The sequence below is a fragment of the Ciconia boyciana genome, chromosome 2 (assembly GCF_034638445.1).
Source record: "Ciconia boyciana chromosome 2, ASM3463844v1, whole genome shotgun sequence".
NCBI classification, from domain to species: domain Eukaryota; kingdom Metazoa; phylum Chordata; class Aves; order Ciconiiformes; family Ciconiidae; genus Ciconia; species Ciconia boyciana.
In genome coordinates, this window is record NC_132935.1 from 44,678,249 (window position 1) to 44,955,387 (window position 277,139).

General features: G+C 37.6%; 1 protein-coding gene across 5 annotated transcripts; it reads left to right on the forward strand.

The window, feature by feature from the left end:
• Positions 1-45,044: 45,044 nt before the first annotated feature.
• On the forward strand, positions 45,045-213,453 carry ST18 (ST18 C2H2C-type zinc finger transcription factor). 5 transcript variants are annotated; one of them, XM_072851273.1, is made up of 23 exons: positions 45,045-45,083; positions 45,391-45,526; positions 138,901-139,007; positions 145,680-145,734; positions 147,598-147,628; positions 163,524-163,714; positions 167,980-168,777; positions 171,547-171,681; positions 173,215-173,305; positions 174,836-174,940; positions 176,346-176,551; positions 179,687-179,898; positions 188,907-189,152; positions 195,250-195,365; positions 198,804-198,866; positions 199,656-199,724; positions 204,783-204,845; positions 204,940-205,020; positions 206,063-206,284; positions 208,353-208,441; positions 209,936-210,039; positions 212,360-212,503; positions 213,313-213,453. In XM_072851273.1, exons 1-23 carry the CDS (start codon positions 45,045-45,047, stop codon positions 213,451-213,453), a joined length of 3,444 nt encoding a protein of 1,147 aa, XP_072707374.1. The 5 variants fall into 5 exon arrangements, with proteins under 5 accessions (XP_072707374.1, XP_072707375.1, XP_072707377.1 ...); XM_072851274.1 differs by lacking the exon at positions 45,045-45,083 and adding an exon at positions 45,192-45,233; XM_072851276.1 differs by lacking the exons at positions 45,045-45,083; positions 45,391-45,526; positions 138,901-139,007; positions 145,680-145,734; positions 147,598-147,628 and having other exon boundaries at positions 163,531-163,689; positions 167,940-168,342; positions 168,433-168,777.
• The last annotated feature ends 63,686 nt before the right edge of the window (positions 213,454-277,139 follow it).

A 277,139-nucleotide genomic window follows, 5' to 3' on the forward strand; every position in this document is an offset into this window, starting at 1 on the left:
TTCGAATCACAATGGGATGAAATGGTATAAACATCAACACACATTACTTTCCCTGGGAGGGACCTCTTTTAACAAGCGTAGCTATCACCCACTCACTTGCATTTTGGGTACCTGCATGAAACTTTCATCTCTGGTGTGCTCACTGGCATGAAGCTCTGCTGTAACGAATGACTGAAAACTTTTTGCTGGAATATGAGTGGGTCAGAAAAGTCTGTGCAGATGTTGCTTTTGGCAGTAACTCTTGCCAGGCATGCATCAGCTTTTCCTCTAATGCAATAACTCTTACATTGCATGTACCAGGTAATGTTAACCACCTGCTGAACAATTTCAAAGAGCCAGTTAGTTCCCTTTCCATATCTTTCCCCCACCCTCCAATACTACTCTGTAGATCCTTTGACTTTTGTAATAATCTTCTAAACTGTCTAAAATGTTCTGCTGCTGTTTAGTCCATCTGTTCCTTGCTGACAGTTGTATGACCCCCTCCGTTCACCATATTGACAATGGTTAAACTAATGCCAAAAATGGCAAAACGTGTTACCTTGTTCTCCTGCATAGCTGTTTATCTTCCCCTTGCTTATCATTCTTTAAATTAGAAAGGAAAATCCTTGCTCCAGATGCAGCCAAATCCATCACTGATCCTACTAATAATGGAAAAAAAAGTAATAAGGGTGATATTTCAGTAAACATGGATTGTAGTAGTGCTTTCCAAACCTATTTTGGAATCTGTTCAGCAAAAGGGTTTAATTTTCCCAGGGGCTGATATCACAGTAGCCCAGAAGTATAATACACAAATAACATAAATAAAACATGAAATTTCAAAGGCATATAAATACTATCAACTCTTGCTTTTGTGGAATAAGATTATGGAAAGCACCATCTAAATCCCCTGAAACAATAGCAACATGAATAGAGAATTGTTCTGACTAGTCTTAGGTTCTAATAGGAAGGAGATACAAATACAGCATTTTGTTTTGGATCAGCTTTAGGTTAACATTTCTGTCAGTTTAAGGCTAAATCAGACAAGATTCTGGTTTGGCTTTGGCCAAGCCAAAAATCTCCTGAGCTCTTTTCAGGAGATTTTGGCCAACTTAAGTAACCAAAATGAAAAAGAGATTATTATTTACCTTCCAAAATTCTTAAATGTCATCATTCTTGGGGAATCAGATTTAAAAGAAAAAGCATTTTTATGATTTTACAATGGATTTCAACCTATATAAAGAGAAGAATTCCATAGCAATGATTTTTGTAAATGTAAAAATCAAAGAAAGAAAAAATGGTTAAATAATAAATCATTCTTCTGCCAGGAAAGCTTTTCAGAACATTATACTAAAATATAATGCTTGATATTAAAAGTGGCTTACAAAGAATGAATGATGAGCTGACATACTCTGTTATTCTTAATGTAGTTTTTAAAAAGAGCAAACTTAAAAGCATGGAAAATGTGCAAATGAGAAAGACAGTTTATGGTTTTTTCCTCAGAAGACATTCTAGACAGCTCACAGGTTTCTGCCATTCAGAACGGCAGAAATAAATGTTGGCTTTTTGGGCTTGTCCTGGTTTTGGCTGGGATAGAGTTAATTTTCTTCCTAGTAGCTGGTATAGTTCTGTGTTTTGGGTTTAGTATGAGAATAATGTTGATAACACACTGATGTTTTAGTTGTTGCTAAGTAATATTTACACCAGTCAAGGACTTTTCAGCTTCCCATGCTCTGCCAGGCACACAAGAAGCTGGGAGGGGGCACAGCCAGGATAGTTGATCCAAACTGGCCCAAGGGCTATTCCATACCATATGCCATCATGCTCAGTATATAAACCTGGGGGGGGAGTTGGCTGGGGAGCAGCGATCACTACTCAGGGACGGGCTGGGCATGGACCAGCAGGTAGTGAGCAACTGCATTGTGCATCGCTTGTTTTGTACATTATTTTATCATTATTATTATTATTATTATTATTATTTTATCTTCCTCTGCTGTCCTATTAAACTGTCTTTATCTCAACACATGGGCTTGACTTTTTTTTTTTTTAATTCTCTCCTGCATCCCACTGGGGGTGGAGAGGGTGAGTGAGTGGCTGTGTGGTACTTAGTTGCTGGCTGGGGTTAAACCACGACAGGGTTTCAGCAGGACTTTGGCATTGGCACAGCTTTTTTGTTTGGTTTGTTTTGGTTTGGGTTTTTTGTATGTGTCTTTTACCCATAATGACTGAATACAGTTTCAAGTGTGCAGGGTGGGATTGCTAGTTAAGACGTATGATTTTAATTCTAAATATTAAAGAATCCACAACTTCTCATCACTGTTTCCTGGTTTGTTGGACAGCTTCCTGGAAATCTTGGTGCCGTTAACTTCTCAGTGACCTTAAGGAGAGTGAGTGGCTGTTTAATCATTCTTTCTTCATTAGGAATTGTAATTTTTTTTTCCCCTCTCCTGGTGAATTTTCACCAGTATCATTAAGAGTTTTTCCTTCACTCAGTTGTTCCAATCCCAAATTCCTGGTTCCCAGGACACTCAAGTTTCAACTGTTCCCTAAGATCAACAATCAGATGCTGATTGCTACAGTTTTCACTGTCAGGGAGAGACTACTCTCCTTTTACCAAACCTACAAAATAGTAGCAAGAGGTATTTCTCAGGCATATACCAGAAGGAAAGGGAAGAGAGATTTGCCTGCCAAGGGTCTTTTCCTCTAATCAGGAAGCCAACACATTGTCAGAAGCAGAGGTAAAAACACCAGTGGGTATAGGAAAATAATAAATTAGAGAATAATTACTTGATCTAATAATCACTTGACCTGATGAGATTCATTGCGGTTTCAAAAAGCAATGCTGGAAATATGAAGAATGCTCAACTTAATTCCTGGAAAAAACATGTTGGATAAAATCATTGTCAGGCACCTAGGAAATAGAACTATGGACTTGTCAGGAGCTAGCTAGGTTAAACTAATCTAGCTTTCCTCCAGAACAAACTAATAGGCCTTTTGCATAGAGCAGAAGCAATTAATACAGTACTTTGTGAGAAGTATTTTGACACAGTTGCTGAATACACAGTCATAAGCAATGGATACCTGATAAAAACAAAATCTGACATCTCTTATACAAGTGTATAAATTGAGGGAGGGGCACATACTTTTAAAATTACCCATTCAATTTGACTCTGAAAAGGTCTCTTCTGTTTCTAGTATTGGTCAATACTTTCCACTTTTGACTTGGAGTTGGAATTGGAAGTAATTACCAAATATGCAGTTATCATTGCATTAGGAATTCAAACTCTCTTTAAGAGTAAATTAACATTTGGATGACCTTTCCTCTAGTGAACAGTGTTGTTGTTTTTGTTTTTTTTCCCAGCTACAAGTCTAATTAGTCAAATATACAGAATCACACCCGGGTAGCAATAATCAGTGCTATGTATAAGGGTTGCTGGCTGCATTCGGAGGCATGCAGTTTAAGAAAGGTGTTGATCACCGAGAGAGTGTTGAGTTGCGGAGCAATGAGAACAATCAGGGGTCTGGAAATGGCCATATGTGAGCACCAGTTGCAGGAATTAGGATGGTTTACACTGGAGAAGACTGAGGGGAGATCTGATGACACCCTTAAAAACTTTAAAAGTTGCTAACAAAGACAGAGAGAGAAATATCTGATCTTCTCCACAGACAGTGTGGAAAGGATGAAGAGGGGTCTTGAGCTTAAATGACTCCGAGGAATGTTTAGGTTAGCAGGAAGAAAACACCTTTCCAGCATAGAGGAATATTAAACAGCGAAATAGGCTCCAAGTGATCTCCAAAACGATGATGTTCTATCCAGAAACTCCAGTCATTGTTGCTGGGCTTCTTAGGAACAGCTTAACAGATACTTGCCAGGAGTATAATAAAAAATAAATAAATAAAAAAATAAATAAATTTATTCCAATAAATATTTCAATGTATTTATTTATAGTATTTATTCCAATAAATATTCCAATCTATTTATAATATTTATTCCAATAAATATTCCATTTATATTCCAATAAATGAATCTGGTCTTGATAGCAGTGGGTGGAAAAGCTCTCTAAAGTCCCTCCACTTTTATCTCTATCATTCTTCCAAATGTATGACATCATCTAGCCTACACATATGTTTGCAGCATTTTTATTTTTAATTGGGGTCGTCTTTGTCTGGAGTCGAAGGGATTTGCTGTTTTGCCCCCACCTCCCTCATCCAGCCAGTGGTTCCACTGAGCAGCATGTAGCTTGATAGTGTTAATAAATATGGTTGGCTCTCCCTCTAGTGGCATCACTCGGCTGGGATTTATTTAGTGGCAAAAGGTTTTCTCCCGTGGCCAGCGAAGGCTGATACCCACAGGCATGGGGAATCCGGGTACAGATGTGCTGTAACCTCATATGAGGTTTAGCATTTCCCATCAAAATTCTCGTTGTCCCTTATACTGCTGCTGTGATCACACTTAGAGCCTCATCTGCGACTCCTGGTTGAAGCAGGCCATGTAAAGGGGGCTGCTTTATGGTGAAGGTTTCCTAAGTTCAAGTTCACGTTAGCCCTGATAGCAACAGATAGTATCTCAGATTTTCTGCTCCAGTCTTTTTAATTTTAAATAAGCAATGTATCTAAATCTTCAATAGATTTCTAAGGAGTAGGCACAGTTTTTCAAGGGGAGGAAGATTTTTTTTAAAAGTCAAGCCACAAAAAAGGCAATGTTGGTCAGAGACAGGGGAAATTGCAGATGGTGTCCAGACCGTGAAAATTAGTATGAAAGCTGATAATATGGATTAAAATTGTTTGATAAGCTACTCAACTTAGCTTTCCAGCCACACTTGCAGGGGCAACCCCAGGTGCTTTGCCAGCTGCTTGTTCCTCCTGGCACCCAACCTTGGAGACAGGCAGTGGACCTTGGTAGTCAGGGCAAGGGGACTCTGATTCCACATGTACTGGCAGAGTTAGGCTCACCATACACACATACACACCTTTCTACTTCTCAGTTTGTTCTTGTTGGGAGAGAGGAGATGTCTAGTTATCTCTTGGGGGGCTTCTATATCCTGCTTTTCATCTTTCTCACTACTCTGTTCCCTGGGTTGTAAGAGCAGGAAGTTTCATAGTCTGTCTCTTTATTTTCTCAGCAAAAGTGTGGCATTGTACTTTTAAACTTGTACAGTATTGTACACTAAAGGAACTGTACCCAGTACAGGGGCTTTGATCTGGAGTAATATGTTAGACAAGGCACTTGTCTATGTTTGACTGGTGGTACTGATTCAGCATTTGTCTTGCTGTGGTTTACTTTGTACTTTTATTCAGACAATTTCATATAGATTTGGAGAGGGGGAAAAAACAACCAACCAACCAACCAAAAAAGGTCCAGGAACCTAATCATGTTTATGCATTGGTTTTTTGTAACAAGTTGTAGTGAAATTTATCTGTGGAAACATTGTACCCTCATGGAGAAATGCAGTTTAGAAACTGTTCTGCTACCAAGTTAATTTTTTATGTGGAAAGGTAGATTGTTCCTGAAAATGTATTTTTTGTATTGCTCCACAATTATCTTTTCTCTCTGAACAGCAAAATTTCTCTATTTTCAAATAAATTTTTGGTTTTTTTCTTTCTCTGTTTGGCAACAGCAAGTAAACTTTTATAGATGGAACCACAATAAAACTTAATGTAAACGTTTGAAGTATTTTGTATTCTATTACTGGAGTTCAGCCTTTTGATTGAATTATTTTCTTCGGTTTCACCCTAAGGATTTATTAATATGAGTCATTCTAGGAGTTAAATTGACCATCCCTACACCATAAGCCAGAGTTCTCAGGACAGCTACTGGCTCCTAAACCCTTATAAACTTAGAAATTTAACTCTGTTAAGGTCATGACAGCAACAGAAGTAGTGTTTTCTGGCTGCTGAACCCAGTAGTATTTGTTTTGAATTTCTTCAAGTACAAATTTTCCTTTCGGAGTTCAGCTCCTGGGCTGGGCTTCAACAGAGTTGGAGTAATATTATGTATTAAAATTTGTTTACATTGTATTTCCAAAGTGACGTGAAATGAAACTGTTACAGCCCACATGTTGTTTGATAGCCCATTTATATCATAAATAATGGTTAAAAATCCTCACTTAGTAAAAAATGCTCAGAAGATGATACAAAAAGATCTGTTTTGTAGACTCAGAGATTTTCTTTTCTATAGGAAGGTTATTTCTAATTGAAGTAAATGATAATTATAAATAATATTGCAAATGAATGCTGAATGAGAGAAGATATGAAATGTTACTTTCTTGTGACTGATTGTATTAGTCATGCAGACTATAAATTACCGATGATTAATGTGCGCCTGTTCTGAATAAAATAGAACAGCATTTTATCAACACTTGCTATAATCTTCTATTAGAAATGTGGAAACATCCTTCTTAATTCTCCAAATGTACTTTTAGCACACTTTAAATATTTCAATGTTAAAGCATTCCTAACTGCTCCATGATGATACAGTATCTTTCAGTAATTACAGTGAAATATGCTTAATAAATGAGGACAAAATAACATGTCTGTATTGTGTCAACACAGTAAATCTGTATCTCAGCAAGTGGTGTTTTGATATGTGTCCCTTTGTATTTTGTTTGCTTTATAGATTGATCAGGGCATTGCACATGCAAGGCAAACTTCAGACCTATTGCAAAAGGGCAAAATGTCAGGACTGTATGTAGGCTTTCACCTAGTGAATTTAGCAATGGAAAATGCCTTAATTCATAAGTGGCGGAAAAAGATGTGGTGGAGTGGTATGTTCTGTCTATGTTTTGTTATGTTTATTATCTATGATTTAACAACGCCTTTCAATTTTGCATCTCTTGTTTAAAAATGCATTTTCAGCAATAGCAGGAAAGTCTCAAATATCAGTTTCTAGACTTCATGATTGCAGGATTAAGCTTTAAAACATGACCTAAAGATTCAAAAGATGAACAATAGAAGTACTGAAACTCTTTTTTTTCTTCGTTCCTTAAGTATGGCTTTTAGAAGATGGGAATTCTGCAAACCTCAGTTCTCTAAAAGTTGTGTGTCTAGGCTATATACCATGTACTTATGGTCTGCAGTAGTAGAGAAATTGTTTATCTCCAGATAATTAAAAGGTATATTATGATGGAATAAATCAAACATAAATCTAATTCAAATTTATATTGCTAGCAAATTCTAGTAACTGAATTTAGATACACTAGGACACAGCTTGGAGTCCCTGCGACACCCTCCTTGCGACCCTGAGGTCATTCTGATGAATCTAAGGGAGGTTTCAGTGCCACTAAGAGCCGCTGGAAGACACTTTTGCCTGCCTTGAACCTTGTGGTGCCTACCCATCTCCTGGCCTTTGCCTGGCTCGCACAGGGAGTGCTGTTAGATGCAGTGGAGAGCACACTGGGTCGAGCACTTGTGCCACAGGCCTGCTTGAAAGATTTACCACAGCCTTGGACGAAGGACACACTTTGTTTTCTAACTTGGAAAATGGTACTTTGTCCAAGTCAGGTTAAAGTCAAAATACATATACAAGCACTTATTTGCAACAGCAAAAAGAGGCAACACAGTTACAAATGTCTGTAACTTTGCAAGGTGATGCAGGTGGATAAATAGAAGAAAATCTGTGTTTAATTTGCTTGTACCAAGTAAAGTCTCTTTTTTTCACCCCTCATGCATCTCTTTCTCTCTTGGTCCAGTAATGCTCAGGGTGTCAGTCTCTGCACTCCTCCTTCCTCTTGGAGGATATCTTAGCTTTTATACCCAGTTCCCCTTCTAGGCCTTCTAGGCAGTGTTGCTGCTGCTTCCTGCAGCTTATGTAGGAGGTATATGTTTTCTGCTATAGTAAGAACCATCTTATGACTTTCCTGGTTAGTAACCATGCTTTTGCTTCTCTTTTTTATTAGGAGACTATTTGGATTCCTCACTGAAGAAAGCATCTTTCACTGGACCTTATATAATATATCAGTGTGTACATTAAAAATATACATGACAAAACCAGCCAGCTTATAGTTCAAAGTTCCCTGCCCTTTTCTGGTTAGGTATACTGTAACATAAAGTTAGGAAGAAGTTGTTATTTTCAGTTTGATCAAACCATATGCTTTATCAGTGTGTTCTATGGTGTTTTACAACCTTGCTTTTCTCTATTTTTAGCATGCAAAATAGTAATAGCTAACAAAAGAGCTTTCACTAAAGACTTTCCATGTCTTTTTGATGTACGCTTTGTCATGTATAAACATATAAGGAAGTTGTAGAAAAATATAGTATCTGCCTATTCCATCCACCAAGGGAATGACTCTCAAGAAAAATGGACTGACATCACTATAAAATAAAAAGAAAGTTTTCCATTAATAAGAATAGAGATCTCATGTTTAATATTAGAACTTCATCCTCACTGAGTTTACGGATACTATGAAAAAAGTCCGTGGTAGACAGTTGGAAGATGTTTGATGACTACTGTTTGTGGCTCTTAAATGGCAGCCGGATATGCAAAACCAGTGAAACGGTGAGCTCTCAGGTTTTGCATATAGGCAAAAGACAAAACATTTTCTTGAAAAGGAACCCTGTGTACTCAGAGTGAAATGACCTGTGGAAGGAAGAAAAAGTGGCTTGTAAACTAGACATTAGATCTTCCTATTATACTTTCTACAAGGTATTAATTCAACTGTAAAATATCGCTAATCCTTGATTTTACCACTTTTAGGGCTAAGAGTGTAACTGTAAAGAGTGCACCTGAGACAGCTTTCAGATGAACTGAATTTAGAAGAAAATTATAACTATGTCCTATTGCAAGGCAAACCAACAAATTGGACAAGTGCAAAAGGAGTTTCCTGAAAAAAAAGAAAAATCTTGAGCTAATGTGAAAATTATGGTATGTGTCCTGCCTGTGTGTCTCCTCATGAGAATCCTGATGGGGAACTTTGTTGGTGAGGTGTATTTTGAGTGACACTAAGAAGCAAATCATCTCGATAATGGAAAGACTGTTTTCTTTTATACATTCACAGCAGAAGAAAACCTGAAGATGAATTTTTACCATCGGCTCAAGTATTACACTAAACTCTAATACTTCCTTCATAGTATAACTTACTGGTCCACACCAGGTATAATGCTGAAAATCAAAGATAAGAACACTAGCGAAGGAACATTTTACAATTCTTGTTATGGTTTTGTTTCATTTTAATTTAAAAAATAAGGAAGTGAAATGTTGCTTTCTCAAACATCCCATTGCTTTAATATTAGTTATAAATAGTGCTTAAGTACAAAAAAATTCCAAAAAACTCATGACAAAAAATTACTGTAATCCAATTAAAAAAACTTAATCTATGTGTTTGCAACTACAAATGAATATTGGAATTTCTCCTTAGAAATAATTAAAACTGAATTCAGTTCTTGTGACGTCCTTCCACCCAAACTGTTTGTGACATCAATAGAAATACTTCTGCATTGATTTGAAAGGGATGAGCCCAAAAAGCAGTCTGCTTAGAACAGTTTTGATCTAACAAGGTTATATGTACTCTCCTCACTTAGATACTTTGTGTGAAGATACTTCATGTGTTGCGATGCACAGTCTCCAACAATAGTACCTTGCACTAATTTCCTAGCCAGGGACATATGAATTAGCAGAGTCTGTTGAAGGCCTGCTAGCAGTTCATGGAAATGTTGATGACTGTTCTATTCAGACAAGGCTGCTTATTTTTAATGTCTTAGTTTCTCCTTTCTTATTATTACTAATAGTCTCCATATGAAGAATGTGTTCATTGTGCTTTCTGTGGTGCTTGTATTCCCTGCAATATTTTGATTCATTACCATGAAAGTAGTTATGTCACACACATACAATTCTGATTTCAAAAAGGAATAATTGACCTCACTAAGAAAATTAAAATCCAACCAACCAACCAACAAACAACAAAAAACCTTTCCAGCTGGAATGTCTAAAACTTTGGTTAAATGAAAACACCCAAATGAATTAAATCACTTCAGGCTACAGTGGCTAATATTTTGGTATATCTCAAAAGTAAGTAATTATCAAAGTAAACCAGGTTGCAAAACATACCTTTTTTAATTGTTATTTTAAATCCTATGCTGACAGATTTAACTTTTGACCCAGAGTTATTTCTCACTGCGTTCAAGTTCATGCACTTGTTCTCCAGTTCCAGGGCTTTGACTGGTAAGTGCTGTGGAAGCATACTGATGCTTAAAGCAGGTGCCAAGACAGCCAAGACAGAATTAATGGACTGTTTATAAATGATTCAATATTTAGCAGCTTTTGGGGTTTGAGTTTATTACCTTTACTGTTTAAAGAGATTGGACCAAAGTCAGGAGATTAAAAAGCAGTATATTTTGTTCTGTCTTCTGTATGTCCCTTGCTTACTGTAAATAAATGCATACGTGCAATTGGAAGAGCTTCCAACACCTGCAGATCTTTCTGAACTGAAATTTTGTCTTACTGTGGTGTGCTCTCCTTAGATAACCCATTGTACAAAGCCATAAGGAGAGAGTACCTACCTTGAAAGGTGCACAGAAGTGACAAACATGGTGACAGGTCTGTATTGTGGCTGCTGGAAATGAGAGGGACAGTAATCTTACAGAAGGCCCAGCAGATATCCATAAAATGGACTGCTTGGAAGAGATTTTATCACCAACTGAAACACTTGAAAACTTTATACTCTTTAATACTGTCCTAAAACTCAGGTCGTTCATCCTTCTTCCTCCCATGTATGCTGACATGACAGCTTTGAGAATGAAAGAGAGGTTTATTAAATCAAAGTCAAAATTTTATGGAACTCTTGTGCTTGGGTTGAAATGAAGAGTGAATCTGTATATTTTTATGATATTCTTACAGGGACAATGCATGCTAATGATGTATATACAGCAAAAAGGCAATAGCTGGATGAAAGCAGATCTGTATTTACTTTTAAATATCATATTTTGCAAAATAAATCTAGCTATAATGCACATACAAGATTTTTTCATCCTGACATTTTGTTACAGTATTGGTACCAGAGCCTTCGGATACTGCAGATAGCTTCTTTCTTCTCTGGTGTATAAGGAAATGCTGGGACAAAGCAGGCAGTTATTCTCTGAATGAGCTAGCCCATTAAAGGGTACGATGTAGGCATTATCTGGCAGTTATAGAGTACTGGAACAGACATGAAACACTGGGAGTGAAAAACCTCTGGAACTGTTACGTTTAGTTATAACGCACTCCTATTTTTGATCATCTGAAAGGATAGATACTTTTCCATAGACATCTATTTTGTGACCAGGAGAATTCTTGTGCTACGAAATATTCTAGGATGGGGTACTGTCAATTCGTGTGCTGAGGCTATTCATTTTAAGATGTTTTGACAAGATTAATGTCACTTACTCTGAGAAGTATTTGATTGTTAAGAATGAGCATGATTCTTAAGTTTCATGGCTAGGATGTTCCCATGGAGGAGACACGTAGGGTTCAGACCTTTTGCATATGTGATACTATCTTGTCATTGAAACAGAGTCCAGTCATAAATGTATCAAATATCCACTTGGAAGATGCTGTTGAAAATCTTCTCAGCCTGAACAGGCAATTGAACCCTGGTCTTACCAAGAGCTAAATGTTCTGTTAAGCAATTTTTAACTGGTTCAGGATAAAAGCAGAGTAGGAAAGTACTACTGCTGTATGTAGTTGTTTTACAGAGCAGGATTACATTTTGACATTCCATGATCCTTCCACTGCTGCAAGAGACACCATCACCTTCCCACCTGTATGCTTACATCAAGTACTTACTTCAAGTACTTCACCTTTTCATGAGGCCCAGGAAAATGAATGATAGCATTTTAGGAGATGTTAGAGTAAAAAAACCCCTCAACTCAGAAGCTATTACTTTAATTCTCTTCTACTTTCCATCTGAGATGTTTCCTATAGTTGTACCAGTTTTTCCTTTGCATGGTAATGTTTATACTGCCTGTGAGTTCTGGTCTGTTCATAGGGTCAATCATAAATAACTTCCTTATATTTAAACTGTGGATTTTATTTCTTTTACTGTGGAAGGCCTTAAGGAGTATCTTGCCTTCAGTGAGCCTGTCTAAGTAAATAATAATAATGTTTTACAGAGGTTAACTTGTCTAAAAGAACTGTGAGTAACCTTCTCTTTTGTGTAACTCCAAAGTGATTTTCATTCCAATAAAAATAGCTTTAATTTCCTTTCAAAAAACCTCTCTGTTTTGTCCAGAATGTAAATATCTAAAGCAAATTTGGGCAGGGGAAGTTCCCTCTTTAAAAGAGGTCCTTTTTTTTAATTTGAGAATTTGTCTCTAAGAGGATCCTATCCACAATGCAGAACGTTGTTCAGTCTCTTCTTTCTATACCACCACCTTGGAAACTTAGTAACATCTGTGTATGGAAGAGGTTGTAGGAGCTACTAATGGTAGTTCTGCAATTAACTTTCAATTGCAAACAATTTCCAGGCATCTGCAGAATGCAAATATCTAACAAATAACCTGATATGCTGAAGTAACTCATATCCTGTGTATTACAGATAGTAGCACAAGAATGCAGTTAGGTGAAAAGAATCATATTTTTAACGAAGCTTGCTTCTTCAAGCTGTATTGAATATTGTATTGTTCAACCAGTTTCTGAACACATGTGATCCAAAAAGTTATTCCAGACCACAGTTCCCTTTGCAACCTCAACCTCCATGCCAATGCTACCAGTGTTTGACTCTAACTAGGAAGGCTGATGCTGGGAGCGAGCTGCCTTGCTGTTTCTCATAGCTGCCCCCAAGGAGCTCACGCTGGCCCACTAGCACTGCAGAATTTTGTCAGAGGCCCTTTAGCAATAACATTCTGAGAAAATGAACTTACAACACCCTATATAATGGCACTCTCTGGTGACTATCTAGTGAATCCAGTGTCTAAATATACTAAATATACTAAATGTAACTAAATATACTCTGAACATTCAAAAAGGAATGACCAAACATAAGTGAAAGTATTCTCCTTTGCTAGAGCAGTAAAGACTTTGACTCTTAATTTCAGAAGTGCCAAACTCAGTAGGTACAGGTTATAAATATTCATTCACGTAATTAATTTATCAATCTTGTTGCATATTTTCTCACTAGGCATTGGTCCTCATTAAAAATAAAGGTTGAATTTCCTCAATATGACTTAGTTCCATTACGTTTCAGTCTTAAACATTCTACAGTTTAAATATATGCACCCTGCATCGTTGTGGTAACACCTGCGTAACCTAATGTCACTCTTTATTGTGTGTATCTGAGTACTAGAGTGGCAGAAACAAATAGGAAGAAACATTACTGTGCTGGTTTTGGCTGGGATAGAGTTAATTTTCTTAGCTGGTATGAGGCTATGTTTTGGATTTGTGCTGGAAACAGTATTGATAACACAGGCATGTTTTCGTTATTGCTGAGCAGGGCTTACAGAGTCAGGGCCTTTTCTGCTTCTCACACCACCCCACCAGCGAGAAGCTGGGAGGGGACACAGCCGGGACAGCTGACCCCAACTGACCAAAGGGCTATTCTGTACCATATGATGTCATGTTCAGCATCTAAAGCTGGGGGAAGAAGAAGGAAAGGGGGCAACATTCAGAGTGATGGCGTTGGTCTTCCCAAGTAACCGTTAAGCGTGATGGAGCCCTGCTTCCCTGGAGATGGCTGAACACCTGCCTGCCCATGGGAAGGAGTGAATGAACTCCTTGTTTTACTTTGCTTGTGCGTGCGGCTTTTGCTTAACCTATTAAACTGTCTTTATCTCAACTCACAAGTTTTCTCACTTTTACCCTTCCGATTCTCTCCCCCATCCCAGCAGGGGGAGTGAGCCAGCGGCTGTGTGGGGCTTAGTTGCTGATGGGGGTACGACAATTACAGAAAATGAGTTTCCGATGGAGGAAGAAATGAGCTGGAATTGTGCCAGGCACACTTTGTCAGCAATAACAGTCATCTTGAAAAATTTAGAAACCCCAAATCCTACCCTACAAAGTAGAAAATGAGTGAAATGGAATTAGTACTATTTAAAATGTAAAGAGTTCAGGGAACAAAAGATCTTCAGTAACGCTGTATTGAGGAAAGCAAATAGATGCTCAATGAGTAGTCCATTTGAGAACTAGAAAAAGCTTAAGTATACAACAGAAATGTTGCCAAATGACATTATTAGTCTCATATAAACTGTTTGCTATAAAGAGAGGCTTGTGGTGTCCTTAAGAGGGATATAAAAAGTCAGTATTCAATATTTAAAGGTTTATGATCCTGATTTCTTTACTGACAGCAGGAAAAGCATAATTCTTTAATTCTAAAAGTAAACATGTATTAGAGTAGTACAAGTTATTATGTGTATCTGTCAAGGAGCCCTTAGCTTCATTCTGCTTTAAAATCAAGAAAATACAAGACCATTTATTTTCTTTTTAGTATTATCTAATGTTTCCAATGTTTCCAAATTATGTTTTTTCCTGAATAATTTTATAACTAACGATTTTATATTTTCTGTGTTTATTTTGGATTAGTGGTGAATATATAGTATTTAGTTTCTATCTGACTTTAGTAAAGAAAGGAACTTTATTCACTTGGAGTCTATTCTCTTTTACAAATCAGTTTTTTTCTCATTTTCTAACCATGCTATACATTAAGGATCTTAAGAAATCTTTCAGGAAAACTTTTGAGCTTGTTACAATATACAAAGGCACAGAAGGTTAACCTTAAGCTGTATGCAATCTTGATATATATATGTGTAATAATTTTAAGAGCAGGTAGACTTCATGCTAGCTCTGTATTTGACTCTTCTGTTTTACTCCAAGCTTCTTTCAATCACAGTGATCCTTCAACTAAAATCAATAATTTGTCTATAAGTGTAGAAGAAATTCAAATTTGATTCTCTAAACCACAGTATGAGAAACTCGTCCAAATTTGTCTGTATCTCAACCCCAAATCAGGAACCTCGGAGCACTTGGTTATCAAACTAAACTAAAAAATTCTATGTGATATTTCACTAAGGGAAACAATTCAGAACTATAGGCCAGAGAATAATTTATGTCTTAGAGAAAAAAATCTGCATCTCTACAGTTCCTTCCATAAGCAACTCAGATAAACGTGCCATAAATTAGCAAAAGAACAGCCCAGAAGGGCTAAGAGTTCCACTGACTCACCAGGCAAGCAAAAAATTTTTCAGCACAGAAGTGGCATAAAAGTGTGCTTTCTTTACTGTGTTAAATCTGTTTTGTATTGGGAAAGTTGCCTTCTTTTACAGTGCAATGGGGCAAAGTAGTAGGAAGGGCAGCTGTTCTTTTGTTGTTTGATAATATAGTTTGAAACTATAGCTCTAACTGAAGTAAGATTATGTAGCTGTGAGGGGGAAGGGCTGGCCAACCATATATTTAATGTCACTCAGGGGCACAGTCAGAGGCGTTGGTGTTTTGTACCCCTCTTTGGCTGCAGAGGTGAGATAATAGCCTCTCTACTTTAAGCTAGCAATGGAACCACCAGCCTTTGAGGAGGGAGAGTGGAGGTCATATTTGAGAAGATTAACTCAAAGTGCATACTTAGAAAAGAAGGACATGTACAGATACTTCTCCCATCTACATGTTTGTGTAAGTCTGGCAACAGAGCAGGTCTACTGCAGTGCTGTTGCCAGATAGGTAAGCAAAAGGATGAATACCTCCTTCCTCCTTGTAAAGCATGAATAATTAGAGATTGTGAAGAGGGTTGTGTGTTAATTTTAGCCAGATGAAATAGAATATTTTATCTCCTCTAGTAATTTTTATTTTTAATTTAAGAGTTTTTAATGGACTAAATTGAATTTTTATTGTCTAATTAATTTGTCTAATTAATATTTTGGAGGGCTAGGTAAATGAAATTGAAGATTCAGAAAATCTTGTCATTTATTTGACCTTTCCATTAGTCCATTTCCATGGAGTATTGCCAGCTCCCCAAAAAAGGAAATAATCTTCCTGTAAGAAAGGGAAGAACTTGTATATGGTTAATGATACCAAGATGTTCTGTGGTGCTTCAGTTAGAAAATATAATAATGCGTATTTTATTCCAAATATGATTCTGGCTGTGTAATTCTGGGCTGCCATTTTGAAATCGGTGAAGATAAAACCAGGACTCTATGTCCAAGTCCATTCAATTATCAGTGGTTCTATTTTCTGAGCTGTATGGGATAATTACCCATCAGCAAGAAAGGAGATTTATATTTCTGCTACTGTATTTCTGCTACTTTCTTCTCTGTCCAGGGTAATGACTTGACAGTTCCTGGTTCTGATCTCTGACATGTTGATTCCTGGGCAAGATCTGAACGACTTTTAGTAACTGTGGAGGATATTGTAGTTCTTGTCCTATCATCCTAGGGTGCCTTTTGTAAGTTGATGTAGCTTGCTAAAACTTTTTTTTAAAGTGATTGGGAAGAATAATCATGTTTCATTCCTCACTTATGAAAAATTACTTCTTTGGGGATTTTTGAGAAGCAGTTCTGTAGTAGCTGTAACAGGCTGGAGAATCTGATCCACAATTTTGAGGTTTTGTTTTGCACGGCTTAGCACAGGTAGTGAGGGTAAGAATCCAATCTGCCGCTGACAAAGAGCCACTTCCTCCCAGAACAGCATTTCACTTCCTTCTCTCTCTAACTCCCACAAAAGCTTAGACATTTCAGAAGCTGTCAGTTGCTTTCACAGAAATGCTCTAGTTCACCGCAACAAAAATTCTATGGGAACATTGGAGGAGAACAGAAATAATAAAGCAGGCAGGCCTGTTTGTTTATCTCACAGTTTTAAAATATAGGCTTTTCCTAAACAAATTTAGGAGTAATTTCAATGAAATTTGTATATGTGTGTTTTATGTTGATCAATTAATCCACTTTTGAATTCAAAGCTTAATCTTTGCAGCTTCTATTCATCTTCACATGAACACGCACCTGAGTTGCGCAGTATTATTGTAATCATTTACTGTGCCTTACCTTAAAAAAATCAGTATGAGTACAGGCTGCCTACTTTACAAAAAAAGTTCTGTTTAATTCCATTTCAAGAGATGTGTACCGTTTATAAACAAACACTTGAGGTTTAAATGTTAATCTCCGATATACTGGTAGTTCTTGCTTTCTCTCGTGTCCTTTCTAAAAGCAAAATCCAGAACTGATTTACATTTATTCTTGTTTCCTCATTTTTATCTTTCACTACTGCGTGAGTGTGTTTTTACTTCACTACAATACTTGCTCCTCTTCTTGTTTCTCACTCTTCCATTTTACTCACTTAGGATTGCTTGGTGTTTTCTGTTCATCTACTTCTGCAGCTGCTATCACTGTTACTTTTAAGTTTCCCTTAAGGAACTTATATTTAATACAGATTTCCATTTAAAGTTCCATCCTCTCTTTTTCAGTGACTTCTAACACCCTAATTATGTGGTTATTACTATATTGTGCTCATTATGCAGTGAGGGCTGTTACTCTTGTTCCTATTTATGACTTCTGGACAGTCACTATTGCGTGTGACATAGGGTAATCACAGTGATATATGCCAACACTAATAGCCACAGCATAAATCTGCAGAGAGCTGGGAATTTTGGTTGGTGAAGGTTAGAAGAGATATTATCAGATTAGTTCCCTTCTTCCAATAATGTGCATATGTCTTATTCTGTCAGTCATTCCCAGTAGCATTACTCAGAAGGTTGAGTTTTTCCCCCCACAATTATTTCCGCTGAGTGTTATGTCAGTGATCATCTGGTCATAACCAGCACTACACCAGGACTTTAATCATGCTACACAACATGATTTTTGAACAAGCTTTGTGGAAGCAAACACTGAGCACATAATCACCATCAATGCAAAACTTTTCATGCAAATGTTCTAGAAAGCAGATGGATGCTTTGGCTGTTATATGAAGGAGGATTTCCTAATTCCTCATTGTCATTCATTTTAGTGTATTTAAGCCTGTTTTCCAAACTTCCCAAGTGCATGGCTCTCAGTAAATTCATTATACACTGTCCCACTCCGGTCCTGGTGTCCAGACTTCCAAAATGTTCCTCTCATTATCTTATAGATTCATCTTCCATTTAAAAAGCCTCAGCACTGAAGACTGGGAAGTTTGTTTGACCAGTTTTCTCTTCCCAGTTGCCTTCGAGAGCATGCATTTGACAGAACAGAACTGTGAGGCATAACTGTTCCTCGGAGTAGTTTGGCCCCCATATTTTTAACTAGCCCCCCATTACTGTAGGCATTAAATCCCTTTTAATACTTTACTGCTTGGGAGGAAATTAGAAAACTATAGACTAAAAGCCTTTTTTAGCCTTCAATATTTCTCAGTAGCTGAAACATTTGTTACATTTTTCTGTTAATAGAGTGATTGTGGTACGATGGTGCATATTTCTGCTAAATTGTGCTTGTGGAATAGTCTGGTTTTGTCGAGAACGCTGCAAAAAGCCTCTAACCTGACCCTTAATTTGTGACATCTTCTATTTGTGTATGAGGTAAGCAAACACATTGATGTTTGCCTGAGAAAAGCACAAAACTCCAAGTTGCTGGCAGCCTAGAGCTTTTACCAAAACAGGGAGCTACAAGATTATTTTTTTTCATGTGTATTGTTTACTTCACATTTCATTAAAAAATATCCTCAGAAGACCTGATGTGGGGTATGTTTGGTCCCACAGGTTCACCTAAATGTTTGTTTTTGGAGATTAAAGATTACTTCCCATATCTTATCTGTAAGGAAACACTGTAAATGAAAGCCTTTCAGGGTGGGGGACAAGGAAGGGTGCAAAACTTTTTAAACTTACTATCTTTGTTTGAGATGTGTTTCAACATTCCTCTCATTAAAAAACTGGAAACTTTATTAGTTAGTGTTACTTTCTTTATGTGTAAAAAATATGCAGGGTCTGTATCCAATATGACTAATAAAACGTTAAATATAATCAAAGCGCTGGAGCAAGGAGGAATTAATACAGGATTTCAGACGTTACTCTTCAAATTCTGGTTCTTCATATAGGTCACTTTCAGGAAAGCAAATGTTATCATTTTAATTTTTCTATGACAATTTGCATTATTTGTATAAGCAGGGTGCCTAAGATACAGGAAGTCAAAGTGCTGAAACTTGTTCCTGTGCACTTTTCAACACAGAAGTGAAATTTCTGGAAAGGGAAACTCTTCACATGGAGCCTATTCCAGCATTATCAATGGAGAAACTCCTATTTATGTAGATTTTATATCAAACTATAACAGATAAGTCCCTTCTAAATAATTCTGAGCATTTATAGATATTGTAGACATTTTTTTTGGACATATTGTTAAATGTAATGCTGTGTTAGACTATGACTAGTTTTAGCCATGACTTAATAAGAAAATCTGATGGAGGCAATTCTAGTTAGTGATATATGAATAAGGATGTATGAATGTATATATTTTTTCCCCTTTAGTTATGTTAATGTATACTCATACGATGTGCTGTGCTGATGTTTAAATTCTGGTGTAGACCAGTTTGGACATAAGAAGAGTTCCCCAAAACAGAATATGTCGTTACAGTGTATGTGTGAGACAGGAATTTTGTGCTAATTGCTATAGAAAGACATGGACACTGAAACCAGCAAGGTGAAGTCAAACCACAGTTCTACGATCTAAAAAAAATGCACTCCGCATATACATAATGACATTTGAAATTCATAGTTCTTTAACCTTTTTCAGCCCCATATTTGTCTGAAGAGTATAAAATAATCAAGATGGGCTTGACAAGAAAAAGGTAGTGGGAGGAAGTTCTGAAGAACATAAAAACAAGAGGATTTTCTGAGTGAAGATTTATCTCTTGCATAAACCAGCTATAAAATCAAGCATTAACTGAACTATTAAAATGATAATTTCTAAAACATATTCAATATTGAATCTAAGATAATATCAAGGAGACATTTGCATTTGACTTTCAGATTTCAAAGTCCACTTTTAAGGCAGTTTACAAGGATATTATCTCAAAAAGATGTCATGGATTTTATCTTCTATTTTGCCTGGAATATTTTAATAAAATCATAGAATCATAGAATCATTTAGATTGGAAAAGACCTTTAAGATCATCAAGTCCAATGGAAAATCAATTTTTAATTAAGTAATGAAAGTTTAGTGGTGTTGCTTTGACTTTCCTAAGTTGTCATCCCCAAAAGACTACAGTTATTTGGGAGAAAATTCTTAAGTAAGTAGTGTACTCTTCACATATATAAGTATTTGCAGGGCTGGAGGACTAGAAGTAAATAATAAAGATTACAAGGAGGAAGTAAATGCAAAGCAACCTGCATGCAGTAAGTAAATCTGTATTGGAGTGGAAGTTTTGAATATGAGTACATGAGAAAAGGAGAAGCTGCCACTGAGGATAAAGTTGGTCACATGAGTTCAAAATTTGTGGAAACTTTTGTGTGTGTGTCTGTGTCTGTGTAAGGGTCAGGTTTTAAGATCAGAGTTCTTCAAAAGTTTCTCACTACAAACTTCCCTGCTGCATAATATCACCGTGCTCTTGGAGCTGTTTTTCTAACTTCTAACAAGTAAGACTTTTTTTCTTTTTAAAGGAAAAGAAATTTAGTGTGAAATGGAGTTATTACAGGTGTTTAAAAGAAGACAATGGGAGCCAGGGGAAAATGCTAAAGAAAGAAGGGGGAAAGTTAATGTGAAACATAGCAACCTGGTGATTTTATAATTACATGACAGAAACTTTAACACTGTCTTTGGTATTTGTAGGCAATTGTAACTAAAAGGTGTTACGTAGATCCAGATAGGAAATTTTATGTATTCAGAATGAATGGGATCTGTTTTTTCTTAGGTAATAATACATGAACATATGACCTATGGTGCTGGAGTGTTAACTTCCCCCTTGGATATCAGTGCAGGAAAGCTGCACTTATTTTAGTTTTTAAGTTTGATGGGTGACAGCAGAAACCTTTCTCTTTGAATTAAGGCAGTGATTCAGATGGTGTGTGCAGCCTGTTGTTACAGAATTGAAATACAAAAGTAGGATTTTCAAAAGTGAAATGAATGGCCCTCCTTTTGTGAAGTTGCTTTTGTCACTATGCTGCAGTCCCACATAAAAAACTGTCAGTATGTGAGGAGGGTGAGTTGTCCTCCAGTTTCCATTTCTTGCTATTAGTTTGAGAAATTAGAAAGACTTTTTCTCACTCAAGGTGCAAGTTTTATTTGTGGATAACTTCAGAAAAATGTCCAGAATGTCTCAGAGAAAACTATCCCATTGTCAAATCCTTTGTGATAAAAAGTATTTGCAGATTACACTCCCTTAGAATTTTAATCAGCTTTCAGTGGAATTATCAACAATATTTTTTTTTAAATATATGATAACAGATGAATGATTGGAGCTATTGAGGAGGTTAATTTGTATTATCACATATACACACCATGAAGATGGTGAATTTTCTTAGGAATTACTAGATGGTTGTCTTAAAAATATTTTTAAAAAAATTTTTCTACAAGAATGTGTCCAAAACATTTGTAATTTCATGACTGGTTGGAGATGCCACTCCTGGCAATTCTTGGATCATGAGCATGATAAAGAATCAGGCATGGTTTATATTTAGTTTTCTCCAATTTTGTGCAGAGGACAGTTTAGTTGCACAGGAGACTCCAAAACTTCAAGTCCAAATAAAATGAGATCAGAGATATCTGGTCTGGGTTTTGCATGACAGCAATATTTTGCAAAACAAAATAGCCCTCTTTTTTTTTTTTTTTAATCATTTCTGAGTTATTGACTCTCCTATCTGCATTATAACTGGAAATGAAATTATGTTCACTACTCTGGCAAGGGCAGCTTTACGGATTTTACATCATTATAAAAAATCCTAGCTGCAGCACTGTTAAGTATGTGTTCAGTATGTTTCCTTCTCTGTTGCTCAACCTGCTTTTACAGAAATAGAATAAGTGTAAGTCTTTCAATCTATGTTAGCAGTGCCCAGAGAGGTAGTACTGGGGCTGAATAAACTAAGGGGCTAAGGAGAAACTACCAATCCTATGAAGATGGAGACATTACCATGCTCTGTCACTGGAATCTATTAACTTTTTTTGCCTTGGAAAATCTTCCTCATCATACTGTGCAGAATCTCAAAAATGTTAATTCTACTTGCAGATTAATAATTCTTTAGGACCCTTGAAGTGGATACTGCTTTATGATTTGTAAAATAATGATAATAATGATTCTAATAGGAAGCATGTGTTTCTCTCCCCTCCAGCTAGATCCATGACATACTCTTTTTATCACTTTACCTTTGGTAGAGAATAAAATGGGAAAGTGTCTGAAATAAAAGCACATTTCCTATCATCTGATCTGATTGTGTTTGAGAAATGGGGAATTACCATCTTTGTAATTATACCCTTAGACAAAATTTTCAACTCTGTTATGATCTCTCTCATGACATGACCCCACTCACAACCAATAATTTATGTACAGTCTTCTCTCTGCTTCACATTTTGCTGTTTGTGCTCTCTTAATGACCATGCCAACAAAATGTTAATGGGCAGAATTTATGCTAAATGCTAGCTGACTTACTAATATCAGAGTTCAAAATCAACACCCTTAGAAAGTTTTGCTAAATACTAGCAGACTTACTAATATTAGAGTTCAAAATCAACACCCTTAGAAAGTTTAGCTTTTCTAAATAATCACATAAAACACCAAAATTAGCAGAAATAGTACATGTACAATTTCATCCTATTTGCAGAGCTATTAATAAGGACTTTCTTCTAGATGTTTTCTTTCTGAACTCCTGCTCTACTGAGAGTAGTGTCCTCTCCCGTCTATTAAGGTGGAGATGAGTCATCTGGAATCAGTGCCTTCCTACAAGATTTCACCACCATGTTCTGGGATATAGGGTTTTGAGATAGTAGTCTGCCATGTTATGAGGGGATCCACCTCTTCCATCTAAGGCTAATTCCCAAAACAGCTTCATTAAACTCACTCATCTTTTGTCAGGGAGCAATCAGTATCTGTCCTGCCTCTATGTGAAATTGTAGGTTTCAACAACTTCCATCTGTTGGTGTGGGCAGCTAAGTGGTGATGTTAAGTGCCATTTTTCTTAGTAGGTGTTTGAAGGGAGCAGTCAGGAAATTCCATTTCCTGTGACATCAGACAGCAGCAGGATGAAGTATTACAATTTACCAGCAAGTTCAGAAATGTGAATGATTCAAATTTGTATTCCAGGAAAGTTGCAGCTGCCTCAGCTCAAGGTCACCACAGTTAATAATACTTCAGCACCACCTGCCTTCTAAGCCTGGCCTTTGATTTTCTACTCACACGTGTATTTGTATCCATAATGTCCACTGCTCCAGTATTTAATTACTGAGATTGTCTCTTTCCTTTCTGATTCCACCTGTCTTCACTGTAAGAACAAGCATTTCAAATATCTCCCAGTCCTAACATCAGCTTTTCTTAACTAAATTCTCCTGCCAGAGTTTAGTTCCTCTAAACTACCCTATTCCTGTAAAATTCAAATTTTTTTTAGATATCTCACTGTGACTTTTGCAACTCTTTTGGCTTCTGCATGTTTTTTTATATTACCTGACTTTCACCTTGTGCTACTGTCTTTTAGGTCTGGATGCTAAGCGTTCAAAAGGAAACACGTAACTGCTTTTTAACCTTGCTTCACAGGGTTTGTGATACGGTAATTGATCTCTTTATGCATTGGCAGTTGTTCTTGTAGGCCTTGGTCCTGCTTAAAAAACAAAACAAAAAAACTCTCTGCCTTTGGTGACTTTCCGTCCTGAGAACCTAAATGAAGTTGATTGAGATACCAGGTAGAAGCAAGCTCCTTGAGTGCATCATTGTGCCTGTTATGTCAAAACTCCTGTTGGTCTCAGAAACACCCTTTCAGAGGTAATCCTGATTGTGTTGAGTAGTTCCTTTGGAAAAGGACTCAAATGCTGAGATGGGAAAATAAATGTCAAGACATGGTTGTTTATACTTTGCACAGACTTAAATGCACACTGCAGTATCAAATGTGTATTTATTTATTTCTAAATGTGTTCAACTGCATTCAAAATAACTCATTGCTACTACCTCTACCAGTTTATTAGGCCAGTAAATCCTGACAGAGCAGAGAATTGCTGTTTTACTTCTGTATTTGTATAGTAAATGTCCTTCGGTACCTTTGTCAGGTCCTAACTATTGGCACACCTTTTGCAATGCCTACACATATGCATGGCTTTGGTGGCATGAACTGCACCACTGTGTGGGTTTCCGTTCTTATCTTCTGGGTGCTATGTAGGAGAAAAGGCAATGAACTCGAATGATATAAACTTCTGCAGAGGTCAGAGGACATAAAAGTTGAGTTTTGCCTCGGTGTTCAGTATTTTATTGTTCTTTATCCCTCAAAGATAACAAGATAACAAGATTAATGACAGGATAGGTAATGGACTGATTTTGTTTTGACAAATGATTCATGTTCTTCCTGTAAAGCAACTTTCATGGTTAATTTTCCATCTTGCCATTGCTTATAGCTCTGCAACTTCCTCTTTACAGACAGACAATAGTCAGTGCTTTATTTGGAATCACTATATTGCAAATAATTACTTTTACCTAATTCCTGGGAGAAACATTCACCTTTATAAGGCATCTAAATAAAGCTGAGGAACTGTTCAGCTATTTAACTGCTGAGATAATAAAGGTGGTATAACTGACAAGGCAAAGACAACAGATTATTTTTCATGGTGTGTAGAGGAATTCTGAATAGGTCTTGTCATCTGACAAAGAGACCCTGAAGCCATGAGAAAGTGAGACAATCACAGCTTACTGTTATAGAGAAAAGCAGGAACAGTGTTGGGCCACCTCTGTCGCTGTTTTTTCTCTGTGCCTTAGGCATGCATGATGACTGCATAGAAGGCAGAGGTAAGGAAGGCCCATCCTTGCTGTCTTATTGAGCCAAGGGACCCCATGCATTGCTCTAGAGAGTGGTCATGAATATATTGGTTCACCTTCTCTAGGGATAAAAGCTTCAGTAGCTTCTGTTGGTGATGAATGATGTTATATTTTATTATTTTTATTTCACTGTTTCTTACTCTTAGGTATCCTGTTTAATCTAAGTTTTGATCTGTGTGCATTTAGAGAGCTGGATAGATTTTTGGTATAAACTCATTAGGGAACTAGCAGAGTCCATTTGTAAACACTTCTGCCCCAAAAGCACACTGCTCCGAAGTGTGATGGCTGTATATCCTGATTGTGGCAGGTATCTAACATGGTTTGATGAGGTGGGAGAGACACTGTGAAGCCACTAGCTGCTTCAGTGGCTTCTCCCTAGACTGTTGGATGCCAAAGTTGGAGACATGGCATTATGTGTTTGCCTGCTGCAAGTAGAGACATCCCTCCCTGGTTACAGCGAGGTTCTGTTGCATTTGGAAAATGTAGTGAATACAGGATTGCCTATATTCTCTGTCCAGGGCAGATTTTGGAGGTGCCATCTTGCTAAGTGATTGCTCGATCTTCTGAGCCATCTTTCTGGTCAATGCAGTAGGCACTCCTTGCTGTCTGGTCCTGTGGGAAGGGGATACCTTATCTGTTCCCTCTTGCAGTATCACAGCTGAAGAGAGAAAACAGACATTTGTAATCTGTGCCTTTGCTGAATCTCTTAATGACCTGTTTGAGTGACTGCAATGTTTGTACCAGAGTGTGTTTCAGTTGCTCTAGCAGATGCTTGGAAGGGGAAGGGACCATTTCTTTCTGAGAGGCAAACAGATGGGAGATGCAGACTCCACTTAGTTACAGCTGTGGTGATGGAGGTAAGCATGGCGGACACTCCACATCTCTCAGCACTGAGAGGACCTGGTTATAAATATATTAGAGCTGTCTGTCTGAGCCAGGTTTTTCTCTATTCCAATGTACCTTTCTGTAAGCAGATTGGGCCACTCTTATACTCTCATCTTAAAAGACATTTTATTTATTGTCTCAGTTAAGATAGGCTGGAACAAAAAACTTTTGGTTAACATCTTGTAGTGAAAATCACTTTCTCACAAATACTTTCTTCTGTAAAAAAATAAAAAATTAAAAAATTGTCCTCTATAGCTAAATTTTTCTGGAGCCTCCCAGTGTGAAAGAAGTTACATGGATCATTTGTTTTGGAGAAGTGCTTTTAAGGTTTCTTCTTTTTGCAAGATGGCACAATAGCGCAGATTTTAGTTTTCATATCAGACAGACATGTACTTTGCTATTCACAGGCATCGATGTCACCCCCACCCCTTGATTTGGAGCCATGCTTCCAGTTATTGCTTTCACTGTTTAGTTTCTTGGGGGTGACCTCTGAAATTCATGTCTTTAATTCGGGCTTTGCAAATTATTTTAAAAGTACTGGTCTTAGAGAAATTACGGCAAACATAACTTTCAAGACCAAATTTTTCTTGCTTAATGGATACCTTTTGTTCACAGCCTAACTTTAATTAAAACTTAACTTTATATCATATAATGAATTCCGATATGTGTAGTGCTCCATAAATCTTCAGTGGTACAAAATGACTACTACTGATGTTGTAGTGTAGTAAGGTACAAATCTGATACGTAAACCTTTAAACAACAGAAGTGTCATAAACCAGAGGTATTCCTGCCCCCTTGTATTTTGAGTTAGTTTTCTTTCCTTGAAATACACTTCATACAGTGTGGGGAAAAAACCCATGCACCAATATATATTTGTTGATAGGAATTATTCTGTGCAAACTCATATTATTACAATATACATCAAACCATTAGATTACTCGGATATAATTTAGGTAAATGCTCTATCATATTTGTTAAAGCAGTACTTGATCTTGTACAGAAAGAACACATTTATTCTAATTGCTGCTGTGAATTGTGGTTGTGAACTATAATTAATAAAATTTATATTCTTCAGGGATTATCTCTTTTAATAATGTTTAGTATCAGTATTTTTTTTAATGGTGGAAAATAGTTGAGTGCCACAAAACTTTTTTGAAAAAAATCTTGTGATTTTTTAAAGTTAATGGTGGTGTATTTGCATTTTATAGCGTGGTGGTATTTCTGGTTTTCTCAGTACTGGATCTTACAGCATTAAAATGACAAAAGCCAAGGTAGCCTTTTCATGAAGACAGCTGAATTTTATGTTGCATCCATAAACAACTGAGGACAAAAAGCACACTGAATGTCTGATTTTTATTCTTTCTCTTCTTCTGGGATGAGATACTGCTAAACAGAGTCTGGAAATTTCTTATTTTATACTGGAAACTTTCATTTTCACAAACAACCCTCCAAACTTAGCAATAAATATTTTATATGAGTGTTGTTTTTAAAAGCAGATGAAGTTTTGTACAAATAGGGAGACTATATTGAAAAATGTTTTGCAGTGAATTTTCTTCCAGATTTCTTAGGAATCTTACAGGGAGCAGGGGTATGAAAACCAGTACTATGAAGAAATCCTTTTCATTCATTAGAAACAAATGGCATAAGGTGATCACCTCAGCTGTTACTATTGTAACATCAAGGAAGAGATGAAAACACTTCTCAAATTATAATGCATTACAAAGTGCCAGATGTGACATTCCAAGGGAATATAATATTGATAGATGCTGGAAAGCAAATGTAGTGAGGTATTTGTAACCTCCTATCTGTTAAGATACAATCCCAAATAAATGTCCTTGCCAAACTCAGGAATGTCTAAAATGTGAACAAGTAAACTAGGGTGTCTGGGTTAAAATGGTTGTTCAGCATTAACTAGGTTGGGTGCTCTCTGCAACCTCTAGAAGTGAGCATTTGACTGTGCCCTTAAAAAAGAATAGTTTGCCACTTTCCTTGCTGCTCGCTTCCTGATCCTTCCAATGCTCCATTTTCCTCTGCCAGTTCTCTGAGTAGAGTTAGCAGAGGTAAAGAAACTGTACAGGGGTTTCTGGGAAAAAAAACAAAAAAAACAAAAAAAACCCCAACAACAAAAAAGACTTTTGTACTTCCATTCCAAGACTTCTGTGCTTGTTGTTCTTCCTTCATGACAACTAAGAGAGATGATCATAAGGACAGGAAGGAGTAAAGCAGAATCACATGAAATGTAAATATCTGTAGCTTATCTTGGCACAGCATAAATATCTATACAGTCTTCTGAATATAACCAAGTTTTCTGTATTCTGTATGCCATCAACTGAAATTTGGCAAAAAAAGTTCCTTTTTTCTGGGCCCTTTCAGGATCTGCATTTTGTTCTCTAGAGACATTTCTTGTTCACTTAGTTGTAAATGCTGTCTGAGAACATGCAAGGTGTTGGTTTGAGTGTTTTACTGTAAGCAGCAGTAATTACAGTCTTAATGCATTTTCCAGATAATATCATGCAATTAGCCTTACCATTACTTCTTGCTCAGTACATTTAGTGAGATTTTAACAAAAACATTTTTAAAATATTTTCTTAATATTTGGTTTTAATATATACCATGTATGCTAATATACATATACATCATCCTAACATGAACCATCTATAATAATTTTGAGATAGCTAGCTAAAGAACATTAAATTTCTGAAAGCTTGTGTATGTGAAGGGAGATACATATACATATTTGTAAGTGCTTTTGGTACTAGACTGAACCAAAGCCTCTCATCATGAGAGTCAGTTTTTCAAGGTGATTGTGACACAAACTGTAAACTATGGCATAAAGGCAACGCTCTTTGGGGACTGAGCATTACTTTTAAAGGAAATCTGCTACCTCATGCACTGATCATCCATAGTTTTGGATTATGTAGCTGTGTGCTTTCAAAAATCATTTGCGCACACACAGAAGGTCTAGCACATGACACAATGAACTCAATACTGACAGGTCTAATGTACCTGCTGCTTTCAACAAGCCTACTTAGGTGTATAACAGAGTATAAGATTTGCTATCTCAGCTTACAGAAAAAAAGTTCACTGGTATTTTGCTTTAAGCAATAGAACTTGACCTGAAAAATAGTGACTAAAGTGTTGTCATGTAGAACTGCATATGAGGTTTCTGTCGAAGGCCCAGTCTCTTTACTCTTTAAGTAAGTGACAGGAGTAATTCTGTTCGTGTGAGCAATCTGTAATTTTCACATAAAAATTAAAGTTCACAAACGCAGGAAAAAATAAGAAAACTATCCACTAATACCTCAGGACTTAGTGTTGTGTGATCACTTGTGTATGTACATGTCTCTGTGTATAAATATGCCAAATAAAAAATCCTACACATTTATGAAAGCACTGAACATGGTTGTGTATTAAACCAACACACTCCAGTGTGTTTTCTATATTTCTTAATGTATTCTCACTGGCAGAAGTGCCTTTATTACCTGCCCATATTAATGTAAAAGGTCTTTGTAGTGTCTCAACTTCAGAGAAGTCCATCATAAGAAGAGAAATTAATAACTATAGTCATGAAGCCCAGAAATCATTGCCAGCTCCTTTGTGTGGTTTAACCCCAGCCGGCAACTAAGCCCCACACAGCTGCTTGCTCACTCCCCCCTGGTGGGATGGGCGAGAGAATCAGAAGGGTAAAAGTGAGAAAACTCGTGGACTGAGATAAAGACAGTTTAATAGGGAAAGCAAAAGCCACGCACACAAGCAAAGCAAAGCAAGGAATTCCTTCACCGCTTCCCATGGGCAGGCAGGTGTTCAGCCATCTCCAGGAAAGCAGGGCTCCTAACCAAGCTCCATTTTGGGGGCTATGAGTGCAAAGGGTTGAGAGTTTTGCTGGGTGTCCTGAAGGTGGCAAACTTCTGCTGAGTGAGTGTTCAGAACTCACAGTCTTCCTGTAAGAAGTTAAAACAAAGAGAGATCTGCAGTCAAGGTCAGGGTTTGTGTCTGATCTTTGCAAAGAATGCAACTCCTGCTATCTTCAGGTCACAAGACAAGACTGTGCCACAGAGAACCAAGACAGAGGGAGCCTGAAATTTCATGCAAGGCTTCTCAAGTTCTAACATTTTGCCTTGACCACAGAAATAGAGAAAAATGCTGCAGCATTTCCTTTTCTAGTCTTTTGACTCAGCCTGGTATCATCCATCCCAGAGTGCCAAGTCCTTTAACATTGTTATCTTTTAACGAAATCAGTTTAGATATGCTCATGGAGCAGTTGAATCACATGTGAATCATTTAATATATGGAGCTTGTCCAGCAATTCTGCTCAGGTTCTTCTCTTCATATGGGAAGTTATCATAGGAAAATTATCAATTCATGTGGTTTAAACCAGTTCAGGAATTAAACATTTTCTGACTAATTAATGACTAGTTAAATGGAAATCAATGAAGTGATTCAGGATCAATGCCAGAAGTACAGCAGATATGCTTCACTCGATACTTACAAAATGTTAATGAATGCCTACAAGGTTCTAAATACCCTTTTTAAAAGTAATGCCAAAATTTTGTAATCTTACACACGTGTTTCTTCCCTTCCTATATACACGCCTTATATGAATGGTTACTTGCATGTCCATTCTCACTGGAAGAGTGGGTTTCCCTGTTTGCTTCCCCTGCTGGAGATGGGTTTGCTCCTGCTTTGTGCACATCCCTACAATCTGCTAATCTGTGTGCTGGAGAGATGACACTCCATGAGTTCTCGCATGCACCCTGAGCTGTGGGTCCTTCTGCCACTGCACCCCATACTGTCAGCCCACCAGCTGGAGTGTAGCCTGCTCTCTGCATGGGACAGGGAGGATGCTGTGTCAAGCCTAGACAGGGTCGTGATGGTAGCCAGGTGACTTCTGCCAGTGTCAGACACAGTTTGACTTCTTGACAGAGTGCTTTTCCACTGCCGGGTCTCTCCCCACAATCACTAATTTTCATGCCTCTTAGACATCTTGTCAAGCTGACTACTTTTCTTAAAAGCCCAGATGACCTCCTGGTTACTATTTCATCCATCTGATAGTTGTCTTATGAAGCTTGATCATTGTTCTTTTCCTCTTTAAAGTTACCAGGGTTTGGGCAAACACCCTGTCAGGCAGCTCTGTTTGGGTATTCCCTTTTGAGTATTCTATTTGCATATGCCTCTCACACTCACATCCCTACATATTGTCTGGTGTTATACAAGTAATGTTACCAAGGAATAGCTGTGTGAATTCCCCCTAAAGAAAGAAATAATATTTCAGTGTAATGCTAATTAATGTAATTAATCCTGGTTTTTTACTTTTTGTTATAAATATGATGGCTATGCTACAATGTATGGGTAGGTAAGAGTGCCTGTATGGGCAGGCACCCATACCCAATGTATGGGTAGGTAAGAGTGCCTGTATGGGTAGGTAAGAGTGTATGGGGTTTTGACATGTCAGTGACGATATGCATTCCTCCAGTTATTAGATTTATCAAACTTTTGAGCAAAGTTTTACTCAGACAATTTGTTATCTTTAGGTAGTTACACACTTAATACTATCTTTCAAAATAACATTTCAGGAACTCTTTCTAAATAGATTGGTCAAAAAGCTGTAAGGTTTGTCCTGCACAAAATTCATTGTGGATGCCAGCACAGCCTGGGAATCTACTATTAGCTGCCATATTGTATTTTCTGGGGTACCACTGCATTGCTATGCATTTATATATTGAGAGAAAAGAAGGTATATTCATGGACACATGGAATCTTACTGCAGATGTGCTATGATTTTGACTGCTGCATTTTCCTTAAGTGAGAGAGTGATTGTGGTGGGTTGACCTTGGCTGGCTGGGGACAGGGGGAAATAAGGACTGGGGACAGGGGGAAATAAGGACTGGGGACAGGCGGAAATAAGAAGAAAAAGCTTTTGGGTTGAGCTAAAGACAGGGAGATCCCTTACCAATTACTGTTATGGGCAAAACAGACACAAGTTGGAAAAAAATAATTTATTTAATTCATCAGTCTGGATGAAAACTGGTGTTATAAATGTTTTGTTCTGCTTTGTGTTTTCTCAGACCCAGATTCTGAAGAGACACTTTTTGAAGAGGCCCTTGGAAACTTTCTTCAAGCTCAATGGAAGAGGAAGGAAACAAATGGCAGCTACAGCAGAATCCTGGAATCCTGGGTCTAAAATACAGGTGGAGTTGGGCACCAACTGGCTTTATAAAAGCTGTGATAAACCTGCTAGCACAGCATTCAAACCTGAAGTAGTTAAAAGCAAATATTTTCAGCATTCAATATGTTTCTACTTTTCTAATCCATTTCTTGTGTTCAGCTGAGCACATACTGGGTAGCTTCTTGACAATTACTTGATACTCAGTTCAACTTATGCTGATGATGCGGTAAGGAAACTTTATGGGTCATCAGCTCCTAATTGTAGCTTGAAGGGTGCGTACCTTTGTGCCTCTTCAGATGGTGGGGAAAGGCTCAGAGATCTTGCTAGATGAGAAGCAAACCTGACACAGGTTGGAAGGAAGGTGGAAAGGAATATGAAGTGGCTCTTTCTGGTGAAATGGTCCACTAATCTATTTAAGGGTGATCCATGAGTCTGGAAAAACATTACAGAAACCAAGATAATCCCACTGTGGAAAGCACAGTCAAAGGAAAGAAATTTGAGTTCTTCATAAGCAAATAAAGGGGATTTCTAGAGTCAATAGGGGATTGATGTTATACATAGGGGATGTTGTCTCTCCTTTATGAGACTTCTTTTTCCAGAAAAATGCTGCCGTTTTATCTATTCACAGTTCCTCACTGCTTTCTGTCACATCTTGGGGAGGCTGTGTTTAAGATTTGCAGTAAGTGTGAATGCTCCTTGGTGGTAAACAGAAAAAAATAAAATGAAGGGAGCAGTCATTAGGGATTACAGATGTAATCCCTAATTTGTCTGTAATATCTAGTTATAGGTCTCAAAACCACATCTAAATTCATGGCTTTTCTCAGATTATAATGTTCTAAAACTAAAAAATTGAGGTTTTTTTGCTTTTTAAAGGCAGAGTACATTTATGAAACTCACATTCAAGTTTGGGTTGTGAAGACCTGGGGCTTTTGGTCTTAATCCATCTATCTTCTCTCTCTTTTTTAGTCTAATATTCATTTTGGATTCTTTATAATTGCCATTGAATTATATATCTTTGTAGTGTTTCTACTGTAGTGTTTACACTAGACTAAACACTATTAGTAGTCTTTAGTGTAGAGTTTAGAAAATGAAACTTTCAGAATATCATTTGATTGTTTGCATCGCAGGGCACTACTTATTTGTCAGGTTCTCTGAACATAGCAACATAATAAGGGTATGCTTGCAAAAGCAGTGTAGAGCTTGTCTGAAATAATTTTTCTCATCACATCAGTATTTCAAGTTTGTAAAGAAAAAAATTTCATTACAAATGGAGATCTTGAAAACTTAAATTAACTGAAGCAGTTTTCTCTGCACTTTCAAGTGGATTCAAAACCAACTATTCCCACGAAAAAAAAAGTTGGTCCTGATGGAAATGCATTGCTTGTCTTCTTTCTCCCTTTCTCCTTAACGTATTTCTGTCAAGACAAAACATATGTTTTCATTCAGCTCTCTGAGCAACTTAGTTTCAGCTTTCAATAGTTATTGGCCTCTTTGAAATGCATTGCAATAATACAACAAATCCTGATGTGGAAATATCTCAAAAATCTGCAAGGATTTCTTTCAAGAGGCTAATTTATTTCACTGTTAACAAATGCTTTTGCAAGGCAGAGCAACTTATTATGTTAAGGACCCTTGAGAACAAGTTGATTACACCAGAGTTTATGTCCCTTTTAAAAGAAACACAGGTGTATTGCATTCGACCTATAAAATGAAGGGGGGGGGGGGGTCTCTATTGAAATAATATACAAGACAAACTGCTTTTGTTATGTGTTCAAACACAAAATTGTTGAGCATTGTCCAGTGTTAGCTCTGTACTGATTTTTATAGAGAGCATCATTCTCTTGAAGAACAGGGGAGTATAAAATAATTTTAAGATTATTAAGCTCAACGTGGTGACTGCAGGGAAGGGGCTGCCTTAGTTTCTGAATAACTCACATTAGCAGTGCTTGTTTTGCTTTCTACCTTTTCTGCTTTCTGTCTTGCATTCTTCTTTCTTTCCTGTCTTGTTCTTTAATCCGTTTAGATTGTTAGAAATTACACAGATATGAGCTTCAACAGCTGCCAGAACAAGTACATTCTCTAGTTCACCCTTGTCAAGTACCAGTCCTGAATTGTTTGAATTCATGTGTTGCTGTCAACACAGCTGTCTAATACCCCAGTGTTTTCTTACCCCAGTGTTTATATCACTATTGGTACTAGTTTTCAAATGCTTCAAGATAGGTAGTGCATCTTTTAATCTGTTTTGTGAAGTATTTAACAAAACGGAGATATAATGCAGCGCTGGAGAACAAATAACTCTAAAATTCATTTGACTGGCAGCTCAGAGCAGCCCAGCTACAAAAGTCATGGAGAAATGAATTTCAAGGCATTGCCTTGAGGCAAACCAGCTTTAGCAATATCCACATGCTGAGTGGTTCTGTATTCTTGAAGATTGTGAGTTTTTCCATTAACAGAAGTTTATGTACAAATGACTATGAAATTTGATACTTTTATTACAGCATCACACATCTAGCTGAACTTTTTTCTCTTACAGTTATAGAAGCATTCTTTCTTATCATGGCAGTTTTAAATACTTTCCCTTATTGCTAAAATAAAATACCGGTCCCATAACTATTCTAGTTTATAAAATAGCAAGATCAGTTTAATGGGAACTAACTAGTCTTTTCCACATCTAAATTCCTAGGACAAACTCCTCTTCTCAGAGAAAAGCTAAGAAGTTCAGCTTTTGTATTATTTACTTGGAATATTGCTTAGAATTTTTTTGCATATTTCCTTCCTTGTACCTCAGTGAAAGTCTAATGTCCCTGAATTTTAATTCTGTTTGCTATAATTTGCTAGTGTGGAGTAGAAACTCCTCTATGACAGCCTCTTCAGTTCCAGAGCTGGTACTGTGTTCATGAGAGAGCAAATGGGCTAGACAACTTTCCTGATAAATGTCACTTACAGGATGTTAAGGCTTTTGCTTCATTTTTAATGAAGAAATTATGTGCCTGTGTCTCCCTCTTGTGGCATGAAAATATTTTGACCAGAAATTGTTCATCATAACAGAACCATTGGAAAAGAGCACAGCCTTTCCTGGTTTCAGATTTGCCCATTGCTATTCATTTTTTAATACTCAGTTTGTGTAATGTTTTAATTGAACTATTAAGGATTGTCCTAGAGGTGCAGTGAAAGCTTCAAGTTAAAATTTTGGCCAGAATTAAACTCCCTGAGTTTGTACTGTACTGTTCCTCCAAAAACAAATTTAGTGTTAACATGGGTAACTTTGAACTTTTTGTTTTCTTGTAATGTACTCAGTCCCAGCTTTTAAGGTCCAGTTAATACTAAGATCTCCACTTTCTCACAGAAAAAAGATTTTATGTGCTCTGTGTCATACTTGACAAACCCTGCTGTCCTGTTTCTGGACCAAGGTGGTTTGTATACAGCTTACTCAAATGTCCCTGCAACATCCCTCCCAGGACTTCTCTTTCCAAGATTGCTGTAACAAATACCCAGTCAGGTGTCTCTGTTCTGCACCTGCAGCAGAGAGGTGTTTAAGCTTCAAAAAACCAAGCCATCTCAGAAATCTAAGAAAAAAACCTTCAAAATCTGGTTTTGTTTTGTTCTTAAACATTTTGGTTTGTTTTCTTTTGTTTTAATTTTAGCTTCTGGTTTTGAAATCCTGGGGACTCAATGGTCTATTGACTGATCAAGACCCATCAGTTTTGCCTTGATTCTCTAACAGTTTTTACACACTGAGTAGTCCAAAGTCTTGCCTATGTAAGTGGAGGAGTATAATTTTTCTCAGGAATGGCAGGCATCATCTCAGAGCTTAAGGAGCCTTCAGGAAAACTGAGGACCTTACCTCAGGGTATAGTGGTATATAGTGGCAACTTTTAGTGGAGATCCAGGAGTGTAAAAAGCTAGATATGGAAGTAATGTGTAGCTGTTCCTGTTATTAAAGTTCATGTTATACAGGATGTTGAATGTCTTCAATCCTGTACACATTCTTTGTCCTGCAAAAGTGACTGATAAGGGATACATCCTAGCAGTAGTTTGGTAGACCACATTCTTGAACATGGTTACCTAAATGGACTCGTTCCCCAGGCGAACAGGACTGAGAGTTACCAGGTATGTATCACATCTCCTGAGAGGCTGGAGATGAACACAAAGCACAGCAAAGACAAAAAGCAATATAGATGTCTCTGTTCAAAGTGGGCTTCTTTAAGCAAAACCTGCCTTTGGAAAAACAAACCAGGTCTTAAGAAATCACTGCTATGTAGCTGAATATAAAGAGTGCCCAAAGGTAATAAAACGCTTGCAAGTGCCAAGTCTATTGAAGTGGTTGTGCAACCAGGAAGTATAGTTCAGAAGGAAGTGAAGGCACAGACCGGTCCTTCAAACATGAGGCTGACCAGCATGCAGAATTCAGCAGCAGCAAACTCTTAGCAACCCCTAAATAACACCTGTCCTTGTAGGTCAGTGATTAGGGCAGAATAACCACACATCCAGAGTGGCCAGTGCAGTCACAGAGTTTCAAAATAGCAAACAATGTCTTTGAGGTACTGTTTTGTTCCAGACTTTAGAAACAACACAGCAAACAAGGGAAAATGTCCTTTGACTTTGGACCAAAGAGTTTTCTATCTCTGTTTCTCTAGCTGCAGTCCTAAAGACTCACCTGTTCTCTTATAGCCTGAGGAAAGTTCTGTCCTCATATTCTGTAACCTGACTCAGAAGTGATGCTCCTGGGAACCTTTTCTGGCTTTGTGGTGGTGTGTTTTTTGGGTTTTTTTTACTACATCAGATAAGAGGCATCCCCTTGAAGAATGAGAGATGGGCTTTGAAACACTTATTACGACAGAAACAAGAGTCTGAAGTTTCTGTGTCCCAGGTGAATGCCTTAATGATAAAGCTATAAAGTAGACAAATGTCATCTTGTCTGGTGAATAATTATCATAAGTAGAACAGCTTTTAACAGAAGAGGCTGCTAATGAGTAAGTACAGGATTCCTGGTCTGGTAGTTAAGGGCATTTCAGAAATCTAAGCATCACTTGCTCAAAGTCAGATAAAGTGCAGATTTGAAAACAAGAGTAATGCCTACAAGGAAAATTATCTTATTTGCAGTCAGACATAAAGGATTTGCACACCTTTCAGACAAAGAGGGGGAAAATCCCAAGTTACCAGAAGCATTCTGTAAAATCTGACATACCTGGTCTGGGAGTTGGGATTTCCAGGATTGGGCACCGCAGATGAGAGAGACAGGATGATACCTAAAGTAGCATGAGACCATGGACTAGGTGTGAGTTATGCTGTGAGCAGTTTAGGTGTTTTAGGATCACAACTCTCCTTTTTTGAGGGTATTATAGTTATCTCAGTGCTTTTGTAAGCCTGAATACTCAGCAGCTGTTATAAGCATTCTTATGATAACTTATTTCTCTTTTTTTCCATCTATATAATATGTGAGAAAAAACATTTTGATTATGAGAAGACAAAATCTAAATTGAAGTAAGCAGTTTTAATATGTTTTGTGTGAAAAACTTTTCAATATTATCAGTTTGTCCCCATTAACAGCTTGGTAAGAGAAGAATTCCTTTTATTTTGTCCCTGGTAAGTTCCACTTTCTGATTCTTGTACAGAAGAAGGATGTTTGAAATACTATTTAAAATGCAGTAAAAAGTGCCTAAAAAAGAAAACCAGTCAGGAAGTGGCATTATACTAGTTCTTGGAGCAGGGCAGTATGCCAGGTGGGTGTTACTAGAGACAAAAATGATGTGGCACCTATATAAGTCAGTCTAGATGTTGAACTGTGCCTAATTGTCAATACATGGGGGTTAACATTTCTTTCTCATCTGTCCTGGCAGTACTTCAACTCTGATATAGATGTATATCTATATGTTCTTGCTGTATATGTACATCTATCTTGCTGATGTTCTTGCTGTATATTTCCATAAGGCAGTGCATTTTTTGCTAGCAAAATTACATTGCAAGTGATCCCATCTGTGTAAAAGCCATATATTTGGTCATAAATAGCAATAAGCTGCTAAAGAAAATGTAGAAGAAGAGTTATGTTATGGCTGAAACCATAATATAACAGGTATACTGACATTATTTGTTTAGGAAGTTTATTCAACGAGTCTAATTTTGTCCTACATAAACTATTACTGCAGATATGCAAGGCAAAATTTCAGTCTGACTCTAAGATCCTAGGTTAGCATTTAGAAAAGCCATGTTTGAACTTCTAGATGGAATATGTTGATCCAGAATAACTGGTGTGCAAGACGCAATAGCACCATTAAGGTGGTCCTTTTTCTGCTATTGCTTGGAGAGCTAGAGAACTGGCTCTCCTACTGTGACTGTGAAGCTAAATCAGTACAAAATTGGTACCTACCTCCACTGGGTGGCAGCCCAAGCTCTTCTCAAACGCGAAAGCAATGGCTTTCTCTTCAGCTGAGAAAAAACAGCATCACCCTCACATCTCAGCACTTTGTAAAACTCATGAGACTTTTCTGTACATCTAGTGAGTCAGGTGTTGGCCCCTTCATCCTCAGGGACTCTCTGATTACCCAAAGCAAGATGGTCTCTCTTCTGCTAATGGCACTTCAAAATGCAGTTCCCATATTGTGTTTTAATTAGATTATGATTAGTTCAAGCAAACTGTGTTTTAAAATGAGGATTTCTGAAATGAACGCCTTTACCGTGGACACTTACTACCCACAGAATTCATTGAAAACATCTAATGGGTTTAAGTAGCCTATCTGGAAATTAAGAGGAAAATAATGTACTGTGTGTCACACATAGCTTTATATTTTAAAGCATGTTGAAGCACCACTGAAGAAAGTGGATCTTTACAGTGGTGAGAGATAGCACTTTTGATCTTCTCTTCTAGGAGGCTTATGCCTGTGGCTGTGGTCATTACTGTTATTTGTCCAGCTGTAGTCTTTCTAAGTCTCGTAAGCAGGGTCAGTACTTAGTTGGGGAGTACGTGCCATCCAAGCAGGAGAGGGACCGGTGTGCCTCTCCTGCTCTGCTTCGTGTGACACTGGTGAGGGATGCACTGCTAGGATTCCTTCCTTCCAGCCAGTGAGAAACAAAGGTCACAACTGCTTCAGGTGTTAAGGCTCCCATGGCCTTTTCAGGATGGTAAAGAGAAATTGCAGTGTCCTGGCCATGCTGCATAAAGAGTAGATTTCCTTTAGGTACCTGAAGTTTTTTTGTACTTTCTGCTGGACACAATTTCTCGTTCTTCTCTGTCTGGTAAGTATAATAGGTTTTTCAAAGAGTTGCTTGGTCTCGCTGCATATATCACATTTTAGTCACTGTTTCACTGCAAATTAATGGCATAATACAGGACAGAAAATTTTATGGGACTGCTGTACAAGCAATATTCCTTTCAATAGAAGTCTGTTAGTTTAATCTAAGATATGTAACCTTGGGTTATTTCAGGGCTTTTCATAGATTCCTTTAGGAAAGATTACACTGTTTGGCTCCAGAGGATAAATAAGGTAACAGATCCTTCTTTCTATGGACAGGCCCAGTAAACTGTGTATCACCAAAATAAGATGCTAGCTTTGGAGTTTGCCCTGGTTTGATCTCAGAACTGTGAGTCACTGTGCTAGCAGCTTCAGAGCTGTGTCATGCAGAAAGAGGCATTGTACACCACTTTTCAAAGTATTTTCCGCCTTGTATACTCAAACTCGGCACCTGAGAGATTTACAAAATCAAACCCAGGCAACAATAACCTGGTAGGGAAAAGGATAATCTCCGAAGAACCTATCTGCACCTTAATCTAGACCATTTATACTAAGGTTAGTGACTCAGTTTGTGCACCTAAGAGTCCTTGAAATGTTTTCAGTAGAGTTTATTTGGAGATTTCCACTGAAACAGGTGTTTCATATCAAAAACATATAAATGAAATGAAAGTTACCTTTAGTTTCACAGGATGACATTTCAGTTCTGAAATAGAGGTGTTTGTTATACAGCTGTCCTCAGGAGGTTTTTGTTGTCGTTGTTGCAGCCAAGCTACCATGAAAACATCCTCTTGCACTAGTTTATTTCTTACTCTTAATAGATGGGAAGTATCAAAGGCTTCTGCATCACTTTAGTGATGTAGGCTGTCTCAGAGCCCAATGGCTGTTAGTGCAAGCTGATGTAGCTGACTGCAGCCCACCAAGAAAGGTAGAGCTCTTCACACTTCCTCCTTAACTGCACAGGAGACTTCTCGTACCCAAAAGAGGCATACGTCATTCCTAATTTCTAGGAGTAGTGCCATGAGCTGTGAAAAACTCCAGCCGGAGCAAACTACAGACCATCTCTCTAGCGACAGAGGTCACCATGGACATACCACCAGTAGTGACTGCACTGACTCCCTACTGTAAATGCAGAACCTCACTTGGTGGCTTTTACTCAGCTTTGGACAAGTTATCTGAAGATTAGTGATCATATCTGTGATGATGATTGCTGAAAGCATTTTGAGGGAACAGGATCTCAAACAATAGGAGGATTGTGGAGGAGTTTTCCTAAGAGTGAGATCTAGACTGTAATATTTGCTTCTAAGAGAAAGGAGTGAACATGGACTTATCTCCAGATATTTCAGCTGCACATGGTATGTCTTCCACCCAGACAAGCCACTTCATATCTGCAATGAAATAACACAGCACACCAAGGGGAAGAATAACTGTTCTGTGCCTTTTGCTTTGTAACATGGTGTGCTGTGAAAGAGTTTTCTGGTCTTCCGTGGAAACCAGCTGTACAACCTGGTCTCTGCCTGCATGCGAGTGGGTCTCTGTCCCTCAACTAATTCATGAGAGAGCTGTCAGAGTTAATTTTTGTGAAGTGCTTCACAATTACTACCTGACAGATGCCTAAATATGGAGCATGGTTAGTATAAAAAAGTAACTAAAAGGACCTTAACAGAACTGGTTTTGCTTTAAAAATCTCTTCTCTCTCTCAGCACTCTCTGTTTTAATGTTCCCATCTTCTTTCCATTTAATCCTCATCTCATACCTTTTGTTTCTTTTCATTGGCCCTTCTGGACAACTGTTTTTGGGAAAGCCTTTTTATGTACCTCTCTTTCCCTCGCTCTCTAATAGATACCATCATCTTTTAAAGAGCAGCCACTCCCTCCCTCGGCTAAGTACTATCTTGGCAGGCAACCGGGGAGGAGGAGTCTTCTTTAAAAGGCTTTGAAATTGTGTTGTTAAAAAATATATAAATAAAGCAACAAACCTTTTAATAGGGCTTTGAACAATCATCCTTTTCATTCCCTTATGGACTATTGTGCTTCTGGCTTTTTTATTATTTAGTGTGCATCAAAAAAAAAAATTCCAAATGTTTTATGTTAAGCCATTAAGAGTTTATTTGGGTTGAAAATAAATAAATAAATGTGGTGCTAGCAGTTGGGACTGTGAGCACATGCACAGTTGGCTGGCAGAGGCAACCTATAGGAGGCACATCAGAAGGCCAGAATAAGCTTTCGGTGAAAGAACAGAACAAAAGCATCAGCAACATTTGTTTCTGGTTAAGTACTTTTGCATGAGCCTGACTACTGGAGTGGTTTACCCAGCTTTTATCTGTTTCAAATTCACCTCACTCTCCCCACTTCTCTCTGCGGCATCACCCCCAGCTGTAACCAGCGGTAATTACATGGAAAAGGAGGAAGCATGGGATTTTAAAAATCTTATTTTGTTTTATTTTTTTAAACCACCTGATGGGAACATGTGATGGGTTGGTATCCAACATTGCTCCTGGAGTTATTAGACACCTAACTAAATGTTTTTTTGCATGTCCTGCCTTGGGTTTTTTTGTGCATTTAGATTCGTTTTTTTAAGTGCTGGGTATATTTTGTGAATATCCAGAAAAAGCATTTTGTTTCTTTCTTTATTTCTTTCTACCTCCTTCCACTTTTGTTTGTGAACTCTGCCTGTCATCCACAGAGAATTCTGCAGCAGGCTGGTGATTGCAGCTATGGCTCCTCTGTGTGCACAATTAGTATCAATCTTGCTTTGTCTCATTCCCCTGGTGGGGCTGTTGGGGAGAGAGAGAAGAGTCTTTGCCGTTAAATGCATGATTAAGTTCACATCTTAGCTCCCATGTGACCTACATTTGGCGAATCAAGATCAAAACTTAAACTTTCTAACCCTTTTTCTCCATGAGACTGAAGTATATTGTAATTTTTGAAAAGCACACATATAGACTGCTGTTGGTACTGTTAAAGAATTAATAGATTGCAAGAGGTAGATAGGAGGAACTTCTGAGAATCTGAGCTTGACTTTGCTGTCTCAGTTTTGAGACTCATAGATAAAACAGCCTGATACTCCTCGTTAAGTTGAATGGAACCACTGACAGTCCAGATGTCAGAAAATCAAGGGAGAGGTATCCATCTTCAATCAGGCTCCAAAGGAAGGACAGTGCCTAATGGATGCCCTTCAATGAGTGTCATTTTATGTGTGGGACATGGAATGTCAGATTGCAAATGACAAAAAGAGCTTCTAGCACACATAATCTCAGGTGCTTCAAAGCCACCGGAGCAGAAATGTACCCACAGCACAAAAAAAGAGAACATGAAACTCTCTCCATAAAACAGTTGCATTTTCACTTTTTGCTCTTTTTGCAATGGTATTGCTGATTTTCACCAAAAAAATAGGCTTGTCTCTTTCTCTTATAATAATATGGAAAAGGAATATGATCTGAACACAATTCTAAAATGCCAGACTCCTTTAACTCATGTAGTTTGGTAGATTTCGCTATAAAAGCAAGGTGTACCTTTCAAAATGAAGTTACAGAATCAGTAACACAGAAGAGAAAATCAGTCAGATATTTGGACTTAGGAGGCTTAATGTTCTGTGGACCTTGCTCTTGCGTACAGCCTTCTGCATGCTGGTTCTGACCTATTCAAAAATAGGTACTAGAACTCACAAAAGGCTGAAGAAGACTGAACTGAGATCTTCCCAGTCCATAAAACAGGGATTATAAACTTTCTGATCTCATGGTGATACTGTGAAAATAACTAACCTACTGTATACTGCAGTATTTTAGAAGGCAGGGTATGTGTTCCTGATATAAAGATAATTAAGTAGAACAGTGAGGTTATTGGGAAAGAGGAAGAATATATGTATACTGTTCCATAATATACTACTAATTTTAATGAGATGAGAAGAGCTTATAATGTAAATTTTGAATAAAAATAAAGCAAATATACAAAGATCAGTGGACAACTTCCTGTTGGCTCCAGTGCTTTTTTTAAAGTCTACATTAAAAAGCAAGAGCAACTGTTGTAGTATCTTCAGCTATTATGGAGAAGTGAAGGTTCACTTGATCTCTGTAAGTGATTACTTTTGGAGAATGGTACTGTTTGACAAGGCACAACTGTAGACTCTGACCAAAGACTGGATGTTCATTGGGTACTGAGAAACAATCAATCACATTTGTTTTAAAAATCTTGAGTGATATTTAGACAATTCTACTTGCAAGATAATTTACCATTCATATTTTAAAGGCATTATTTTCAAGTATTGATAAAAGAAATATAGCTAGGTAGTTTAAGTTTTTGTGTATTTCTAGAAAACTTTTACATTTTTAAAAGCTATACTTTTGTCATCCAATTATTGCTCATGAATCATGCAATTATTAAAGTATATCAGCAGATGAATGTCCTTTATGTCATACCTGGACTGGCCCTTATTCCTGGAATAAAGATTTGGAAGAACCTATGTCACAAACTTGTAAAAGCTTATAAAGGTATTTTGCTTGGGATGAGATCAGAATATACATTTACGCTGCAGAACCAGACCCCACAAAAGGAAAAGCAGACTAGTGTTTATTTTACAACGTAATGTCACTGTGTCTTATGTTGTCCTCTAACAAATGTACATGACAGGTGTTTTATAGCACCTGTCTTTTAGACCTTTGAAAGCATAAGAAAAAATATTTACTAGGAAGTTGTAAAAAAAATGTGAGCATGGCAAGGGCTGCCATGTAGATAAGAAAGAAGGATGGTTTGGATTGGGTGGCAGAAAGAGGATTCCAATGCTGGTCTGACAGTTAAAGAATGAAATTACAAAGAGATGAATGAGAACAATTTTTCATCTTTCCACATCTGGAAATAGTTGTTGTCTGTGATTTATTGTAAGTATCAAGAAAAGCACTAGATTGGCTTGGTGTGAGCAGAGACCAGTGGCCAGTACTGGAAGCTCTGGGTCTATATGGTACTTCTCTTCCTATAGAGAGCTGAAGAAATTTCTGTTTCTCTGCCAAAGTGTGGCTTTGTGACTAGTGTGGTAAGAGTTTTCAAAGAATAGATTGGTTTAAAATAATTAAAGTGGATGGAGAGGGATTATGATTTTAGGAATACTTGAAATTACCAAACTGAAATTCAAGATCTAAAGTTCCTCTGATTTTTAGAGCAATCCCAAATTACTTTAAGAATTCAGTTGTATAATGAGGCAAAGTCATAAAGTTGGGTCAGAATCCCCGCTTTGAGTTTTGGGAATACTGAACACTTGAAACTTAGGTATGCCTTTCATAACTGAGGCTATTTCTTTAATGAACCAAAGCAAAAGACTTGCCACAGGTGTTTTGAATTTTGCTGGGTGTGAAGCAGGGTAAGCCACTGAGTTTCTTGGTCTGTTTCTGTGATAGGTCTGGAAGAGATAGGTCTGAATTAGCTTCTGCTGCTTAACCTGGCTCCAGGGTTCCAAATCTAGATCCTGCACTAATTCCACATGTTCCTTTCAGATCCCTTTGGAAGAAGACAAAGGTCATAGAGAGGAAAATATCATGCAAGTACTAGAGCAAACGCACCCAGTAGACTAAGCAAGACCGAAGTTCTGAGATGATAAAGCAAATATAGCTTAATGTTAAGACAGAGAAAAAGTAACATCCGCCTCCTCCTCCTCCTCTGCACACACACACAACTTGTTTACAAAAGTGCCTTGTAGTGACTGCTGGTGGTGTCACTCCGTCCCATGCCCCAGAGCTATCACCGGGCCTCATGGGAGATGTGACTGCAGCATCGGACATGGGACTGTTTGTTCACTCACTTTCTGTGAAGAGAGTTTTGAACTGTGTTTTGAATAGACAGCATTTTCTTTGTGTGGTTGGTAAATAACACAGAGCAAAGTTAGTCAGCAAGTTGCATAGCTTCTGCATTCTGATTCTTTGGAGCCCTTTTGTACCAAGCTTGACAGGATGTTTTTAACAGAATGTGACCTCACTGGGATACCAGAGGTAAGGAAAAAAGTTATTGGGGCTGTTGTGGAATATTTTGCACAGAACTGACCAAAAGTACTGCTTTAAAATGCCTCTTGGAAAGAAGATTGTTTCACAGTGATCCAGTCAACACCTTGTTCAGTGAAAATCAATGCCTTTCACTCCTTCGTAAGTTATAGGAAGTCTTAATAAGATTTTCTATTTCCCACTTACGGAAAAAGACGCTGATTTGCAAATCTCAGAACGATTATGTACTTGCTCTAATGTGTTGAGCAAAGGCCCAGTTCTAGTGACAGAACATCAAAATGTTTTCTTTCTAACACAGAACAGAATAAGCAGATCAGATCCAGTTGTTCATCCAAGTCCTAGAAGCAGCAGTGTGAGAATCGGAGCGGTGGCAAACCCAGCAAGACCAGGCGACAGCGACCTTCTGGACACCCGTACTCAATCGCTAGGTAAAGGTAAGAAGGAAAAAAACCCCAAACCAGTATCAGTGCATTTTCTGGGTAAGATCACGTGTGGGTTTTCATCGCAGGCACTAAAACTGGGGCCGCCGCTTACAGTTTTGCTCGGGCGCAGAGCAAAGGGGGCTGTGGTACCCTGGGGGATGCGGGGCTGTGCGGGCACCCCCTCTCCTCCCTCTGCTCCTCCTCCTCCTTCCCCGGTCAGTGCCGGGGAAACGCGGCCGCTGGTGGCGGGGAGACCCGGCACCTCTGCCGCGGTGGGGGAAAGCCCTGCTTGCTAGCGGCTCTTCAGGGTTCCTTTAGCGTGTTGCTCATGGTTCTAAGCACTGACAGCATTAGGATGTAGTGATGCAAGGTTCAGCAGCAGTAAAGGAAGACAGAGGAATCTGAGTGTTCAGAAAGTCAGGGGGAGATGATTTAAAAAAAAACACAACAAAACCCACAGATGTCGTTCAGATATTTATTTATACAGTATAAAAATATCATAGATTCATGCTGAATGATCTGATTTGTTTATGTTCACGATCTACCGAGGTTGATATGAAAAATGAAAGAAAAATGCATTATTGCACAAAATAGCTTCATGCATAATAGACATCTTGCTGTTCTGAAAGTGAATTAACAGTATGTGATCTGCTTTACTATGTATACCAACAGAACAACAAAGCTTCATTGTTTCTGTGGTCAACAATTGTTGTTATTTTCCAGCCAGTACAGGTGACTTACCCAAAACAAAAAAAAATTGTTTGGAGTCACTGATAGAGCAGTGAGAGGAAATGAAGTTCTCACGATATGTAAAACTGTTATTCATACTTAAAGACTTGCATAACAAAGAATTCTAAAAATAGGCCTTTAAAATTGGAAAGTTTTGAGTGCTGCTGACAATAAAAGAGTTCTTTGGTAAATGAAGATGGAAAGTTTGCTCATTTACTTATGACTAACTGGAGTTGCTTTTTACTTTAGGGCAGATAAAGAACCAGAGATTTGTTTTTTCTTGTGATCAGTTAGAAAGTGGATGGGTTGAACTTCATTTAGTAGTATAAAAGATGCAATGAGCGCTCCCAGTAAGACAGGGTAATGACTTTAGTTTGGCAAAGCATTTACAGTGATACTTTTATAATGTCAAACTTGCTACTGTACTTTGATCCACTAGCATGTGGTAGATAAGCTGCCAGCTCTGTCCTAATTAGAGCAAACATTTCTTCTGAAGAAGCTTCTAGAGACAAGCATGTTCTCTGAAGCAGAGGTCTGTCAAATGGGGATGATTGAAGATGATGAATTGATATTCACATCTTTGGTATTTGTGTTGCAGTAATATTTCTGGTCCTCATCATGGGTCAGATGCTGGGTATTGTACAATACCAAACCAGATTTTATATACCAAACAGCTAATGATGCAGACATGAAACAGCAGTTGAATAAATCAAATGTGATAAATTATTCAGTCATCAAAAATACACTCAAAGTGTTAAGATGGAGTTTTCTGATTTCGAGATCTTTCTACAGCTGTGTATGTACTGTTAGGGTTTTTTTAAGTGATGATTTTTCATAGTCTCTCACCCACTACAGGTAAACTGCCACCAATAGTTGGAAGCTTGATTGCTTTTTGACCTTCAGTCAGGGAGAAGTTGACAGGGTGGGATACAGTTTACTTTATCCCTGAATTTGAACAAGAGAGGGCAAAAGTTCAATAAAAGTAAACTGTTTAATATTTATGAAAGCTATGACGGATAAACCAGCAGAGGTCAGTACAGAGTGCTGAAATGGAGTGCCAAAGCTTTGTGTATTTATGCTCTGCTTTCGATCTTTAACTTTTACTATAAAATGTGGTAAAGGCTTACAGTGGCTTACAGTCAATATTCCTGTCCACTTTGAAAGATAGATTAAAAATACTTGGGATAATATGGTAATGAAAGACTGCTTAAACAGAGTAATTTAAGCAACAACAAGTATTTTGTAGCATGTTATAGCTTGCAGAGAGATGCTGGAGACCTTATTTTGTGGAATCATTACTGAAACCAGTGTGTAATGCTTATTACATATATTGCAGTGACAAATGCATCTAGTCGATGGTAATGTTGCAAAAAATTAGGAGAAAAAGGATAACTTTTAGGAACCAAGTTTTCACATATTTTAAGGTAAAGTAACAGAAGAATTTTTCTCATTTTAGGTAACAAGTTTGGATAATTATCATTAAGCGTTGTTTTAAAGGTCTTTTCTTTGTGTATATACACATATATACAGAGAGAGAGAGAGGGAGAGGCAGACAGACTCTGTATTTAAAGTTGAATTATCTTTTGTTTCACTTTTTAAAGCCATTGTTTGCTCGTGGTTTCCTTTTGTGATTTAAAGCAAGGAGAAGAATCACCGTGTATAGTCTGTGTATGAAAAGATCCTTCAACATATATTAGCTGCAAAAGCTCATCTCTGAAAAGCTTCTGTTCAAGCTGCTTTCTGTGGATCTAGAAAGAGCAACCTGCTCATCCCCATTCTGTTTCCTTGCACTTTAACTAAGTACTTTGAAAACTACCTTGCTATTAAATGGTAATTGTTGAATATTAAAGAATTACCAAAAAAATTTATCACCAGATAAAGATGGTATGTTCTATTTTGATTTCAGTACTGGCTTACATCTGCTGCCTATGAGCTTAGGGAGAGATTTCCCAATACATTCAGAGAGAATAGAACTATACAATGGGGAAAATTTTTGAAAATAGTCTTCACTTGTTCTGCTTACCTTTCATGCTCTTCTTTAAATTGATTATGAAGGCATTGGAAACCATACTTTTAAAAATATGTTTTATCGTGCACTTAAAAGTGACAAGTACTAGACAGAGACTCCGCAACTCTTTAACACAGGCACTTGTTTTGTGTGCCATTACAGTCAGATGGCATAAGTGTGAACGCAGTTCAAAGGGCTGCAGGAGAAGATTAGTGCAGGGGAGGGATTCCCTGATAACCGTAACAGCTATCAACAGTATAAACTAAGGTAGGAAGGACACAGAGATGTCATGAACTGCTGTTGCATATCTGACCCATGATATGTTTTTTCCACACTTTTGTCATTGTAACATCACATCACAGATCTTAAAATGTAAAATCCTGGTTTTGGCGAAGTCAATGGAAGTCTTGATGTTTGAATCAGTGATGAGACCAGGAGCTCTACAGGCTTGTTTCAACATATTTTTTTTTTCCCTGAGGCAAAGGAAACTTAGAAATAATCTCATTTCTTTCATAACAACTTCCATTTTGAGTCCAAATTTCTTACCAAAGGCTTGGATTCAATCATATCAGTTCAGTTCTTCAGTTCATCAGTTCAGTTCTTCTTCATTTAAAGGGAAGTGGAAAAACAACTTCTAGTACCGATTTCACTCTTGGCTTTGACTGTGTTTTGAGAAAATAGGTTTGAATCTGAAAGTCAAATCCACCTTCTTTCCCCAGGCAAACTTCTGATGTCCACACCATTTTGGCACACAACATTTCGCTATTACCTTTTTCACATCTCTCTCATTTTTTGTTGGGGAAAAATGGTGTGAGAAGTTGTATTTTGCTGAGCCACAGCAGAACTGCTTATTTACAGTAACTGGTGGGTAAAAACGGTGTGAGAAGTTGTATTTTGCTGAGCCACAGCAGGACTGCTCATTTACAGTAGCTGATTTTCTTCATTAGTTGTTGTTGGGAGGGAGCCCTCCTCCTCAAATGCTTTTCCTGAAAAGTAGTGCAAAGTTTGAAGTTAAGGTGGTTCTTATAATACTAAATATTCTGGTTTTAGCCAGTCACTGTTGAAGTCCAAAAGTCCAAGTATTTCTATTGCTTCAATTAAGTTTGTTTACATGTTAAATTTCATGAACATCTGGTCTGCTTTTTTTCTGTAACATATGGGATATAAACCCCCAAAATACAGGGACCAAAATAATGTTGCTGGAAATGTGTAGTTCAATCAAGTATGATATTATGCTAGAAGTTCGCTATTCTTATCTGTATCCAGACCAAAGATAGAAGATTACAGCAGAGCTGTTCGTGATTAAGGAACAGAAGGTCTATCTTATCACTGAAGTTCTCAGTTTCTTAGTATATTAATGTTTGATATTTTCTTGATTGTGGTATTGCATTCATACATTCATACATTCTTACAGGTATAGAACATTATATTCTCATTTTGTCCCTCTTTTCTGATGTCTTTGATTTATTTGTTTGCTGGTTTTTAAAAATTCTTCCCTGCAAAGTAGCTATGCATAGTTAAATTATCCTACCACTGTATAGCTAGGTTTTATGTTTGTTTAAGTCAGGGATAAATTTCTCCATTCTTAGTGTATGTGTGTACAGGGGTGACTTCCAAAATTTTTGCATTACCTGATATGGAGGTATCTGTCATTTAACTATAAAGCTGTGTGTTCTGTTTAATCATGTGTCAAAAAATTGTGGGCTTCTGTCCAGATGGGAATAGTACTAAGTCAGTCAGTGGTGATCAGTAATTGAGATAGCGGCACTAGTGAAAATCTCTTCATATAAACAAGGAAACTGTGGCATTTGCACCAGCAATTGAATAAATTAAGGTTCCTTAACTGTAATTATGTTATCAATCTGCAGGTTGCAAAATAACCTAAAATAAATTAGAGGAAATAAATTACAGTGATAAATGTAGGCAAATAAATTGTAATTTCAAACATTCCACAGGGAGAAAAAAGATAGATTTTTCACCCATTTCAGGAATAAAAGGACAGCCTAAGGAATTAGTATGATTCTGGGAAATGTACTTTATATCACAAGAAAATGTCAATATAACAGTTTCATTTTTGGTGGTTCTACCATTTTAGTGAAGCATATCTATGGAAGCAACTTTGCTTCTAAGGTGCTTAAGGGATTATAAATGGTGCTTTCCCTGACTATATTAGATTGGATGGTATAGCTGGGGTTTTGGGTTTTTTTAACTTTATCCTGGAGTTCTATTGGGAATGTTACCTGTCTGTTTCACTGTGTAGCTCAAGTCAATACTAGGGTTTTCTTTTTAATTTCCTCACTTTCTCATATGTCAGGAATAGACTTTAAACTCCAGTCTCTCTTTGATATTCTTTACCTCCTACTGAAATCAAAGGATGCTGAACCCAAGTCTTGAGTGTCTTACATATCCCAGTAACAGAAAAAAACCAGTTGTATGGGGTGGCCTGAGGCTGAGGACCTGTAGCCTTTATAATGTCAACATTAAACCTGAAGTATAGGTGGAGTTAAGGCTTTCTAGAAACTCTGAAAATCACTTCTTTTTCATAGAAAATGTCTCTGATTATTTCTCTTATACCTATGTATTTCTAAGAGGTCAATATCCACACTATCACTTTAACTGTAAACCAAATAAATGTGAATTACATTTTTGTGGTACATATTCATGATTATGTTTACAAGCAAAGTAATTTCGGAAGACCTTTATGTTTTTAATAAGTCTCTTCTAAAAGCGAGTCTTATGTTTGGCTCTACTCTACAGAATAACTCTTATGAACAAATTGTAATACATCAAAAAGATCTTCTGTAGTGTATGTTTGTGATTACTCAATATACTGCAAGAGGATATTAAGAATAGGCTTCACAGAATAGAAAATATTTAACAAGTACATAGTCTTATTTTTTCCTTTTGTACCTTAAGGGCAAATCTCAATTTCAATTGTATGCATTAGGTTTTCCCAACAATGTAAAAATACAATGAATAGCAATGTTAATTGACTACATTATTTGACTATTCTTTGGGGTTTTTTTGTTGGACCAGAAAAAGAAATGTGCCTTTCCGAAAACTTTTTATCTATGTTTATATATACTGTATTTTTATCAATACACTCATATTTTATGTATATATATGTATATGAATATATACAGAACATTATGAAATTTATGCAGGAAAATACTACTTGGGACCTTATTAATATTTTTATGATCTCAACAAGTTCATATTGACATTAATTTTGTTCCAGGAATTAAGATGTTAAACTTAAGAAAATGTTTAATTAAAATTACATGGAATATGGATAAAAATCTTAAAAAATACTAACTGTGGCTTTAAACGGCATGAAGCAGAAACACATGTCATTTCCCATGAACCTGACTCACAGAAATATTTTATCTATTTTTCTCTGTAATAATTTTATTAGTAGTGCTCCTATAGAAGTGTTAATCATGTGATTGCATGTGTCAAAAATATTCCATTTTGCTAGCAGATTTATACTACTTCAGAGAAAATATATGAGTAAAGATATTCTGGTAGCTTAATGTTGGTGGCAAAGATGACCACAGAGAATGTGAATGCTTATACCTGGTATGCTTATACCTGGTATGCTTATACCAAGTTCTCTTGCAAAAAACTGATTTGGAGTAGCATGGATTTTAACTCTTGACCAACTGGATTGCATTCTATGACGAGATGACTGGATTGACTGGTTTCATGGTTAAGAGGAGCAGGGGATGTCATCTGCTTTGACTTTAGCAAGGCTTTCAGCACAGTCTCCCACAACATCCTCATATTCAAGCAGGGTTGTTATGGAATAGATGGATGGACTACTAGATGAGTAGAAAACTGGATGGATCATCAGACTCAAAGGGTAGTGGCTAATGGTTCATACTCTGTCTTGATGCCTGAGTTCCTCAGGGGACTGTCCAGAAACCCATCCTGTTTAACAACTTCCTAAGTGTCTTGGTGGACAGTGGGTTAAATGTTGTATGCTGATAGTGATGAAGGCTAACAAAGCACTGGACTGTATCAACATCAGAATAGCTAGTAGATCAAAGGAAGTTGTTATTTCCCTTTACTTGGTACTAATTAGGCCACATCTAGAACATTGCATCCAGTTTTGGGTACCCCCATACAAGACAGATGTTGATCAAGTGCAGCAAGTTCAGTGGAGAGCTACCAAAGTGGCTGGAGGCAGGAGCATATGCCCTGTGAAGAGACTCCAAGAAAGCAGGGCTAGTTTAATCTGCAGAAGAGATGCCTACAGGAAAAAAAAATCATGTTTAGGCAGAGCAATCCTGAGAAAATAATAGTGTTGCACCTTTGAAACAACATTTTCCTTGTAAGTGAATAGTGCCTCCTGTCTCCTAAGGAAGCTCACCCATTCCCATGCATCAGGTGAGCTTGGGTTGTTAAGGAGCTCTAATGAATGTCTAAATGTTGCAAGAGATTCCCTTTCAGTTAGGCAGTAGATGTAGTGCTGCACTACTTTGTAAGGGTAAAGTATTGTTTTCACATGGGTAATAATGGAAAATATAAAAGATTTGCATTCCAGATGTAACCTGATGGTTTATCTAGGTCTCAACCTGCTGGGATGATTCTTCCTGCAGAGCAGTCCTTGACATTGCTCCTGGGATGTCAGAAATTTACTGAGTACAGGTGTTTGTCCAGGATGGAGAATGCTGTTGGTAGGGAACCGATGGCCTATGGATTCTGAACTGTGCCTTGGTTTGATTTGATGGTGCTTATGCCCTGTTTTTATTCTTTGACCCTGAAATTTGATGTGGATATATTTGCTTAAGAAGAAAGAATTGTGTCAAGGAAGTAATTAGAAATCTGATGCATTTTTGTTTGGAAGTGGAAATAGTAGAACAAAGGGAGTGATTAGCAGATATTTGTAAGCCTATCTTTTCCTTATGACAAATCAACATGACTAACAGTGAGGACAGGGGGCTAAAAGGAAAAGGAAAGGGTTCGTGAGCTGTCTTGGGGCATTGGTAGAAAATACTCTACTTGGGAATGTGGAATACATTGTAATCAATCTTGTACTGTATGGATTTATACTCCGGACGATATTAGGAAGGGGCTGGGAAGATACCAATGTGAGCAGCCCTGGAATGGACACCAACAGAGTGGTACCAGAATGTTCAATCTGTCCCATCCAGATGTTCTTCTGTTAGGCCAGGGAAAGCACCTCTCCCCCACTCGCTTCCTCCTGATTGCAGAAGCAAGTTTGATATATGAATTGTATGTTTACAAGTTTGGTTTGTTGTCCTGACTCAGGCTGTGCTGATCAAATGCAGGACTACCCAGCAGTCAGCACTGCTCACAGGACTTGCGTATCTTTTAATCACTTTTTCTATTTCTTAGCTTTTTCCTTTTCTACCTTTTGATGTTCCTTTTCATCTCTCTGGTTAACTCTTTCTTGTTCAGTCTCCTCCCAAAAAAAAGCCTGCCCCAATTTCTTTCTCCCCACTGGTCCCAGCTTTGCTATATCTCTTTGCCAGTTCAGTATTTCTGATACCATTGCTGACGTACTCGTGGCCTTGCATGGAATTTCTGCTACAGTTGCCTGGGCACTGTTGGCCTTGCATGACTGTACTTACCAGAAGGTCCCCAGTGCTCCCCTTCAACTATCTGTGAAGTCTGGCCATTGATCACATAATTCTCTCTCAACTGCCTGTGAAATCCAGCCATTCTTCACTGCACTATCTATAAAGTTTATTAGCTTCTCACTTTGTTAACTCTCAATAGTTTCTCATTTTCTGTTCAAGTTTGCATGGGTAGTGTTAGCATGTCCTGTTCAGCTAGCTTTAACTCCAGACAGGGCCCAGGCAGCAGCCTCGTTACTCTCCTGAGCCCTAGCACCAATAGCATCATCCTTAGTTGTTGCTATTGGTGTACAGTAACAGAAAAGGTAGGTAGTAAACCAATGAATTTAATAGTAATTGGTGTAACTATGTAGCATCTTCACTTTCAGAAAAATAGTAACACATTTATATGACTTTTCTGTTTTAAACATTGAATTTAAAAACTAACAGGGTAGTGGGACAGCCATACTTCAGGACTCTACATATGTGATTTCCATGACTATGTGATCACCAGTCAGCATCGCATCTAAGACAGGATGCAGCCTGGAAATGAATAGAAGTGAGTGCACATTCTCTCTGATGTGTTCAGTCATTCCTAATCCTCCCTGCTTCAGATCACAAGGCAGTGGTGATACCATGATGCAGATCTGCAGAGGGAATGAGGACACAATATAACAGCTTTGGAGGAGCTCAGAGCAGTTAGGACCACATGTGTTGCCACTATTGTGGTGAAGGGAATAGGAGGTAAGAGCATGGGTGATGACGGCTAGTGGTGGATGGTTGAAACCTCTTTAAGTTCCTTCCATACATCCTAGCACAGGAACCTGTCTGTCAGGGCTACTTGGGAGTTACAGTGCATGAATGGAAATGGGAGCAAACTCTGCCTAAGTTCCAAGCTAATAAAAAAGGAGTAATCTAACATTGTGTGAGCAGGTGTCACCAAAGTGACCATGTGATAAGTAAGCTTTGCTGCAAGGACGGGTATAGTGTCACATTTATTTATTCCTGTGGTGGTTGTATGAAAGTTGGCTGGCTTGATATATGGCAGAGCAAAGCCTCATCTGCTCACAGCTGCACAAGCAGACCTGGTCAACGAGAGTAAGCTTTCTTCTCATTGTTGCTGGTCACTGAGGACAGTGGGAAGCAAAGCAAGTAGGAGCAGCTGCAGTCACAGCTATCGATGCAGCATCAGGGTGGGAATAAACACTTGGAAACTGGATGCTGGAAAGGTCCCTAGTTCTAGTCCATAGCTAAACCAGATGCCTTCAGGTAGTCAACTGTTAATCAAATAGGAATGTGCTCTGTTTAAGAGACAGGACCCCACCACAGCTGGAAGGCAAAAATCACAACTGGAATACTATAATCCTCTGGTATTAGCTAAAGAAACAGGTCTTCAAAATCACTGTTTACACTTTTTGATCTTTTAAAAAAAAACACAAACCACTTTCTTAAATGGTTTTAATTTGAGACTTTAGGAAAATGAGATTGATGCTGCCCATTTTTATCTCTTGTAGAGGTCATACTCAAACCCTTGTTTAGTGGGTATGTACCTCTTAAAAACTGTAGAACTTGGGGTTTTTGAATGATTCTTTAGTATTTTGGAAATAACATTCAGTTGACTCATTTGTGTATTATTAAATCTTTGCAGTACTTGGCTGCAAGTACAATGAAGAAATAGTGTGCGTAATTATTTCTGTGATTATAGCATCTGCTGCCCAGTTACAAAAAATCTGTCCAGAAGAAAGAGAAAATGCAGCACATCCTATTCACCTGTTTATATAATCTTATGGCTAGTGCTGTCACAAAGGCATGAGGTTTATTCAGTGATTTCTGGAGCTCAGATTTCATGAGCAAAGTGAATGAGGCACAATGGACAATGCTGACTAAAGATGAAAAGATAATGCTTGTTCTTGTAGTGAAAAAAAGTTCTAGAGATTTTTGTATGAATAAAACTACTTCTGTTTCTGAAACAACAGTAGGGTTGCCAAGAATTTCAATGGAATTCTACAGTTGGAATATGATGATATTCTTGGATGGCTTTTGTTTCTTTGTTAAACCGGGGATCTGACACTATCCAACACTCTGTCAAAGATGTATTGCATTTGGTTATAGTTTCAAAACTCTCTTGTAAGTGTTGCTAAAGAATTGGCATCCTTCATTTAATCAGCTGACAACCTGAGAAGTGTTTGTACAAGTTCTACTAGTGCATCAAAGAATGGCTGAAAAAGGGCAAACTTAAAATTTTTATTTCCACAGGTTTGAGATACAGTTGATTTGGTAACTAAAGATAAAATCTTGGAGTGCCAGTGTTTTATCTGGGGACTCATTTCACTTGGATGGACTGTTATTAGAGGCTTTTTTGGTGGTCTGCTCCCACTTAGCCCTGGATATTTGGTTACTAGCTTGTGGTGACTGAGAAAGAAGAAAACTGGCAGATTAAACCCTTCTACAAGCTGTTTTCTGTGGTGTGTAGCCATCATTATGTACATAATCTACAGAGATATAGTGAACATATTAAAGATATTTCAGTATGAGAAATCAGTGTCATGTACAAGCGTTATGTAAAATGACTAAAGAGCACAAATTCTTTGCTTCTTTTTGGAACTTAACAGGATGCAACTTTCCTTTCTGTTTACCTGGACTACGAGAGAGAGAAGCACATTCTCCTCATTAAGCTTTTTAGTATGGGAACATTCCTTAAACAAGGCATACCTGGAGCCTGACAGATTCCATCTCCAAAGGGAAAACACATCCTATTCTCAACACGCTAGAATGAGGGACTGAATCTTACTTTAATTTATTTGCCTTTTTGCCCAAATATCAAGTAGATTTATTTAACTGAATAAAAAATGGTCCTGAATGCTCAAAGTGCTTTTGTGAAATAAAATGTATGTTACGCATGTACAATGACAGAGGGAAAGGAAGAAGCAGAGATTGCCAAGGACATTCTGAGAACATTTATTGATTGGAAACAAATCACTGGATTTTGTTTTGTTTTGTTTTGTTTTGCTGGGTTTTTTTCTTCTCCATATTACATGAAGTGGTCTCTGTCTGGGTGTAATTTTTACTTTTTAGTGCCATCTGCACCTGTGGCCTTTGGACTTAATGTTTATGACAGATGGACTGGACTGTGTTTGCACCATTTAGTGTATAATCCTTCTGTATGTATCTATGCCATGCTAGGCAGTGGCACTGGCCCAATGGGCATATTTATTAGTGCAGACTTCCTGTCTGCTTCCATTGTTCTGTTGCAGTATCCTTTGAGCCTAATGGACCTTGCTTTGTGCTGGGCCCACCTACAAAATATTGTTCTTGATTCATGCCAGATTATCTGTTGCAGACGCTAATCTTTTTTTTTTTTTTCTTTTTTCTCTAACACATTTGCCAACTAGAACGCTTAAAATGGATCAATTCCATATTGTAAATGCTCTTCCTCTCCTCTCAGCCTGCGAGCTTCATTTTGGAACAAGCTTCCTAGCTTTGTTTGCTAGTATCAAGATGCTTGATAAAAAGGAGGACTGTTTCCTCTGAAAAATGTCGCATCTCAAGCTACCTGAGCTCCCGCTCTACTGGAAGCGGAAGTTGTTCCCAGCAAAGCGATGCCTCCTGTAAAATAGGGTGTAATAAATGGAGCCCCGGCTGTAGGAGCCTTCTGGTCCATGGCTGGCAGCCTGGAGCTGTGCGGCACATCCCATTCCTGCTGACTTCATCAGCGTTGTGCGGCGGGTGTGGGAAAAAGGACAGGCTACTATTGCACAAGAAATGTTGCCTTCTATGTCAGTACAACAGTGAAACAAATGTTAAGCAAATAGAAAAGTATGCAACACTTAGGCACTGGCAATTTTTAAGTTTTTTGAAGACTTGTGAACCTAAGAATCGACAGACATGATATGATAACAAAGAAAAATTTAGTATTGTTCATTTATCTCATGAAATCATGAGGTTGCCTCTCTTAAATTTTTGTGCCTATTACAGAAATGCATGAAACAAACCTCGCAGTTTAGCTGTAGTCACATCAAATTAGTGGCAAATTTCAAACAGACATTTGAGAATCTAAAGCGCCCTTTCCTCACCGTCAACATATATAATCCTAACAGTTAAAAAGGATTTTAAAATATTTCTATAGAAAGTAATCATGCCCTTGTAAACCCTCTATGGAAAGACAGATCACCTATATAACTTCTCACACTACATAGCAAGACTATGCATTCTTTGCTCATATTAACATGATCATGATGAAAGGAAGCATATTTTGTATCATACAGCTGGATTCTAACAGGGATAGTTTCTGGGGTGGGTATAGCTGCCAATCAGATTTCTGCAGGATGAGAATGAAGACCTGGGAGGGAGAATTTATCATTTCATAAATGAAAAAAGCAATTATCAACAATGTTTTCATATCTAGAAAAGACTTCTTTATAATATTTAAATGAAGCTGTATAGTAAAAAGAAAAGATATTATGATGGCATATTCATGACTGAGAAGTAAAAAAGGCAAAAATTCTTTTTTTCCTTTCAGCCATTTTAAATTTGGCAATTCTGGTTTGCGGTAAAAACTTCAACTATAAAATATCCATCCAGAATGTGTAAATGAGTGAGCTTGGGGTTGAGAAGAAAGTATGTTGAAGTCCATATACAAATACTCATGTATGGTTTGAATATCTTCCTTTTTCATTCACCTTTAATACTGTTGAATACTTCGCACTTTTGAAGATCAGGTACCCAAATTGCAATGGTGAAACACCAGACAGGCATTTTTGTGAAGGAATGTGTATATTTTCAACCCTGAATTTAATATTAAAACATATGATTGAAATTTGAAAATCTCATGGCAGTATGTTTGGCAATCATCTTTCAAACCCCATGCAATTTTTTTTTCCTTTCCTTTTGTGATATCTGGAAGAGTTTCATCAATTTAGCCTCATAGTTGCACATCTTGAAGGAATATTTTTAAGAATGCAGTGTAGAAAATGTGCAAGCTAGTTGTGGGCAAATCCTGTTTAATACCCTTCGATTTGAATTAGCTGTATGATGGCTTTGAATTTTTTTTTTCTGCATTTGCTGTGGCAGTATCACAATTTGTTCCTGATAGATTATTGCTCACCTACTCCATGAAAAAGCAGTTTTCTAAGTTGCTTTTCCCTGCTGCCAGTCAGTGTGATGATGAACTATCTTCTCCAAACTACCATAAAAGCTTTGGTATCTCTTTTTTGTAAAAGATATTTTATAAATTTTAAGGTGAGAGCAGAGGGTGGTACAAAGATATATCACAGAGGAGACAGGATATTATTGCGTGCTTGCTTTTTCTTTTCTTTTCTTTTCTTTCTTTTGCTTTATAGAGTTCATAGCCACAGTTCAGTACAACAATAAAGATATTATCCAAGTTTGCCAGGACAGAGAAGTAATCTTCTGCCAAAAAAGTCTGTTTGTGACATGATAAGATTAGCTTTAAGGTTATTGTAATGTTTGAGTTTCTGATTGGAGCCCTCTGCAAATAATGACCTGAGGGGTTGTGTCATCACGTAGACAAGCTACTTGACCATTCAGCTGTGATTATCGTAACTTCAGTGCCAGTAATGTACAGTGCCCCAGAACTGCGGAGCTAGGTATCATGTCCTGAAAATGGAATTATTCAGTTAATCACAGAAGAGCCCGGGGACTGAGCTGATGGAAGCACATAATGGCAAGGTTATGCCTATCAAGGATATGCAGCCTAAATCTCCCAACTGTGAGGCAGAGCAGAGACAAGTGTTATGTGACGGCCCTCCCTTGTGGATCATTATCATATCCCTTCCCTAGATGTTACCTGATTACTAGCCAAGCCAATATACCATACTACCATCATCTACCCTTGCATCTGCAGGATTGCATCTGAAATGCAGACAACCAAGGGGATTTTTCATTACCCTGAATTGCACGTATCTGTGAACACTGGAGAGTTACCCTTATCTGGTCTTGACTGAATTCACACTTCCGTTAAAGAAACTGTAAGTCTAAAGAGCTTCACAGAACATCCAAACTGACCAGTAAGTAACTACATGTCCTTGGGAACATGAGACAGGAGACTGTGGTCATCTGCAAACACTAGCTCAGGAATAGTTGCTTTCTGTACATAAGCCTCCTGTCTCTGCATGTGCTTACTGAAGATTCAGGACCCCTCTACTCAAATATTATTATGTGTAGATGCATAGCCTAGCTAGAATCCTCAATCATTTTCTGTCACTGAAGCCATTCTCGCCTGTTAGGCCTCTGGTATGGTGGAACTCCTTTAGCCAGGCCTTCCACCTACTACTTTTTCCTATTACCATAATTTCTTCATAGCTGCAGCCTTTTCCTGATTTGTCTGATCTACAGGAACGATCCATCAGTTTTCTGGTGGAAGAGAAATCCACATTTGTGGTCCCACAGAAGGCTCTTCAAAAGACACGTTCAATGCCAGTGTCCACAGAGGTCTGGATCAGTTTTCTGTCTAGCTTTATGATCATCTGCATTTGCAAAGAAATAGGACAGTGCCGTTGGGATTTTCATCAGTTCTCTTCTAGAGAGGATTTCCATACTGGAAGCTGATAAACTGGCTTCCCCTATCCATGACTTTCCAGGGTCCACCCAATGGATTTAGCCACTAACTTTCTAATGTCTCTAGGCACGTTTGATCTTTGGAAAGATGCAATCACACCACCCCTAACCTGATGGGGGATTCCACTGATGTCATTCATTGTAAGATCCACTAGGCAAACCAGCTGCTCCTTTTGTCTGCTGAAACACCATTTGTTGCTGCTAGATCACCTGTGGCTTCTGAAGGCCCCACAGGCAAAAGACGCTGCAGGTTGCTGTGAACCACACCTGGCACCTCCTGGAGTGGGTCTGAGCAGTGACTGATGGAAGATCTGCAACTGTCTGCTTCTCCACCAATTTTCTGTCCTAATATGTCTGCACATATTATTTAAAGCCATTGCCTTGTTCTGTCTTTGCAAGTTATTTTTGTTATTAATGCATTTCTGATGCTTTATACCTAGATGTTAGGAGCAACTTGGTCTCATTTGTGTTGCAATTGAATCAGACTTCATATCTACTCCTTACAAAACCAAAGAATATCTTCAATGTTGAACACTAAATAAAAAGATGCAGTGATAAATTCATCAAATGTAGTAGGCAGAATAGAGCTTGAAGGGTCACATCTAGTTGCTTATATGAGTTTTTTTACAAATATAAAATAGTACTGCTGCTGCTTTCCTCTAAAAGTTAATCTCAGTTTGTGCACTCAGGAAGCATACTTAAATTCTGAATAATTGCTCCTAGTTGAAACTGAAAGAAAAAAAATTGCATTTCATTTATGAATAAACAGTGTAAGACAATGTCATTTGTGACAATTTTTTTATATTTTAGAAATAAATTATTTTCTCTCCTGTAATTTTTTTCTTTTTCTTGCTGACTAACATATCCAAATGACAATATATAAAAACCTGTTCATTTTATAGTAAAATTATTTGAAAAATAAGAAAAACAAATGCCAGAAAACTGCAAATACTGGAGTAATGAGTGTTAAGAGAGTAAAATGAGTGTATCTGTAGAAAGCTTTCTGCAGAATTTCCTGCAATACCCATTAATTTTGATTAACGGTCTTTTTGCTTAAAGACCTCCAGTTTTCATTGGTTCTGTTTCTTATTTTGTTAGATATCCTTGGGTCCTGCCTACAACCAAACTGTACATATATAACCCTCCTATGTTCACTTTACTCCTTCACTAATGGGGGGAGTTCAAGCTGCTCCCTAGGTAAAATGGTAAAAGCATCATTGAATTTACAGGAAAAAGAGAATTAGACATTATTAACTTAATTTTGACTTCTTTTAATGGGGATGAAGTCCTAAATTAAAATACAGCATGTGTTACTTGATTTTACTGACAACATAGGATATTGCATATGAAGAGAGTCCTGTGCTATTGAGGTGTTCTCTGGGTACTGAGCAATAAAAGCACTTTGAGGAAATTTGTGGTTACAGTATTGAATAATGTGGAAGGGGAGACTGAACTAGTTGGAATCAGTTGTTCTTCTGTATAAGAACTAGTATAGACAGAGCTTGATTAGTCTTTTTAGCCAAACCTAGTAAGCAGTTCAATAACTGATTTTAAAGTCTGTTCTTGTGGTAGTCTTCAGTGGTAGGAAAAACAGTTTTTCACATGGTTGACAGCCTCACATGTGAACCTCACAGCACATGTGAGGTTCCTTTTCCTGAATCCTTTTCTTCTGTCCATTAGTTGTATTTCCATTCCACCAATTAATACTACGATCAGTGAGGATGAGAGTAATCCATTCTTTGTACAGGTCTTACGTCTTTCTTCCATCTACCTACATGTTTTCCCTAAATCCTGTGATTGCTTGGTTACTGGCAACAGAGACAGATGGAGGATGTCACACCTACATACAAATGATGAAGAAATGATGGTTGTTGGCCATTGACTTGCAGTGACAGAGGCATCTTTAACTTGTACATCAAAGGAGCCCTTTTTAAGGATAGTGTCACTATCACTGGTTGCTGAAAATGGAAAAACAGATCCTCAGCTGTCATGTACTCTATCATTGATTCACTGTGCTACAACAGCAAGCCAGTTACACAGCAAAACTATCACGTAAAACAAGATAAGTCAAAAAAATGTGAGAGACTAGGGAAGTGTAGAGTACATATTGAAAGTGTCTTGCAAAAAGTAAAATTAATATAGAAATCTGAAATGAAATATATCTTTCAGATGAGGTAAATTTTAAGGCAGTCATTGCTGTAGATATATATTACCAGAAATGTGACTTTGAGAATAAGTGACTACTTAATGTTTCCTTAACTGAAGCTGATATCAAAGTTAAATTCTTTGTAATATTACTGACAGATTTTATGAGGATCTAGATAATTCAGTGAAGGTGTCTCCACAAAATCATAGGCTAAACTTGTAGATAAAGACTTAGCCATGTTTGTGTAACATAGGAAAAGATAGCTGATCAGGTTGCTGTGGGAAAGAACAGCCCGAAGCATGACTATAAAAGCTGCAGCGTTCACTGCTGGTAGATATGTTAAGTAGTATCTTCCCAGATTAACAGTTTCTTCCATTTAAAATAGTAGCTGCACTATGATTTCCCATTCATTAGTGGAAAAAAAGAGGTGTATTTGGGGGGAACAGGAAGGAAGGGAAGGTCTAAGACTTAGAATTTCCTTTAATTAATCAACTTCATTATAGAAAAATAATGGGTGAAAAAGCGTGAAAAATAAGATGTGTGTGAGTGTGTGTGTGAAATAAATGCAAATGTATTAAAAGACTGATTAATGCTAGGTTCCCAGTGGTTAAAACAACTCCCTTTTTTCGGTCCTCTGGTATTTTTTATAGAATGTATATTCTCTTCCTTCTGACTACTCTGTAGTCATTTCTGTTAGTTATCATCTGAAATACTATATAGTCCACTTCTTACTGACACAGAAATGCAGTAACTCTCAGAAATTGTCCCACTGATGCCTATGAAGCTATTTGCAAGAGAAACTGCTGGCCAGAGTAAGTCAGGGCTCCATTAAAGGGTTCAAATGGAAGATAAATTCATGTTTACTTCATATATTCCTATTCTCTAACATTCCTCTTGTTTAAATCCTTATTTCTTCTACTACTTATATTTCTAACTCCTTCTAACTCTTTCTCTGTTTCTTCCTCTTTTTTTAATTTTTCTCTTTCCTCCTCCTAATATACCATTTTAACAAGATTTTGTGAGTCACACTGATTCCAGGTAAACAAGCTGCTCTACTGTAAAATAAATAGCCTTGAAATGCTACAAAGTAAATTACTTGCCTTCAAGATTAAGCTAAAATGTTTGCTTCAGCTTCATGTCTGAACATCCTTCCACTTAACCAGATGATAGCAGACTTTTTGCCAACAAAACATATCTTTACTAAACCAGGGCCATCTTTCAATAAGAACAGAGCAGTATGATGCCCTCTGCCATCAAAACATGCCTCTAGCCCTATTTATTTATGAGGAGCTTTGTACTGGATTCAAACTGATCATGAATGTTATCCAGCTTTATATAAGACATCACATGGTATTGGTAATCTGATACAGGGTTTTAAATGGATAGCTACACTGCCAGTTTTAAGTGCCAGCATTTTTTTTTTCCTTTTGCTATCAAGTGGTATAGCATGTACTGCTAAGAATTACTCTAGCCTTCACTGAGATTATGTTTCCTGTGGAAGAATTGCTATGTCTTTATTTTGCCTTTTATTTTTATTCTTCTGAACAAAATAAACTATTTAGCATTCTCTGATGCAGCATCTTGGAAATAGATTGTTGTTGGAAAAATAATCTACATTTTACTCCTTGCTCCCAAATATATTTTTTCACAAGCTTTTGTTTCAGCATCTTTTTGCTGTATGTTTATTAAAATAGTTATGCTTTACTGTTACAGGTCTGGAGAGTGTTAAGAAACAGATATGGTTTCAGACAAGAAATATTGACTTTTCTTGGTGTTTATTCTTATAGAATTCTATTTGATCACCTATACTTGTATTTATAAACCTAGAGAATCAGCTTTATTTGTGGATTAGGTGTATAATTGACATTCGCTCCATGCAGGCATGGAAAAATCTAACCTGGTGTGAGAAACCTGAAGTGTGACTAACATCCTGAATTTTTGCTTTTGCAACATAATCTAGAGGATGGATGAGCATTAACATGGAAAATCTAGCCTCTTTTTCCCAGAGGGCACCTTTGCATTATTGTAGCTGAAATGCTTCATGTACTGTATCACTTTGATCTGAAAGCAAAAATCTGATGAACACTTCTTGGAGTATTTTAAGGTAAAGATAGTAGCTTTGATCAACCCCTTGAATCCCTAGTTTCTTGAATCATTTTAGGACAAGTTAAACTAAGATTCTGGAGCTGGTCTGTGCATGCTTAAGGGAAGGAAAATTGGCTAATTTGTGCTTGACTTACTAGAAAGCAGGTATGGGAAAAAATATGGCAGAGGGAATATTTAAAAAGGTGAAGAGAACCTATCTGAAAATTTTGTAAGCAATTAGATGGTAGCACAAATGGAGGCATCTCAGACTGGCATTTCAGTATCCAATTATTTATCAAATATTTATCTGCAATTGAAATAACTTAAGCAGAGATGTGACTTGGAGGGGGGGTGGAACAGGTAAGGAGAATTGTACACTGAATATTTGTTTATATGTTTCTTCTACCATGAGGGAGAGATCTGTAGTTTTGTATGCTTCCCTAACTTCGTGCATTAAAGAAATTGAATAGCATGACTGAGTTTAAAAGGGGTGACATTAATGTGAAGTCTAAGGATTCTTTATGTTCATAAAACCATGATGGTTCATTCCGTGAACAGCTGCTAGCCAATAAGCCTTTTAAAAAGCCTTTTGGAGACGACACTGAAAATCCCGAGCTCACACTGACACTGCAGGATTTATACACTGAATTTTCAAAAATAGGCCACCTCCAAATACAGGTTAAAGGGTAATCTAAATGCCTCTTAGGGACCCAATATTATATTAGTTGTACATCCAACATAGCACTGAACTTACTAGAAATTTACTTAGTACTTAATAGAGAAGCTGTACAATATTAAGCCAATTAAATGTATTTAAACACAGTTATCATGGTTTTGAAAATGGTTTCAGTTGGTAACTTGATTGTCCAAATGTACATCTGAGTGAATCTGGCTATTGGGTATTTTTACTCTAGACTTTGTGCAGGCTGCAAAACTATCAGAGTTTGTGTGGCACAGAATGATGTATGTAATAACTGAAGCCCTCTAGTGAAGCTATGTTAAAGTTTCTACCAACAACCTTCCACTGAGCTATTTATGTTGAGGTTATGTTGTAAGTTTTTTTGGAAGACTCTTCATTTATACTCCACCTGCACAGCGGTTCTGATTACTGATTAGTGCTATGTTATAAGAAATAAATAATAAAATACTGGATTTGCTTATACTGTGGGCAATTGCTGAACATTCCATAGTAGCACTTCTCTTTTTCTGGCAGATGGTAAAATGGTTACCTCTGCAATTAGAAGAATATGTGTGTCTTCTTTTCTGCACTGAGAGAATCTTAACAATTAAAAATGTGGCCATGATAACCCGGAGGAAAACAGAAACAGCCTGTTTGTAATGTATGTAACTGAAGAAATATATTCAGAATGAAAGTAAAATGTTAAAAAGCTTCCTTCTCTCTTTCTCTGATGCAAAATTTTCTAGGAGCTTAAGGGTGGGAGTGCCAGTTCCAAACCACCACAGGTATTGAGCAGTGGTAGAACTGGCTATAGAAAGGAACACCACATTTGAGGGTTTCTATTTTTGTAAATTCAACACTAAGGGCTAAGGACCCAGAGCTTAAGTACAGAGAGATGAGCGTGAGCTGGTGAAGGTACTACTGACCATCATACAAATATAAACACAGTCAATGTTCATCTATATCTAAGCAAGATATTTTAAAATGCATTTCATTTTTAATGAAGTTAAAGCTATTTAAATTGTAAGGGTTTCTGGGACTGGTGTCCTACATGTCCTGACCAATGCATGGGAAGAAAAATTATATTCCACTTTAATGAGATTACAAAACATTTCCTTGAGATTTGATCCTGTTGCTTAATAGCATTGTCTCATCTTATGGACAACTTAGCTAATGCTGGTGTAATCAGAGATGGCTGTTGTAGCATGAGTTGGAAATACATCAGTTAAGAATGTAACAGCTGCACCTTCCACTTAAATTTTGTCATTATATCTTGAAGCATAAACATTCAAAACAGAGTTTAAAAGAGAATAGAAACTTCAGCTAAAAGTGACTTACACCACTGAAATGGAATTAACAATAAAAATAATGATGTATATATAACTTTTACAGAACTGACAGATTCAGTTATAACAACTTTATACTGCTCATTAAAAATTTGTCCCATTGTGTCTGATGACTATAGTTATCAGAGCAGAAGAGAATACCTTTAATCACAGTCTTAAAATATATTTTGTGGTTCCTTTTGCGTACTTGATTTGCCTCTTGTATGCAAATATTATACTTACTCCATATTTGAAAAGTGTCTCCTATTAATCCACATTGATCTTATTTTGCAGATTGACCAATTTGCTTTGTGTAAGTTACACGGTAAGGACAGCTTTAATGGTTGAATTAGATGGTCTGTTCACTTTTTACAGTACATTTTGTTAGTCTAAATGTATGGTAGCCAGGCTTAAAACCAATACCTACAGGTACCTTTTCAGCGCAGTGCTCAGGAAATTAACCATGGAGCTCTCATTAGCATTAATGGGTGCTTAGTGCCTAATTTACTGTGCACCACGCTTAAACATACCCCCCAGGGTGCTCACTAGGCTGTGTGGGAGATTCCTCCATGCTGATGGTATTGTAATTGTATTTTATTAGATCAAGCTACAAATGAAAGATTTTGATTTCTATGACACCTATGCCTAACTCTGATTCAAAGAGAAAACACACACACCTGTGTTCACTATCAATTAGCTGTGACAGCAAGATAATCCCATCGAGGAGATCTGGCAGAAAGATACAGTAGAAAAAAGATGTACTTTCAATGCTTCTAATTTCTCATAAACCCAGATGATTACACAGAATATCTTATTTTATGCTAAATATTAAACATTAAAAGCATAAACTTTCAAAATACCTATTCAGAAATTTGGAACTGCTGTTGCAATTTTAGCTTAGCCTTATTATGCATGTATTTTCAATTACAAAGGGAAAACTTCAAGAAATTAAGATAAATCAACTGGAATCAAGAGCTAAGGAACTTACTTCTGTAAGAAGCTAAAGTTTTCCCAGTCAAAGGTGCAAAAATTCCCTGGAATTCACACTCCAGTCAAAGAAGAAAAGCTGATGGGAATGCTTCCAAATTCTGTTCTGAATAATGAATTTTAAAAGAACATGAACTTTAAGCAGAAAACCTATAAGGAAAGGGGAAAAGACAAACCAACAAAGAATCCTGTGCTTTGTTGAATAGAAAACACTGGGATAAGGCAAGACTTAAAATCAATCTGAGTTTTGCTTTAGAAAGAAGGTTCTTCATTCCTTAACAGAAGACAAAGATGGAGGAGGGTTGCCATGTGCTTAAAATGATCTTTTACCTAGGACAGATTCAAAATTGGTATCTGTTTCAGTTTTTAATGGGACCAATGCCGAGCACAAAAGCAAAGCCAGGCTTGCCAAAACAAAGCTGACTGAGCTTAATGTATGTGTGTACAGAAGACAGGGAGAGAAGAAGATGATGTCATTCCCAAAATATTGGAATATAAAATCACAATCAGACAGAATGTGATAACAAATCTGAATGGCACCATAAAATTGCAGAGTAATATAAATTGTAACTACATTTAAGACAAGAAAGAAAATGGGTAACTTGGGCTAAAATGGACTTAATGGTGTGACTCAATCAGGCAAAAACTTAGAAAATATTGAAGATATAGTAGAGATGGAAGTAAATAACATAAAACAAAGGGCTGATAGATCATGCCAGATTAATCTATTATTTATCTCAGGTAAGATAATTAATTTTTTGGATAAGAGAAATCCAAGTCAGTCTAATTTGTCTGGACTTCAAAGAAGGATGGGAAATTACTGGTTATTGGATTAATAGGGAACTCTAGAGTGAGTAAGAAACTGGATAGAAGAGAGAGGAGTAGATTTTACATAGGGATTGTCATCATCAAGGGCCTTTGTTAGAAGTACATTGCTTATGCATTGCTGCTTGTCTGATAGTATAAATCCCAAAATACTATTTATCACACAACTTCTTAGCCACTGTTTTTTTTTTTAACAGCTTTTTCTCCACCATTGTCTATAATGCCGTACTAAAGAGCACCTGCTACAGAGTCTGTCACTTAAACTCATGTTATGAGTGTCACAGATTCTCAGAATTCACAATGGTGGTATCATTCTTGTACATTACACTCTTTAGCATCACTTGTCTGTGATGCCTGACTATTTTTTTTTTTTACCTTAACCCTCTTCTACCTTACTGCACAGATACACACTGAAACATCTCCTCCTGTAAAGTGACCTGCTTACAGTCTGGGTCAGCATCACATCAGAAAGGTACATCAAAAATGTTTAGGACAGTGCTTTGTGTCCTAATACCTTCTAGGAAAGTAATATATAAAACTTAGCTTGGGTAGCTTTGTTTAAGACAGAGAATGTGACTGCCTCCAGAAAAAGGTCTTTTATTTGTTCCAGATATGTTTACAGAATATCTTTGTAGAATCTGGCAGCATACTTACAATGGATATCTGCCCAAGGATAACAGATATATTACAGTCTCCAGTCATGGATGAACTGTAACAGATGTAATGAAGTGAGTGGTGCAGGAAAAGCACAGGATAAAATATGATATATCACAGTTGGAAGGCTAGTGTCTTCCTTTGCACAGATATACAGACTGACTATATGTAGTAGTTCACAGCAAGAAAAGAAAGGTAGATGTTGTTTCACTTGGAGAAGGTGACTCCAAAACAGCTTTGCTGGGCTGGGAATAAAGCAGCTCTAGTGATACAGACAGAGGAAAACTGCAGGTCTTGCCTACCCTTCCTTCCACTAGTGTAACATTTGATGCTGTGGTCTAGGTGGTCACGGTCATCTGTTTCAAAATTTTTCAAAAGAGTGACTAAGTGTAGCTGTAAGTGTCCACTATATTTTATCTGTTTGCTATAAAAATGCTGAGAAATAAATTTCCACTATTCATTTTTAGAAATGTCTGTTATTTAAACACTGTTAACCTGTCAATCAATATTCCTTTGCAGAATTGAACCAACTTTTTGCACTAGAAAAAATTATGACAAAATATATTACCTGTTTTAGAATGTTTGTGCTGGTGCTCCTCAGTCAAGAATGTAATTCCCATCCCTGTATTCTTCAGTATTAGCAGTTTCATTAATGTATTTCTTCTTTGCTTGAGGGAAGACTGAAAATGCTTGTTGAGTGGGTGAGGCATTGAGCAAATAGCACTTGTAGGAAAGGGTTGTAGGCAACAGCCTGTTCTTAAACAGCACAAGAGGAAATAAAAAGTGCTACATCCACCACTATTATGAAGAAACATGGAAAGAATAGACTATCAAGAGAGGCTCCTAAAATTGCAAAATAGTTTCTTTAAATCTGAAAATATATATGTATGGCAAGATGACTAAAAATGTTTTCCAGAAGGGTGACGATTCTGGAGTAGGCTGTGTATAAAGGAGCATCTGTAGCTCCTGGAATATGCCCACCCTCGTTCCCACTAGATGAACATGTCCTGCCCTCTACCAGATGTAATAATCAAGTTCTACCAATGCCCACAGGAAGACTTCGATGCTTCTGGAAAAAGTAATAATTCCAAAAGTTCAAAGGGAAAAATCCTGACCCCACTGAAAGAAATGGAAACCTAGCCACTGGCTGCTGTAGAGTCTGACATTTCTCTCTCATTAGCAAAAAGTGAACTGAAAATATAGGTAAGACCTGATGTACTTCTTAACAAAGAGCAGGTCCATCTTCAGCTTTTAAAGAAATTGGGGACTGAATACACTATTTGCAATAAACATCAATCTTTAACTGTGTAAGGAGGTGGAAATGAGATGATACACTTAATGATACACAGGAAGATGTAGCAGGAGTCAACATAGTTTGTACATTCATTTTGACACTGAAGAACGTGTCAACGTTCTTGTGAAGAACGTGTCAAAGTTTGACACTGAAGAACGTGTCAACGAAGAACGGATCAAAAAACATTTAATGAACCTAGCATTGTTATACTTACTAATTACAAATACAACTCTCTGTGACATACTTTCATATTTTACCAATATAAAATAGTTTTGATGAGTTGATCTGTTAGGAAAAAATTCAAATGTTTTTCCATCAAAAGCTGCCCATCTAATGAAATTGAAGCATATCGGGGGATGGACAGATATGTACCAGCTAAATTTACCTAAATCAAGAAATTGACCTGCACCTACACCGTATTTTTTTTCCAAATTACAAGATACTACTTCACAAAAAGAAAGCCAAAATAATGTTACTGTAATGAAAAAGAATACTTTAATATTTTTGACACTTCACAGATTATTATTTGTTTTGACTTTGCTTCTTCTTTCTCTTTTATTTTCTCATAAGTGGATTTCTGTTGCTCCTTGCAGCATGGGCTTAAAAGGAAACTACAAGTTTTCTGAGAAATCAGATTCTGACTTTTAAGAGCGGTCAGAGTCTCACATAGAAGACTGTATTGAACCTATTTCTGTGGATGCAGGCATCTATCTTTGTTTTTCTTCATGGACCTTCAGGTAGAACATGAGATTGGGTAACCTAGCTATGTGTTGTTGACACAGGGTGTGCACCCCTTCTACTGCAACAACTGCAAATTGTTTATCAGTTGCCTAACAACTGCACTTTTTATCTTCAGTGATAACATAAAAAAAATTTATCTGGTCTCATCACTGCCTAGTAAATCCAGAATACAGAGGTGGTCGTTTGGGAAAAATGCATGCTAATAAGCTGATTTTTGTACTAGAACACTGATAAATGTTTAGTGGGTCTCTTAATTCTTTTTTAAACCACATCTACATGACATGCTGCTATCCTGCATGGAGCTGCCAAAACTTTATAGTACTGGAATCTGAACTGAATATGAGCTGCCCTATATTAGTGTGGTTGATGTACCAGCTGATAGTACATTCATGTTGTTTCATGTACCTGCTGGTCACATCCTCATTTACAATTTCCATATCTAACTCCAGCACATCAGTGCACTGCACAATATGCACATGTCTTTAGATTGCTGCACACAGCAGGTTCTTGTACAAGTTGCCAGCACACAGGTGCCTACATCTTAAATGCTGCACCTTGCACCTTGGCTCAGGTGATACTTTTCAGATGTTCCAAAAAAGTCTTTTTAACTTAGAGACTATTGCAGTCAAGAAACACAAACCTATATAAAATCTTCCCATTCTTTTCTTCTTGCTCCCCTTTAGCCCTCTCCCCACTCCAAAATGAATTATAAATGCTATCCTGTAGCACTAAAAAAAAAAAAAGCCAAGTGATCTCATATTGCCTACAAAGCATATGTGTACTCTATTGGGCTATAGTGTCTTAACAATTTTCTGCTCTCATACTGCATAAACCTGTGTTTCTTTTACACATAACCACAGATTTGTAGTGTTCTTTCCAATAAGCAAGTGAATAGTGTTTTTCTGCTTATATAAACTAAGTGATGCTGTAGCTGCATGGTATGACACAAACATATCTCTTGTATATTTACAGGGAGCAGAATACAGTCTAGTTTAATTATGCAAAAATATTTATCTCTCCCCTATTACCATATCTGAAAAGTATATTTCCCACTCCCACAGTTAAATGTATCCTCATATCAATTTCTCATATGTAGTGCGCAGCACAGTGCTTTACATTTTCAAAGTGCTTTCGAAATATTAACTAATTAACTAATGCATGTCATTATGGGCCTGTGAATCTTGGATGTCAAAAAGCAAAAGACAAGGCAACCACAGTGAATTAAATAAAACACAGATTAAATTGCCAGCATAGCACCCCCAACATAGGAAATTTCTCTACCCTGTGCAAAACTACTCTCTGACCTGCACTACTGTTTCTTGCTTCTTTCTTCTGGTGTGAGATAATACCACTTGGTGATAATCCTTCCCTTCAATTTAGGTTCCATAATTCATGGGGCCAGTCCCAACCACATGGCACATGTCTGTTCCTGCTTTAATACATATGAGCATAAGATTGTAGTGTCCTTGAGATGTGGTTAAGATAGCGTTCATTCCAAGACATACCCACTGCAGAGTCTTAGAATAGGAATGAATATAAATGCAGTAATCTTGACTTCTCATTCATAAAAAATCCTATTTGTCAATTTAGATCAGAATCATAGTCTGAAAGTTAAAAGCTAAATATGAGGCTTAATGATAGGAGATATTTATGTCCTTTGATACAGTTCTGATTTCTAAAGGATTATCTCTATAAAGGTGTCTGATCCGTTTCATGGGAGAATGTCCCTCATATACTGGATACAGGCTACTAGAAAAAAAAGTCATTTGATTCACAGCTTATTCATCATCATTCTCTTTCCTTGGATCTCTTCAGATAGGGGCAGAGAGCGAATTGTTGTCTAGATGAATTTTTATAGCTGTTTGCTCCTGGCCTCCTTTTTCCAAAGTTCCTCATGCCTACCCCTACACATGAGTATAAGGTATGTTCCTCATGTGACCCAGCTACATGCTTTTCATTCAAAGAAGAGTTCCTGATATGTAATGGTGCTGTTGCGTCCTCTCATGGCTGGAGCCATGTTCCTTCATATGCAACTGAATGCAAGCTATCACTTGACCAAAATACAGACCCATTTATGTGACTGGACATGTTCTCTTCCAGTAACACTGAATACCAGCATTTTGTGCACAGGACTGATGAATTCATATTTGTGTGACAGATGAGAAATATGAGCATCCAGTGCCTTCATAAGAGATGGTGAAGCCATTCTGCTTCAGGAGGTAGGTGGATTGTTCAGCACAATTCCACAACCTTGTGTTCCTCCTCTGCAAGAAGCAAAAAGCGTCAGGTCTTACATGGTAGAGTAGTTTACTGATTCATCGAGGAAACCAGGTTGTATATTGCTCATTAGATTCCACTTACCAGAATAAAAGACCCTAACAACTTCACTAAAGGAGAAAGCTGCAAAGGGAGAAAGGAGAATAGCAGAACAGGCAGATTTCTAGGTGAGGCCGTTAGGACAGTCTCAGCAGGCCACTCTGCCATTTGTAATGACTAGATGGGCAGGTTTGCTGAACTGATGTGAGTTTGTAATACAAAAGGGTTGAAAATGACTTCCTGAAGTTATTCTTAAATTTTCTGAAAAATTAGAATTTACTTCAGTGATTTTATTATCTTCCATTCTATATCCACAAGCTCAACTCTTCAGTATTCTTAGGGGGCAAATTAAAGTTGTAGGTGAAAGGCGTCTTAATAACTGCTGGATAATAACAAAAGTTCTGACAATTTAAATTGATTTTGTACCTCAGTATTAATAACTGCACAGCTATTATACAGCTATTAATGATGAAACAGCTATTATAATTACAGCTATTGTAATAAATGAGGAAATTATTTCACTGGCTTAAGCAGAAACATTATAGTATCATCTATATGAAATGGCAGTTTTCCCCCTCCTGCAGATACTTCATTAGCACAATCATACCTGTCTAGTAGTAGCACCTAAGAGTCCCTTATTGGTAGGAAAGCATTCCTGACAGCAGTGCCAAGTCGCCTTGCAGTTAATGTGAAGAGGCTTGAATTATAAATATTTTCATGACCTTTATGAATGCAACCAGTCTGCTAATTTTAAATTATAAGTATTGAAACAGGTTGGAAAAGCTGGACTGTACCACTGAAAATTTGCTATTAACATTTTTTTTCCCAGAAATTTACGTTCAAGTGATTAATTACTTTATGATATACTGTCATAAATCTCCCTGGTGCACAGTGCTCCCCCGTCTGTCTGTCTCATCACCACATTATCTCTTGCTCTAGGTGTAAGTATAGTTCCTTCCTCTCCAGATATGTGGCTAGATAGGCACCCAGAAGGACTTCTGTATAGAAAATGGGTAGGGTGCAGAGCTCCATCAGAATACAACGTGCTGCCGATTGGGTTGTTACACAAGAAGCTTTTAGAGACAGGGATTGTCTTTTAATGGTATGCATAGTGCGTCATTAAATGGGCTTCTCCCAGACTCCACCACCCACAGCTGAGGTCTCTAGCCTCTATTACAATACAAAAATAACTGTATTCAGTTCAGACATGTTCCTGGTTTTAATCTATCTTCAACAAAAGTCGACAGATCAAATCTGCCCTTTACATTATGATTAATAAATAGTGCCCTAGTACAGAGGTTCTAAATAAGTTATTTTGGCTGCTAAGATGGAGACACTTTTTCCAGAGCTAATGAAACTTTTATAAAGCTGGATTGGTCCCTGTCTATCAGATCTTGGGGGAGAATTTTATAATCAAGGCTTAACGATATAAATGTCTATGGTTGGTACATTCAAGGACATCTTTCGCAGCTTTGTGAATAAAAGATATTATCACCTCATATAAAGTAGGAAGGAGAGATGAGGTGCATGAACCTGAACTGTGCATCTGGGGCTAGTTTAAGGCACAGTGCTTTGTAAAATCTGATAGTAAAACTAGACTTCCCTGAAGCTTTATTTGGCAGTTTAAAAAAAGCCTGTTTTACCTCTTCATGTAATATATCCGCATCTAGTATGTATCCCTAGGCCAGTGCTAGTTGGAAGGGTTTAATCCATTGAAAATAGTTTGAGATTCTTACAATTAGAAGCACATGGGTAGATATACAATTAGTCACATACCTACTTATTCAAAAACAACCACCATCTTTTACGCCTAGTGTGTATAACTTGTGCCTTCTCATTGCCTTAACCTTTTAAACTCATAATTAAAAGGTGATTTTGCCTTTTTGGTCTTGTACAGAAAAGCAAAACTGGATCTTCCATTTAAACTAGTACATTCTTGTGTATACAAACACTTCCTTAGCATACTGCTTGAGAATCGGGGATCTTTCTTGTGGTTCATATTTTGGGTATAATCCTTTGGTGCCCACCATTTCACTCTTTCTCTCTCTTAATAAACAAACAAACAAACAAAAAAAACCAAATCAACAAAACCAGAAAAAAATCTGTGGTACAGTCTGAAGTGGGAAGTCATTTACAGTCATGACAGCACACCCACAAAGACCTGTTTCCCCCATCATATTTCTACTTTATTCAGTTGAAGTGAACATGCAAACATATATTTTTTTCCATTTTCTCCCTAGAAATGTTCATTCTTATTTAACTATACAATATGTATTGAAATGGGGTACATGTAAATAAGTTTTAACAACAGCTCTGTTCATAAAAAGATTAAAATGGGATACCAAATGTTTAGTCAATTGTTAGGTTCTTTGATTAGATTCAACAGATCAGTAGCTTGTTATTTTCATGAATTACTATAATTCTGGCAGTTTCCTGTTTGCTTATAGCATATGTTGTTTGCATGTATATTGTAATTTGCCTTGCAATTTGTGATATAAACCTAAGGAAACACTGAATGTTTCCTTTATATATAGGGTCCCCTACAGTTAGGTTTTCAACAGTCAAGCTCAAATAAATGATTTGAATTTAAGCAGAAGAAAGGAAATTAATAATAAGATTTTAATTGAAACTTTTTCAAGGAGTTTCAGAACTTTGAGAAGAAACTGTTTGAAATGTGTCTGTGTTGAATACACCCACACCTCAATATGACATCCTTAATAATTATGCTCTCAAAGGCTGACTATGTAGTATTTAAAACAGAAGGAATTCTGTCATTGACTACATTGGGGCAATAAAAACAACTGACTACACTGGGTCTTCACATGAGCCACAGTCTTTCACCACAAAGTTCATTGGGCATGAGCAGGACCATACCTAAAGACAGTAGGAACTTCTCAAGAATGCATTAATTGGAAAACAGGGCTTTGTCGTAACCAAAGTTACTGCTGGGAGCAAAATTCAGACAATACTTTTGTCAGGAGTGAACTTTCTGATGAAAGTGGAGACACAGCAAACCCTCAACCTTAAATATCTAACATTCTCAAAATTAGGGAGTTCCTCAGGGGTGTGTAGTGCCAGGTTTAGGCCTCCCTTCTGGTTGATTTTGACTGGGGACTGGAACCTGGGTAGTTCTGTGTTTCAAGCATGTCATTAACAGGGAACTACAGTATATCTACTTGAAAAGGTATAAATGGGTGAGAGCTCCTCTGCATGTTTGTTAATGTATGAGGGCAGATATATTCATTCTGGATCTATAGAGTGCTATGGTAACAATGAAACTCCTAAGCCAGAAATTTGTTTGCATATATTAATGTAGAAATACCTTGTCTGCTTTTTCCAGAAACATCTACTGTGCCCCCCTCCCATCCACCACCACCAAAGTAGAATTATAAATGTGGTATCAATAGTCAAATATTCAGTCACTTAAAGAGAAGCTGTCTAGAAAGTGTGTTTAGTGCCTGGCTTGTAAAATACTTAGTTTCAAATTGTTGGCCTGAATCAGATACCAGCTTCAGGTTTTCTGGAGTATTTTCCTGTTCTCTCTGTCTCTTGATTCTCAAAATCTTTTTTTTTTCTTTCATTCTTTGACTGGTTGAAAATAATCCCATAACATCATTTGATATTAAATATAATTTTGCTTTTCCAGGTAGGCGATACCAAAGATAGTCTTCATATTATGTCATGCGAGGCATCTGAAGTGCTCTGAGTCACCTTCTGGAGACTGACCACTTTCCAGTAGTTGCCTGAGGAAGGGTAACTCTTCTTTGAATTTCAGAGCACTTACTTAACTAATCTAGCTTAAATGTGAACACCTACCTACCACAAAGCATAAAAGACAAATGGTGAGGTGCCGTAGGATAATAGGATGGCCTGCTGTATATACTGAGCTAAAGGAGGAACACACCACCATGAGAAAGGAAGATAGCACTATAGTTGGAGCACAGTGATTTACAAAGGCTCGAATAAAACCCAGATAGCTTCCAACCACATTGCAAGAATTGCAAAAGGAAAAATCAGTAGCTGGAACTCTTAGGATATTTCCATATACATTTACTGTTTGAGGAGTTTTGGCTTTTAGAATTTTAAAAATTATTAAATGCATTAGCTTTACTTTATGATTTCCATTGTAGGAGCATGCGTTGGATAACTGCCTACTTGTAGCTCTTTTCAGACAGTCAGTTCCCTCCTATTTACCGTGTTTTTATCATTTTAATTACATGATAAATAGTACAGATTACAGATTTTTCCTGATTAATGTTGCTACTGAGGCATTCACTCTTGGAATACAATTACAAGAAAATATGTATTTACTCCATCTTTAGGATTGCTTAAATAATAAAAAAAACTTGTCACTTTGTAAATCTCTTAGAAAAACATTTTTGTTTTGCCAGATCTTATGTTTCATACAGACGGCATGCACCATGCTAACAGTCAAAATACAGTATCCCTCTAATATCAATATTTTATACACAACCATTTCATAAGCTATAACCTTGCAGCTTAAAACAATGATTCTCTGTCATAATAAAGATAATTAGGGATGAACATCCCCATTCTGTTCATTTTTGATCTCCTCCTAATCTGTGTAAGTAAGAATATTAAACTTCAGCAATCCATAGATAATATGTTGGGAGTGACTCACCACAGTTGTGCACTATGATCAAATTAGTTACCTCAGAGACATTGCTTTTCCTACAAATGAGAAAAACAATCCAGAAAAGGAAAATAAAATAACTGGTTTGTTTTTTTTTTCCCCGTCAGTCTATCTGAAAAACAGCTATTTGTAATAACAAATCTAAGTGTAGTTCGGAATGTTATTTAGGGATTTAATTAATTCTATCACAAAGGAGAAATTAATAGATTATAGAATTTTGACAAGTCAAAAGCAAAATCGAAAACTATTCGGGCACTTTTATTCTAATCTATTGAGCATGTAAGTGGGATTTTTGTGGGGAACTTCACACATATAAAGTATATAGAGAAGAGTTTTGAAGATGTGGCATGAATCCTTGTAGCTTTAACCTACACACGAATGACCTGTACTGAAGTTCTGAGGGTATTGTCTCACATAAAGCCTGTAAAACTCCACCAAATAACCTGCATTCTCTGAAATTTCTTACTTGTCCAGATTAAGAAAACTCAATTTCTTGAATCTTTATTTCTAAATCGTGTTTTCTAAACCTAATTCATTGCTGCTGCTTTCTTCTGGACTCTTTCCAGTTGATCCACATCTCTCTGCCAAAAACTCCATGTGATACAGCCAGAACCAAGTAGAGTGGAAGAATGACTTCATGAATCTAACATGACACTCCTATTTGTACACTGACTCTCTATCATTGTATTTATATATAACAGTATCATGTTTGCTTTTTTCTTCACACTGCTGAGGTGTTTTTAAAAAATGTTCATCTCTTATCCTCCAAACACTTACTCACATGCTTAAATTGACTTGGGTTTAAGGGGACAATGCATGTGTGTAAAAAAATGCACATACTTAAGCATTTCAAGGGTCAAGGCCAAATAGTCCTATCAAGGAGTTATAAACCAAACTGAGGAGCCAACTTGAGTCAAACACACAGTAAGCCAATAGCAGAGTTCTCTAATGTAATTAAATCTTTTCTGATCTGTACTTCAGATGTGGGATCTGAATGTACCATTGTATGAAGGACTAAAAACTGTAATATTAATATTCTGCATCACTGATCTGCTGTTACCTCATGGAGAGAGGGGGTAAATGATTTTATTTCTAATTCAGTTTTGTTTTACTTTTTCAATAACTGGAATATATTTGATTCACTGATTTGCAATGTTTTGTTAAGATACACAGCAACATTTCCATAGTCAGAGTGAAAGCAGAGTACCAATTAGAAATGTTACAGAAATGCTTCTTGTATTCTGGTAATAGATTAAGCAACAATGGATTATTCAAATAAAATGTATTTATTTCAAATATGCTTCAGGGAAAAAAAATCAAAATAATATCTAGACAAAATCTTTGATTTTGTCACAACACTGTTCAGTAGTTAGTAGAAACTTTAATACTAATTGTTCATTTCTTGGTTCATGCTATCTCAGGTGTGTAAATTTGGTTGGGTTTTTCTTTTTCTTCTTTGTAAATATATTGCTACCATTTTTACAGTCACTGTCAAGAAGGTTTTCTTTTCCTCACTGATTGTCTGAATAATTAATTCAAAATGTCTTTTAAAATGGTATTGCTTTTTTTTTTATTTAGACGCATTTACCTATGTGATTATGTAAATAAACATTTAGTTAAAGGTACCATTATTGAACTGCTTTTAAGGATGTTCGGTACACAACAGCTGACCCATCATGATGTGATTACTCATGTTGCCTTCATTTTCATTTCAACCAGAATGCAGGGTTTTCTTGGTCCTATTGTAAGAGCAGAAAAACAATTATTTTATGCATGACCGATGATAGTGATGGAGACTCTATATGGGACACAGCAGGAAGCTGAGAACTGCTTGATGCTTCAAAATACCGTGTACTTACAGCACATTCAAATGTTGTAAACCCTAAGTATGCAGCTTAATTTTGTTTGTAACTTTAGAATTTCTAATCTGCTGTATGTATTTTTTTAATTCTAATGGCACACTGAAAAAAAAAATACTTTTCAAAAAATGTATGATGCATCAGTTTTAAAGCACAAATGAATTCTGACTAAGTGGATGCTTTACTAGGCAAACTGGTGTTAGAAGTTAATTGGGTTTGACTAGCAAGTCCAGTTATTGGCACAATTTATAAGCTTTTGCAGAATTGTGACCATTCTGCTATCATACAGTAATATGCACAATGTGAGGCCTGACAGTAAGTGCTTGCTATCTGACAGTAAGTAATGAATCCTAGTAAAATATATCCTTATAAAATAGATCCCTTTTTGAAATTAAATGTAGTACGAGACTATTTTTCAGGATGCCTGAACATTTATTACATCAGCATATAATTAACTTTTCATTGTCTTTGCGTGCTGTGCCAAATCTGTTACAGGAATGGTCAGTTGTTGCTTCTTTGTGGAGAAAAAAGCTTCCTAGCGGGGATAAGATTTGTTAGAAAATATTATTATAATTATAATAATTATTCTGTAATTTGGGAGACTTCCTCATTCTTTCTGAAACACAATGCTATAACTTTAAATCCTAAAGTAGAATTTAATAAATCCTACTGGTCTCTTGCATTATAATATTTTTTTCTTCATGTGCTTGAAGTAATTTCTGCTAATGTTTAGACATGCAACTGATTTAATCACTTCAGTAGTTCCTTTAGAATCTAGCATAAATTTGAAATCACTGAAGAAAATCATGCGTATGTGAAGTGCTGTGTGATGTATTTTGTTTTTATTTAGTATTAAGTGAGTTAATCTGGAGAAGCATTTAACCACCATAGATGTAACCGTTACTGTGAAGTGCATAAAGTTTTGCAACTAAATGCAGTTTCTTCTAGGAGAAAAATCACTTAATTTGCCACTACCTGTGTGACAAAAATGTTTCTAACTCTATGTGGGCATTGTGAGCGTTAGAGATTGGTATCACTTAATTTGCCACTACCTGTGTGACAAAAATGTTTCTAATTCTATGTGGGCATTGTGAGCATGAGAGATTGGTAATACATTCATGCCCCACTATTTTTTCTTTAATTATCCAAAGCCTGGAAAAACCTACTTCCCTTGAGAGCTTAACTATTGTTAAAATCCCTGTTTTCCTGCAGGATAACCAACTCCTGGCAATTGCCCTGGAGCCCAGAGTTTGCCTTTGCAGGCTCATGCGTGCACATCACACCACCCGTCTCTTCCCCTGACTGCCAATTCCATCCCAATGAGCTGGCAGGGTGCTCAAATTCACATCAATTCTGTTCCGTGATATTTTCATCAAATTGCCAAGCCTTAATTGCATAAGTGGGCTACATGGTTTTTTTGTGCTTGCACACCATTGTAAATAGGACTAGCTACATGATGCTGTCTGTAGGATATTTTACATTTCAATGTTCTCATTTTTTTCTGGGGGATCACTTTCTGTTCATCCCTTCATAGGTTGGTTTTCTAGGTTTCTCCCTCATATTTCCACCAGAGAGTTTAGTTTGTCCTTGACTTTACATCTCAGAGAAAGCTGATTTTGTCACTTTATCAGGGAATTCAGATGATTCTCAGAAAATCTGCAGAAGGCCAAGTCCTTTATTGTCTGGTTTCACTGGCACTTGGTGGATCACGTGAGTCGACCAAATGCTCTTATAGAGAGGGACTGATTCGCCATCTGCAGCTGTACCTGGAATCGTGGCCCGACTTCTCCTCCACTATGCGTGCTCAAGCCTGAAATCAGCTGCCAAGGTGATGCCAACAGCAGTTTTGGTACCACTTCAATGCAGAAGGTTTGGGAGGGGGAAGGAGGGGGGGCTAACTGCTGAATGGGAGAGACTTGAGAACTAGGTTTAGGAGAAATGCAATAGGGCTTATGTTCTCTGCTTCTTTTTCTGGTTGGCCGCTTAGTTCCAGCATTGATGTTGCAAAGTGTGTTACTGTGATTTTTCTCTGGCACATTTCTAAAGCAGTGAGAGGAATAACCATATTGCAGTTACAGTTTTAGGTGAGGAAAAAAGCAGACCTGCAGATTCTGATATTGACGTTAAAGATGAAATCAAAGACAGTGTTTGCAATTTGCTTTTAATGTACATAATAAGCATTTAACAGAACCTCAGTGTAAAGTTCTGAAGTAGAATTGTTTCCAGCCACCTTTAGAAAAGTACAGTCATTGGTCACTCGTTCTGTGCTACACAAAACTGTAATAAAATGGGAGATGGGGGTTTGTTTGGATGCTGATCAGATAGCAAAAATTCAGGAAACAACCTTATATAAAGCTTAAACAGAAGGCTTGTTTATTCAAAAGTTTTCTGATTTAATTACCCTGAAAATACATCACTAAAATATGAAGATTCTATATCCTGGCATAATGAGTCCAATTCTTGCTGAAAAATTATAAGTATTCCTAAGGAAACTTTTTATTTTGCATCAGAAACAATCAGTTGTATTTTGAATCTGGACTTCTGAATAGCCAAAGGTCTAGATATGCTCCACTGTTTGCAGCTGGCTGCAGGTGAAGAAGCTACTGCTGCCCTGTTACCTCTGGTTGCCTATCACTAGCCTTGTAAGTGAATATAGTTACACCACCTCAAATGAAATCTTTACTTACTTTCAACAGGGAGTTGAATGGAATGAAATGTTGAGCTGAAACACATGGTCTTATGCTGAGTATTGATTTTTAACCACAAGAAATTGTTAATTAGTTTGTTTCCTTGGCAATACACAATAGCAACCCATAACTTTTCAGTGCTTAGTAGCTGTTTTTCACTGTATTTCTACCCTGAAGATTTAACTGCTGACCACAGTTCAGTGTTTCCAGATCAGTCATCACTAGGTAGTTTAGTAGTCCAAAGAAAGACCCCATCAACTGGCTGTTTTAGATGATGATATTAGACACCTCATGAGAAGACCATCTTTCCCAAGATACTCCAGAAGTGTAAAGAAGTACTCAGTGACTTCAACAAGCAATTCAGTCTTATAAAGTAACATTCATCTCATTTTCTGCTTTCATTCACTGCTTAAGGAATACTTTATGGACCACATTCCCAGGCAGTACTGTCCTAAAAAAACCCCAAAATCCCAAATGCTGATCTTATAACCATATAGCCCGATTATCTTCTTCTTATGATTCCCAGCTGTGCTCTTGGAGACATATCTTGAAATTTTGCTATGTGGAAATTTTTAGCATTTTATTCTGAGTCCTGCATGGAGAACTCAGTGCCTCCGGATACCTGAACATGTTCGGAAAAGTGAGTATGTTAAAAGGACAAGACAAAGAAATTAGACTGAAGAACTGACTAGACAGGGAGATTCTTTGTTCCTTTGCAGTCGCTGAGCAAACAAGGAGTTATGCAAACCAGGAAGTGCTCTCTTTGGTCAGTCATGTTTTAAAATAATTATTTACTTTTCTCCTTGCTGCTGTTTATGTGGAGACACATGGCACTGTATTTCTATGGTGCATAAGTTGTTTTCATGAAAAATCACTGTTAACCTCTTCAGCGCTGTGAGGATAGAAGCATGACCTAGCAAAGGCAGCAGCTTTGAATAAATTGTTCATTCATTTGGATGGAATATCAAAATGTACAGTAACCTATACATCCACCTGCATCAAAGGAATATATTTCACATGCCCATCGGGTACATCACACAGCACTGAAGTGATCAGAGTGACAACCACTGACTATATCACTTGTCCTACTGTCACATAAATGTACTCAGATTATTCAATAATTTGGTTTGGGGGTTCAGGTAACATATCACAGTATATACTCATGCTATAGAAGGTGTGTACTAGAAGGTATTATTATGCCCCTTTGAGGCAGTATTCTTGTCAGTGTAATGAGGTATAGCTCTGAGTCAAGTAAAGACGCATGTCTTAACACCAACTAACAGTTTAAACCTTTAAGTAAACTCTATGTTCTTTCTCTCAATGGTTTATCATGAGTATCATGGGTGCCAGTAGTACCTAAGGTTTGAAAGGTTCCTGCATAACTAGTCAGAGAGTGGCATTTGGGGTTTTTGCAGGAGTGAAGTCCTGGCTGGCTGCCCAGCCTTCCTTCTCTTTTCCTGGGGGTTGGAACTGTCAGGGGATTCCCCAATAACAATCAATGACCTGCTGGCTCTTCTGGCAATGTGCCACCAAGTTGTGAAACTGCTGAGAATTACATGTCCTGATTCACCCTCACATATGCCAGGGAGCTTCCAGCCAGGAGAATATTCTAACCTGTTAAACAAAGATAATGCACATGTTTTACCCCCAGTCAACCATTTTCCCCCTTTTTTAATGTGGGGCAAAATACGTGCTTTGGCTGTTGGAATCTTATGCAAGCACATGCTGAGGTCTCTTTTCATGTTACATTTTCCTGATTCAGTAGGGATTTTGTGTAATATCTTTCACACTATTTTTTTGTTTCATTTTCATGTGAATACCAACAAAATCTTAATTCAGGCTCCAGCTTTTTGTGTTTGTGTTAATGCTAAACAGTTCTTGGCAGATTTTAATCAAAGGTGATGATAATGATAGCATCTATTTTACCTCAGCCTTCATTTCTCATTTGGACTATTACCTTCAACTGTCTTCAGGATACAAATGTCAACTTTGTTCCACTTGGTATACAGCTCTTCTTTGCACTTAATTTTTATGCTACTTTTTGCAGTGGAATCTTGGGTCAAATAATGACTATCTTGTACTTATCTAGCCCTTTCCTGCAGAAATTTAATTCACATAAGTGGTGCAGGATTAGCCTTTATGTAACTGAGAGTGTAATGAAATATTTTACTGGAACCAGGACTAAGGTTCCTATAAAACCTAGTCTGAAACCCTCATAGGGCATACGTTCTGTGAAAGTGTCCTAGCAGAAGACTGAGCTATAGGAGTTCATGGAGATTTAATAAGACTTTCTGCTGTGGAAGTTTATATAGTGGCTTGGAGTTAATCGTGTCTCATCCTTCAGGGCCTCATTAGGTACTTTATAGGGGTTCCAAAAGACTTTCCTTGATGAAATATTTTACAGTTTCCGAATAAAATTATAGAAATCTTTGAGCCCTTTTAGGTGTAGTAGCTATAGGTCATAGATAAAGAAGGTTATCATATATAGGTGGATCAATACTGTAGTGTCATACAGCCAGTCACACATATTTAGGGCTATTTTCAACTTTTTAGAACAAATGATGCTGCAAACCATTGTATTTAGCTCTGCCAAATAACTCCTTGTAAAATCCCTTAGAATGCAAATTCTCCAAAGATTTCTAACACATATTTTATTATGGGTTCATTTCTGGTAGAATTTTGAACTTTAATGCACAGGTTCATTTTTTTGGTTGTTTTTTTAATTAATGCCAGTTGCAAAAAAACTTTTTGAGAGACTCTTCAGTAACTGTAATCCTGCAGATTCATGTATTATCTAATCCCTTTTAATATGTCTTACAAACATTTCGGCATTGGTTGTAAACAGAACATCATGATAACTCTCCAGTTTTAATCTTCTCATAGATACAAGAAGAGACATAGTAACCTATTTAACAATATATGTGAAGTAACAAGCCCTCATTATCTAACTTACAGACATGGTCTTTAAACTTTTGTGATCATAACAGTATTTTTTCTGATCACATCTCCCTGATGCCAGTTGGAGTTCTGAACATTGAATCAGTTACTGAACATGATTCAGTGGATGGTGGTAAAGGATGAGATTCTTCCCAGTGTGTCAATTAAATGTCTGTTTTACATCTCCCAGCTATTGCCAAATATTTGCTTCTAAAATCACGTCTAAAGCAGTTCCTGTCTGTTTAAAAATCATTTTACCACATTTTACAACAAATGTTTTAAAACTGATCTAACAGCAAGTAGGTGATCTTACACTTTTGGTGTATAAAAGATGGTTCACTGAAGTTAGTCTGTGCCTCTCTAATGAAGAAGCTACCTACAGGTGGATGAACAAGACATGTATGTGTAATCGCATCTTTTCTCCTTCTGAACCAGCAGAATGACTAATTTCCCCTTTAAAAAGGGATGATAACTTGGGTGAAACCTTATTGAAAAGACTGAGTAGCATAAAACTAATCCACTAAGTTTAGTTAAAACCATGTTCTCAGATTAAAGGAAGTATTTGTCCAAAATTGTTCACAAGCTTTCAAACAACTGAGGTGATTTCACTAATCTTTCAGGTTTTTTTACAAATATGCCTGTCTGTATTTTACCTTTTTTATAAGTGAGTGAAGCAAACACTGTATTTCATACTTTCTAAGAAACTAAGGTGGAATTAATCAAAGTAACTACTCCACCACTTTTATTCTACTTTATTCACACAACCTGATTAAAAATCCATGAAACACACAAATTAAAATATAAAAAACACACAAGCTGTTTGTAAGTGGTGATAAAAATATGGATGCGGACTCTGCAAGGAGTTTCCTTCAAACCTTTCCAGTCTCATTGTGCTAGATTATGGCTAGCCATCTAGTGAAAAGGTAGCTTTGTAAAACCTAAAGCTCTTCTAACATCCTGATTCATATTGCACATGCCAGACTGTGTCCTGAACACAGGAGGAAGAGCATGGTACTCTGCACCATAAGTTTTCCCACTGGCCTCACACCTTGTTCCACCTGTGACTGCATAGGTCTGTGACTTCATTCTCCTCCATATGGCAGAGTTGATCAGAAGTATATAGCAACAGGCCTTTACAAGTTGCCAGCCTTTTTTCTCCCCATACATGCATGGCTGGCCAGGCAATTGTGACTCCTTTGAGACATATTTCCTTCCTGGTACTGTTCCTCACATCCAAATTTGCCCTAGGTGATGTCACATTGGAAGATCCACTGGAGAAAAGTTCTTAAAGATACCTATTAGTTAATGTAGTAAAGAGAGTGGTATCTACCTTTTTTTCACTTATTATTCTGGCAAACACTCACACATGCAAATAAAATTCACATTTGAATTGAGATTTCATGTATTTGCTTTGAGACCAAAGCAAATGATTAAGATCATCTTGCAACATACTGAAAAGAGAAACCTTAATGAAAATCCTGAACTACTCTAACGTACACACTACATTGTAATAATCGGGTGTGTGAACAAACTGAATGCAACTGTATTGCTGTTTTGCTGTCACTAACAGAGGTGGCATTAAATACCTCAGAAGCTTTACACATTGTATCTCTGTTACTAATACTAATGATATCTACACAGCAACCCAGAAGCATAATTACTTTGCCATCACCACTCCCATTATACTATATGAAAGAAAAATGAGACCCTAGCTTTTCTATATTCCAAGCATCACAATACCATGAACATGAAGCATAACTGTGGAACCGAGAAAACATATTGAATAGAATACAAATCAAGAGCTCAATGACAAGCACAGCTCCTTCATGTGCCGATGGAGGATGTCCTCTGCAATGACTTGCACATGATCTGAGCAAAATGCATTTTTATTTTCAAATGCATTTCACCCAGCAACACAGATGTGAATGAGCCTGACTGGTGATTATCTGAAGGTATGTGGTATTTAATGATGTATCATGGATATTGCCCTTCTAGCTTGGACAAATTTTTAACACTTTTAAAACATCTACCCTAGTATCATATACTAACTGCATGTCAGGTTATTCTGAAAATATGCTATTACCTATTCCAAAAGCACATACATACCTAGTAACTAACATCCCAAGTCACACAGCAAGGCTGCTTTGTAGTTATAATGCTAGGGCATGCACTTTGTTGTTTATGATCGGATGTCTAATTTTTCTTGGCCTCACTGGGCTTTCTGTATGCATGACACTGGATGTAAATTTTCCTACAATGGTAAAAGATCATATTTTCTGCTCAGTAATGATACCTTTGCACTGTGTGTTTGTGTATGTGAGTGTGACACATATTCTGCCTCAAAAATTCAACTGAGAGTTTCCTTGTCTGCACAGGAGACAGTATAGGTGCAATATACCATAATATAGCATATAGCATAGCCTACTATTCATAGTAGAATTTACCATCAGCCCGTTAGAGGTCAATGCTAATTAAGCAAATTTATCTTATCTGTAGTTAACGACTGCAAAGGCTGAAAAAAACCCACCAATAAAACATTTTATTCCCTCCCCTCTTTTGTTTTTTTTTTTTTAAGGAAAGAATAAATGATATTTCTGGTACAGCTAATGCAGTGACAAGGACTGTCGAGCTGCATTTCTTCAGTTATCATGAGCCCAGGTGTTAAACATGGCACATGACACCGGTGCGCACCATGCAGTGAGGCAGGGGCACTGTATGCTGACAGAGAATCAATAATGAAGTGGAAAAGACAATGACACTCTGTGGCATTGTCTCTCTTCCTGACAGATCTGTTCAGCCCCAGAAGTATTAATTCAATTGCTTCAATAGCACCAGACTCTTTGATTTCATTCAGAAGTCAGCATTCATGGGGAGATTGAGATCAGCCTCTATAATGCATAAATATATTTCATGGTCCTTTCTTTGTAAATACTTAGTTACCTAAATCGCTGTTACAACTGATGAAGTCATATTGGGTTCCAATCTTTCCTTCTCAAAGATAACCGTTTCTGCAGTAGAAATCTGATTTTAAGTTAGAGATCCCCCTTGGCTTGACTCCAGACTTCAGCATTTTAGGGAGAACCTAGTGACAAATTTAGCTAAAAATTAATGAATTCAGTTTAGACAAATGAGATAAATGGTGGTGTACAACAAAACAAATGGAATTATGTTGCTAGTAACTGTATAGTAACAAAGTAAGTTGCATTTACTCATTTTTCTCTCCTCTCTCTCTATTCATTGTAATGACCACCATAAACATACAGTGCTTTCTACTTTTTGTTCACCACTGCAAATACAGCTACACGCAATGTTAATTTACTTCTATGTCCCTGTTTCCCCCAAAATGACAGCATCCATGTACTGAGAAGTCTCAATCATCAAATCCAAACCAGGAAAGACCTGAGTAATATGCTAGTAAAACACATCTGAAGGACATAGGCTGGAAGAGCTTAAGCAGCTTCTGAAATCAATGTTTACTTGTTCTACAGATAGAGAACTTGAGTGTATTCTTTTTTAGGTCTCACAACTTTCAGAAGTGAAAATTAATTTCTTAAGTTTTAGATCAAAGTACCTAAACTACATTTAATTTTCATTGATTTAATTTTCATTAGTTGTAATGGGCATTGCACGCTTTCAGCATTTTTTTTAAATTAAGCTATTCACACAGGTTACTAAATCTTTATTTGTGTGTCTGGCATTTAAGGATGATTCTCTGAATACTTAGGCCTCTGTTTTTATGTGGGTATGGACAGAGAAATGAGAATGGTGAATGTAGGCTGCTTCCATATCATACTGCTTCCCAGTAGTGCTTGTGAACTGCCAGAGTGAAATCACAGTGGGCTTCAGCTCTCCCATCCATCCTCATGGTCCAGTTTCTAAGGAGGAAAACTTGGACATGTGGGACAGGTTACTTTTATGCCATAGCAGAGTCAGATAGTATGTTCCAATATTAGAAAGTGAAAAAATACCAGTACTGGAATTGTATCTTGGAATGTGTACTCACAGAGAAACTTTTAGAAATAATCTGGGATGTAAATATAATTTGCAACAATTAATCATACAGGGCATTCATATTCTTCACTTGAAGTATTGTTTTACATTTACCTAAATTCTGAAGGCCAAAGCTGAATAAAATCTGTATGCAAACAATGTACAGCTACCAGTACAAAATAAATCTGAAAAATGTGCTTGAATGAGCTTCTGCTGAAAAATCTAGGGAGGGAATGTGAGTTTCAGCCAGTCATAGAAACTTTATTTAAAGTTAAAAGGACACACTGAGGCAAGTTAAGATCCTGTCTCATTGCTGTTTTAATTTTAGTTGAGCGTACTTATTTTCTATATGGAAAATATATTTTAATGTGGAAAGAGAATGTCTACAGAGGGACCAGGTTGGAAATAGTATTTCCATTAAAGCCATTGTTGGATGTTTCTCTGAGTGAAACTACCTTAATGAAGCCTTGTTCTGTAAGAATTCAGAGCTCTTAAAACCTATATTTCTCTTTCTCATGCTAAATCAGGAATCATGCAAAACATGCCAAAATAAGATGCCATTTTGAAATGTGACTGAGTATGAGAAGTTGATGTTTGCACAACTTTGTGAATGGAACTCTAATGGAGGAAAACAAGATAACTTTTCACATCGGTAACTCCTTTTTTTAAAAAATAATTTTGCCTTTATTTACTTTTAAAGGAGTCTCAAAAAATGCCTGCAGCATGACTAAGTGAGAGGAAGGATTAAGATCAAATTGGAGACAGGGAAAGAGATAGAAGGGAAACAGGGAAGAAGTGTGACCTGCTATCATTTTCCTCTTGAATAGATAGTTCATATTTTCAATCTGTATTCGTATCTTTAATGCATAAACTATTGAAAATTTGAAGCGACCTTATGAGCAAGCATGTACAATCTTAATTCTTGTAATAGAGAAACAAATATTGCTTACAGCATCCGAAGGCTGGGTGTACTATGTATAGCCTCATGTTACTCTGACAGGGGTTTCATGTCAAACTGGGGAAATTACATTGTCCCAAATTTTCTCCAACAAGACATCACAGTAGATTATCTGGCTGCCACCACTCATCAGGCTGCAGCTGCTACCCTGCTCTGTTTGTCTGAACCAGCTCCCTATATCTCTGCTGAAGTCAGACGGGATGCAGACCGTGCTGGGAAGCAGGTTGGATTAGCAATAATAAGGAGGCAGATTGAGCAGCCAGTGGAGAGTCAAACATGACTGGTGGTGCAAATCCAGGCTCACCCAGTCTTTTGTTTGCTGCTTCGGTACAAAGGCTGCTGGGGTATATCCATCACAGCATTGAAAAAAAACAAGTACATTGATGGTTTTGACCTCAACATTATCCCTCTGGTTTAACTTTGACCTCCTAATTTTGCACCAAAGGGATGTGGTCCTGCTTAAACATGCCAAGAATTGAGAATGTAGGGAGCACTAACAAGAATTTTGTGGCAATGTGTAGAAGCAGTGTATTGCTGGTAAAATGCTATAGACTCTCTCTACTTCAAAAGGTTTCATAATTCTGCAGCTGTATACAAATGATCCATTTTGTTAATCTGAATTCCTAGGGTCATTAAAATTTTTTTTCTCTCCTCTCCAAAGTAGTTTATTACTTTGAGAGAAAAAAAATCAGTTTAAAGCCAGGTAAGGGAGGAAAGCTGACAAAAACATAAATTAGAGGAAGAACTTAATTTAAAAAGTGTCAAAAAGGATAGATAGTCTTAGTTCAATAATAAACCCTGGTTCAAGAGCCTTCTATCTTTAAATAAAGCATTTGAGCACTCTATTACCTGTATACAACCAATCTTTGATTTCCAATCTAAGCCTATTTTTGCTTCTTATGTGATTAGCATACAAATGCAACAAAAAAAATGTGGCTACCCTGGTGACACCTAGGACATGTTTTTGACTTTCATGTCAGCATCAGTGAGAGATTCTGTATGATTTTGAAGGTGAGTCTTGCATAAAAACCTCCTGTTTTCTTGAATCAAAATATCATCACCAATGAGTCAGGTTATATCTATACTTCCTGGAATATTTCATGCTGTGCCTTGTGGTGCTTTAGAGACACCAAAGAATTTTTAAGGATTTGACCTTTTCTGGGCTACCAAACCGTGGGCTGAGCATGAATATCTACTCAAGTCACATGTGTGCAAACAAGGCAACTATACTTGGAGAGTAGAAACATTACCCACAATCGTATAAGCAACTCTTGTTTTCCATAGGATTTAATGCTTCCTGGACTTCTCTTTGATCGACTATCCCTCAGGGTAGTACCTGTAAGTTACAGTCCATTATGGGACTCTTATTTCAAGATAGTATATTTATGTGTAATATAAGTAACCCACTACAAAGTTGAGGAGAGAGTTGTACTTTGCATTATTTTCTGATAAACGTTTTTTTGTTTCTGATAGTAAAGACTAAGCATAAATTTTCCTCCCAAGCCAAAGATCAGCAGCAGCCTGTAGAGCCAGTGATCACAACTACTATGCCAAGACAAATCTGGGGTAACTATTGTCATCAGCTGATTTCCTTTGAATATATATTGATTTTCAGTGAGAGCAGAATGTGACTCAGTATATTCATCACAATCAAAATAAGAAAAGTATCCCTTTTTGTAATTCCACAACTTGGTGTAGAGGGATGACAGCAGCTTGAGAGTCAGATGTGTTGTCCACTACTAACAAACAAACAAAACAAGTCAGTACAGAAAGTGAGAACTGTGAATTCCTTCTTCCTGATCCATGCCATCAGCTTGCTTTTCACATAGTGGGACCAATTGTAAGGAGGAGAGGTGCATAATTACGTCTCTGTGGTTTCTTTTGGCTTTCTGCTGAGATTGAAAACAAAGATGCCTGTTATGATGATGATATGTGTGGGGTCTGACACACTTTGTCTGGGACTGGACTAAGACAGCAAATATATTTCACATAGATCATGCATTGAAATTGTTCCTTTTTCAATACTGAGAACAGTGGGGTCTGAGGAGTTTGCAAATAACTCTAATCTTCAAATCTCACAAAAAACCTCCCAAAATTAAAGTTGTTGGCTATTTGGTTATTTAATTATCTTTATAGCAACAGCTGCATCATTTGCAAACACTCAAATCTGATTAAAATTAAAGATACTGAATTTACTAGCCAAATATTTCAGACTAATGATCACTGAAATGGCAGTTAGTCAAAATATTTAACAATTTAATTTCTGGTAGTGTATACTGTTTGAGTTCTCTAGGATTCACTGCCTCGTTAACATTTCATTTGTGATGAGTTTCTGAAGTTCCTTGTAGCTAAGTTACAACCTCATCAAGCTGGTTACTCTGCATTTTTTTCTCATGAAGGAAATTGTCTCTTGAGGGATGATAATTCACTACTTGGGTTGGTCTCTGAGGATGTTCAAGGTCTTCTACACTCTTTATAAGCTGCCATTTGTGGCTATTTGTCATTTTTGTTGCTCTAAGACAAGCTGAGTGTCCAAATGGACTTGTGCTCTTAAGTTGGTCAGCTGCAGTGAGGTGACAGCTCTCTTGAGGGAATGCTGAAACCCACCCTTCAGAAATATGTCCCTTGGTATGGGGGTACTTGCTCACTTTGTCTCTAGTCCATCTTGTTAAGAAATGTAACTGAGAAAGTGATTGCCTTCTACAAATACCTAGGTCATAACAGCCTTAGGTTCTACCTAAGTTTTTTTTAGGTGGCTGTATTATTGTTGCTGTCTTTACTGTGCTGTGCTTTGCCACAGTTTTGTTCTTTCTTTTGCTTTGATTATCTCTTAGTTTCTTAGATCAGGAAATTTGTGTGTGTTCGTGTGTGTGTACATAGACTTACTGGCATAATAAGATGATCTCAGAAAGAGACAAATAGGTGCTATTAATATAGAATTCTAAATAATGAATGATATCCTATCTAACTTCTCCCTTCAATCCTTTTCTTTTTCCTTGTTTCATACATCATTTCACTTCTCACATAGTTCTGTTTTCAGAGAATGTAGTTTTTAACATTGTTACTTTCTTTCATTGATCCTGTAGTGCACCATGATAATTTTGGTTTGACTAATGCTGACTGATGCACAGTCATAAGAAAATGTTCTGTATTAGCATTGGCAGTCTAGCAAACATGTATATGGTTTTCAATACACTGAGATATGCTTGTACCATGCAAGCACTTTATTGCATGCACTGAAAATAAGATCTTGAAGGATTATCAAATTCTGACATGATATTTATTGTCTGGTTGCAGGGTGCTTACCCAGACTTTTCTCTGTATATGCCCAATTCTGTTTTTCTTGTCCTTCTACTTTAATAGTCTTTGTAACTTCTCTGTGTGAGTAGGCAGGAAGAGAAATGGAGAGAGAAGAAGAAGAAGAATAGCAAAGAGCACATATAATGCTAGGAGGAGGAATCTGGTCATAGCTTCTTCAATGTGTTCTTTCCTGTCCATTGTTTCTTTGGGGTTTTTTTTCCCAAAATTTTGGTTATGGTGTCAGAGTAAAATGTTACCACCTACCTGGTAACTTGTATGAAAAGGATGGAAAATAGTTCATCTATGGTGTACTTGGGTGGAGACAATACTTTTGCTCTGCTCTGTTCTTAGCCAGTTTACAGTGGGCTTTGTGCTTACACTTTGCCATTGCACTAGTTATTGTTTGGGACAGAAATGTTTTCCTCAGCGCTGAACTGGTAGATGTAGATAAGTTTCCTCTTTTCTGCAGGGCTTAGATGTGTGAATGGTGAAGTAAGGTTCAGATTAGTAGGTGACAATGTCTAGCAGAGATGCTCGTTCCTCTGTCTAGTATGCTATAAAAAAACCCCTAACCTGGGAAAAAACACCCAGGGCTTGTGATGTTCATACTGTCTAGAGACAATCATAAGCAAACATGCTGCAGTGGGACTTAGATGACTTTACTCTTGTTCTTCCCTGTAGCACCAGCTCATGAGGCATTACCTGATATAGCAGCTACCTAGCTGTGTAATTCATACCTCCCACCTAGTCATACCAACCTGTATCTAACTTGGAAATTTTACTCTCACCAATATTTTATTAACCAAGCCTATAAGTCAAATGGACTCTGAGAGGACTGGTTAAGGAAACAATGTCTTGGAGGGAACGGATGACATCCTGGTGGCCTTCCCAGATACATTACTAAATTTATGGCTTCAGTAAGTCACATTCTTGGCATCTAAAGATCTTGCATGGTCGGGTTTCCACTGCTAGTACCTTATAGGATCCTGTATTGTTTGTGGAGACATCACCACTTTTTACTGCACAATAGCAAGAGCTTCATCTCTCTATTAATTCAAAAATAAAAATAGATGTGTCCAGGTTCTTGATAGTGGAATATTTTAAGAAGAATAAGTCTACTTTCAGTCTGAATAGCTAAGTTTTGTACTGAATGCGTAGTTAATAATAGTAATTTCTATATTTACAGTAAAAAAGGCAAGTTTGTAAATATAATAACCCACTGAATGAATACAATACCACCATGAATAGAATGTAGAACAGAAAAGAGGGTTAATAAGGTAGACATTATAATAAGTATAGTTTTATGTGTAAATCAAAAGATCTAAAATGTAAAAAATTACCATGCATGAGAATCGGCAGTAGAAACAACAGAGCTTTAATCTAAAGTACACTAATGCAGCTCAAGTATAATCAGGGTTGAATAAATATTCATCACCTGTACTTTATTATACTGTACTCTAAAGAGGAAGGTACAGAAAAAAGTACAGGGCTATATTAAAATTCAGTTTTTGGCTTTGCGAGCTAGTTCAAGTCATTCATTTATATGCAGCTTTATAGCTAAGGGCTGACCAGTATTGCTGCTCAGAGAATGTGCAGTTCTGTCAAAGTCAAAACGCTTCACTAAAGTGGCCAGTTTTGCATGAATTCTATTTGAAAGGGGAAGGTGTGTGGGGAAATTCCATTTCTGTCAGAACAAAAACAGTTAAAACATTAACTTCAAGCTGATTTTTCTTGTTGACATTTGGCATTCTGCCTTAATACAAAATAACACAATTGCAGCTGAATTCTGAATAATCAGAAATTAGCATTTGAGTTTTTGGTTGTGTTACCCTTTGCTTTGGTTTGGAAAAGAGCTATACTTACAATCTTAAACTTGTTTACGTAGTTTTAGTGACCTCTTCAAATTAAAATAAACAGCCATCTGACCTTACAAGAATAAAATTGGACTCTTTCTCAAGACCTGAGAAACAATTTCTTTTGGTTTTATTATTTTACAACAACATTTCCCTTTTCTTAATTCTGGTTTCCTGCTGTGGTTCCAGTATCCTCTTTCTGTTGAGTAACAGCAAATACCTTGCACCTTTTAAGTCCGCTTTCTGCTCAAGAGCAGAGAACATGGACAATAGAACCGAAGTTGCTGAAGAGAATCAGGCAGGAATCGTTTATAAAATTTACCCAGTACTGTGCCCTGGAAAGCCTTTCTTATTCATAAGCTGGCTAATAATAATTAGAGACGAAGCACAGAGAAAAGAGCTGAATGCTGCTCGTCCAGAGTAAAGTTGTTCACCACTTTCCAAGCCCCTACAGGTAATGTTCATAATGAAAGCATGCTGCATCTTCCAAACACTGGTGTTTGCTCATAGGTAAGGACATTGGGAACTTGTCATTTTTGATAAACTGAAATTCCTGAAGGAAGGGATTTATTCCCTGCTGCTTCATCACCTCAGTTCCTGCACTGGCTAGAGTGAGCTCGAAGACTGCATAAAACACCAGCTGAGGATGGTTTTCACAGCTGTACATTTGTGCTTCCAACCATTTTGGTTTCATGTGTTTCAGGCTGATTATTTTTGTAAAGTGTCAAGTAACGTCAACAATCGCTAAAGTTATTCACGCTTATTCATTGATTTCACTCACTGGTGAAAGCTCCCCTCACAGGGACCCTTGAGGAGCTGAAATGAGATACCTTGTAAGAATATTGTTTCTTTCAAGCATTCTATTCTTCCGAGCCTCAGTTAATTATACCCGTGTTACTACAGTCACCCTAACTCAAAGGTAGTTAAGGATACTCAGTTATTCACTGGACTGTGAATAGAGCTTATAGTTTTTCCTAAGGTGAAAGTAATCAGCTCAGAAACAAATAATTTCCAGGTAGGGAGGTGAAAACCCTGTGAAAATAAGGTCATCTAGTTCTTGGTCCTCTACCTAAAATATGAGATTATTCTTCCTTCTGTGTTTTGAAATGTCATCCCATTCATCAATTTAAATATACAGTGGATTAATGATACGAGTGTGTTCTAGCCAAATTATTTCCCTTTTGAGGTTCTGTCATTGTAAATGACAATATTATTTCAGTAAGCTTTCTAATTCTTTGTAACAATAACAAAAATTTTGGACAATATTACAGATATTCATCAGATCCTTTTAATGTAGGTCTAATTTACAAATTGTTTGCTTCCTTTCTTCTGTAGATAGATGAATGTATTATTGGTGAATAAATGTTTCCATTATTCAGTTAGTTGTATAGATAGGCAAATAATGTTTAATTATGTGACCTATTCACATTTTTCCATCAATTGATACTATGAGTACTCATGAGTAATTATTTTCATTATTCAACCAGCTCTCTAAATGATCAAATAATATTATTAAGTTAAATTCAGTTATTATCAGCAAATGAAGCAATGAGTATTAGAGTATTGTTTTTCATTATTTGCTTCAATACATTCACCTATGCCATGAACCTGCTTTGAGATGTTTTCTGTGAAGTAAAATCTTTTGTACGTTCTCACTGTGTTTCATCTTCAATTTAACACTAAGATAATCTCAGACTGAGGAATAAACATAATGAGCTGGAGGAGAAGAGAGTACTGCAGTCCTCACTTCTCCACTGTTGGTATGGAGGTTGACCATTTCCTCTCAACTGTGACTCTGCCAGTGGTTTAGCATATGCTTTTTTTTCTCCAATATTAAGAACTGTAGACAACCATTTCAAAAAATAGACTCCCAATATTTGTATTTTAGTGATGTTAATGTTAGTAGTTGGAATTCATTGTTCAGCCTAAAGGCAGATTCATTTGCAAGTTACAGTCTTTTTTTTTTTTTCAAGCCAGTTTCCTGCATTTTTCCACCTCTATTTTTATTTGGTATATTTTGTTTTCAGTCTGACATGGTGATCAAAAACCACTGCTATAAATATAAAAGAATATTAGTATAGGCACAAGAACGCTGCAGTGCACTTGACAGATGGAAAAGGTTTACGGTGAATCTATCATTGCCCTATGGTGGAGAACAACACTGTTCATAGATTAATGTTCATTTTATTATGGCCATATCTTACCCTCAATCTGTGTGTAGAACTCTCTCTGAAGTCATTTTGATCTATGTACATCAATCAAGGGTGGTATATGACACTTAGGGCAACATTTTCAAATGTCGGCACTTGGCATCTGGAAATCCTGTATCTTGCGTGCCCAAAATATTTATTTATATGTGCAAATATAGGTGGTTACAGGATGTTTTAGTGAGTGAGATAATTAAACTGGTGGGTTTGAAAAATTCACTGATTAACTATTTGAGTTAAGTTCAGGCACAAGCTTAAACCAGGTATGCCTGATTTAAACCAGTTCCACAATCTTTCTGTTCAGAACTGCATTGATAGCCAGTTCTGCCTGGCTGTATCATTTTACTAGGATAGGACAATCCTCTAGCTGTGTAGTTCAGGGTAATATCTATTGTACAGCTTTTATATATATATATGTGCTTATGTATAAACCCATTTAGCAATACCACAGTTCTGAACAAAGTCTTTGGGCCCTATGAAGGCTTATGTTAACAGTTATTTCTTAACAGTTTTGTAAAATTTGAGAATCTGACACTTTGTATTGTTTAGATGCAAGTAAATGCTCTTTATCACCATTGCTGATAACTCAGACCTAAGATAATATTGGTAGGAAAGGGGTCCCTGAAACAAGTCTGCGGTAATCTCATACTGTATAGCATACAGCCAAGTGGAATAATAGTTTGGTCCACACCTGCTCAGTATGACCTCTACGCTTTGTGAAATCAGCAATGACATAGGATTGTATTCTTCTAAATTGATATTATTAGAAAAGTCCTCTAACTGTTGAGATTTGAGAGAAATAATTTTCCATCAATATAATTTTCTGTATCTTCCTTTGTGATGCTGTAATGAGGAAGTTATTATAGTTTGGCCCTTCAGCCTATGACAGATTGAATTTTCCATGACTTGATGATGTGACAAAGTCATTGCTGAAAGGCAAATATACTTTGTAACTGATAAACTAATGCAAATTAATTTATACTTCAAGTGAACTTTATAAAAAGGCATCTTAGTTTATTTTTTAACTCAAATTAAAAGCCAGGCAATATCATAATTTAATGGTCTCAAGAAAGCAATAAATACAATCTGTGATGTGAAAAGAAGTATTACTGTGGGATTAGGAAAGTTTCAGAACTTTAATCTTTTCTTTTCTATACTGTTGGACTATGATGGTGACCAATGTCCTTTTAAGAAACTTGAGCTGTATCATAGACCGATTTAGGACAGACGGAAGAACTGGATGCAAAAGTAATTTTCTCTTGTCATGTTCATACAAAGAATATGTGAATTATTACTCTCAACAACAAAAGCTTCACCCAGATCGTCAATTCACGTATTTCATTGCCTTTAGGCCAGAACTCTGGACAAGGGTTTGGCGCTGTCACATATCCTTTTCCATCTCATTTAAGTGATCTGGCCTCTGTTTTGGGAATGCATTTTTATTGTGCTGTTAAGCCCTGTGTCCCCTACATGAATATTTCATATATCTACTAAGTGCTTTCACTGAATATATTAGCCCCTGGTTTTCTCTTCTTTTTTTTTTTTTGTCATGCCTGTTGCCACAAATAAAATGGTAATCGTGGCCTAAGTATACATGAATAATCCTTTATGGGATGGGAATTTTCAGATGCCAATAATAGCTACTTTGTCAGGTTTTGGCTAGGCTATTGAAAATGTTTAAACAAAATCTGTCCGTCATATTACGTAAGCATTTTTCTATTTATATCTGCCTTTACCAGTCCACAACAGACATAATGAGCAATAAATGAAGCAGTGGCCAAAAGACACGTTTATGACTCATGCAGATGCCAAGGGACCATCCTAATATGGGCACTGCTTGGCATTTCTGCTAGCAACAGACCAGCGTGTAACTCTTATTTGACAGTATTTTATAAGTTTACAGTTAAAGCCCATAGACTTTACTCATCTTAATGTAAAGTAATGTTCAAGCTTCAGCTGACTTATTCCACTTAATATGACAGATACCAAGGGGCAGGCAATCCTGGCAGTTCAAACTAATATTTTACATCCAAAGCATGGTATAAACAAGAACAGACTTTGTCCTGTACTGTGGTAAAAGAAAAAAACATGTAAGTGTGTCCATTTGCTACTATTCAGACTTCATCCTTTCCATTGGACCTAAACTAAATTAACACTGGACCTGAGCCACACCTATTTTCTAAGAAATAAGCTTGGCTATGGTAATGGTAAAGATTCATAACATCATTTCACCCATTCTTGTGATGGCTAGAATATTTCCCAACAGTGAATCTACTGATAGTTTATGCAGATTTAATTTATTGAGCTCAAAATATATGAGCACCTCCCAAAAGAGATTTTGAGATAAGGATGGAAATGGAGCAAAGAATGAGTTCCTAAAAGGGCAACAAGGATGCCTTATATCATGTTAGATAGGAGATGGTCCATGTTTTTCTGCCTATGTAGAAACCTCCTTCCCAGGTATGCTAACCAAAAGTTTAAAAAGAATGTGCTAGGGGACTTTCAACTCTTCTTTTTCTCCCATTCACACATTGGAATAATGACCAAAATGTACAGGTACTCCAGGGGATGTTCTTGGACTATCTGGATGTGGAGCACATGACAGAAGAGCAGATTTACTTAAGCTTCCTATCCTGCTAAATATTTCTTGCTTCCAATCCTGTTAAATATTTCTTATTTCCTAAGCATAGTTACGTGTCCTTTTACTGTTGGAAATGATGCCAGTCTCCCTCTTCAGAAGGTGTTGCAGGAACCACTTCACCGTTATTTAAAATCGTGGTAGTCTTCTCTCTAAAATGAAAGCTGTATGTGCAAGGCTTAGAAGTAATACAACGAGCTTACTGATGTGCAGCTCTGAAAGAACCCATTTCTTGGCTACACAGAAGAAAGCTATGCTAACCTTTGGAGTCCTCCTCGATCGGTACAGAACAACTTCAGATGAAGTCAGTTATAGGATAATACTTCTGTCTGACCGATAAAGTGCTTTGTGTGAAGTCCACTTATGCTGATACAAACTGCTTAGTTGTTTCCCTGTACTTCCAATGAGACCAGCCTCCTTTATTCCACATGCAGAACACCTTCAGCAAGAAGTTTATATGAAACTGTATGGTAGGATGTGAACTTTTGTCAGACAGAGAGTCAACTAAGCAGGGTTTTTTGCCAGAGAAGAAGAGCACATATATTTACCACCATGCACGTTTGGAATTTATTGACATTTCTACTTCAGACTGGAGTTTTGCAGCCAGTTTGTACTGAAAGCTTGAAGCATGCTGAGTTCAATGGAAGCTTTTTTCATTAAAACCTGAGTGCCGTCTCTCAAGCCCTAGGTGTTTATTCGTTCACTTTTCAGAAATAAACATGATAAAAACTGTTTTAAGGATGAGGAGAGGCTCCAAATCACCAAATGATATTTTTATCTATATGTTTTATTTTTTATTTATTTTTCAATCATCTGCATATGAACATTTGATTAGCAACTGCTTGTTTAAGAGAGCATATCAGGTTATCTGGCTGGAGATAACAAAGCATGTTTTCCATAGAGGCTTCCAGACTAGAGGCTACACAGATGTGCCTGAGTTAAAAGGATTGCACTGTCTACTTTGAGAAGTGTAGATGGCTTCTGTATTTAGAGAAAACTCATCTGAAGCATCATAAAATAAAATGTACGGAAAATATAATATTCCATAATTAAGATTTCTAATGAATTGCCTTGTTAATCCATACAGTGTATGCATGTTGCAAAATTTTCCTGGCTTAATTAGTGCACTTGCTGATTATGTTTATTTCCTGATGTACACACTGATTAAGCATTGTCCATACACTGAGGCTTGAAGCGGGATCAGTCTACAAAATAGTACCTAGTCGTTTAACTGGAGACTCAGAATGCAAATAGATCAACTTATGTAAAATTAAATTAGTTCTAATAGAACCCATTTTGACTGAGCAGCTGGTGACACATTATAAACAGAATTCTCTTGTTATGTGAAATAAAGGGCTTCTGCTAACAGATGCTTATATACTTTTAAGCCATGAAAAAAGTCATATTATGTTTAAGGTCCAAAGTTAATAAAAGAAAATAAATTCCGAGCTTGTTACATAACACTTCTGCACTGGGTCTCAGCATTGCTATTTGAATAGTGCGTAAGGCTAGCTAGCCCTTTGCAACGCTCACTGTGGGAACTTAAAAGTGAATAACTGCTAAATCATTAGTCTCACAGTTAACACATTAAATCTGTTCTCTTTAACAAGCAATGGCTATTGGCTGATTTTTGAAAAAACTATTAAGGTGTTGGTACTGTTCCCTAAACCCTTAATTATTTTGTTCTTTTAATAGAAAGTGACTACTTTGTCCTTATCATCTTTGGGAACATCGTTTCAAACTGGTTATAACACTCAAACTAGCCATTAAGAGTTAGTGGTGTGCCGTTCCTGGCCAATGAACTACTTGACAATGAACTGCACTTTTTTCCTAGGAATGCTGTCAGCCACACCAAAATCTGTTAAAGTCCCAGCGACTTTTCTTAGTGACAGAAGGTCTAGTGGCCTGTACGAATGAGGCAGGAGTGCTTTAAACCCCTGGATGTACAGTTTTATGTGGAAAGTTTAAGCCTCCAAGACAAAGAACAGAATAATTTCAACAGAACTAAGTAATTAAATGAGTAAGACATTAAAGGCCTAGATATGCATTTTCTGGCTTTAATGGATTTAACTCTGATCATGGATTTATTTGAATATGACTTTTTTGTGAAGAAGACCTTGTACTGGAACTTACGGGCTCTTTGGTTCTTGTTCTGTGTTTGACAGTGGTTACCCCATCAGAATTTCTGTCCTTAACTGACTATCTAAATACAGCAGCATGCAAATTAATGCATATGGATGCTTTAAAACATTATAAAATTAGTTATATCTTTAGTAAGTTAATTAGGAAAACAATTAATCAAATGCTCCATTTTTACTCCATTCCTGGTGTGTTTGTGATTTAATTTTGTTCTTCTGTTAACGGTACCTACTAAGCAGAATTTAAAATATCGGTTGATTCACAGTCTGGCAGTTTTTTCTGGTCTTACTCAATTTTAATTTAATCTCAATGGACTCTGTGGAGTTAGAGGTCTACAGAGCTTAAATCATAATATTTTAGGCAACTCTTGCAGAACCTAGACGAGTATAGATAGCTGCAAATCATAGTGATTTAAATCTCTAATTCTTACCATCATTTGAATAAATGAGCAATAAATTCTGATTCAAAGAATTGCATTTTTACTATTTTCTTAATGCAAGGTTGAACTACAAAGATGGGGATATTCAACTAGCATGAATCTTATACTACATTTGCTACTTCTTTTTGACAACCTGGAAGATACACTAGCTTCACATTTAAATAATATCTGAATGTACATTTCTTCAATTACCTATTTTGTGCATTTTGTTTGAAAAGGGAAAATGGAATTTATTTTTTATTTAAGGGACTTGATTTTTTACCCTTATGATTTGGGTCACGCTATTTTTGTATGGAAATGGGAATTCAATGTGGAACATATATAATCAGACATTGCTTTTACATTTACTACATAAAATTATGTTTTAGATACATTATAAAAAGTGTTGAAACATTCTGCTTATAGAACTGATTTATAAGAAAAAGATAGAATGCGGCTCATATGTGTTTTAATGTTTTATGACTAGTAAATTATCTTTCACATGTTTATGCACACATAGATTTGAAGAGAAAACCAAGTTTTACTGCTGCTTCAAGACCTGATAGATTTTTTTTTCCACTTTGAATGCCTAAACCAGAAAGAAAATATTCTTCCTGGATACACAAAAAGGCACGACTCCAGTTTTCTTCGCTAGTAATGTAAGAGCACCCTTTTCAAGTGTGAAATGCCACACTCTTGTTTCTGAACAATATATTTGAACAACAATATTACTGTTTTCAGTAATATTTGGAAAGGTTAAGTTTAGCATGAAGTTTAGGCAATACTCATGAATACAAGGTAACAAAATATATGTTTTATAGGTTTAGGCAGTAATGTTAGGAGACACTATTGAATCAGATGTCAAAATGCAGTGTGGATTATCTTTCAGACCTTTTAGATGCTAAAATATTTTTAAAGTAAATTTTGTCTTCAGATACAGTTCTTTATTCCATCATTTAAATTAATATGTGTGTGTGTGAGAATTAAATTTTTAAACTAATTTCCTCCATAGTCACTTAAGATTTTAATACTGCAGTAATGAATTAAAATGCATGAGTCTTTTAGCAATACTCATTGGTATACTATAGTTCTGTTCCAAAGAGTTTTCAATCTATGAGGAAAAAAACCTCTCTTGTACAAGTGAAGTTTTTTGCCTAGTGTCCCTAAAAAGGTGAGAACGTTTATGCTTGGTAGGTGTGTTTGTAAGTATGGTAGGTTCTTAAATTTAATGCCTTAATACAAGGCTCTTAAATTTGGAAGGATGCTCTGACCTATGAGTATAATGAAAGCATTTAAAAGTGTTAGGTTCACTATCATAGACATAACAGAAATGTTAGTTTGACAGTTGTTTTCATATATCAATAGCAATGGAATAATAGATAAGAATGGAGTTGAATCTACATCAAAGTTTTGGAGACCAGAGCGTATGTCTGGATTTATATGCACTTAAATCTTTGCTCCATGGGTGTTCATTTTATCAAATCTCATCTCTTTTACACTCTCTTGAAGACACTGGAAAAAAACAATTAGACTTTTAAATATTTAAAACCAATTTAAATTTATGCTTACATAATCTTGTTCTTTTACCTAATCTCATTCTTTTACCTGCTGTTGGTCATTTTTCATCAGCCTTTAATGGTGGTGAAGCATCCAGCCAACTAAAAAACATGTAATGCTAGTTAAACCTTTGTGCAATAGAAACTGAGGCTAATAATCTCATACCTGGGCACTGATTATTATGATCACAGTTTACATTCCTGACACTGTCTCTGTGGTGTCCCCCATTTTATGCTCAGAAAAAGGAAAAACAGCCAGCACTCATTCCAGAGTGAAATTTAAACAGCCAAAAATCATTCTACCGTTAAGCAAGAAGACAATACAAAGCAAGCAAACTAAATCCAAATATGTATAAATTGCTGCTTTAGGCTGCATGGCCTTTTCATATGATTCATGCAAAAAGAAAAAGAGAAAAACAAACTAAATTAGGATCACAGCTCTGACAAAGTGCAAAGCTTCATATTTTTTCCCCATTTCTAAAATGTATCAACTGCAAAATGTTGGTGTGCTAGATCAAAATTAAAACCACATGAAGTGAAATATCAAACTTCATGCTCAAAAGAAGTAAGAAAGTTCCCGAGACATGACCTTAATTTAAAGAAGAAAATTACAAGAAATCACGCAGAGCAGTATTCTCCTCCTCTCCTTGGAAATGTGCAGCTCTTTATTATGGAAAGGCAGTAGCCCCTCTATAGTTAGGGTTGCAATCAACTTCCATTATAAAGCCCTATTTTAGCCCCCTGTAACTTTGGCTTGAAAAATTGGAATACAAATTGCCATATTTTCTCCAAAAGAAAAGAAGAATAGATGAGGATTTTTTGTTTATTTGGTGAGGTGGGAGGATTAGGTTTTATTTTTACTTTTTTGTGTGAAATTGAGGAAGAATTGCTTAACAGTTGCAAAGTTTAAGTCACTAAGAAAAAACTAACCTGATCCAAAATTTTTGCTTTTTTTGTTGCTACCATATCTGCCCTTATTAGTTGAAATTATTTACAAATAATTTAGCAAAACCATCCCATTGCCTCTTCTCTATTAGGAAGGATGGGCCTAATTTTTCTCCTGCTGATGACAGTAAGAATATCTTGCTGATGACTTGTGTGGATGTAGGATTAGGCAATCTGATCAACATTTTCAAAAGCAATTTTGAAGTGTGGTATACACCTCACTACATTTTCTGGTGCTGTGGTATACACCTCAAAGTGAACTATAAAGCACCTCTTGATCTACCTGGAGTTTTTGAGCAAGTGTTTAGCTTCTGGAGTTCTCCACGTATTCTTTGTTGAAATTTCCGGCACAGAGGGAAAGACTGAGTGTTAAACTAAAAGTCTGCTTTTAGAAAGGCCAGAAGAAAACATATACTTAGTTACTGAGGGCTACTGACTGCAATCGAGATATTGCCTCACTGTGGTGAACACTAGCCACTCCCAGCGTTCAGTTTTACTTATCATGCTTGGCTCATTTCCTAGGATTAGGTCCAGAATAGCCTCTGGCCATGTAGACTGTTCAACAAACTCTGTAAGAAAAGAAAGCAAGCATAGTCCATGGAAACATACTTCCCTCTTTTTTCAGATAGTTGTTATCCCATTCTGGATCTAAACATTTTAAATTCTTTATGATTAAAGACCTGGCATTCTTGCAGATCTCTCTGATTACCGAGAAAACAAAAAAATTCTTATGGCTCTCCCTTACTTTTGTGTAAACTGTTTAGAAAAGGTTTATAGTACTATTTCCATTCTATTCAAATGATCTTTTCAGTGTTAGAAAGAACAAGGTTTTTCTTCCCTGATGCATAAGTGTGTTTATGCATATATATAAAATATACATTTGTGTATAGATATGTAAAACCTGAGATTATTCTGCATATACGTATTTATAGAGGTTTGGACAGCCCAAAGTTTGTTGTATACCATGTTACAATATTAAATATTATAATTATTTAGTGTATTAGTACAGTATTTTGAATGCTGACAAGATGCATCAGAATGTAAATTTAGATCAAATTAGGATTATATACACACAATATTGTATACACAGTTGAATCTGACTTGGAGTTCTCTTCATGCAGGGTTTAAGATGTCCATGTGAGATCACTGTGTGTCTTATGGTATAACTTGACTCTTTGAACATACTATAGTAAAGTTATTCAAAGTTTAGCAAGACTATTAAATATTATTTAAAAAAATTACAATATAGATTTAGAGATTTTAACAAACAATGAAATCTGACAAGGTTTTAAAAATATAATAGAAAAATCTGTACTCGGAAGATGGTTCTCCTGAATAAATCAGACTGTTTTCAGTGAGATATATCTATAAAATAAATCCTAAAAATTTAGGAACAGCAGGAAAAGTATTAATCCTGTGCCAAAATATTGGAGAGTGAAAGAAGTAAAAATATGCCAATATTTTCTCTCTTTATATCCACACAAGATATTTTAAAAAATTCTTTTTTTAACTAGCTGTTTTCATTGTGATAATTAATGTTCAGACCCATTTGAATTTTGCTTTGCCATTCAGACTCTTAAAACCCAGGAACACTAAGATCACTACTTCTACAATGTCATTAGGCTTTTCTTTGGATAATAAGTACGTGCTGCACATAAGCAGAGAGGAGAACAGAAAATGATATGCAGGATTTCCCTGAACGAAGCAGCTGTCAGGGATCAGGTAAGACATTGCTGGCAATAGATGTTGGAGTTTTGTGTGTGTTTCTGAGAGACCAGCAGAAGAGATTGCCTAGACCCTTTCCCAAGACTAGCTATCAGAATAAAAAAGATCTGAAGAACCACGGCTGGAAGCCTAGGGAGATCTGAGGATAAGAACTTAGGCTGAAACTTCAGCAGATGAGTGTTTACCTGTTGACTTCTCTAATCTGGGAAAAGTGGTATGTGAGCAATAGAAACAAAGGCAGGACCTTGCCTGCAGACAAGTATAGATCAAAGAAGGGATGTTTCCTGAGGAGAACCTGGAATGGTCCTACTTGGAGGGCCACAGGTGGGCTTCAGTGAAAAGGCTGTAAGGAAAGATATGAAGGGAGCTGAGGGAAAGACACAGGTGTCACAGCTCAGGCTATTTATACAACTATGTTGAGTTTTGTACTTCTCAAGACTACATGGACTGTGATATAAGTGAGCTTTGTGTTAAGATTTCCAGGGCTCATTTGCTCTGTTGGAAAGAATGATTTTCCCAAACAAGATTTAGTCTGATGCTACAAATGCTCATGATGAAGTTTTCAGAGGCTAACACTGGAGCTGTTAGAGGTGTCACCCCTACTTCCAACATTTGTGATGGTGTGTGAAAGGTAGGAATGACACATACAGACACAAATACATAAAATGGACAGCAATCAGATCAATAATTTAGAAGTCAAAAGTTCTTTAAAGTAAGATTGACCTAAACAGAGTAATTTTACTTTTTGAGTCAAGATGTATAGTAACTTGAAAACTACTAAATTATGACATCATCCGATATTGTGACTCAAAAGAATTTTTCTGGCTGATCAGCTATCTAAATTGCAAATGAAAAACTGGTAGTATCCATGATAGAAAATTTCCTACCACAACAGCAATAGGATTATTGGTTTTTTATTTATACATTTAATAACACAATGATTAGGAGGAAGATGTGTTTGATGGCTTTTTTTAATTAGCAGCAAGAGCTGAGAAAATTTGTTACTCTTAATATTTAGCCTTGTTATGGGATTTTTTGAAAGGCTTAATCCATATTTGACATCACCTACACCTAATTTTCCGTGCTTATTAAATAACTGTTTTCAGTTACTTATTAAGGCTATATATTAAAGTAAATAAGACTGCAAAGAGAAAAATATTTTCATTTCCCAGTTTTAGATCAGCCTGAATTTCATAAAACTGTAACTCAAAACAGCAATATTCTAATCTCCCTTTCAGTGAAGTACAATCCCAACAACAAAACACATTAAGAATGACTTTTTTACATCCTTTAAATGTTGTCCACAGTCCTTTGAGTATTTTAATAGAAAGCCTAAGAGAATGGGGTGCATGCCTGCACTAAGAGGCTTTGAGAAAACTCACCTGAAACGTCTGTTTCCAGCTTTCTGTGGTAGAATCTATTGGCTGGAAAGGCATACTCCAAAATTTGCTGGCTTTCTCTAGGGTACTATTAAGTAAACATTTAGGAAAGAAGGTGGCTAGAGAGAAGAAGAAATCTTTCTGTTATTTCAGTGAATAGCATATTTCATAGAGAACATGCTGAAAACCTTAACACTCCCATGAGCCAATATATAATTTTATTTGGATAATCATTCCCTTGTTAATATTAGGTCAGGTATCTTTTCTTCTTCATCCTTTTTATTCCTTTAAATTGACACTTTTGAAGTAATATGTTGTACAAACATGGTTAGTACATTTCAAAATGTAATTTCGAAGTTGAATGCTTAATGACTTGTAGTTTTTCTGCTATGTATATATCTGGCAGTTTTCCTCAGCACGAGCTTGCTAACATAACTCACTCCAGGCTGATTTATTAATTTTATTCAACCAGGTGCTACATGGGTTTGGTAACTTTGGCAATGCTATTGTCTATAATGACTCTGCACTTAGTACTTGATGATGCCAATGCGTGCAATGAATTTACTAGCACCAGCAGATAATATTTCATTCCCTTATCTCTTCGTGAAGAATCAAGCTTCATCTCCCATATTGCTTTTTATCCAGTATGTCTCATGTAATCTCTTTGATTTCTTTGATACCTCTCCATTTCCAGAATGTTCAGTTATGATTCTGCTGAGCTAATAGCTGTTCTTAGACGTAGAAATATATCTGTCATGTTGAAGTTTCTTTATAATTATTTTCACTGTTTATTTTTCCTCTCATGAGGTCTCTTAGGCATCTCTAGTTTGTCAGGAGCCTGTATCATAAACAAGTTTTGTATTTTTAAAATAGATCTGGGATATCATTTGGCACTATGTAGGAATACAGAGAGTACATTTATTTCTGCAGAGGAATGAAAACTTTCTTTTTTTACTGTAGCAGTCTCTTCTTCCTAACTGTGAAGATAAGCTAAATTCAGGTAAAAACATTGAAAATTTTAGTACTGTTTAGTACAATATTCACAGTACTAGTTTAAAGTTCTGTGCTGTTTTTGAAGTTTCCCCTGAACTTGAATAGCAGCCAAGTAACAGCTGTACAGTCTACAAGGAAGCTTTCTCTGTCAGTCTTTGCTGTGTTGTATGTGATGTATTACAACCATTAAGTTACAATTTTGTTTATGCTCTTTGAAGAGTATTTTATTTATCAATACAAGACTATAAAGTCTTGTACCTGAACATTCATACTAGACCCACACAATTTCTTACCACTGCAAGTCTGAATGGTAGCTACTGCATATTGCAGTGCACATTTATTTCATTTGTGTTTCTGCAACAAGTCATCACTCTCCTATTAGATTTCATCTTTTCCTAAGTGAGCACTTTGAGGGATAATTTAACCCCTTCTTTATCCTTTTCTTGTTATTCTTGTAAACTTTGAACCTCCTATTGCTTAGGGGGTCAACATAGGATGACTGTTGCAACTTAAAGTTTTGCTAACTTTGAAGTTCTTACATCCTAAATACATATTTTGTTTTTTAAATTAATTCTCATCACAAACAATCCAATCTTTGCCAGTTTGTCATTACTTACTGGATTGTAAACCATGCAAAAAGTAAAGTTGTGTTAAATCTGAACTTACTTAGGATTGATTTAATGACAAAGATTTTTTTTCTTACTTATGTGTCTCAGTGGAATTTAAAAATTCTTTCCAAGCCCTTTTTTCAGCAAGCAGTTTTTAATACGTATGGCACTACAACCATATAGATAAGAATCAGATAGGCAAAGATAATCTGTATCTACAAATGTTACTTATCCCCTCATCCCATATTCTTCCCATGATGTGAGAGGATCTGAATAGCTTTGTTAAGCGAGCTGTACCTTTAAGATAAATGAGACAGTTCACAACCCAGGACTATACTTAACACGGAAAAATATAAAGACAGTGACCTAAATGCCAGTCTCACTCCATGATCAATTAGGGCCATGCACAGCAGATCACAGGAGAAAAAAAAAAAAAAGAAAAAAAAAAAAAAGAAGACTAGGAAAAAAGCTCCATCTGGTTCAGAAGACAGTGGCCAGTCCCATAAATAACACAAGCTGTCAGGAAAACATCATTCCTATAGTACTCTGTGTATTGGCTTTCTGTCCAACTACAGATCCACTACAAGGAGCTTCAGAGCTTTGCATAGGCTTGGACCACACTTATCTCTTCAGCTCATCATAACAGCCACATTCATGAGTTATTCCCAAATTAGCAGGGTGGAGAATGAAACGTACAGAAGTAAAGAACATAGACATACACAATTCTAGAATCCTATTGCACACGCATGCACACACAAACACAACAAAAAAAAAACAAAAATAAAAGAAAAAGTCCAGGTTTTCATTTTGGCTGAGCTTTTCTGAAACAGGAAAATAAAACTTATCAGTAACATTATATTTGGAAAATGTAATTGCAAACTCCACACCACAGTATGAGGTAAAGATGAACAATAAGCTTTACTTTACACTTGTTTGTATTTTAAATACTTCTGTTGGTAGCTAATAAATGGCTGGCAATACTAAGGACAGAAAAGAAACACTTCTGTTTTTCACTTGGTTAAAACAGCCATACATTATTTTCACATTCAGAAGGGTTTTTTTCATAGTGGAAAAGGAAAGATCATTCAGTACTGAACATTCGTATTCTGGTAGCATCTGTTACTAGGTCAGAAGGTGAGAGTGCTGGGTGCTGTACAGGCGTATGATAAATAAATAATAGTTCTGGAAGTTTACAATATTGGTGCACGACAGAAATGTGCCTGCAATTTTTTTAGATGGAAGCTTTACCTTCGTAAAAATTGACTACTGGAAATGCTAATACAGAACATGAGCAATGTTGAGATGGTGTTGAGCCCTGCCAAAACAGGAGGAGGATCCACAGGCCCAGCACTGCCTCTGGAGTTTCCTATCACTTGCTTCAAGTGTTGTCTCGCCATTCCGATTTTCCTCTGGGGGTGTAATGCCTTGGTGTCTCCTCTCTGGCTTCAAATTTACACGCCACTTGTGCTCAAGGTGTGTGGGCTCCAAGGAAAGGAGTGAAAATTACTCTCAACAATCTCATCAGTTTTGAGGAATTTTCTTGTGTGAGGGGTAGCAAGTTTCCTTGGTCTGGTTCTGCACTAAATCTCTAGCACACGATGGAGCCACCACTTCCCAGAGTGTTTTACCAGTTTTACTTAAACATCCTCCCCTCTACTGCAGAGGGAGACAAAGGATTCTCCGTTTTTCTAAGGTCTCCCCTGGGGAAAAGAACAAAAGACACATACAGTTTCTGTACTTAAAGTTTCTTAGCTAAACATCCAGTTCATAGCTGAACTTTATTTCTTAGGAATCAAAAGGTTACTCACATGCTCAAAATATTAAAGGACATGAAAGTTGTGGTATGAACAGGGTGAAGAGAGGCTGTGGATATTTTGTTTACTCAGAGGTAAAATGGTGATCCCCACTCCTTCCTGTTAATCTGTGGAAGATAAATAACAAATTGCTGCATTTATTTCTTCTCCCTGGTTTGCATTTAGAAGACGACACACAGAAAATTCACTTTGAAACATTTCCTTAAAGGCACATGATAAATCCCTAGGGAGAAATTCACAGCCTGAAGAGAGCCTTGTGCTTGAGCTTGATAGTGACAGATAGCAATGGAAATACAGTACTTGGTGCTCCGAATTACGAGACCATTATGTGTGCAACTCACAGTGAGACCACGGCAGAATAAAGCTTCCCCCAGCCCCACCCAGAAGTGTGGCTGCCTTTGTAATTTTAATTGGTCTGTGTTTGTGGAGTGGGGCCTCTATTTACTTATGGCTTGGGGCTTGTGTTTACCAAGCCTGGTGGAGGCCAAGTGTCATATCACTGAAGCTTAGTTCCTGCAAGCTCTCCTGCTATATCTTGAGGCACTTTTCTTTTCAGTATCTGTGCCTGTCTAATTCACGAGCTTCTGTGAAACAAGCACAGGAGGGTACAAGGCCTACAGGGAGGAATTACACCTAATTACTCAAATAATTGCTAGGCTGTTGCCTTCTTAGTCACTGAAAATAATTTCCAGGTCCCTGGCTTTTATAGATAGTCTTCTAGAGGCAGGAGGACACAGCCCCCTTTTTAACTCAGCCCATTCACTCACAAAATCAGAACACTCGAGCCTGCAAAATTAATAAGCACCACTTCCATTACATATATTTTAGGTTGTTGTTGCCGTGGCGATAAAGTCAGGGACATTGAATCTCCTCTGTTGAGCCATTGTTATCATCCCTGGCCATCTGCTGCAGAGGAGTGATATTCCATCTCATTTGCATGATGACTGATATATGGGAGGTTTGGAAGGACATATGCCACAGCAATCATGTGATGAAAATTAAAGTGAAAGTTTTGGGCCCAGAGCCGAAAAAAATCTGTGTATGCGCATGAGGCTGTTGATGTGCAAATGTGAATCATATTGAGAAGGTTTGAATAGGGAGGTGTGACGTAAAGAGGGGACACAAACGCAGGTGCTTATCTCTAGGCAGTCAAAGGCACTGGATGTCATATCATGGGAACTACCTTTCAAAGACACAGCTTTAGTGCACAGTTCAGCACACAAGGGAGGAGAAACATATAAGTTTTGGAAACAAAAATAAAGTAAGTTTAACAACTTCTTCACACTATTCTGAACTCATTGATGTTTAAGCAACTTGTACTATTAGTAACTTTCTGTCTTTTCTATTGCTTGTGCTCTTATTTTGCAAAAAGCAAAAAATCCTGTCCATATATCAATGTTGAAAGCTTGAGAGATTTGTATTAAGAAGTTCGAGGGTTTTTAATCCATGTTTAAAATGCTCTCTGCAAACTTTTCTTTTTGTTTAAATGACACTAATGCTGTTTCTTCCACAATGTATGCTTGGTCATTATCTTAAATGCTATTTTGGGCCTCAATTAAAAAATAGCTACTTGTAACTGCTTTGAGAAAGCTTTCTGAATAAAATGTCATGGTGTAATTGCATTTATACTGCCTCAGTAAAGCCTTTGTTCATATACATTTTAGAATTGTGCAAATTTGCAGCTCTAGCTATTTGATTTGAGGAAATGATCACAAGGACACTTTTTCTCTCATTTTGAAAAGTTACCGAACTTAAATACTACCACTGAAAAAAAGATAGGGGAAAAAACTGGGACGGGAGAGGGACAGAGTGGGACCAGTGTATTTGTAGGAACTGTTCGATAGATGCAGGTTCACTTGCAGTTATGTATTACACACCAAAGGGCTTTCTCATGATGCTCTAGAATGCTTTAAAATAATGCATAATGTTTTTAAAATGAAGATTGTTGATCAATATATTTAATAGCATTACGCTAAGTGAAAAAGGGTCTTTCAAAGCATGACATTTCAGTCCTTTAAATTATTTGGGATTCAGAGAGTGAATTGAGAGCTTCTGATTAAAAAAGCGAATACTGTACTTTAGAATGACTGTCTGTGTCAGGAAAATCTTTAGAAAGTTAAATGACAGTAATATCAGGCAAGGTTGAAGAATGAAATGGACGTTCTGGGACAACATTTTGCAGGAGGATGATTTTTATGAAATTGCATTTGATGTTAGAGAAAGTCTGTTTAACACTCTGATCAGCAATAGCTCTCTCTCTCTGACTTTCTTTTGTCTTTAACAAAGCACTTAGTTCAGATGTTTGTCTTCCTTCATATGTAAATAGCAAGACAATCTTCTGCAAGGTGCTGTGAATTTTTCTTTAATACATTATAAAAGCGCAAATCCCAGATTTTATCCTTAAACTGTGTAGGATGAACTTTGTCAGTTAAGGATCTTTTTAGGATTCAGAATGACCATTTATTATCTCTTTTGTCAATTAAATTAGTTAAGTTAATTGTGTAGATGTGTCTTCTTTGGTTTGGCTGTGCAATGGTTTTGTAATTCTTGGGGAAAATTGCAGCATTTCTGATGAAAGCTTTCTCTGAGACAATAATATATTTCTGCTATAAAGTGGCTAACAGATAATCCAGATTCGGAATGAGGAATTTCTAAATATAGGCTTTGCCTCCTAACTTCCCAGTTTGGAGCATTTTATTTTTACTTGTAAATATCATCTGTGTATTATAGTACTTTCATGCCTGCAGGCTAAGATTACCAGTCTTCCTTTTTTTCCTCCTCCTTCTAAATATTCAATTACTCAATGGTAATTATTATTATGTGGCCTTCTTGGCTTACTGCATTATTAGATTAATATAGATTTCTTGTGCCAAATTAGCGGAAATCACTGTTATACACAACAGCGAATCACTTTTTTTTTAGTTATATTTACTTTGTTGAATAACAGGAAGACTTTGGCATCATGAGGTTTTATTCTTGAGACTTTTAATATAATATGTCTTTGAAAGATGAGCGGGAGAGGGCGTATTTTTGTTTTGCTTTTTCTTTTGTCAGTTTCTAATAAGTAGAAACTTTGGTTAAATTATAATTTAGTTCGTTGAAAGATCTATAAATAGGGACCTTTGTGAATGAAATTACAGTTAAAATCTCTGGTTATTGTTTCAGAGGTGTGTAGTAGAGGTAAGAAAAACGAAAATGAAAGAAAAGGAGCTGTCCAGGGTACTGCAGCTGATTAATATTTCCTGTTACTGTACAGAAAAAAATTGTTTACTAGTGTTCACAAAACTGCCACCATTTGCTACTGGTTTTTTTTCCCTCTCAAAACTAGATAAACCTTATATTGTAGTTAACTATAAAAAATATGTGTATGAAAAACTTATTTCAGGAGCATATCATGCTTCTGTGAATAGCAAATACACCCTCAGATCACCATAACTTTCACAAATTGCTTATTAAAACTAAATTTTTATGCTAAGGTTTTTGTCAAAGTTACAGGCAATAAAACTTTTCCAGACTAAATTAATCTTTGAGTATAACACAAATGGTTTCTATGGTAGTGCCGTGATGTAAACAAAACAAACAAACAAAAAAACCCCCAGATCCCAATCTTGCATTACTTGATTGCTTTTGAAATGAATTCTTGTCCTTATGTGACCTGAAATGTCTGGTTACAAAGCTATAGAAATCCAAACGATCATATTTGTTTGATATGAAATGAAAAAAATAGTTAAATTGAAAGTTTAACATCATGAAATTCAAAATCCCAAGCGGTATATAAACATTAAAAGAAACTTTGGACTGCTAATCCTAGGAAATGAGTTTTATGGATTGAATTCAACAAGGCTTCAGAAATGGTTCCATCTGCTGCCTAGCAGCTGGTGAAAGGATAAATTTAATTCATTAATTCATTTGGAAAAAAGGATCCAAGTAGTAAAGACTTCATTGCTCATAATGCACATAGGTGGAAATCAAAACTGAAATTAGGTCCAGTTGATCATCTTTGATAATGAGGAACATTTTCTTTGTTATTGTTATAATGATCTTGATCAGGCAGTTGACAATATATTGACTATATGCTGTTAACCAATATTTTTATGTCTCAAAAACTTGAGAACAGTTCTGAAAGCATAACTCCTCTTCTAGGAGGAGCATCCCTACTTTGGGAGTTACAGATTATGTAGGTTTCAAAAGCTGGAATGTTTCACTGAAACAATATTGTTGTTTTTCTATTAATATTTGCAACTTCTTTCCTATTAAGTCAATTTAAGAATACAAAATAAGGTACCATTAAAATTAGAAAATAAACTTATTCACAGTTAAGTCACCATAATAATCCAAAACCAGAATGTCAAATGTAAAGAGTTTATTACTTTCCTTTACTTTTCTGTTAGTCACAAGCTTCATCTTTTCTTTCCTGTCTCCACCCATTTTCTTTTCATAATAAGTGCTAAAAACTTGTACAAGAGTAAGAGGGAAAAATATGAATTAAGGACTGAGAAAGGGCAATATAGAAATATCCAGAGTTTTAAAGGCAAAATTAATTGGACAAATGCTTCAATAATAACTTGACATTTAAGTTCTAGATATAAAGTTATCCAAATTATCACAATCTCCACATCCAGATTTTTTTAAAAAGTGGTTGCCTCTACTTCTTTTAATCTAAATCACAAGCAGTGAGTACAAAATTATCTAAGGCTTTCGAACCGTGAGATGGTCAAGTGGCAAGGGCTCTTGTTCACCTTATACCAGGCACACAGGTAAACGTGCTTCATTACTTGCTGAGGGATACACAGGACTGAAGAACCTGTTATCCTGAAACCAGTTAAATATCTGCCAATGCCTATTTTCAGTGTTTCTGCTTGAGATGGTGATTTCATGAATGATATTTGGCTTTTCCCGTTTCCTCTGTAGCCCATAGCTCACTGTGGTGGGTTTGCTGGATTTACTATAAAGGTTCTGTTCGCACCCTGTGGGTTGGGTTAAGAATTAGGATTTATGCATTTACTTCTACTGTTGCATTGTTTATACAGCTTTGGTTTAGTTTTGATCCCTTTTTTTTTTGCCTTTGAGGCTCTTCCACAGTGTCAGCTGCTGACTGATAGTAGGAGAACGGCCTCGTGGTGTGAATGAAAGGGACCTAGCGGTTGGTAAACAGAGATAAGGAATAAATAGAGCACAGGCAAAAGGAGATAGTTCTGTGGGAGCCCAGATTGCCGCCAGTCTGTTCAAGTGAGATGCAGTGCCTGTCCTTTTCCCAGATTAAATTAGTGTGCGAAATCTCCAGTGACCTCCTCCCCTTCTCCCCATACTCTTTAGCCAAGCTGAACAGCCTCTGCTGTAAAGTATTCATTTTATCCAGGGACAAGTTGGACAATAGAACTCTCCCTGTTACTTATGGACAGCTGTTGTGATTCATAGGGCTTTTCAGCATTTCATTTTTCATAAGAGTTAAAAGGGTTTTACCTTGTAACTGACGAGAGGTTAGAAATGCAAAGACACCAGCCCTGAGGTTGCCTATAGTAAGGAAGTTAATAAGTAAATATCACCCCCCACACACACACGCATATGCCCTCCCCAGTGTGCGAAAGGCTGTGTATTTTGTTAGTGCTGCTCTTCTTATTTAAAGGGGTTTAATTGTGATAACATGATTACACTGAAGCATGAACTGCATGGAGAAATTAACAAGCAGAGACACAGCGATATGCAGGGCCCCCAAGGTTCCCTAAATTAAAGGTGACCAGTGCAAACCCAGTGAATGCCCTTTTCCCTTCTTTGCCCTTGCTTTTGCCTCCATATCCGATCACTTTATTACCTGCAAATAACTCCCAGGAAAAAGTAAACCCTCATGAGATACCTCTGTGGTCCCGTACTTTTTTTTAGTGATTTACTGCAAATGTATTCAGCATTTTGACTGATTAAATAGACCTTCGGCAACCTTGAGGGTCACTGTGTAGAGTATGTACATAGAAAATGCATCAGCCCATTGTACCCTGGCAGCTAATGAGATTGGTCGTTAAGTAAATGACACAAAGCCTACAAAAAAAGCTTAGCAGCTCACTAGAGTATCACAGAGTGTCCCTGCACACCACACAACGACACAAACAGTGGACTAACCTAGCCCACCCCTGCTTTATTCTACATCACTGCTTCCCTGATGTCAGCGTGAGAGGCAGAACAAAGGCTAAAAGGCACACGGTAAGTCAGTCTGACAATTATGCCCTAGGGAGAAAGTAGAGCAAATCTTAGCCTAACCATGGGGTTGAAAGTCCGTTTCTAGACAAGTAGGTCATAATGAAGGGATTTTTTTCCCCCCCGTCACTTCACGAAGGGGAGAAAAATGTCTCTGGAATCAAGGTTGGGTTTGTTTCTTGTTTGTTTGTTTCCTTTTCTCTCTCTGTCTGATATGCCAGCTTACAAAAGTTTCTGGAATTCCGAAAGTAAGGTGAAACTGTGTGTTTTGTGAACTGGATATTGTAATTATAGTGTAATGAAAGAAATATTCTTTGTAAGAACTGCCACACAATAAGCCCTGCCTCAGATGTACATTAACATCCGATGAACTTTACAGACAGAAAGTTTCTTTTTAATTCTCTGTAAAAATCTGCTGAAAATATGTTATATGTATGAATACACATTTCAGTCCACTAGCAAGCTATTTACACCCCTAAATAACTGGTACAGTTTTTACAAGTATGCAGATATAAATGAAGTTGTTACTATAATTTTAGGGTCCTTTTTAAAACAGATTTTTACATCATGTCTCTCTCAGTGTTGTCTTTTATGTGAGCTGAAATTAAAGAGTTGAAGATTGCTGTTAAACAGTTAGAGTCATTACCTATTTTCTTTGCACAGCAGCAAAATATTCAGCTGATATCTTAGAATAGCAGGTGCCTGCCTGCATATCCAATGATAAAATCTTTTCTAGCAGTGTTTCAGTTTAGTATCTCCGGACCCTTTATTTTGCTGAAAAATGGCAACAGGAAGTTGCCAGAAAGTCTTGTTTGCATTGCTAAAATGTTTCTGTCTGCTTTGCACTTTGGAGGCTCAGGGGATGTTAAGTTCAAAACAACATGTTATTGCAAGATGCCTGTGTGAATTAAGTAATGCTTCTCCCCACCCCCCTGAAAACCACTGAAAACCATATGTTTTAAGAATGCTTTCTCAAATATAGACAGTTAAAGAAGTGGGGCTTAGATATCAGCCTGCATTACACAGGGGTTTTTTCTGTTTTGTTTTGTTTTGTTTTGTTTTGTTTTGTTTTGTTTTGTTTTGATTTGTTTTGGAAGAGTTATTTAATTTGGGAAAATACTTGTCAATATATGTATATTTAGACATGTCAGGATAACCTGTTCACTTAAAACTCTTCATAGGTCACAGGATTCAGTTCACTACGATTTGTCGCTTACCCAGGGACATCTTTTTTAAGGCATGGACAACAGAAGTATCATCACAGCTTATAGAAACTAAGACAAAATGTGATATTTTAACATATGCGTTTGGTGATTCCTTGCAAAGGTGTGTGTGTGCATGCATATATACGAATCCGCATATGCATATTTATACAAAAAGTGTACATATGCAAAAAACTATGTTCACCTATATAGTATCCCAGTTTATTGAAACTATAAGTACAGTTATGTCTGCTTTTGCATTTCCCAGTATTTCCAACTTAGGAAATTTAATGAGGAAGTAAACAAACTCAAGTAAAATCTTGTATTGGATTTTATTTTACATATTCTTAAGGTGTATGCATCTCAGCAATGTGTTTTCCTTATGTTACCTCAGAAAATATGAGAGATGCAGGCATCAGGAAATAAGCTTGCTTTCTCAGCGAAGTCCTATAATTCATACCTAATTGCTAGATCAGCAGAGATTTAGTAAGCTACAGTGTTATGACACAGTTTTGCTTTGAACTTTGCTAATTGATATTAAGTTTTCAGTTTGTTTTAATAGATAAGATTTGAGGATATTTTATGTTCAGGTGCATCACCACAGCTTTTAAAAATGAGCACATCCCTATCACACAGTCATAATGCTTTTTACATACCTACGTGAATGAGAGTAAAAGGTATCTGATATTTCAGCGTTCACCACATTAATGAATAAGTTCAACTATCCTTTATCCTATTAAAAGTAGAGAGTGATTTCATAGAGGTAATGCAGATGCAGCAGTTCTGCAAAAATCATACTACTACTGTAATCCGACAGGTTGAGGCACAGTAAGTTTCGGTAGTTTTTCATAGCTTCATAATGTCTGTCATTGTTTTGGTGCACCTAAGAGAAAAAGCGAAAGAAACTTGATTTTTTATAATTAATGCTGTTCATCTGATCTCCCTGATAAACTGTGTAACACTAGATTTTTGGAAACCACTTTTCAATAGACTTTTTTGACCTTACAATCCAATATGAGGCCTTTGCACATACCTTTGTGCTCAGTTCCAGGGGACACCAATATCAATTGTGCATGTGGATCTGAAAAACTTTATGGCATTACAGAGTTGATTTGAATAATTCTAATTCAGTTTTTTGCACGCTTATAGATTTTCAAGCCAGTAATACCAAAATATCTGATATTTCTGATAAGCAAGTATCTCCAAGATCAGTCACAGACTATCCTCCCAAAGGCCTGGCTCTGTCACTCCAAAATAAAACATAGTGAATAACATGCAGAGTAAACTTTATATTCTACTACATCCATATCTATTTGGAGCATGTAGACCAAAATCAATATATTACTTATTAATTTTGGAAGTATACATATATAACTGAGACTGGGTCACTTGTAGTTTATGTGCGCATAGTTGTGGATTATTAAAAACTGCACAAGCAGAATCAGTGCTTCTGAATCTTAATTATCTTGAATCACTTCAGACTAAAGGATACTGTTTAATTAGTGATAAAAAAGATTGTCTCCCTCTTAACTTTTTTAGTACTTACATAAAATCTCTTTGGAGGAGAATTGCTCTCATTTACGTTCATGGAAGACTTCTAATAATACTAGCAACTTTTGCCTTACTAAATGACAGATTTCTGGTTCAAAAAAGTTGATAACAGTAAAAGTTACATTATAATGAAAACAGGGCTTACCTTCTTGGGTAGGTGAACACTTACAAAAACATTTGCACACATGAGTGATTCCACTGAGGTGAGGTCGATGGCTCACTTCAGTACAGTAAAGCAGGTGTGTAAGTGTTTTGAAGATGAGGGGTTTATTGATTTGCTTAATAGATTCGGGTAACATTTGCTAGCTCATTTTTCAGGTTTGGCTTTGTATGTGAACTTTTCTCTCCGTTAAGGAACTTTGGTTAAAAGGAGCTTGGTTGTCATTTAAAGACATGTATTTGAACTCTGCTCCATGAGACATTAGATTAAAAGAAAATGCTTTAGAACTTTTCCCAAATATCATTTCAAGTGAGCATTGGAGATCTCAATTTCCTCTTAACAGTGTTTGTTCAGGTGATAGTAAGAGTCACTAGGTCAGTTCCCTAAATCTCAGGAGAAAATTTGACACCTTCAGTGCCCCCCCCCCCAACTTAGAGCACATGTACAGCAGCTGGATTGGCACAACAAAGTAGTAATGGCTCCAAAGGCACCGTTATGGACTATCAGGTCAATAATCCTTATGCTAAGAAGGATTTACATGATACAGAGTAATGGCTCTGTCATTTCAGAAGTAAAAATCCACTTTTTAATGAGCATCAAAATAGTGTTTTGCACTCTTCACATCAGAGATGTGATGTTAGTTAAAAAAACTTCTTCAAATAAAAGTTCACATTTAAATGTTTGAATAAAATAAATGTTAAAATACTGTAGGTAGGAAGCTACAGTATCCCAAATGGAGATTTTTTTGAAAATGTACTTACTACTGTTCTCAAATATTTTCCTGCTTGCTATATCAGAAGAGTATAGGATATTTCCATCATGTCTTCAAATAGCATTTTTATGATGCAGTCCAGAAATAGATTAGGCTTAGGGGGCCTTCTGTTTGTTTTGTTTGATTTTTCTACTGTGTGATTTTATCCTACTTTGGGCAGAAGTTTGACACAATCTAACATACACAGTCTAGATCTTGTTACAAAAGTAAGTTTGAAAGTAAGGACAGTGGTCACAGAAATCCACGGCTGTGATTTTTGTATTAATTTATTTTTTTATATATAATTCAATTTCTTGTGATAAAAAAACCCCACAAAATGTTTAATAAATTTCCCACATTTTGGGAAAAGATATTTGCTTCGCTAACAATGTTGTTAACTCAGCCTCCATACAAGATATGGAAAGCTACCAAATCCTAAACAGAAAGAACTACCATAGTGATACAAATGAAGAAACTGAGCACACATGTCATTTTCCTTGTATCTCTAAAATTTTATAAAATTAAGCACCATTTTGAAGTACGGGTCTGATGGAAATCATCCTACATACAAGCATTAGACATTTAGTGAGCAAAGTACCACTGAACACATAAATCACTCTAAATAACATTGACACTTGGTCAAAAGAAACATATATTTCAGGCTCAAGAGTATGGTCAGGCTACTTTATGTAGAGCCTTCCCATTATTTTTGTGAGAAACAGTACTGTCTACAAAAAGGGTTAAAGAAAATGCATTCTGTTGCATCTGCTTACTAAATCCCTTACTTTAGTAGAAATTCAAATTTTGTAAAGATTATTCGTTTTATTGATGCATATAATTATAATCACAAGCCATCTGCTGATTTGGCAGGCATGGTTAAAATTCTCTAACTCTCATAACCTTTCAAGTACAGTGCCCTTGGGACTCTATTTCACTTTTATATTTTGGAAAACATGTAGGGACAAACAAGAGAGGTCATCTGCCGAAAGTCAGACCTGTAAAACATTAAAAGAATAAAGATCGTGATGACTGCTCTTGTTTTAATAGCAAAGAAAGTATTTTCTATTTTATTTCTGACTTCAGGAAGGATTATGCTGGTTTCCATCACGCACTTTGGGAATTTGAATTTTTTCTAGGGATTAAAGCTCTCTCCTAGCACTCCTGGGATCTGGGTTCCAAGTCTAAACTAAAAGAACAAATATTGTTCAGTTTAGTTGTCACAGGTGAATTAAACATATTTGACCTTGGCCTTAATTTTTCTTTTTATGCAATTTCCATTACATTTTTATTTGAAATGTTTTAACTAACACTCTCCTCTTTTTTTGTTTTGGAACTTGGTCGTACTGAGTTTCACAGAGAGACACCTATCACATATTTAGCTTTTTCCCATGAAGCTCAAAAGAGCATTTTAATTTTGAGGGCTACATACAATAAGGCATAAAATGAGTGGCTAACATTCTGTGCCCTAGTCCTTTAGAAATGCATGCCTGTATTTATATTAGCCTACCATTGACTGGTGGTTAGCCACAGTTACAAATGTTTAGTCTTTTTGCCTATGAGAAGTCTTGTTCTCCATTTTCTTGTGTCCTTCACCATGTTTAGCCAAGCTATTTTATACTTGACAATTCTTCCTTTTTGTTGTTGTTGTGTTACATGTGGTGTTACTTTGCTTCTTCTAGTAGAAAGCAGCCATAAGGGAAAAAAAGTCTAGTAGATGCTCTCTTTGTCATAATACAAAAATGATTGCATTTCACCAAGTTGTAGGATAATGTCAATGCTCTGAGTTAGCAAAAAGGTTGTTTTAGAGAGAAAATACATGAAGGTGGAAAAATGGTGCAGAATGGGATAGTCCAGTGACTTCCTTATGTTAGCAGGAGGCAAAGACGATCATCCCTCAACACAACTGTCTTGCTTAATGCTGCATTGACGTGTATCTCGTAGGAACAAAAGATGCATCTCTCACTTCTGTTTAATTAGTGTATCTGAAGGCCTGTATACAGCATGCATGTTGCTTTACTCCTTTTGGAGGTTTGATTCTCACCCCACACCCTCATTATGACAAGCAGGAGGGAAATGCGCATGTTTGAAAGTGTCTTCACAGCTGAAACTAGGGAAACAGGCCGAGAGTAGCTCTGGTTTATTTCACAACCAATTAAGTATGACATCTGTTGAAACTCAGGAAATAAGTCTCCCTTCCCCCTGTTCATATACTTACTTAAGCTGCCAGTCTTTTGTTTGGATATGGTGAATTTTACTCACAAGACTTTATTTTCTTTGGAGTAAATACACAAAATAAAGAAAACAAGACATAAAATTTATTTTTTTTTAACTAGGTTTCACTGAGTGCATGTGAAAAAGCCCTGCTTGACACTCACAAATCAAGCAAATGATTGTGTCAATAATTCTTTGCCTAAACACTCACCTTACATGCTGAAAAAAGGGCATGTTTGTGGCAGGCAATGTAGGCACGATAACATTTTCATTTTTGACAATCTGGCTTTTGTTGTTGGCTCCCAAAGGCCAGCAAAAGTTGCTAGAAGGAATTTGGATTTTAGTTTCTTTAATTTTATGGTTTAGAACTTTGCACTGAACAGAAGACACCAAATAGAACAGGGCATGTGGCATTATGTATGGTTAAAACAAACCAAAACAAGAATTAAATGCAGAGCTACTGTCATTGGTGACATCAGGTTTCTCAACTATACAATAGTTTATAATAAAACAAGGAAGAAACACAGATAAGCTTAAACAGCAAACTTAGACTTAAGAAAACAACTGTATTCAGTATCAGATAATAATAGTGCAAGCTGAGAGACACTTCCCATTTATCAGACATCAATCCATGTGGCACATTTGCTTATCAGGAAAACTTTTATTCCTTCATAAAATATTGTCCAATCCAAATATTTAAAAGCTGGTATTTCAGTCCATACCAACTGTTAGAGTTCAGTTTCCCTCTGTTGTGTTTAGAACTTGATTGTCTTCATTCCTCTATATCTAGATAAAGAAATATTTGCCATATCATGCTGACCTTTTTCTTTCTCTGCCTCTTGACACTGGATTCTCCGGTCACTCTGAAGCCACACTGCTCATATCAAAGCTGTGGCTAACTCTCCTTTTCTTTAATTTACACCATCCACTAGTGCTCTCTTTTATTTGTTCGTCAGCTTCATTTTGTTTGCCAGTTCTTTCCTACAAGGACTGGCACAGCCTTCGTTCCTGGAGGATGGTTCCCTACTTTATTTCTCTTGCTTTTTCATCCCTATTTTAAAATACAGCTCAGAGCCACATAGTGTACGTATTATTTAAGCTGTAAGATGCTTCTCCGCGATTGCCATAGGTTCCTTGCCTAGGAATCCTCTGGTGAAATGTCTGTGTGCGCAGTGGAAGCGTCTAGACCTGAGCCAGTCATCCAGATTCGCTTTAGAGACAGTGGAAAGAGACATTTCTTGGATGCAATTCATCTCACCCTGAAGTAGATGTATGAAATAAGTAAGATGTATCACACATCTACACAGTGGCAGAAATGCCTGCAGGTTGCCTACAGGCTACCCAGAGACTATGGGAAGACAGCGGTTACTACCTCAGAATAATATATCTGCATTTCAGGCACGTAAAGTTAGGGAGGTGAATCCTGTCTTTCCTGTCCAGCCTACAAACTGGACTTGATTTCTTCTTATAGCTTGTCTCGACATAAACTTACTATTTTTCACAATTTCGTACAAGACAGTGATATGAATAATATGGTATACCTGAGACAAAAAGTTTCCTCTTGCATATACACAGCATTGATGAAATTTGGTGTGTGCTCAGATATTAATGCAGAGCAGAATAGCAAAACTGAACATTGCTGTGCAGCTCAGAGGATGGAATTTTGTCCCTGAAATGTGATATTTACAAAAGGAAAGGGGTCAATTCCCTGCTTTGTTCTTAGAAGTCATATTTCCTTTCAGAAAAGGTTTTTTTTTCCTCAAAACTAATTCTTAAAAAATAAGAAATGAGCTGTAAAGATTTAACAATATCCATTCATTCCAAAATACAGTAGAGATTTCTACATTAAACCAGCTGGATTTTTTAAACACTGCTGATAGAAGCATTTCCAGACTCAGCTCCATATTTTCTTTCTCCCATTGGTCACAGACTCTGTAGGCACTTTTGGGGGTGCCTCTGTGATTCCTCTCTCTCCTCAGGCTTTCAAGACTCTCTTTCTCAAGCTTCGAGGTAATAGAAGGACAGATTAGATGACGGTTTTGCGCTGTTTCTGTGGGTGATTATAGTGATTCAATGTTTCTCATGTTATCATTAAAACTACAAGCAAGCTTTCAGTTCAAAATTTCAGTTACTGTGCATAGATTTCAAGTATTTTTTTCCGTGTTTGAAGAGATTTGATGACACAAATTTTGATTTTTACAGGATTATTTATCATACCCATAGCTTTAGCACATAGGTGTGGGGTTTTTTTAAACAAATCTTCATCTTTTAAAGCTCTAGGGACAGGTTCTCAAAATTTCTTCAGATCGAGGCAAAGTGATTAAATTGCATTTCCAAGTGGGCAACTTCGAATTCCTTTGGGGATCAGAGCTGGATGGAGCTCCACTAAGCTATGCTAACCCTTATGTAGTGGATGGTCCCTATGGAACAGCATGTGGCTATACACTACCCTAACCTATACCATGGGAGACGCAGGTTGGCCTTGGAAGCAGGGAGCCATAACTAGGTCTCTGAGAGTTCTTTGCCTTTTCAAACTCTTCCCCTCAGGGGAGGACAGCCACAGTAGTAAACTCTGCTGTAAGATTACACTCAGCTTGATCTAATTTTGTAACAATTAGTTTTACAAAGGGTTAGTAGCCATGTGTCCCCAGTAGCACTTCCACAGATGAGACTCAAAGTCAATGAAAATCATGCCCAAAATTGTGCACATGCAAAGTTCATTATGGTATAAATTGACACCACTTCAATAAACATAACACTTTAGACCAATTTAACATTTATCCTGAAAAGCTTAACCTGCTCACGTATAGTATTCTCAGAGTTTTCTTCCCCACAATCAACATTTTAGTGGCTGTCATTAAAAAGCATCTTCTTAAATATCCCATTTATCTTAAATAAAACTCATTTTTAATAGCGTGAGAGAATAAATAGCTTTAGCCCTGAATGCTTTGGGTCCAGTGATGTTATTTATAGCAACAACATTAGTAATACCACTTATTTTTATTGTTAATAATGTGAATAACGTTCTACTATTTTGTGATCACAGGGAATAATGCTGTAATATTGCAGAAGTGTAAGTTGCTTTCAATCAATGAGTGTCAGCTTTAAAAGGAAGTTCAGCATTGTGGATACCCTTCAGGTCATACAGCTTGCTTCCCTATTTATTTGTGGGGCTTTGGTATTTATTTGTAGTTGCATGATGATCCCTATCTTTTAAGTTTAGAAGTCGCATGGCTATTTTGATTATATTTTAAAAGTAAAGAAGTCAAGTTTTTAAGTGGGCACAGTAAGGAAGATATCATGATTTTTGGCCCTAAATTTTTTAGAGACACCATTTGGTATGTCTCCTCCCTCCTGAACCTCCAAGAGAGTTCCCCACAGTAGGACTATCATCAACCCAATAGGCTATTTAGAGAAGCTGTCTTCAAGCATCCCAGCTGCTTCAGTGTACAGCATGAAGTCTACTTCTAATAGAGAGCTGGTAAGCCCTGTTACTGACAGAGTCCAAGTTAAGCAGACTGCATCCCAGGAAAGGGTGAAACTCAGTCCAAGGGTTAGGTTTTCCTGTTCACCAAATGGAGAAGACATGTTCCCAGTTTTCCTGCCTGTGGATGAAGAAAGCATCTTGAGAACTCAGGAAAAGACAAGCCAGTAACATGTGAAGACCTCTGAGTAGAAGGAGAATGCCCATGCTATCCCTGATAATTTTTTTTTTATATTAAGAGTGAGTGAGGTTTTTTTAACATTAAGAGTGAGTGAGTTTTAACATTAAGAGTGAGTGAACATAGTGTGTTGGAAGAAGGAATAATGTCTTGAGCAGAGGGAGAATCAGAGACAAAATGGGCATTACATAATAACAGTTTTCCCTGGCCTGACCTGAGTGATCAGAGGTTTCTGTGAATCATTAAGCCCAGTTAATGCACCTTCAGGAAATTCACTTTCACATAAAATTCCAAAACCAAGCAGGAGAATTGCTTCTAATAGAGCAATAAATACATATCTGCCTTTTAAAAGACCATAACCACACAGCTCACATTTTCTTATTGCTCAGAGTATCTCAGGTTGTCAATACAGCTTGCACAACTTAAGGTGCCTGACAGGAAGAGGTGGTTCATAACAGTATTGTTCAAAGGAAACGTTAATTTCCCAGATGACTATTCAAGTGGTCCCTTGAAATCCCATGGTGCTTTTGACTTGATATTTTCCAAAGCAAATTTATCATATTTTGAGCTGCCAATCTTGCAAGGTTAACCTGGACCTGGAAAGCTTAAGTTTCTTCCTCCGTCATCATATTCAGAGGATCATATTCATGCCTTAGATTTGTCAAGTATCATTACCTCATGTGACAGTTAGCAAGGAATTCAGCCTCAAATAATATCTTCATGAATAGGCCTGTTGCAGATACAAGTGCAAGTAGCTGAGCTTATTCTCACATAACATGTACTCTGTGGTGTCCCTTTGGTGTGTGGTGAAAATTTACTTTCTCTGCTAACACCTACAGATCTTACGCCGAGGAAATCTGCTCAGATCTAGTCAACCTCTGTTTAGACAATTTTAGCATAGAACCATGTTTTGAAGACAGTGCCAGCTTAGAGTCCTGCCGTCAGTTACATAAAAAGCAAACATTTTCTGATTGTTGACTCAAACAGGACTTGATGCGCTTTGGAAGCTCTGTCACAATGCCCATCTTTAGCCATAGTCTTTGTAGCCTCCCACAAGAAAGCTGGAATAACTACTAGTGACAAGCTGTAGGTGCTCGCTGCTGCCGTGGAGGAGCCTGTGCCCTTACTTTCTTGACAATAAAAGGAAGCTAGGTGTGAGTCCCCTCCCTGTTATTAAACTTAGCCTTTCTAAATACTCCCCAAGTTTTATACAGTCCCTAAAGAAGACATATAAAAGTGATGTATGAGGGTCACTCTTGATCTTACATGGCTATAAAGAATACATCCTGTTCACCCCTGCTAGAAAATGAAGTGTTCTATTTACTTGCTATTGAATTACCTTCTAGAATTATGTAAAAACATCAGCAGGTTACTGAAAGCCTTAAATCATTGTCTCATTAGAGTTTGCCATAAAAATAATACAAACTCTTTCCTTAAGTGTATTTATTTTTGCACTATTATCTGTTCTACTGCTTAAACCAATATTTTATAAAGAAGTTTTCTAGTTCCTAGACTAGCAAGGTATAAATAAACATTCTCACCCAACAATCAGCTAAGAGAAGCTAGATAGGTACATGGATCTAATCTTCCTTATATAAACTATTATGCAATATTAGAAAAAAATGAATTTTTATTAGTTTTTATGTCCTTAGATTTCTAGTCTTGTTGATTAATTCAGTAACCTTGAGAACACAGCGTTGACCTGAAAAATACAGTTGTTTCCATGAAAAGAGACATGGGAATGGAGAGAGTTTTATGTATTTTTTTTTAAACTGCTTTGCAAATTCTTTGCACAACAAACCAGGGCTCTAGCTACTGTGTTTGTCCACAGCTAGAGCTACAGATGAACACAGTGTAGTTGTGTGATGACAGGAACAGCTGACTCATTAGTAGAGAGCAGTGAAAGGTAATTAACCCTGGGAAAAGTACAGCTGCCATGCGAGCTGTTCCTTTCTGTAGGATCTGATTAGAAATTAGTGTTAAACCACTGATTCTTTAAAAAAATGTCATTGATAATTCACTTTCTCTCTCAGGTGTGGCCCCTAAAAGGGGCCTGGGATAGAACTAGTATACAAAAGGTCTTCTATCTAAAAAGGCCTTTCCTGAGAGAAGTGCACACCTGTTTGGCTGCTTCTGGACTTTTCTTAACCGTGAATATTATCCCAGCTTTGAATGTTGTGAGGACACCCTCCAAGTCTATGGGCAGCGCAGAGAATGTCTTGTCAAAATTATTTAAGGTAGAATGTTGTTCGTTGACATAGCGGCGCCTTTAGTGAGGCTGATTATTTAAAAGTCACAGCTACTACTTCTTGTATCAGGACATAGCTCTGATGCAAAATGACGCAGACCTCTTCAAAAGAAAACAAAACTCTGTCTCTTGGGGTAGGTAAGCACAGCATATGAAAAAAATGATTACGCCCTGAGCACGAAAGCCACCCCCCCAGCCCATCCCTTTTCCTGAACACATCTTGGCATTTGAGGTGCCAACAGAAAAGGCAGAACCCATGATTTAATGTGATATCCAAACAACAAGCCAGCCTATTACTTACATATTCAGACATCTGATACAGGGCTACTTGTCAAGAATGACATAACTATCAACTAAAATAGTAAAATTTCATTAATGTGCTATTGGAATTTCTACACTGCTGTTTATTATTTACAGCTGTCATATCCAAAATAGTTCTTAATCATCCTACTTTGTAAGATCTCCTGGCCAGGACTGTATCTTTGTATACCTGTGTGATTAATACTGAGTGTATGTGACTGCTTCCACATGAAAATAACATGTATTATTGAGGCCCACAAGAGTGTTCTGGTTGTTTGCAACGGAGCCAGGCTTACACTAGGGAGCCTGAAGGGGAACTGTGTTTAAAGTGATAAAGTTTGTAAGACATGTCTCCATAGGAAGACTTTTTTTAATCTTGCTCAAATCAAATTTGCCATGATAGGATGAATAATGGATTACTATTATTTACCAATATAAAATAATATTACAAAGATATGTTTCTGTAGTGGTATTTTTAATGCAGTATTGTTTAGTGGTACAATGGGCCATTTTCTTACCACACATCTAATATGCTCACATCGGAAAGAAACTTTTCTCTTTCGGTTTCCTTTAAATTAAATACAGTGCTTGCTGGGTGCAATATTTGAACTTAATGTTACCACAAACATATATATATATGTGCACATAAATTTATATATATAGATATATATATGTACACACCTTATTGACATTTTCAACATTGAGAGCAAAAACATTCAAAGCAAAACAGTTAAAAATATTTCCTAGGAGAATGTTTCTCTTTATAGGAAAACAAGTGAAACAGATTTGTAAGATAAAGACCCAACATGCCAAGAGTGCAGTTACCTCCAGATAGCCTAGTATGTTAAGAGAGAAGAGAACAGAAATGTGTTTTAAATTATTTTGCCATTCATCATGCATTAGTTAGTACCCATTCTTCTCAGAATTTCTCCCTTTTTCCTCTTCTCCTTTTTAATTTGTTCTTTATTTTTTAGTAAAAAAGCTTGAAGAGAAAGAGGAAACATTTTTTTCTTGGAAACCCCAGGTAATAGCATACTCTTTAAGTATCAGGTTGAGTTTCAGAGGAAGTGAAAACATGAGCAGGCTATTAAATTGATGAACACATGAGGATGAAAATAATATTCACTACCTTAAAGCATGGTTAGAAATGCACAAAAGCACTTCACAGCACTCTACGTCATTATCCTCATTTAGCTGAAAGGTGAAGAGACTTGCTGAAGGTCAGAGAATAGAGCAGTGGCAGAGGCAGGAAGAGAGTTCCAGAATCCCTTTTTTTCCAGTTATTTGCTCAATCACTGTGCCTTCTGTTTATGTCTATGACATAAGACAGGTGCCATTTTAGGAAATAACCTTTGCCCCACTCTAGAATCATAAAAGAGAATTTAAAATCCCATCCCTGGTGCCACTGGCCTCTTAGCATAACTTTGAACAGACTGAACACACTTTTCCTTGCTCCACACACCTGATCCAAACATTTGCAAAGCGAAACCTTTTCAGATAGGAAGTCTGTTCCAGTGATCACTTTACATGCACATTTTGGTATCTGACAAATATTAGCCAATGTTTTTGTTACTTTGATTTTCAAGGTAGTATTTTTGGTGTTGGTTTGTTTTTTCCTGTGCTCTTCAGCATGTTCCCAGGATCTTCAGGGCGATGCAGTAAAGCAAGCAAGCCCCATTATCTTTAGTAGTTAGGGTCATTACAAGTCTTTTAGATGGTGGCAGACTGTACTTCACATGGCACTCTTGAAGTTAATGAATATATGTGATTTGCATGTTGAGGGAAGGCACACTTCTTCCCTTTGTGTGACTTTCCCTTTCTTGGGACATGTCTGTCATGCTTAATGAAGACAGCTTGTTGTTCAGAAAGGGGAGGATGAATGCATAGGATATCAGAACGGTAGTTATATTTCTTTATATAAAAATAGTTTGTATTTTTAGGTTCATTGTTCCTTTTGACTCCATGTCGGAGAATGTTCAATGAGCTAATTAGCCATGGGTTTTGTCCAGCATAAGAATTGCGATGTCCTAATTCTGGCTATTAAATCAGTCACAAAAAATTTGGCTGGAACAGTCAGAAATCACAGGGAAGGAATATAGTAACCCAGATTAAGCCTGTAAGTATTTGAGAAGTTACCACTTTTACCGAATTTAATCAGCTGCAGCACTTCTGTAGGGGTTCAATGCAACCATAACAGCACCCCCATAAAATAGTCCTTCAAACCCATAGATTCCTAACCAGCCTGCTGGAAACCATGTAATGGTACAAGGACTGTAACAGTGGTGGCTAAACACCAGCCTTGTAGCAATACCAGAGCCGGACCAGAATCTTCCTGATGTTGAAGGAGGCTATAACAGAGTAATTAAAACACCACCATCTCATTGCTCTTATACTGTTATACTGATCTGTGTTCTCAGGCATCTCCCGCTGGCCTCAATCCTGCAATTGCTGAGCACCCCTTCGATGAGTAGAGCATGGTCATCTTTTGCTGAAGTCAGTAGCAGTCCCCCCACACAGTACCTCACAACAGAGATGACTCCATGCAGGAAAAGTCATCCGGGATGAAAAAAGAGTAAACATGTTTTAAAAGAAAACAAATCCTGTGTTCCGGAGTCAATGACGCATGCTCTTTGAACTTTCTTTTAAAATTGCTCTGAAATCATAAGGTTGTTATGGTGTGGTTTTACTCAAAATAATGCATATCATTGTAACACAAGCCTTGAAGTTAAGTGGCTACTTTAATGAAACATAGTTACCATAGTTACCGCAGGAGAACAGAGAATAACTTTTAGTTCTTTTGAAGCTATGAATTAGTTTAAAAAGAGGAAAAGGAATAAACAAGCATGCAGAAGTTTATTATTCAGTGTTTCATGCCTGATCAACTCTAAAAAAGAAAAACTCTCCCTAGACTAGGGCATTAACATTTTCCAGCTGAAATCTATAATTGCCCATCAACAAACACAAAATTACATTTCAACTCTTCAGTATGTCTGGTTCCATGTTTTTTTCCTGAGTCAGAGAAGAAACAGATTTTTCCAAAGTTCTGCTTTCAGCATTTTGTTAATAACTGCCATTTTACAGCATCTTCGTTGCTAAAAAAAAATAATGTCCTAAATGCAATAATACATTGCTAAACACAACTCATGAAATCTATGGTCTAGCTCTATTATTCATTATAAACACTATCTTAAGGCTGATGAGAGGGAAATGATAATTTATCACAGTGAAGATGTCTTCTAGGACCAGCTTCATTGTTTTTCAGTTTAGTATTGAGATGTGTTCTATCCCTGAAGTGTTAATGGAGGTCACTGCTGTTGCTCTCCTTTACTGTGTCAAAGCAAAGGAGTTCCTACATAGTTGACTATTGAGAAACAAAATGATGTTCTTTCCAGTATATCACCTTCAGCTTATGAGCCTCTAGAGCAGCAGTGATTAACAGGACTTTTGCAAAGTTTCTGTGTAGTTACAAGGACAGCTTCAATCTTCTGTCATTTTTTTGCATTAGCTATGATTATGCTTTTACCACCAAAATGCATTTATTTTAAAGGTAACAATACAGACTCAGAGAATAGCTTATGTTTCATCTATATTTATCAGCACTCACTGTACATTTGTGTCTTCATTACCAGGAAATATTAAGGGACATTGTGCCATCTATTCCTGTTTACAGTTTATTATGCAGAGATAGGAAACACTTAGCATGTAAAATGAATGTAGAAATTATTCCTGGATAGAAACACGGACATTTCCCACTCGTTGGCTCTTTCTCCTCCATCACCGGATCAGAGTGTAATTGTCAGTAATCAGGCCTGCTTGCTGCTGATAAAACCACTCTGAATGCTAGCAGCCTTCTTTGTGTGATGACTCAATTATTCCAGAAGTGCCTCATCAAATCTGCCCCATCAGCTGGGCTAATAAATAAGGAGAAGAAACTGGCCCCCCAAAGCAAATTATAAATCCATTTGCATTAACCATTTCGCTGGTCCATGATCTAGGCAGAAATAAGCATGGCAGATTGTGTTAAGCTTATTTGAATATGTTTATAATGTTTACAGCATGCAACCTTTTTTTTTTTCACAAGGTGTTGGAATTATCGGTCATGAATAGCATCTAAATGCAGTTATGTTAATTACAGCAAAGCCTCAGGCATCTTTGAGGGATAGTTTGTTGCTTAAATCAGGTGAAAGTGAAACCCTTCTGCTAGGCGAAATAACATCTTGCACATGGCATTGGAATTACTGCCGTGTTTAAAAGAGAGGATGAGTGCAAGGGATGTGTTTTTACAGGTACTGGAAGGACAATTGCCTGTGTTACCAGGCTGTCTTGCACTGGTAACGTGACCTCCTGTTCATCTCACAGTAGAACTAAATAAGATAAAGTTTAGCCTTATAGTTGGGAAAGAAAATGCAATAGTTGAGGCAGCAATAATTCTATTTCATGTGTACTCTGCACTTAATAAAACAAGTGCAAAGAGGAGTACTCTGCCCCAAGGAAATTCCTTTCTGAAGCTCAAATTATATAAAAATGATGTTTCCAAGTAGAATCCTCCAGATTTCCAAGAGCGTCCATGTGTACTGCAGAGAGGGTGTTAAAGTGAAGCATTAGAAGGCCAAATGAAATTAATTTGTTTACTCATGTGCTGAACGTTACACATGCGCTTAAGAGGCTCACTGAGGTGACCCATAAGTTTGTGCAGAACTTAGTGTGTAAAGTTACGTACTTCAGCCTGTGCAAGATAAAGATCTGAGTGCAGTCAAGAGCTCAATATATCTTCATTCATTTGTAATGGCATCTTTTGCTTTCACATATTTTTTTCTCAAATACTAAATATGTTGCGTTATTCTATCTTGAGAAAGAGAAATCACTGCCACTGTAGAAACACAAAAAGTGTTTAGGGATCATAATGGTGAGCACAGTGTATTTTGTTTCCTTAGCTATTACTGCCATTCTGAGTTAACAAATCACAAACTGTTGTGATCATTCATTTTCATATTTGCAATATATCAACTAGTGATGTGGTAAATGAGAGACAATCAAATTCATCTGTTGGAAATGATATCCATTATGCTCAAAAAAGTTGTTGGGGTCTTTTACAGACGTAGTACAGCTTTGTGTACTGCAATTCTGACAGAGGAAACAACCTCAGACTTCTGGTGAGATAATTTTTGACTGTAGAATATGTCTTTTCTCATTATTAAATCCTCAGAAACTCTCTGACCTGAATGAGTGGACTTCTACCCATAGACAATGGGTCAACAAGAGTGGTTGCTTGAAGGGATTTGTCACACACATCTGATGTTGAGGATCAGGGCCCAAACAGTGATTCACATCAGTATCCTGGTATGACTCACGGATCTCAGTAGGATGGCACTTCAGAGTCAGTACAAAATCATGTTGCACTGGAAATGGCTATAAACCAAAGAATAAATTGCAAAGGTTCCAGGTGACTTCACTGAACCATTACATTGACAAATCAAGCAACACATTTATTCCATCTTTGTGGGTTTATAAAGTGTATTATTCTAGTTGAATTGAGGTGCTCCTTGAAAAGGGGTGAAGGTTTTCTTTGTAGGCAGGCAAACCTCACCTTCAGGACTTAAAAATTCTGTTCAGACATATAGGGAGTTGAACTGTAGGCATAATTTGTCATCTGTAAATCCTTTTGAATTCTGTACTAAAATAGACAAATGAGTTAATGCAAGCTATGAACAGACTGGGCCAAATGAAGATACATGTGGACTTAACGGGAGTGATCCCACCAAGGAACCTTGGTTGACAAATAAGTAAATTAGCTCTACCTGATTTCCATCAACAACGACCTTACCATCAAAGTCACCAATAACCTAGATAGATGTTCTTTATGGGCTGTTGAGGCTGAGATCTTAATTTTTCCAGTTTGCATTCCAGACTTTTATCTGCACTTCTTGCAATGCCTCAAAATCTGGCCCATGATTAATTTTATAATTCATAAAATATACTAAAATAAAGTGTTTCTCAATAACTTCTTGTAAAAGATCTTGATGTTACTGTGAAATCAGCCCTAACTCTTGGTTGCTACCTGAAGCATCAGAGCGCAGCACTTACATTTGAAATGTAAGCTGCTTCTTGGAGTGTGGACAGGGGTGATGCATAGTTTATATTCCATTAGGGGTATGTCACATCCCATGACACAGCATAATCCTACACACCCTGTTAATAACATGACAGATGCATGACATTTTATTAGACTTTTTATGAAACACCATATCTTCAAATGTGGGTACTCACCCACGAATCAGCTGTATGGCAGCCAGCACCCTGTTATGTGAAAGAAATAGAAAATAGCACATTTAAACTTACTAACCAGTAACTTCTGTTGTGAATAAACACAGAAAAGGGGTTCAGGTTTTGTGCTTTATATAAAGTCTTGCTTTTGTCCTACTATAGCACTCTCTGCTTTACAAAGATAGCTGATGATGTCGCATGCAAGGCAGATGGGAGTAAAATAGCAAATGGCACTGTTGCATGTAGTTTTCCAGTACAATTTTAAAACCTGTGCCCCAGCCCCAACCCAGCCCAGAATCCTTTTCTTAAAAGGAGGATTTTCAATGTATTAGCTTATTATGTAAAGTTAAATGTGAAAAGTTTTGTATATTTTCCTGTCCTTTGTGCACTTTTCCAAGTGGATCTCAGCTGCGCTGTCTTAACTCTCAGTCCCTTAGGATGAGAGAGACAGCAGATGGGGTTAGGGCAGAGGGCTGATGCTTCTGACAGCAAACGGCCTGGTTGTTGAGTGGAAGCTGTGAGCGTCAGGAAGCTCCTTTTCCCCAGAGAACCAACTAACCACTGAAGAAAGTTGAAAATGAGCCCTTTGAGAAACGCTATTAAAAGTAGTAAAAAATTGCAATTGTGCAGATGATGTGCTGCTGTGTGGTTATTCGGATGCTAATGAGTTTGACATTAGGGAACTCAAAGGGTTTACAGCTACTCCCTTATGTGATTTAGTTCTTTATTGGCAATCTTTGAGAAAATAAATGAAAAATATATTGCTAATAAATATACAACATGATAGGATTTTAGACAAAAAGCTGCTAAGTTTCAGGCTTTAGGAAGAGCTTTGTTCACCATTGTAGCTATTCTCAGAGATCTTTTGTTTTAGGTTAGTGTGTTTTGAACAAAGAGGAAGAGTCAGGTAGAAAGCTTTAAGACTCTTTTTGGGTTTTTTCATGGATGTTGAAATAGAATAATGGGGAAAGAGGCCTTTGAGGATAAACAACATCTTTTTCCAGAAACATATTGGCTAGAAAACTGCTTAAAATCTTTTCGGTATTGGGCTGTTTTGTTCTGGGTTTTCTCCCTTCTTTATAATCTTGCATCTGTTGTCTGTTTTGCTATCTGATAAAAGCTTATTTATTTTAATTAAAAGTTATTGATGGGATGCAACTAATATTCTATCTATTGGGACTCAAGCAGAAATTAGTCACTCAATAAAGCCTAGCTTCCCTGAGAATCTGTTTAGAATGAGCCTTTCCAATTTCAGAAATGTAACATTACAAATTTTACTGACAAAACTTCATCAGATATCATTAAATGAATAGTTAAAGTTTCACCTTCAAGTGCCAAAAGTTTATCTGCAAACTCTGTCATAATTGGAATACACTTAATGAATAGATCTATTTTACTAAATACACTGGATACTATTTGAAAAGGACCTCTGAAGTTGCAAATGATAGTAAAATTTTTATATTTTGGTCACTAGTGGCAGGAGTGATGCTAAAGTAAAGCCTGCCTGTAATAACTGCTCACAGCCAGATTCTCCCAGGTTGCAAGTGTCTACAACTTTAAGTGTTCAAAGGGTTTGGGTATTCGTTATTTCTGAATACAAGGCCCTCAGTATTGTACACTCAGATATAAACTTCTGCAGCTCTTCTTCCTTCACTGTTACTGTTGATTTAGCATGAGTTTCCTCACAGAAAGGAATAAAAATGAGCATGGAGAAATGTCAAGGGTTTCCTTCAGTTTGCCTATGGTAAGAACACTATCAGTCTGCCGAACTTTAAACATTGATATTCAAAATCAGATAAAAATAAAACTGAGGCGTTTTCTGCTATTATTAAAATATTTTAGAATGCTTCTCATTTATTTCACATCATGTACTGAACCGTCCTACCCAGTTCCAAGGGGTTCTGATGCAGTAAAAATATTTGACTAAGGATTTCTACATATAGAAACTGTGGATTTTTGTCTGTGCAAGAAGAAAAACTTTTCTTAGAGCAGGTCTATTTCATAAGCTGTTGGAAAGGGCATTAACAATATAAAGAAAGTACCATAACAAAAGAAAAATTGCTATTCTCTCTGCCTATTAGAAGCATCATCGATGCTTCTATACCACATCTTTGAAAAACCGCACAAGAAAACAATGCACCTGGATTATTTGCCCGTTTGAGTTAAAAAATGTCCTGTTTCATCTACATTTTATTTAGTATAGCTGGTTTTTGGTTTTCTTTTGTTGTTTTTTTTTTTCAGAGAATGAATTTCAGAATTATCTGTTAAATCAGGCAAGGCATCTTGGACTGAGTGACGAATTTGGTCCTTTGGAATCTGCACATATTTTCACCCGGATACACACAAAGGTGGGATAATTTATTTACAAAAATGAATTTGAGTCAAAATAGTTCTCTATATTAGTACTAGAATACTATGTGGTTTCATGTGTAGTGTCTCATGCACTATGACTATTTTTCTCGCATAGCGTCTGCTGTTTTAAGACTAGCAGTCTTCAACAGTCAGGTATAACAATACTGAACAATTGAAAAAGATAAAAATCTTTGTAAATACCTAGAAATTCTACTTTTTAAGTTTCAGAACTACACTCTGTTAGCATTACATACTGACAGGAACACAACTATCTTTGAATCTATATGACTCCAGGAGTGAGAATGTATTTCATAATGCACTGCTTAAATTTAATCTGTGAGGGATAGCTTATTTGTGAATTTTTTAAATAAAAAAATATGCTTATAAAATATGCTATAAAAATGTTTATTGAGGTTTTTTAAACTATATATCCGTTTGATGGGATAAAAACTTTGGTGTATTTGTAAAAGATCTCAAGGTGTCAAGGCATTTTTTTCTTTTTGAATATTGACACTTTCTTTCTTCTAAAAAATTATATTTTGCTCATAGTAGCCCAGGAAACAGTGACAAGACATTGAACTACATCAAAAATAAAAAACCTGGGAAAAAAAGCCTCCAGAAAGTAGGATCATCCATCAGCTTGTGTTGAGCTGCATCTCAGTATGGTAGACTATATAATTTTTCTTTAAATTTAAAAAGCTAGCAGTTGCCCCTTAATTTCATAAAGCTGTGATCTGCCCTCTAAAGCCTTGGTAAAGCAGACTAATAGAAATACTTGGCACACGTTGGTTACCTAAGGGAATAATAGAACTATTTGCTGTAGTCGTTTGGCAAAAGGACATAAACATATGGCTTTGGTTTATATTCAGCACTGCCAGTTGTGCAAAGTTGCATGGATGAAGTATACAACAGCAGTGACAACTCAGAAATCAGAAGTGAGAGTCAAAATAAATCATCCTCATTACAAAGCTATTCAAGCTTGCTACTGATTTAAGGTTTATTTTGTCACTGCATATTTTCAAGTAGTGACTTCAATATAAAAAACATCTACTTCTCAAAAATATGTATACCATTCAACCACACTATAAAATGCTAAGTTGTTGATGATTTATATGTGTTATAAACATGCTTTAAAGTTTGCATTTAGTAGATATACTTACTTATTTTAATTCCTGAGAAACTAATACATCTGAACCAAATATTTCCATGTTATCCAACTTTCTCCTAGAGAAATCAGGAATAGAATTGTGTAAATTAAAGCAATAGTTTCAAAAATAAAGATGAGATGACTCCTTAGTTAAGAAAAATCCAGATCACAAAACAAGGTATATTTTCAGTAATAGTCTTTAAGAACACCTACTTTGTAAATATTTTTTCTCCTTTCTGACCATCAACATGTTATTAAAAAAAAGAAGAAGAAGAAACTTTTAACAGCGGTATAAGCAATGTTTCAAAAAATTTCATCTTTGGATTTTGGATTTTTTTTCTGCCAGTAATCAGAATATATAAGCTTTATCTAGCAGTTGCTATATGTGTACTTTGCATTTCCTTCTTGCACTGTACTTCTCACTGTCAGTCTGCCATTAATACTTCATATTAAAAAAAGCTATGGTAGAGTGACAGAAAGGTGCAACACATGTATACACAGGCAGCCAAACTGTGCTCCGTACTTCTGGACAGGCTATAGGAAGCCTTCTTGCTTTCAGATTTATTTAAAAAAATCTTTTTCTTTATGACATTATTCTCTTTTTCTGTGTTAGATTCTTAAATGAGTTATTGAATAGGAACATTAAAATACAAGTACCAAAGGCAGTGAAAAGCTTGCTCTGAGGGTATTATTTATTGTAGGGAGATGCACACACAGTGTCATGTCACCTTGGGGCACAGTACAGCACAGACATGTTTGTAGTGCTTAGCAGTGTCTGACTTCAACTTTGAAGTTTGTGGCTTGTGTTTGAGACTTGAGGATGGATTTGTGTGCCTTAAAAATCATTGAGGGGTTTTTTTTTTTCTGGCTAAGTTCCTTAGTCTAGTGACAAATGTAGTTATTGCCTCTACACAAACTTAAGTAGTTTACAAATTAAAAATAGTAGAGAAAAGCTATTCTTTTTTCAGACCTCTCAAAATCAGTTAAGGTTTGTCCTAGAGAAGTTGTTTGCCAAATTTCATTTTGAAAATCAGACATAACTTTTAGTTGGAAAATCACAACAAAATGTCAACTTTTATACTCCTTACCTCTAGATAAACTGGTGATTTTTCCTCTAGCTAGTTACGCAAAAGGAAACAGACTGCCATTCCAGGAGTGTGAAACCCACTCGGAAAGTTATGCTTGTACAAAGATTACAATAGAAATTAGAAAGTGCACAGCTCTTAAATTAGCTCTTTCCAGGAAATGCATTTCACTTTTACCTATGTCAGCAGCACTGGCTTCCCCAAGTCATAGTTTATTTCACAGTAATGTGCTGTGAAACTATCTTACCAAGACTGTAGTATCAATTTAGTTTCTGAAATTCAGAATTAAAATGTGCAAGTAAATTGACATAGTTATTATTATTGTTATTGTTATTATTATCATTTATTGCACATGCCCTATTTTCAGCTGTTAGTCATATTCTTGGATCCTGTTATAATATCAGTACATGCACATGTGCACAGATAGACTCCAGGCACACAAAAAACCAAACTCAGAGCCAAATCCTGATTCTCTCACTCAGGGAAGTATTTCCAGGTGCTGCTCTCGAGTCCGCTGACTGCAGTGGGATGGTACAAACAGAAGAAGTAACATTTGGTTTCTACCACCAGAAACTCTGAAATAGTTTGCTCAGAAAGTATGATCGCTGCTATTCCACCAGAAATTCATCTGGAGAAACATGAATACCCTGTAGCAGTCACATAGCAAGTTACTCCAGTTTCAGCCAAACAGAATTTGTAGTATCGTCGGTGACTCCAGTCAGTTTTCTGGGATCTAGTTATTGACTTACCCTTAAGTCTCAACCAATATTGAAGGAAAAGTGGAGGGAGAATCATACTGAAATTCTTGAAGTCAGACAGAAAGCATTCATAAACAGATTTATTGGAACATGCTTTCAGAAAATAATTCAACTTCAACATTCTCAGTAAATTTCCACATCACACAAATAGGGCATAACTGAAGCAATTCTAAGGCAGTCATTTATTTCTTAGCCTGATTACCTAATGATTTGGGACTGTGTAGCTGCTACCCCTCTGTTGCTGTTTTTCTGATTGTATATCTCCCATTAATTCCTTTTGAGACCTTTTAGCTAGTTTCAACTAATTTTCAAAAGAAAATGTTTAGATGGGTTTAAACCCCATCAAATCAGACAATCTAGGTATAAGACACAAAGATGAAGTGGAATTAATTCCACTGTTCTCTTGTTATTTTTGTGAAGCTTGCCCTTAAAAAATATGGGACTGCAACTCTCAATAAAATTTTCCTGGCAAGCACTTAGATACTATCCCGATGGTCCTGACGGCTAAAAAAATTAGTAGTGAGACATCATGTGAGAGTTTTGTGCAGACATGACCATTCTATTTATCCCTTACGGCTTGTTGTCTCAAGACAACATATGTACTGGGAGAGAGGGTTGACCATTCCCAGCTTTGAGAGCATGAAGCACCTTCCAGAATCCATCCAACCTTTACAGTACACAGCAGTAATAAGATATGTCTCTCAAATTAACACCTTGACAACAATTGCCTCTAAAAACTTTGGATGGAATTTCTCACTTAGAGTTTAATTCTTTTGTTGTTCCATGGGTGATTTAAAAGTTTGAATGCTTCTTGCTGACCATCTGTGGCTGTAATTTCATGTAAATCACTATGTAGATAAAAATCAGAAGTGAGAAACTTTGTTCACTTTTTTCATTATCAGGCAGTCTCTGAAAGAAGTATCAAAACCCAACAATATTACTTTGAAATTTTGAGCAAGAGAGGTCTTTTTGCTGACACACTTAAAAGATTTCACAGTTTTATTCAGTTACTTTTGTATAATTTTCAAGTAAATGCATGGGACTTTTTGTAAATTAAGGTGGTTTTCATGCAACACAGACGTGATGATTATTTTAATATGTGGTATGCACCAGCCTAAATAGTCTTATAAATTTTAGATTTGAGATGATTAAACATCTCTCATAGTTTCAAATTATTACAAAGAAAGAAAATCAATAGAAAAATCACCTGCATTGATTTTATTGTTGGTTTTCACTCATTGTGCAGTTTTTAAATATTCATCACAATGCAACGTGCTATTTAGACGAAAGTAACTGCTGTTCAGTAGAAGCAGTGGACACTTTTTGTTTCATAATTAAAAGAGCAGCACTGTGATTGGTGTGGTATTTGTTATGAAATGATGACAAAGGAGTACCAGTGGTTTTAATAGTTTTAGCTTACAGGAGCTGTTGTTAATTTTGTCTGTAGAGTTGCAGGTGAAATAATGCACAGTGGATAAATAGTCTATATTGGTTTAACTGAACATAATATATAGTGTGTTCTGGAGTTGTTTGTCTCAATAGACTATAGTAATCAAAAGTAATGAACCTATTATGTGCAGGACCTTGGAGAGCATAGAATGGCAGTAAAAGTGTGGCACATAAAAGGTTTATTAAAGGAAATTAAAGTCCATCATTGCCACACCTGCTCCCCTATTATAAGTCTATGGCAGGTCAGTGCCTTCAATCACAACTCAGCATCAGAGAACAGAGCCATGTTTCCCATTACCATTGCAGTCACATTGCAAAAACTCGTTCTCCAGGTTTTAAGGATAGTAACAAGTAAAGGCTGCCATCAGCCCCACTACGTAAACACAAGCCACTTATGTTCCTTCCCTGCTAATAATCAACATCAGATGTAAATTTAAACAGAGAAAAGATATCATTGTCTGGCTTTGAGATGCATTTTGATCAATTTATACTTTCATTTCAGATATTGCTAACCTGTGTTCTAGAATTAGACTTCTTCAAGTACATGAATACCCTTTTCAGACACTTGTGTTTCCTTCTGCAAATAGGTATTTTCATTCCAGTAGCTGTATATAATGTGTAACCATATATAACAACAAACAGAAAAAACACAGGAAATTAGAAAAATGTTTTTTCTCCCCTAGAAAGGCTGATTTTACTCTTTTTCTTTCTCAAGTAAATTTTGTCATGTTCTTCAATGTTCTTTCAGATAAGACCTTCAAAACACCTCAGTTATCTGAGTCATATAAAGCTAAAAATAAAGCATCCTCAGATCTTCAAACTCTATAAATGGAAAAAGGCACAAACAGAGCTTTGTGCATCTTCCCTCTGTGGGGCAAATCAGTGCTGCTGATCCTCAGAAAGGAAGAGTGAAATAATAGACAGGATCTTCTGTTGACATTGTTTTTTATCTTGCCACCTTTTGCAGGGAAAGATGTCAGGCATAGGCAGCTTCTGGTATCCACAGAACACATCTACCTATTGCCCCACACAGTTATATAAATCAGATGCTGGTGTCGGCATTTGCTTCCGCATATTGATCTGCAGAAGCACATGGGAGTTGCTTCGTCTACAGTATGTTTGATCATCACCATTTTACAAACAGAGAAACCAAGATTCAAAGCAAAGATAGATAGTAAGATACTACCATAGACTGAAGAAGAATTCCAGAGTTCCTGATATTTCACCTAGACAAAAATTCCTCATGATAGTCTTCCTTACATAAAAATTAAGTTACTTTTAGAAAGGAGAGGAGTTTGCCTCCCTGGACATGGTTAAAATTACACTGTTGTACAATCTGCTGTATGTCACTGCAGCTCTCCACATCAGAACACAAAGTCTTAATCCCTTTGAATTTCAGGGGTTTGTAATAAAATCCATGGATTGAAAACCTGCCCCTACAATTATGGGTCTGGGCCAGATCCAAGACCAGAAGGTGCATATTTCCAGTGCTGGTTTAGATGTAGCCAAAAGTGTCATGAGAATAGTTGATCTTGCAAGGTCTCTCTTATTTCAGTTAGAGATCTTATGGCAACAGCTGACTTTTTTGGAGGTTGGATTTTTTGGTTGTTTGGGGTTTTTTTATTTATGTGAAATACAAACCTGGACACTACATTCTCGCAAGAACTCAAACAAATCTGTAACTGTCTTTTTGACTAAAACTTCTGTAAGAAGTAGTTGATCAAGTGGTGAAATATTTCAAAGCTGTACATGTGCAATTATGCACATTCAAGCAAGAGGGTTTCATGTTTTAAGGATGAAGTTGTCAGAAATGCAGGTTCCAATGCAGCTATTAAGATATGCTTCAGTTACAATGATGCAGAGTGTCTGTAGGCACTGGGGCTTTCTGGGACCTTTTCTTCCAGGAGGTGGATGCTGAAAGAAGCACTCATACAGCATTGCTGTTTCTAGCCTTGTGCCTTCAGCTAACACCTGTAGACCTTGTCGTTAAACCTTACAGAGTCACTCATAACCATCACTTTATTAAACAAATCTGTATCATTAAAGGTATCTCCTAGGTATTTACTAGATATTCACAGATGGCTTTTTATCTCTTGACAAGATTAATAAGGCATGATTATTCTTCTTTCTATTACTGTCTAGCCTTTGGAAATGTGCAAAAAAAGCATTGGAGACTTTTTTTCTCAATGGCAAAAGGAATGAATTAAAGACTTTGTGTTAATATTACAGATGGATGCAGATGGGGAAAATAAAAAGCTGCGCACACGCTCAAAAGGAACCAAGGGTGAGTTAGCAAGCACGTTCCACGACCCTGTGCCCAGCACACCATGAAATATGATAGTTCCTGTGCACAGTCCCTAATGTGCAGTAAGAGAGTGTGTAGCTTCCTTAGGGCTGCTTTTTTAATCAAGGCAGGACACAGACTACTGGCATTAAGAGGCATGATGTTATTAGCTATGGTTTAAAGAAAAGCAGAAAAAAAATCTACTGTATGCTATTTGAGCTATTTCTCAAAGAAAATAAAGGTTATGCTTTTTATTATGCAAACAAAGATTTTCCATAGGGAGTAGAGCTAGACAATATTGAATGGATGCTTTCAAAATAATGTACAAAACTTTGTCTCAGCCAACTGAATGTTTTTCAGTCTATTGCTAATAATTATCTGTAAATGGTCTAGAAGTAAATTTACTTTAATCAAAAGGTGCAGGTGTATGCAGCAGAGAAGAAGCCTGTGCTTTTTTTAAGTACTGGTGCTCGTGTTTAATTTTGCAAAGTTATGACATAGTTGTACTTCCCAGATATTCCTCTCTTTTTGTAAGGAACAGATGGAAATGCAGTACTGAGAGATAAACAGGCCCTTAATGATCTCAACATCTGGAAAACATGATTGACTAGCAACACAGCCCTTCCAGGAAAATAACTTTTTATTTTAATTCATAACACTTTTTGTGACTCTTGATAATGAGTAAAAAATGGAGATACTTAAAAACAAATGTCAAAGTTTTGTCTGTCCTGTGAGCATTTTTGCTTATGACTGTTTTCAGAGGTGCAAAGCACCCATCCTTCACTCTGATTTTAATGTGAATTGTGCACTCTCAGGATTGTGCAAAACAGACTAGTTTGATTCATTGTCACAACTCAGTAGTTCTAGATTGTTAATATTGTGCCTTCAGCTTCAAGTTGTGGTCAGAATGAAAAATTGAAGTGTGGTTTGGCTGTTCTCTAGTTTCAAGTGGCCAAAGAGGTGAAAAGTGCTAGACTTCACTTAGGAAAAGGCAGAGGAAGTGGGTGGGAGTGCCACAAAAGGATAAATACAGACAAGCCTTTCTAAAAAACAAAAGCATTGTCATATCAAATCTTTGATGCATCCCTCAGTAATGTTCTCTGAAATTAATGTAAAACTCATATATACTTCAAAAGTACCAGAACAGAGGACTTGAACAAACTTATTGAATAGGGAAGTTATTCACACCTCAGCACTAGTACATGTCTTCTCTGTTGGTCAGGACTGTGAGTTAAAACAGTCTGGCTGGCTTAGCAGACTTTAATTGTATTTAGTAAGGGAGCCATACCCTTTTCACTCAAAAAGCTAATAAGACATTTTTAAAACTTATGGATTTTCTTTCTTTATATTTTTTATACACATGCATACATATCTACAGGTATTAATAGATCAGGAATATTTTCCCAGAAGTGAAACAACAAAAGTTGCCTGTGCAAAATAAGTAATCCTTAGAACCACCTGTTGGCTTTGTCAATACGCTATATATCCTCGTGTGGGCAGGTATTTGTAAACATCAGCCTTTGTCACTCCCAGATTGAATTAAAATTCAGAAAAAGCAGAGATTTGTAATTCTATTTTCAACAAAAACAAGTGCCTTCTCTTTCACTTTTATTTTTCTTATTATTTTTCTTTTTGTTCCACTGAAGATCATACTCCAGGTTTTATGCATCCTAAAATAACTGTGAGAATTATATGTTCAGTTAAAGCTTGCCTCTAGTATGTACAATCCTGTGGTTAGCCTGGAATTATCACCTGTGTTTTGATAGCCGCTCCTCTATCATCACAGATAGGCAGGTGCAAGGTTGCAGAAAGCACAAGTCTGGAAGTGTAAACTAATTCATTCTTTCCTGCTTTTATTAACAGTTCAAGTGGACTCTATAGCTCAAGAGCTCAGGTAAGAACACATGTTGTTTATTTTTTCAGTTTTATCTTCTGATTATATTGATAAATTCATACCAATGGTATTGCTATAAAATAGAGAATCCAGCAAATGATGCATTATGTAGAGATCTAGCATAGATCTGACAAAGGGTACTTGATGCAGATTCACTTTTTCAATATACCAAAAAGAAAAGCAAAATCGTAGCATTAATTATGCAAGCATAATCAAAAGTAATGCAAAGTGGGCAGGATTCTGGTATGCTGTCTTTATCTCTAGCCTGTGTCAGGGCACACAACAAAAGAGTATAGTTTCTGATCAGTCTTCAGTCTTCTTTTTCCTGTAATAAATATTATAGTATTTTAACATCTGAATATTCTAAGAGATATTGACCTTTATAAGGTTTTGTTAGATGGCTTTTATAAAACTGATAGTCTCTGTATACTACATTAATTCTAAATGCACTAATGGTTCATTCTTCCTCAAGTACCTGCTAAGGTTCCATATTTTATTGAAGTAACAGAGAGTACTTTTCAAATTTGCATAAAGCATGGCAGTCCATTCAAAACCATAAATTCTGCACCAATAATCTAGTAAAATTTTAACATGACTACTTTAATCTTAATAATGTGTGTATCAACTCCTAATAACTGGTCCAAGACCTTAGAACAAACCCTGGAAAGACTGGTATATTATTCAGGACCAAATCTTCAAAAAAGAACACATACCATCAAATTCAAGTTTTCCCTGGGACAAGTTCATTCTTCATGTTCCCCAAGGAAAATATTTACAGGTAGCTGCTGCAAATTCCTAAAGTTATTAATGAAAATTACAATGGACCGCAGCTGTGATACAAATACTGAAAACATTTTTTGCAAAAACTCTTAAGAGTGTTTCTTAAATTAGTTTATTTTGCCTACACTCACTTTTCATCATATGCTACTGAGCTGCTTTCTTAACCAAGGCAGGCATTTGAAGTATGTTCTTGTGGGTTCATCCACCTAGGGAACAGAAACATCATTATGTGATTTATTTGATCAATCAAAATGCCACTCTCTCTTAAGATAGCACATGAAATATTTACAGGAAGTTATCTGCAGTGCAGACATACAATATTTTAAGGTTTTGTTTTATAATAAAACTAAGGAAAGTATAAGCTTCTTATAGATGCTTCCACAAACAGAAGTGGAGGCTAACTTTTTGGATAATTTATTCATGGTGAGTCACTCATTCAGCTCCACTGTGAACCTCATTTTTCTGTATGGCTTCAGTTTCCTGAGATTTAGTGCTTCTCCTTTTTCCTCTGTGCATCCCTAATTTATGCACCAGAAGGATGCATTAATCCGAAGAGGCAGTCATCCAAAAATGAGGATGGTCCATGTGTTCCTAAGAGAAAAATGTTTGAAAAATAGAGGATGTGCAAGTTTCTGCAACATCAGGGAAGCTGTAATTTATGCATTATCAATTATGATAGCTTTTCCCAAGCAATTTTGCTTTTCCCTGTAAAATACATACTATCTTAGGAAATACTGTGTAACAGATTACTCTCTCTGCCAGAGGTGTGGACTACCTCCATAAAGAAACATACTTTGGTTTAAAACAGTGAGCTAAACAGCCAACAAAGCCATTGCCCAGTTCTTAACTTGGTATTTGTAATTTCTACAGTACTAAATTCCATATTTAGTCAAGTCACTTTACTGGCATACAAGCCAGGTGATCAACTTTTATGTATCTGTTTATGAAAAACTAGGGGAAGACAGGCAGGGATTGCCTTTTGGAAATGTAACCTACAAACTGCATTCCTATTACTCATACCCATATTAATGTGGAAAAACTATTGAACATTCCTCAAGAATTAAAGACTGCAATAGTCTGTTGTGTTCCCTGGATACAGATATTGGAACCACTGTCTTTTCTGACCAAGGTTCTAAATGCTGTGTTGGCTGAGAAATTTAAATCCATGCTTAATTAATTTCCCCTTTTCCCCTGGCTTATCCTATCTGACAAAGCACTTTTGCACTCCTTATTGAGTTTCTGTTACAAAGTGCCTTGGGATACTTCTACATGAAAGGCACTACATAAGCTTACATGCTCATATTGTATTGTTATTAGTTTCGTAACATTGATTGGTTCTAGAGCATTTGTTAGCCTTTTGTTATTCTGCAAGTTGTGTTTCACAAAAGTAGAGAATGAAATAAATGAAAAGCAAAACAAAGAGTTGCAATCACCAATTAGATCCAATAATGCATGAAAATTTCTCTCTTCTAAATTTCAGGGATTGTGTTCTTGCTTAATGGAATTCAGTGCCAAAAAATCTATTGATTTCAAGAAAGCCAAGATTTCATCCAGAAATCTGGCTAATAGTTTTGTTATCACCCCTCTTTTCCTGAGAAATAGGACCACTTTTCTGCATAAAAAGCATATTTTCAGAAGAATGTCACCTTAAGGGCCAAATTGGGTTTTAATTTTTCCTGTTCAGTAAAATAACTAGAAATTCTCTTGTGCTACACTGAGTTTTCAGAGGACAGTACTTTTCTTCCAGATACTGACCACCCATACACAACTCCTATTTAAGTGTCAAACTCACACGGATTTCATGTAATAATATGCCTTAAGGAATTCCAAATTCCCAAATCATATAAATAATTTTCTTTACACATGAATTTTATTAATACTGTTGTGTTATTAATTCAGATTTATAAGACTTTTTTTTTTTTGCTATATCTACTGTGTATGCCATAGTGTTGAAGCATAATATGCTAAACTTAACATGTCCTTCAAAACAGAACTGTTTCTCCTTCCAGTCTTAATTATTTACTTATGAACAACATGGTTTAATTTTTCATTTAGGAATGTAGTGCTGTGGTGATTTCATTAGTAGTTAAACTACCCACAGGAAGAGGTGAATCTTTTATCACAACTTAAACATAGCAAAACACAATATGTGGTAGAAGTGAATTGCTGAAGCCAGGAGATCTCTGTCCCATACATTCAAATTTGAATCTGACGCCTTTCGGGCATAAAATCTCTGTTGTATCCATCTTCTGCAAGAAGCAGAAAGAAGAGGTCTTCTCTTAGATGATTTAGTCATGGGCCACTGAAAGGACCAGGACCTTCAGCTGTGTTCAGGATTAGAATGAAAACCAAAGGGAAGTGAGGAATATTGGTGTGATGTATTCTCATTACTGTGTTCTATTTAACAGATGGGATACAGTACGATGAACCATCTGTAGGTTATGGAGTGGCATCTGGGTCAGACCAAGGAAGAGCAAATTGGATCGATCCAAGCATGGGATGGATTACAAAAGCATAGATCAGTCTGGCTAAGTCCATATCTGAATAGAAAGGGTACCTTTTCTGGGTTAGATACAGGTGAAACCAAGTCTTTCTGGCTTCTGTCACTAATAATTAATAAAGACTCCACGAGGCACTGGTGTTTCAATTCATGGAGAACAGTCCTGTTCTTTGGTGGGAATAATTACACTTCCCCTTACTCTCTGTAGTGGTGGATCATTTCTTCAAAAGGACCATTTCTCCAAAAATAAGGAAAGTTACTTTTTATCTGGAACTCTTGTTCCAGATGTTGTGAGACTTTTTAGATATTCAGATAGTTGAACTGTTCCGTGTGAATGTATAGAGATATGAGTATCTTGAATGTTTTGGCAGAGAGAGAAGTAACAGAGCAGAGCTGTCTGGATGTCTCTTGATAGAAGAAGTAACTGGACATATCACCCTTTGTTGCTGTCTCTTGGTTAAGAGGGTGAGAAACCAGCAAAGCAACCCTGCAGTCAATGGTACTGAAGGTACCATTTCAGAAGGTTTATGTTACTAAAATTGATTCCTTAACTTTATCGAAAATGTTTAAGAGGCATGTCAATATAAATAACAGTATTGACAGCATACTAAAAAACATTTTGCTAACTTAACTAACAAGTAGTTATTACTTGTTCTACAATCCTGAATATTTTGCTGGTTTCCTCTAAGTGCTGGTAGATGATATGTATCTAATTATATCTGAATTCTTGTTTCAGACAGTAATGGAATGCTGGTAGACAGTTTGATAGGCAGATTATTTGGCCAGTCAGGAAAAGTTCATAGCATGAAAGAAAAGGACTGTGCATGCCTAGCTGCACTTAAAAATGAATGATTCATTGGTAACTCTTTTTGTGAGTTTCACAAAATAAGCAGGTTTTTAAGAAGTATTTGTATGAAAAGAAAGCAGAAGTCTGGCAGATGACCTGAGAAAGAGGTGAAAGCAGTACTTGGTGGAAGAAGTGGGCATATGAAACAAAATCGCACAAAAAGGCTCAAAGATGTTTCTCAGTAAGAATTGACATTATGATTGATTTGTGTAGCTATCACCTTCACAGTACTCTTACCTCATAGCACTGCTTAAAAGTGAGACAGAGACTGAGAAAGCTGTTCCTAGCCTGCATCTGGAAAAACTGTCTGGTTTGTCCTTTGGGCTTGGCTTCTGTTTCCACAGGAGCTGGTCGTAGACTCGAGATTTTCTGGAAACTGTTGGGAAAAAGCACATTTGTCATAATCCTGAATAAGCACATTTGGAATAGAACTGATGTGGACTCTTGTGTTTCCTGGTGACTCATCTGTCTGCCACTGGCAGAAAGTGTGGGACCCTCGCAGTCCTTAATGTGCTCTGCTGAAGCAAAGTGTGTCCCTGAGTCCAAATAGACTTAGTAGTAAATGCTAAATTAAGATGGTCAATAGTTGTATCTACTGCCAGGATATTTATCCTGGTTTTGTGCAGACATGTCTGAGTTTGACAAAAAGTCTTTTATTGCAATTGAAGATTGGGTGTTGACAGCATACATTCCCAGCTCTCGTCCCCGGTGTTCCCTATGACGGTAACCAGCTGGGACAGAGTTGTGCCTACTTGTCATTCAAATATATGTATAATTCCATTATACATCTAGATTAGGCATTTCACCTGAGACAAAGATCTGTGTCACGCTGTTTCTGTTGATAACTGATCTTCAGTTAAACAATGGGTATTAATCTTAAGAGCACCTATTCCCCAGGTCTGGTAACAGAATGATGAGTTAAGAGTATCTACTGCTTGCTCTCTAGCTTGGGAAAGGAACTTCCTCCCTGCCCTAGCCATTGAAAAAATTGAAATGCTTATGGGGCTTTGAAAATATGAATCTCTGCCTCTTACTCCATGATTTCTGGTATAATCAAGGCTGTCATGTTGTCATCAATCATACTTTCTTAAATTCCCAATAAATCTTGTTCATTTCTTATTCTTTTCTGACAACACTGTTAGGTTCTTAAGGAATTCAGGCTAGCGTGCTAGTCAGTACTCCCCTCAAAGAATCTGTGGAAATCTGTTTTATTCTAAGGAAAAATGATTTTGCAATTGATGTTTGATAGAAAACATTGAATAGTCAAGCATAAACAAACACTGAACAATCAGTACATGGTGCAGTTTACTGTGAGGCAAAGGTAAGGATATGCTGGTGGCAGAACTAATAAAATAATAGTGCTGGAATTCACCTATCCTTATTATTATATCCTGTATGTCAACCATTCTCATCATAACTAGCAAAACAAGCATTCATGTAAACTTTAATAGCAAACAAATTTATAGGTCTGTCATGTATAAATTCCTCTGTTGTTTCCTCCTTCATCTTCCAGTCCCCCTCTAATTAGCCATCAAATTGTGAAATCTACAGTGCTGTAATTCCTCCTCTCCCTTCACTCTGCCTCTCCCTCTTCTCCTCGCCTCCTCTCCCTTTCCTACAGCCCTGATGAGTTGATGGACCTCAGACTTTTTGCCTTTTTTGTACTCCCATATGATTTCATACTTCAGAAACAGGTTGTTCTTTCAGTACTATTAAACCAGTAAACAAGAAATGCTCAACAAGAAACAAATAAACACAGAAAGAAATTCAAAATTCAAACATTTCCCACCTCAAGTTTCCTACTTTCAAACATTCATGTGAGTGGGTTAAGGCTTGTGTAAAATGTTTGGAACTCGTGTATAGAGAACATAAAATAAAAGGGTTTTTTTCCATTAAAATATCGTTCTTTGAATGAGATTATAAAAGGTAATAAGAACTTCCACTCTTAAAAACATTGACGTTGTTTCTGTGAAGAGAAATAATATCATATAGTTCTGGGTGACCACAAGTAATGACTTTAACGTTTTGCAGGTAAACGCTGAGGTTGACAGTTATTTGACTTAACTATTTAGCGAACTGTTCTGAATAATCATTAAAATGGTTGAAATAGGAAGTGTATCTCATACTCCTTTTGAGACACCTTTGGTTGGAGTTGTTAATTACGATGAATTATTTGCCTAATTCCTGTAGAGATTAAAACCTCTTGGTCTATGCGCTGTGAGCTCTATCTTTTCCTCCTGGATTTATTTAGAACATTTAAAAGTTGTATTTCATGTTCAGATTTCCATTTTAGTTTGCTTTAGTTGATACTTTATGTGCCTTTTCTTTATAGGTGACTTTTATATCTTTCTTCAATAACAAATGCGTTAGATGAGTTTCTAGCATATTATAGGCCTCTTTTAATGTCTACTGTGTTCATTTCTAGCCAACACCTTCAGTCTCAGTGTGTCTTTTCTCTTTTTTATATTATTTGATTGTGGTTTTACAATTTTTCTACTTAAAGCCTCCATTTAATATATATTAAAAAATGATTAATTAGTTTCAATGTATGCTTTTCTGCAATAGTTTTGTAATATATGTCAAATCCACATCACTTTAATTGTGGCTGCTAGACTGGCAGATAGTTATTTGCAGTTTTTTTCTACTTAAGAGCTTGTTGCATCTTAGAATGTTCCTTGCCTTAAACTAAAACTTGTACGTTATTTAATATATTACAGGAGTCGTTGTCTTCCTCATCACAACTTCTGTGTTCATCAGCACACAGTAAATGTTATCCTCCCAACCCTACATAGAAATTTAGAGTTGCATATGCCTTAATGCCTTCTGCTGGGTGACAGAATGCATCAGAACATTATAGCCCCAAATGGTTGTTCCCTCTTATGGCAGATCTTTTCTCTGTAGATGACCGCAAGCTATATAGAGACTGAAATGCCAACCGATGACTTCTGCCTCATATATATCAATCATGAGTTAAATATTATGGCTGGCTGAATTGCTCTGTCTGACTGATGTCAAGAGTGGATTCAGCCAAGCAAAAGCAAGCTGAAACAGACTGTGGACAGCCTGGAGATAGCAAGGAAAGGAAAAGAATGCAGCCATGGGACCTCCTGCTACATTAAAGGGAGGTACTGGCTCCTGACAATGAATTGCTTACAGTCCCATTGTCTGTTTTTTTTTAAAAAAAAAGCTTATCTTATTTGCATCTTCTCTAACCAGCCTGTACTTACCAGTATGCTTTTTATTTACACATTTACTGGTGTTAGCAGGCTGACTACTCACATGCAAGGCTTTCTGGATGCAAAGGTTGTGTGGATGATCAGTAGATTTGCCTAGAAACTTAATCCATTCTAAGCCAAATTCTTGGCTTGGGTCCCACTGGAATTTATTGACCTACTGAACCTGGACAGATTGAGTGAATAAATGAAAAAGAGGCTAGGGAGGCTGGATTTGGCCCAGATCTTGAGCAGTCATTCATATTACTGAGTTTAAGAACTTCTTGAGCTCCACGCAATAAAAATTAAGTTTCCTCCAACCTGGCTTTTACTAAAAATAACATACCTGTTAAAAAAGGATCCAAATATACAACTCTAGCCATATAGAGTTCTTGATCTATGAGCTATAGAATGACACCATGAAGAAGTCATCCATTTCATTAACATAGTATTTCGATTAGAGGGTTTATGTGTGTTATTTTTTATAAGATCTGAATATGCTTATGATCCTACAAGCTTGTAAACTGAAAACAAGGAAACCAGAAAAGAGAATTTGAATCTGTGCTGTCCTTCTCTGAGTTACCTTTCCTGTGGGGAGAACCTGCTAAAATAGTAAACTAGAGTTAAAAAAAAAAAAAGAAAAAGAAAAAGAGGTTTTAAAAAAAAAGGCTTTTCATGAGCCTATTGCAGCCTGAAATCGTTGTCCTTTAGCCTCAGGCATCATAATGAGCTTGAGGCATGGGTAGATTTCACCATAACTGCATGCCTTTTCCTATGTTATTGCTGACTTACCATTGCTCCACTCTTTTTACGTGCTTCTTTTTATTTGCTCAATCATTTCACAGTCCAGTTGTTCTTTTTGGTCAGGTGGCCTATAACATTTAGTTTACTGTCTGAAACATCTCCAAGCTCAGTACATAATGACTCAACACCATTACCCATCTCTCCCCAGCCTCTTCTTATAGGGGCTAATAAATCCTCTTTCATCAACAAGGCTATGGCAGCTCCTTTGCTTTTCTTATATGTCTTTTTTAAATAAAATATATCTTTTAATATCATGCTCCAGCCAGCTTTTAGTTATGATACCATATTTTCTCCACATTATTATCTGTCCAGTTCTATTCCTTTTTTCCTAGCTAAACCTTTAATTTGTGTATATAGACAGACACTTTAATACCCCCAAGTTACTGAGCTTATTTTGCTCTATATTAGTGTTCATAAATATGAATTTCTCTTTTATCTTTCTTCCCATCTATACCCCATGTGCATTCCTTTCATCTTGGTTCAGCCCTGGACTAAACTTCTCACAGCTCTGGCATTTTGGAAAAAGAACCTTGCCCGTGTATGGCAGTAAACTTTTCTATTTGTAGAAGGCCCTTTAACTCTGGAATGATTGCTACAATGCATAGGAAAAGCCCCTGTCCCTTTCACAGATACAACTGGTAAGCCAAGTGTATGGGTTTGTTAGAAAGGGGTGAAATGCTTTTTTTTTTTTGTTGTGTGTGATATTTTAAAAAAAGAAACAGTCAGATTTTCTTCAATTATCATTGGAGTAAGTGATGCTAGTTCTGAGCTTCTATTACAGACAAATCACTGAGTCTAAATGATGAGCAATTTTTTTCAACACATTTTATTGGTTTAAGTTCTTCTAATTTTAATGCTTAAAAATGTTGATGGAAGGAAATTACTTTTACTGATGAATTCTCTCAGAAATAATTTTTCAGGAATTCCCAGCTGGAGCTATTTTCCAGATTATTTTTCACCACCCAGGCTGAATCTGTGAAATAAAACACACTGTGTCATGGAGTCCAAATGTTGTAGATTAGATTGTCTAAAAGTTATTATGGCTCAGCTTACTTTACAAAATACAAGAAAACATTAATGTCAATAACTCTGATTCCAGATTAGTAATCAGGGCAAATATATGTTTAGCTTCTTGTCAGTGATGAGAACTCAGCAGTCCTTTCCAGGACTAGCCTGCAAAATTTCATCTGTAAAAATTCACATCAGATTTCTGTTAACAAATGGTCATTTTAATATTTTCACATAAAGCCATAAGTTTTCATTGGCATAATGTTTGAATATATTTTAGTACTTATAAGAATTATTTAAAAGAATTAGAAAGAAAACTTTTTTTTCTGGTTTAACTCAATCTTAGACTGTCAATGAACTGTAGCTCAACCCTTGATTACAATTTTCTCAGTTGCACAGTCTTAGTCCTTGAAGTTCTTCAGCTAGTCATTGTTGCCACCTATAACTTGTAAAGCAAGCAGTTGCTTCTGGACATGTGCAATTTCCCCACCCCTGATAATTCACAACTCTCTCTCACTTTTACTTTTTTAAATGGGTAGAATGGTCATTTCATTTAACCCATGTTCCAGCATGTTCCACTATTCATGGAGAAATTCATGGACATATAAAACATCTGTAAGCATACTTTCATATCCCACTGAGTAGAAAAATGTTTAGAAATGGGAAGTATATTTCAGGATGAAGCATCAGAATGCAGTGTTGTAGAAATCCTGAGAATGTATGTAGTCTATACAGCAGACAAGATAGAAGGGTTTGTAAAACTTACAGATCTTTCTAAGAATGAGAGTTGAAGGGTACAGAGGTGGGGTGAAGTCATTAGAGCCTTCTCTTGAACTGCCATTCTCACTGATGAATAACATTTCATCAAATGTCTTTGTTAAAAAAAAATAAAATAAGAGATCGATCAAGAAGTCCTTATTTAATACACAAGCCATTTTCTTTATGTCCTTTGAGAGACTTTGCTTAGTTTTCCATCTAGCACCTATATGGATTTTAGAATGGAATGCAGTAAATGGAATTACTGTTTAGTTGCCATTTTTCCAAGGGCATAAACCTTGTAGAATTTATATTCCAGTATCGATGGTCCAAAGTGATGTAATTTACTTTCTTCCTTTTAGAAAACATTCTTCTCTCTCTATGCGTAAAATCTATGACTAATCCATGTCTTTTAAAAGTAGCTTCTATCTAGTTTTCTGAATCTAGGATTTGTCCTTGTATATAGTTAGAATATGTGAATTCTTTCATATTCAGTAAGTAATTTCATGGCATTTGAAACATCACCTTAGTCCTTGCAGACCTGACGATGTGAATTTTCAGTCTTTCTGTGGAGACTCCAATTTCTGGCTATAAGACAGTGTATTGAAACCTTCTTTCTGTCTGTTCTCACTTTTAGAGCAACCTGAGCTGAGAATACTATCACTCTCACTTCCACTGAGCTATAAAATTTATGTGCACTCTTTGCAAACAACAAGGGTTAGTTAAGGAAACAGAACATAAATCTGACTGTCTTAAGCTGAAGACAAAGCAAACAATTAAGTCATAGTCACTCTCCACCTTCCTCCCCAACCACTGTTGTCCATCTGAAGTTGCTGTAATTATCAGCACTTATTTGGATTTTCAATTGCAATGATCAGACTACCAACGCTCTCTTTCTTTGGACTCCAAAATTCCAGCTCCTTTCATGAATCTCTGGCATTCATGGTTGATGTAAACAATAAGATCAATGTCATTTCAACTGACATGCGATCCATCCTAGGAGCAGATCATCCCCTTTCTGTACCCATTGCTAGTAATTTCTCCTGTCCCTCATCAGCTTATGAGGAGCTCAGGATTTTTGTGTGGTTTTGGGGGATGAGATACTTCCAGCTATAGCCTAAAACTTTGGAAGCCGTTGTGCTAGAGAGTTAGACAGAAGCCAGCTCATCTGTTTCTTAGAGAACAAGTTGACATAGAAGAGGACTAAGGTGGGGGGACATTCAGAATTTCTATTCCTTTTAGGTACCTCTGATTCAGTACAGTCTTAAAATTCTTAAAAGAAAGCCCAACCATGACAGGCATTTGTAAGCTACTGGTTCATCTGTAAGTGGCAAGTGTCCCTGAATCTTCGAATACCAACTTTTCCCTCCTGTAAGGAAAATGTAGTATTTGACTTCGAGTGCCTTAGGGCATCTGCAAGTTTGTGAAAAAAACCTGATCAAGGCCTAAAGCATCTGGCAACATCTTTAATCACAATATGATTAAGGACTAGTTAAACTAACCTTCTCCTTGTAACTACTGGTGTGAAGTTAAATGGTTCTGCAGATCAGAAGACGATGTCTCCTTTAACTGTAATTCAATAGTCTAACGCTTACTTTTGTAGTATAGTTAATCAAACAATCAAGAGGCAATTCAGGCTAAGAATTGAAAATTATTTTCTCCACAAACTAAAATGTTCCATTCATTATTCTTGCACAAAGTCACATGAGGAGTGGTCTCCTTAAATAATAGCATTAGACAATAAATGTACATGTCTTGATATCCAAAGACATTTATTTTCTCTCTTGAAGCTGAGGAGTGTACATGAGATGCAGTGTGTTCTGTTGTTATTTTGCATGACACACACTACAGGCATTAGTAAACACCAGTTGTCAGGCTGAACATACCCCTGGTTTTACCCACTATGGCAATTCTTTGCTCTGTTATCATGCTTTACCAATCTGCAGGCTGCTGTGAATAAGACAAAAATCCCCAGAGATCTGGAAGTCTTGCCAACAGATTAACAACAAAAAATCCTTGCTGGCTATAAAGTGGTTAAAGTTCAAGTTAAAGGCTTGACAAACACATCACTTAGATGAACCAATTACAAAAAAAAGATGAGCATGACAATTTTTAGCAGTAGGAAAAGCTGTATGTGGTTAGGACTGCTTAAAACCTCTCTCTTTCTTCTGAGACATTGCTTTGTGGTAGGGAGCCAATGCACTGTTCTGCCTGTATACAACCAGTGTCTGCCCACACCATCCAAGATATATTCTAAGCAGAAATAAAGGAAAGAGAAGGACCCAGTAAATTCCCCAAAAAAAGTATTTAGGTATGAAATACATATGAAAGATTTGTCATGGTTTTTTTTCCAACACATGCAACCAGGTCTTAGATTTTAACCTTTTGGCTCACACTATGATTAACTGACACAAGACTGGTTTTGATAACAGAGTCATTGACTAAAAAAATAATAATAAAAAAATCTGTTCATTATAGATAGTACTAAAATTATTTATTATTCATAAAATTTAAGTACAGTTGAATTGGGAAAAAAAAACATGTATTGTCTTTGGGCTCATAACAAAAAGAGCTTCTCCTGTTTTATGAGCCTCAGATTACCAAATAACCTTGACAGCTGAATCAGTGTTCCATGACAACAAGCAGGCCATTGATAAATAGCAACAAAACTATTAGACATTGAATTTATGAGATGAGTAATAGAGAAGCTAAATTATAGGTTTACCATTTGACAAACTACAGCTTGACAAATCTGTGCTAACGTACGACTATGTGTGCATGTACATAAGCAAAAGAGAGAAATAGAAACTTTTTAAGACAAAGGTGAATTTGACATGCCATGAATGTTACAAAGCCATAAATATATTCTTTTCATAGTAGTTAAATTCCCAGTGTCCATTATCAAATACTTAACAAATCATGTGTAAGTACTTGAAAAATCTACCACTTGTGAAGTTGTTTTTGTGGTTTTATTTTAATTTTTACTGTTAAGCACTGTAAGGTAGAAAAGAAGAGGAATTGCTGGTAAATGGTAAATCTTTAAACTGGCTCTTGCAAACTAATAGATTCCAGTTAAAACTCAAAACCAGTAGTTTATAAAGTCACCAGCAAAAGCAAGAGTATATTCTGCTGGAGTTGAAAAATCTCTTCCCGGCCTATGGAGAGCAATTTGTACTTCCTAGGAAAGAAGCAATAACTGTGTTTTTTCATCTTCCTGTAATCAGAGTGGAAGGCGTCAGGAATGATTTTACTTAAAGTTGAATCTCATCTATTCACTTATTTTAAAATGATGGGAATTGTAGAGGAAATCTGGGTGAGTGGCCGCTTGTGTACAGAAAAAGATACGATAAGGACAAGCTAATGCATCAGTCTTTCACAGAGGAGAAACTTTCTAGCATGAGCAATATGCTTCCAGGCAGATTTGTGGGCCTCCTGTCCTGACACTGATGCAGCAGCTTTTGATTTACTGCTGTAAACTGTGGTAGTTACAGTCCAGTGGGATTCTTGTGCTCTCATTTCCCAGAGCATATCTGCAGGTGGCAGGTGGCAGTAGTACCTCTGCACTGGTCCTGACTGTGGTCTGCTAACATCTGAGTTGGGCTACCTTTCACAGTTGTGGTGAAAACCCAACGTGTTTAATAGCTGTTGTGCCAGCCTCATAACATCATGTTACTAGAAAAACATTTTATAACATCATGTTACTAGAAAAAGATGGTACTTAGTGAGCAAGAATACAGCAGTCAACTTACCGTCTTACCATGTTTTCCTTAACTTGACTGGAAGATGCACAATAGTCAGACAAATTACAGGATTAAAGCTGAAGAGGTAGGTGAAGTTCTGTGACCAGTGTTGCACAGGAGGGCATACTAGATGATCTAATTGGATCTTCTGTTCTAAAAATCTATTAATTATGCTTGTGTAAGAAACAGCTGTAGCTTTGTCTAAGGGGAATTAAACACTGGAAATTCATCTTGTCCTAAACACTCTCACAGTAGCTACTGGAGGTAAACTTGAAGCTTGACAAATAAATGAGAAAGATCAGAAGCAAACCTAGTGAAGATTTTGGTTGATAAAAACAATTGTGTGTGAAGGGTTTTCAAACGTTTGTCATTTATTCAATTTTCCTGAAACAACATGAATGGTAGGAACTGCCGTTCACAAATATGAATTAAGAAACTCTTGATTGTGTCTTCTTAGAAATAAATTATGCATATTCGTCCACACTACATCCATCCCTGATGTCTGTTATATAGGCACCATTTCCAAGGGAACGCTTACACCCTTGTGATTCTGACCTTTAATATGATATTCATGTTATCCTCTATTCATAAACAGAGAAATAACACAGAACTCATAATATATTCAACTACAGCAGGTGCTTAGCATCCAGTATTCCTGATGCTCATAGCATTGTAGCTTTCAGAAGATCAAGAATATCCACTGTGTTTAAGATGTGTATGGTAGAATTTTAACATTCCCCCTAAAATGCAGATCTTTGTATTTCTATGTCTTTCATGTTTGCAATGATGGATTGCCAAAAAGGTGCTTAGCCAAAAATGGGTATTTTTTTTTTTAACAAAAAGCTCAAGTTAGTCATATGCTTTCATCCAAAACAATCAGAACCTGAGCCAATTTAGTACACATAAGATACCTTGGAAGGATTAATTTATGCTGTTGAGCTTGTAATATGTGTAACCAATAGGAGTTCTCTGCATACATGGATTTTTTGCAAATCTTGCAGCTAAGTCAGTGAGCCAAATGCAAAATCCAACACCTAAGGGCATCGTGTAGATTTGTAATGCACTCTGGGGGTGCCTAAGGTCGAGAAACCATCGAGTGGATTACACAGATTCATATATGTAGTTTTTTCATCTCTGACAGATAAAATATGGGCACTATTATTCATACTACAAAAATTTCTTAGAATACTGTGTGTGAAAGAACAATGAAATCATACCAAATCACTTACACAAAAAGTTATTAAAAAAAGAGGGTTGAAGGTTCAGGCCTCCTTAGTGAGGTGTCGTATGATGTAACATCTATATGCCATACAGATCAGCTATATGGCAGCAAAGGCTCTGCTAAATATCTGTAGAAGCAAATTAATATGCAGATCAATATGTGGATCTTCTAGGAGCTAGTATATGAAATCTGCTAAAAATCTTCCTCGTTAAAATACTGCCCTCTTTTCTCATGTCGGTCATCTGAAAGTTAGGCATCTAGACTGGGCAAGGCCTTTCCCAGGGGATGGCTCACCCTGTTTATCAGATAGATCTAGTTTTAAGTGGGATGAATTGCCCTCTGGAGAAGCCTTTTTCCAGAGTCTATATAGAGACCTGAGAAGAGCTTAAACCAGGCATTTATGGCTCGAGCTAATGAAATGAAACCAACACTTGAGACTGATATTGAAAGAGGGACCTGTATTGCAAAATTTTCTGAAGGTACAGTGTGTTTCACACAGGTTTTATGCTGTTGAAGTCAAGGTGCATGACTGGATATCCATACTGATGTAAAGGCAATGGAGCCAAAGGCTCAGCATGTTGTAGTATAACTGGTGGTATATTTTTCCCCTTAGTTTTTTCTCTGGATTATCAACCCAGACTACAGTTTTGTTCATCCTTTCCTGGGTGTATTTATTTTACTGCAGAGCAGGTCTTAGATTAGCATGTGCTTATTTAGGATTAAGGATGTCGAGTTATGGGTTTTTTGGTTTTGTCTTCCTCCTCTTTCCCCTTCCCCTAAACAGATTTTGGCAGCAGTGAAAAGAAATAGGACTTGCCTGTGTGCTGAGCTTCGAGTACATGAGCTAAAATTAAATATACACTAAACACAACTTGCTGAAACTGCAAATGAATTAATATTTTGTCAATCCTCCCTTTTATACTTAGAGGATGGTGCTTTTAAACTAGAGGATGGTGCTATTTTTTAAGCAATTTACCCCTCACTTCTCCCACTTTTTTCTCTATCGTTGCCGATTGATCATTGCAGTGCCTACAAATGCTCCATGGCTAAGAAGAGAAAAGCTGAAGAACAGGTATCAGGCGTTCCTGTCAACAAAAGGAAGTCCCTGTTAATGAAACCCCGCCACTACAGCCCCAGCTTGGAATGCAAAGAAGAAAATGAAGACAGGACGGATTTACAGGAAGAGATCAGTGTCCTCGAAAGCAGCTCAGCTCCAGGTAGTTGTGCAGTGTGGCTCCGCTTGAACCTGAATTCCACAGGAAGGGAGATATGTAACAGTATTTTCAAAAAGGATGCAGAATATATTTGACTTCTAACAGAGTTGGAATGGTGCATTTCTGTCTAGGTTTAACCATCGTACTTCCAATTATTTTGTACAATAACTCCTCCTGGGGTCTAGTAAATGCTTTGTAGGTCACACACAGAGACAACTACTGCAGCAGGTCAGATATGGAGCAGCATCTGCTTCTCCACTAGCTCTGTCAAAGAACAAGGTTAACCCCACCACTGAGAAAAACACATTTATGAAGAGCAGATTTTCACTGGAATATATAGAGCTCTTAGGAAGAAAAAAAAAATGCTTAGCAAAACATTGTTGACAACATTTAGCAAAGCAATTTCATGCATGTGACTGCTACGTATGTTCTGTTTAACACGATTATTAGACTCAGCACTTTTATACTTGTTATTCCAACTCTGCTAAGCCAAACATGTCCAACAATTTATAGAAACTTCTACAATGTGTATGCTGGGAAATATGGAAGAGGACAGGGAGACAGAAAGATATAGTTACAGTATGTCTTTATTGCTCTTTCCTTCTAATATATGTTTTTATATATATTCAAGCTGAACAAACTAAATTGGCTGTCACATATTTGTTTAAGAAGTCCTGCACAAATCGTTAATCAGGCAAGTGAGAAGATATCAGTGGAATACATTCTGCATTTGTTTTAAAGGTAGGAGTCATCAGTAGATAGCAAATGTCAAGATAAAAGCAATGTGATCTGGCACTGAGACATTAGTAATCATAGATAATATGAAAACAGAATGAATTTATATTCCACTCAGTTGCTGATTGCTACGGGAGTTTAAAGGTAATTTGTTTTTCACTCAGTTTCTTCTTATCAAATATTCTGGAAGGACAGGGTGCTAGATAATCTCATCTAGGCTGCCTTTCCCACAAAAGGTTGGACCAGATGATCTTTCGAGGTCCCTTCCAACCTGGGCTGTTCTATGATTCTATGACAAACTGAGATTAGGAATTTATACCTTTCTCCACTCTAAATAGAATTTCCTTAAAAACAAAACAAACCCCCAAATTTTATACAAATTAATACCATAAAACACATAGAAGAAGGTGGCGGCTATCTTTCAGGTTAAAGAATCAAATCCTGGTTCTACCAAAATCAGTGGAGGTCTTTTTATCATTTCTATATGGCAAAGATTTCAGCCAGTTATGACTTGTAAGTATTCTAGGAGGAGTCTCTTCCAGGGAGTCTGCATCCCATCGGTGTGAAAGCCTAGACGGGAGCTCCCTCTTCAAACAGAACATTAATTAACAAGGTGATACCCAAAGTCTCTGTCTTTTGGATGACGTTACTAAGCTAAATTCATCAAGAAAAAAGCTCCATGGTTCTCAGTGCCTGTCCAGCCTGCAAGGAGTATTTCTGTCTCCTAACACCAGAAGGGAAGCTGTTCCTGTAGTAAGAGTTCCTGTATGGTTTTCTTGTTTGGTGGGGGGTTTGTTTTGTTTTGGTTTTTTTTTTGAGATAGATAGATTTTAGCTAATTTTTCTTGTATTGATTCAGTCTGGTTCCTGGCCAACAGAGCTGCCCTCAGTAATGTGTTTTTCTTTCCCTTGTGCCTGCCCTCTGCACAGCTTAAAGAACTCGCTGAAGGGAAAGTGCTATGATGGGGGTAAAAGTAAAACTTGTGACATATACAGATGAACCTAAGTTATTTAACTGGTTCTTTTTTTTAAAAAGGGCAAGTGTTGGGCCAGGTCCATTGATATAAATTTGCACCCAGCCCTTCAGTCAAAAGAAAAAAAAAACTTGATTTCAAAAAGATTTTATACCAGTGAGATTCCCCCCAACCTGCTTGTGTCAGTGATAATACAACCTATCCCTTTTCCATTTTGCCAGCTACAAAACAAATTTCAGCTAAAGCATACAGCTGGTCTGGGTATGTAGGTTTATTTGTAATTTCTTTGTGTAATATTGCTCATTTTATTATGAACTCATGATTCTTGTCTGTTGATCAGTTAATGCTTCAGTTCATGGATTGATGCAACTGTAAACTAAGCTGAGTTTTGATTATTTTTAAAGTATATTTACAGCCTGTAGAAGTGAAAAGCAAAGCTGGGACAGCTGAACCATTAAGACTGGTTCAACAACAAATTTTTAAACATTGCATTTAAAAATTGATGATCATTTAAGGAGCAAAAATCTATTATCATGCATTTATATTATTTTTAATCTTTCACACATAAAAATAACTGAAAAGACCTGTTACTATTATCAAGTTGGGGTTTTTTTGTTTTGTTTTGAAGAGTTGTAGATTTATTTTAAAACTAGAACTTCTTACTCTTTGCAATGACCCACTGATGGGATTCTGTTATTTTCCAAATGGCAGAAGAGCAAATAATAAAAATCCATTTGACTAAAGTTGGTTATAGAGCCAAATCATCATTCTTACTTGCTGAGATGTGAAAAGACAGCAGCCTTCTTTATTCAGAATACTGCAATGTGTGTGGTACTAGAACAGCTGCTAAAAAGTTACACTAAGGTTTACAGACATTTTTTTTAAACACAACTTTATGCATACAGTGCACAAGGCCACGTCTCCCTGCATGAGTCCAATTTTCTGAAGAAGAATAAGAATTAATCAATATTTTCTTTTAACATATAACAAACAGTTGAACCAAACAATTATGTAAACTGGAAATGACCCAAAATGCTAACAGTTTGGCAGCAGTAAAGTGAAATGCATTGTGGTGCACATGTGCATTTTTGTCCTCCTTTTCCCCTCCACAATAATCTGCACTTAATAGGAATATTTTAAACTATGTAGCTAAGCAACAGAGGTAATTGTTGCTTTCTAGAGCTTTTGTTAGGCACTCTAACACAGCCCAAATATGCATAATTAGGTATAATGTCTATAAATCATTATTGTACACATGTGGGTAGTTAAGTGGATTGAGAGAATAGTTCAATGAATTGGACATATTCACTGAAAATGCTTTTTATTTGTTTTCTGTAGTTCATAATACTTTAAAATTATCATAACCCTTTACACTTTCTCTTAATAGCTCGCTGTGTTATTGAGAGAAACTTCATTTGCATTTTAGACTATGCTTAATTTATTATTTAAACCTGGAGTTCTCCTGATTCAGGAGAGGACAGACACATCTTATGAAATAGTCTGTGCTTGTTTATTCATCCTCCTTTCTAGGAAGTAAAATGTTAAATTTTTCAGTTTATGTTGAATAGATCCCAACAAAAGTATGTACCCTATAATCAGCATTATTGAAGGGGCTAGTGTTGTGACTAAATTCTTCCCTTCATCCAAAAATGCTTTTAGTTACTATGGCAATATTTACTTGATCCTGGCAAACCAGTGTTGATTTTAGAGAGATAATTACCAGAAAGGAAGATGATGGAGATGTATTTTTGAGTGTCCTTGTCAGAGGAAATGTTTATAAAAAATTAAATGAGATACAAAAGGCATATTGTCTTCCACACTGACAACCTCTCCTACATGCAGCCTCTATTACCTGCTGGCTGCTGCTTTTCTTCTGAAGAAAGATGTTTATATAGACAGGATGCACTTCAGTGGTGTCTTTAACAAGTCCTTTATGAGTCTGTACATAACAACCATTTCTGTTTGCCTGTGCATGACCTGATCTATCACTTAACGTGGCAATTGCAATGGTGACCAGGAGCTTGCCCTTTGTGAAGTATTGAGGTTTTTTTCCATCAAGGTCTTTCATGGGATCTGGGGTGACTGGGAAAATAATTAGGGTCTATTTTGAGAAAGTATTTGGGAATCTTATATGAAACAAAAGTGAAAATAGATCAGAGGAATTTTAAAATGTGTGTGTGTGCGCTTGTATATATATGCATATATTATATAGACTGTGTGTGTATATATATAGTATCTATCTATATATGGCACCTTATATTTATATGAATGTCCGTGTGTTCTAAGATAATATATGTCTTCACCACCAGTGAAAAATGGCAACATATTTATTTCTCATATAGCTTTGGAGCTATAATATAAAGTAGATATAATTTTAGAAGGATTTTTCCTGATGCTACAAGCAGTAATTTCAGACACAGCCTTGGTGTGAATTCAAACATTTCAGAGTACCTTTGAGTAAAGAAATGGCAATTGGTAAGTAAATATCTTCATACCACTTCTACAAGATAGCAAAAGCAGTTATTCTTACATATTTTTCTCTTGCTGTTTTCTCATGCAGAGGAAAGTACTCCAAAATCATCTGAGGAAACCCTTCTTTCGGGTGGACAAGAAAATTCCAGTCAAAGAAAAGATAACTACTCCAGCTATCAAGATGCCGTGGCCAAATCTTTGATGAGCATGGGAAAATTAGCAAAAGATGCACCCAGTCAAACAGTGGCAGAAAATCTAAATGATAGTGGCATTCAATCCTTAAAAACAGAAAGTGATGACACCGATGAATGTTACATGATTAACTCAGCTGAAGGAAAGGAAAAGACTGTTATTTCTGACCCAAAATACTGTTCATCTGAGGAAAATGAAAGTAACTCTGAAATTATGGACAACGAGTGGGACAGCTCCTCAAATTTCTCAGAAGAAACTAGTGTAAAGCCCCATGTAACTCAGAAGTATATTGTAGAGTGTAATCAACCTAGCATCCTGGAAGTCCCAGAAATTAAGAAAGAAGAGGTAGAATTTGGCCCTTGTGAAACACTTTGTGACTCAGAAACAGAGCTAAGAGCACCCCAGGAGTCTCACCCAGATCCTTTCGAGAAGCGAATTCAGAATCCCTTCCCTGAAAGTGAAGAAGATGACAACGAGTGCCTGTCAGAAACCACAGAAGTGTCGGTTGAGCTGGACAAAACAAAAGGGAACTTGAGTTTGCTAGAACAAGCAATCGCTCTGCAGGCAGAGCAAGGGCATGTGTTTCACAGCACCTACAAGGAACTGGATAGGTTTCTTCTGGAGCATCTAGCAGGGGAAAGGAGACAAACCAAAGTTATTGACGTTGGTGGGAGACAGATATTTAGCAACAAACGTAAGGAAGTATTTTTGGCTGTTCTTACTGGCTTACACATTTATCCTGTGACTGATAGAGGATTCTGAGCTGGGTTTTATAGCAACAGTAAAGAATCTGGAATTTAGCTGGTAATTTTGTTAATTATGTACCTTCACACTAGTGCCTTACATCTAACCAGGTTAAACGCTAGGTACTTGGCTTCCTGCCAAACTGCTATGTGAAATGATCAGTAATGGGTACTAAAAGGGCTGTGTAGCTGGCACTGACACTCCTTCTCCTCCTTTTCCTCCTCCTCCGCCTCCTCCTCCATAGGGCGCTAATACATACCTCCTAAATTTCAGCAGCCAAAAGAGAAGGCATTAAAACAGTGCTTAAGGAAAGGTTAGGGTGAAAAATTGGCCTCTTCCAAACACACCACCTAATTCCTAAGCCATGTGTTTTCTGAGTTCAGTCTACTTCACGTATCAACATTACATATTGCCACAGCCAGCACTTCTGAGCCAGGAAAGCACAAGCCGTGCTCTTCTGCCTCGTTCACCGTCAGCAGAATTACCAGTAAGTTCCAAAATCTTTATTGTTTCTGATGGTTTGTGGCATCCTACAAAGCTGTAGGAACATTGCTCCATTTTTGGTACTTAATCAGGCTTACAGAAGTGGAGATTTCACTGATTTGGGTTTGATTTGTAAACTGGGCTGTCTCGTATGAAACTCGTCAACTGAGGATAATTACAGAACATTAAGAGATGTGATTTTATAAGCACACTGCCTGCTATAGTAAGTAACAATACATTCATCTGTCCTTTGACTTTTCCTTTTGGGCTTCCAAATATACTGAGGTCACCCCAGCATTGCAGCAATTTCTGCTTTTGATAAACAATTTACTTTGGTATTTCTAGTGTTACTTTAGAGTGGACATTGCAAATATTATATAGTTTAGTTACCCAAAGCATTTAGCGTATAAGATAACTGACAAGTTTTTTTAGAAGTTGCAACTATAAAATACTTTCTGTAGTATTTGGGAAGAATATGCAATTGAGAAGAATTTTTCTGTCTCAAGCAGTCTTTTCATTAGCATGTCTTAAGGTGTGCACGGACGGTATTAGTCTACCTCCTTGCTAAACTACATGAACCTTTATTTGCTCAGATGACTATGGTATATGCAGGAATTTTACAGATACCTTTTCTTATCCCGAAACCAGCTGTGTTCACCAGGTTCACATTGGTGTCAATGTGACTTTCTCACAGCACACATAGGAAGGAGCAATGATGGTAAGCATGGCAGAATCTGGCTCTTCCTGCTTTGCCTCACGTTATTATTAGCTGTAGTTTGCAGGTGAGTTCAGAGGTAACACTCATGGAGGAACAAACTAGGCTTTTTTCATGTTGTATAAACACCATATGATTTTAGTCAATGTAGTATCAGGCACATAATTTTTTCACTTTACGTAATTAACTGGGTTTTATTCCTAAAAATCCACCATCAAATCCATCAGCTCTTAATTTTCTTTCTTGGATGCTACATCAGAAAAACATGGCTTAAATTTATATTTTTCCATCTTTTTAATGATAAACCTTTCCAATTAGTGGGGGAAAAATTAAATCATATTTCAGGGTCCCTCTTTATTTTCTGTCCACTATTGCAGCACTTTCCATTTGCAGTGATTCTAAAAAGCATGTGGTCTCCTGTTGATGCTCAGTCTATTTTTTCTTTCCACCCTATTTAATTTTTTTTTTTTTTAACCTAAAGTCTTGCCAGGGAGTTTAACCCTCAGCTGTCTCTGGCGATCTTGTCCCTAAGCATGTCCTACCTCGCGGTCCAAGAAAAAGAGCTTGAAGGAGGCTGCTCCCTGTGCTGGCTGCAGCTGTTTTCTCCCCCAGCGTCGAATGCTGTTGGCAGCCAATCACAGATGGAGCCAAAACCATCCTCAGCAATTTATGCGGCCACTTCCTCCAGATTTCTCACAAGAGAATTTCTGGATCAGAATTCATTCCTTTCTCGCCCAGACTTTTGATCCTTCATTGGAAATCAAATAAAGCTTTCTGACCAGTGCTTCTTGCACAGTTCTAGGTGGTTGAAACAAAAATTGGGAATGCACTGCGGCCATTACAAAGTGGTAGCTGTGGGGCTGGGCTGAGACCTCGCCTTTGAAAGGGTATCGGCTGCTCCATGTTTTCACTGTCGTTGTGGGCTGCTCCACAAAGCGGCATTGCCATGTGTACCAGAGGGAGCTGCTTGCCTTGCCTCTCAAATGTAAAGTGGCATGTATTCAGTTTCCTAACAAAGAACCTACAGCCTAGAGATCTGTGATATTTAAGGAATGGCTTCTGGTTGAAATGCTTTTTGTTTGTTTGTTTGTTTGTTTCACACCTCAGCTTTTATTTGGTCGTCCCAGCTTCCTGGAGTCTGACATTAACAGAGTAAAAGATTGTTTCTGCTTTTCTATTTATTCCTTTATAGATCTTGCTGTTGGCTGATGCTGTCAGTTTTCTAGCTTATTGGACTGTGGCTTCTGTCCTGTTTGAGGCTCTGAATGGAATAAATGACACTGCAATCCTAAAGCTATATAGTTTAGCACATAAATGGCATATTGGGAGGGGGGAGCCATTGTTTAAAGGACCCAGTGTGGAGAGCTAAAGTGGTGCTTAAATCACATACATCTCTGTTAAAACTTTCTGTAGGAATTATATCTGAAGTACAAAATAGAGAGTATCACGCTGCTAGGATGACTCAGCTGAGCGCAGACAGGGGCTAAAACCAAACAAAATCCTTATCTGATTTCTCTGCAGATTCACCCAGGCCTGAAAAGAGAGAAACCAAATGTCCCATCCCAGGATGTGATGGCACAGGGCACGTGACTGGGCTGTACCCTCACCACCGCAGTCTCTCAGGCTGTCCGCATAAAGTTAGAGTGCCACTAGAAAGTGAGTATCATCACCCTGCAGTCCAGAATAACAACTGGATCTGGGCCGGTATTGTGGGTGGTGTGTGCTCATGCTGGAAAGGAAACCCACTTTTTCTGGGTGAGATTGCAGAATGAGGCTGAGAGAGGAGCCATCACATCTTCTTTGCCCTCCAGTCATAGTCCTACTTCCCACACTTGTGAAGCTCAAGTACTCCTTGGTAGTAGAGTTACAAGCAGCAGTAGGCTCCTCAGGTGGCCTGGGAAGAATAAGATCAGAGCCAAACTATCCCCACCCTGCCAGCAGACCTGCACGCTGTAGTCCTATGAATCTTCAAGATCTCGCTTGCCAATACCTTTGCTAAGGCATGCAGCACAGAAATCACCCGCTTGTTTCAGAGCTCTGACCTGATTTGCAGTAATCGCACACCGAGGCTGCTGGTTTTCTTTGCCAATAACTGAGAGGCCCAGGCATGCTTATTCAGAGATGTTTCCAGTATCCCCCTTACCACTGAGCTCAAAAAAGTTACTTCCACCAGTACATCCCAGCTCTGGTCCACAGCACGTCCCTCTCGTATGACTGTATTGTGCTAACTCTTTTATGCCCAGTCTAGCCTGAATTTCCCTGCCTATTTCTAACTGTGCTGATCTGATTACATTGGCTTGTGTGTGTGTGTGTGTGTAATGTTGCAATGTGATGCAATGAAATGCTGCATAATAAGCCAAAACCTAATGTGAAACTATTCGTTTAAACAACCTAGATTGTTTTTTGTGGTGGCATGCATAACAACAAATTAAAAGGATACTTGCACTTTACCAACGTCTTGTTCCTAACTGTAGCTCTCCCTTTTTTAAAATCTAGTACTAAACTGTATTTATGGAAACATCTGCTGAGTTAAGCAGGCTGCTGCATTGGGAAGGCCTTAGCAACATTAACTTTCTAAAAAGTTAAAATTAACAAGTCCTTATTAATTATCACACTTCTAATCAGAGGTGTTCTGTCATGCTGGCAAAAAATAAAATAAAATAAAAAAAATTATAATTTGGTTCCTGACAGGACAAACCAGTTGACTGAACAGTCAGTTTTTTTGAAGCACCGTGCACCCAAGGGGTAATGCAGTACTGAAGTCATGAGGGCAGACATACAAAGACATATTCTGTTTTACACAGACATACATCTCAGTCTTAATAAAAACAATCCACATCAAAGGGCATAAGAAATGTATACGTACTGTGTCAATGGTGTATGAACCAGAGGGCAAAGGGCTTAATGATGTAACATCCTTGCTAACTTCTGCCTCCGTTCTTTTGAAGTCCATAGAAACAATGATGTGAGTGTGGGAAGCCACACTCCAGCGACGTAGGGATAAACTGGTATATGCTGGAGGCACCAGCCTTCTGTGTTTAGGTTCTTTGCTTCTCCTTTTCTTTTGTGGTCAAAATGTGACAGAATTGAGAATCTGAGTCTGAAGAAGAAATGTTCATATTTTTTAATATATGTATTCTAATTGATGTATGTTATTATCACCTTTTTTTTTTTCTTATTCTTGTTTAGTTCTTGCCATGCATGAAAATGTTTTAAAGTGCCCCACCCCAGGATGCACTGGAAGAGGACATGTCAACAGCAATCGCAACACACACAGAAGGTAGTTCAGAAAAGTTCCTGTCCACTTAAAATCTGACATGTACTCGGGAGTAAATTGATGGGCAAGTCTTGAAATTAGATGTTATGTACTACAGTGTAGAATGCCTATGAACTGCAAGGGTAGCCTGTATTATTTATAACCAAATAATTGTGTTTAATTTCATTATATCAAAAATAGCTGCAGTACTGAGGATGGCAAAGTTTTCACTAGTATTTTTCAGAGATGAGATTTCAAACTACAATTTCATTACAGTCTTCACAGTGAAACACCATCATTTAAAAGGGGTAGGAATTAACAAATACATTATTATTGGAACAACTGGAAAACCCAGCAGAAACCAAAGACTCTTCGTTTTGCACCACATACCTGGTAGTCCTTGGCAGGAACTTCCCATCAAGGCACATTCCCTTTTAGCAAAACAAGAAATTTTAAGTGGAATACTTTAGAATCCCTGTAAAAACTAACCCCATTTATTACCCTCAGGAATGTCATCTTCCCGCTTGGAACACTCTTGTCTGTTTAACTTGCTGCCTGCAGGGAGAAAGTAAAATTGAGAAAAGACTTCCAGACAGGCAGCTGGGGAATCCCAGCTGGGCTGCAGGTGAGGCAGAGAGCTGACGTGCACTGTCTCCAGCAAGCCACTGCTGTCGGCACAGCTCTTGTCAGTATTGCTTTCTGCTGGAAGCCAGCAAGCAAAAATATTCCATTATAGTGCTTCTGGAAAAATATAATGTCAATCTTACAATCAAATTTGGGACAGAAGATTTTCAAACCCAACATTCTTTGTTGAACTGAATTTTTGTGGGATTTTCTTTTTTGTTGGTGATTGATTGGTTGATTGGTTGATTGGTTATTGTATGAGGGCACCAAAATCAAGGATTATCATACTGTGTTACTATCTGTAGTCTTTACCAGAGAGATCACAAGCTTGTCTACAAGAATATATAAGGACCCAGTAAAGATTTTTTCATTTTGTTTCCTGTTTTAAATCCCCAGTCATCTTTGCAGCACATCAGCTGTATCATAAGCAACTCATTAATAGGATAAGAAAACATGTTCTAATCTAGTAAAGCAAATAGAAAAAAAAAAGGAAGCACAACTTGAAATTACAAAATGTGTTCTTTGGTAACAGTCATTCACATATCCCTGGTTTTTCCCCAAATTCACTTCTCTTTTAATCAGTGGGAGGCTTATATGCATGGTTTAGCTGATAAAGTAAATGGCATTTGTCAAAAAATTTCCTAGTGACTTGCCAGCCACAGAACATCAAAGCAGAACTGTGGAAAACTCCTACATGATTCAGTTTCCAGATATATCACCTCAAATACACAGATTTCACAGTTTTGCATTAAGGGTTGAAAAACAGATGAATCTGGGCTATAATAGCAGCAGCTCCCATAGATGCACAGGGCACGAGAGAAGTTCGAAGTCTTTGGGTTCCACAGCACACGTTTCCTTTACTTAAGATTTCATTTTAATGTTTTTTTTCTTCTTCTTCTTGTTTCTTCTCTTCACCTTGCTTTTAAACAGCCTTTCTGGTTGTCCAATTGCTGCAGCTGAAAAGTTGGCAATGTCCCAGGAAAAGAACCAGCTCGAGTCTCCAAAAGCTGGACAGTGCCATGATCAGATTCACAGGTAGGAGCCCTCACGAACTAGTCTCTCCAAACTATTTCTGCACAAACTCTGTTGATCAGTCCTCAGCTCTTTCCCCCATTTCAGATTTTAGCTACAGGGGTAACTTGGTTTTCTAAGATGAACCTCTGCAAAGCTAAATAACTTGACTGTATCTCAAAATTAACAAGCAGCTTTCTGCTGGCTTTTGTGCATGTGGCTGACATTAAAGACAACAGACGTATCTTTTGAAAAGCAGTCAAATATATTGTACTAAATCTTACTTCAACACAAATAGCCAAATCAATGGTTCTCAAATGTCTTTCTCCTGTAAACCAAATCTCCTACCTTGCTGAAATGTTTTTAAAAATTTTCAAGAACTGTTCCTTTGTTACAATATTTTGGCCACTGAAACTTGATTAAACCTCTCTTTGACCTTATTGCACTTTTAGCAGCTCAATCCTCATTTATTTTGTGATTCTTTTCAGAGGAATCTTCCAGTGATCCAGTAAGTAGCATGTTATCTGAAAGGGTTGAGAACTCTGCTGATTCTCTTTCCCCACCATTGAATAATTCATATTTTTAGTGTCTTTATTTTAAGTTTATAGGTTTAATTAGTTTAATTTATTTTTTATACAATGGCATCAAAAAGGGGAAACATTTTTTATTGCAATTGTATTTTGTTTGAGAGTTATATGGACCCTACAGACATGCATAATTTGCACATCATTGGCACTACGACCATTACAACCTATTGTATTCAGGTCTATTTGGGGACACTTTAATTTGTGGATTATTGACATGATCAGCTCTAATGGTTCCTTCAGAGCCATTACAGAATATTATGTCCATGTGTCTGCCAACTGCACGTGCCTTAACTCTACATATGAAAAGTCCTTAGGAAATTACTAAAGACAAGTAGTTACTGAACAGTAACTAAATGGAATAACACACCATAAATAATTCGTTCCTCCCAAATAACAGAAGCAATTATTTTGGCTCATCTTATATTATATTTATACCATACTCATTCACAGTAAAGTGAGAACAATAGTGATCCATAAAACTACAAGTTCTTTGACTAGCAAAAATCCAGACAATTTTCAGAAATAAAGGAAGCACCATGCTACAGTGGCAATCTAGAAGTCAGTCAGTATCTTTCTTCTAAATAGCCCACACCATTACTAGAGAATACTAGATTTTTTTATGTCCTCAGCTTTGCACTTGTATGAAGTTAAAGTACTCTTTGACTACTAGGTCAGCCAACATATTTATGTTATTTATTTCTTATATATACCTACCAGTAAGTTTTACATATGATAACAGCACACTTTCTGATACTGAGATGCAACTGTATCCTATTTTTCAAGAAAAGGTTATTTAAAGATATTCTTGTCTTTCTCATTCATTCTTTTCCTTGTCTCTGCAGGACAAATTTAGCGAAGCAGCCTGAGGTACCTCAGTACAATTACAGAACTTCACAGCCAGTCACCTCCTCCAGAGCCACCCTGGCGAAAGAACAGGAGAAGTTTGGGAAAGTACCATTTGATTATGCCAGCTTTGATGCACAAGTCTTTGGCAAACGCACAACAGCACCTGTGGCACAAGGACGAAAAACACCCCAGTTCCTTGAATGTAAGCTTGAAATTCCATTATGTCTTGGAAAATGGGCAAAATGTCAATGACTTTTTTTTTTCTTTTTACTTGTTCTGCTTTCAGGTTCAAAAAATCTCTGTAGGAAACATCTTTGACCACTTGTGGCCAGCATGCTAAATATAATCACTAGTTTGCTAAATATAGAATGCTAGAATGCTAAATATCATCACTATAAGGTTTACTTTTTTGTTGTTTCTTTTGAAAGCAATTATTAGGGGAAAAGAGGAGTAAAAAGGAATGCTCTATGTCTTGTCTGTTACCTTCTTCCTTGGCTAAATTGTGATATCTTTATGTGATAGGATGCTGCCATAAGAAGTCCCATGGAATATGTCTGCACAAGACAATGAATTCTAGTACAGAGAAACCCAAGTTAGGTTTTAAAAGGCATTTCAGGTACCTTTTAAATGCATCCATACAGGTATTATACCTCCTAGATCACCATGTGCCTCGGCTGCATTACTTCCAGGCCTGGGTTGAATTCATTTTGATATCTTATATTTCTGTAGTGCATCATATTTGTAGTGCAGACATATCCAATGCATCAAATTGTTATCAAGATTCCTCTGCTTGCATCACTTACAGATTTGCTGAGGTACTACTCTGTACAAATGACATACCACAGTGTGAACCCTGATTATTTATTACAGATGTTCTTCACAATCTGCATGGGAAACTTCAGCAAGATTCTGCCATTGTATTAGCCATTATAAAATACTCTTTCTTTCAAATAAACAAACTATTCTGTTTCCATGAGGGAAATGGAAAAAAAGGGTTTAATTGCACCATATCTGGATTCAGAAGAAAATAGATCCAAAACAATGTGACAAAAGACTCTTTAGTTGTTTTTTCTTTTGTTCATGACAAAAAATGTAGTAAAGGAAAACAAAAAAAAAGGAAAATAAATTGCATCCTGCTTATCCCAACAAAGGAGAACATAAGGTGAACAGAAAAGCAGAAAATTTTATATATGTATATATACATATATAAGATAAGATAATTCTAATACTATATAATATTATATATGTTTTATATATTTATAAAATTTATTTATTTGTGTATGTGTCTGAGTACACACACATATATATATATGTTTGTAGGTATCTATGTGTTTGTGTATATACATAAATACTCTACTTAAAATTGCACATGAAAAGTAGATATTTATCTGGCCTGGAAAATAGACTTGTTCAAATGAAAGCAAATATGTGCATTGCCAGCTTCTTAGGTGGCAGATTTTCCAATTTTGTTTGTAAAATTGAATATTCCCTATTAGCTGTCTCTTTGCACAGATGTATGTCTATTTCACAGGTTCATTTCAAGGAAAAAATGATTGAAATGTTTTTATACAGATGCAAATCCATACCTATGCAATCTATGTATAATGTATATCAGGGCTGAAGTTTATGGCCTGTTGTTCTTGCAAAGATTGCAGTGTGCAGCTATTATTTTAATGGAAAGGTGAAAGTAAAAGAGCAGGTGAGTGCTTTAACTATGCAGATATACAAAAGTTGGCAATAAGAAGCTGATGATGTAGTGACTGATTCAGCACCCTATGTAAATATATAGCTAGCCAAAAGCCCATCATTAGCACTCTGTGGATTCTTTACTTATAAACTTGATTTATTAACAAAACATGCACCCTTCATAGCCTGCTTTTTTTTTTTAATCTTTTAGGGTGGGTAATGGAAAATGCACTTTTTTCTCTTTAAATATAATTTGAAGTTAGCTGTACTAACTTCTAAAAATGTAGACCCTTTTGCTTGTGCTACAGTTTTACAGCAGGGTAGATAAATCCTTTTTCATTTGCACTGGAGAAAGGGAGAACTGAATCATGAGGCTTTTATGTATTGCTCTACTGAGATGCCTCCAGTACTTAGAAAAACTGAATATGGCATTCAGCTACAGTCAGTGCATACAAGCAAGCATTTCTCTTAGAGCATCCCAAGTTTGAGGAAAGATGAGTTTTTCAATGTCTTGTATAGGTCTTAGCATTAACATGCACTCAGCCAAAGCTCTACATCCAAAGGGATCCAGTGCCTTGGGGCTCAGATCTTTATGGAGCGAGCAGATGGCCATATGCAGAAATGTTCTTGGTGTATCTGGGTGTAGGCTGAGAAATTGGATTTTGCTTAGTTTATCTTTGTAGGACACTGTGGGAGCTACAGACAAAAGAAGCGATTATTGCTTACTAAGAGCTGGGATCATGGTGCTGTGTTTTCCCTACGACAGTTAATGACATCTCAAGCTCCAAAATCCAGAACAGGGAGCAGAGTTCTTTCTACCTGTTTTAGAGTAAGTGCTGCTAATGGAGCAGAAAACAAAGAACCACACACACCACTTTTGTCTGTGGAAGTGCTTTTCTGTTCACCTGTTAGTTTTTCATTCTCAACTGACCTCTTTGTGCCTAGTAAATCTGTGTGTTATTCCAAATGATAGCCAGCATAAGATGGTGAGCTAAGATCAGTTTTATTCTGAAGGTTCAGTGTCATTATTTTTTTTAATTGATTAAAGGGTAGACTTAAATTTCTAAAAATTTCCACAAAATCAGGACTGCATATTCCTAAGAGGTAATGTTCTTATCTGATGGCTCCGGTTCATTCAAGAGCCTGGTCTTGTTTTCCTTACTCACATAAGCAAAGCTATTTAAATAACAGACTTATTCATTTAAGTAGGGTAAGCAGTGTTGTTTTAGCTAAGACTGGACAAGTCACTGTTGTTTTTTTACACAATAGGGCTCCAAGAGGAAGCCTTTGTAAGGATACATTTACAATTGCATTTGCCCACCAGTGTTGTCAGGTCACGATGGATAACACATTAACGCTTCTTCAGTCTTTCTTTGGACATCATTGCTTTTAATGCCTGAGTAAAGAATGAATAAAATCTGAGTAAAAGTCTCAGATGCTTTGTTGAAAGATGTGTATTTGTCGGGTAAAAATTAAATTATCATGTTTCTGAAGCCATTTTTACAGCAAACCCTTACTGCCAATAGGAAATGGATTGTTTTAAATGTATTCTTTGAATATTTTACTGTATGAAATTGTAGTCTGAGAAACAAAACTATTTAATGGGAAAAATCTCATACGTGCAATTGCTAATCAAATCTCTCTTCAACAGCAAAGCATTTTTCAAATCCAGTGAAATTTTCTAATCGACTGCCTAGTGCTAGCGCCCACACACAGAGCCCTTGCCATGCCAACTCTTATAGCTACGGTCAATGTAGTGAAGACACCCACATAGCAGCAGCTGCTGCTATCCTGAACCTTTCCACCCGCTGCAGGGAAGCAGCAGAGATCCTCTCCAACAAACCACAGAGTCTGTCTGCCAAGGTAGGGTAGTCCAAGAACCTGGAGGGTGTGCTAGCTACTGAACTGTGCGAATAAACTGTCTTTCATGTTAGTGACTGCATTAAATCCCCAAAAAGGAGGCTTCTGTTTGCATGTTCTTTTGAAGAGAGACAGAGAAAAAATCAGTACTGTAGTGACCAGTTCTGATAAAAATAAATAAATAGCAAGAATTATGTTGTTACTCTTTTTATAATTGAGCCTTAAATACAAGGGGGGAGTTTTGTGGGAGGAAAAAAGAAGGATATTTGAAATCCAGCAACAATCTGTGATGGATAATGAGTTAGATCTGTTTAAAGAGGGAATTTTCCTCCCTCTGAAACCTGCCATAAGCGATCATTTTGGAGGCTGATTAAAAAAAAAATAATCATGTGATTAATCAAGGTGATATTGGCTAGCAATGGAACAGAACTACACATATCAAGTCTGTTGTCTTTGGAGCTCATGACAGTTTGACAAGGTGTAGGGAGGGAAATAACAACAGATTTTGGTAAAATTATCCTTTCTGCTGGCAAGAGAGCAGAATCAGGCCCATGGCGTTTGGAGATAGATAATTTGGGCAAGTCTGTCATAATGGAAAGCTGCCTAATACTGTAGATTTTTGCATGGCCTTCATGTTTTGGTTTCTGCTCTGCGTTTCCTCACAGATCTTTATGATTTACAAATGGTACCATGTGAGATATGAGCCTTATTTTCTGTGCCATTACATAGTATTATACTGCTGATGAAAATAGATAAGATTTTCTTCTGATGACCATGGTTGTGGGACCACTGTTGTTTATTATTTGTATTAAAGTCAGACATGCTCCACTTCAATGAAAGGTTTGAAAGCTCTGTGTAGATGAGAGGGTGCCATTACAAGAACTTGAGAAGAAATCATTGGGGAATGAAAAGAGGTATATTTATCAAAACACAAAGTAGCAGATGTGTTTCTGCTGTGGGACTCTGAGTCACAATGCGTGCTCCAAAAGACAGATGACATATTTTTCTGTAAGTCAGTGTCGCTCTACCTTGTCTATTGTAGCACCAGGCTTAGTCTGGCTAGAGGTGGCTTCCACAGCTGTTGGTTTACAATTTGGTTGGGCCTTCATTCACCATTGCTAAGAGGTTAGCTGTTATTCTTTGAGAGGAACCACTTATTTTACCACCAGCATAATACCTTGTTAGGTATTCCAAGCCTTGCTCCTTTGCAGAGTGGTATTTCCTACTTTGCTGCCTTTGATTTCCACTTGTGAAGTCTTGGATCTTGAAACCGATGTTGCGAGGTGCCCCAGAGTAGACTTTTTAGAGTGTGACCACATGCATCCCCCATAACACAGACATTATCTGTCCCAAAGATTTCTCATGGAACCTTTTCCGGATGACAGATCCATCCCTGATACACGCTGCAGAAAGCTCCTTCCACTGGTCTTCAATAGAGACTTCTAGCAGGGAAGTGGAAACTGGTGCCAATGGCTGGATTAAATTGCTGCTGCAGCCTTTGGCTGACCTTAGCAATAGACCTTCTTGCCAGAGAAGAGCAGTAAAGGGACCAGGCATAACCCAAAGATTTTCTCCTCTGTACCTGCTTCACAGTTGCCAAATCATGGGGAAGGTTTGAATGGAAGTGAACATAACAGTAACGATATGGAGGGACACTTGGGGCACATAGCTTACTCCTTTTTCACAGCCAGGAACCCAGACTAAAAGAAAATCACCTGCATACCTTGCTATCTGCCTGCCTCCACTTTTGCCAGACTTTCTGGAGGGCATACTGCTACAAAACATCTGACACAAGAATCAGAATTAGCTTCTGGCCAGAACACAGGCAAATAAGCCCCAAACAGATTTGGTCGCCAAAACCACACAAAACACATTTTTATTTGGTTTTGGTGATTTATTACTTTTATCATACAGGACTCAAACAAAAAATTGTGGGAATAATTCTCTAGATTCTCTTCAGTGAAGATGCTTTCTTATTTTAAAATATGAACCAAAAAATAAGGCTAATTTTAAAATAGACTACAATCTATTTATCAATGTTTCTGAATTGTTTTGTAGCTGGTATTGGCCACAAAGGTAAATGTTTAACTGCTAGAATATCTTACATATTTTTAGATCATAAAAAACATCTCTTGAGACTTTATCAGTGTTTGGACTGAAATAATGCAGCATCAACAGATGACTACAGAGTTAATGATTTTCTTTTCCTACTCTTGATAGCACACACATTCACCAGGTCTGAAAATACCTGTGTGGGGTAGCTGTGTTCAGAGCCCCATAGTATCTGACCTCTCAGCACTGTCCCTGGCCACATTCCTTTGTTCCCTTGCCTAAGAAAACCTGATTAGCATCGTCCATACTTTAGCAGGTCAAAGCTACTGACTTGTTAAGGTGTTTGCTCTTATATGAGCATTGGGCAGCCTCCCAGAAATCCCAGCCATGACACTTTGCAGGTGGGAGGCAGCATGGTGGTAGAGCAAGGGCCAATGGGGCTGCAGAGGATTTCCTGGACTTGCAGGAAATCCTTTGCAAGTTACACAATTGTCAGAGCTGTAAAAATATTGTGCTTCTAAGTTTTAAAAGCAGAACTTGCACTTCAAACTTTTCAAGCGTCATTTTCTTGTGTTTGCTCAAGACATGCCTATGCCACCTTGCTTAAACAGGTGGGCAAAACACCAAAACATTGTTTAGCACAAGTGCATTCCTGAAGTAATTTTTTTCCTTTCTGTCTCTCAAATTTTATTTCTTGACCTCCAGAGTGTTGTCCATTTTTTAGTAAGAGTTGGATGTTTTACCTTGAATGTTCACCACTTTTTTGTAAATATAGATAACACTTAAATGAAAAAGTGAATATTTTTTACAGCACAGTTCCAAATTTCATTAATTTAATGTATTTTCAGATCTATATCTCACATTCCTTACATATTAGTTCAAAAGGGAGAGTCTAAGCCAAAAAAAAAGGAGAAGGGTAGCGAGAGTAATCAGATTACACGTTAGCAGTACCGTTGGTAAGCAAAACTTCACAAAGAGACCTAATGTACAAAGGTGATCTGCCAAATACTTCTAGATTAAAATTCTGAATTTATAAATTAAGCCATTTAAAGAATGAATTTATTCTGAGATGGGCAGTAAAATGGATCCTAAGCTTTTTCCATGAATTATCTATCAGCTGTTTACAAAATACTAAGATTATCAGATACCTTGGTGATACTGTTTTAAAAAATAATTAATGCCACATTAATGTTACATTGTCTAAGCCATTCAACCCTACAGGTGCAGACACCTGGGACTGTAGTAAACTGTTCCCCTAAATATAATCCTGATCAGGCAATTCTCATGTGGTCTGTAGCCCAAACCAGTCTCCTGGTCTGCATTTGATTTGCAACTTATGTAGCTTCATTCAACTCCCATTGAAGTAAACAGAAGGACTCCCCTAGAAGGCTTAGCCTGCAGTTTCTAGTACAGCGCAAGGTCTACATCATCACAACATCCAGAGATCTTCCCTGTTTACAGCCCTCACCACATTCACGTCTCACAGAGGTAGCTGCAAGCAATACAGTTTATCTGTATCCTCATCACTACTGCTTGCCAAACATTTTGTTGACTGTTTTGGTGTTTTTCCCACCTGTTTAGACAAAATGGCATATGCGCACTATGCCTTGAAAGAAAACAAAAAATGACACTTGCTAAAAATGTTTAAAGTTCAATTCTGTTTTTGAACAAAATTATGTCATCTCTCCATTCTTGGATATTGATGATGGTGATAATTACATCAATTATTTCAACAATGTAGTTAGTACTCAGCACGCTTGTCAGGCAGTCCTTTACTCCAAATACCTTAAAGCCTAAATACAGGATGAAAAATCAGCCAAGAATATCACTAGGTACCATCCTGTTACACTGCTGTGCATACTGCTCCTTGAGTATACTCTTGGCTGACTTTTTTGAATTTGAGAATTGCTCTGGGCTGAAATTGTGACTTCATTTGTGGCTGGGCAGTTGCTGGGCAGTTACAAGTTTTCTTATTTTGACCCAAATTAGTATTTTAGTTTGCTGCAGAAGAACTCAATTGCTTAAATTTACGTCTGAAGAATTGAGGACCATGAGTATGTATTTTTATTGGCTGGGAATAGAAAAGATTGTACTCTTTTGGATGGAGTTGCATTAAGAATAGTATTCATACACATGGCAGGATACTAGTTCCAGAGTCACCCCCGATACCAGAACTGAAGAGCCCTTTTGAGCTTTCCAAACCAGAATGAACTGCTAGTGGGAATGCAAAATCATTGGTAATGTTATTTCTTTGGACTTACTTAGTATTAAGTTGTATGGCTGATGCAAACCAAAGAATACATAAAACCCCCTTATATGTAATGATAAAATCTCCGTAAGGTCACAGGTTTGAAATAAGATTCATGCAGCACAATAGTTCACTCTTTCTCATCCAGCTATTAGATAAAGCTTAACTTGTAATCGTTACTGGAGACACACTGCAGAGTATTAAATGTTGTGAGTGATCAGATGGACCAAAAGCATATGAAAAAATGCAGGACTAATTTATCACAAAACCCAACATCCTTTATTATCCTAGCTGATGTAGTTCAGTTCTAAGGACAAGACTTAATAACATACTAGAAAATATTCTGTAATATTTATGTCTAAAATAAAGGAGGCTGAAAAAGCTTGACTAAAGTACAAAGCACTCGAAGAGGATAGAGACCATTTTTTGTTTACATATCTATATTAGTCTTCATTTTAGATAGATATTCATAGTAAAGTACTACTTGTACCTTATATTTTCACTGCATAGATCCTGGAATAAAGAAAATATGCTTCAGTCATTTTTCTCTCATTTTTTACTCTGGAATCCTTTTCCCAGCTGCTTGTAAAACCTGTGGAGGTGATTACACTGTCACTGATGTGAGAGTAGATAAGGACTAACCTGAATTTAATTACCAGGTGTATCCTCTCACCCTCATTAATTTTTCTTCAATTCTTCAGCGGATTTTTTCCTGGTTTACACCAGTGTAAATGTAAATGTAAATGTAAATAAGATCAAAATCAGGCTCCAAAGATTTACACAGCTGCAAACTAATATAAGTTAGGAAATAATAAGCACAAGTCTAGAGCAGAAGTCTTATGAGGAGTGGCTGAGGGAACTGGGGTTGTTCAGCCTGGAGAAAAGGAGGCTGAGGGGAGACCTTATCGCTCTCTACAACTACCTGAAAGGAGGTTGTAGAGAGGTGGGGGTCGGTCTCTTCTCCCAGGTAACAAGTGATAGGACAAGAGGAAATGGCCTCAAGTTGCGCCAGGGGAGGTTTAGACTGGATATTAGGATATTTTACTTCACTGAAAGGGTTATCAAGCATTGGAACAGGCTGCCCAGGGAAGTGGTTGAGTCGCCATCCCTGGAAGTATTTAAAAGACATTAGGATGAGGTGCTTAGGGACATGGTGTAGTGGTGGTCTTGGTAGTGTTAGATTTACGGTTGTACTCGATGATCTTAAAGGTCTTTTCCAACCTATACGATTCTGTGATTCTGTAATAAGATACATTTGCATCTTTATTTTGCTTACATTTTTAAGGAAGAATCAGAACAGTTTACATTGTTTTGGTAGCTTTATTTTAAATATGTCATGATAAATGGATAAACGTAGGCCGGTTCACACATGCACTAGAGTTGATAGTTATAAGATCTTGCCTTCATTGAGGAGAGCACAGCCTTTACAAGTCTGAGCTAAGCATAGTAAGTGCCATTTTCTGTCAGCATGTCATAGCACTGCTCTAGCATTTTTTGCCATTTTCCATTTTTGTGGTTTAAGTTCCATTTTAAAATTAATGTAAAAATAAACGTGGTAAAACAAGCAAAGGAGACATATTGAGAGGAGGGTGGGATGAGAGTAGCAATGAAAACTGGAGCAGTGTCTCTGACTATCCTCTCTTTTTGCTCTGCCATTTGGAGTTTGCTATGAAGGCAGCAAAGTGATAGCTCTTTTATACCATTCTGAATAAAAAGCCATGCTGTAAACGTGTGATCCATCCTGTGATGGGCGAAAGGGGATATTTTTTCCATGACTATATTTAATTGTTGTGTGCATCTGTGAGCTCACTTAAACCCCATCTGTACGCTACTTCACAAACACACAACCCAGCCTTCCCTGAGCAGAATTAGGTGCATGTTGGACAACCCAACTTCTACGTGAATTTCAGCAAAGTGCTGAGGAAGATTTAAATATCCATGTTAGTAAATGTTCTGCTTATCAGCCAGAGCTCCTTGTTGTAGCTAATGGTATCTGTTTCTCAGAGACAATATGATTCCTGATATTTTTCTATGTACAGTTTCATCAAGGAGGGGACCTTGATTGATTTGGGTCCTTTTTGTTGTTGCTATTGCCTTCTGAGTAGTTGATATTTTGTCAGTGACAGAGAATCTGCACTATTTATGGGTTTTGCACTATAAAACTACTGCAGCCCAGTCACATGGCCTCCTTTCCTAAGCCATCTGTCACAGAGGTCTGGAATTTTATGTGAATGTTGGTTGTGCAGACTTAACCCAAGTTTTTTTATTATGAAAAATGTCAGCAACTACAATATTTAGCATTTTACTTTACATTGGTCATTAAACTTGATTACTGTAGCTCTGTTTCATTGCTATAGTTACATATCAACTATGAAGCCAAAAAACACTGGGGCGATCATGGCAGAGCTATATTGTCAGATCATGGAGTGTGCGCTTGGCACTGATATAGTTAATATCTTGAATTTTTGTAACTAAGGTTTATTAATGCTGGTATAAAAATGTATTTGATATTATACAGATGGCATAAGATGTTGTGGTTACTAAGTTATTATCCAGGATAAGCTGCACTGTCAAATTCAGGGCTTAAAACTATCACAGGAGATTAAACTATTTACTAAAAGGGGGCAGAAAGATATAACCAAAGCGTCTTAGTATGAACATATTAGAAGTGTATTTACTTCCCATAAATATAATAAAACATCTCTCTCTTTAAGCTGTATGATTGAAAATGTGAACTTTGCTATGCAGGAGAAGCAAACATAAGAGGTGCCTGAGTTTCTGAACTGGGGGCAAGCAGATGGCTTGGTAGTGCTTCAGTCTAGGTGGGCATCTGTCTTAGGCCCATGGATACAAAATGGAGTCAGGATGCTTGAGTGAGGAGAGATCACTGGGCCCTAAATTTTCAACTTCTACCAACATTTTCCTTCTGATTAAAAAGATTTAATCAGATGCATTTTACCTTTAAATGAGTCACCACTGGTAGTGGTAGAAGACAAGGCTGCATGAAGGAAGCTTGTGCCTTCAGTCCAACCAGGGTGGCCATGTCACACTTTCAGCACAGGGGAAGAATTCCTTGTTTCACCACAACTGTTTTTAAGATCCTCAAGCAAGGATAAATTTCACAGCCCTATCTTTAACCATTAAATGGTTGACTAATCATCAAGCTCCAGCAATAGTTAATGGAAAGAGAAAGGGACTCTTTCTGCCAGTGTCTCATCTCTTCCTAAGGAAGAGGCCTAAGAAAGACAGAAAAACTTGCCCCCTGGACATACATGTCTCTTTTCCATTTACAACAGAGCATCTAGGTGATTCACTTATGCTATGGGTTTACTTTTGTATTACCTAAGGTAGGAAGTCTCAATCTGGGTTTATACAACTGTCTCCTACCATTATACAGCACCTAACATATCTAGGCCCAAATTCCCAAGTGGTATCTGAGCTTTGTGGTGATGCAAATAAGAAAGAGTAGTGATGACAATGACAGGAACACACAGAGCAGTGTTAATTACAGCATTCTACATGTGTAGATCTATGCCGTTGTTATTTATCTCTATAGCCTTTGAATGTTTTCCACCTTATTCAGGGCAACACACAGAACTAGACTACCAAGTGCTCCTCTAGAAGCCACCTCTTTCAGCTCTTCCCCTACTTGACTTTTTTAATTGTTGGCAATAGCAAGCACTAGTCTTATACTCATCCCTGTAATACACAATATGTCAAAATGCAGTGTTGCATATTGAGGATGATAGGAAATTTTTTGTTGCTTCCGTTAGTAAGTTGCACTGTCAGGAGCTTTTAATCATTCCAAGACAAGGAGTTTGTACTCTTTTTCTGTGGTCAGACAGGGTAAGGCAGAACAGTGTGCCTTCCTTCCCTTGTTCTTGTACAACTGAGCAGCACTTGCCCCTTCTTGTGAGAAGGAGCTGCTCTGCGAGCTTCTCCCAGCCTGGAAAGAGAAGTTGGGTCTCTCCCCAAACAGCACACACCCCTGCAATCAGAGGCTGCTCTTAGCTGTACTTCCCAGGTAGCAAAGGCTTTGTAAACTCATGCTGAAGGTCTCCATCAGGGAGAACCTCCTAAAGATCCTCCTGTGGTTCCCAGTCTAGTGGTCTCAGTGCAGACCTGTGCCTTAGTGGCCTAGTCAAACTATGATTAAGACAATATGTTATTTTGAGTGATGTACAAAACCCTAGTGAAAATTTCTCCTACTGTGCTACTTTTAGGCATATTTCCCCCCCCCCTCCCCCTTCTCTCCCCCATGATGCAGATGTTGTAATATTTCCGGGGTGTGGGGGGAAGGGAGGATATGTAATAGTAATGCCGTTGATGACCTAAACAATGCATTAATGCTTTTAACTGTGAATTGGGGTCATAGTTCTCTGTAAGAATGGGAAGATCAAGAAGATTTAAAGCTAAACTTTTTTTAAATAAAACTAGATTTAGGGTGTATAGGTTATGGTTTAGAGGCATCTTATTTAAATTCCACTTACTATGTTTAAGCTGAGATGCAGCGATACCATTACTGAAGCTACTCTTAAGTCTGCCTAAGAGTTGGACATTAACTGATATAAATCAAAAAGCTGATTTTAGATTCAGATAAATTTAAATAAAAGCGTGCATTTATATTTATCCTTTAAAAGCACCACATGGTTGTGTTGCAGCCTCACCATGTCCATAGCTAAACATGTCTCTGTTTCCTGTTGCATGTCAGGGAGCTGAGATAGAAGTGGATGAAAATGGCACTCTGGATTTGAGCATGAAAAAGAACCGAAGCCAAGACAAAGTTATGCCTCTCACTTCTTCCAGCACAGCACTTCCCACTCCTTCCTCTTCTCCTTTCAAAACAAGCAGCATCCTGGTAAATGCAGCCTTCTACCAGGCTCTTTGTGAACAGGAAGGCTGGGATACACCAATCAACTACAGCAAGACCCATGGCAGGAAAGAAGAAGAAAAAGAGGTATTTTTTCAGTTTCTGAGTGACTTTTTCCCTTGGATGAGTGGCCATATGATGGTCTTTGGGATGACCGTTCTAGTGCAGTTTAAAGGGAATCGATTTGCACAGGTAGAGGTTTGTGAATATTCAGTTGCCTTTAATGCCCTCTCAGATGTGGCATAAAAAATCACTAGTCACTTTGAAAAATCTTGCTCTCAGACCTTATTTTCAGAGTTTGAAAACAAAACCCTTTGATTTCAGTATGGGTTGTGAATGCCTATAAGTCTCCATGACAAGGAAATCAAAGCTATCCACAATTACAGACTTTTAAAAAATTTTCTTCCTAATGGCTCAGTCCTGTAGCACAAACACCCAAATGACCTAGGGATCCTTAAAAAAAAAAAACAAACAAAAAAACAAAAACCCAAAACCCAAAAAAACCACCATTTTTTTCACGCTGAAACGTAAAGTAATTTTTCCACAACAACTCTTTACAATTCTAGATAACTCATTATCTAAGTATTTAAACATATATTTAGACCCTTGCCTGCAATATTCTTTCAGTGGAAAACTTTTTATTTTACATTTAACATACTTCAAGAAATCTCTGCCAATGAGTCTTAGATCTCACAAGTGAGTCTAGTGGTCCAGAATTCAGTCTGAGAGCACAAATTAAGAAATAAAAAATTGTTAGGAATTCCTGAAGGTTTTGGTTACAAGCAGCACAAGAGGATACGTACATAATTTCCACCAATTGTGATATTTTTTATCCCATAATGAAACAGCATAGAAAAACTAAATGAGTATATACAGGTGTCTTCCCTTTTCAAACTGTCCTAGGAAATGTAAAACCCCAAACTTGAAAATGCAGTTGCAGGAACAAAGATGAGCAACTTAAATTTCAGCAAATATTTTTATTTAGTAACTTTCCAACTTTTATGGCTAACCTTCTAGACTACCACTTCAAAGTTGATAATTGTCTTGATTTTAGTTTTGTTTCTGTTTTGCTCTTTCACGTCTGTTTATCCTATCTTGGCAACATGGCAGCATAGTCTCCTTTCTTTTTCTTTCCTATTCTTCTATTTTGCTGGCAAGTTTAGTTTTATTTTTTTCTCTTGAGCCTGGCTGTCAGAATATGGATTGCTTGCATTTTTCTTAAATCAGGAAGGGACCATCAGCACCTTTAAAGGCTAATTAGATAAAATCTTGGTAATTAACATAGACAAGCCTGAGTGATAGCTTTCTGAAGCAGAAAAAAAAATGTCCCAATTTGGAGTTTTTATTCAGCTTCAAATACATTACCTCCTTATTTGGTTTTATATATCAAATAATAGCATTTGAACATTAGATTTATTACAAAATTATCTTTTGTTCAAATATCAAAACTGGCACTTCAAGAAGACATAGACAGGGGTAAATCTATTTAGGGTTGAGGTTAGGGGATCCAGGCCTCCAATTCCAAAAATACCTGGAAATAAAAGACAGTTCAGTTGTGTGAAGAAAAAAATCTGCCAGCACTGGGTAGAGACCTGTCATAATGAGACAGTTTGCACTACAATGGATCATTTCTTGGAGGCTGGGTTGTCTTGAAGAGCACTTTGTGGTGCTCACCAGCACTTTGTGGTGGTCACCTCTGTGGGGCTGATGATGCTCCTTACCTCAGCAATGAGAGCACGATCCCTGTATCAGGGTTTTGGAGTGGGTTTGACACGAGGTGGTAGGCTGAGGGCTCAGGCTCTTCCCCATTCATGCCGCATAATGTGCAAGCACATCCAGCTTTGAGAGAACCGCCTTGCTGCAGGGAATCAGTCGGTGTCAGACTTGGCAAGGGGCCTGTCCTGCTGCTCCTCCTCCCTGCTGCCACCGCAGCTCAGCGAAAGAGCCATGGCAGGAGCACCTCCGCATCCCCCCAGTGCCTGTTCGACTTTCGGAAGGCCTCAGTGGGTGGCTGGCTGCTTCCCTCTCCCTTACAGGGAGCTGGAGGCATCAGCGGACTACCTGACAGGACATAAAGATACATCTTCAGGCACTCTTGCCCCTTGTACTCAATGCTTTGACACTGCGCAGTTTGTCCCTAATCAAGGATTTGGCCCCAGACCTCTGCTGTGAGCTTTTGCCATCCCAGGGAGCATTGACATGTCCAGTGATCTCAGGGCCAGAGGCTCTGTTTTGCACATCGAAGACTGGCAGTTATCCTCATGCAAAGAAAATGACTGATTATATCTATTTCTAATTCATTGTTATCTGGTTCATATGCACAACAGTTGCTTAATTTTGGTGGTAATTTCCAGAAAATATTGTCTCTCTCTCTCTCAGTGAAATAGCCTGTCCAGATGCCCCCTTAAAAAAAAAAAATTCTGAGTTTGGAAAAAGCTCAAAATCTCTCCAAAAGGAAAGCGCCGAGAAATAACTAGAGCTGTCAGTTAGTTCAACTGTCAGTTCTCCAAAGATTTCAGGGCTTAAAAATGTTAAAAGTGCCAGATGCTATTATCTGTTATTCATGTTACCATTATGTTCTGGTCTTTGCTGAAATCAATATAAACTTCCATCTGTACATTAATGGAGTTTCATTGCTTGCTTTCTTTCTGTAGTGTGCATGCGTGAATACACACATGCTCTTTGCAGAAAATAGTAGTCTTTGGACTGATTGGGCTGGTTCTGGTTTTCCTTTTAGTATGGAATTTTTTAGAATTTTAATAGCATTTAGTTATAAATCCGTTCAAATGGGAAAGGAAAAATTATACATACGATTGGACTTGACTAGCTGTGATGATCATCACCTAACAGACCAAAAAGTGGGAAGTGCTAAAGGTGTTTTCCCAAAGCATTATCTCTCCTTCTAAAGCTAACTCGCTGGAGAAGCACACAAGCCAAGGCATGATGCTCTGCACTCAGTCCTAAGTGCGGAGGACCAAAAAATATTTGGTCTTTAGGTCTGACCTACTCATTTCAGACAGATGGAGCCCCTTTTGGGCCACAGGTACTGATGTAAGATCCTAGAAAGGCAGAGTTTCAGTATTCTTCTGCCTGCATTCCCTTTGCACTGTCTTCCTTTTGTAGCTTCTACACATCTGAAAATTTCATGCTGCTTTATAATACCAATTGTTCCACAAGGTGTTAAGACAATGCTGGAGAAATCACCTGTTTAAATGTTTATATGTCTCCCTCATTCCTGGGAAATATACTCATGTGTGTTAACTAGGAAACAAGCTGTATTCCCACTTTGATCCTTATTAGATTTTTTTTTTTTTTCAAAAGAGCAGTTACTATGAAATTGTAGATGTTTGTGTATGTACGTATGTGTGTATAGCTATTGGTTTAAAAAAAATTACAAATCTTAAGAAGTCAATTCAGGAAATCCACAATTAAGATTCGAAAAAATCAATTATTTCAAAGATAGAAAATGAAAATACTGCAATTCTAAACCCTCTGGCATCAGTTATGCTGGTGGCTGCAGATGTACTCATGTCAACCTTCATCTTGCAATCTTATTTTTATTAAATGATTCAGTGAAACATCATTAAATGAAGCTATGAACTGCAATGCTGTAGTATTTTGTCAAGCCTTGATATACATAATTCTCAATCAGTCCTCTCTGTGCAGCAGGTATCAGACAGTGACATGACAAATAACTCACACACAGAAGCTTCTGGTCCATCACCAGAAGATCAAACGATATCTTTCATTTGAGATAAAGAACACAAGCTATATATATGAAAATATGAATAAACCCTGCAGCATGAACAGTTACAGCTACTCTTGTTTGCTGCAGGTGCATCCTGAGGTACATCACACAGATCAGGATCCCAGTGGAGTGCCAGAGTGGTCTTTCCACCACACTTTACTCCAGGGTCCTCTCAGTTGGACCTTTGACAAGAAGTGGAGGAGGCTGATGTGTGCCTGGTCTTGATACAGTTAGGATCCAGCCAAGGCATGCACTAAATTTTTAGAAACACAGCATTGGTCCTGAATTCAGTGACACAGATGTGGCCTATCAGAGTTAGCTGATACAGAGAAAACTGATAAGCCAGCTTTCTTCAACCTCCATTACATTAAATGGAAATCACCTTACCTGTGTTTTTTGAAGTTATTTTGACAACTGACCCCTTGCAGCTGGCAACAGAGGGTCCACCATTATGTTGCTTCTTTTGGGAGCTTTTGATTTTACAGTGACTTACACTGGTGACGATCCCTGTAGGAGCTTGCATTTACGTGTATATAGGAAAAGCAGGTGAGAACTTATGGTCAGAGAGAGTCAGGAACTAGCATCCCCATTCTGCAGATTGCAGTGGCAAAAACACCCCCATATGCCACTAGAACCAGGATTTAACTCAATGTTGGAAAACTGTCTTTGAGGTTTCTTATATCTTGAACAAAGCTGGCATTCATTTTTCCACTTTTGGTTTTTAGCATTTTCGTTTCCACGTTTGGAGGACTTTCAACAATTTATTATTTCTGTATTAACATTTTAACAATATCTATCATTACTTTTACTTTTCTCTATTACTCCTTATCTGAAGTTTTCTTTTAGTAATAACATTCTAAAAGCCTGAAACATATCAGGGTGGGTTTTTTACATTTAAAATAATTACTCGATAATTACTATGAAAGAGTGTTTAGAAAAGCTGAATATATGTATTTTTGCTTTCTATATTTGTAGCAGATGAGATTATTCCAAGACAAACTAACCCCACAAATGTGGTTGCAAAAATCAGTAGTAATTGATATAGCAGTAATATGGCATGGTTTCTATATGTGTGTGTAGTGTGAGTTTCAGTAGGCAGTAGGTAGCCAGTACCAGAAAGCAGAAGGAAGTCATATTGAGGATCCAGTCTCCAAACAGGCAAAGATGAGCTGCCAGAATTGAGGACCATATGGAAGCTTTATCAGAAGAAACACCCCCGCAGAGCTTACAAGTCCCGTTAGGCAGAATCTCCATTTTCAGTCCAGATTCTCCTCAGCCCTCCGCTCTGTGTTAACAGCTCTGCAGACATCCCTGCCCCTCTGTCCTGGCATGTTCATCAGCTGCACAAGCCCAGAGCATGTATGGCACCAGCCCCATGAGTTTAGCAGGAGCTGGGAGCTTCTCCCCTCAACCACAGGCAGAAATTTCTGCTCCTACAGACGGTAATCTCTGGGTGATGCCTACCTGAGTATTGGAACAGAGTCACAAAACCAACATGAAGTCCCAGGAGGGATTAATACAGATTTGATAATTGATGTTATGGGCTCTGGAGAATTCTTGAATGATACGATATGCACAGACCATCCCTCCAAAAAGGAAATACTTATCCATCATAAAAATAATAGTAATTCATTCTCAAAACAGTATAAACCAAGCTATTTTGAAGTGATTGAAGAAGATTTTTCAGAAAACAAAAATGTAATTTCCTTTCAGGACTCCAGATTTCCAAAATGCCTTCCCAAGGGAGTGAATACTTATGGTCCATACCACCCATCAAGCAGCACTGTAGCAGTGATGATTTTAATCTACGAACAGTAAAAAACAAGAACTATCTTTAGCAGCCTGCTACTAAGAAAATTTCAAAGTGGTTTTGTCCTTATGATTTTTATTTTATCAGGAATCTACTCTTTGAATAAGATAACAAATTCAGTTCTAAAAAGCTTTGCATTTACATATGTTTATGTACGATTTTTTTTACTTTATGATTATAATTTTGTAATTCGTAGTACAATGGTACTCACTTCAATTGTATACAAAACTCAGTGATGTACTTGCAGAGAAAAAAACCAAAAATATACTTGCTGAAGTCTTGTTTGGCTCTATATATTCAACAACTGCTTGTATTTTCTCTGTGTATTTTTCTTTGGTCTTTATCACCATTTTATAAATCTAAACCAAATTTTCCCTACGTACAGCCTAAAGCAGCATCCGCCTTTAGAAATAGTTTCACAGTTATACAGTTCAACATTTTTAAAAGTCTGCCTATGAGATCCTGAAATTATGATGTAACTAAACTTTCTCCATCATTTCTTAAGACTTTTTTTTTAATGTTTTCCAAGAGATTCTCTTTTTGCCAGAGCAAGGTATTTGTTGTATACGTGGGAGGCCTTGAAGAGAGAAACCTTCCTTTTGTCACATTCTCATCTAATATTTCAGAAAGATCCAGTGACCTCTCCAGAGAACATGGAGGAAAAGAAATATCCAGGAGATGTCTCCATACCAAGTCCTAAACCCAAGCTCCATTCAAGAGATCTCAAAAAAGAACTCATCACGTGAGTCACAAAAAATGCCATTTTTTCCTCTGCCCTGCTGAAGACTGGCTGCGACGTTGTTCTGAGTGCTGGTTTGGAGCAGATTTGCAGGAGCTGAGCAGGGAGACTTGCATGACAGTTCACTGCAGGTAGTTAGTTCCCTGTTGTGCCTATGTGTCGTGGTTTAGCCCCAGCTGGGAACTAAGCACCACGCAGCCGCTCGCTCACTCCCCCCCAGTGGGATGGGGGAGAGAATCGGAAGAGCAAAAGTAAGAAAACTCGAGGGTTGAGATAAAGACAGTTTAATAGGGAAAGCAAAAGCCACGCACGCAAGCAAAGCAAAGCAAGGAATTCATTCACCACTTCCCATGGGCAGGCAGGTGTTCAGCCATCTCCAAGAAAGCAGGGCTCCATCACACGTAACGGTTACTTGGGAAGACAAACGCTATCACTCCAAATGTCCCCCCTTCCTTCTTCTTCCCCAGCTTTATATACTGAGCATGACACCATATGGTATGGAATAGCCCTTTGGTCAGTTTGGATCAACTGTCCTGGCTGTGTCCCCTCCCAGCTTCTTCTGCACCTGGCAGAGCACAGGAAGCTGAAAAGTCCTTGAGTAGTGCAGCAACAACTAAAACATCTCTGTATTATCAACACTGTTTTCAGCACAAATCCAAAACATAGCCCCACACCAGCCAGTATAAAGAAAATTAACTCTATCTCAGCTGAAACCAGGACACTATGCAACTGGGGAGACGTGAGGTTTGGAGCTGAGACAAGCCAGGGTAGGCCTGGGGGTGTGGACAGATTCATGACTAATGTTATACTGGGTATCACTCCTTATTCCTCAGACAGGTAGGTAACAAATGGGCAACAGCTCCTTCTACAAAACACAGTTTTGTAGTGTGCTAATGCTTACATAATTAGATAAACTTTATTTGGACAATCGTCATTATAGATACACGGTTGAGAGTTTGTGGAGAAGTGCTGGGGATTTCTCAGACAGGAAACACGCAAAGTTCATAAAAAGATAAAACACAAGACAGGACCTGCCCCAGGGTTTTCCAACCTGTATGAAATCTATGTTTAAGTCCTTCATCTCCTTCCTTCAAAGCAGAACTAGTTATTCTGTCCTGCTGAAAATCCAGCGGATGCACAAATTCACACTCTGGGAGAACAGGCTAATACTCTCTTTTCCCAAGTACAGAGACTCACTTGCTCTGTCTTAAGCTCCAAAACTTTACTTCTAAAACTGCAAAGAAAGCAGGATAATTCCATTAAACCTTTCTGCGTGCAACAGCTTGTTTCAGTTTAGAATCCTTTCTGTAAAATTGTTCCAACCAGCTCATAACACCAGTCACTTTTTAAAATCTCATCTAGGCTCTCCACAAAACCCCTTTGGATTCACATCAACAGCATTTGGATATCAATAGAGTGTTTTCACTGTAACAGTCTACTAGGACTTAGCAATCATTTATACCACTTTTCTTTCTGTCCCAAACCAGAGTAGGTCTCTCTAGACAAGTGCACTCCGTATTGCTTAGTAATGATAGCCCATAATGTATCACTGCAGGCTCACCCATAAATAAAATGAGTCGCATCCCATCACCTTGTGCCCTGCTCCCCAGACTCAGTGGCACTGAATCAGTTAGATCCGCCTCTGTCTCTAGAAATTACATTTCCCTGGGGCAAGCCGCTGTGAAGAGTGATTTTTTCCCCTGATGCCATGCAGTCTGCATGTTGCCTACTCTCCACATTATATCTGCAGTTGTAGTTCATGACCTAGATTGCTACAGGTCAGGTTTGTTTTGCCTCTTCTAAAACAAATGCATACAAAAGTCACTGAGAGTTTATTTGCTGAAGACTAATGGCTTTTCTTTTGTAATATTTATTCCTTTGTGATATTGACCTGTTTTGAGTTGTCTGTAAAATACTTTTCTACTCTCCTAAATAATAATCCCCAGAGTATTTACAAGGGCAATGATCAGCTTACAGTGGTTTTACTGCATTATTTTCAAACAGCGAGTAGAAACAGGTATCTAAAATGTAGCTGTCCAGAAAATTAAATAAGAAATAGTTTTAATTTATCAGAAGAATCTATAGGTAATATAGGGAACAGACTGCATTTCTATGATCCCATTGAGCTCAGAACTTGTACAGAACAATTCAATACAGGTGGCTCCATCATGAGGAAGTTTTTAAAATGACATAAGCACTTGCAGAAAAAACATTTCTGACATGGTTAGCTCAGTTGCAGTGAACTAATTTACAAATATCACCTCCTAGCATGTGCTTTCTATTTTTCCATGTTAATTCTCTTGCCCATAACTGCATTGCTCAGGTTGAACTGGGCTGTGAAAATGAGGCTGGTGTGTTCCTAAGGCTTCTTTACAGATTTGAAAAAGTTCCTAGCACTCTGCCAGCTCAGAGAAAATACCCAGGTGAGGATCTCAGGTACCCCTTACTCATTACTATGGAGCACCAGCTAAAAGTTTTTGTACAGTTTCTGCTTGCCCTTCTTATCCATGGGCCCAGCGAAAGAAGACACAGCCCTTTATAAGGTGACTCTGAAGGGTTGGTGTTAGTGTTGTAAAATACTGTAGAAAGGTATTCTTAATTCACCTACCCTTACCCCTCCATGCACAAATTGCATTTCTTGATATCTTTGCCCTCTTACAGAGGACTGTATCCCAATTTGATAAATGAGCTCAGTGCTATGACTGAAGAAGGGCTGAGGAAAAACAGAAGCTATAACATCTTCTCCAGGTCAAACATACCTCCATCTCTTGGCATAAAGGGACATATTTGTTGTGCTAAATGTATACCACCTTTGTATCACTTCTCAGTTCAGCTGAGAAACACCTTGGGAAACTTTTGTGCTCATTCTGAAGTTCAGCTGTGTCAGCTTGACATGCTTTCTGTTCTGCAAACAACCAGAACACCTTATTTTTCACTTATGTCAGCAAACAAAGATTGGATGTGTTTCTAAAGAAGGTGCCTTATTTTAGTTAGAAGTCAAGGAAATTATTTTGAATATTACTGTTGTCTGGCCTGTGTTATACAGGAGGTCAGATCAGAAACTTCATCCCTAACATTTATGAATTGCTGTCAAAATTTGGTACCTGTAATGAAAATGTCCTTTTAAGAATCCAAGTGGTAACCGAAAAATCTACACAAAGCATGGTGGTTTCACATTATACAGATTAAAAAAATAAGGTTTTGACTCATTTGCATGGTGGAAATATGAAATTTTTTTTCCATCTATGCTTCAAGTAATAATTGAAAACTAGAAATGCTGTGTAAGTTTTCCTAGTTTTCTGTAGTGTCATGAGAGTGTTGAGATGCAAAATGATGAATGTGATTGCCCTAAGGATCATTATGTAATTCACTGCAAGGTAGAGTGACCTATGTGGTGTTATTATACATACTCTAATTTCTCATTGCATCTTCTTTGCATAGGTGTCCAACTCCAGGATGTGATGGTAGCGGTCATGTAACAGGAAACTATGCCTCACACCGCAGGTAAGAAAAAACAGGAAGTTTAAAGCAGGAAATAGAGCTACTTTTAGCTATTGTTGTCTTTGAACATTTTTATACTAACCATGGATAAGTATTCAAAAGTAACTTGCAGAAAATAATCCATACAGAAATGTGGCTGGTTTTCCTGGTTTTGTTATATTTTGTGAAGGTCTGGGCTCAATAGACTGATGGAGTTGAGCAGCATATGCTTATTACTGTAGCTGCAGGTCTTAGCTGAGCAGATAAGTCATTTAGTAAAGTTTTCATTTCCCTAAGTGTACAAGCACTTTCTGTACAGATGCTCGTGCATGAGATTTTAATGAGGTTTCTGCAGATATCTCTGTGAATGGCTTTGAAATTCATAGATCTGCTAATAATCTGAGGATGCTAAATATTTTCCTCAGAATAGCCTACTGTCAACCTAGGGGCTGAAACAATAATTTCCTGCCTTTCCTTCTGGGAGCAGGATGGAAGCAGTTTCTGCCTTTTCCCAGCCATGTGGACCAGATGCTCTACCTGCCCTTCATGTAGGCAACAGAGAAGATGGACTCTGCATACCACTGCCTCCCCATGCAAAGCTTTACAGGGGCTTAGAAACCTTTGGTCCTGACTGTATATCTTTCTAGTAATTTAAGAACTACAGCCTGATATTGGCTGCTCCTCCTTTGCCAAGAGAAAATATTTGAGGATCTCTTTTTTTCCCATTCTAAGTCATAGATTGTCTGGAGGTTGCTGTTTTCAGAAAAAAAATATTCTGTTTTAGTAAAACTTTTCACATCATTCTTTTTTCAGTGTTTCTGGGTGCCCATTAGCTGACAAGACGTTAAAATCCCTTATGGCTGCTAACTCTCAGGAGCTTAAGTAAGTATTGATAATAGCACGAATGTCATTTTTATTTATCTTCAGTCAACATGTTCCCTACATTAATGCAGTTGTTCAGTTGAATTGCTCTGAGTTACATCAAAACTGTCCAGAATTTGAAGTGAATTGATTTGAAAGCTTTTGAGTGAAACAGAGTTTACTTTTCTCCATTTGTCTTTCTTATTTTTTGTACCCCTTCATTTTCATGAATTAAGCAGGACCTGCAGGAAAAAATTGTAAGCACTAGCAGAGATGCTGCTCTCACAGTATTTCTGAATCAGAGAGAAATAGAAAATATCTAACATGTAAGACAGATCTGGCAAATAACTCAGTCTGATCCTGTTAGAATAAATTAGAATTATTAAGTTAGAAATAAATCTGGTTAGAATAAATCTAAAAATGAGACCAGAACTCCTACAAATCATTTTTTATCATTCACTACCATATACTATGAGTTTAATGTCACTGAAGCAGACATCAAGTCATATGATTTTGTGCTGGCATAATTCTCACCATGAAATGTCACTTACAAAAGGACTGTGCAGGCTCTGCTATATAGACAGATGTATAGGGACATATGAATATTTAAAAAATCTGTAGTCAAGAGAGGCACTGGCAACCAGTCATCTAGTTATTGAATTGGCTTTGTCAATAAGGATGTGGGGAAGAGGAAAGGATAATTAGAGTTCTTTCATAGCTTTCCCTCTGCAACTTGTAAATTGGATCCCATAATAGATGGCTTGGAAAAACTCATGAATGCATGTAAAAAGGGGAGAATCCCGTGACTGTCCTTTCTGTCCTTTAGGTTCATCCCTAGTCCAGATAGAAGAAAATAAAGTCTGATCATGGCACTATTATGCTGTTCTAATGGTATTAATAGTAGGACTGACTATATTTAGGCTTGACTCAGTGTTTAGTCACAAGTTAACTTCTTCAGATCAAATGTTAGTGGTCTCATCTTCTAGTCTGACAACTTGAATTATAAACAAAATGCTGAACTGATGGTAGCTATGGAGTTGAACCTGCTGGAGATGCAGCAAAATGGCAAAGAAAGGCCATTTATATGGGCAACTGTTCAAAGCAGTTCCCAAAGCCAGTAGGTGAACTGACACACTGGCAGTTTTTCCATCTTGGAGTCTCAAAGGTATAAAATTTAGGTTTAGTTTGTTTTAAAAAGAGCAACACAAGAAGCAAGGAACTGACTTGCAAAAAATGCTGACAAATTTGAAATCATTTGCTGAGTCATATATATTTGTCCCTGCTTTTGTTGGCTTTCTGCCATACATAGACACTCACACAAATATTTTGAATAGTTGCTCCTCATTCAGCCCCCCCCCATATTCATGTGTGAATAAGGAAATTTGCATACCAATATGGTTATTTTTCCACTAAAGCTTCTAGAGTTTTGGTCATGCCATAAGGAAAGAGGAGCAACAGCATATGACTTAAATGACAAACCGCACACTGTACGCCATGTATAATAAGTGAGTTGTGAAAGACAAAGTCAAAGTTCATGGACATTTCACAGACAGAAATATGTTGCATAAAGCACTTAGCATTTAATTTCAATTAACGAGAAAAAGAGCAAAAATCAAAATCTGTTCACAGACAATTTGCAAAAGGAAAAAAGGCTAAATAAAATTATTTTCCACAAATGTACCACCTTATTTTAGCTTCCTGCAAACATTGTTCAGGTGAAATTTTAAACAAACCTCTGCTTTTGATAAGTGTTGGCTAAATGAAATCATACACCAAAAACTGAAATCGTGCCTGCACTGGTATAGTACAGTGATATCAATAGTTAATTTTACTATTGCTGTGTGAGCAGAGGGCATAAATGCTCATAGAATCAGGCCACAAAAGTACCCTCCTGTAGTTAGGCATGAATATGAAAAAGCTGTGTATTTTTTCCAAATGTTATTCACATTTAATTTGCCAGAATAAAGATAAGATTTTGGCTTTAATTATGAAACTCTAAGCCAGCAAAGATACAAGGCTTCCATGTGATCTACAGTTTGGAAATAAGGAAGATCTGTTCAGAAAGTGAGTCTTTGAGTCAGATTCAAGCAATTTTTATCTGAGGATTCTTGCTTGCACAGAGCAATCTAAGGTAGTCAAAGTAAAACACACTGAAGTTGATGATGACTCATAGATTTTAAAGGTGTAAGGGAGAATTATGACTGATTATACTATTTCACCAAAGAGCTGCTTATCAAGCCTTAAATAATTTTAAAAGTGTACTTTAGAAAGATATTTACTTACAGTTCAGAAACCTTAAGGAATAGGTAGTCACTCCTATCCTTAGGCAAGTTGTTTCAGTGGTTATATGGCAATTTTAGGACAGATTCTAGCAGCTCTTCTAGATAGGTTTCACACAACACGTTGATACTGATCCATATTCCATAGGCAGCATGACATATTTCGGTCAACAGTTTTCTCAGCTGACCTCTGTGGGTTTGCCTTAACTAAAGTTCATATCCAACCATCTCTGTGAGGTTTCCAGGGAGTAAAAGTACCAGAAATGCTCCTAGATCTGCAGCTCAGTGTAGTTGTAGTTCATTTACCTAAAGATAAAGCAACCCTCTTGGAGAAGGGAATGAAATAGCAGGTACTCAATGCATAGTTATAAGAATTTCTGTGTGAAATCACCGAGAGATTTGTTCTTGGAAAACAAACATGATGAATTGTAAAAAATCTGTAACCTACACCCACTTCAGAGTCGACATCTTTTAGCTTGAGCTCCTGAGGCCTCTGGCCCTCCAATGTAAATCTGATTTTCTTGGCTCTGCACAGGAATCCAAACCAGAGGATGACTCCTTAAGCTGGGGCACCAGTCCAAACTCATCAGCCAGTTAAATGCTGATAATGATCCACAGTATTACTGACTGTAAGGCAATACATTGTTGGTGTATCTTGTATTGTGGAATTTCACAACCCATACAAAGATATAACCAATATTTGGAAAACCCAAACCAGTGGTCAAGCTTAGGAGTCTTGCTAGTGAAGCTTCTTACTAGTTTGTCAATAGTCCATGTGAAATATCATCTTATAATTTCATCAGTATTGATAATATCTCAGCCTCAAATCTTTAATAACCTCAAGAATACCTTGGACTCTAATCTGATTGTGAAATCTAGCTGCTGCCAGAAGTGGTAAATACAGGTGGGGAGATTTAAATTTAGTTCAGTGTCTTTTTTAAGTCCATAACTCTCAGACTCATGATCTGAATGTCTCCCACAAAGAGCTCTTACTGAATTAAAATCCACGTCCAGTCTATGCGGACAGCTCTTCCATCTGTGATCATCTGATAAAATGAGTAGCCAAAATTAATACCCATAGTATTTGGCAGGTGTTCTGGATTTACTTGTGAGCATTCACACTCTCCAGACATCTGCCCTTGCTGCCTGCTCCACATGACATTGTGCCCAGTCCTTGTCCCACACTCAGACAGGTCAACATTTAGCTCTACACAGTCGAGCATATCTGGCACTCTGCAACCCACACCTCTACCTTCTCTGTCAGTGTGAGGCATGTCGTTCTGCCAAAATATTTTGTTCAGAAAATGTCATCGTGAAATGTTTTGACATTATCTTTAAAAACAAAAAAAAGTCTCCTTTCTTCCATTGAAATTATTTGCTGATTTCTACTTGAATCACTGAATAAATTTGGTCATGTCCAAAAGAAATTACATTTTTGACAAAGTAATTGTTAGCAGAAAAATAATTTTAAATATTCTGTGAAGAGATACACCTGCACACTCAGATGTGATATTACAATTATATTTGTAGGTGTTTTCCATGTCAGCCTACCAACGACTATATTAAATCACCCATCTCCTCACCTCAGGAAAGATTCAGTAACAACCGAGACCCTTAAGAGAGTATTGAACAATGCAAGTTTCCTTAATGGTTCCTTACAAGATTACTTGGCACAACTCTTTCTGTAATTCTGATTCTCTGTAAAAATCATAGCATTCAAAAGGTCATTAGGGATGCTTACCATAAGAACTTCGTGCCGTATAATACAGAAATACAGAAATGGCTGGCACAACTTCTAAAGGTAAATATTTTTTTTGTACTGCTTTCTGTTCTGAGGTGTGTTTCTCTTCTCTTAAAAAAACAAAACAAAACAAAACAAAAGAAAACCCCACACAAGAAAAACAATAGCCTTAAATGAGAAGAAAAAAAAAAATCTGAACTTCTGAGATGGAAGGTGCTACCAGTAAAGTCCTGCTCCAAACCCCACAGAAGTCAGTGGAAAGACCTACTGATTCCAGTAGGCTTTTGGAGCACATTCTTCATGTATGACCAGCAAGCAAGAAGCCCACCCTCCCAGACCACTGGCAAAAACACAGTTACAGGCAGGTTTGTTTCTTTTCATTGTATGGATGTTTTAGCGTTAAACATTCATCCTTGAAAAGGCTTGTTTGTTGCACACACACACAGAAACCCCTTAACTATGAGGCATAAACATAACCCAATTGCCAAGCTGAATACCCAATTGAATCTAGTGCTAGAATGGTCCTGTTGTATGCTTACAGTGCTAGAATATACAAATTATTAAATTCAGATTCTAGCTATCATTTACCGATGCCCAAAAGTAAAACTGCTTCTCTGCTTCCATTTTCCCTTCTGTAAATACTGGCAAAGTGCTTATTTATATCTGTACCCGAAAACATCAGAAGAATAACAAACAAACAAACACATAACAGGGACTTTACAAATAGATCTATATCAAGCTGCTTTTTTTTTTTTTTTTTGGTAATGTTGATCCTGTACAAGGAAAAATGTTTGGTGCAAACAGTGTTATAAACTAATTAAATCTACACATCATATGCAATATATTTCACATTCCTTACTAAAACTCTGTTCTAAAAAAAAAAAAAAATGAAAGGAGCCTTCTCATTTAAAATAAAAGAAATCAGCAAGAACGAGTTTTAATTATTCAACAAAAGCTCTGCTGTTCTTTCTTCCACCCTAGACAAAATGTAGAACGTACACGTTATGTACTGGGTACCTTTGAAGCCGTATTTTGTAAGCTCCCTGTATTATTCCATAGGTGCCCGACACCTGGCTGTGACGGCTCTGGCCATGTGACAGGGAACTATGCATCCCACAGAAGGTAAAAACTGTCCCATCGCACGGGGTTGCAGCGCTCGGGTTCTTGGCAAGCAGCAGCTGAAAGAGGTGGCTTTTATTCTGTGTGCTTCTTTCAGCTTATCTGGTTGTCCTCGTGCCAGGAAAGGAGGTATCAAAGTGACTCCTACCAAGGAAGAAAAAGAAGATCCTGAACTTAAGTGAGTACAAAAACAGAGATCTACCACCAGTGAAGGGAGAAAAAAGCCCATAAGATTTCAGGACTTGAGGCATCATAGGAGACATCCCAGTGAATCTGAGCCACATGAGGGTATGGCCTAGAGCTGGAGCTGAACCAAGTGTTTCTGCTTCTAGCAAAGCTGGTGGAGTCCATCACCTTGGAGCTTGAACAGTGAGGAAAGATTGCTATATCTGCTTGCATCGGTCCAATTATTTTAAACAGTGCTATGAAAGTGCCACTTGGTTGGAAAATTTGGCAAAATGAAGGAAAACAAATTATTTCTTTCTGTAGGGAAATCGTAACATGTCAGCTAATTAAATCAGAGTGACACCTTAAAAATATGTCCCAGAGAACTTAAATATATGTCTCATGTCTTTCCTCTATAAATAAAGGTTTCACTTAAAGTGAAAAGGGGAAACTCAGTAGAGATTCACTACACTCTTGACTTGAACACACATTCCATTAAAATCAGCAAATGATAACTGCCAGAATATAGATATGAAGATTTAGTAGCACACAATTTTGTTCTTAATACTTGCTAATGATATATGAGAGGCTGCATAATACTGACAGAGCAGTGCAAAAAAATCCCAAACCTTTCTTTCCAAGTATTTGCATGAGCTACATTTTCCAGGTACGGGAACCCACCCTCTGCTTCATGCCAGAAACCTAGATAGAGAGGAGAGAATGTTGACTTTCCATACACTTGTAGAAGTGTGATTTATTGCCTGTGATAGAATTTCAATTTTCTTTTCTGGTAAAATACTATCTAAATGAATGTTTTAGTTTCTTGGGCTGTATGACTGTATTTTAAATTGCCTAATCTTAAGATCAGCTGAACCCCCATAACTCAGCTTGACATGAATTGGATGCTCAGGTACAGCGTGCCTCCGGGGACCGAGTCTTAACCCATTAATGCAAAGTGGCACAGGCAGCTGGAATTATTTTCTCAGACTTTCTTGAGACTGTGTTCGCCTGCTCTCTCTAGTGAAAATGGGGGTTCTTTTGCTGTGTTTCTGTAGATGCCCAGTGATAGGCTGTGATGGCCAAGGTCACATATCAGGTAAATACACTTCTCATCGCACTGCTTCTGGTTGTCCTTTGGCTGCCAAGAGACAGAAGGAGAGTCCCGTCAATGGGTCTTCACTATCCTGGAAACTGAACAAACAAGAGCTGCCACACTGTCCTTTGCCAGGCTGCAACGGGCTGGGTCATGTTAATAATGTTTTTGTCACCCACAGAAGGTATAACTTTGTGTTTTCTCTTTTTATTTTTCCTTAACATTCCACTGTTGAATTGGCAACATGTGAGGTTACAGTCTGAATAAATTGTGCTGAAGTCTTTTAAGTAACAACTTAGTTTACATTGCAGCTGAAGTAATATGGATCAGAATAACTTTCAGAGAGTTGGGATCAACTTCTTATTCTTTTTCTATGTTCCCATTGCAGTGTGACTTTCCAAGATATTTTCTTCAGATTAGCACAGTTTCTATATGGTTTAAAATTTAATGGAGTTCTTTCCTAGGCAAATATGGAGTTGTATCTGTATATCTTTTACAGAAAATGCAAATATCATTGAAATGTCACCAGAAAAGATTTAGCAAGAGAAATGGCTGCATTCATTTCATCTTTCTACCAGTGGAAAAGCTGTTTTCATAAATTTGTATTTAAATAGCTAGAACCACGCAAAAAAAAGTAAACATGTAGAACTCATATGGATTACACAAGTTTGAAGTTATAGCAATCTTACAAAGAAAACTATCTTTACAAAGCAGGAATCACACATATAACCAGCAACAGTAAACATTACGATTTTATATATCACTGTGAAAACACCAGCATAATTTGACCATGTTCAATCAATATTATTCAAAGAATCTGGCTATAGAATCTGAATTAATATCTGGCAAAGTTTTGTCTTCTGTCTGTAATAGGAATTAAGTCTATATTCTGTACCTTCTTTGCTTTCTTTCTAACACTCTGAACCAACTTCTGCAATACAAGGATGTCCAAGGTGGCTTGAAAAAATTCAGAGTCCAGTGTTACCTTAACTTTATGATCTACATCCCATGTTAAACTCTTTACATTAGGACACTACTGTAAATTGGGGCTAATTAAGCAAATAACATAAATAGCATGCTAGCTGGTTGCAACTCATATTACAGATGATTTCTGTCCTGCATAAGGCTGGACCACACTCAAGATCATGTTAGTTAAAATGAGGTAGTAAATATAGCTTTGTGATATGATGTCCTTTCCTGGGACATTTGAAACCTAACAAGTAACCCATGGCTTTGAGACATTCTTCCAGTTAGTGATCTGCTCTGGGCAGAGATACTAAGCAGCATTTTAGAACTGGAGAACTAGCATCTTTCCCTGTATAGCTTTTCACTAAGCCACTGTGAAGCTAACTTTAACCTGCAAAAGTGTTTTTTTTCTTTTTCTTCCATGTGGAAACACCATGACTGTTAGGATTTTTGTTTTTAAATTTTACACACGCACAAAAATCAACCATTTTTCTGTGGAACAAAATTTTCCTTCACTCCTTTCTTGGCTACATCTGAATACAAATCCTTCTGCCAGTTCTTCAGCATATGGGTATTTCTTTGTTATTTATAAAGATAGTATTAAGACAGTGCAATTCATCTTAGCCCCTTAGTGGGCTATAAAAATTGCCTCAGATAATTACCAGCTGATGAAATGGTAAGCTTTGAAATAGCAAAATGTAATTTAATGTGAACAGTGGTTAAAAAGCAAACTGACTATATAATAGAACCATTCAAAAAAGCTATTACAGTCTATAGGGTATATCCAGAGTTATTATTGTATTGATCATTATGATGTATCAACAAAATGATACAATAGTTGTGCACCATGGAAATCATCCCATTAACATTTTTTTTTAGGTTAGTAAACTTGCCATTTTAAAGGACCATACTGCCCCTCTCCTCTGGAGCACAAGCCCTCCATAAAAACAATAGAGAGTTTTTATTTATAAGTGTTGGACCTCCAAGAATTCTGTAAATGCATCTTCACATAACTTAACAGTAGCTGCCACTGCTATTTTGATTATTCTGAAATATGCTTAAGAGTTGTTTACTTATAGGTTGAGATTTCTCTGCCAATTTTCAAGCTGGAATATACAGTTAAATGGCTCTTTATGAGTTATGTCATTCCCCGAAGCTATGCTATAATGGAGATACTGATGTGACCTTAGGTACAGAGGTCTGTCCAAGTGCATGATAATATTGCCTGAAAGGATTGTTGCCATTTTCAAGTGGGTGCTAATGTTTTTTTTTCCTATCCGTTTCAGCCTGTCTGGTTGTCCTCTGAATGCACAAGCCATAAAAAAGGGCAAAATTTCGGAAGAATTAATGACTATCAAGCTTAAAGCAAGTGGTGGTAAGGAGATTTGTAAAAGATGATGACATTTATTTAAATAGAAGGGCCCTGACTCCCATTTATACTTATGCCCCTTTATGGCTTTCTGGCATTAATTCTCACTCCTTTCAGTTGTCTCTAGCAATAACAAATCTTGAATAACAAAAATCTTTGCATGAGAGATTATAAAATTATCCTCATTTACATCATGATAACTCGACACTGAGAGTATGCTCTCATCTTGTCTCAGAGCATTATTTTTTGATTTGGAGATGCTTTCAATATTGTTACTACTAATAAATTATTAGTTACAGATCAGGAAGACTTAGCTATCTGATGAGTAAGGTAAGAAGGGATCAATATTGTGTGCAGAAATTGACTCCTCTCCCTAACTTGAACACTACATGGTTTAGTATCTGTGCAGTACTCTGACAACTTTGCTAAGCCAAGTGTAAAGGAACAATCACCAAATAGTTATAGGGGGAAATATGTAGGAGTCTCCTTTCTTATACAGCCTGCTTTAGAAAGTTGGGCATTGAGCCAGCATTCAGGGAACTTAGGCTTTATGCCTCCAACTGCTGAGCAAAATGGTTGCGTCAGGTTGGGCAAATGAGTTTGCTTCCATGTGTCCATGTTTTCACTGGGGCGGGGACTGCTGCTTGCAGATTTCCCAAGCTGGCTCCCCAGTAGACTCAGTTCAGGGCTCTAGGTTTTAAAGCAGTAACAACAGTGGCACAAATCTCTAGGCAGAGTCGGTCTCAAAGTGATACTAAGCAGAAAGAGGGACATGTATTGCCAGCAGCTGTAGCTGCTCAGTATTTTTGAGGACAAGGCTTTCACTAAAGACCTGAAGGTTTTTTTTCTTTGCTATCTAACTTGTGGGGATGTAAAAGCCTTCCTTCCTTTTTTTTTCTGTAATGCTTGTTGCCTTCCTGACAATTTCCCTTTTGCTGTTATTTAAATTTCACTATTTATCGCATGTAACTAAGGCTGTACTTCTTGAAGTTATTCTGCACAGAGATTTGCCCCCACAGAACTTCTTGCAACATCAGAAGCAGGTACAGATGAGCTTACTAAAGTCAGCAATTATACTAGTGGAGATGTTACCCTGGGGTTTTCCCCGCAAAACAAAGGGTTGCTGTTACATTTCTTTTAAAATGAAAAAACTTCATTATAAATACCCCTTCATATTTTATGAAAAACTTTCCTCTTTCTGGGCAATTTTTCCTTTCTGTACCCTCCAGCTTGTAATTGCATGTTGCACTGGAAAAAAAGAATTGTGAAACACAAAGACTCAGAAAGTCCCTTCTATGATTCAGCTCATATAGATGTTTTACAGCTATGAAACAATTTTGACAGTAAAAGCAAAGTAAGAGGCAATTTAAGGATCAATCATTTGATCAAAAGCTTGTTATCTTCCTCTTGTTCAGTAACAGGTAGCGCAGCTTGTTATTCATACATCTGTTTACATGTGGACACTTTAAATCTGATATTGGTATTTTCAACTGTTTGCAGGTATTGAGAGTGATGAAGAAATCAGACACTTGGATGAGGAAATAAAAGAACTGAATGAATCCAATCTTAAAATTGAAGCTGACATGATGAAACTTCAAACCCAGGTATGATATCGATGTGAAAGTTTTACCTTTTTTAATGTTTTAATATGTTTAAGGACAATAAATAAATTAAATGCTATGTAAATGCTATGTTTAAACACAGTTAGTCTGCTCTGCACTTGTTTTCCCATCACTCTGTGGTACTTAAAAGTACCAAAATCCTACATGCTTTTTTGTCAAGTTTTCGTTTGTTTTCTGTAAATAAGCAGCATATTCCTGGGTATTGTCTTAAAGATCTGGTGAACGACCTGAAATTCAGGGCAGTTTGGAGCTAATCTTGGCAAGAAGAAAAACCATATTTACTAAACAAAACGTTCATTTTCTTTTGTTGACCAAACCCTCTGTTGACTAAACCATGCAGAATCCCATGACTGTGATTTTTAGAGAGGATATTACCTCTTACCAGCACACTCTAACTCTTAATGCTATTTGACTTTGTTCTTATGTGTACCTAAGAAAATCTCCCTAGTTCAGCTCACCCACTGTCAGTTATTCAAACAGTTTGAATTTTGCCTCCAGGCAACACCTGGTAAAGAATGGATGCCTTTTGCTAATTTGTGTAGTTTGACGGGAGCTATGGAAATGAGTCATTCTCTTTCATTCTTTTGTATACTGGCGAGATTAAATTGGCTTTAAGATGCGGATAGTGGTTCTATGGAGTGAGCTGAATACATTCATCCCTACAGGGACTCCTATATGCATCTGGGAGTTCACCTGGGCAGACCAGGTAAAAGCAAGAGCAGAAGCTTGCTCAATATTTTAGGAATAAGAGTTTAAGAAAAAAGTTCCTAAATGAGATCTGGAACTGAATGTAAGTCCAAACTGATCTAGAACAGAATGTAACCATATCCCTCTGTATTTTTACTGCACTGGAATGTATAGTGTTGGTTCATGCTGGTTTTGTAATAATCACTGCGTGTATGGTCTAAATAAGGGTGAAGTTTATGCCACCTATGCTGGATCTAAATGATCTGGCTTCACACTGCAAAGGTTGTGGGGATATCCATCCCAAATTGCACTGCAGTGAGGGAGAGAGTGTGGTGGTGTTCAGTGTCTCAGGACACTTATTTCGGTTCTCTCTGGTGATCACTGTGCTGTTTGCACAGAGATCGCCCAATTCATGCAGTCAGATTTCTTCTCCTTGGACTTGCTCCCTGGTGAAGGCAGTCTGACCAGCAAAGCCTGAACTGAACTACAGCTGAAGCAACACATCCCCTACATGGCTCGCTCTATCTCCTTTTAATCTAGCCCGGCCAGGTGTTAGGCTGCTGCGAGCACCCTCCAAAGGAGAGGTTGTAGTGGATCTCAGGCAGGCAAAAAGGGGTTCTGCCCCCTGGGAACAGTTTTGATGTGTGACGATGTGAGAGGTAGGGAAGTAAAGTGGCCACAGAAACAGATTGAAGTAGTGCAGAGATGTGCATCCTAACGAGGTGGGCATAACAGCTGTGGACGTGACTCCATCGCTCTGTGCCTTGCAGAGCCGTGGCCAGGCATAGGGGTGGCAGCCCTTGGTTCTGCCCTGCCCCGCTGCCCGCTGCGGGGCGAGGAGCTGGGCAGCAGAGAGCCAGGCCCTGCTGTTGCTGGCTTTCGTTTTCCAGCACTGCTTTTGACATATAAGTCTTCAGAGCTGAGTATATTCCCAGCACTCTCACGCTAAAAAGATACCATTTTGCTACCTCAGATGCTTTGTCCTGCTGTTTCCAAACCCCTCATTTCCATTCTGTTGGTCGGAGATCATCTTTGCGATGATCGTTGTGCACTCAACCTCTCAGTTTCCTTTCCACTCTATTTTTCTCTTATTGTTTTCAGCGCCAGCCCTGTCGCTAATCCCAGCCAGCCCACAGCTCTACCCTCCACCCAGGAGCGGGGCTGGAAAGTAGCACAACAGCTAATACCCGTGCCCTTGCTATTGTGGTCAGTCAGCAGGGATGCTGTCAGAGCAGGACAGCGATGTAAACATCAGCCTCCTTTCTCCTTCCCTCCACCAGCCCTGCAGCCACACTCTCCATCCCAGCTCCACACTGACCTTCCCCCCTGAGCTCAGTTACCTCCTCCTGCCGCGGGGCACCCTCCAGTGCCTCGCTGCCACAAGGTTTCTCCGTGAACCAGCAGCAAAGTCCATCGGTTCAGAGCGCATACAACCCCTTCCTGGCTCTGAATATTCTGTGAAGTTACGTCTATCATAAAAAAACCATACCCGAGTTTCAGATCCGTCGTGGCCCCTCTCATAATCACGTGACTGCCATTTTGGGTTCACATTGCAGTGTTGCAAGGCGCCAAGGGTCTGTCTGTTTGCATGTTTGTGCCTGCCTGTGTCTTTTAGATCACATCTATGGAGAGCAATTTGAAAACAATAGAAGAAGAGAACAAACTGATAGAGCAGAACAACGAGAGCCTGTTGAAGGAGTTAGCTGGCTTAAGCCAAGCCCTCATCTCCAGCCTCGCTGACATTCAGCTTCCACAGATGGTAAGACCACAGCCAGCAGCTTCGCACCTTCTTTGAGACTGCTTTGCCAGCACTTGAAGCAGATGAGCAAGCTCAGGGACCAGCAGGAGCACTGGAGCTGCATTAGCAGAGAGCTCTTTTAGCCTAATTTACTTTGCAGAGATGCTGGATCATGAAATCTGTGTGATAGCAGGCGCAGTTGCTTCCAGGACTGAGCCAGCCCTGGTATCTCTGCCCTGTACCACACTGTGCAGGACAAGCTTTTCCCTCATCCCTCCCTATCTGAGTGCCCACCCTGCACAAAGAATGAAAACTTCACACCAAGAATCCTTATTTACTCTGCTCCTAGATCAAACCTTTAACCTGTTTCATATAGGTGCTTCTTCTGGAGCCAACAAAGCTCTACCTTCTCAAAAACTCCACATCCTTGATGTCTTACTTGCAAACGCAGGCCAAATCCACAAAGGTACTTGGATCCCCAGAGTTACAGTCCCCTTTCCCGATCTCAAGAGTGCCGCTGGGAGATTAGGTGAGGACAGTTACAGGGATGTCAGCCACAGTCCCAGAGCCAAACAGGCCACAATAAAAAAGCAAGTTACACTGACGATAATATCTCCAACCCCTTTTCTTGCTTGGAGAGTGTGTGGTTCCCCCGGCACATGCAACTCCCTTCATTTCTACAACCCCTCCATTAATATGGATGGCTGCCCTGTTTACGACTTCTCCCCAGTTGCCATATCGCTGCTTTTCCATGCTTTGGGGTCGGGTGTTTGGGTTTTTTGGCCTTAATTTTCTCTCCTACAATTATAATCTGTTTTGTCTTCATTTAGGGGCCAATCAGTGAGCAGAATTTCGAAGCATATGTAAATACACTCACAGACATGTACAGCAATCTGGAACGGGACTATTCCCCCGAATGCAAAGCTCTGCTGGAAAGTATCAAACAGGCAGTGAAGGGCATCCATGTGTAGGATGTGAAAGCTGCTGGGCAACAGAAATTACTTAACAGCAGTAAACTCCAGATGGATCTGTTAGGAGTTCATGTACTGCTAAGGGGTGTAGGTTGCCATGCTGCATTTACAATTGCAACATTGCACTAATTTTTTCCCAGCTGACATAAAAAAAAGAATAAAACCACAACAGACTATTTGTATTAACAGCAATGCACTCTGTTAGTATATTGTATTTATTTCAGTACAATTTCTTTTTTTTTCTTCTTTTGCACTCAGTTTTTGTAAAGTGAATGTAAAAAGTGTGTGCGACTTTTTTATATTTTTTATTTATTTCTAATCAAAGAGTTGTTTTTTTTATCTTTTAACAGCATTTTTGCGGCCTGCCATATTTTTACAAATGTGTTTATTAATTTATTTTCCAATGGGATTTTAAATAGACTGAAAAGTTATACTGTAAATTAAATAACTTGCTGGGTTTGTACAGGAAGAAAAAAAAAAAACCTATGAAAGTAACAAATGACTGAACCGTGGTTCTAGTTTTATTTTCCTCACATCCTGCTTTTTTATAATGGCTTTGTATCAGAAATGGGTTTGCGGTAACATGAGATGTGAAGATGCATGGAATGAGAAGATAAATGGTGCCCACTAGTGGGGAACTTGGGCTCTTAAAAGCACAGTATGCTGGAAAACAGTGTGTTAAAGAATACGTTAGCAATAATGAAATATAGCAATCAGCAAAGCACTTGACTTGGCTGTGTGATTTAGCCTATGCGAATGATTATTTAAAATGTTTCAAGAGAACTTCAGATTTATTTTACCACTGCAGTTTTTTTCAGAGTTAGCTCATGGAGGGAAATGACAATTATCTCTAAACAAGAAGGGTAATTTGATAGGACTGGTACTTTTTTAGTACAAGGCGCTGAGGTTTTAACCAAGTGACCAGTATTGCTATGGATTTGGATTTGAAAAATGCAAACACATCCCAAGCTGAAGGCTTTGTACATAACGAATCGAACACATCTCCCCTGAAATGGCATTTAATACTGGTTTGAACTTAACGGCAGCTGAGAAGGCAGCAGTCTGGAGAGGAATAATACCACTCCAGCGCAATGGTGATTGCTTTTCTCTTTGAACGAACGGTAGCAACACCGTGACTGGTTTCTCCCATCCTTATTCACTAAGACTAGGCTGATACTGAATTTGTTACCAGTCTTTCGGTAGGGTACCAAGTGCTACAGAGCATACAGACAGACGGAGGTGCGGACAGACGAGCACTTGCATGGCGGTGCTGGCGTGCGCCTCAGTATCTGGTTAGCCTGGGTGTGGAACTTCTGAATCTGTCAGAAAGTAGCGGTTGCTATAACAGAGGCAATGTCTATTTCAGGGATTGTAAGTAATTAAGCATTGTTTCAAAAGTTTTTTTTATATTTATTTTTTTTAAGAAAAAGGTATAAACAACCAGCTAAACTGCCTTTTTTGTATGCACACACACCTCACGTGCATATGTGCCTCAGTGTAAATGTAAACATGGATCTAGCGTGTGTTTAATTTTTCCGTGCTATAATGAAAGTGTTTATTTTTATTAGCCTCATTTATATTTAGATTGAATATGATGGCATTCACAGGCTTGACATATACAATTATATTATTACTGTTCCTGCACAAAAGTACTGTTCACAAGTGATTCAACTCTCATGCACTGTGGTCACTGTTCTGCATTAGGTGGGGCTTGCTTTTTGTTTGAGGGTTGATTCAACTCTCCGATCTTAGTTTAGACAGGGGAAAATGTATGTTCTTAGGAGCTGTGTTTATTTTTAAATCGATTTTTCAAAAGCTACCATATGTGCTGTCTAATATAAATAGGAGGACACCAAACAAAAATTTGCTATTAAAGTTATTGTTCTTGCTAAAAAAACAAAAAGCAAACATTTGTTATACTTGTTAAATGCATACAAAATGAGTTCACTCATTACAAAGACTAAAATTTAATTTACTAAATATTTTAACAAATTTGTTATATATTTTATTTAAGTAAAAAAAAAATCTCTTACTGACCTATGTATTTATTATTATGATTTACTATGGCTTCAGGTTAATTTATCTGTGTTTGGTTGTTTGCTCAGATGTTCTGTGAAGTACGTTTGTATTTATTTGCCTCCCTTGTACTTGATGTGTTTTGTAATGTGCACTGATTTTTTTTCTTTTTGTTTTTCTTTTTTTGTGTTTAAATGCATTGATGAGCTATACTGTAAATTAGACCTTTTGTAAAGAGCAATGATGTATGCATTTTTTAATTTGGAGTAGTTTGTATACTGTTTCTTCATACAATTAATATTTCTTACATCAAAACAACAAAATTGTGTTCTGTGCTGTACATTTGGTGTATGGTAGGAAATAAAATTGATAATGAAACATTGCAGGAAGTTTGTTGGGTTTTTTAGCCTCAGATGCCAACTTGAATTACACTTTCTTAACTGCACCTGGCACTATACAATGTGTCAGATGTTTTACTTGCTTTGTGTACAAAATGTGTCATCCCTGTAAGTAAATTTCTGGTATAAATAATTTAATTAGTGTTTTACTTTGTCAATTTGAAATAAGGAGGAGAAAAATGTAACTGCTGAAGAGGTCCTTGTCACTTCTGAAGAGAAAAAAAACCCAAGAAAATAATCACTGCATTATTTAATGCATTCTTTTCTTGGCAGTTGTAGACTTCATTTATAGTGATAAAGTACAGGATTTGTGCTGACCTTTAACAGCTGCTAAATGATGTTTAAACATAAAAGCCATTGTAAAGTTTCCAGCAGCTCGGAACCGCCCACTGTTCCAGTGCAATTTTCTGCTGAGATTTGCAGTGCTTAGACGTTGCACAAATAAAAATCTGCCGGTTTTAGAAAGACAATATTTCCAGTATCTAATAGACTTTCTTTTTTTACTGCTCTTTGTAGCGAAAACAGGACAGTTTTATTTAGGATGCATGCTAATGGCTTCAGGAGCATTTCTTGTCTCAGATTCCAACTTCCCATGAATAGACCAAGAATAAATTTCATTTAGAAAATAAGGTAAATTTAAAGCCCATAAAGTAGCTGGTAATTATTTATTTGAATAGGCATAGTTAGATAACCAAAATGGATTCTGACACTAGAAAAACTGACATGTTCTGCATTTAAATGGAGCAGAGGTTCAAAATTCAGATCATGACATGAATCCTGGATACTCACAAATCTTGCTGAGTTTGGAGCTGTAGAGTCAGCAAAGAACTGGAATGGAGACAGACCTGTCCTGGCAAGCTCTGCTCCGCAGGCGTTCAGAGTTTTCTTTGCTCTAGGGACACTTATCCAAGGACAGCATGAACTGGTTCTTAAGCAATTAATAGTTACTTAAATAATATTTCTTAATATTTCTTAATTAATATAAAATAATTTTTTTTCAGGGTCCTTTAAAATTACTGTTTAACTTTAGCTGTAGACCTTCAGGTCAGCAGGCACTAATGGGATAGTCTCCTCTCGCACATCACAGATGAAGCAGAAACGTCTCCCTTAGCAATGTGCCTTAATGCTAAACAGATAAAGACTGAGGCCAACATTTTAATTTTGTCTGGGCACCTAAATTCAAATTACAAATTTAGAAGGCCTTATTGTCAGACAGGCAGCTCCCCACAGCTCATTTTTTAAAGATCTGTACTAATTCTGACTATCCACTGTTTGTAAGGTCGGGGGAGAGCAGCGGTATGAGGATGTTAGGCTCTGTGTACACCTAAGAAAACAATGCTGTATTCTCAAATGTTTCCAGCAATCTGAAACAGGGGCTGTGAGCAAAGAAACACTTTTCCTAGTGGTTTTGGATAGGAAATATGATATCCACAGTTAACTGATTAAATTATTATTACCTAAAGACTGTTCCTGTATTCATTTTTAAACAACTTGCTCTGATAATGTTTATTTCAGTGTTGAAATGATGGTCTTTCTCCATTAAAAAAGAATAATGTAAACAGTTAAGCCATATTCATTACTAAACTAACATAAGCCATGGGGAAAAAAACCAAACCAAACCAAAACAAAACATGTTGTGCTTGAAATAACCTTTCAAACCATTTCTATCTTCTGAAGTATTCATTTTTAATAATTGTTCTGTATCTATGTCTATAGAAGGGGGGAAAGTGCTTAATTCAGTAAAAATATATAAATTCCATGGACTGAATTAACTTGAATGGAACTGAACCTTTAAATATCAAAGAGAAGGAAAGGGAGCAAGAACAGTCAACATTTGCTGTCCTATCAGCTCAGGAAGTCTATCATGTCTCTTAACTAATCATGATGAAGGTTTTTGAGTCCACAGTGTAGAAAACTGGTTTTGAGTCTACAGTGTAGATTGTGTTTTCTACTGCAGTCTTATTTCTGTTTACTAATTAAGCCCCTCTTCTTTCCTGCTGGCTTAGTGTATCTAATTATGTCATGACTTTTCCACTCAGCCCCTTCATCCTACTCATATTGTACTTTTTTTTGGTCTTTTTTTTTTTTTTTTAAAGTCACAGGATTTCTTGACAGGAATTAGTTATCATGCAATGATGCAGAGTTATGACAGAAGTCATACCCTTCGTTTCCTCCTGTGTTCCTTCAGTGCTATATATTCTACCTGTCTTGGCATTTCTGCTATGTTTAAAGTGTCTTTATGGTCTATACAGCTGTATAACTTGGAGGCTGCTAGGAGATTTGCACCAGACAAAGTCCTTTGTGCATCTCGCTCAGGATACTGTGGGATGATAGAGCTCCATTTAGCTTTTGTGTAATGTAGGACAGTGACCTAGTTTCAGTACCTTTCAATATCTCATTCTGGCTTGGTTTTCTTCTGTCTCTTTTGCTCTACTAAGTCTTCAACAGCCAAGCTTACACATAATTTCATCAAGGATTAGTCTGATTTCCTGTCTGACTTCATGGTACAAATTGCTTCAACTGCATTTCATTCTTAACGAATGTTCCCAGGGACATTGTCCAAGTAAATCTCAGGACTTTTCAGTTATGTGATAACAATTACTATTTAGGTTGCTGCTATCTGCTCCTGAAACTGTTACTGCACAAGATTTTTCCAAAGCAGCTTTTGATGCCCAGCACCAGATTTTGGTGCCCAGCTTCATATCCCTTGAAGGGGCCTCATTTTTAGAAGCTAAATGCACAGCTATTTTTGCCAAGCAGAGCCTTTTCAAAATTCCCTTCTCTGGCCAATCCAAATGACTAGCTGCTAAGTTTTCATATTATTATTTCATAAAATTGTTATATATATATATCTTGTTAACACCTATTTGCTTGTACAGTGCACCATAAAATTCCAGGTGGGTACTTGTACCCATTCCAGGTATTGAAGAATAAAGCATCATTGATGTTACCGCAAGCCTAATTCTGACCCTTAACAATCTCCTCTTTCACTGTCTGTGCACGCCTTTTTGACGGTTCTGACGGAAAATAAAACAGGAAGAAAAAACAATGGACCGAACCTCATTCTTTATTTAACTGAAGATATCATCTGTCCAAACAGTTCCCTGTCATTGCTGCTGAAGTTGAAGCTGGAGCTTAAAGTATCGGGCCTGCGATCTTTAATTACAGTCATATATACCATCTCATGTGCACCCCCTGCTTACTTCTGACACAATAAGCAAAATCTGGGTTAGGAGCCAGGTTCTACGCTGATTTCAAATTTATTGGGATGAAATTCATTTGATCCTTTAGAAGCAGGATGAGCTTAGTTCTCTTGGGAGGGAATTGCCTAGAACTGGGAGAAAGTCAGTTTCTTTAATCCTGATGTCTGGTCAAAAAGATTTTAGGTAAGGAATGAAGGTTTTAAAAATCTCATAAAAAACCTACCGGGAAAACGTGTATAAATTGAATTCCTTCAGAGAAAAATGCAGTGCCATCTCCCCAGACTGAAGAGCTGAGCTCTTTGCACAGGCGCGTGTGGCAGAGGCACCGCACGCAGAGCATCGGTGCAGAAGGCTGTGAGGGGACGTCTTGTGTTTCCCAGCTGGCAGGAGACAAAATGACACCTCGGGAAACCCAGCTAGGCCCTACTCAGCCTTTTGGGTAACTCTGGGCAAGACACTTCATTATACCTCTGTTTTCACATCTGTGAAACAAGACTCTGAAGTGTATTATTAGGAATGAGCAACGCCAGTCTTACATAGGAGCATGCAGTACACGCGCGCATATAACAGTGAGGGAGAAAGAGCCAGAGCACACGTGTAAGAGCATATGTAGCTATCATTATATGACTGGCAGTATACTACCAATTTCACAACAGTAATTGCTGTGTTTGATGCGAGATATCTGCAATACCGCACTATATATTAAGTGCCTTGATGGCAGTCGTTACAAGCCTGATGCAATCACTTCATCCCCTGCGTTTTAGAGGCTCTGCACGGTACCAGCTAAGGCGGTCGGATCTGCTGCCCCTGGTTTAGTTCCTCTGCCTGCCAGAACTGGCTCCTCTCTGTACGCCACATGTTCACTAGAAACCCCCACATTTCCTATTTCAATCACTATCAGTTCTTATGTACAGCCCATCATCTCAGTTTAGCTCTTTTTTTTCTCCCCTCCTAACACCTTATTACAGTCCTCACTTAATTCCTATGCTCCTTACATTGTTTCCCTTGAGCATATCTTCCAGTTAGTGCTGCTGGTCAGTCTGAAAATAAATTTTCAAAATGCAGAAGCTAAATTTCAAAACAACAGAAGCAAAGGCTTTAAAAGCAGAAGCATTTTTATTGAGATAATGGAGGTCCTACAGATTTTGTGAAAAATCAGCTGATTGCTATGAAAGCAAAATTATGATTCACCGTAAGAGGGAAGAGGAGGGAGGCTCAGCTGTTACAGATTCTGTTTGGCAAGGGCTGGCTCCTGATCAGCACGATGTACAACCCAGACTAGCAGCAAGTTAGTGCAAGGTTGGCCAGAGAACTGCACTCTTGTGCCTGGTGCGGTGTCAAAAGATGTAAACGGTGCAAGTCTTATGCATGAGTATAAATATTTGAGCAAGAAAGCAGGTAGGCAAGCAGTGACTATAGCTCCTGTGTTTCTATTGAAAGTGATGGGGTTAGGGGCACAGGACAGAAGTCCACAGGAGTCCTTTGGGTGCCAGGCTACATCAGCTCCGCCTGGTGCAGAATTGGTTCATTTTCCAAATGTGGGTCTTTTCCTGTTTTGCCAAACTAAATACCCTCCGCAGCTTGCTATGGTATCATGATGAGTAGTGTTACTAACCCTGCTTCCTGGGGAAACGCACTGAGCTCTGACTCACCCCGAGATGTGTTTATGTCTGGAAGAATGAAGGTGAATATTTCTCACAGCACCTGCTGGGCAGGCAAAGCCTCACTGCGGAAACTCCCCAGCAGCGCAAACCTCCAACCGCCAGCACGTCTGCTTTCGCAGGCTGAGATTTCATGGGGTGGCTGGTGGCAGGGAAGGAACCAAGGTGCTTGCTTCGTGCCTTTTCTCCTCGGCCTCTTAGCACCTCCCTGGGTGCTGCGGTCCCCAGCCAGGTAGCAGCCGCCCAGCTACGCCTCCCCCTTTTTCCCCCCTCCCTATCCAGGCCAGGCTGGAGGCAACCCCTTCTTTTTTCCTTGCAAGAGGCTTAAATCTCCTTTCACCATCTTGGGAGCATAGCGTGACTGCAGCCATCGCTGGCTGGGCCTGGCTGCCACCGTTCATGATGCCCTTTTTATTGCCAGATTAGAGGACATTGTTGTGATGCGTATGAGGCCTTTCAGATAAGGCGCTGTACAAGTTCCAGCAGGTTCCAAATACAACAGCACGGCTTTCGCATCCAGCCTACGGGATCAGAGTTTATTTCCCCAATGCAGACAGCTTTGCACTGCCTTCCTGTTAATTAAAGTATTGATTACAATACCGCACTGTTTACATGCAAGATTTTGCATGGTCTTGGCCATTCACATGCTAATGAACTTGTAAGCCTTTCTGTGCCCTAAAATCTGCTGATGTCAGTCTTCCAATTCTATCTCCATGTTGTAGGACATGTGGCTTTCTATAGCTTAGCTTTGATGCCCCCAAGTCATATTATCTCAATTCTGAGGTTCATTATGATAAATCTTTCACTGGTTTTAAATCAAAAACTTTAATTGTACCGTACTTATTCAGCTTAGGTTTTGGCTCCCGAAGGCAGCAGTTTTAATTGCATCATTTGTATAGTGGCCCAATATGTTTTGGTGTGAAAAGTGCATTATCACGTTTAATTTTGCATTATTTTTCCCGTATGTTTTAGCTACACTAAAACTTCAGATGGGAAGTGATGAGGCTTTCCCACTGCTCTCTCATTCTCTCTTCAGGGTTTTTTAATGAGCTAAGACCACACTATTTTCTTTTGTTCTCATCAGTTGAGGTTTTAGGGAGCTGTTTATTTGTAGGGTAATTCTTGTATTTATGTAGAGCAAGGCATTAGACATTTTTATCCTCTACTTATTAACAAGCCAGATGGTACCGGCTGCTACCCACACAATTCCAATTATCAGATGGCAAACTGAAATATACGTGGGGCAAATGAGAAGATGTATATTAAAGAAGCATCACGGAGAATTGGCTTCTTGGAGATGTTGATTCACAAAGGGGTACTAGCAATTAGGGTGTGACAGCCTGCTGCTGAACGTACAGCATTGGCCTGGGGGCACAAGCGTTCAGCCACCAAAATTTTAATACTAGCTCTCCCTTTCCCCTGTGGAATGAATATTTATCTTTGAAATATGATTCAGGTCTTTCATCCTTTAGATTTCTTGTCCACTTCAGAGTAAGATGCAATATTGAAGCCAGTCAGTAAGTTAAAGTATCCCAGAAAGATGCAGAAGAGCTGAAAATGAACGTGAAGTTTGTGCATCACCTCTCCTAATGCACTTCATGCACTCCTGTGCATGCACCCCCGCGACACAGGAACAGATCTAACACTGAAATGTAGGATCCAGCAAAGTATTGCTATTCCAGGTCTCAAACTGACCTAGAAATTACAACTTACACATGGAATTTTGCTTAAGGGCATCTTTCAACTTCAGGTTTAAATATAAGGAGGTCTAGTCACACTTATTATGGTTGGCTTCATGGTCTTTTAAAAACAACTTTTATAAATTTAGAACCTAGACCCAGTCCTTACTTAGGGTGAATCCCTACATCAATGACATATGCTAATAATAAAGAGTGAGTGTTTTAATAGAAGGTTGTATAATGCTTTTGTTTTTTTCTGCCCAGAAGACACAAACTCTATAGGAAATGTTTTCGGGTGAAAACTGTGCTCTCGTGCTTCCTTTATTTCGACATAGAAATTGTATACGTGAGTTGGCTGGGAAGATGATGAATTATGCGGGAAACTTTTTGTGTGCCATTTCTATTCCTTTTCCCTTCTGGCTCAAGCTGAAAGCACGAACCCAAATCAAACTGTGGAGAAATTGATGTCCTCAGGTCAGATGAGCTAAAGTATAAAGTTATTTAAGCTAAAGTAATGGCTTTCTAAAGTCCTTCAGCTGTTCATATGGGCTACTAGGAGGTTAATCATCTGCGTGAGTGGATTTTGCAAAAGTTGGAATGTGAAGCATTTCAGATTGTCTCTAGTTTCTGTTTATAGTATCCAATCAAGAGAACACCTCTTTCAACAGCTGCTCTCACGATGCCAGGGAAAAGGTACGCTCCTTGCAGTTGTTCCTGGCTTTAACACTTATAATCTACAGATCTTGGGGAAGTGTCTTAACAGGATGAGTCTGAAAAACAAATCTGCATGGTTTAAACATCATTTACACTTCAAACAGTTTACTATGTGCAAATGGTGCATGTGCAAATTCTCACTTCTATTTATGGAGAAGTGAAAGATTCATGCAGGCATTTGTCTGCCATTTGTTTACACAAGTGCATGAATCTGCAACTGTGAAGAAGCTGGTGCTTCTTCTGTCTCACCTGCCATCTGTGAAATGGGCGGACTAATAATATTCCTTTCATCTTGCTGTTAGCAGTAGACTTGAGCAAGATCTGCAGTGGTCTCCAGGATGCTTTCAATGACATCCTAAGTGTAAATCAGTGATACAGCCATTCACAAAGTCTTGGGGAGTTCAGACAGAGCTTTTGTACCTGGCTTACCAGCTACAAAAAAAAAAACAACACCACCATTGTCCAGTGCTTGTTCAATAAATGCTTATTCCAGTGAAAGCGGCCTATTGCCTACTATGTGTTAACTGATGTTCCTCAGAAAGGTTAGGCAAAGTAGAGACATTCAAAATAAGCATCTCCTTGAAGCTCCAAGGTGCAACTGCCAGTCTCTGCCAGTCTCCACAATTGTCATGGAGGTTCACTTTTTTGCTTCAGTTCTTTAAAATCTGCAAGGCCAAAGTTTGATTTGATTTCTCAAAATAAGAAAGCCAACACTGGATCAGATGCTTGAAGATCACTGACATCCAAATTATTGTCAGGCCTGGATTGCAAAGAAGTGATTCAATAGCTGAACATCTGTGTACTCGCTCACGTAGAGTTGCTGTTTCACCCACAAGCAGCTGTGGAGTAAACAGGCAAAATTCTCTACATGGTGATAATTACAGTGTGCATTACAAAGGAGGGATAGTCATAAGAGCATGCAATCAGTTTGGGTTTTTTTAACTTTGGAACACGGCAACCCTGCTAGATCCAAGGCTAATATACATAAAATAGGTTTCTCAGCCAAAATAGAGGAACATTAAGTCAAATCTGAACAAGATTAGGAAATCACTTACTGAGCAGGAAACTTTTTCTAAGGTCTATTTTTCCAGTCTCAGTTTTGCTTCTGTAGAAGCAATGGTTAAGAACTACCCCAGGCACCCAAACTCTTTCAGAGACTGAAATATGATTGATTCTCTATGGATTTGCAATTTGCTTTAATATGCTTTTATTGCTCATTACAAGTGCTTGCCTGCTCTATCTTAGGCAGCGGCATTAGCCATTATATTATCATTACTTACTACCAGGTTACTGGTGACAGCTGAGTATCCTTATCAGAGCTCATGATCTTTTCATCTCTTATGCTCTTTTGGCCTCTTGGTCACATCTTTATATGAACACTATTGCAGCCAGGAAAAAAAAAAAAAAGAAAAAAAAAAGAAAAAAAGAAAAAAAAGAAAAAAAAAAGCTTACAATGAAATCTTTCTCTCACCCAAGGCAAGCAGCTATGCACTGCAGAAAGCCTATGAAGTAGAGCTTAAATGAGATAAAATGGGATTTAATTAATGCATAAGCCTTGTGTGCTTGTACAGGACTGCCTTTTCCTTACATTCTGGATCTATGAGCTCAACTTTATTCTTCATTGCTAGGAGCTGAAAGGCATTCAAGGATGAAACAGTGCCTTTCTTGGGTTAATTCTGACACTGAATTTGTTGTTTCAAGGTTAACATGTGAATATGAGTGTGCTAGTGTGACATTTTGGGGATCACTGTCCACGCAGACAGAGAGCACAGTCTCATCCCAGGTAAACAGAGCAGCCTGGACTATGGCAGGAGTTAATATATCATAAAACATAAGAATTATGCCAAGTACAAGAAAATTAAACTATGTCAGGAGTTCAAATAATGTATCTTTTTGTAAAATGTCTGCATTTTATTATCACAGGGGTTTCTGATACAGTAATGACTACACAGCAAATTCCTTTTCTAAGCAGTAGTTTGGTTCATGTGTTTACATGACATTTGTGGTGAAGAGAATAGAAATCAAGTTACTAGTGGTTTTTTACCAACAGCAAGTCTTGGTTTTGCACCTGACATATTCAGTAACTGTATTTTATTCATTATCTAAACAGGTTCCAAAATTTCACAAATTTTTCTCTGAGGGAAAATACTAGGCACAGCAAGATTTGTGAGGAAAAAAACCCGATAGGTCACTCTATAAAAGCAAACCAGCTGTCAAGGTTTTGCTTGTTCCCTTAATAGGTAGCTGTGGAAAAGCATTGTTTGGATAGAATGATTGCAAATCTGGAATTGTGGCATTACGTGATGTGCACAGAAGGAAAATAAGGAAATGGAAGGTTTAATTTAAAGGAAAAAAATTAATTTAAAGGAAAACCCATTGGAGAGGGAGAGACAGTGATCTAAAGAGTGCTAATGGGAACCCCGCTCCTGCCTGCAGTCAGGGCCAGGTAGAAGATGCAGGTTGGGCACGACTAAGGAGAACTGGTCCTTGCTGAGCCTAAATATAATTTTCTGACATACCTGGCACAAATGTGCATGAGCAGCAGGCACCTACCAATGACGCTGGGTGCTTAAAGCACAGGATGTCAGGCATGGATGGCATCGTAGGCCCCCCTGCTGGGAAAAGCCTGTGGGGTGGGTACAGGCAGCCTCTGGCTCCCAGGAGATGCAGGCTGGGTTTGATGGCATGGGACATGGGACAGATCTGCAGTGCCCAGGTTTGGCCTGGATGGCAACCCCCTTGCTTATAGCCTGCAGAGAAGTTTTGGTCCGTTGTTGCCCATGCACACAGATGTGTCCTTGAGCAGCACTCGAGACTCTTATGGCAGCAGTCCCCAGGGCTCCAGGGGGCTTGTAGCAATTTATGCTACCTGGGATTCATCCCGTTGTATTTTAAATCCCCCAACAGAGAACAAAAATTTGGCAAGATGCTTCAGCGTGTTAGTGTGAGTTGAACACAGTTGTTCTGCTGACCTTAATGGTGCTATTCACACTCTTGCAGCAAGGCATGCACTGAAGTACGTTGCTGAATCAGCTCTTATGCATGTACTAAAATATAACAGTGATTTCTGCAATCAAGGCCAGTGCCAAGCTCTGGTACAGCCCTGCCTAGAGTCAAGATATTAGACCATTGCTGCTGTGTGTAGTAGCTCCTCTCCTCTTCCCAGGCCTGCTGAAGATGAGCAGGAAGCATCCACACAAATTGGCTCATGCCGCTTCTTTAATAATTCATGTATTTTTGCTCTCTTCTATAGTTAATGAACCTCCCCCACTCTCACCCTCATTCTCTCTCCCTCTCCCATTCAGTCAGTTTGTTGTGGTTTCATGTATCTAATCCATCTGTCACTCGATTATAGCTATCGAGCACCTGTTATGGATTTCTAGAGTTTCATTCAAGCTGTTGACAAGTTATTCACAAATTGGCCCTTGTCACACTGTCATCGTGTGGAGTGCACTTTAGTGAATTCTTTTGGGTACACAAAATAATGAACAGAAGACAGCAAGGCTTGTGAATTAAGCAGTTTCATGTCCCCAATATTTAAAGAACCGTTAACAGATTGGAAGTTTCTTGTTGGTGATATATTTTTCAAGCCCTTTTCTTAAAATATTTTGTCTTCTTCATCCAGACCCTTTTGCATGAATAATCACAACACAACTTGCTTGAGTTGTCAGGGGAAGCTATGTTGACAATGATGGCTTATTTTATACAGCCTATGTTGCAGCTGTGACAAGTTGATCATTGCTTCCTCTGCACAATCCTCCTTGCCTACACTACTGTGGTACTAGCAGGGAAAGCAGAGGGCTGGCTGTCCCTCATTAGGTGCAAAACTCGTCTCCTCAGGTGGTTATTTGTTTTATTCTGCCCTGGAGGACACCAGGCAGAAATCGGGCATCGGAGGCAACAAAGGTAACTATCCAAGAGTGAAGCATCTTCTGAGCAAAGCCTTAAGAAAAGTTAAGGTTAAAAGCAGGTTCGGCTACATCTTGAAAAGTTCTCAATTTCCTAAAAAAATTTTAAAAATCTCAGTACTAGGTCTAGAAATAAACAGTTTTTCACCCAGTTTTTACTTCTGCTTCCATACAGTCGTTGCTCACTCCTTACTCCTTAGACTTTAGTCCTGCATTGCTCAGATACCTCTTTGCTTTTGTCTGTGCTCTGCTGTCATTACCCAAATGCTCTTGACATTATAAACAGTTTTTGAGTGTGTAGTAAGGACCCTGAAAGTAATGTGGTACCAGGATACCATAAACTAAAAGAGAATTCTAAAGTATTCTCATAGTGCAGCGTATTGGTGGTGTAGAAGAATGCACTTGTAAATAAAGGCAGAATGATTGATCTGTTTGCAGCTATGAAACGAGTTATTTATGTGCAACTTGGCTCAAAACAAGTAAATGTAGTGCATGCATATCTGTGTATTTAAATCTATTTTGCATCAATAAACATATGTACATTTCTCTACAGAAGTCTACAAATCCTTTGAATAAGATTCCAGGGCTTCAGTGTTTCAATCTTTGAAGAGGGTTGGGGTTTTTTTCCAAATTCAAAAGGACAGAAACTAAACTTTAGCAACTACCTTGTCCAGATGGAGTGCTAATATAGCAATGGAAAATTATCTGGCAATTGCAAAGGGGCTAAATTACTTCTGATCACTTATTAATTTCTTACTGCTTAAGGGTTTGATGTTGTAAGATACATTTTCCTTCGTGGTTTCACAGGGGGAAATCCAGCTGATCTGATCATTGCTCTGATAAACCAATAGGTGGCAGGACTTCAAAGCAAACTGTGAAATAATAAAGCCATGTTCCATTATACCGAAGCTTAAAACAGAAAGTGCAGCTGTCTCAATAGTTAATAGCTTAACAGTTAACTCAGAAGAAGTTCTTTTTAGACTTTTTTGAATATGTTTATAATTATTCAATGTTCAGTCTGTGAACTGCAGTTCAGATACTCACAAAAAACTTCCTTTCAATTAGACAAAACAAAGTTTCAAGGGAGTTATGGGCTAAGTTTGTAAGGACATTTAGGTATTAGAGGATGCTGATAGGCACTCATGATTTTTTAAAGTATGTAAGATTCAGATTTGCAGAAATACTTAGATACCTAAATATTTAGCTATTTATGCTGACATGATACTGATCACCTTTAGGGATCTCAGCATAAATAGGTTATGACAATAAATCCTATTTTCAAAAACAATTCATTTCCTTCGAGCCAGATCATAAAACCAAGTTAAGTACCTGAAGAGGCTTCACTGAAAGTTTTAAAACCACATCACAGTGAAACCATCAGCGCAAATCAGTAATAATACCTTCCCACCTGCTACTATCCGATGCATTCAAATCAGCCTAATCACAACTTCAGCACCACAGTAATGAGCTGCTCTGAGCCCTGTCTCAAATGGAGGTCCTACAAGCCTTGACACCGGGGTTCTAGCCTGGGTACCAAACAGCCCTTTCATCAGCGTCTTACCCATCCAGCAGTATCCTCAGCATGCTTGAGGCATGCTCTCTCCCAGGACCACAGGCAGAAAATCTCTCTCTAGTATCTCTCTACAACTACCTGAAAGGAGGTTGTAGTGAGGTGGGTATCAGTTTCTTCTCCCAAGTAACAAGCAATAGGACAAGAGCAAATGGCCTCAAGTTTCTCCAGGGGAGGTTTAGATTGGATATTAGGAAAAACTTCTTCACGGAAAGGGTTGTCAAGCATTTGAACAGGCTGCCCAGGGAAGTGGTTGAGTCACCAACCCTGGAGGTATTTAAAAGACATGTGGATGTGGCTCTTAGGGACATGGTATAGAGGTGGACTTGGCGGTGTTCGGTTAACGGTTGGACTTGACGATCTGAAAGGTCTTTTCCAACCTAAATGATTCTATGATTCTATTATTCTATGAAAAATAAATACAGGCCACCTCTAGATGGAAGGAAAGCCCAACTCTAGCTTATGTGACAGCTGAGGGATAATAAGAATAATAGAATAAGCTCAGCAGAGATGGCCTTCAAGACAGGCAGAGGTTTTGACAACTAGGGCAGAGGCTGCTTAAGTAGTTGACTTGGCTGCGGTGCCCGCATCCTGCAGAGAGCTCGCAGCCAAGGATCCTGGGCGAGGGGAGCCACCTCTAAACTGGCATCACATCAGTTGCTTATACACATAAGCCCCATTCTTCAGCCTTGCACTATTGGCTAATTTAGGCAGCTCCCTGCTCAGCTGTTTGCCTTTAAAAGCTGAAAATCCCTTTCTTACAAGCTTAACAATTCCCGTGTAGGGATCCCAAGCTGCAAACAGGCACTCAAGTTGGTGCTGAAATTCCAAGCTGCAAGCGGCTGAGGAGCTGTGTTGTGCTCCTCTGCCAAACAACGCTGAAAACTGTCTAAATAAATCCCTTCAAATCCTAAATCTTGCTGGCTGTGAGGAAACTAAGCTAGGAGGGCTTAAATCACTTTTGAAAATTATGTAGGATCCTAAGTCACTTGTGACTTTGAAAAATTTACCCTTAAAAGGGGGATGCTGGAAGGTGATTTCCTTCCCAAGTACCACTCTTAACTTTGTGAAATTATTCCTGAAGTGTGCATGAATAAAAATTATTCATAGAAATAAGAGTATCACCATCTGTCTAAATAAAAAGGAAGCATAAAACAGGCCCAAAACCATATTGTTGTTTGGGCTTTTCCAATGAATCACTTTAAAATGAATAGGTTTTCATTGGCTGTAGAAAAAAACATAGTGTGTTCCTTCTAATTTTTTTTTAACACATAAACCCGATATATTTTTCTAAGTATCTCTGATGAGTGGTCTGGGAATTTGATTAGAGGATCCTGGTAATGAGAATATCTTGGCCCTTTAAATTGTTTTCTTGGGTGATGCCAAAAAGAAGTCTCAGGTGGTTTATAACTGCTGAAGTAATTTTACTGTAAGAAGACTACCAACACCCCAAGTCTTATTTCTGTATGAAAAAATAATAAAGGTTTATTAAAATGATATATTTTACCTCCATTTCGGGTGCTGCTAGTCTTTTGTCTCCAATGATGTGCTCCTTCCTAATCTGAAATGATTCAAGGAGTGAATAGTTTTCAGGAAAAGAAGTATCATCCTCAGAAGTAGCTGTTGAAGATCACTGACAGAAGGATAAATTCAGACCAGATTCAAGTGTTAGTTACAACCAGTGAAAAATCAGCACAACTCTAATTTTTGTACATGCTTCTGATGTTACTGCATTTCTATAAGATGCACCTGTGGTGGGATATGAGGCTGAGCAGAACACCTTGTCTTAGTATTGCTTATTTGCCTGCTCTCTTGAGCAAAAGCAGCCTTTGCGTATCTACTCATTTCCTTCAAATGCCTTTCTTAGCAGCTCTCAAACATTTTAAAACTGGTCTTTTTTCTTTAATAATTTGGGCTCTTTTTATGGTCACATATGTGAATATCCTACATATATTGTCATCTCTAGCATGCCCCAACCTCTACATCCCAACCTCCACCTCACATTCCACTTTCATGGTGTCTATTCCTCTTAAAAAGATAATTTTTGACACTATAGGAAAGCCAGCACTGCCAAAGCAATGTGCTCTGTTCTCTCCTGCAGCCCATGTGGCAACTCAAACCAGAGCTGCCTCTGAGAAGGGGAATCTGTGAGAAGGTTGATAGTACAGAGCAGGGGGGCAAAGTGAGCCAAGACAAAAAAACAAAGAAAATTTTTCTTAGATCTTCTCCTGCTCTGAAGATTTATTGAGTCTTTCCTGTATATCACTGCTTTAAGCATTATTGGTCTAAGGTGTTGTCTCTTCAAGCCATACAGGCAGTCATGGGGCTGAGGTGGCTTCGTGGCAGGCAGTTGTGCTATTTCCTCCACTTGACAAGTATAATCTCCTGCCATGTCTTGTTCCATTTGCTTCTCTTGTTACTGAAGAGATGCTTGTTGTCATAAAAGCTGACATGCCCTGAGAAATTTTGTGTACTCTTTCTTTTACAAAGCTTGTGCATGTAGATCTCTGAAGGCATACAGTAGACGTTTGCCTTTGCGTAGAACAAAGGCTCCCAAATTCATTGTTAGGGCATACCTGTGGGGAAAAAAAAAAAACAAACAACAAAACCCATCCTACTTGCTTTTTGACACGTACTACAAAAAGACTGTTAGTGAAAAATAGCTTATGCACACAAAATAAAAGTGTGCTGTATCAGCTCTTTTCTTTGGGGATTAGCAAAGAGAAAATTGATTTATTTTTGGTGGCGTCTCCCTCCCCTGGGCCCAGAGAAAACCAAAACTCCAGATTATGCCCAGGTAAGGATTTTCTAAAATGTGTAAATTTGTAAATATCTTTTTCCTATTTAATATTGCTAAATGTAAAGCTTGCATTAATTAATTGCTAAGTCTTACATGTGGACTACTTGCTCACAAGTGTCTATAAAAATATTAAAATTCTTACTAGCATTTAAATAAATATTGAAATAAATGTTTGCTATGGTGCTTATTTCACCCTCTTTCATTCAGCTACCAACCACAGACTTAGATGGAGAGGTTCATAGTAATGCAAAAATGTAGCAGCTGAGGACTAGAACTATTTCTATGCAGATGGCAGTGTGGATCACTGCTTGCAAATACATGTATGTATATGTATATATATGTATATATTAGTTAAGCAACTATCATATAGTTGCTTAAACTACCATATTAGTTATGGTAGTTTCATAGCCTTATATATAAATATAAATAAATATATTTTGTTATAAGTATAAATAAAAGTTGCTTTTGATTACCACTGTACCTTAGACAGGTGTCAATAGTTGCACAAATAGGACTGGATCAGAATGGTAAATTCTTGCCCGTTCTGCACAAGGTTGTATAAACAATATTAAAACCCACACAAGAGTGATGAATCAAGCTTGTCAGAGGAATTTCAACTCATTAGTGGGACATGTATAGAGGAGGAAGAGTGTATTTTTCTAACAAAAATTTTGTGTCATTTAAAGCCACTATATGCAGTATTTATTCTAACTCAGTTGCATAAGAACACAACATTAAAATCAGTCAGGTAATGGTAAGATTCTCTTTCAATGACTTCTCATCTCAAAAAGCTGCTTTTCTGAATAAATCCCTTTGCAAAAGGCTTTCACTGTATGTACGCAATGACCTTTCAGCAAACATAGGGTGAGTTGCCATTAAAGGTTTTTTAGGACATTATTGGTGAGTGCAATTTTTTTACTTAAATTTTCATGCTACTTTGCTTTTGACTATGCACCAGGGATATTTTTAGATTATTGATGACTGCACCATCTGGCTGTATTCTATTAATACCAATATAACTGAGTTTTTCAAACTCTTTCTCCTTCAGTTCAAAGCCTTAGGCAATGTATCCTTCCACGGTTACAGCAGGTACTCTTGAGTGAATGACCTTGGTTGCATTAAGCACAGAAAGTATTTGCTCATGTTTTCAGCAGTATTTCTACCTGTACTTTCTGACAACTGGGAATATGGGACTTCAAAGTAAGAGGACAGAAACAGATTTCAAGGTTAATTATCTCATATCCTCGACTCATGAATCCATCTGGATTTTGCTGAACCCAGAAACTTGATGGTTGGGGGTTTGGTGGTGGTGTCACGGTCCAAAGGCACGCTGAAGGACCTTGCCCAGTATGAGGAGCTGCAAGAGAGCCCTCACCAAGGGACTGGAAGTTCAGTGTCAGGTTTGTCAGTCCAGTGGTGGAGCTGGACATGGAGAAATTCCCAATTTTCTGAGCGTGGAAGAATTTCTGCTTGGCCTTTAATAGGTTGATCAGAAAGCAGTGAAGAGAGTCTGGTTTGGGTTTTTTTAAAACTCCTTTCCTCATGGTTTCCAACCACCACCTTAAGAGAAGGATTCAAATATTTCAGTGTTCACTGCTTTTCTTTCAACACTGGCTTTGACTGACGCGCCTATTTAGTTTTTAAATTCTGGCTATGTTACATGGTATTTCCAGTGCTACCATTCTTTTTTTAAAAAAGCCATAGTAATTCACAGAATTCAGAAGAAACATGGCTGAAACTCTCAACAACCTAATTACACTGAATGCTGTACTTTGTTCTCACTGGTAATAATGTAACTGTTTAACCATAATTTTATAATCCTTAGAAATGTGATGTTTTCCTGACTTTTTTCTCTGAATTAATCCTTGAAAGCAAAGTTTGTTGACACAGGGTGTTTTGATACTACACTGCTGAGTATCCATGAACCTAAAAACAAAAGCTAGTTATAGAGTTAGAGAAAGTGAATTGCAAATAGTGAATGTCCTGCTTCTGCTGCAAAGCATATGCTAAGAAATATTTTTAAAAAATGAATATTCAAAAAAACCCAACAGAATTGTTTGTGGGAATTTATTAATAGAGAAAAAGATAAATTAAAACTTTTTAAAAAGTGCCATAAATTATTTGTCAAGCTTAACTCAGAACAAAAAAAACATTGTAGTGGTATTATGCCACCTGTATGTATGCATGTGTGGCAAGATATCTAGATAGGCAGATAACAACCTCTTTTAGGGAGGTGACAACAGGGCTCGAAACAAAGATATTTCTGCTGTGTGAGCTGCAGAACAAAATCCGTTATCTGGGAACAGGAGCAGGGCTTTACCAGTGGAGAAACAGCTGGCTAAAAAAATAGTATACTATCTTTGTGTTGGTTATAAGCCCCTGACTATAATTCTTATGGAAATTAATTTTATCTTCTCCAAAGGGAAAATGTTTTGGAAACTCCCTGTGGGTTTCTCAGACTATTGGTTCATTACATGGATTACTCCTGCAGTGTTTTGGGCTCCCACACTCTGGACTGAGTTGTGATTCTATATCTATCTGCATTTCTTTCTTTTGCTGCCTTTTTCTTTCTCCAACCCACATTTTTCCCCACTGGGAAGTAAATTGTTTCATATTTTTCATTTGAAGCTAAGGCTCCTTAAATGACTTCCGTTGAGTTTTTTGAAACCAGGTTCCATTAGCAGAACAAAAATGAAAAAGCTCCTGTTGTGGTGAGCCTTAAGAAATGGGTTGTGTAATGAAACAAGACAATGGGTGATTGACAGTCAAGAATTTAGTTAGCTTTAGCCCCTTTAATGAAGCCAGGATACATACGAAAAAAACTCACTAATGAATAGACTCCCACGTCTTTCCTAATGTCAGCAAACAGTCCACCGTGTATACCAAGGTAAATAAATACTCAGGTTTAAGGACTTTGATAGTATACGTCCCTGACAATGAAAAAACAATGTTAACATTCTTTCTTGGGGTTAAAGAAGCAAAATTAACTTCAGAGCTACTGTTGCCAGTGCTGTGATTTTGGACTAGGGCACAAGCAATAATGGGATGGGGAAAGAGCTAATACGGATATTTCAAAAAGCACAAGGGGTCACAGACTACTAGAATACTATTATAATAGCAGAATAGCAGAATACCAGGAAGAGCAGAGATGCCCAAGATTTTCTGGAAAAAAAAAGTGGCATGGTGCCAGCTGGGCTCTTTAGTGCTGGCTCACTGCCAGCACTTCGGGACACCAGTGGGGTCCTGCAGAGCCACATTTGCACGTGGCTCCCGTAGCAGCTGACACTTTGTCTTCAGGGGTAGACTGACAGGCACTGTTGAAGCACGACACTTGCACAAGGAGTAAGTTCAAATCATGCACTGCCCTGAAGCGAATAATCCTCCCAGAACATGTGTCCCGATGGACTGTAGTGCTAAGGCAGACCAAAGGCTCTTCAGGAACTGGGCTCGATCCAGTGGGAATTAGGTAGTTCGATGCACCTCGTCCTACTAGCTCTAGCATATCACCAGTGACAGCGGACACAGGCTGGCTCTACAGAGAGCTGCTTTGATGTGTCTGCACAGGGCTCCCTACAGCACTAGCAAGGAACCCACCTCGTTTTGCATGTATTCCTTGGATGTTCACGCTCCCAGATCTGGAACGCTGTAAAGCACGAGGAGAAATAATAATTCTGTGAGTTATCAGCACGGGTCTACTGCAGCCAGAGAGTAAACCTTGCTGGACCATGTGCCTAAATGATGCCATGTGAAATGGTGAGTACACATTGTCACTGTGCTGCTTATTGTAGGAAAGTTTCAGGAATCTCACTGAAAATGTTCTGGCGTACCTAAAGTAACCCATTTTAAACAGATCTGACTTCTTAGATAAAAGGTTGCCATTTTCTGAAAGTCTGTCTTTGACATGCCTCAAATAGTCACTTTAAACCTGGGGTGGCAATGAGTACTAGGTGACACTGAAAAGTGTGGTCTGGGCTTTATGAAGTGCCACAGCCCTTTTAACTAACAGATGATCTATTAAAAATTATGATCATCTAGAATATGGTGTATGGGATTTTTCAAAGCCATTTTAAAGTATTTGATAATTTTTTAATCAAATGCGAATAGAGCATTGCAAGTGGAGATTAGCATTTGAATAGGGAAGGAATGATATTTGGAAAGAGTGTGCGGACTTTTCGGTCCAGAGGGTTCACTCTCAGTACCAAATCAACTATACTATCCTGCAAAATGTTCCCATGGGATCTCAGAGTCTGATATCATAGGTCCACTTTGCTTTTCTAGGCAGTGAACACTTGCAACTGCCATAGACTTAGGGGTAGCAGAAAGCCTGCAGCATTTCATGTACCAGGCCCTTTCATTTGCATTTTTTCCACCCTAAAGCGTAAGCCATTATCTGCCATGTTTTGGGTGCTGGTTATTAGATTCCTCAAGGTTCCACCTCAAAATCTGGAGATACTCAGATCTTAGCATTCAAAGTCAGCCCTTAATTACCTCACAGGCAAGGAGGAGAGAAGAAGTCTGATCTGCACTGAAAATTACTCATTTTCTGCTTTTCAGTCATTTTTTTACTTCAGAGTAAGAAGTGACTTTTTCAAGCCTCATCCTGAATGTTTTTTGATGAAGGCAAGATGAAAACATTCTGACTGGGGGAAAGACCAGTGAAGTTGTTATGCTGTGAGTTGGTATGGAAGGAAATTGCACTTTCTGGTTAGTCCTGTGACACGTTTTGTGTTGATAGCACTTTTGGATAGCTCTAGTCTGGACAGTTGATAGAGACACAATGTCTCTATCTTGAAAAAAACAACTGTTCTCCTCCCTCTCCATTCTCCTTCAAAGTACTACTAGGATGGGTTGATGAAAAATTAGATAATCTTTAATAAAATAGAAGTATTGCCACAGAAGCCTGTGCTATGGATAGCAGCACATGTTCTTCTCGTGCTGCACGTTCTTCTCGTGTCCTAAGACAGCTGCAGCACTTACTTCTCAACCACCTATGCCAATTTGATAGAAACCAGTACCAGCAATCAAAAGGAGGATTGCAAAAGGAAAAAATTTGGGGAACACCAACCTAGGTTATTGAAACACTTCTTTTTTCCCTAATAAATTTTTTTTACATAAATTTTAAACTCAGCCTCAGAATCTTCTAATTCGGTAGCTGTCTACTGTAAGACAGAAGATTAATGAGTGTTCATTTTTATAAAGCTTTGGATTAATGTTTTGTGGGGAGCCATAAACCAAGTATGTTTCCACTTCCCACTTGTGGTGTGTCTTGGGGCATGTAGGAGGGCATTAGTTTTTTCGAGTCCTAACAAATCCCACTCATCTCATTGCCAGGGTTAACTAATGCTGCAAGATGTGCTCATGCAGCCCTTGTGCACCACAACTGTATTTTATTCAGATCACTGGAGTACTACAGTTTTTCACAGGAAGCTACTCCACAATCCAATAACACTATTGGAAAATGTTTGATAAGCAGCCCTTCTCTTGCTCTATTTCACTTCACCAGGCTTCATATGTAATTCTTTTGTCTCTAATTGCCTTTTAAAAGTTTACAACCGTATTGATTTTTGGAAGAAGCTGAGCAACTGTAACAGGTAGAGAGTCTCCAGCATAAATTATGGAAAGATTAGGCTGTAACTGAAAGGAAAGCCTAACCAATGGGGAGGAAATTCTTTTGTTCTTATTAGCCCAATGTATCTCGACCACCTCAATCACTGATCTACAGCTGCCACCTGCAGCAGGACTGGAAGAAAAAGGTTTTATCCTGAGCATGTAATGCCAGGGGAGGGGATGGTTCCCTGTAAAGGAGGTGTGCGGCTGTTACCTACAGAGATGCTCTGACCTCCAAGATTTGGCACAGCTTTTACCACTTCCTCCCATTTGCTACATAAATTGATCACAGCTGTTTTTGTGGGGACATCCCACATGGAAGACTTTCTGAAAAACCCAATCAGGCTGGCAGACTCAGGGTGAAGTGAGTTAAACTTAATTTTTGGATCCTAACAATATTCTCGTCAGGAGATACACTGAATTGCACAATTAAAAGCATTTCTGGGGACTAGAAGCAGAGCTCTAGTTGCCTTGGAAATTTCCAAGTCAAACAGGATTGCAGCTATCAAACATAAATATCTCCAGGATTAGGAAGAACTATTTTAGGTCTCAATTTGGGATTTGGGAATCCTTTATTCTAGCCAAATCCTTCTGGAGGATTTCCTAAACTCTATAGCAGGTATTTTTTTCAACTAATTACAGACAATCTGTTCTGGAGCAAATGAGTATTAGTACAGGACTGAAATGTAATAGAAGACACATCTGAGTGTCTGTGAAACATTTCCACTTCCAAAAAACACCAGAAATTTTTGGTCGTTATTTTAAAAGGAACCTGAACTCATCTGATAATATAAGTAGCCCTCCCCAAACCTTCAAAAGCCACAAACAACTGGCTTCTGACTCTCAGCATCTTGTATTTTTGGGGAATTTTCTATGATTCTTTTTCTGCTGATAAAGATCAGCTCACCAAATGAAAACAAGGCAACCATGAGAGTGCCCTGTTTCAAGTGGCTAGAGCAATCATGTGCATCCTGCAAATTTCAGGTTGCTGTGTAGGATCTATAAAAAGCCCATCCAACGGATATGAAGGAGTTAGCCTAATCTGGGAGTATTACCCACATCATGACTGGTGCTTCTGTGCAGGTGTGTCTGGATATAAACTGCTAATATTTTTAAAGTCTCTGCTCCACGAAGTTAGAAAAAATGATTGTGATGAAAAAAGAAAGCCTAAAATACCACTTGCTCTTGAAAAAAATCTATTGGAAATTAGTTTTATATCACTAAAATAATTTATACTAAGGTAAATACAAACTAAGGAAAGAGATCTAAAACCAAATTACAGACTAGTGTTTTATTAATCTTGTAGTTGTAGTGTGCATATTACATGAAATGTCAAAAAAATATTAAAGATAACAGTTGACTAAAGTAGCCTAATAGAATTTCAGGACTAAATTTTAAGGAATCTTTACAAGTCTCATCAGATTGTATATCATAATGCATTACATAAAATCTTCTTCAGCTTAGATAATTTACAAGCACAAATAACTACTTTGAAGGATGTGAAGCAATGAAGTTTAAAGCACCAGATCTAGGAACACTATTAATTGTTTCCTCAGGCAGGCTGGTACTCTAATCATCCTCAGGGTAACAGTGTACCATAGACTGCAACAAACAGTGATAAAATATGCACTCTTGTGTTGATGATGAGGCATAACGTAGTACTTGGGAAAAAAGTTAACACACCAATGTGGGATGAGAAATATGATGAAATGGGGATAGACAGTGATTTATTACACACAAACAGAAATTAGTAAAATTAAATCTATAAAGTATGCCCATTAGTTACCTTCTATGTTCTTTGTAATGTTCTCCACAGCCAGGAATGAACTTTTTAAGTGCCATATGAAGATTACCCGTCTGACATAAATCACTGAAATGTAAACAACAGTCTTCATTTTCTTGTCCAACTTTCATCCTGAATTTCTGCTCTTTAGTAAACTAAATAGACATGGAGTTATTCTGCTATAAGGGGATTAAAAGTTTTTGTTTATAAATAGAAATTGTGACATATCTATACGCTGTTAACACTAGGCCATGGCGTATTTGGTTTACTTTGTTCAATGAAAGGTGTATCCACGTCAGAAATACAATGCAAATAAGCTAAGAGCATTCATATTAGAGTAGCCAAGGATGGATAAAGACACATTTTACCATCAGACAGGAGAATTTCCTCAACATTCCTTGGCTGATCTGCAAAGTCCTTCATCCAAAGTTCCACAAAAGTTATCATCTTACCTTTAATACAGATCCTCAGTCATTCAGTCAAATTTCTCCTCTCTCTCTCTCTCTCTCTTTTACAAATACCCTGAAAATAACCTTCAGCTTCTTTAAAACATAAAGCTTTGGCATTTTGGAGAAACTGTAATGAGCCAGTAAACCCAATTTGGAGGCTGGTTAGTATCACATAAATTAATTTCCCTGCTAAATGATCAGAGTCACATCCACCTTTTTCACTACCATCTGCCTCACAACAAAGTTGGCACTGTACTCCTTTGAGAGGTGGACTGTAAAAGTGTCATTTAGAAAAGGCTTATTAACAAAATCCTTTCTAAGTTCCAATTTTCCTGTTCCAGGGTAATGATCACAGGCAGCACATATATACCGTTAGCAGGAAGCACTCAAATGTCCATATGGCATGCACTTAAAAAAAAAAAAGTGAAGTAAATGTGTGTATGGATCTATACAAATATTCACCTTCATTTTCAGGGATTTTCCTAGGTATTTGATCGCGACAATTCTGCTAGTTGTTAGTTCTGCCTATGAAGGAACAGTCCCTGACAGCTGGGGTATTTCCCCTTCTTGCCTCTGGACTATATAATCAAGCATTTTGCCACACCTATAAAATGGGACTGGAACAAAGCACTTTTGATGAGCTTGCTCCTAATTTTACCCCCCTGTCCCACCTCTTCTGATGTGTGACAGACATTTGAAGTCACTTGCTTGGCCATCTCATTTCATTCTTCAACACAGCCAGGTACTTGGCAAGTACTTTGAGACAGTCCAATGGTGGGGGATATGCAGAGAAACAAACATATGCTTCAGCTCCACGCAGAAAGTCTTCCTTGTTTCTGAAATTCTCATTTCTAAGTTCTCAATGTCAAAGACCGTTCTTAATCATAACATTGCAACGCTCCAAACGGGCCTTCTCCGATGGACTGGTGTTGCCCAGAGTTCACCAAGGGGAGATATGGCATGTTCATCCTCCAGCCCAGAGGAGAAGGTGATGTACCTGCGCAGGTGAGGACTGCAGTCCCTCAGCAGCTTCTGATGGAAAAAGTCAGGGGAGAGACTCAACATCGATGCTCTGCAGCATCAGAGCAGTGCTGCTGGGTAGTCTGGTTTTGGCTGGAGCTGCTTCTCACCTCTTGGGACTCTGAAGCATCCCCCACAGGTAGCAGGGACAGGGGAGGCTGTGCCAGCTCTCTGAGGAAGAACCAGTTTAGATCATGCACGCAGGACAGAGGGCTCCCTGAAATCTATTTAGCTTTCTAGTGTCCCTATTTCTCTCATTTAGGTTTGTCTGCTATTTCCTGCCTATTTTCTTCCCCTTGCCACATAAATGGTTTCGCTTCCTCTCTGTGTAATGTGGAGAACAAGTTGCCTTAGTAGTTTGCAAAAGCCACACAAGCTCTTCAAGCTTAGCTTAGTGCTTATGTTTACCAACTGTTGTAAAGCAGGAAACCATACGAACATGGTTCCTAAACTCAGATTAAAAACATCTTTCTGGAATTTTTGGCTTGGTGTGGTAAACGTACATGGAGGCTAAGATTTTCTTTATATTGAGAAGCCTGCAGTGAAGGCAAGGAAGTTTTAAATTTAGACAGGGACTTTGATTTCCTTTTTCCAGCAAAGAAAAAAATATGATGACAAAATTGATTCATGGGACAGTGGGGTGATATGTTTTTCCATGTGAAGGAAATGAGGAAGAAGTTGAAGACTCAAGTTAAAATGTATACATATGTTTCCCTTTTATGTAGTAGAGTCAAAATTTAACAGTCCCATCAAATGGAATTTTACCAGTGTCATTTATTTTGCAATGAATGGCACTGTCCCTTCCTGAGCTGAGGTATCACTGGGCCATGAGCTTTCAGACAAGGGAGCAGTATCAACATGACATATAAGCATCATGTTATGTTGTTCTCTTTCAATAAATGTCCCACAGCATGCCATTGTTCTACCATATACAATGCAGATGGTAGCTTTGGTTTATTTTCAGGAATAAGACGCATATTTTTCTCCAAATTCTTAAAACCTCCATTTTTTTTCCCCTTAACACTAGCTATAAATTCTGATGTAGTAACAGGAATTACTTGGGTTACAATGATCTCTCCTTTCTAAATAACTGGAAAAGACATGATTAAGATGATTAAGATGGTTTCCATAACTTTCTATCTTATTAAGTGTAATCAGATTCTTTAGTTTTATTTTTCCCTTTTAATATTTATTTCCTCTGGGATTTTTTAATAGGTGTTCTAGGAAGGATTGGGTTTTAAGAAATTATTTTCAATAAATCTAGTTAGGAAACTCTTCAGACAGTTCAAGCAACAAAGCCAGTAGCAGTAACCGTATGATCAAAATTCACTTCAAAGAAGTTTTTGAAACCACACTGTGTATTTCTGATCTGCTTTCTGTCCTCAAAATGGAATCCAAATGACTTGAATGTAAAATAAAAATAGCAAACTGTATGACTGTAAAGGTCAAAATCTAGACCACAGAATACTAACTGTTTCTTTCAGATCTATTGTCTTCCCAAATTTAGAAAGAATTGAAAACTTCCTTCTTCTCCATCGACATTAGCACTGCCAGTAGAACGTCTAGAAAACTTAATATATTAAATCTTGCATTCACCTTTCTCAAGGTCTTTATCATCTGAAAATGGATTTCTTTTCAGGAAAAAGAACCATACTGTATAAAAGATAATTTCTCTGACTTTCGATTTCTGTATGCAACAGAAAGAGATTTAATATTGATCAGGCTGCTGAGTTTTCTTCCTTTTAAAAAAATATATTAAATAGTAGTCTAGGACTTTTTGGAGTCTGGATGCTGAATGTCTTCTTAAAATACTGGAAACTCCAAAGTACATGCATGTTATAGTATGGCAATACCAATATTAGGTAATAACAAAACCAACCTATCTCCATGTCTCAGATACAGTAAACTGAAGAGGCAGAAGCTTCTGTTTGCTCCTGCCAGCTTAGGAGGTTCTTCTCTAATTCTTCATTCTGGAGGTCAGTGCGGATTTTCCTGTTCATTACAGGAAAACATTCCTGTTCTTACCCAGTCATGACTGCAACCTGTCTCTCAGATCCTGAAAACATGAAGATCCCTATTTTGAGCTAGGAGAGGTTGCTCAAAAATCATCACTGGCACTATTAGCTAAACCCTGTGGTCTAGACTGGGGTGAGCTCCTTGAGGTCTCTTCAGTTTGGTTAGGTCCACAAACTGGCAAATGCACTGTTCTGCATTTCCCAGGAATTCCAAATAATTTCCACATGAATGAGGTTTAACTGAAGTCTCTGAACTCCTCACAGCTAGTTTCTGTTTCTCCACCTGAATTATGCAGACTTCCAAGTTCACAAAAATGGGAATTTCTCCTGGGGAAGAAAAATTCTGGGTAGATTTCTGCCTGAACATACGAAAAATGTGAAAAGTGTTTTCAAGTAACAAAAGGTAGCTTCCTTACTGCAGGAAGCATAGCCACTCTATACCTGCATTGCAGCCTCTTCGTTAACTGCTGGGGGGTTTAGAGAGCTGCCTGCAAGCTGGCAGCAGTCTAATTGCCATAGCACAAAGCTGCTGAGCTAGATTCCTTCCCCTAAGAAACAGGGCATGCTGCACTAAACAAAGTTTAAAAATACATTTTCCTGGGTTTTGTGGTTGACTTTGGGTATAGGAAACATTCTAGCAATGTTTTATAAGTAGTTCTTGCCTTTCCCTTATTCCTATCCTCAACATCCTACAAACACAGCCTATCTTCTATATTCCACTCCTGTTTTACAGGTTCAAAGACATTTCACTGACAGCTAAAAACACAGGCATTGTTTACACTGGTCATTAAAACACCTGTTAGTGTACCTGAGATCTCAGCTTGTCAAGTGAACATTAATCTGGTCAATTTTCCACCGTGTATATGGTCACAAAAAGCAGAACCCTGCTAGTCCTTTGCGCAAATGATTGTGTACATAAGACACATTGTTAGTATTATCACTGGAAGCATACTGTGCATTCAAATAAGGCTATTTTAATGTGTTTCTGGTGTATCATACCTTTTTATAGACATGGTTACTGATTTTAAAATAAAGCTATTTTTCTTAGCTTGCTTAAAACCAAACCTAAAGCTTGGAAACATAGCTACCATTTCTATGTACATGTGTTTGGCACAAATACAATTTTTTTAGGGTACATTACTTGGTATTCTGCAGATGAAAATGAGCCTGGTCACTTTGCGTTTCAGCTGACTGGACATAAATCTTCAAAGATGCAGAAGCTACATAACGATATTTAAGATGACATTGTGCTTGAGGTGGCAAGCCCTGCTCAAGCACAACAACATACTATTTGGAAAGCTTGCAAAGTTTATTAACCTGACCACAGCACCATGTAAAATGTGGCTCTGCCATTTCTTATTTTGCTCTGAGCATGACATGAGACACCACGGATAGCTACATTTTGAAATAGAATTGTGAACACAAAATAGTCAGCTGGGAGGAAGGCATAAACTACTAAACTACAATTCAAGTTGTTGTCTGCTCAGTTTGCACAGTCAACTGACTTCAGCAAACGAGGAGCAGAATGAAGCCACAGAGCCCAAACCTGTGCTCTCCTCCTGGAGCACAGTCAAATGCCTCAGCGACCACCACCACGCAGGACTGAAGATACATTTTGGAACTGTTTAGATGCTCACCCTGAATAAGCCACAACATTGAGGCAGATCTGCATAAATCTCTTCCTTAGAAGTAATTCCTCCCAGAAGATTAAAAGGGCTTTTTTAGATTTATAAGCCATTTTTTTCAGAACAGAAACTAGAACAACATACATTGAAATCTGAGAAAACTCAAAATGGAAACTGAAGACAGAAGAGAACTTGAGGATCTTCCCAGTCCTGAGTGTTGTAGCAGAGCCGGCCTCCAAATCCAGTCTTGGTTTCAAACTAACAACTCGGTGACTTTCTGAGTTACCACATCTCCCTCTCTCAAACCTTAGGAAAGGGTAATTTTTTTTCTCACCTCCTGTTTGGCTGTGGTTTTGATGCTGCTCTCCTCAGGAGTCACCCACCCATGTTTGTTGTGCTGTTTCCTTGTGGGCTCTGGCTCTTCAGTTTTTCCTTCTGTTTGCCCTGTCCTTCACTGGGGAATCGTCCCTCCTCTGGCCATGTCCAGGAGTTTCTGGGGAAGGTAGCATCTCTAGGAGGAAGAGAAGGACTCAGTGTGCTGCAGCTAGGATAAGGCAAGGAGACTTCCTTTCTGCTGACCAGCCATACACTTTTGAAAGAAATTAACAGACGAACTTCACACTCCCCATGCCCCCTAAAAATCCCCCAAATCTTGTCATAATGCGCCTTTAAAACAAAAAATATAAACATTAAAAAAAAAAAGACTGCCATCTGAGATACAGAAATACACAAAAGCTTAATGTAGCTGAGCAAATGTGCCATTACAGTACACCCTGGTACATCTAAGAGCTTCCTTCTCAGCTGGAGCACAGAACAAATGGAGTGAATAGGCAGACAGTAAACACAAAAGATAACTCCTTTCCAAGCACTGTTACATTCCTCCTTTCCCCCCCCATACATACGCACTCTAAAGCAGTGTTCCCTGGGCTGTGCTCACATCAGTCCCTGCAAGTCTTTAAGCTTGCATGTCTGTGGATCCCAAGCAAGATACCAAGCCCCTGAATCGGAGGGCATTGAGATATGTGCTACATTCAGCATTTTGATGGTGCCTGCTCAGCATTTTGACACATTGGTACCCCACTGAGTGCTCTGTTCATGCAATCTGTGAGCAAGTCCCGGGGCAAGTCACCTACACTGAGTGTTACAGCTCTGAGCCTCAGCCCAAGGCAAACAAATAAAACCTTCAAACCTATTGGAAACCATCTCAGCTTTACCAAGTGTAAGGACACAGTCTTAAGAGCTAATAACAATCTTCCATGAACAGAAGAGAGCTCAACTGTTTAACAGCTATGTTGGGGAAAATCTTCTTGGTAAACTGTAGGATTGGAGACCGTGTCCAAGAATAGATTGAGGTTCTGCTTCACACATCCAGGTGCATTTTCTCCACCCATATTCTGACCAAAGCAAAGCCATCCAGGACTGAAAATCATATACCTGCATCAGTGCAGAAGTGGACCTGGACTGATCCTTGCCGGTGTATGCAGGCCCTGAAGGACAGGACTAAATACTGCAAGTGCAGCACTGAGCAGGTATCTACACACAGAGATCTGCCTGGCTTTGGGTCCAGCTCTGCCACTGGCCTGGGGCACTGACCGAGCAAAACCACCATTGCCTGCTCCCTGTCGGGCACACCCAAAGAGAATTTGGCTTGTTTAATCCAGAATAACAAAGGCCAAGAGAACATTTGTCTTCTAAATATAACAACTATGTCAACACTGGAGACAAACATCTGTTTAAGTTTAAAATTAACTTTTGATCGGAGACAGGCATAGACTGGGTTCAGATAAACTTGGGTATGGTCACGTGAACTGAGAGGGTCTGAACCAGCCTTTCGGTGGGAATTGCAGGCAGCCGCGGAGGGGAAGGCAGGAGAGGGCAAGAGGAGGACAAGACTGTATTAAAGCTATTTATTTATGGACTGTAGTTAGGGGTCAATCAAGAGCTGGGAAGGAAAAAAAGCAACCCAAACCCACCAAAAAAACCAGGAAGAAAGTAAAAAGATAGTGATAGTTAAAGCAACAGAATACCGACCTGTAAACTGTTTACAGTCTGCCTGCTGTAATCGATAGATATATTTTGCTGGGATTGGAAGGCTAAAGTCAGAGAGACACAAAATCGGTGAATGCATAAACAATGTCATTTTGCGGGAGAGTGTGAAGTGCCAATGGCTGTTCAGGGAACAAGTTGCTCAGATACTGCTGCCGCTCAGAAAAAAATAAAGCTCATTTGGCTAAGAGGTGAAGAAGGTGTTTTCTGTGTACACATGCTGGTACCAACTATTCCACTATTCTAAAATCCTGGTTTCCTTAGGGTATTCAGCATTTCATTGCCTTGAAAAGTTTCAGTGGTTAGTTTGTAAATACCTGATTTGTTGTTTTGGTTTGGTTTGGGTTTTTTTGAGGTGAAAGCTTGAATTTTGTTGTGTAAGGGAAAGAAATCAGAGCGAGGAGAACAGCACAGCTACCCTGTTAGCTCTGATGACCTGGTTCTCTTGTACAGTTTTGTGGAGCACTTTTAGGAAAATTACTGTCTCTCCCCCAAGACACATGAAGTTCACAGGGAAAGAAATTCAGTGGAGATAAAAGTGGGGAAGGGATTGCTGTTGCTGTTCTGTTAGGGTTTTACTTGTTTCGGACTTATTTTTGCTGGTGGTGATGAGTTCTGGGGTTTACTGCTTGGAGTTTTCTTCTTTTGTTTGGCTTCTTGATGTAGCTCCAGCCAGGGAGTGGCAGCCTTCCCCATTTCTCACTAGCAGCCAGCTGCTCTTTCCAGTGCTGTATCTAGAAGTGAAATCAAAAGCGCAGATTGAAAATAATCGACTGACACTGCAATCTATCATTGTGCTGCTGCTTTTCAGAGGAAATACTGTCTTAACTGACAAGACAACCAGACCATTCTCTTTGTTTTGGAAAGCCTGTGGAAATTTGAAGTCGGTGGGGGCACTTGGTAGGGACACATGGATCTTTTTATGTCAGATACTGTACTTTTTGAAGTAGCCTTAAGATAAGAAACAACATCACTGGACCAGCACAGCTACAAACCTGTCAAGAATTTGGGAAAAGTATGGGAGATGCTTCCCATCTGGACTGAGAAAAGTGACCTGTTAGAGCGCAGGTGGGATCTGTCCAGAACAACAAAGAGTGAGAGCTGGAAAGATGGTGCAAATATGCCAACAAACTTGAAAGACATTTTGTCTTTGGCCAGATGGTTTGACAGTTTGTAGCACGTCTGTGAATGATGAAGTGCTTGGAAAGGTGTTGCTGACCTCTTACTAGTCCCTCCAAAAAGGAACAAGGGAGTTAGTTATCCTTATAGGTGCTAAAGGCCTCCAGTGCATCGCAATAATGCCCTGTCAGCAGGGATAGAGATCCTCAGTGAAATAAACTGCATTTGGCCTTTCTGCACTGGGAAGAGGAACACTGTCAGTCCTGCTGACTTCTGCAGTTAACCCAGTGCTTGCCAGATGATAGTGGGTTTTTTTCTGAAATATATTGCCATTATGTATGTCTGTGATAAGAAATATTACTGTTGACTGGTTAAGTGCCCCTCTCTGATACTCTACATAGATCTATCCTGACATTAAACTGCCAGGTACTGAAGGTGTGGTGCTTAGATATTACAGTGGTAGGGAACTTAAATATCTAGAAAGATCCCTGATAAATGATATGCTCTGCAGATAAACCTCTGCCAAATTCTATTCAAATGGCAAAGAGATAATGTGAATATGACTCTAATGAAGGAAGGCTAGAGTTGCCATAATGCATGCAGGTGCAATTGCTCCAAATCTCTCTTAAAATCCATTTTCCTGCCAGTGCTCATTCTTCCTTTAAACAGAAGTTAATACTCTGATGACATTACTGAACTCCATCATGCTCATTATCTCAGGCTAGCATTTAGATCAGGTTTTTGGAGGTGAAAGACCAATTCATTAACTCTATTGTGTCACTCAATGACTTCCTGTAGAGAGATCGTAAGTCAGATGGTGGGTGTCACTGCTGGAAGATAAAAGACAGCTATAAAGTAGGAAGACAACTGGTATGATTCGCAAAAATGAGAAAAAAAAATACTCTATAGCCTTTAATTTCTATTCATACTTCAGGTTTTAAGTATGTTATTTAGACAACAGTGCATTTGAGGGAATTTTTTTTTTATGAGTTTCAGATCCGGAATGGAAGAGTTTATTGGTTGGTTATTTCTTTTTTAGTTAAAGAGAAGAAATAATATAGGTAACAAATAACATAGCAATTCCTGTAAAAATGAATTTAAAAGGGGTGTTTTAAAGCCAGATGTGTTGAAATGCCCATATATACTAACTTGTCTTGGTTTAAAGGGAAAAAAAAGAGTGTTTGGAAAATTATTACTTTGTCAAAATGATAATGTTATGAAACTGTTCAAATTTTTGTTAAAGAAAAAAACAGCTGCCAGGAATCAAAATCCACTTATTTGATAAGAACAAAACCAAAATCCCCACACTGTTTCCTCAGAGTAAAGAAAATGTTTATTTTTAGAATACTCTCTGGGATGAAAGAATTTTTTAAGACTTTTTTATGGAAAGTAGGTTCCTACTGCAACTGGTTATTGACTGAACATGAAGCTTCTCGGTTTGCACATGGGAGACAAACAAGCAAAAATACTTTTCATGCTTGTAATTGAGTTTTTCTAAGAAAATTTCCAAATACAAGCCTTTTCAAGTGTAATTAACAACTACTTAAAGTGAAGAAGCAGTGTCAAATAAGGAAAGCCTTTGCCAGAGAGCTTCGCAGCTTCTGTTCAGCTTCCCTCTACCTGTTGCTCAAAACCATGGGAGATAGTTTGTGCAAGTTCCCCCACCCCAAGCTGTAAAAAGCATTGCAGGGGGGAAGTTTATAATAACAAATATTTTTAGGGCTTCTCTATGCCTCAAAGCACAAAGAACAAAAGTCCATTTTTTTTAACGGAGGCTGGGAAGCAGCTTTACCCGAGAGCCCTTGGGTCCCTCAGAGGACTGACGGGGCACCCTGCACTGGCCATAGTGGCTGTGCCAACTGGTTGTTACTGGGCGGTACTGGTTGAGCCTCTTAGTTACTGAAGAATAAGACAAGAATCCTTGTAGAAAAACGCCAATATTAAAGCAACTAAACATAGTATATCTTTTAGTACTTTAGCACCTTTCAGTAAACTCACTTCTTGGGTTGATGGCGCTGGGATTTTTAGCAGGTAACACTGGCCAAGAGCTGTCAGCAGATATGAAAACAGCAGTTGTTTATCAGTCACTGCGTGAAAAGCAACTGCACCGCTCACCAGTCTCGAGCCGTCCAAAAAAACCACGACTTGGGAAGCTTAAGATCTTGTTCAGTTTCACATCTATTCAAACCCTCTTATCCCAATAAACCCTGTTTTTCTGCTGTTGATTCCTTCATATTCATTAACAATAAAAAGGAGTGCAGTTCCAAACCTACAGATGAAAGAAGAAATAAGTTTTCCTTTCTCTTAGCTGGCTAGGAAACAGCTACCTTCCTTCCTCAGCCTGCCCGCACTTCTGCTAACTCTCTTTCATGCTAAGCTATTCTTACCTTAAGTGAGAATCCCCTTCTCAGCTCCTTTAAAGATGAAAGGCACAATTAAAAGGGGACCCAGAAGAAAGCAATGCTATAATGGTATCAATCTCTCTATTATTCATACAGTTATTTATTGACAAATTTGGTTCCTCTTAGTGTTATCTGGCAGCATCCTTTGCTCTGTTTTTTCGTCTGGATTGAGGCACCCTTCACAAAACCCTTCATTACTTTTCATCCATTTTATTTCTTGTCCCCCCTCCACACACCCTGCAATTGTAGGCTGTGCTCACTTGCAATATTTTCTGCTGTGAACAGACTGGTTGAATTTTTTTGCATCAAGTAGGAGCTCCGTAATTGGAGACCTAAGAGTCACTTAATATAAAGATCACTGAGAATCATAACCATTTTTTTCTTGACCTTTTCTACGAAAACATTAGCTTCTGAGTCAGCCTGCTTTGAAGCGACAGAGGCACTACATATTGTCTTGTTGATTTCTGACTTCAAGTAATTCTTTTCTTCCATTTCCTCTATTTTTAGCATCTGAAGGCTGAAATTTTACAATATGCTATTGCTCTTTTATTTATTTTTTTTCAGGAACAAATGTCAGCACATCAAAAGCTCACTTCTTTTAGTGTGTGTCACTCGAGATCACTGGAAAAAAAATACTTTGTAAGCCTCCTTATTGAATCATAAATCGTGGGCGCTACTAAGAATACTTTTCACAAAAGTTCTGCGATCAGTCATTTGAGCATCACTTCACTGATAAGCAAAATCCATAAAAACTCTCAACACTGAAGAAGGGGACTAAAAATGAACATTATCTGAACAGTGAAGGGGTATGCAATTAAAACATTGCTCTTGTATGTAGCTTTTGTATATGTTTTGTTATACAGATTATGCTTTTTTTTTCTACCAATTACATAGTATTTGTAATGAAAATAACTGCTCCCCTGCTGTGCTTGGTGTGCTGCTACGCAATTTCACCTTCAGTGTACACAGATAGCTACGTCATGATCATATAGCTATGGCTGTGGACAGGGTCAGTCTCCTCACAGCATACACGGTTACAACTCTTATATGGCATGCAACACCAAGTACACGTTAAAGACTTAGAATGACTCTTATTTTCCCATGATAATCAAGAATTCCCTGTCCTGTCACCTGGTGAGAGGTGTTCACTGGGGTGTTCAGAGGCACTCACTGAATTTAATGAACATCAGGGAGGGGTGCAGTAAGCACAAAGACTTCAATATATTTGGCAGGAACAGCCAGTACAGGTTTTCCAGAACTTTGTTCAGTTTGCCATTCATCAAGTTTGTGTCTAATGCAATAAAGAAACTGAATACATTAAACATTTAAATCAGGGCTGCTAAATTGCCACCTAGTGGTCTTATAACGAAGTTAATGTCTCCGGCATGCTGATCTGGGTCAAAAAATACCAGTGTGCTTTTTGTATTTTTGTCAGGGCCTCCGTATCGGCGCTCACTGGCCCCTCGCCTGTAACGTGGTCAGAGTGGAGGGGCAGCAGAGCACAATTTCCGAGCCAATGCAAGGCGGGACTGTTGGGACTGCTGGGGTGCCAGGGGCAGCTTGTGCAGGACTTGGACACCAAAAGGGAATTTCTAGGCTGATCAGCCAGCCTGTGCACAGGGTGAAAAAATGCTGCCAGGGAGGAGCCTTAGTCTACTATCACTACTATTTGTTTATTTTTCCTTTTTAACAAAAAAAAAGGTAAATATTTTGATAAAAAAGGAAATAAAAGGTTTTCTGACTGTTGGTAAATGAGTAAAAAGTTAGGATTTTTGTCTTTCCAAGACACAACCAGCTCCAGTGTAGGAAGCACTTTGCTCTGCTGGGGTATTCTCCCACCTTCTAGTCTCACCCCGCCTGAGCCATATGTTCATCAGCATGTGCTGTTTACACAGAGCCAAGCAGATGGGAAACAATGATGGAGAACAAGTGGAACAATAAGTTTTGCAGTTCTGCTTTTGTGATTAGTCACGTAGGTCTGCCCAGAAGCTACTACAAGAGACTAAAAATAATTTTCAATATGATGAGCTGCATAAGCAAAGTCTTTAGGGATTAATGCATCCTCAATCATCTTACCAATAATCAGCTTGGGGTGCACTGGACTGCGTGTTGACAAAGATGATGCTCACAGGAGCTGGATGCAGTAGAGGCCTCGTGTTAGGAAGCAGTCCTGGAGCGGGGGCTGCAAGCTACATCTCTGGGAGGACGCATCAGTTTTTTCAGAGATAAGTCAGAGATAAGTCAGTCCACAGCAGCAGAATCCAAATGATTCATCTTCCTCCTCCATCCTGTCACCTGCTGGGACCTAGTGCAGTTAGTGGCTAAAGAAGAAATGTCAGCCCTGGGAGACAGACTGAGAGCCCGTATTGCACCTTCATCGAGGTCCCGCGTAATTTAAGGTGTCACATGAGTATGGCATGGGCCTAAGGATGCTGCATAACCCAAAAGCTTAACCCTGGCCAAAACACATCCCCTTGCAGATCACAGGGTCCTTGATTAAGGTACTGGCACTTCTCATGTCTCCTGTCGTGATGAACTGAAAGTCCTGTAAGCGGGGGCAATCACTTCCCACAGAATATAAAGTGAGACAGGGCAGGAAAACTAGATGAGGAAGAGAAAACAAACAGGGCTGGGGCAAGGGATAGGACTTGGATAGCTATAAAAATATTAAATTGGCAATAGGAATATTGTCTTCCTACACTTCAAGTTTTGTGACTGAAGTACAACCCACCATATATGGTACCATATATAGTTCTGTTTTTTCTTTTCATATCACTTTCGACCTGGTTGACCTTAATCTGTTTTAAGATACAGTCTGATTTTTATTTGTGGGTATTTTCCCCCTCTTTTTTTGTTTTGCACGTCACCTATACGTCTCTTAATTTGTTTCACATTGTACTTTGTTCTTGTTCAGGATTGATTCAGTTAAATTTGCACCTCGTTTCTCTTTGTTTTACACACTTGATTTGAACACAGTTTTGTTTTAAACAAATACTTATTGTTTCACTAGTGTCTGACCTCACTCCATTAACTTAATCATATTATATTTCAATGAAGTTCTCTGTAGAGTGAATAGCTATCTCTAAACTGATTTACTATTTTTTTTTGCAAGACCACAGCTTCCCTTTTTTTTGATATTATGGAAGTACAGTAATAGAGGAAGCTGTAAACACACTCCGCAAACTGACGTGCCACTAATCCAAAGTACCTAGTATAATAAAAAGGCATGCAATTGAAAGTCAGTTTACTCCTTAATGTACTCTAGGTGATTTGATCTTTAAGGAGTATACAATAAAAGGTGAAAGGTAATCAATACATCTGAGAAACTGCAGGTTTAACCACATTCCTGTTGTCAATAAAATTATCCAGGGACAAAATGCTCTATAAATGCAACCAGCTTTTTCAAAGAATAAATGACCTGTTCCAAACCCCAGAGGTTGGTAAGCCACAAAATAGAATCTAGATGGCAGTTACTCATTTGAACTGTAATGTGTGCCATGAGTTTCTGTTTCCCCTAGCCTTTCCTGAGCTGGTCTCTTCAGGGTTTATTAGGATTGGCTTTGACTAAGGGATTTACCATAGAGTCAATCTGTCACTGTTCTACTATCCCTGATTTTTCAGGTCCTGTTCAGATTGCCATGCCAAACGGCATCCACATAACTCTAGAAGACATGCCTTCAATTTCTGGGGCCTCATGCCTGACATAGATAATATTGAATGCCTTCAGCCACATCTCTTGACAACTTCTGCTGCTGTTTCCAGGTAGAAAGTTCTAGATCCTCCTGTCTTCATCCCCACAAATAGCCAGAGTTAATGGCTTGACAACGTGTTAGATGGATCACTCTACATTTTTCACTTGATGTTTACACATACATTACAAAAACACCAAATGCTTCCAGTATGAAGAAAGCATAGTCCAGTGTTACTGTGCTAGCCTCAACTAAGAGAAATAACTACTCAATTGCCACGTGTAGAGAACATGTGGCAGCTTGACGGTGGTGAGAACTTACTTGCATTGGCTCTGAAATGGTATACTGTCTCAGTCTTGTCTTCATCTTATATGGCTGTGCAGTTTTTACTCAGGTCAGAGCAGCCAGAATGAACTTGTGCCCCCCAAAAAACCAAACCGGTTGTCATACCTGAAGATGTGATGTGTGGGGCAACCTATCTACACTAACTATTCTGGCAGAGAGCTGCCTTAAGACTTCTAAAAATTGAAGTACAGTCAGACACTCAAAAACAGACCATAGCTTTCTTGGCACATCTCAGGTTAACTGCAAAACAGGGCTTTCACAGGAATTTCTTTGAGAGATTGTAAAGACATGAGCAGGGTACTCACAGTAACAGGACAGTCGTGATCTAAAATAAGATTGTTTTTTGAATGTATAGAATGGTTTTCAGTCAAAGGGATGTAAAAGTTGAAGTAACTGGAATGTTGTGGGGTTTTTTAATAACTTTCAATAAAAACTGTGTGTGGGTGAAACAAGTCTGACCCTTTATAAGCAAGAGTTACTTTTATTTATTAATTTTTTATTTTCACTTTGTGTGTGTGTCTGTCACCTCCAGGAATAAAAACAGCTGGGGATACTGAAGTCAATTCCCTTCTGCTTTTCTTTATATGGAGCTGGTATTTATAATGAGCCTCCAGTCATGTTAAAATGAACTTTCTGAATTATTGTTGTTCGCCTGATTTCACAATCAGCCCTTTGCAACCCACAACACTGTCACTAACAATCTAACCAAAGGCAAAAATTTCTTTAATGTCTAGACCAGTTTATGTTGGATAATCTCAACACCTTTCAGCAGCAGTAGTATTTAAATACAGCTGGAGTGGAACAAAACAGAAAGTCTCCATTTTCAAAAAGCCTCGTGTATCCGCTCTTCTTTCTCTCCTGCTGGAATCCTGTAAGTTATAGATGTTGTAGGCTTTTTTTCTTTTCTTTCTATCTATCTCTTGCAAATACTTTGTGTCTTGTCTTGGGTATAAAGATTGGCAAGTTTTAAGATTGATGGTCTTTGACATAGGAAAGTGACTTCTCTGTTAGAAAGCCAGTAGATTTATAAAGCTAGATACAAAAACTATGTTTAAAAACTTGGGTCAAGAAAAATTATCAATTTATCTGTCAGGTGTATCTCTGTTGTCCTTTCGATGTGGATAGTGTACAAACTACTGCCTTTTGGCACATCACAGGAATAAAATGGCCAGAGACAGTACCTTTACTTGCAGCTTGAAGTCCATTTCCAGTTATCACTTCATATATATTTTTCTTTACTTTTCCATGACCAGCTCTATGTACTGTTTTTCAAAGGAAGACAGTATCAGGTAGATGGGATTGGAGCGGGGGAGGAGAGGTTGCCTATACCCATTCTCCATTCATCATCTTTTCAATCATCTTTTCACCCCCTCTCCTACAAAAATGAAAACCTTCACAAAACACTAGCTAGGTAACTATTCTTCCCATATGTATATCTGCTGGGGTAAAATAAAATATTTCCACTGTTTGGTTCTGGTAACTATGCTAAAAAAAGATTCACAGCATTTCTTTTTAAGAAAATGTATTAGGTATACAAAGCATTAATAAGATTTAAAAAACAATTAAAAAAATTTTCTTATCTCTGGCAGCAACAGAACTGTTCAGCTACTAGGGTCCAGGCTGAGATAAGTTTTGAAAAAATTCTAGAGATAGGCCACTGATGCATATTACCAGGATAAATCCTTTCTTTGTTATCTAGTCCTCTTTGTGCAATAATGATACACAGGCCTAAATTCTGAATGACACATGTGATTTCGTCCTAGTCCTCTGATAGTACAATTCAGACTACAATCTGACCTTAATTCTGCTTCAGCACTGGCAGGAATTATACCTGTTCCAAGGGCAGTACACCTCGCCCATGGCAGGGCTGCAAGAGTTTTGTGCCTCTTTGAAGCAGCTCTGAATAAAACCTCAGTACTAACCACATCCGCTTGCCAAAAGAGTTATCAAAACTGTACATAGCTAGAATAGCTATGTCACTGAGCTATAAATCAGAGGGGAAGAAAGGATGCACTCCCAACTATTAATTCCCACTTTTTCCAGTACTTTAACTTGACATAAAACATGTGCACCACCAGAGGGCATTACATGCCTCAATAAAATGCAGATTAAGAAGTAATTTGAAAGGAAGGGGAAATTCTTCTTCTAGCCTTCTTAGGATATTGGACATTTTATATAACTAATCAAAAGCTTAATACAAACTGAAATATCCCAAGCACAGGGTCTATCAGATATTTCTCAAGTGCTCATTCGTTCCAGTAGCTCCTTTACTGGGAAAAATAGTAAATTAATTAGTTCTCACTTGTAAACAAAGGGTGAAACTAAACTATTAGCAATGAAAACATGTTTTTCCTTCTAAGCAGATGCATCTGAGGAAAAACTAAGAAAAGTATGTTTACTTTTAACCTATTCATTGCATAATTTTTGTTTTCATTTTTCCTACTACTTAGCTAACACACTGCAGTCTTTTTCTACTTAGTGAGCCATGTGTTTATGTGGATTTTGCTTTACTAGCATCAAGTAATACTGAATTCCATCAGCTGAGGAGCCAGCCTTTTGGATATCATTAGTTACAGAAATATGGCACAGCTGGGAGTACATTTGTCATTTAAAAATTATATTAGAAAAATAAACCTTTCTTGCTTTCATTTTACAAGTCTGCAATCTTGTATAAGGTCCTGAACTTTTTTTTTCATCTCAAAGAGCTTAACATGTAGACAGCCTCTAAATTTATATCTATAAACTGTAATTTTCTATAAATCAAGCAAAATGAATGCAGTCACTAGAACTGAAAGACAATGACTGGGGAAAACACAAAGAAAACAGCATTTGCCATAGTTCCATGCAGCTTTTCATTGCAATTGGCTTAATGTTTGCATTTAATTTTTTTCGAAGTCTGAGGGTTTTAGCAGCATTTGTAATGATCCCTTGATTTCACACATGAAAACAACTTTACCATGAAAAAACAAATTGTCCATCTTGAGATTAGAAAAGAAGTTACCTCACAAACATTTTTCTACCAAGTAATATCTTTCTACTTTGTAATACTGTTATATTTCTGTTCTTCAGATAGAAGTAGGGTCTTCAGGGAAAGTGATACAACAGGAGAATTCACATACTAATACATCAATGCATAATTATGTGTTACCACATAATCTAATATACACTTCTTCAGTGTAGCATACTAGTAATTTCTAGAATGTTCTTTTTTTAAAAAGAAAAGAAACGAGGGTAAAGGATCTTTTTTAATTCAACCTAGCAGACAAAATTTGGAAACATCTGTATTTCTGAAATGCATTAAAAACAAAGCTTACTGAATAAACTACGTAAAATAATACATTTATTTCTAGAAAAATACTGAATTATTATTGAAGTTGTTGACAAAACTTTGTTATGTAAGAAAAGGAAAAATCTAGAATGTAGGTAAGTCATCAAATAGTAAGAATGAAAAGTAATTTATTTGGTGGAACACTTTTTTTTACACAAGGATGTAAAGAATATAGCAGCCAACGATCTTTTTATTATACAAAGCATTCCAGCTCTTCAAGTTTGTAGATGAGTACATAACTTTAGATCTTAGAACGTAAACATAATATAATAATTATTTGTTTGTTTACAAGGCAGGGATGTGCAGTGACTTAAATCTGTTGCTTGGGTATCACAAGTCCATTGGGTATTTTTCAAGGTGATTTACAGAATATTATTACTGGGTAGGATGCACTCACTTGCCTCTTCATCCAGTGCGATTTTGCTTCCTTACTTGAATACTGGCATAGCAAATTAATAGCTTATAGTAATGCGTATATCTAACATTTGGAAGTACAATGTTTGTATTTAAGTTCAGTCCTAAACCTAAAATACTATTTCCTTCTGCTTCAGTGGACCACAGGAAAAATGTCTTTCCAATAAAGGATAAATGCCCAGAGAAATGTATACAAATGACACACTGACACTTTGTGTATGTTTTCCTTCTGCTTGTTTCAGAATTCAGCAAAACACTTCGTTGGTCATAGATGAGAAAGTCCTTGTCCAGCTAAGCCTAAAATGATTGTAACTTTCAGCATCATCTAGGCTGCTCTACAAACAGGAAGGACTGTGCTAGGAAGCAAAGGCTAATTGGTCCTGAAAGCAGCTGCCCTGACAAGACAATATATATTAATGGGAAACTATGGGGCAATATTAATTCAAACTGTAAGGTTAATAAGGACAGTATTTGAGACGTAAAACTCTCTAACACAAACAAAAAAGCACTTTGAGTTTAAGCGGACTGATGTTCAGTGACTTCTGTCTGCAAGGCCTGTAAGTCAGTGAACCAGAACTTGGCTCCAAGCTCATTTCTGGATATGGGCCCTGCAGTCCCATGCTATGCTGCTGTAAAAGCTTATGCAGGTGCTCTGAAATTTGAGCTATCAAAGTCACGGAGACTGCTCTCAGGATTTAAAAAAAAAAATCTTGTGCTTCATGTTGGAAGGAAGAGGTGGCAGAAAGCATTAAAAATGCCTTACATTTCCTACTGCTTTTTTTGACACTTCTTTTTTTTAAATGTCAACTGCATATAACAAACACTGTGTAACCCAGTTGGCATGCAAATAAGTTAATTTACCTCATGTCAGCCAGTACTTCTTAAGTAAAAACTTCTGCAGAAATTATAAAGACTAAGTATGTATGTGGGAAATTTTCATCCATATGTTAACCAGTAATAAACTTACTGAAAAGTTATGTTCTCTAGCCAAAAGGTTGGCTTTCAACAAATGTTTTGACTAGTAACTGTTACTACATCATTATCAGATCAATGATTTATGAGTGTTTGGGGGAGCTTTTTTTTTTTTTTGCCTTTAACACCATTTTGTCTTTTTCATAGACAATAGATAGAAGGGAGTTGCTAAGAGTCATCCCAGATTATAGCAAAGCCTGGACAAAAGAGAAATTTAGCCTAACCCACATGGGGAAAAATAAGCTGTCACCACTACTGGTGCCAAGAATAGGAAGGGCAGGTCAATGGCAGCAGCTGGAGGGAGACTAAAAAAGAGGTGAGAGGACAGGAGTCACTAGCATGATCAAGGGAGAGATGCCTCTGCATCAACTTGTAAACAAGCATTTTAATCATGTTTGCTACTTCGTTAGCATTTGAACAATTCAGACTGAGATATGAAAGATGGTTTTAGCTCCCTTCTCTTTAATGCAGGTCCTGGACAGCTTTAAGCAAAACACTTCTCATCTGAATAATGAGGATAAGAATAATAACATTCCTCTATCTCAAAGGGCTTATTATGAGAATAAATTAGATGCTCAGATGTTCTAGTAATCCATCCCAGTAAACTAAAAAGAATTTTCAAAACAAAATAATAACATTTACATTGCTTTTTAGATACCTACAATTCAAAAATCTTTTTCTGGCAATCATAAGCTGTTTGTATGTAAGCAAGGAATTTCTGGATGGTTAACCCCAGAAATGTGAAGAACACTTATCAGGAAATACTTCAGCTAGTTGACAGCAGAATAAAGAGGAGACTACTAAATTATTAAATGACCTACACTACAGCTTCTCATATGCAGTTTTGCAGCTGGAGGAGAAGTGACTGCTAGGATGCTTAGTTTGGTCTCTTCAAAATGTCTACAGTGAGGCTCTGGTTTGAAAAGTGATTATGTAAAAATAGCACTTCCTACTCAGCAGATCTGTTCTTGTGTTTTAGTGGGGAGAGAGAAAAAAGAAGAAAATCACTGCATGTCTTCACTGCTGAGCCACCATATCTCTGGGGGAAGAAACTGCATTATACTCTATTTTATGCAACTTCATCAAAATCACCAATTTAAAGCTATAGTGTATCTAAGCAAAACTGATAATTTCAAAATTGTGCCCTTTGAAATCAGACCTGCATAACCTCATTACCTTCAGCTGAATGGAAATGAATGAAATGAAAGGAAATAAATCCTTCAGACTGAAAAATCATGATTGGATTTCCTCCAGCTTCCTATCATCACCCAAACTAATCAAGCTATTTCTCCCCCAGGTGGAAAATGAAAAGAAAGAGAGAGGTGATGACGATTCTTTTTTTAAATATTTGGCCAGTAGTCTCAGAGCATGGAGCCCATATAAGTTTCAAGAGGTTACATGAGGACTACAGAAGGCTAATAGTACGATAACAGCTGCTAGCACAGGGATGTAAGCAATGCAAAAACCAGATTCATGCAGTTTGGCCAGCTTGTTGCCAGGGTTGTCAGAGTCCTGAGTGATGAAGTGGGCCTGGCCACTATCAGCTGCTTCCAAAGGATCAATATATCACAACAAATGTTCCTCTTTCAGCCTTTCAAAAGAAGTCGTCTTTATTGGTGTGATTTTTTTCCCCAAGAAGAGCAGATGAGGAGGCTCTTGTAAAAAGGAAAAAAAAAAGTACAATTCTTAACACTGGAAAATACATACTTAGTATCTGTCTAGAGATTTGAAAGGATACTTTGATCATTCTTGCCAATTACATACCTGTTAGAGGCGAGTATATTTACATATTTAATATTCAGCTAATCTCCAAAAACTTATTTGATCAAATAGACATGCCATTTATCCTCAAATGCTGTGCCAAAATCTCATCTCCAGATAGCCTAATGTGTGAAGTGATGAATTTGTTTTCAAGTCTTTTACAGAATGCCTTCCATTTTTCACTTCAGATTAAAACACCTACCCTTTTAACAAGTGTATTGCCTCTCCTGAACACTATCTTTAAATATAAAAGAAATTGTACCAGAATGGTTCCCTTAGGGTTTTGCCTTTTGACATTTCTCTACTTAGAAAACTTCTGAGAAGGAAAACTAATGGCATTATGCTTGCAGACACAATCCTTTTCTAAATGAACAGAAATGTCTACATATTTCTCCTTCACATCTGTGACGCGTTCTAGTATGCCTTATAGACGCAGATCCTGAATGACCTTCACTACGTCCCTGGAGCAGTGGACTTAGAAGCTTGACTAGCCCTAGAACTGCAAGTTCTGAGTTAGGGCTTCTGCGCGCATAGAAAATAGAAAGATTACTTTGTGTAAGTTTGCAGAAAAAAACCACATAGGTTCTGACAGAAGCCAATCCAGCAACAGAGGTTTTGCAACAGAATCTGGACTCAGGTCTGTCACGTTGAGTTAGACATGACAAATCCCAATAAAAAGTGTCATATTTTTGTGACCAAATAGTGTTTTTACAGAATACTTTATTTACAGAACACAGAAAACATGCTTTCCAAGCAATGTCTAAGCTTGTAATTCTTTCCTTCTTCTGTACCAAGCTTTCTCTTAAGTGTCTTCAGAAAACTCTTTCCCAAAATGAAAATCCACCCAAGAGTGTTTTATTCAACAAAGAAAGAGATGCAAACACAGCATCACAATTCCTTTATGTATTTAGAATGCAGTATTTGCTTTGAACCTCAGACAGGGTCTTGGAGACCTTTCAAGCATGGTCTACATGTTTACTGAGGAAGTACTGGGCATTCCTCTCCTTATTGTACCAGGCATTCTAACAGTAGAGGGTTAAGACCTCTGGCAAGTAAGGCATACAGTCTGATAACTAAACTGCAATATATCTGGAGGCACAGTCAGCAAAGCACTCCTTGTTTACAGTCCTAAAATTGAAGTACCATGATAGAGTCTCCCACAAAAAAACCCCTTATTAGAGGTGCAGTAAGATTTTATTTTCAAGTCCTACCAGAATCACTCTAGCATTTTTTCAGAATACTCTTTAGCTTTGCCACTTTGAGGCTCTGTATGCAGGCAGCTCTGGTCTATCACACCACAGTAGGCTGGGGTCTACCCATCAGCAGTATGTCTCATCAGCGGCACTCAGGACTTGAAGGAATAACTGTATTTCTACAATTGTTTTCACAGTGTGAGATGCAACTGTACTGACTTATTTAAGCACGGACCGCAGAGCTCACTAACCTATAAGATGCAAAATAGACAATGAAAATATTAGAGAAATATTTAATTACAGAAAAAATGCTCTTTCGTAGAGTGTAGCAACCTTTTCATCCTCGTCTATCACAAAAATATTTTGGAGGTTGTAAAGCATATTTTTTTACCAATGATTAGATCTGTAAACAGTAGAACTTACTACAAGGATACAAATAATATTCTTAAAAATTTACAAAGATAAAATGAAGTAGCCTTCAGCGAGAAGGTTTTTTAGGGTTTTCTTTCCAAATCACTAGATTTTTTTTTTTCCTTTAGTCAGACGACTCATTTTCTTTGCAAAATGTTTTTTCTACCTGGGAAAAATTTGTAGAAACAGATTCACTGAGAAGAATTCTGACACTTTCCTGGCAACTTGCAGTGATGCCTGGTGAAAATAGCTACATTTTGCTGTAGAAGAAATTTGCAAAAACTCATGAAAACAGCTTTTGAACTCATCCAAATGTCATCCCCCTAAAGACAAATCTAAATAGAAATGTCAGGATTGTAATTTTTTACTCACTTCATGAACCCCATTTGGTATACTGCCTATACAGTTTAATATTAAAGTATTTTTTTTCTACAGAAAAACCACTGACTTTAAGTGTTGATTCTGATTTTTCTTTTAAAGCTGCCTAAACTGGATATCTATTATATAAATTTGCCAGGAGACTGTTTTGCTTCTAGCAATTTCACCTTGAAGTCCCCCAAATCTGGTAAGATCTATCGAAGAATGAAAAAAAATGGTGGGTATCCCTGTTTTGTCCAACTGCCCATAATCAGACACAAGCAAGTAAAAGAGAGCCCAAAGAAAAGCTAAGAGCTCTGTGCCTGCATGTCATGAATTACAGATCACTCCCCTTCACCTTGTAAAAAATGTAAGGCTTTTAGTACAAAAGCTACCAGAGGACTTCACCACTATTTCAGGCTCCCTACAGTAGCAGGAAACTTGGTCTGCTTACAGGAAACCAGCAGTACCACAAGCTGGCTACTTCTCCTATATAAAGACATTTTTGGGTTTGTTTTGGTGAGCGCTCCAGTCATGAAAAGAAAGTCCACAAGAAATTTGCATCCAACAAAGCAGCATGACAGGGACTTTAAACTGTGTATACCTGACAAAACTCATCTTCAGTGCAATGCTTTTTATATCCCCTCTTGATAGTTCATCTCCTAAATGAACTTTAGAAGCCTCTCATTTAAATTCTTCATGGGTATAACCTGTTAAAAGGTGCTTCAGATGACAACTTAATAAAGGCTGATCTTGTGAAAACAGAACAGAACAAGATGACAAGAAATTACAGTACTATTCTTGGTTTTCCTTATTTTTTTTCTAATTCTGAGAACTTAGTTTAACCTTGCTGTGCTTCATTGTACTCTCTATAAAATAAGGATAATGATACATGCCTATTCTACAGAGATCTGGGAAAATAATTATCTTTACGTTGAAAAGCTATGGGAATGAAAAGCATCATTACTTCACTGTTATTTAACTGTATTAAAAATTATCCTTCAACTTCCATTAAAGTTTTTGGTATTAAATATAACAAGAGTGGGCAGAAGTAATGAATGCCACAGTCCTTTATTTTCTCTATGGGTAAAGGTGTTTATTTATATGAATTGATTGGCAGATCCAAGTCCTTTTAAAGAAACAGAGCCTATCTTCTGTTTGAAGGAGGAAGAATCCCTATCAAATTCATATCACCAGTTTAGTTTAGGTTCTTCCCAGCCATTTTTTATTAGCGTTTCAGGTCCGGGAGCTTTTGACTTTTGCTAGCACTACAATACTGCTCTAGTAATTACACTGTGAAGAAAAAGAATCTAAAAATAAGATAAAGAAATCAAGCTCTCTGGTGTTAACGTCCCAGATGGGAGGAGAACAACTGTAGGATGCTGACTAAACACAAATCTCTCTGCAGCTTTTTAATAAGCTTTCCTCAGTACAGTGCTGACATAAATAAGGTGTTTCAGAGGATTTTTTGTTAAATATGAATCTTTTTATGACAGATCCAAGGTCCCACTGAAAATTAGTAACAATTAGGAGTACTGCAACGTAACTCCCTCCTTCCTTTGCGCTAAACATAGTGACTATGTTTCTGAAAGCAACTCTTGTAAAATCAGAAGAGTTGTCAGCAGAAAGATTACTACATCTACATCATAAGGTCAGAAGCTATTAAAAGGGAGCATTGTGATAACTGAGCTACACAGGTGAGATGCAGTAATAAAACTATATAATGACATTCCTTGTTGCCAAAGAATTTACACTCTATTATTAGGCAGAGAAAATAATGAAGATATTTTTTATATTACTGACCTTTGCAATAATACCACCTTTGGGTGTTACTGACTTCCTGTGACTGTTGGGGAAAAAAAAAAAAAAAAAAAAAAAAAAAAAGGCGTGCAAGAGTAACCCTAAGAATATTTAGAGGGTGCTTAAATAATAACTGTCAAGGAAGAAATCTACCAGAGTTAATTTTTTTATATATATATTTATTTATATTTGTATTTAGTAAGTTTTTATGGCTTCAGATAAAATGTAGGTATTGAGTAAGTTGGTTTGAAATTTTGGAAAGTGGTTATAGCAGGTCAGATTTACATCCTAGCATGCTGGAAGGTTTACATCAAGTCTCACTAAGAAGGCAGTTGGCATTATTTGAATGCTGGGTCTTTACCTTTCCATGTTTCCATGTCTTTTCCTTTCTGTGAAATGAAGAGCATATTTCATCCTCTAACTATAAATGTCTTCAGACATTACAGTCTCCTGCAGCTCTAAGTCACAAATCAAGTACTACAGTCTGGACTCTCAGTATCTGATTGTGTTTTGATTCCCAAGTTCTGATTGTGATGAATGGTGTTGCTCTTCTGCAACAGCTAAATTAGTTTAAAAAAGCCACACAAACACTACAACCGTATACAAAGTTTGTTTCTGTTGCAGAAAACTGATTAGCCTGTGATAAAAGAAATTAATTCTAATGTTTGAAGCGGTCAGTGAAGGAATTAAATGAAGGTTCTGTAAAACTTCTCTTACATTTAATCATCAGAATAAAGAAGAGCATCTTCTGAAATGATCCTTCCTAGCTGCAAGTTAGAAAGTCAGAATAAAGAAAGGTAATGCATTGAATTTATTAATGTCAGTGATAGTGAAGGTAGTACCAAATGAAAGACCATGAAAAAAGCCTCAGGGTCACTTGGCTAGATGAACTTGCAACAGCAGCATACCCACATCACACAAGGAATTGAAGCTACCCTGACAGTCAAGGTCTAAAGGGCCCAAAAGTTCTAAGGAAGAAATTTCACTGAAATTTTTAAGGATCTGGGTTAAAGCTGGATTGAAAAATGTCTAAAGCTGCCTCTGTGTCATAACAGAGAAGAAAAAATCTTAAACTAGAATCCAAGACAATGTGCCATTTGTAAAATTATTCAGAACAACTTAGATGTCTATGATGTGTCTTACATTGTGGCTTTCTAAAATTTCTTTCTACTGAATTATTCCAGAAAACAAGATGCTTCTACCCTCTCCTCTTCACAGCTGAGGTTCAGGAAATTACTGCAATTCCTTTTTCTTTTATATTCCTAAATATTCATCTAAAGATTCTGGCAACTTTTGAAAGGTACAAGACCATCATAAAATATCTGAAAAGCTATGCAGTAACCTTCATATAATTTTTTTTAATGTTAAAGATGTGTACTAACAACATGGAGTGTGATTAAATAGCCTTAGTTGTGTGGGGTTTTTTTGTTTTGTCTATCTATTTTTTACATATCTGTGTAATTTTACCCTTAATACAGATGGATATGAAGAAACCTCATGAACCCAGTTGGATACCAAATAATTTAATTTGTCATACAAGTTTTAGTTACATGCTTATTTACATGCTGGGTAGTATCTAGTGGCTTTTACTGCCCTAGCAACTTGAAACCATTTGGATGCTATTCTAGTTGTAGGTCTTAATCACTAACTTTGTGTTCATTATGGGTTCAGTTTGCTATTATATGCCAAAAATACAGGTGGCTTTATTCAGGTAAAACACATTGAGAAAAAGTATCAGTTACTTTTGTATAGAAAGGAAAGTTCTTGAGCTTCATTTCCCATTCTGCAGCATAAGCCTTCCTCCTAGAAAACAAGAGTGTTAAATCAGCAGGGCTCTGCAATTACCAACTACTTAGAAGCCAAAGTGAGATTTAAGTGTAAACTTTGTTCATTGATCTAAGTTGATGCTGGCACAATCTAAATATGCATGTTTACCTGCCACAGATAGATTTACCTGTAATCTAGAGTATGCTCTGAGTTCTATTTTTTCCATAGGAAATGGTTATGTGAAGCACTGAAACACCTAAAAATTAGCTAGATACAGACTTTAAAAAACAGGAAAGCCAATAGAAATAATTAGTGAGCATTCTTTAGTATTAACACATTGTTGCCTATACACTGTAAAACATTTTCATGAGTGCAGATTCTGATTGATTATATCCCACAAAATGCAAAAAAGCACAGCAATTCAGTTAAATACAGTTCATTCCTTGGGGGAGGAAAAAGAGGTTTGTATTATCCTTGTGTTTTTGCCTGCTTCGGTGGCAGGGTATTAAGTCATACAGATGCAAACTTAGCACACAAAATAAACAATTGTATTCTTTTTCTTTAATATACTGAGATTTTAATTGTTCCAGGATCAGATTCTGCCATTGCTATAACGTACAGCATAATGTTAGCAGAATACATTTATACTTTTCTATCTCAGAGTCCACTGAAGACTTTCTTGCCACTGAAAGGCTCAACAGACACACAAGAAGAAATGGCACGTAGGTTTACCCTCACACTTGCATGTAGTCCCATTGATTTCAGGCTGTTATTTTACTTGAGAAGTTGCAGGCTTTAGCAGAGTAATTTTCACACTATAAAAAAAAGAATCAAATAAATCTTCCTCTCTCATACCTGGGTTTTCTTCAATGGATTTTTTTCTTTCCATGTAATTGTAGGAAAAAGTAGAGACTGAGTAAAACAGTTAAAGGTATATAATCCCTATGAAGATTTGTAGCTGTTTTATTGCCAAATATTTGATTATTTAGGTTTTTTTATTTCTTTGGGTTAGTAGAGAATGGAGAACTGCCAGGAATCAAGATGAAACAATCCTTCACATGATTTAAAGGGTGGAGACTTAGGCACTTACTCAGATCTTCTGGAGTACAAAATGCTCAGTCCTGTAGCTGCACGCAAGAACGAGCTGGCTTTAACAAGATCTTCCACTATTACCAATATGCAGTAAGGGGAAAACATTGGCCTTCGGCATTTACTCAAGGCTTAACACAAGCACTGGTCTGCTTACTTGTCCTTGTCTTGCACATGAAGATATATGCATTAGGCCAAATAAAACAAATGAGAAAGATCACAAGCCTATTACTTATCACAACAGCCATATAATTTCTACAAGAGACCTAATGCCTACCTAAGGTCATCTGAAACAATCAGAAGCTTTTTAACTTGGCATACCTTAAACATAACTAATCAGTACAATCTTAACCCGGTTATTATAGCCTGCACTCATGTATTCACTGCAAAGTTTGGCCTGCCAAGTTACATCATGAAAGAGCTCCATTTGGGCTTGATCAGTTGAAAAGCTCAATGTCAGGGCTGAGTGCACCAACAGGCTGTAATGGTGAGCCCCACCTGGGGCCTCCACTCACAATCCCTGCCCATGGCTCCAGAAGACGCATTTAGCCTCAGGTTGCTCTATGCTGTAAGCGTATCTACCATCCCCATCCCTGCATTGTTGTTCAGATTTCCTGTATTCACCTTAGATCTTGCTTTGCTTTTGCCTTATGATCCCTGGACTGTTCATAGGATCTGTTGCTATTACCACCCTGCTTTGCTTATCCAGCTCAGGTGCTATTGGACTGTGCCCAGGCAATGAGGGCACTGTGCTGTGGCTGCTCTCAGCTCCTGCTTTGCCTTTAACCTTAGAGTCCTGCTCTTGCTGCTCCCTGGTACTCCTGCCAAAGTGAATCTCTCTTAGAAGTGAGGCACCTGAAAGCACTCAGCATACCATGCAAATAGGTATGCATGGACGAGCCCAAGTCTACCACTCTCACTATCAGCATACTTCACTTACAAGATTTGCCTTCAGTATCTTTTTTCTTACTTTTCCTTCTTTAGCTGCTCTTGCTTTTCAGAACCTTTCCAAAATGTGCTAGTGATGCTTCCTCCATGATGCAGATGCTAGGGTCTAGCTGTGCTTCAATCTATATGGCTTTGTACAAGAATAGCTGAAGGCAGAAAATATCTTGCAGTTAGTGCTAGCGGAAACAGCTGCAGAAATGGCCAAAGAGAGATTTGTGTAGTCAAAAAGAAAAAAAAAAGTTATAATCTTGAGCTTTGTTTTGCACTGTTCTCATTAGCTATTTTCTGCAACTTTCTGTAACTTCTCAAATCCCAGTTTCATGTCATACCCTTTTTCTTCTCTCTCTCATCCGTTGTTTCCTGCCTTGTCCTTTTACCCATCTTCTTTCCTTCACTCTTCCTTAATCTTCTCCTAACTACCTTTACATGCCATAAAGTTGTGAAACTAACCCAATGCTTGCTACTGCCATATAGTTCACCCATAGCCATATTGTTCCCCATAGCCATATTCAATTAATTAATTTCAATGGCAGTATCTTACCTCGCTAACATCTCATCATTTTTACCTTTCTCACCATTGCTCCAAGAGCTGGAAGAATAAAACAAGGGAGAATATTCAGGCCATTTAATTTCTTCTGCTATATACCTAAAGGTGTGTTGTACAACCACAGATGAGGGATTCTAGGAAAGCACTCTAATTAATTGATTGAGAACAGATCTGTTCCAGAGATCCTTTACATGTCTCTTAACAATCTAGTTTCATATAACTTAATAAATAACATGCTCCTCAGATACAGTTATGAGGTTTCACTTTTACTGCCCCAGCCATCTGCACATATATCAAAGACTTAACAATAGTCAACTGCATCATCCAAAAAGCAAAAACAAGCAAAAAAATAGGTATAAAGCCTCTGCCAAATTTGGAGAAAAATATAAATTGTTTTTTTGGAAAGCATCAAGAGTTTGGATGAGGCTAAAAGAAAAGATTATGCTCTGTTAGAAGACCTTTAAAAACCAATCTGCATGCTGAGTATTAAGCACAAACCTTTTGGTAAGTCTGTTGGATCTAATGTATTCTTTCTCAGTTTCTCATAAAAAATACTTAAAATGTAGAATATTATATGCTATGAAAAAAATATGCTATTTAAAAAAAATAGCACGTTAATTTTAATTATCTCTACACAATAAAAGATTGTTTCCTTGTCTTTTTGGTAGCCTGTTGGTAAAGGATGGTTTTATACAGTCCAAAACAAGACTAAATTAATGTCTATAAAAACTCAACCCTATTGATTAAGAGATTTAAATTCTCTTAGGAAAAAAAAAAAATCACATAAAGTTAACCTTCTCACTTTGCCAAAATATTAAATGTGTTAGAAGTGAAACTAGAGACATTTGGATTTTTGACATATTTACAACATGTAGCTAGCTTTCCTCAGCTTTCCTACTTAAAGATAAAAGCAGCATGTAAGAAATAGATACCTAATAGATTGTCACTCTAAGTAGATAGTCTTAAAAGCTTCTGAAATTATTGCACATAGGCCAGATGACTTATGATAGTAAGAGGACTAATGATAGTCTATTATCAGCCCATATACAGAAGAGAGGCTCTACAAGTTAAATGTTAATTCATATATATTAAATTACATATTGTTCCATGTTTGATTAACAAAATCAGGCAAAATTACAGGCAAATTCCCAACATTTATTAATTTCAGAACAAAATTTTTGCTATTATTTGAGATACAAAATACAGTGACTTCCTTTTAACATGACTCATTCAAGGGAAGCTCATAGACTGTTTGGCTTCAAACTTTTAATCATGGTGGCATATAATTTTTCTCAGTTCGAAGGACTGTGTTGCTTCTAAAGAAAATAGCATTACAAATTTAGCAAAACACCCTATTGATTTAAGCAAAGGGTGACACAAAAAGTCTGTTGTTGACTCACTGTCAGTTACAGCCAGAGACAAATCAACATATTTCCATGGAGAGTGTCTCGTGCTTGCAGTTTACAATCAATGAGTAGGACAGAGGTGATAATATATGACACTTTCTGCTGACACATTCATTTTGTATCCTAATATACCTCTGAGACAAGTTACAAATGGTTGAAAGCAGAAACAATGAAGGAAGACATTTCTTTTCCCATCATGAGTCATGGAAAAAAAAGTAATGAAAGTAGGTATCCATAACCTTTTGAAAGAGAAGAATGGCTTAATATACTCTATTATTTGTTAAATATCATTACAGATGAATAGGTTACTTCTATACATGAAATCTAAGACAAACACTTGTCTTGGTACCAAATTCTAAAAGATCTTTTTAACATATGATTGCGTGACTAGATTTTATTTTATAGTATGTCAATCATTATCTAGACGTGATCAGTTTGTTATGTTTGTGAACAACGTTTGGTTATACACTTATCAGTGACTACAGGCCACTGGAACCCTTCCGTTGCCACGATCTCAGGCTTGTTCTTAACAGAGGAAAAAAACACAAAGGCACAAGCAGTAAATTGGAAAAGTAATCTGAAGGCAGCCAGACAGCTGATCATGAGAGACACGTCCTTGAGACCAATGTCTATGGCCGCAGATTCCATTTAATTTCATTTTGCATTTCATTTCAGTCGTTTACATCTGTAAGTTAAAAATATATTTTTTTCTAGTGTGTGCTTTCAATGTTTTAAAATATGAACTGAGCATAACTTATGTTCTGACAGCTAAAATAATACTTCTGGCTCTACGCCATCCTTTGCCTTGCAGCCAGGAGCACGCCCAACATGACTGCTCCAGAGGGCCTGAGAGTGCTACCACCACCCTAGCAGAGGACTTCATAGCAAGGGAAAAAAAGCCTACTGCACTCTCCTAACAAGACATATGCAGGTATATCACTTTTGGTAATTATCACTGCTATTCCTGCTTACTCAGGGCAACAAAAGAACACATTTCTCCTACTCTATTGTATCACATTTCCTCTGATAAAGCAGGTAAGAGTTGTGATCACTTAAATGGGGCATGAGAGCTGGGATGCACAGAGAGATTACAGGCATCCCAAATGAATGTATGTGACTCAAACCCCAATACATTTTATTTGGAACTGATTCTGTATGCTTCAGAAGAGCACGATCATGATCCGCAGCATGTGTAACTGTTCAATTGCTTAATGCAATTCATGTCTGAGAAGAATGTATTGCAAAATCTACAGCAATTAAAATCTCTATTCCTAAAAATTACAAATGCCTTAGAAAGGTTGCGGTACCAACTGCCTCTCTGAAGGGGGCTGGAGAGGGACAGAGCGTGCAGTACTAAAAGAAAATTAAAGTGGCAAGTAAGTCTTAAAGCCAATAGGAATACTCTATGAAGTAACCTGGCACATAGACATGGCCTGGAGTAAATGATGATTTACTCCTTTTAAAGATGCCTTTTCCAATCAACTAGCTCTGGAGCTTTTGGGAGACGTTATTCTGATCTAAAGCATGATCAACATATAACCACTTTTATCTAAGACAGTTATGCTGGGTTTGTTTACCCAAATTGCAGATTAACAAGGCCAAAGATGTAGAGACACTAGAGCTTACATATGTAGATCTTAACAGTCTCACAGGTGAAATCTTTTAAGTCTCACCTGTCAAAGCAACATCATACATATGTAACTAAACTACTTCCAGAGCCAGGCCACACCTGAAAGCAGTGTAGCTGCATTCTGGCTTCAGAGGTTCACATCAACAGCCTACAGAGCCAGCTTGATATTTTGCTACCCATCAGAACTGGGGGTTATAATGTGATATGTGACTGTGCAGTCAGACTAGTCCATTACAGCTTAACTATGAGTGGGTTGGTGCTGTATGTGCAGCTGAATGGACTCAGCTTGGGTTTGGCACTCTGGGGGGGCTGATCCAGTTCCCTTCCTGGGAACTTGAACACTACTTACTATAAATCTTTGGAAATGACATGATGGCTGTTGGGGTACAGATGAGAGCCACAGAAGGTACACTCCATATCTGGGAGCAAATAATGCAAAAATAAAGTATTTCAAAAGTATGATAGGCAGGCCAAACATGAAGGCTAAGAGAAACTGCTTTCCAGCAGTTACTTCATTACTTTTCCCTTTGTGTTACTTATAATTTTCTCAATAGTACAGTATTTTTTGCTCTGAGACAAGATATTAATATGGGAAGACCAGGTCTGTGAGAGAGGAGAAAGCCACTGCAGCACTTCTCCATTTCAGAGCCCTCTTCCTGAAACAGGCTACACCAAGGACAACATACGATACAGTGTGAAGTACGTGCTCGCTGTATCCAATTGCCACAAGTGATATCTACTGTAGGGAGCAGAGGACAATATCTGAAAACTGTAACTGCTGCTTATGTTGCACATGCTTTTTGTGTTCTACACCTGTAAAACTGACCAGTCAAAGCTTGTCAAGAAAGAAAATCCACCAAAAATAAAAGAAAAGAAAGAAGGCAATGAAAAGAAACATTAAAAAGACAAAGAAAGAACTCAATACATATACTGTATGAAGGCAAGAATATCAGGAAGATCTCATGTTGTGGTTTAACCAGCACATCTCAATATAAGAAGGCATACAAAACAGACATAGTGAATCAACTGTAATTTTAAAATGCTTGATAATTAAAGATGAAACAAAAGAGCAGAATGAGATTAGATTGGGTGAAGGAAGTCTAATAAGATTGTGGAAACTAGAGAAAAAAAATAGTTACATGTAAAACAAATGAGAAACAGGATGTTACACAAAGACTCACCAGAAGTTCTAAGTTTAAAACAAAAAAGTATAAAAGCGTTCAGTATAGTTTCAGTATGAAGACACTTTTTTTAAAATTTTGTGGAATAGAAGGAAAGCAGCTTCTGATCTCAATATCAGTCTAAACATTGGACAAAGAATAAGTTCAGAAAACAATGGATTCTTGTCTTCCTACTTATGGCTGCTCTTGGTGAAACCCTTTGTCCAGTTCTTCAGCTCCCACATTTTTACTTTCTAATGACTGTGCCACATTGGCCATGTGTTGTCCCTCTGATGAGAATAAGAAAAGAAGCAGAAAAAACAACTACCATTAACTCTGAAAACTCTGGTCCTACCATCTTTTTGAGGACAACTTTTTGTTCCTGGTTCATTGGTATAGTGGAAGATGACGGGTATTTTTTTGAATAAGGAAAAATATGTGAGAAAAAACCCTATTAAATATGCAAGAATTGACAGTATTACATCTTTCACAATTATTTTACTCAGTTGAACCACTAACAGCTAGAATTATTAGCTGGATTAGAAATTTATAATCTTAACATTTCTCAGAGTTATTTTAAAAATTCCTTTTGATCTTTGTCTTGGCTTTTTGTCTGCCTATGATGTAATATCAAGTACTACTTACCCAGATCCTTGTATCATTCCACTCAAGCCAATTCATCTGAATATATAGAGAGGGTCTATGCTTTAAACAGAAATTTAACCTTAGCTTTATGGATCAGGTTATCTATTTACATTTCCATAGTATTTTGATTGTAACATATTCTATATTGGTTCATCTCTATTTTACTACTCTATTGGGGTATTTTTTTACGTGGGCTTTCTGGACTACATGCAAACCCAACACTACGTCCTGTTTTATTTTTTTATTTCATTTTATGGCCCTCAAAAAGCATCAGTTGAAAAACTCAGGCAGAAGTAACTTCCAATAAAGAAGGAATTCTGACTGTTTAGATCTCAGGGCCACCATCAATTACGTCTTAATTATTTTTTCTCAAGCTGAAGGAACCTGTATATAGCTAGACACTAGTTATAACAAATATGGTTGAAGAAGTTAAGTGCTGACATTCAGAACACTTCTTCAGATGTTTGTTGGTAGGGAAAACAAATGGCAGGTAACAAACAAAACGGTAAATATTCATAATTAAAACAGCTACATTAGGATTTGTTTCTATGCCTTTGCACACAGTGTCTTTTTCACTCATCTAACATGAAAGCCAAGGCAAAAAAAGGAAAGATAGAATGAAAAATTAGCAGAAAAATCTGGTTTCATTAACTACAGAAAAGAGCAGAATCAGAAAATGATCACTGTTTCAAAAAGATAGTAAGTTATGAATATTTTCTAAAAAGTTGTGTCAACATTCAAATGAATGCACTACAATGTAAAATAACTAATTAGAAATAGAGCTAAGGCGTAGGTCTCTTACATCCTTCTCCTTGCATTAGCTTTCCATAGCTAAACAAGAGACTAAAGAAATTCTTACTTGATACAGATAATACTTAAGAAATCCAAACCTTAAGAAATCAAACAAAACATTATACTGTTATAACTTTATTAGACTGTATTGTAGAACATCAAACACATTTTAAACAGTCAGCTAAAGCTCTGTCAAAACTTTTACAAGTTTAAATGTTATTCAATTACCAAAATGGCATCCATCTCTAAAAATAAATTTTCAAGAAAAATACTTGGTTTGTATATATTTCCTGTAGCAGTTGAAAATACTTTCACATGGTTATTTAATGACACAGAACATAAAGTTGGAACTGAAACAAATCAAGCCAACTTAAATGCAATGATATGTAAAAGGTTTTCATTAACTGAATTGAGAGATGCAAAAATATAAGCAGTGCAAATTATGCAGTATTTGTTAGCTCTATGTTAACAGGATTACATTCAAAGAATGCAGTTTGCACCACTCTACTTTTAAGCTAATGCCATTTTTAGGAAGTTCAAAAGGCTGTTTTAGTCTAAAGAGCAACTTTTTTCTACATAAATAAGAAATTAAACATACCTAACTACTCAATATATATCACATCATCTTTATTTGGAATAGTTTTCATTATAAATTGCTGTGCATACCTAATTTTCTTTTCAATATGGTAACAGTAAAGTCTCAATACTTAACCTTAATTATCGCTAGTAGCAAATTTCAAATTTAGCTAAAAAATGGTAGTCTTGAATACATATTTTTCTACTGGGCATCTGAATGTTATAACCTTCACCAGCAGCACAGAATGAAGACAAAGTGGAGTCTTTCACCTAGTTCAGACTTTCTTTATGTGCACGATCATGAAAAAACACGAGTATCAAAACAAAGTATGAAAGAATAAATAATGCTTGAATACGCAGAGACAGTAAAAAACCCCCAAACTTTTACAGAATAATGAAGTTTTGGAGGCACATTAGCCTACACAACCCATTGTTTTATGAGGGTGAAAGGATGTTCACTGTCCTTCAATTAAGAATTGCTCTACGCAGGTTTTGAACTCAGCTAATTTATACAGAACTTTGACGAGTCTATCACATAACACTTAAGCTGAGATACGTTTTTTGAGAATATTAACTTACACTCAAATGAAAAGAAAGGTTGCCCAAATTATGCACATCTCAAATTTAAAATAATGTGACAATAAATATCTTCCACATCAAGATGCAGAAGTTAGATACTGCAATAGAAAATATGTACCTTACTTCTGATGGATGACAGGAGTTAGCATAGATTTCAAGAATCGGACATGCTTGAGTAGAATTTTCTGCTAAACGTGAATGTTGAAGCTTCTTTTCAGCTCTGAGAGAAGACGGCAGAGTGATCTTCCTAACTGGATGTCCATATCCGCTGTAAATGGAAAAAAATTGTATCAGTTCAAGCATAACATGGTAATTACAGGAAAAAAAGCTATCAGAAAATTCCCTCAAAATTAAATGAGCAAAATATGGCCATAACTTCTGTCCTCAGTGAATACTGACTAAGTGCACCTTGTCTGACAGGTAATGAGTATGTGTTGGTCATGCATGAGAAGATCTAGGATGTGATGGAAAGAGAGGGAATGAAAAACAGGAAACCCTCATACATACAATAGGCAGGGAATTATACACACTTATTCCATCTTTCGCAAAATCCTTAATAGAAAAAATATTCAATACTCAAAGCCAGCAAAAATTATTTAAGTTTACTGTCTGAGGGCAAGGCATATTTCTGTGTAAAAATGGAATTTATTTGTTTCTCCTCCCCTCCATTTCTCTCATGCAAGAGCGCATCAGTTACAGCAGTAGCAGTACGGCAATTTGTAGGACTATTTGAATCCCTCAGTCCAACTAACAAAAGACAGAATTATTTCTCAGTCATAGCCTAGCAGAAACTGTCCCCCTTATGTTTACAATTATCTCCACCTCAGTAGTTGTTGCCATCTACAACCATTGCGTGCTGCAGGTATTAACTAATTCTGCCCCCCCCAACAGAGTAATACTCACTCCTGGCCTCTTAACAGCTACATTTTTGTGTACTTCATTTCTCAGGGCTTTTACTTAGAAATCCTGTTCCACCAGTACTCAAACTTTGGCTAAAGCTCAAAACTTTACGCCTCTCAGCTGCATTTTGCAAAACTCTCAATGTTTAAACCACTCCAGATTATATTATCATTGTAAATGTCACCAAGTTACTTAAATTGCTGTTTTTATTGTAACATCCACTCTAGAGCTTCAGGTTTTCATATGCAGTAGCCTAAAACCCATGAACACTACACCTTTTGCCTGATCATTTGGTGAATATGAATTTACTGTTCCACAAGTCTGAATATCATCCATTTTCTGATACTGATCTGTGGTGTTTCTCATTCCTTTCCTCTATGGAAAACTGATTAGCTAAGCTGCTGCATGGCCTGACACCTGTGTACTTTTAATTCTTTAAAACACCAGATGCAGCCTATTTTCCCTACTCTATGACTCCCCAAATCTCACCTCATTCCTCCAGCCCTCTTTGAAACCAAAACATGAGACGATGCCTTAGAGACCACACTTCAGACCAGGGCTCACAACGACTTGTGATCACCTCGGGCTTCACCAGCCTGCACCGGGGCACCAGGCTGTCTCGACCTCCACTTACTCCCACCTATTCCCTTCCACAGTACTTCCTCCTTTCCCAAATTCCTCTGACCTTTCCCTGGGATGTCTCTTCCTCCCTGTAGTTTTTCAAACTATCTCATGTTTCAGAGCATCGCCAACATCAAAGCTTGAAGTCCCTTCTCTCGGAGGGGGGGCGCTGCCACTTTCTGACTCCCCTTGCGAGAGGCCCGACAGAAGCGGGATCTCAGAAGAGGCCGGCCTCCCTCCCCCTTGCCCCCGCTCGTCGGAGAAAGGCGAAAACGCCATAAAATTTGGAGGCCCGGTGAAAGCAGAGCAATTTCGGATGGGCACCGGGCACCTTGCGCTATTTTTAAAAACCGGGTCCGAGAAGCCGCCCGTCCTCCTTCGCCCTCCGGCGGTGCCGCTGCTCCTCCCGCCGCGGCCGGCCCCAGCTCCCCGCCCGCAACGCGGGGCTCTGTTTCGCCCCGCCTGTCCCTCCTGTGCGAGAACCCGCTCCTGTTTTCCTTCCTCAGCAGCTCACGGGAGACAAGCGGCCACCTGCCACGGGCGGCGGGGACACGGGTGCCCGGTGCCGGGAAGGGGGCTCCAGCCTGGAGGGGGAGGGGACAGCCCATGGCCGCGCGCCACCGCGAGGACAAGGATCCCCGCGTCCCCAGGCGACTGGTGACGAGCGCCGTGAACGCCGGCCTCCCATTGGCTCTCAGGCTGGCGAAGCGCGACCAATCACGACTCGAAGCGGAGCGGCTC

What these genes read in the sequence shown, in the direction of transcription:
- ST18 (XM_072851273.1), top strand. Translation starts at nt 45,045, where the DNA reads ATGTTTTTAACAGAATGTGACCTCACTGGGATACCAGAG. An exon ending in AACACCCCAGTTCCTTGAAT is followed by an intron (nt 176,552 to 179,686) that starts GTAAGCTTGAAA and finishes TCTCTTCAACAG; the next exon opens with CAAAGCATTTTTCAAATCCA. An exon ending in GTTTTTGTCACCCACAGAAG is followed by an intron (nt 206,285 to 208,352) that starts GTATAACTTTGT and finishes TATCCGTTTCAG; the next exon opens with CCTGTCTGGTTGTCCTCTGA.